We start from the raw sequence: 245,105 nt of genomic DNA, 5'->3' as shown, positions 1-245,105 counted from the left end.
GTTTTGACTGGTTAAGAAGTTGTTGGGCATTTGTCCTAGATTATTTCACTTGTTCTGAGATGTTTCTGACTCGTTTCGATACATTTCGTCCTTATTTCAGGTCATTTTCTTTGCCAATGGGGAAAGAAAATTGTTCTTATCTCATTGGCAATTTTACTTTCTTATTTCAAGCGAGATTTGCCCTAGAACTGGTCTGAAATGTCCTCAAACAAGCAAAGTAAACTTGGTCCGATCAGGAAAAGTGTCTAAATGAGTGAAAACCGCTCAAAACAAGATGCATTTCCTCAATTCAAGTCATTTAAGCCAATGCTTGATATTAACACGATTAAGCTGACGAGAAACTTCAAATATACTGATACATAAGGGCTTCACATAACACAATTTAGGCTACACACAGCCATTAATATTCAATTATTATTTCATCTCAACAATAAACATGTGCTTTTGGACTTTTCCATCTCCGCACTTAACCAGGAACTTAACCAGAACTGCAACCACCCATTTTTGTATGACATTTATTTCATCTTGAGAAAAAAAAAACAATTAAGAAAATGACATTATTGACATGAAGCGCTGAATAAGATAAGATCATCCTTTATTGATCTCACAAAGGAGAAATTCACTTGTTACAGTCGGCGTTCAAGAAGATCACTCAGAGTTAATAAAGCTGATACAGAGATTATTGCACATGTTACTTTACAGAATGGCAAAACATTTACAATTTCATTACAGAACAAGAAACCATTGAAAAGGTTTTATTTGTGACACAATACGGCCGTCTCTTCCTGAAATCCATATTTATTTTGCGCGTCTGACTCACATGACTCTGGGCTGGGGGCAGAGACAAAGGCGTTTGTCATCCACGGTGACACACTGAGACTTTCACTGTTGGGATTAGCATCGAGAACAACAGCCACTTTCTCTGCGCGACTCTCCACCTCAACAATGGGCAATATATTCCACCACGCAACAGGCTGAAGCTGTTTAACTGCAACTCATACGTTACTACAATGTTTTACTATATATAATGATGCTCTGTCTCATTCAACATTTAAAGTATTTATATATAATGAGGACAGAAGAGAGACTGGCTGTGCGTGTCAAAGGCAGTCAAAAAAGGGGTAGGAGGCACTCCGGAGTAGCAAAAATTAAAAATCCTTTATTGGTGCATGGACAAAATAGATTAAAAAACGCCAACGCGTTTCGACAGCTATGTCTTCATCAGGGCGATCTTTGTGAGTGAAATTGCTTACAGGTGTGTTAAATACCCGAGAGGGCACACGTGAGGTATCACGTGACCCGGTGTAGCAAAATAATGCAACATAAGATCATCGAAAAACATTCAACAAGCTACTTGCATATGTGGACAGGACATATTAAAAGGCATTTACATGCGGGAGAAAACAACTTATGTGAACAGTTCAATAATGACGGAGTGTAGAAAAAACGTTCATAAAGGTATTCACAATATTTATTTATATATAATGTCAAATAAAACATTCATCATCATGCATCAGTTCACACTCAGAAAATAAATTATTATTAAATTAATTAAACTTACTCAATATGACCTCAGGATTTCTACATTTCAAACATAGCCACACAATACAAAAATATATGTATGCTTTTTTTTTTTAAAATACATTAAAATAGAAATTCAAGCGATTCAATCTATTTACACAACTGGAAAATATGAACAATAGCAAAGCATCTAAAACTGCACATTTTCAAACGTCTTTACAGTTTTAGCCATATTTCACTGACTCCCTCCACTTGGTGGCGCTGTTGGCTCTGAGCATGGAATGCTCCATAGCAACGTAATGCAAACTTACAGTCAGTTTACAGTTGTTTCCTTTCCTTGTTTATTCCTACGGAGAGTTAGCCATGGGTCGCAGTAGATTTTAAGATCTACTGTTTAAGTAGATCTTAAAATCTAGGCGTATACTGGGAGAGGCCAATCGTTATGCTTGACTGAGCGCACGCACAAAAACCAGACAGGTACGTATCAACTCGTCTATTTATCTCTGTATAAATTTACCTTAAAATGCGGACCGGAAGTCAGCCATGAACATTCGACAGCAACAATAGGAAGGTTTGGCCATGCATTATTGTCCTTCGCCAAAGAATGTATCAACAACGCAAACCAAAGCAGTGGTGACTCCAGCCCAAACAAAAACCTACTGGAACACTTGTACTAGTATACGGAAATAAACAACACATGACAGGTGTAGACGGGCACATTATAATGTGGAGACAGGCGGATGTTTGCTGGCCCTGACGGCACACTACTCAGATCAAATAATAATATTGCACATTTAGTGCCACCAACAGGAAGCGGCTGCCGATCTGTGCTTACGGTCAACACAAATAACATCAATAACTCATCTTTCTTCATTTTAAATCTGTGCTGAAGCTACGGAAGACAGAACAAGGGTAAGTGACATTATTATTGATGAATTGGTGGAAAATTTGTCGAAGTACCATAAATTAGATAATGCAAGTTGAGTGAGACGTTATTTGGCAACGCTAACTTTACCAACGGCAACATTAAGGTGAACTACTGAAAACTACTGGAACAACGGTGTTTTAGTTTCATCAATACCTTTTTGGGTTGAATTTTAAATTTCTAACATAAAAAATAGCCTTAGTATGTTGTTTTATCTGTGCGTAACACAGATTGAAGCCAAGAGGAAAGTTGCGTGATATTCAATAGGATCCCTTTATATTACATGAAAAGCTGAACCATACGTTTCCAGTGCAGAACCGCATCATCTGCAAAAAAAGAAGACATAACACTGATTTATTTAATTCTGTATTTGCTACCTTAATCTGTGGTCTGGTTTGACAGGTTTATATATTTATATACTGCACACAAGATATAGGTCTATCTAAACTCCGGACACTCTCCATTTTGATCACAGAGCAAGAAGAAGATTCAACCAACCCTGTCCTGTCAAACTCTATCACAAGTAAGAAAGTAAGTTTTTGTTTGTGAGCAATGTGTTATGAAAGTCATGTAGATTGGATGCTGATTCTTGAGTCTTTGAGCTATTGAGATATCAGTTTGAAACTTTTGCTTTAGATTACTGACATAAATATCTAAAATTGCCAATATTTTCAGCAACAAAATCTAGTCAGTTTTAAATGACTGAGGGGCGTCCCCCATGTATTTCGAATGTAAACCTGACCCTTTGGAGACGTTGGCCGTGTTTGGTCTGAACATTGTCTTAAAAAAAATCTTTGACAATCAGTTAAAAAAAAAATCATCTTTGCATTAAAAGCGTTAATGTGTAAAGCACTCACTGTCTCTCAGGCGCCTCAGCATCTTCCGAGTTCAGTCTCTGCCTTTCCTGGTTGTCCTGAGAAGCTAAAGATGTTCAATATTAATATAATCCTAATGAAACATGCACAACATACAGAATTATGTGTATGACTTACATGTGGAGGAGCCTTCAGCTAAAACACAAAAATAATATTAATTTAACATCCATTCCACACACAAGGCCGTGGGAACCCAGGGTGCTGAGGGCGCTGCAGCACCCCCTGGTGGATTGTCTATGCATTACAGGCAATATTAAATAAATAGGAAATAAGAAAAGAAATGGCGTTTTGGGGGGCAATCTTGTCTCTCAGCACCCCCTGGCCAAAATATCTTCCCACAGCCCTGTCCACACATTTTCTATTTGTAAACTCTTGAAAGAATGTACTGTATGACTGGGCAGTGATGGAAAAAGACAGCATAACAACATTACACATGTCTGAAATACTCACAGTTTGTCACTTGCTTTGCAGGACTCAGGGTTTGCAGCTGAGAATCATGGGGAGAATCTTTTTTGGCTGGAAATTAAAAGTTAAACAATCAGCCAATCCTTAAATTAATTAATTTAATCTAACGATTTATAAATATCAGTTGCAAGGAACACCTTGCATTGTAATGTTTATGTGATTAAAGAGACTATACCTAATTTTGAACTTTTTTCGACAAAATGGGTATTTTTACCGTTACGACCTTCCATATACAACATCAACGAGTCATAATACAGCGCAAATGTCACGCATGAGGAAGATTTTTTCACAAATGACTACTTTTACAACATACTTTTATGGGGCAAAAATAATTTTACCTTACAACAAGAAAAGAAAAATTCAGCTCCTTTAAATTACATTTCATTTCTAATACTGTATGTGCACTACAAGTCAGTTTTAGCTTATTCTGAAAATGTATGTTGATGTTATTAACTTGAATACAAGTCTCATAATTCTCCTTATATTTAAAAGGTGCATTATGGAACAATTTATGCGGAAAAAAGGTGATTTCTTCACATTCCCGATGGCCGTGATTGACAGGCGTATTAAAGAGGGGGTATTATGCTTTTCTCAATCACACAGCACCAGTCTATATCACACTACAATGATGACCAAACCTTCTGTTGGTCTGTAAATGCAGTAAATTAGAATAACTGCCTTGTATAAAATGTCTCTCTCAAAATGGCTGTAGTGAATGTCTTGAAATAGGCCTCTGTCTCTATAAGAACCTCTGACCCTTTCCGACACGCCCCCTCCACACGCTGTCTGTGGCATCAGTGGGGAGGGGGTTCTGCTGAGGAGCAGTGGTTGGTTACTCGGCTGGTGACGAAAGCTCGGAGGCGTCTCCAGGAGGTGGGGGCGTTCCTAGGAGGACTCAGGCAAACCTATCCCTAAAATGGCCGCCATCAGAGTTTTTACAGATTACTCAAAAATACGTGAATGTGCCAAGGCAACACTTCAGGCATGTTTTAATGAGGGAATGACAGAATAACATGATGTAAAGCTTGAAAAAGTCCATTTTTTGCATAATACCCCCCCTTTAAACAATCAGAGAAAAGCCGGACATGACATGAACGACATGCGGCGTATTTTGTAAACAAGAAATGCGAACAATCTATGCTGTTTTTATCACACAAAATTAAAGACACAAGGAGTTATCAGCAACTCTGTTCTGATTTTACACCTAGGACAATTCAACAGGAGCGCAACAGTTGCTTCAATGTACATTTGGAACGGGATGGAAAAACATTCGATAGACGGCAACAAGAAGAAAGATGAAGCACATACATTCAGATTTCATTGCTGATTGAAGCATCTCCATGGTTCCGCATACATTCCATCCAGAAAATTTACCAGAAACCCTAAAACAACAATTGATCCATGGAGCATCCTAGACTAAAGGCGCCATGCTAAAGGGTCAGATTCACACTAATATATACATTTTTTTTTTACCATAAAAAGTTCCATAATGCACCTTTACGTTATAGGATAGAATTTAAATTCTATTTACAATGACATGTTTGTACATTATCCTATACTTTGTTTGCACATTTTCCTTACCACTTGCACCCCGTGAGTGTTTCTTGAGAGCTGACTAGTATGAACAAGTGAATTTGAATTTCTCCATTATGAGATCAATTAAGTCTCATCATGTTCTAATGCAGTTGTTTTCTCACCTCTACTCTTTCTGACGACCAGAGCCACAGCTGCGATGATGATGACGGCAACTCCCAGGACCAGCAGACCAGCGATGATGGCGATCTTAGGACTCTTGGCTGGAAACAAAAAAACTGTTACTTATGTTTAACTAGAACTCCAGAAAAAAAATAACTGTCTGTAAACAGGAATTTTTTCACCGAATGAAGGGTGGACATAAATGAACTGAAAACAATGTTGAACTGTGAGATGAACGATCGCAATGATGGTCTTTATGCGTGCGCTCAGTTACGCAAAAAGACCAAAGATGTTGTTAGCCAAATAGCCTCTCCTCCTCCTCTCTATGGGGCCAAACAGGGGTGAAGTTAGAAGCGACCAAGCTCTTCCACGTTTCCAGACCAGATGGTACACATCAACTCATCTAAGCTCAGGCAAGAACATATCTCAGTATTTTTAAAACGGTGGCTTGTTCCTTCAAATAAGAATCTGTAAATGTATTAATCTGAATTGAGGATGATGAGGATAATCTTGAAAATATCTGTTATGTCTATTTTGTATTACAAAAGTTAATTTACATGTGTTTCCATCTGAGACTTTTTGCAAATGAAGGTGGTTTCCTGGTGGTAGCAATTGGCTGAATGGCGCAATTGCAACATTTCCCCAGCAGAGGGCGCACTGTGCATGTGTGAACTTGAGGTGTAGCTTTTTTTGCTCTTGGTAGGCCCGAGCAGGCAGTGTCCCGCGAGGGACTAATTAATATCAATAACGGGGGACGAAAACGCAAGAATTCACGTAGCAAACGTGAACCGACATGCAAGTAACAGGAATCAGAAATTAGTGCTCTAATTTTGGGTGGGGTCTGCAAGAGAAAATATTAAAATATGGCTCAGTGGCGCCCTTTTAAACAGGCTGTTTCGATTGAGGTAAAATGTCATCGTACAAAGGTGACACTGGCCAGGGACAAAGACCACTTCAGGCCATGTAAAAAAATATATTATGGCCCCGCCCTAAACACTGCAGGAAGTCGGACATCTTGGACCGAACCTCAAACCTTCAAAATCATACCCCCTGATCCTAGTTTTCAAAGGAAAGCCTTCCTTTTTGGACAAAATGTCTAGACCCATGGGGCTGAAAAGTTTTGTCAGCACCATGCCACACCCCCTTTTAGCGACTAATCACTGCTCAGGGCATGTTTTTGGTCGACCAAGAATATGTTGGTCATTGACAGCCCTAATACATTTTCAGTTTCATTATTTCCTTCCGTGACTGAAACCTACGCTGTGAAACATTTTAAACTGTCAAGGCCCAGTCAGGGGTGTTTTTATGGCCAACTCACCGTTGGTCCTGATCTTGTCCCGCTCCAGTTTGGTGATGATTGTTTGCTCCTTCACTCCGGACAGTTGGAACACACAGCTGAACTTGTCCCAGTCCTCAGCGGGGACAGAGGACAGGTCCAGGTCCACAAAGCTCTGGAAGGTGCCGTCTCCGTTGGGCAGGATCTCCCCGATGTCCTCCAGCTCCTCTCCGTCTTTAGTCCAGAACAGCTTGGCTCTGTCGGGGTAGAAGCCTGTGGCGTGGCAGGTCACTGGGGACGAGGGCGACTTCTGCAGCAGAGACACCTCAGGGAGAACTGGACAGATACAGGACAGTTTGATATGTTTTGTTTCTCCTACTTTCTTTTTCAAAGCAGTGCAGAATTTTGAACCTTTCTCAGCTGGAATGATCAGTTTGGTGCTGTTTCTCTGTCTTTTGTTTTTTGATATTTTTCAACATATGTTTTATATAAATCTCAAAATTCAAAGATGTGCCGCACAGGCAGTGGATGGTGCTGCCATAATTTGCACTACAGAGATTTGTCTATGGCATTTCATCCATAAAAAGTCAGTCTTGTTTTAACTTAAAGTCCACATTTATTGTAGAAATGCGTAGCACAGACACCGCTGGGTGTTATTTTTTAATTTTTTATTACAACTTTCATGAATATTAAAACATAGTATCAAAGATCCGCCTCTGCTCAATTTGTTTTTAAAACAGTCCAAAGTATGACAGTCCCACAGATCAATGGCGCTTCTGTATGGAGCTGACATTGCTGTAATACCACCCCCTGGTGGCCAGGGGCAAGAGACACTTGGGAGCATTGATTCTAATGAGACTTCAAACGTTCCAAGAAAGGCGAGAAGAGTTTTTCTTTTTCTAAAATTCGCTATGACCCATGTGACCACGCTGGGGAAGGTGAAATATTTTTAACCACGCCAGTTTTTGTTTATCTTTATTTTGTTCCAATCAATGATATAAGACATCTGGCAAAATGTCAGGTAAACAAAGTGACATTTAGGGGGGTCCACCTCATAGGTGTTTGAATGGCCAGATTTGACATACAAAAGTAGCCGCCCTCCTTGAACTTTTCTACATTTTTCCATACTATGGACCATAAACATACATAAAAAATATAATTAATTGAAATTGTATGTGAAAGACACACACAAAGTGACACACAATTGTGAAGTGAAATGAAATTTAGATTTTGTTTTATAAATAAAACACTGAAAAGTGTGATGTGCTAAAGTGTAGGCCCCATTTCCTTTTAGTGCAACCAATTGCCTTCAGAAGTTGCCTGATGATTTCTGAATGATCACATGTTGATCCAATGACTAAATAGAGTCTACCTGTGTGTAATCTAATGTCAGTTCAAATACAGCTGCTCTGTGATGGCAAGTAACAGGGATCACAAATTAGTACTCTGCAAGCTCTAGTTTTGGGTGGGGTCCGCAAGAGAAAATAATAAAATTTGGTTTGAGTGGTGCCCCCTCCAGCAGGCAGTTTACATTGAGTGAAGCAAAAAAAAAAACGTCATACAAAAGGAACATTGGCCAGGGACATAGACCATGTCAGGGCATGTAAAAAATTATATTATGACCCCGCACTAAACGCTACAGGAAGTCGGCCATCTTGGCCCAAACCTCAAAGCTTCCTAATTGTACCTCTTGAACTTCTGACCCCTGATCCACAAGTTTTCAATTGATAGCCTCAGATTTTGGCCAACATGTCCCAGACCCATGTGATTTTAAAAATCATTATTTAAATTTTTTTAAATATTATTGGCCGTGGTCATGACAAGCCCGCAATTCAGAGGCCATGTTCAACAAAATTCAAAGCCTCATATCTTTCACAGATATGAGGCCGGATTGAAACGGACCCAATCCGGCGCGCGTGCACATTCCCTGGAGCTAGTGGTGTGCAAACACAGCCGCTATGGCCAAAAATGCCTTAAGTGGCTTGTAAGTGGCCCGCCTATCCTCTATGAAAATAGCCAGAGTTCTTAGCCTGGCAGCATGTTAGCCTCTGTCAGAGTTTCTCCTGAAATTCGTCATTTTTCTAATTTTCCCCCTTTATTCACAAAAGCCACCATTTTAGACTCGTACGGACTTATACTAGCCCTCTGTCACTGAAAGAAGTTTTAATTTGGACGTTTTTGGCTCCAAATTCAGCTTTTTCTGGACTGTGCAATCACTGTACAATCAGAAGTTCAGTTTGGCTCTTTCCTGTCTGTCTCTCTGTGTGTGTCCAGGTCTCACCAAAATATTGCTTCCTCTATCGAGGGTGCTGCGGGGCTGGAGCACCCTCTCAACAAATCTTTGGGCGGCCAGGGGAATTTATCCTAATTAAAAAAGTATTCAATACATTATTGCCCAAACTGTAATTCTGTTTCCTGCAAATATACAAGTGCGGTCTTTCATAAGATTAATGTAAAATTGGTTGTGTTATTCACTCAGGCTGGGTAGCTCCGTTGGTAGAGTGACGGTTTCCCATCCATAAGACTGCTGTATCGATCCCAACGTTGACTCTTTTTTTTTCTTTTCTCTTTGGGACCTATGGTCCCACCCTAATTAAAAACGGGTAAGTGACCCCTCTCCTCCAGTGGGGTGCTGGGACCTAATTTCGGCCCGGGAATTTAGAGAAGCCTCGCCCTCATCACGCCATGTTTGTTTGGAATTATAGCTCAGTGATAGCGTGGTTGTCTCAGGTCAAGGAGGTAGCTAGTCCAAACACAGCTTTTGACACTTCTCTAATGCTTTCTCCTTTTACATGGGCTGCTGCACACATTGTCCAAGCCCAAAACACATGAGCGCGGGGTGTTTTATAAGATATTTGTTAGTTCGGCTGTCACTTTTGCTGTGCCTGTATAGCGTCATAGGTAGAGTGTTGGGTTCCCAACCATGAGACTGCTGCATCAATTCTGACCTTAACTCTTTTTTTTTTTTTGACTCAGCACCTACTGGAAATAACATGTATCAGCGCCTATGGTCCCACCCCCATGAAAAACAAGGAAAGAACGCTTCCAGAAGATGCGGAACTAAAGACAAAGAAATGGCGGGAAACTAGGGAAACAATGGGGGCAACGCTGGGGACAATGTTGAAAACAATCGAAAAAATGTATGGGGGGGACATGACTTGAATTGACCACTCTCCTCCAGTGGCGTGCTGGGAACGAATTTCTGCCTGGTAATTTAGAGAAGAGTATTCCACCTCAGGCCCACATTAGTGTAAAGACCACATAGGTCCCTACATATCAGCAGGGGTAAACCAAAACCCTCTATTATGTCGTTCAATGTGAAGAACCTGGTCACAGTAGGCATAGAATATGTTGCAATCCGGTGGTATTCCTGTGTTAATTGGGGATTAGGGGTTACTGGTATATCAGGGTAATGGGTCACACGCACGGGGGCGCGCAGAGAAATGTGACGTCACGCGCCGACCTGGGACACTTTGTCACGTTTTTTGGAACTAACCATCCAGGACGAAGGTGGATTAACGCTTCGCAGAGCTGCTGGGAGTGTCTGGTCCGACTTCGGGTGCACGGAGGGCAGTCGCTCAGGTTGTGAGTAACTTGCCTACCGATGGCCACATAGCCGGCTACCTGTTTCTATAACCGCGTTTATTTTGTCCCGTAGAAACCGGGCCTGCGGTGGGATTCAAGGCTTCATGGTCTGGACCTGTGTCTAAGAACTTTATTTGGACTATAAAACCGTTTGTTTTCACGCGTCTTAGTGCGCTGTTTTGTGTTGTTCAACGGGTTTTATGCTCGAGCGTTGGGGTGAGATGTAGTCGTATACATATGGCTATAAAATAGAGCCAAAGTGACTTCATTTGTTTGTTTGTTGGTTATTCACCCCTGCTGGTATAAAGGTCCGCCCGTTACCTAATAGTGCGAAGTAGCTTTATCGCCTTGGAAGAGACAGGTGAATCGTATGGAGTATGGAGTCACAGCTCTGATAGCGAGCAGGGGCGGTTGCAAGAAGGGGAGTGCGCCAGGGGCGAGGGCCTTTATCGCTGTGTGCGGCTTTAATAATAATAATTATTATTATTATTATCTATTTCTGTCTGTCTTTTAAATATTCCTTGTGTGCTCTCAAAAGTAAAACTTCTCTCCCCTTGAGCTCTGCTGTGATTGACAGCCGTTTCCATGGAGACTCAAGGGGAAAGGGGGGAGTTATATGTTGCAGCCCCTCCACCATGTTTGTCTCTGCACCAGTGGGATATTGGCAGGGTTGAAAGGATCAGACCCCGGGAAACTTTGTTTTAGCGGAGAAAACTCACTCACGCACAACAAAAACACCACATGCGGCCTTTGTGAAGCAGCAGAGATAGTTAGAAAGTCACTGGGTTCTCAGTCGCTACGGAGCGTCTGACACGCTGCTAAACTGGCAGCACAGCCATAGACTGTATATACACTGCTCACAAAAACTTAGGGCACACTCAAAAAACACATCCTAGATGTCAATTAATTCGATTTTTCGGATGAAAATCTTTATTCATAGTGTAGGGCAATGTGTTGAGAAATAAATAACATAAGAATGATAAATGGAAATCAAATTCTCAGCCCCTGGAGGTCTGGATCCAAAATTATAGTCAAAATCAAAGTGACAAATCAGGTCACTGGTTGATCCAAATTCTGTAGAAATTCCTCCAAACGAGTCTGTATCATCCTCAGTCGTGTGTGTGGCCTCCACGTGCCTGAATGCACTCCCTACAACGCCTGGGCATGCTCCTGATGAGACCACGGATGTCCTCCTGAGGGATCTCCTCCCAGACCTGGACTAGAGCATCAGTCAGCTCCTGGACAGTCTGTGGTGCGACGTGGCGTTGATGGATGGACCGAGACATGATGTCCCAGATGTGCTCTATTGGATTTAAGTCTGGGGAACGGGCAGGCCAGTCCAGAACATCAATACCTTCATCATGCAGGAGCTGCTGACACACTCTTGCCACATGTGGCCTGGCATTATCAGGCATCAGAAGGAACCCAGGGCCCACAGCACCAGCATATGGTCTTACAATAGGTCTGAGGATCTCATTCCGGCCCCCAATGCCAGTCAGGGAACCTCTGGCTCGCACATGGAGGGCTGTGCGGCCCTCCAATGAAATGCCTCCCCAGACCATCACTGACCCACCACCAAACCGGTCATGCTGGATGATGTTGCAGCAGCAGAACGTTCTCCAGGGCGTCTCCAGACTCTGTCACGTCTGTCACATGTGCTCAGGGTGAACCTGCTCTCACCCGTGAAGAGCACAGGGCACCATTGGCCAATCTGCCAATCGCTGTGTTCTCAGGCAAATGCCAATCGGGCTGCACGGTGTTGGGCAGTAAGCACCGGCCCAACTTGTGGACGTCGGGCCCTCATACCGCCCTCATGGAGTCGGTTTCTGACCGTTTGAGGACCAACATGCACATTTGTGGCCCTCTGGAGGTCATTTTGTAGGGCTCGGGCAGTGCTTCTCCTGTTTCTCCGTGCACAAATGAGCAGATAGCGGTCCTGCTGCTGAGTTGTTGACCTCGGTCGCCCCCCCCCCCAGGTCTCCTGGTGTACTGGCCTGTCTCCTGGTATCTCCTCCATGCTCTGGACACTGCGCTGGGAGACACAACAAACCTTCTTGCCACAGCACGAATGGACGTGCCATTTTGGATGAGCATCACTCCCTGAGCAGCTTCTGTGGGTTGTAGATGCTCCTCATGATACCTCTAGTGGTGAGAACACTGGACAAATGCAAAAGTGTTCCAAAAATACAGTATAAAGGATGAAGACAGGGAAATGGTCTGTGGTCACCACCTGCAAAACCATTCCTCTTTTGGAGTGATCTTGCTGATTGCCTCTCATTTCCACCTGTTGTCTGTTTAATTTCCACAACACCAAGTGAAATTGATTCACAATAAGCGTGGCTTCCTAACTGGACAGTCTGATATCCCAGAAATGTGACTGACATTGAGTTTTTTGAGTGTGCCCCAAGTTTTTGTGAGCAGTGTATTAAGAGCACAGCGCACGTGAGGGGAACATGGAACGGCGGACATGATAGCCATTTTTCACATCGTCTGTTTTTAAAAGCATGAATCTATCTAATTAATTCAATTTATCGCCCAACACTAGACTCCAGAGCTGGTCAATCAAGCTCTGGAGCTCTGTGGAGGCTCCACCCACCCCACGAGCGCAGGGCTTCCCGCCTTTTTGCCCTTTTAAGGAACAGGCTGCATAGGAGGAGACAGAGCGACCCATTAAGGTTCACACACGACTCGGGAACCTTTTTCAATGAATGGGGCTGAATGGGAGCATTCATCTTTATTATATTATATCCATGGTCACACCCTATGTTTCACACATTTGGGCCATCAGATGACTCGTAAACTGCGGTCCCCAATCTTGAGGATCTTGCAGACCTTGGGTTAGGGTTGTGCCGATGGACGATATCATCGTCCATTGGCGATGGATGAGCAACATCACGATGGAGAGTCACCGTGATGCCACGCCCCCTCCTGTCAGAAACACGCACTGATCTTCTGTGGGCCTTGTAAACCTACAAACTGTGCAGGGATTGCACTGTAAATTAAATCACGGATGTAACTAATATGCACGCTAGTGTCAGTACCTGCCAGAAGCCACGATGTGTTAGCCGTAATTATTAACATAAAGACGCAGCTGCTCTGTTTCTGACGCGCGGCTCTCTCTCTCTCTCTCTCTCTGCAGCTTAGAGTTTAACAGCGTGTGGTTTTGCTTTGCTGCGTATTGAAACTTAAACCGTTTTAAAATGACGAGAATGGCTCTCACATCGGAGCTAGCTGAGCACGCGGATTATTCTCACGAAGAACGAGGAGAGGAAAGAGAGGAGAGAGAAAGAGGCGGTGCAGGAGTTACGAGGTTACGAACACACGGACCGGGCGGCGCGTGGAGCAGCTTCAAAAATGTAAGCTACGACGCAAACTTCTAAATATTGTCCCGTTCACCCACTGTTTCTTAAACATTACGTTAAAACTGAGTAAATGCAAATAATAAGCTCCGATTTACATTTGTATTAGTGTGAGAAGAGCCTTGGAGTTGACGCGCTGAATGAGTCGTTCTCCTCTCAGACTTTACACACAAGTTTTAACACATTTCTTTTGCAAAAGTCGTGTCCGTGACTCTGTTCAAATCATGTTTAGTTTAGATCCATTTATCCTGCAATCTCACATTTTCCTAACATACATAGTAATATGCAGCATATATACAGTATAGGCTATGGAAATGTCTTTAAAAAAATGCTTATAATGAAAAATGGACGATATCATCGTCCATCACGATGGTTCACTGTAAACATCGTCAACGGCCAATCAAGGGAACATCGCCCAACCCTACCTTGGGTGTCTTTGCGTCTTTCATGGCGAACGCTTCAACCCATCTCCTGTAGTAATCCACCCCCACCACCAGTATGGAGTTCCAATCTTTGTTGAGGGAAAATGGTCCCATGAAGTCCACCCTTATCATCTCTCCTGGAACTTTCACCTCTGATGATTGGAGGAGTCCAGCTGGCTTTTCTTTGGGACTTTTGTACTGCTGGCACATCCTGTATATTCGAACAGGATTCTAGACATCTCTTCGGACGGTCAGCCACCAAGCCACCTGAAGAACCGTCAACAGCGTCTTCATCCTGCCGAAATGTCCTCCAAAAGGACTATCGTGGTTATATGCCAGGAACTGTGGCACCAGCGCAGCAGGCACTACTAGCTGGTAGTTGTAGCCCCCCTGCATGGACGGTACCCCCCTGTACTTTTCAGGTCGGATGGAGGGGGGTAGTCGGTTATGGCTGAGATCTCAGTCCAAACAGTTGGCCTCTTCTGCAGCAGCGGCCACAGCCCCTCGGGCTGAGAATCAATGAAGAGTATGACAGGTTTCCTGACTGTGGGTCTCATCACAGCACATAGAAATGCACTGAAGGCGTCTTGTGTCTCCACTGCAGATTCACCCTTGACTTCCTCCTGGCATGATGAACTTCCTGAGGTGTGGTTTCATGGTGATCTGAGACATGGTCATAAAGTCGAGTCCGAGCAGATCAACAGTTGGTCATCTGCCAGAACATGGACAGGGAGTGTACCGCGGAATTTGTTTGGATGAGGAGCAGGGTAGCCTCTCCAGTAGGTTTGTTTTCCTGTCTGTTGGCCATGACAAACTTAGGGATTTCACTCGGGGCCAGACGTTGATTGGTATTACCAGTTGGGACTGCTCGCCCATAGCCATGGCAAGGTCCACCCCAGCATTCCTACCTGGTCCATGGTCTGATTTCTTTCCAGCCCTTTTAGGTGGGTGAGTTTGCTTATGAAGGGTTGGGTTCACCCCTGCTGGGTGCCACACATGTAGGGACCTATGTGGTCTTTACAAAGATATTCTCGCTAATGTAATAAACTCAATGAAGATGCTGCAAGAAAAGTTTCAAATGGATTTGTCGCCTTAATGGAGTTATACCTGATTTTTTTCTCGTTATGGAATGAAATTTGTTTTGTTTCCTTAAGTATTGTAAACTCAGACTCTCACCTGTCCTCTTCAAGGTGTCCTCTCCATAACGCACAACATTCTTCAACCATTTGGCGAAGATGTCATGGATGTAGAATTTCTTTCGCTCAGTTTCACCATTTTTCTCCCATCTCAGTTTAGTGGCAAAGGCCTGAGGTTTAGCAGCGACCCAGGTCTCTGTGCTCAGGTCCAGGGAGATGAAGTCCTCTCCGTCAAAAGCATACTGATAATACCCAGTGACGTCGTCTGTTTCGTCGTCCCACTCACAGCCGGACATCCTCTGCCAAAGATGAACTCCTGAAACACAAACATCAGACCTCTGCTCCTCAGGGTTTGACTCATATCATTACTACACATATGCACAGCTTTTATTGATCGAGCCTGGTTTGGGCTTTGTGTTTAGTTACACTTTACTTTTTTTATGTGATACAGAACTAGGGCTGGGTACAAACGACAGCAGTATGGCATCGTCAAAAAGTACTACTGGTATAGAAAAAAATCAAAGTACCCCAATTTTTTCATATTTTCTGTTCCTTATTTTTGTCACAATTCCCCCCCCCCCCAAAAAAAAAAAAAATATTATTGCCCATTTTTAACACATTTCTTGACGTTGGAGATGAACCTGATATTGTAATTATAGTATGAGAATTGAAAATAGTATCGTTCAGGTATCAGTATCGAAAAAAATGTAACCATACCCAGCTCTAGACATAACTGGTCTTTAATTTTTTTGTGCACACCCCAGTAATGTATTAAATGTTGATGTAAATATTTACATAACAATGCTTACAAATGATTTTCCCGAGATTGAGATCTATGGTCAGTTATTTTAATGTTAATAATAATCACACACATAAAGCTGATGATAATCACCACAAGTTTGTTCTAACGAATGAAACTACATAAAGTTTCAACAGCACAAAGTGAAAGTACAAACCTTCAGGCTGGTTCAGTTGCAGTCTCGCCCTCTCTACGTTGTCTTTGCCCGTGTGCATATTAGTCACACAGACCCAAGAGAGCCACTCCCAGAACTTTGGGTCGTCCTCTGTGACTCGGTTCATCCACGGCTGTTTAGGCTCAGCTCTCTTTGTCAAACTGTCGCAGCGAATCACCTCCATGTTGTTCACCACAACAACAGCAACAAACTCCGGGAAGTTTGGGAGTCCAGATGAAAAGGTGTCATAAATCCTAACCTTGTGAATCACTGTAGAGACAAATACATAAAACACATTTAACAGCGTCCAGGTGGTTGTGCTGTGTGCGCTCAAATCATTTGGAAAAAAAAATAATTATGGATCCAACATGACAGCAGCAGACACAACGCTATTTTTCAATCAAGCTTTAGGCCGTGTTCTAAATAGTTTAGCTCGAACGTTTACAGCGGGTACGTCATACGTCATCTGATACGATGATACGATTGGCTGTGGCTACTGTAGGCACATGATAGACATTCGTGGCGCCCAATAAACCACTATGGACGATCGTAAACCACACCTCTCCTACGAGAAAATGAATCGGTGGTCCCCAGACTAAATATAAATTGTGATTTCAGTCTGCCGTTAGCCTGGCTACCTTTAAGACACGGTTTGGATAAAAAAGAGTTTGTTCCAATCAGGAGGCAGATCAGCTTTAAGCTCATGTGCTGGACAATTTCACTAATGCTTTTAGCAGAGTAAATGGAGGTTTTGCATTTCTAAGTGGAGGCATAATACAGTAAACCGCCATGAGAGTGAGGGTTTTACTGAAGGGTCAGATTAATATTATGGAAAGACAAGCTATTACTGTACTTTAAAGGTCCTATATCAGCTTTTAACCATGTCGTTATGCTATTTCCTTATATAAAAAAAAAACACCTCCAGAGTGGTTTTTTGACTTCATTAAAGCAGTTCTCAGTAATCCTCCTGAATCCTGCCCTCTCCTGGAAAACCACTGACTTGTGACGCTCTGATGTTTTTTAGGTCATAGTGTCAAACAGCAAGAGCCCGACGTCTGTAATGTAATGCCTTACGGCCTGACTTTAATTTATGAAATAGCTTTTTCATTATTTCTGTTGTAAGAAAGAAATTTTAAAAAAGGAGGAAAAGGACACTTCAGTGCTGCCCCTACAGAAAAACAAACGCACCCCTGAGCGTCTGAACAGATGTCATTTTTGCACTGAAAGTTGTGAAGTAGGAGTTCTTTCTAAGTGTGTGTGTTAGCGTGTGTGTTAGTGTGTGTGTTACCGTGTGTGTTAGCTTGTGTGTTAGCTTGTGTGTTAGCGTGTGTGTTAGCTTGTGTGTTAGCGTGTGTGCTAGCGTGTGTGTTAGCGTGTGTGTTAGCTTGTGTGTTAGCTTGTGTGTTAGTGTGTGTGTTACCGTGTGTGTTAGCGTGTGTGTGTTAGCATGTGTGTTAGCTTGTGTGTTAGCATGTGTGTTAGCTTGTGTGTTAGCGTGTGTGCTAGCTTGTGTGTTACCTTGTGTGTTAGCATGTGTGTTAGCGTGTGTGTTAGCGTGTGTGTTAGCGTGTGTGTTACCGTGTGTGTGTTAGCTTGTGTGTTGGCCATTTATGAAGCTGTGTTGCAGATGTCAACTCCTTATACCGTAAATTCTCTAATACTGACCTGTATTCCATCAGCGGCCGGGTCTCTGACAGAGGCCGGGTTCGCGGCTGGCGGAGGCAAATTAAAGCCAGTCTCTAAAACAGGCCGGGGCTTTTATTAGAAACTATAGCAGTAGAAATATTCCCCATGTTAGGAATTTGTCTCATACTGGTGTAAATGAAAACTCACGTGCAGGAAGTAAACAAACGGGAACCTGGGCCGAGGGGGACGCTGCGGAGGAGCTGATCCGAGCGTAACTTTGACACAGATTTAGCCACTTTTCAAACCTCCTGTGACTATATTTGGAAACAGGGCAACAAATGCTGTTTGACCCTCCAGGGTTTTAATAAAGTCTCCATCGCGTCCTCAAAGCACGTCCAGCTGCTCCGTGTGCAGGTCAGTCCCACGCCTCAAAATAACTCCTCCCATCAGCGCGAGCGTCTCGTCTTCTCTCGGGTCAGTCTCATGATCGATCACAAACACAAACGCTCCGTCTAAACTCGCCTTTTACACAAGATAACAACAAATAATCCGGTCCGCGGTAAAAACGAAACAGAAACCTGCAGTGACATTGATGTCAAAGCTCCGCTAACAGCAACGAAACACTTCCTGTGGCGTCAATGTTCCAGCCGCTGGGAGAGGGTTTGAAATGTTAATTAATAAATGATATTTTAGGTGCAAATGGACACAAATCTCGTTTTTCTTCATTTTCCTGGTCGTCCGTTTTGCTCAAATAGAAATAAAGGCCTGTCTCTAATTGTGGCCTGGTTCCAATAAAGGCCTGGTCCTAGATGCCCTTGAGTAAATAATGGCCCCGGCCTGTATTAGAGCATTTACGGTAACTGTATTGTAAAATAACTTCAGTTACTGCTGTGATATTTATATTTCTTTTACTGCTAATAATGCATGGGCAGATTAGCTCGGAGAGAGGGGGCAGAGTTAACTGCATCGAAGTGACGTGTATTCCAGGTTTGCAAAATACCCCCAGAAAATACTTATATTTCTCACAAAAAAATGTACTCCATAGTGGCAGAGGTACAATCTATCACATGAATGCCTATACTTTACCTTGGGATGACTAAAATAGCATGATACAGATCCTTTAAGACACAGCTTCTGCCTTTCTATGGAGGACTTTTGGAAATCAACTTTAAGGAATCCATATATAGGCTACTTGTTTGTGCAAATGTAATAATTAAGACCGTGTTTTTTCCCTTTTAACATTAAGCTTTTAATAACATTGCTGATCAAAATGATGTCTTTCTCCTTTATAAATTAAACAGTTGCTATAATTATTTTATTGTCAATTCCAGTGACGCAGTTGATGTCAGAGCAAGAGAAAGTACATTTCAAGACAAAAAACTAGCTCTGAAACAGAACTATTATCCCGAACCACTTAACTGCCACTTTAGGGTTAAGGTTAGGATTAGGGTTTACAGTTATTTACATTATTTACATCCAAATCCCAAAGCCAAGACCTTCTAGTTTCTAGAAATATGTGAGATCTGTGTGAGTTACATTTACTTACATTACATTTGCCGTTCATTAGGGGGTTAACTAACCCTAACCCCCTAATGAGGGGGGACGGCAGGTAACAGGTTAAACAAATGTTGGTCTATGTTACTCATTTCAGGACAGAAGCAAAGTTGAGTCCCGAACACAAAAACGTGCACTTTTGGTTTATTTTCTTTCCTAAACAAGTCAAACAAATGCAGAAATACTCACTGGATGTGGAGTTATTTATGAGAATTCCCAGAAGAATCACGGCCATAAAGATCTTCATGACGAACTCTGGTCAAAACTGATCAAAGTTAAAATGTGTGGAAAAACGCGTCAGTCTCGTCCTGCTGACGGAGGTCGAAAGTTGAGGAAACCATAGAGTGTAAAAAACAAGTTTGTTCTGGATGATCAGTGTGAGAAGCAGGCACAACTAGAGCGTAAAATAAGGTCCAAAGTCCAGCCGACCGCTCCCTATCCACACTGTAAGAAAAATGTTTGTACATTTACGGTAAAGAACAAGGCAACAATATTTTCCTGCTCTTTACCGTAAATTTATGATAGTCCTTAAAACAACAGTTTGGAACTGTATAAAGATTACAGTATTCAACCATAAATATTTCTAATTTAACGGGGGGTTACCGTAAGATGTTCTGGCATAATGTGACGGTGAACTACTGTAATCATATTTAACGGTAAACTACAATATTGATTACCTACGGTATCATGCGGATAAAAGTAACTGGGTTTTTCAAAATGAGACTTCAAATGCAATTCGTAGGATCAGTGCTTTATTGAACATTTTCAAATGAACACAGATCACTGAAAATCAAATGTAGTTCATCAAAACATATTATCCGAAACATTTTAACTACAAATCTGTAATTTTAAACTTTTTTGAAGAACAATATGTTCCAACATTGCCAAATGTAGGAATTAAAGGAAAAGTGAGTAAAACATGTTGAGAAAAAGTGAAAAGGTTTTACCAGTTAGATAAATCCCCTTCTATGGTCAATAAGGTTTTTCATCAGGGTCGTCACATTAGGCTTGATGGTCACTGTTATACTTTTTACTTTTTTTTTTTTTTTTACCAGTTTCCCAGTTTTCTTCAAAATGACATTCCCTTGACCTGCCTTGGAGCCCTTTTCGGTGCTGATACTGATGAAACATCTGGAGACACAATCACAAAATAATGAGCAACACATTTTAATTTTGTTTAATTGCGTTTTATCACAATACCACTATGCATTTGCATACCTCTGAATGAATTTCAAGGTCAGAGACTTCCTCTTGGTATTCAAGGTTGAAAAGATGATGTGCAGAAAGACCACACTGGAAGCTTCGCCGGTAAATCACTTGGCCCCCAAGACTTAACATCCACTCGCCAGAGACTGAAGAAAATCTAAAAGAATGACATTTTAATTCAACCGATAGACAATGCTTCTGTCTACTAATGCAATTCAAGCCAAGCACCATCCATCCAGTGTTTATTGATGTTCAAGTGCTGTCAGAAAACCCCCACAAATTCGTATCTGATTGGGCGGCGGGTGGGTTGGTGTTGTTGCAGGAGCTCGGTGAGGTCGGGCGGGGCCAGGTTATGGAGAGATTTGTAGGTGAGGAGGAGGAGCTTGTATTGAACACGATATTGAACAGGGAGCCAGTGGAGCTGCTGGAGGACGGGGGGGATGTGTTCTCTGGACCGGGTGTGGGTGAGGAGGCGGGGCAGCAGAGTTCTGGATGTATTGCAGTTTTTGGAGGTGAGTGGTGGGAAGTCCGTAGAGGAGGCTATTGCAGTAGTCGAGTCTGGAAGTGATGAAAGCGTGGATGAGGATTTCAGCTGAAACCATCAAATTATAGCTTCTAAGCACTAACTCTAGACAGCCCCGCCCACTAATGTTACAAGAATCACAAGTTGGGCTGATTATACTTGTAGGTCTCATTGCCGCTTTTCCTTTTCATTAACACACATCTAAATGACTCTTCTAAATAAACGTGGAACAGATGGTTTGGTGCGTGGTGCTCGTGGGTGCTGTGAGTCGAGGGCTGCGTCTGAAACCATCAAATTGTAGCCTCTAAGCACTAACACTAGCAACTAATCCTTAACCTTTTATGAGGTCGACTGTTAGACCTCTATGCAGTTAGTGAACTAGAGCTTCAGAGCTGTTTGCACAACTCGACCGTCCTTACCGAAGGGGAAGTGACATCACCAACTGGAGTGCAGGCCAATAAAAAGCGCATGTCGCCCCCTACTGTACAGTGTCCAACAACAACATAGTGACCAAACAAAGACATTTAAGGAGAAATAAAATCCAAATGATCCAAACAAGTTTCTACTAAATGAAAACAAAAGCATTTAATCCGTTTCCTGAGTTTCCTCTTTAACACTGACATGTGACTGAGCTGTGGGGACGACAACATGGATTTATCACTTATATAAAGTTTGGCATGTGCACAATCTTATTTTTTAATTATTTCTAATTATTATTAAATGTGCTCCTGTCAATCAACATTGGTTGCACATAAATCACTCGGGGGTGGGGGGTTTTGCGCAGTGGCTTATGGGATGGCACATAGCTCCTAATCACCGGTTAGTTAGCACCAGAGGTCCCTATGCTAAAGTGGCTATGCTAGTTAGCATCGAGGCTCCTTTTCCTAACTCCTTCCTAACTGACAGACCAATTCGGAAGCTCCTTATCATGGCGGACGCTGACGCACATCCGGTTTGGCTAAAGACCTCTTACCAGTTTACTGCTTTCGGACGGGGCCTTTCTGTGTAGTGCTTGCTTGTTTTACCAAGAGAAGTGTATGTTCCACCTACTTCTAAGAAATGTACAATTGGGTGTTCTTTAGTGTCAGGTGTCATTGTTAGAGATCAGAAAGGTTGTCAACCCCCACCTGGTTAAACAAATGTAAAATATAATAAAATAACTGGGTCATCTATCCCACTTTATTAATGTTGTGGCTAAAGGCACTCTCAACTGCCTTGGCTGTCTGAATATAATCATCATTTCAAAAACTGTTTTTTAGTGGATAAAGAGTGGAGACATACAGTGATCTCGTCACCAAAAGTTCAAGCATGTACTATATAGAGAAAACATTTACCTTATTTCTCAAGAGGAAAGAAAAGATCCATGTGAAATCCTTCTCTGTCAGGTAAAGTAAGCTGCAGCTCCAGAAGCCTCATGATTGTCCTCAAGTTAAATGAGATCTTCAGACGACAGGAGGCCTGAGTATGTGTCTGAGTTGGACAAATGTTGTATTATACCGTAAAATTTAAACTTGGACTTCCTGAACATATATGTGTGTCCTTTCCTGTGGGAATTTACCGTAAGCAGCTTTTTCTTAAGAAAACAGTTTATTACTGTAAAAAAAAAAAAAACATAATTTCACAGTAATTTCTTACAATGCAGAGAACAGTGAGAGCAGCATCAGATCATCTCGTTCGTTATCACATTCATTTCAAGTTTATCCTAAATAAAACTCATTTACTCCCCTGATCTGTTTCCTTTACTCCAGTGACATCATTCTTCATCAGAGAAAACTTTCCCATTTGTTAGTAATAGGTGTTCCAGGCATGTCCTATTGGGAGGACGCCTCGTGGAAGACCCAGGACACACTGGTGGGACTATGTCTCCGAGCTGGCCTGGTGTCGCCTCGGGGTCCCCCCAGAACAGCTGGAGGAGGTGTGTGTGGATCGGGACGTCTGGGCATCTCTGCTGAGACTGCTGCCCCCGCGACCCGGCCCCGGATAAAGCAGAAGAAAATGGATGGATGGATGGATCGTTTGTTCAAGTTTGTGAGAAAACATAATTCCTTTTAAATCATGAGTTTGTTCTGAGAAGCATCAAACATGAGCTATATTGCCAAATTTGGCCCGCCGAAACAATTCTGTTGGCCACCAGAGAGTGACCTACTTTTGCGCTGCGTGTAATACTAACTCTCTCCCATTCATTCTCAATGGTAAATATGGATGCAGTACACTTTTTGACCACCAGCGTCAAATTGGGGGCGCTGTTTCACTGCTTTCGCAAAGTTAAGGAAACACTGTTGTGGTGTCTTGGTGTTTATCAATCACAGAGCATCAACTTTCACAGTTTTCCAACTTTTGTTGCAAAGGTTGTTACATCGACAACAGTATTTGTTAAAAAAAAATGACTTAGAAAAGAACTGATGCAGAACTGACACTTTCAAAATAATCATTTGTTCTTTGAGTTAATGAATGAGGTAAAGTTACTGTAGGTGCTGTAGATACAGGTGTTTTTTTTGCACTAAATTGCTACAATTGTTGATTTGCTTCTACTAAAATTAGGCTTTTGCCATAGTTACCATTTGTTTTAATATAGCATGTTATTTGCATGGATAGAATCAAATGCAAATGTAGGCTATCGAAAAAAAAGGAACTTTATAATTTGCAGTTATGTGTTTTTCGTGCTTGACATCGCCGTGTTTGACCCGCGACTCACAGGCACTTTTTCATTTTGGCCCTAAGAGACAAAAAGTTTGGGCCCCCTGGTTTACAGTGTTGCCCTGAGGAGAGGGCAAACAAACAAACAAACAATCACCTGGGCGAGAGCCGCTGACAGGTGCTGGCCGTTCTCCCGTCATGCACAGGGTCATGTAGCCACTGCAGTAGCTCTTGGGGAGATGCAGCGGCTTACCACTGGCTGAATCCGAAACCGGTAAACTGGTAAGAGGTCTTAGCTAAACCGGATGTGCGTCAGCGTCCGCCATTATAAGAAGCCTCCGAATTGGGCTGTCGGTTAGGAAGGAGGATTCTGCCAAAAAGAAGAAGAAACTGTTGGTGATGTCACTCCCCCTGTGTTTTGCGCCCATTCTAATCATCTCACTGAACTTCACTCTTGTGTCACAACAATAGGCTAAACTGTATTTCTTTACTTTTTAATGTTGCAACAAATAAAGCACAGAAACCTAGCTAACTGGTGATTTACAGATTATATCTATCGAGTCATTTTGTAATCAGGGATGCTTCACCTGGTGCCCAAAGATCTCGGTGGGTGCTCGGGCCCCTCAGCATCCACGACATCGGCACCTATGACCATCAGCAGTGAAAACCTACCAGAAACAACCGACCCTGGACCGTCACAGAGGCCACTGGGATGGAAAGGTTAAATACACACAAGTAGCAACTTATTTTGTTCGGATAAAAAGTTACATCATGAACCTTTAAGAGTGATAGTTAAAAGCAAAAACTATAAACTACATCAAATCATGAATAACCGTGGGGCCTGTGGTGAGGAAGTGTTTTGGACGGAACAGAAGAACAGTATATGACTTGAGTATTGAACCGGCGACTTTCTGTGAAGGGAAATACCAGAGCTCTTTCCGTTGATCGTCAGTGGAAACATCGCTAACGCTTATTCAGGCCTTTCATTTTATAGAGTTTTATTGACGCTGTAAACGCTCAATGTTTTATGTAACCTTCATATTTCCTGTTACTCATCACTCTGAGTAGGACAGAATGGGGTAAGATGAATAACCCATTATATTACGGAAATACAACGTTTTATTTTCATTTAAAGGGGCTAGATGCAAGTTAGCCATTTTATACTCACTACTGCCACCTCAGGTCATACGTGGCTCTAGAAAATCGGGAAAAAGATGGAAGAGGAATAATAATAAAGAACATGAAAACCAATAATTGACTGCGGAATTCTTCCGCAGTCAAGAGAGTTAGAGAGATGAAAAAGCAACAAAAAAGCAACAAAAAAGCCACACAAAAAAACACAACAAAAATGCCATGTAAAAGCGATGAAAACAATGGAAAAAGCAACAAATAATTACCAAAAAAAAGAGACAAAAACACAACAAAAAAGTTAGGATCCGTTTTGTAGGTCTTAGTTTTCAAATGAGGTGTTGCACTACCCCCTCCTGGATCCGCCACCTTATGTGGTGGAGGGGTTTGAGCACCTGAATGATCCTGGAGCTCTGTTGTCGGGGGCTTCGTGCCCCTGGTCGGGTCTCCCATGGCAACCAGGTCCTAGATGACGGGTCAGACAAAGAGCGGTTCAGAAGCTCCTTATGAGAGACCAACAGGCCCGGTTAGAACCATGAGGCCGTCCTTCTGTGGACCCACCACCTGCAGGAGGAGCCATAGGGGCTGGTGCAATGTGATTTGGGCTACTCCAACAGCTGCCCCCACGACGAAGTGGAAGAAAATGTATGGATGGTGTTGCCTAGAGCACCAGCGTGGTGCCCTTTGGGTCATGCCCAGTAGCCCTTGAGACTTTTTCTAAGGTGTAAAACACTTAATTTTGTTGAATAAAGTTATTTCTGTTCTTGTGACTCGGTACGAGTTTAAAATAAAGCTATTTTAACATAATATGGGGTCAATATCCTAAGTAAACAGTGCACGTTTAAGTCTTTCGGATTTGTTTTTAACTGGTAGCTCTCGAACAACTTAAGGCTCTTGAAGTAGCCCTCGGCTGAAAAACGGTTGGTGACCCCTGGCCTAGAGGTGAAACCCCATCGTGACACTGTTCGTGTACTGAGATGAAGAGATGTAGGCGGTCCCGCTGTGGCGAGGGGCGGCACTCGCTCGGCCGTAATTGTGTTAACGTGACAAAAACAAAAGCACATGTTCACCCCCCACTCCTCCACAACCCCTCATCCCTTACAGCACACCGGCCGTCCGGTTAGAGGAAGAAGCCTGTTTTTTTTAAAGCTGCAAACAAATAGAAAACATCCTCAAATCTATTTGAAACAGTAAAATGCATTTATATTACACTGTTTTTACACAATAAGCGTCTCCGTTGACTAGGGATGTCACGGTTACCGGTGTAGCGGTAAACCCCGGTGAAAATGTTGACAATAATAATAATTACCGTCTTGTTTTTGCAAAAAAAAATTACCGCGGTGGATTAACACGCCCACGGTTTAGGCAAAGTGAGCCTCATGAGCCGCCGTCTCATCTGCTGAAGTCGCCGCAGGCGCCTCTGTAGCTACAACCAAAACAAAACTTTCTGGAAGCTGGAATCATGTCCGACACGACAGCGCAGGATCTATCAGCCTCAGAGACCGAGCCTGAAGTCTGGACATATTTTGTGTATTTTAAGAAGCCGAAGGACAGTTGATAGAGACAGTTTTCCTGTTTGCGGAACGTGCAGGAAAAAGTGTCTCTAAAGCAGCAAGACTTCGAACCTCTGACTCTCCTGCGTGACCGTCTCCACAGCTCTATAGCAGTAAGCTAACGTTAGCGTTTTAGCTGAAATGCTGATGTGGGACTTTGGGTTGAGGGAGAATGTAACGAGTCGCCCCATAGTGCGGCTGCAGCGCCACCGCCAGCATAAGCCGTGTCTGATATAGACGGTTTATCTTGTTCAAAAATATTCTTCTTCGTTTCTGGTGCTATAAATAGTACATGTAAAACCCTCGAAACGATCAACAACACATCGTTATAGTTCCTTTACTTTGATGTGAAAAGGCTTTGTCTGTATTTTTTTAAATGTAATAAACACTGTTTAACTTTTTTGAAACTATTTCAGTTTGTGCAGGACTATCAATGCTTTCTGAACATATTAACACACATTAAATAAAATACCGCGATAACACCGAAAACCGTGATCATTTTGGTCACAATAACCGTGAGGTAACATTTCCATACCGTGACAGCCCTAGCGTTGACCCCACCCTCCTCTGAACTGTGGTCACCCTTCAGCGAAAAAACGACAGAGACGAGGACGGTTTGAAGATCATATAAATATTTATGTGATAGATCTGTACATCATGCATAAACAGCGTCTCCAACTGAACAAAGGAGAGTTTCAGGTCCAGAACTGAGTCCTTACAAGCGGAAGAAACAGAACGGAATCAAACAGAAACAAAAGCGCTTGTTACTGTGGTAGAAATCATTTACCGACAAGAAAACTGCAGAAAACATTGGGTTGTTCCCAGTATCACTTCCTACAGAGCTGTACTTGTGGATCTGTACTTTACTTTCTTACAGGAGTGGATCCAGCATGAAAGCAGCAACGTTCAACATTTGACACTGGGCTTTTGTTGACGTGGTCCAGTAATAATGAGAGGATCAGCCAGGGGGCGCTGTTCCTCCGTCTGACCGTTATGTTTAATAAAGGACACTTTGAATGGGGCTGAGGCGAGAGGGATATAGTGATATCAATGTGAACCCTGACCAAAACCTGGAAACTAAAAATCAGGCGTTTTTCTGCCGCGTCTCGGCTTCATTCATAAAAACATGAGACACGGAGCTGAGGTAAAGAAACACGTCACAGAAAACCAGTTTGTATTTACACTTCACTGAGGACACATCATCCAGGAGTCCTCAGTGTGATACAGCCACTTCAGGTCAGAGGTCATGCATAGAAACAGAGAGAGAGGGGGGGAGAAGAGAGGGAGAAGAGGGGAGAGAGGAAAGAGAGAGGGAGAAGAGGGGAGAGGCAAGCATAAGAGGAGAGAGAGGGGGGAGAGGAGAGGGAGAAGAGGAAAGAGGGGTGAAAGAGGAGAGTAGGGGAGAGGACAGAGGAAAGAGAAAGGGGAGAGGAGAGAGGAAAGGGAGAAGATAAGAGAGGGGGGAGAGGAGAGAGGGAGAAGAGGGGAGAGGCAAGCATAAGAGGAGAGAGAGGGGGAGAGGAGAGAGGGGTGAAAGAGGAGAGTAGGGGAGAGGACAGAGGGGAGAAGAGGAAAGGGAGAAGAGGAGAGAGAGGGGGAGAGGAGAGACGAGGTGAGAGGGGGAAAGAGGAGAGGGAGAGGGGAGGAGAGAGAGTAAGGAGAGGAAAGAGAGAGGGGAGAGGAGAGAGGAAAGGGAGAAGAGGAGAGAGAGGGGAGAGGAGAGACGAAGAGGAGAGAAGGGGGAAAGAGGAGAGAGAGGGGAGAGGGAGAAGAGGAAAGAGAGAGGGGACAGGAGAGAAGAAAGGGAGAGGAGGATGAGAGAGGAGAGGAGAGAGAGGGAAAAGAGGAGAGGGACAAGAGAGAGAGAAAGGGGAGAGAGGGGGAGAGCAGAGGAGAAATAAAGAGAGGAGGAAGAAAGAGGGAGAAGAGAGGAGAGAGTAAAGGAAAGGGAGAGGAGGGGAGAGAGAGGGAGAGGAAAGGGGGAGAAGAGAAGAGAGGAAGAAGAGAGGAGAGAGTAGGCTACAGCGGAGTTAAAATAAGGTTAAAAACACTCGCAGTAAAAAGAGAAAGACCGTGTTCGCTCAGACACTTCAGGGAGAAACGATCTCGAAGCTGCAGACGGGGACAAAGTGCACGTACTGCGTCTTTAAGCCAGTCGGGGAGTAAAGGGATACATTTAGAATACTCGTCACGAGTAACTGTATTCAGGTACAGTTACTCTTCATTTGAACATCGCAGTACTCAGTCATTACATTTCAGCTTCATGTTCATAACAAGAAGAAAAGAAACTCTGTGTAGTTTACAAAGTGCTTTTTGACTACGTGAAAGTATTGTAAGTATATTCCGAAAACAATACTCAAAGTAATGTCATACAATACAAAATACATTTTAAAGCAAGTATTGAGTATTCTGTAACTGTGGATGCAACACTAAAAAAGCCTCGCTGATCGCCGTGTAGTGACTAAAAACCTCCATAAAAAATAAATCATTGAAAGTCCAAATTGCAGTTCAGCGTTTGGCCATGAGGGGGCAGTGCACACACGGTTTCAGACTGAGTGCAAAACACACAAGTAGCACTGTATCAGAGGTCAGTGAAGGCATCGCGAAAACAGACACGTTCCCCAGCGTCCCTGAAGGCATCACTCTGTTAGGGCACTGCAGAGAGAGCGCTGGGGTTCCCGAGGGTCAGTGAAGGCATCGCTCCAACACGAGAGTCTGTGTTTGCAGAGGCTGAATCGTACGGGGCGGTTTTTCCCATAAACTTTTCCAAGAATCCGAATGAGTTTAAAGGCACCGCGTCAGAGAGAGTCACATGACTTTAGATCAGGCGTCTGAGGAGGGAACGGATCAGATTTGAACGATTTATTACATTTGTTTAACCTCTTAACTCCCACCTGAACGGATACTATTTTCTCCAGTTTGGATTCACCCTAATCAAAAAGCTTCTTGGGAAAAAAAGCACCAAAACAGCCACAAAAAATGAGAAGAAAACAAGGATGTAAACGCGACAAAAATGTGACAAAAATGTGACAAAAATGTGACAAAAACTCAACCAAAGAGTGACAAAAATTCAACAAAAATGTGACAAAAATTCAACAAAAATGTGACAAAAAATCAACAAAAAATCTACAAAAATTTAACAAAAATTCAACAAAAAAATGTCAAAAATTCAACAAAAAAATGTCAAAAAATCAACAAAAAAATGACAAAAAATCAACAAAAATGTGACAAAAATTCAACCCAAAAAATGAAAAAAATTCAACAAAAAGAAAGAAAAGAAAACATACAAAAGGTGACACAACACAGCAACAATGCGAGGAAAAAGATTCGTTTTGTGGGTCTTAGCTTTCAAATGAGGACAGAATGCATTTGGTTCAGGCGGGTGGTCAGAGGTTAATCGATCAAGTTCTTTATCGATTAACTTCTTGTTCAAATATAAAGGTACATGAAATATGTGAATAGTTCATGTACTTTTATATTTGAACAGGGTTGTTAGGAGCACGGTGGCACAGCAGTTAGCGCTTGTGCTTCACAGCTACAAGGTCCTGGGTTCGATTCCCGCTTGGAATTGTGTGTGGAGTTTGCATGTTCTCCCCATGTCTGCGCTGGAAGCCCCCCCAGTTTCCCCTACTGATAAAACATGTACAATAGGTGAATGCTCCAGGTGATACTCAGGCCCACCTTAATGTACCCATAGGGCTTAAACAGAACTGTAGCCCCCCCCTCACCCCCCCTCAGCGCTAACCTATAACCCTAACCCTAAATCCCGCAAAAACCCTAACCCTGCTACTCCTCCAGGTATCCCTCTGGGCCAGGTAGGGCGGGTGCTCCAGGTATCCCTCTGGGCCAGGTAGGGCGGGTGCTCCAGGTATCCCTCTGGGCCAGGTAGGGCGGGTACTCCAGGTATCCCTCTGGGCCAGGTAGGGCGGGTACTCCAGGTATCCCTCTGGGCCAGGTAGGGCGGGTACTCCAGGTATCCCTCTGGGCCAGGTAGGGCGGGTACTCCAGGTATCCCTCTGGGCCAGGTAGGGCAGGTACTCAAGGTATCCCTCTGGGCCAGGTAGGGCGGGTGCTCCAGGTATCCCTCTGGGCCAGGTAGGGCAGGTACTCCAGGTATCCCTCTGGGCCAGGTAGGGCGGGTACTCCAGGTATCCCTCTGGGCCAGGTAGGGCGGGTACTCCAGGTATCCCTCTGGGCCAGGTAGGGTGGGTACTCCAGGTATCCCTCTGGGCCAGGTAGGGCGGGTACTCCAGGTATCCCTCTGGGCCAGGTAGGGCGGGTGCTCCAGGTATCCCTCTGGGCCAGGTAGGGCGGGTACTCCAGGTATCCCTCTGGGCCAGGTAGGGCGGGTGCTCCAGGTATCCCTCTGGGCCAGGTAGGGCGGGTACTCCAGGTATCCCTCTGGGCCAGGTAGGGCGGGTACTCCAGGTATCCCTTTGGGCCAGGTAGGGCGGGTGCTCCAGGTATCCCTCTGGGCCAGGTAGGGCGGGTACTCCAGGTATCCCTCTGGGCCAGGTAGGGCGAGTACTCCAGGTATCCCTCTGGGCCAGGAGGGCGGGTGCTCCTTGACCTGTGGGCCCCCGGGCTCCAGCCCCTGTTGGCCACTGGATAAGGTGGCTCTGGTGATACTGACCATCAGCCTGGGCCCCCGGGTGTGGCACTGCTCCTCACAGGTCGACCCAGTACTTTCTTGTACTTGTCCTTCATTCAGGGAGAGGGGAACCTAGTGTACATGTTTTAGTCCGAGGGTAATTTGGTAAAAAGGTCTACAGACACAGGACCCTTCAGCGTGAGGCCCATCTCTGTAGAATGACTGTCGTTTTGAAGTTGTGCCACAGCTGACGATTCACTTTCATGAAAAAGTCTACGGGAAAAATGAACAAACATTTCACTCCACGGTTTTCACTTTCAAAGCAGCGGCGGCAGAGGAACACTAAAGCGGCGAAGGTCTGACCCCAGGGGGCGCTCTGCTCTGTCCCGGGGCTGAACAGCAGGGGGCGCCGCGGGGAGTTTATTTGTGGAATCTGTGGAAATAGAGCGTGGAGTCGTCGAACAGCGGGTTCTTCACCTCCATCTCCCCGGTCTGCGCAGAAACACACACAATCACTTTACTACAACAAAAAGCTTCTTTTAGCAGGCGACTAGACCGACTTCTTCAAGGCGAGACGCTGCAGGGGAAACGTCTACTGTGGACGACTGACAGGAATATGAGGGAAGTACAGTATTGTATTTGTACGTTTTCATGTCAAAATATGGCATGAAAATTGCTGATATTTGCAGTGACAAAATCTACATAATGGACAGAGCCAGGTTTAAATGTGTGGTTGGATTTTGTGACATACCGTAAATGCTCTAATAGAGGCCGGGGCCTTTATTTACTCAAGGGCATCTAGGACCAGGCCTTTATTGGAACCAGGCCACAATTAGAGACAGGCCTTTATTTCTATTTGAGCAAAACGGACGACCAGGAAAATGAAGAAAAACGAGATTTGTGTCCATTTGCACCTAAAATATTAGGTTCATTTATTAATGAACATTTCAAACCCTCTCCCAGCGGCTGGAACATTGACGCCTTTTATTTTGTCGGGACAACAGGAAGTGTTTCGTTGCTGTTAGCGGAGCTTTGACATCAGTGTCACTGCAGGTTTCTGTTTCGTTTTTACCGCGGACCGGATTATTTGTTGTTATCTTGTGTAAAAGGTGAGTTTAGACGGAGCCTTTGTGTTTGTGATCGATCATGAGACTGACCCGAGAGAAGACGGTTTGAAAAGTGGCTAAATCTGTGTCAAAGTTACGCTCGGATCAGCTCCTCCGCAGCGTCCCCCTCGGCCCGGGTTCCCGTTTGTTTACTTCCTGCACGTGAGTTTTCATTTACACGAGTATGAGACAAATTCCTAACATGGGGAATATTTCTACCGCTATAGTTTCTAATAAAAGCCCCGGCCTGTTTTAGAGACCGGCTTTAATTTGCCTCCGCCAGCCTCGAACCCGGCCTCTGTCAGAGACCCAGCCTCTGTTAGAGACCGGGCCTCTAATGGAATACAGGCCAGTATTAGAGAATTTACGGTATTAGTTCTAAAGATTTGCTCAGAGAGATTTTGGATCTTCTTTGGTTTTTGAATAAACTAGCGGAAAAAAATCTCAGAAAAATTCAACTGTCTCCTTGTTTTTTGGGCTCAAAGCTCAATAAATCAGGCAGGAATTAGATATTGATATAAGACTTTTGTGAAAAATCTTCCAAATGTTTCCACGTGTGAGCCGGTAAAGTGTGGAGGCTTCTGGAACAACTTAAAGGAGCGACACCTGATTGTACAAAGAAACAGAGTCACATTTCAAATTGCTGTTTTCTGGTCCAAACTCATCTCAAACTTTCCTAATGCATTTACAACATCAACATTCGTCACAGGGACTGAGTTTAAACCAGGTTTCACGACTTTCAGGAGGAAAACTGTCACTTCACTGTCAAAACTTCTATTAGTCTGACATTATATGACTGATTAAAAGGCTTTAAAAGTTTTTGGATGAACGCAGGGGCGGACTGGGACTGAAAAACAGCCCTGGACTCTGACCAGCCTGGCCCAAATTAGTGTAAATGTGACACTTCCCACCCGCCTTAACGGAGCGCATTTTCTCCAGCTCGGCTTTACCCAAATCTAAAAAGCTTCTCGGCTGGAGAGCAACACTGTAACGCCTCATTTGAAAGCTGAGGCCTACAGAGTGATTGTAGCTTTTTGTCAAGTCATAGTTTTGCCGTTTCTTCATTACTTTTTGTGGCTTTTTGTTGTGTTTTTGTCACTTTTTTATCACATTTTCTCTGTCATTTTTTTGTCATGGTTTTGTCACGTTTTTGTGGCCTTTCCGTTGCTTTGTCGTCGTGTTTTTGTTGACTTTTCATCACATTTTTTGTCACTTTTTTTGCTGCTTTTCCGGCACATTTTTCTCATGTCATCATCTTTTTTTGTCGCTATTTTGATGCTTTTCTTTTTAGCTTTTAGATTCAGGTAAAGCTCGGTTAAGGCGGGACCGGTGGCCCTAGAGCCAGTGGCCCTTCTGTGCTCTTCCAGAATGGACATATGGCCAGTCCGCCCCTGGATAAATGTCTGTTTTTACCATATACTAAAGGACAAAACACATTTTATTCCAATAACAGAAAATTAAAAAATCAAGGATCGCTCCTTTAAGTACAGATGTTGTTAAAGAGTGGATTGAAAACATCCCTAAAGTTTAGTCCCTCTGTCTGCACATGCCCTGTGTCTCCCACAAAGGAAATGACCATATTTGGATTACACATGTATGTTTTCACCTGCAGCGTCTCACCTGTAAATGAACCAAACGCATGGACAGAAAGTCTTTCAAACGTAGTGGAGTAAAAACACAAATACTACTGTAGTAAAGCGTGTAGTAAAGCGTGCAGTAAAGCGTGCAGTAAAGCGTGCAGTAAAGCGTGCAGTAAAGCGTGTAGTAAAGCGTGTTGGAGTCACTGACCGGAGCGAGGCCTGGACACTCGTAGACGGTGAAGTCGTCTTCGTTGTCGTCGTCGCTGGAGGCGCCGGAGTCGGGGACTTTGGGACTGTCCCTCTGTCTGTGAACGCCACACACGGGTCAGAACACTGGGCTCAATTACATGCACTGTTCAAAGTCATCCGGGAAAAAATCATCATCATAATTCTGAAATAAGTCAATGTGGTCCTAACCTTAGAAACTACATGTGAGAAATGTGTCCATGAGGAGAGTTTTGACGCTTCACACTGATCTCTTTTTACAGATTACACTAAAAACACTAAGGCACTAAACCAGATCCAAAATCCCTCTGAGCAAATCTTTGGAGCTAAACAAAAGCTCACAGTTAAACCTGGCTCAGTCCATAGTTCGATTTTGTTGCAAAGGTTGTTAAAGTTGCATTATGTAACTTTTTATGAGGAAAAACAAGTTGATATCGGTGCGTATTTGACCTTTCAGTGACCCTGTATGGGTGGCACCTTTACTTTCCATCCCAGTGGTCTCTAGGACAACTGAAATAGAATGAAGATCCTGGAGCGTCCTGGGATGCACTCATATTAACAATATATAGATCTTTTGCGCATAAAAAGTTGCATAATGCTCCTTTAAATGAAGGAAAAAAGATCTCGTACTCAAAATAAGCCTTTAAAAAAAGAATTTAATAAGTACCGTAAATTCTCTAATACTGGCCTGTAATTCCATTAGCGGCCGGGTCTCTAACAGTGGCCGGGTCGGGTCTCTAACAGTGGCCGGGTCTCTAACAGTGGCCGGGTCGGGTCTCTAACAGTGGCCGGGTCTCTGACAGAGGCCGGGTCTCTAACAGTGGCCGGGTCGGGTCTCTGACAGAGGCCGGGTTCGCGGCTGGCGGAGGCAAATTAAAGCCGGTCTCTAAACCAGGCCGGGGCTTTTATTAGAAACTATAGCAGTAGAAATATTCCCCATGTTAGGAATTTGTCTCATACTGGTGTAAATGAAAACTCACGTGCAGGAAGTAAACAAACGGGAACCCGGGCCGAGGGGGACGCTGCGGAGGAGCTGATCCGAGCGTAACTTTGACACAGATTTAGCCACTTTTCAAACCTCCTGTGACGATATTTGGAAACAGGGCAACAAATGTTGTGTGACCCTCCAGGGTTTTAATAAAGTCTCCATCGCGTCTTCAAAGCACGTCCAGCTGCTCCGTGTGCAGGTCAGTCCCACACCTCAAAATAACTCCTCCCATCAGCGCGAGCGTCTCGTCTTCTCTCGGGTCAGTCTCATGATCGATCACAAACACAAACGCTCCGTCTAAACTCGCCTTTTACACAAGATAACAACAAATAATCCAGTCCGTGGTAAAAACGAAACAGAAACCTGCAGTGACATTGATGTCAAAGCTCCGCCAACAGCAACGAAACACTTCCTGTTGTCCCGACAAAATAAAAGTCAATGTTCCAGCCGCTGGGAGAGGGTTTGAAATGTTAATTAATAAATGAACCTAATATTTTAGGTGCAAATGGACACAAATCTCGTTTTTCTTCATTTTCCTGGTCGTCCGTTTTGCTCAAATAGAAATAAAGGCCTGTCTCTAATTGTGGCCTGTCTCCAATAAAGGCCTGGTCCGAGATGCCGTTGAGTAAATAAAGGCCCCGGCCTATATTAGAGCATTTACGGTAAGTAAGTAATAAGTAATTTTAGTGTAAAAATGAACTCATGGACACATTTTCTGAAGTTTCTCACATATTTTTCTCTGAGGAAGCTGTGATGATGTTTTGACGTAGGGCATTAGTAAACCGGAGTCTTTCTGACCTGTCGAGGGAGAGCATCAGCGCCCTCTGGTGTTGGTAGTGGAACATCTGCGCGCTCTGCACCAGCTTCCTGTCTCCGGGCTGAAGAGAACAATCTTTAGTCACAAATGTACCACAATGTTCCTGCAGATTCAAAACTCCGGATCTGTGTCTGTGTCCAGAATCAAAGAGCGCAGTGAAAGGTCACTCATTTCTAACTAAAGCCATGGGCAGGGTTTAGTCTGACCTTTAACCTCATAACAATCATCCCAAAGTCCAGTGCATCAGGGCCCTGTACAGGGGCCTCCAACACATTATTCATTCATTTCATAACATATAATATAATATACACTGTTTACTGTAATTCTCACAAACCGATTTCAGAACAGTGATCATGAAGTAAATACTGCTGCTAATTGCAAATTCACTTCTTAACCTGTTAAAGCGCTGAAATATTATTTTTACTCTCAGTTCTTGGATCTTGGCGTTTGGTCACATTTGAGCCCAACCCACTCTGAGTCTCTGTGATCTGATTGGCTTCAGAGTTACACTGTAGGTCAGACACCGTGAGTCACAGTAACATGACACTAAATTGTGAGCTCTTTATTTCTGTAAAAAGGCTGAGGCCTCATTGCGCTTCAGTCACAGACTGAGAAGTGAAGAAGGAAGTCATGGAGATTCTGTTTTAGAACATTACACTTACACTACAACAATAAAAGATTGAACTTCAAGTATTCCTCCAGAATAAGTGTGAAAAATCCTGTCTATAATGAATATATTGGTTAATTATCAATGACTCTCATTCTACAAAAAAAAAACCCTTGTCATTTGTATCTGCTGTAGAGTCATGTTTGTCCCAGTTCCTCTGAGTCGTGGTGCAGCAGGACTGATGTGGACAGATGTTACAAGAGAAGCTCATGAGGTTCATTTCTTCAACAGTTACTATAGTAAGTGTTTTCTCCAAAGTAAAAGTAGATCCACCACAGTCCTGTCCACATCTGTCACGGTCCACCAGGACCCACCACGACTCAGAGGAACTGGACAAAACATGACTCTACATCAGATAATATATATGGATATTTGTTTTTAAACCTGTAAAAGCATCAATTGTGTGATTAAAAATAATCAGAATTCAGAAATAATCAGTTTAAATAGAATTCTCATTTAATTCTTTATTCATTCACTACATACTTTAGTTTTACAGCAGAAGCTCTGTGACTTCCTTCTTCACTTCTCAGTCTGTGACTGAAGAGCAATGACGCCTCAGCCTTTTTACTGGAAACAAAGAGCTCACTGTATTTAGGGTCATGTTACTGTCACTCATGGTGTCTGACCTAAAGTCTCACTCTGAAGAAAGTCAACTCACATTTACACTGAGAGGGTTGGAAGGGCGCCCCCTTGTGTCACCCTGCATCCAAATGCCTGGAACAAAACAGCGGGTCCTATACGGGATTGGGTATTTTAAGGGGTTAAAGTTCATTCTGTGTTTGATGTGTGGACAACTTTTGGAGGCCTCAGGGGTCTCCGCACCGCACTTTGGCAACCGCTGATCTAAGCCAATGGTTTTCTTACTCAAAGTACGACAAATATACAAAAATAATTGAAAATATGTCACAAAAATACCTATATATTGTTTTAAAAATCACTAAAATGTCAACAAAAATTAACACAAAATTCAGACTAAACCGGCCCTAAATGAGGGAGAAACTGGAAAAGCTGAGCCCAAACCGACAGCAGTTAAAATGTCAAAATCCTCACTATCCCCTTGTTCTTCTCACAGCAGACTTTGTCTTACTATGATTAATTAATATTCACATGGTGTCTCCTGTCCCGCTCCCTTCCTACTGGAACTGGACACTGCGGACAGGACGGTCTGTGATCATGGCCCGTCTGAGGGACTCCCATCAGCCCTGGGTCTATAGCCTGTCCGTCCATGGGAGTGGATCTCTCCTTCTGTGCTTCTCCCTGAGGTTCCTCTCTTCTCCCCCTGGGTTTTTGAGTTTTTCCTCTCCGTGCTGGAGAGTCTAAGGACGGGGGACGCCCACACCGCTCGTCACCGCCTGCTGATGATGCTTATTAGGACTTTATGTTTGCCTGGACACTTCATTCCCCTGAACTTCACATTGTCTTATTTACTGTTCTGTTTTATTGCCTTAATGTTCGGTGCAGCTGTGAGGAAACCCCTGCTGTGACACTGGCCTGTACAAAACCACTGATTGACTGATTGATAAATGAAGTGATGTCACGTGTTTGTTCCTCACCAGGTTATTGAAGTCCTGAGGCCTCCTGAGTCCGGATGAAGGGTAGTCCAGTTTGTGCGAGAGACGCGCTCCTCGCTGTAACCTGCAGACACAACATTTAGACACAACCTGCACCAAAGACCACAGGCAGGACATGAGCGGGGGCAGATCACTGACTCCCAAAGGGCCTGACACTGTGTCCCATGGAGACGAGCTGCTTTGTCAAACCGAGCCTAAAGTATCAGCGCTCATGTTTTAGATTCTCGTAGAAAAGAGCAATTAACTGCTTTTCAAATGGCAAAACATGTCATTTATTACTTTTTAAAGCCTATATTTTCAACAGACGGAATCTACATTGTTTCAGCAGCCTCTCATTAACTAATTACATGTAAAACTGGCGCTTAAAGAGGGGGTATTATGCTTTTTTCAGTCACATAGCACCAGTCTATATCACACTACAATGATGACAAACCTTCTGTTGGTCTGTAAATGCAGTAAATTAGAATAACTGCCTTGTATAAAATGTCTCTCTCAAAATGGCTGTAGTGAATGTCTTGAAATAGGCCTCTGTCTCTTTAAGAACCTCTGACTCTTTCCGACACGCCCCCTCCACACGCTGTCTGTGGCATCAGTGGGGAGGGGGTTCTGCTGAGGAGCAGTGGTTGGTTACTCGGCTGGTGACGAAAGCTCGGAGGCGTCTCCAGGAGGTGGGGGCGTTCCTAGGAGGACTCAGGCAAACCTATCCCTAAAATGGCCGCCATCAGAGTTTTTACAGATTACTCAAAAATACGTGAATGTGCCAAGGCAACACTTCAGGCATGTTTTTAATGAGGGAATGACAGAATAACATGATGTAAAGCTTGAAAAAGTCCATTTTGCATAATACCCCCCCTTAACATTAATGCACAGAAAAATCACAAATCGAGTCTGTAAATGTGACAGTTATCTGGTTGTTTTGAATTTCAGCTTTTATTAACTTATTTAACACCATCTTTTGAGCGGAAGACAATATTTTACATGATATTTAAAGTCATTTACTGAGCCTGGAGCTAAATTGCGAGTAGTACTTACAATGATTGAGTGGGCGTGACTACACTGGTGCAAACTGCACTACAGTGCCTCTCGAAAGACCTTGGACTTTCGCACATTTTGTCATGTTTACAATACAATAAACAAACATTATAAAATGTTTGTTTATTGTATTGTAAACATTACAATGATTTTTGATTTTTTTACTGAACGTTCACACACAAGTAACAGACAACTGTGAAGTGAAAGCAAAATGATACATGATTCTGTTATTTTTCAAAAAAATAGAAAAGTGAAAAGTGGGGCGTGCATAAGTATATATACAGCATTTTCTGAGTGCATTAAATTGCCTTTAAAACATTCCTAATGTTCACTCCTTGGCCTAACCATTAAATAGAGGCACCGGTGTGTAATCTACTCTCAGTATAATTTCAGCTGTTCTTTCAGGCCCTCAGAGCTGTGGTCGGAGTGTGTTGGTCACTAAACAACATCATTAAGGTCAAGGAGCACCAGAGAGGTCAGGGATAAAGCTGTGGAGAAGTTTAAAGCAGCCTTAAGTTATACAAAGATTTCCCAAGATTTAAACATCTCCCGGAGCAACTGTTCAATCCATCATTCAGAAATGGAAAGAGTAAAGCACCACTGCCAACTTAACAAGACACGGCTGTTCACGTAAACTATCAGACCGAACAAGGAGATCATGCTGGGCTGCTTTTCCTCAGCAGGGACTGGGGAGATTGTAAGAATAGTTGTGAAGATGGATGGAGCCAAATACAGGGACATTTTGGAGGAAAACCTGCTGGAGTCAGCAAGAGAACTGAGGCTGGGGCGGAGATTCACCTTCAGCAGGACAATGACCCTAAACACAAAGATAAATCTACAATGGAATGGTTCAATAAAAACATATTAATGTGTTAGAATGGCCCAGTCAAAGTCCTGACCTAAATCCTATTGAAAATCTGTGAAATAATCTGAAAACTGCTGTTCACAAACGCTCTCCTTCTAATGTGACAGAGCTGGAGTTTTGTAAAGATGAATGGGCTAAAATGTCAGTCTCTACATGTGCAAATCTTGTAGAGTCAGAACCCAAAAGACTTGCTGCTGTTATTGCAGCAAAAGGGGGTTCCACAAAGTATTCATTCATGCTGTATGAATACTTATGCACACCCCACTGTTTTCTTTTCTTTTTTTTTGAAAAATAACAGAATCATGTATCATTTTGCTTTTACTTCACAGTCGTCGGTTACTTGTGTGTGAACGTTCAGTAAAAAAATCAAAATAAAATCTTTATGTTGATGGTTGTAAACATGACAAAATGTGCAAAAGTTCAAGGTGTAACAGTACTTTCGAGAGGCACTGTACATTGTTCTGTGGGGTTTATACCGGCTTCTTTAACGTACTCATTTCTTTTCTGCATTTTTATTTCACATAGTCGAGATCACTTGTTTTGCATATTCATGAGGACCCATGTGCTAAGTTTGCCCTGTGGAGTAGACTTGCTTTAATGTTCCGCATCAGAACACTCTACCGTGTTGGTCCATGTTAAAACATATATGACCCCCTAAGTCGTATTTGGGTCGCGGTTCGTCACCCCAGGGGGATTGTGGGTCCCGACGCCCAAACCAGTTGAAAACCACTATCCAACTGTCTAGCACTTTTAAGTCGTTTATAAGAAAAGAGTAGAGGATGAGGAGGATGAAGAGTATGAGGAGCATGGCGTGGCGGTCCTCACCTGACCCAGCAGGCGCCCGCGACCATCAGAGCGACGGAGCCGGTGACGACGAAGACGCTGCTCATCACTGAGAACAGAGACAGGCAGAGGGTGAGCGAAGAGCGAAGAGCCGAGCGCGCAGAGCCGAGCGCGAAGAGCGGGGAGCGCAGCCCCGTCCACATGGCCACGCGGGGGGAGATCAGCACCAATATGGGGGGAAAATGTGAAAAAGTAATATATGTAGAAAATATCACGAAAAACTTTATGGAACCAATGTCACAAAATCTGAAAAAGTGGAGGAAAACTTCTTTAACTTGAGAAACAGAGGGTCAGAGTTCACAAATCCTCGTCTGGACAGTCCCGGTTCTAAATGACCGTCTCATAAATCCGTCCAAGGTAAGATTGAAAAAGTTAAAATGACAGAAAACAAGTAAAAAACAAAACAAAAATACACAAAGTTCCATTAAAAACTGCTTTGAGGAATAAAACATGAAACGTGGAAGAGCGAGTGGTGAAAGTCGCTGCTGAAGAGGAGGCTGAAGTCTGAGGGACCAAACACGCTGCGTTTGAGGGTCACGGGAATTCACGGTCAACGCGCGACCAATGCATCGCACCACGCGGCCGCTGCTGATGCCTTCAGGGCCGCGGGAAACGACAGGAGAAAACACTCCCCTGGAATGTTTTCATCCCCTGAAGACATGGTTCGGCTCGTCTCACTGAGGTTGTTGTTTGTTTTCTCCAGTGAGGCTTTACTCAAATCTTCTTTGAAAAAAAAAAAAGGTGCCAAAATAGCCACAAAAATAAGATTAACACGAGAATGAAAATGCAGCAAAAGACGGGATGAAAAAGTGATAAAACGGTAACAAAAGCGATGAAAATGTGTGACGAAAAACAGTGACAATCCGTGCTGAAAAAGGGACAAAATGTGGAAAAATGTGTGATGAAAAAAACAAAAAAGTGACAAAAAGTCGAAAATGTGTGACAAAAAAACAGAAAAATCTCTGAAACTGTGTGACAAAAAATGCGTGAATAAAAACATGTGACGAAAAAGTAACAAAAACGCGAAGTGATACAAATGTGTGATGAAAACGCAACAAAAAAGACAGAGAGATCAATCAGTTCTAATCTGATGTGGCCTGATTATTATGTGCAATGACTGCACTGACATTAGGTTTTAGAATGAAGAGGATTAAAGGGAAATATCACACTCAGAACACAAACATTCATAGATTTGGTCGGCGCGTGTATCAGAGTGTTCCTGGTTCAAAAATAAAAACATGTTTTTTATAAGTGAGTAAGCTGCTGCTCTGAATCAGAGCGGTGTTTGTCTGATCGGTTTTGGAGATTGAGATGTTTTTGAGGTTTTAAACTGGATTCTGTTCGCTTCGACTCGTGACAGACTCAGAGGAGTCTGAGGAGGAGGAGACGTCAGAGCCCAGCAGCTGAGACACATGTATCTGAAACTGAGATGTAAATATATGTATCTGACACTGAGATGTAAATATATGTATCTGACACTGAGATGTAAATATATGTATCTGACACTGAGATGTAAATATATGTATCTGACACTGAGATGTAAATATATGTATCTGACACTGAGATGTAAATACGTGTATCTGACACTGAGATGTAAATATATGTATCTGACACTGAGATGTAAATATATGTATCTGACACTGAGATGTAAATATGTGTATCTGACACAGATGTAAATATATGTATCTGACACAGATGTAAATATATGTATCTGACACTGAGATGTAAATATATGTATCTGACACTGAGATGTAAATATGTGTATCTGACACTGAGATGTAAATATATGTATCTGACACTGAGATGTAAATATATGTATCTGACACAGATGTAAATATATGTATCTGACACTGAGATGTAAATATATGTATCTGACACTGAGATGTAAATATGTGTATCTGACACAGATGTAAATATGTGTATCTGACACTGAGATGTAAATATGTGTATCTGACACTGAGATGTAAATATGTGTATCTGACACAGAGATGTAAATATGTGTATCTGAAACTGAGATGTAAATATGTGTATCTGACACTGAGATGTAAATATGTGTATCTGAAACTGAGATGTAAATATGTCTATCTGACACTGAGATGTAAATATATGTATCTGAAACTGAGATGTAAATATATGTATCTGACACTGAGATGTAAATATATGTATCTGACACAGATGTAAATATATGTATCTGACACTGTGATGTAAATATGTGTATTTGACACTGAGATGTAAATATGTGTATCTGACACTGAGATGTAAATATATGTATCTGACACTGAGATGTAAATATGTGTATCTGAAACTGAGATGTAAATATGTCTATCTGACACTGAGATGTAAATATATGTATCTGACACTGAGATGTAAATATATGTATCTGAAACTGAGATGTAAATATATGTATCTGACACTGAGATGTAAATATATGTATCTGACACAGATGTAAATATGTGTATCTGACACTGAGATGTAAATATGTGTATCTGACACTGAGATGTAAATATATGTATCTGACACTGAGATGTAAATATATGTATCTGACACAGATGTAAATATGTGTATCTGACACTGAGATGTAAATATATGTATCTGACACTGAGATGTAAATATTTCTATCTGACACTGAGATGTAAATATATGTATCTGACACTGAGATGTAAATATGTGTATCTGAAACTGAGATGTAAATATGTGTATCTGACACTGAGATGTAAATATGTGTATCTGAAACTGAGATGTAAATATGTGTATCTGACACAGATGTAAATATATGTATCTGACACTGAGATGTAAATATATGTATCTGACACTGAGATGTAAATATGTGTATCTGACACAGAGATGTAAATATATGTATCTGACACAGATGTAAATATGTGTATCTGACACAGAGATGTAAATATATGTATCTGACACAGATGTAAATATGTGTATCTGACACAGAGATGTAAATATATGTATCTGACACAGATGTAAATATGTGTATCTGACACAGAGGTGTAAATATATGTATCTGACACAGATGTAAATATGTGTATCTGACACAGAGATGTAAATATATGTATCTGACACTGAGATGTAAATATATGTATCTGACACTGAGATGTAAATATATGTATCTGACACAGAGATGTAAATATGTGTATCTGACACTGAGATGTAAATATGTGTATCTGACACTGAGATGTAAATATGTGTATCTGACACAGAGATGTAAATATGTGTATCTGACACTGAGATGTAAATATGTGTATCTGACACTGAGATGTAAATATATGTATCTGACACTGAGATGTAAATATATGTATCTGACACTGAGATGTAAATATATGTATCTGACACTGAGATGTAAATATGTGTATCTGACACAGAGATGTAAATATGTGTATCTGACACTGAGATGTAAATATATGTATCTGACACAGAGATGTAAATATATGTATCTGACACTGAGATGTAAATATGTGTATCTGACACTGAGATGTAAATATATGTATCTGACACAGAGATGTAAATATATGTATCTGACACTGAGATGTAAATATGTGTATCTGACACAGAGATGTAAATATATGTATCTGACACTGAGATGTAAATATGTGTATCTGACACTGAGATGTAAATATATGTATCTGACACAGAGATGTAAATATGTGTATCTGACACTGAGATGTAAATATGTGTATCTGACACAGATGTAAATATATGTATCTGACACTGAGATGTAAATATATGTATCTGACACTGAGATGTAAATATGTGTATCTGACACTGAGATGTAAATATATGTATCTGACACAGAGATGTAAATATATGTATCCGACACAGAGATGTAAATATGTGTATCTGACACAGATGTAAATATATGTATCTGACACAGAGATGTAAATATATGTATCTGACACAGATGTAAATATGTGTATCTGACACAGAAGTGTAAATATATGTATCTGACACAGATGTAAATATGTGTATTTGACACAGAGATGTAAATATATGTATCTGACACTGAGATGTAAATATATGTATCTGACACTGAGATGTAAATATATGTATCTGACACAGAGATGTAAATATGTGTATCTGACACTGAGATGTAAATATGTGTATCTGACACTGAGATGTAAATATGTGTATCTGACACAGAGATGTAAATATGTGTATCTGACACTGAGATGTAAATATGTGTATCTGACACTGAGATGTAAATATATGTATCTGACACTGAGATGTAAATATATGTATCTGACACTGAGATGTAAATATATGTATCTGACACTGAGATGTAAATATGTGTATCTGACACAGAGATGTAAATATGTGTATCTGACACTGAGATGTAAATATATGTATCTGACACAGAGATGTAAATATATGTATCTGACACTGAGATGTAAATATGTGTATCTGACACTGAGATGTAAATATATGTATCTGACACAGAGATGTAAATATATGTATCTGACACTGAGATGTAAATATGTGTATCTGACACAGAGATGTAAATATATGTATCTGACACTGAGATGTAAATATGTGTATCTGACACTGAGATGTAAATATATGTATCTGACACAGAGATGTAAATATATGTATCCGACACAGAGATGTAAATATGTGTATCTGACACTGAGATGTAAATATGTGTATCTGACACAGATGTAAATATATGTATCTGACACTGAGATGTAAATATATGTATCTGACACAGAGATGTAAATATGTGTATCTGACACTGAGATGTAAATATATGTATCTGACACTGAGATGTAAATATGTGTATCCCATATGTGTATGTAAAGCCAACACCCAGGCAGAGGGTGTTGATGTCCTCGAAAATATTTCATCATATTCTTAGACAAAGTCACGTTTCAGAGACTAAATCTGTGACCAAAATCTGCAGATATTTCAGTCGAAAAACTAAATGTAAAGTAAAAGAAGGGACTAAAATCACGTGAACTTCAGAGACAGTTGGAAAGAGACTCGAGCCGGCACCTTCTAGCTGTGAAGCACGAGCACTAACCACTGTGCCACCGTGTAAGCCTATATCCCGCCCATTGTGCTTGAATAGATGGCCTGTTGGATTTGGTTCTTCCAGGTTAGCCCCGTTAGCTTGTTACAATCGCCTACAGCTCATTGTTGATGAAAAGTCTGCGATAAACCACAAATGTGTCAAGCCCGGCTCAGTGTGTGATCATCATAAAGGCTTTATGCTTTATGTAGTTACGGCTTTATGGACGTTTTTAGTGCATAATACTGGTTTTCACTGGATCGATCCGAGCTCGCAGCAGGTTAGAAGCCATGTTAGCCAAGTCCGGATGCTAAACCGATCGGCTTTGGCCAATTGTTGACAAAACTTCAAAATCAACCAGCCCGGCCCAGATCATTGTTAAGCTGGGGGACAAAATATAGCGGGAGTGCATCGCGGGGGTCCATAAACAAAAGCTCCAGTAATGAAGGAAACTTTTAATTAATGAATAATAATGAGCCTGACAGGACTGTAGTCTCAGCTTACACTTGTGTTGCACTTTACAAGCCTGTGTCACAAGTTTCTGCTACACTGTAGTTATTATTCATTCACCCAGCACTGGTAGTAGCCACAGCTGCCCAGGGGCACACTGTCCATTTACCACGTGATTATAATTAAGTTAAGTTATACTGTATTAATCTCTGTAGAGAAATGAGTTCTCTGCATTTGACCCATCCTCAGTATCGCATGGGGCGACCTGTAGGAGCAGTGAGCTGCCAGCATGGGCCGGCGCTCGGGGACCCATCTCCATGATGTGGAGCCAGGCTGGTGGTCAGAAACACCTGGCTGGAGGACTAACCTATTGCACATGTTTTTTATAACCTACCACTAACCTAAGCAGACACGGGGAGAACATGCAAACTCCACACAGAAAGGCCCCGTCCAGGTGGGAATCGAACCCGGGACCTTCGACCTGTGAGGCACGAGCGCTAACCGCTGCGCCACCGTGCCTATGTGTTGTTTATATCCTGATCTCGTCTTATGTCAGTGCCCTCTGCTGGACACGTGTGTTATTCTCTCCTTTCTTTGTTCAATCTGCCCCCTAGTGGCTGAAGTGAGCACTCTGGTTATTTCTTTAAAAATCCACACAGGAATGGGTTAGAGACGTACGTTTTTATACATACTCAGGAATTTGTGCTCTACAAGTCAGGGGCTGGATTGAATCATCTCGTGGACCGGATTTGTCCCGCGGGCCGCCTGTTGGGGACCCATGATGTAGATGGTGGCTTTATTTCTTGCATATTTCTTGTTTTCATGTGATCGGTCAGAACTTTAGCTTGTAGCATTAGCTTAGCTTAGCATTAGCAACAGGAACTACAGGACATTTACGACAACACTAGAGCTGAGGTCAGAGAAAACCCACAGAAACATCATGAAAACGTAATGTGGAGTGTTTGTGTTTTAAGTAAAGCACATGTTTTGAACGCACCAATGAAGGCGCTGGCGTCGGTGGCGGGGGGGCGGGGCTGGACCACCGCGCTGTGCAGAGCTGAGCTGTGATTGGTCACCGCTGCTGCAGGAGGGGTGCTGCTGTGATTGGTCGGCGTCTCTGCGGGGGAGGGGCTGGAGCCGGGGCTGGAGAGGGCGGGCTCTTCCACCAGGAGCTGAGGGGGCGGGGCTTAGGGAGACACAAACATTTGCTTCACTGTTTCAGGTCAAATACACGATAGAACATAGTCTATGAAGTACAGTTACTGCAAAGAGTTCATGAACACTTTTGCCTTTGTGGTTGTAGATCATCAGTATTGCAATATCATAAACCGAGTGTGGATATAACGTGGATAAAACAGTCAGGGGCAGCCATAGGTCACACAATGTTTGAATCCAGAGAGAGACAACTCAACATTGTACTTTGTAGGCGATGAGTGAAAACAATCTTTATGTAAATCTAACTTAAACAGTTCAAGTCACTGTGACACTGAAGAAGTGGGACATTTAATATAGAAGGTGCAGTTACGCGTATGACCTGGGGTGGCAGTAGTGAGTATAAAATGGCCAACTTGCATCTAGCCCCTTTTAAATCAGCAGATTTGGATCGGCTGATTTAATAGTGAAGGAGATGCAGAGGGGGCGGGACCAGACGCAGAGAGAACCACTGAGCAGTAAAAGAGGGACAGGGGTCACTCCACACCACGGAAACGATCAGCTGAACTCTGGGCGGATTGAAGTACAGTAGTAGTATTTGCAGTAGCAGTATTGGATAGTAGTAATAGTACCTGTGAGCGTGAGAGTCCTCTGTTCCGTGATTAAAGCAGACAGAACGTCGATCTCCTGCTCCACATCTGCAAACGAGCTGGTCTTTCCTGAACAAACCAAACACAAAGCACTTACACAGAGACACAGCGCCCTCGTGTGGCGTCAGGCGGAACTGCACTGAACCAAGGTTTAACTCTGTCATGTTTCTGAGACTAAAATGAGGCTAAAACTTAAAGGGAAGGTGTTCAAGAGACAAAAACTGTGACTAAAATGCAGACTCCTAAAAACTTGGGGAGGGGGGAGGAAGTGCATTTACAGGATCAATCATACTGGACTAAACCAAAGACAACGATCTGATTCAATCTGGACTGAGACCAAATAAAGTAGGAACAAAACAGACTGAGCTGAGGAGAGAGAGGATTTCCCGGATTCATGAATGAACAGAGTAACCACGGCAACTGCCTCAGTGGCGTCTCCACGGCAACCAAATCGATCACCATCTAAACATGGGAGACTGTTGCTTTAGCCCTCTGTGTGACGTACCGCGGGGCCGGAGCGTGGACAGCGGCGTGTCGGCGAGCGTCTCGTGACGGTGGGCGTGTCTCCGGCGGACCACGCAGCGCCCCCTGCTGTTCTCCTCCAGCGGCGACAGGCAGGGCCCGCAATGCGTGTTTCCACGGCGACAAAAGCGCCTCCCCAGACGGGCGCAGTCCAGTGAGCGCGGGCACTGGGGCGACTCTGTGGACCACAGGAGAGAGGGGTTACTACAGGGACAGAGCGCCCCCTGTGGACCACAGGAGAGAGGTGTCACTACAGAGACAGAGCGCCCCCTGTGGACCACAGGAGAGAGGTGTCACTACAGAGACAGAGCGCCCCCTGTGGACCACAGGAGAGAGGTGTTACTACAGAGACAGAGCGCCCCCTGTGGACCACAGGAGAGAGGTGTTACTACAGAGACAGAGCGCCCCCTGTGGGCCACAGGAGAGGTGTTACTACAGAGACAGAGCGCCCCCTGTGGACCACAGGAGAGGTGTTACTACAGAGACAGAGCGCCCCCTGTGGACCACAGGAGAGAGGTGTTACTACAGAGACAGAGCGCCCCCTGTGGGCCACAGGAGAGGTGTTACTACAGAGACAGAGCGCCCCCTGTGGGCCACAGGAGAGGTGTTACTACAGAGACAGAGCGCCCCCTGTGGACCACAGGAGAGGTGTTACTACAGAGACAGAGCGCCCCCTGTGGGCCACAGGAGAGGTGTTACTACAGAGACAGAGCGCCCCCTGTGGGCCACAGGAGAGAGGTGTTACTACAGAGACAGAGCGCCCCCTGTGGACCACAGGAGAGGTGTTACTACAGAAACAGAGCGCCCCCTGTGGACCACAGGAGAGAGGTGTTACTACAGAGACAGAGCGCCCCCTGTGGGCCACAGGAGAGGTGTTACTACAGAGACAGAGCGCCCCCTGTGGGCCACAGGAGAGGTGTTACTACAGAGACAGAGCGCCCCCTGTGGACCACAGGAGAGGTGTTACTACAGAGACAGAGCGCCCCCTGTGGACCACAGGAGAGGGGTTACTACAGAGACAGAGCGACCTCTGTGGGCCACAGGAGAGGTGTTACTACAGAGACAGAGCGCCCCCTGTGGACCACAGGAGAGAGGTGTTACTACAGAGACAGAGCGCCCCCTGTGGACCACAGGAGAGAGGGGTTACTACAGAGACAGAGCGCCCCCTGTGGGCCACAGGAGAGGTGTTACTACAGAGACAGAGCGCCCTCTGTGGGCCACAGGAGAGGTGTTACTACAGAGACAGAGCGCCCTCTGTGGGCCACAGGAGAGGTGTTACTACAGAGACAGAGCGCCCCCTGTGGGCCACAGGAGAGAGGTGTTACTACAGAGACAGAGCGCCCTCTGTGGGCCACAGGAGAGGTGTTACTACAGAGACAGAGCGCCCTCTGTGGGCCACAGGAGAGGTGTTACTACAGAGACAGAGCGCCCTCTGTGGGCCACAGGAGAGGTGTTACTACAGAGACAGAGCGCCCCCTGTGGACCACAGGAGAGAGGTGTTACTACAGAGACAGAGCGCCCCCTGTGGGCCACAGGAGAGGTGTTACTACAGAGACAGAGCGCCCCCTGTGGACCACAGGAGAGAGGTGTTACTACAGAGACAGAGCGCCCCCTGTGGGCCACAGGATAGAGGTGTTACTACAGAGACAGAGCGCCCCCTGTGGGCCACAGGAGAGAGGTGTTACTACAGAGACAGAGCGCCCCCTGTGGGCCACAGGAGAGAGGTGTTACTACAGAGACAGAGCGCCCCCTGTGGGCCACAGGAGAGAGGTGTTACTACAGAGACAGAGCGCCCCCTGTGGGCCACAGGAGAGAGGTGTTACTACAGAGACAGAGCGCCCTCTGTGGGCCACAGGAGAGGGGTTACTACAGAGACAGAGCGCCCTCTGTGGGCCACAGGAGAGGTGTTACTACAGAGACAGAGCGCCCTCTGTGGACCACAGGAGAGAGGTGTTACTACAGAGACAGAGCGCCCCCTGTGGGCCACAGGAGAGAGGGGTTACTACAGACACAGAGCGCCCCCTGTGGGCCACAGGATAGAGGTGTTACTACAGAGACAGAGCGCCCTCTGTGGGCCACAGGAGAGAGGGGTTACTACAGAGACAGAGCGCCCTCTGTGGACCACAGGAGAGAGGTGTTACTACAGAGACAGAGCGCCCCCTGTGGGCCACAGGAGAGGTGTTAGTACAGAGACAGAGCGCCCCCTGTGGACCACAGGAGAGAGGTGTCACTACAGAGACAGAGCGCCCCCTGTGGGCCACAGGAGAGGTGTCACTACAGAGACAGAGCGCCCCCTGTGGACCACAGGAGAGGTGTTACTACAGAGACAGAGCGCCCTCTGTGGACCACAGGAGAGGTGTTACTACAGAGACAGAGCGCCCCCTGTGGGCCACAGGAGAGGTGTTACTACAGAGACAGAGCGCCCCCTGTGGGCCACAGGAGAGGTGTTACTACAGAGACATAGCGCCCCCTTTGGGCCACAGGAGAGGTGTTACTACAGAGACAGAGCGCCCCCTGTGGACCACAGGAGAGGGTTTACTACAGAGACAGAGTGCCCCCTGTGGACCACAGGAGAGAGGTGTCACTACAGAGACAGAGCGCCCTCTGTGGACCACAGGAGAGAGGTGTTACTACAGAGACATAGCGCCCCCTTTGGGCCACAGGAGAGGTGTTACTACAGAGACAGAGCGCCCCCTGTGGACCACAGGAGAGGGTTTACTACAGAGACAGAGTGCCCCCTGTGGACCACAGGAGAGAGGTGTCACTACAGAGACAGAGCGCCCCCTGTGGACCACAGGAGAGAGGTGTTACTACAGAGACAGAGCGCCCCCGTGGACCACAGGAGAGGTGTTACTACAGAGACAGAGTGCCCTCTGTGGGCCACAGGAGAGGTGTTACTACAGAGACAGAGCGCCCTCTGTGGGCCACAGGAGAGGTGTTACTACAGAGACAGAGCGCCCCCTGTGGACCACAGGAGAGGTGTTACTACAGAGACAGAGCGCCCTCTGTGGGCCACAGGAGAGGTGTTACTACAGAGACAGAGCGCCCCCTGTGGGCCACAGGAGAGAGGTGTTACTACAGAGACAGAGCGCCCTCTGTGGGCCACAGGAGAGAGGTGTCACTACAGAGACAGAGTGCCCTCTGTGGGCCACAGGAGAGGTGTTACTACAGAGACAGAGCGCCCCCTGTGGACCACAGGAGAGGTGTTACTACAGAGACAGAGCGCCCCCTGTGGGCCACAGGAGAGAGGTGTTACTACAGAGACAGAGCGCCCTCTGTGGGCCACAGGAGAGGTGTCACTACAGAGACAGAAGCGCCCTCTGTGGACCACAGGAGAGGTGTCACTACAGAGACAGAGCGCCCCCTGTGGGCCACAGGAGAGAGGTGTTACTACAGAGACAGAGCGCCCTCTGTGGACCACAGGAGAGAGGTGTTTGCCATAATAAATACGTTCGAGGGGGACATCATGGTTGATTTACTGACTCCTCCTATACCCTGCTGTGAATGAGCACGTTCCTAAACAGGGCATAAGGGGGCGGGATCTTCATTCTAGACTCTTATGCTAACAGCCTGTCAATCAAAGTCAGGCCCTCATTAGTATACGAGATTTCTAAAATGTTTCTTATGAAAACCAGCCTGGTTTCTTCATTGTAACTAAGCCAGTGTTATCACAGGAGGAATATCTAACTGTAGAAAGTTTAGGAACATTAGAAACCAGGCTTTAAAGTTGTTTTAACACAAAACATTGCTGTGATGATCAGTCACAGGTTTGTTCTCCTCGGATCCTATTTGATATATTTTTATGTTGCAGACTTTTGTTTTGGAATCTGCTGACTGTTGTCTGTCAAACAAGCTCCCTCTAAAGTACGTACTAAACATGAATATATCAGCCACATGCACCAATAAAGCGCCCCCTGCTGCCACAGTTCAACACTGACACATTTTACAGATTAGGAGCATCACAGGATAAGACGTTTGGAGAAACCGGGTGTGCATATCAAAATGAGCCTTAGAAAAAGCCATATCAGTCAACCTTTAAACAATACATCACAATTATTAAGAAACATATTCCATTTTTACCCTTTTTTAAAATATCGTTACTTTCTAAACAACTCTGTGTTCCATATTTTCTAGGATTAACATTGGTTTTCATGTATTTTGTTCCCCTTTTCTTCCATCCATCCATTTTCTTCCGCTTTATCCGGGGCCGGGTTGCGGGGGCAGCAGTCTCAGCCCAGACTTCCCGATCCACACACACCTCCTCCAGCTGTTCTGGGGGGGCCCCGAGGCGACACCAGGCCAGCTCGGAGACATAGTCCCACCAGCGTGTCCTGAGTCTTCCACGAGGCCTTGTCCCACTAGGCAGGGGCGGACGGGCCACGTGTCCATTCCGGAAGAGCACAGACGGGCCACTGGCTCTAGGGCCACCGGTCCGGCCTTAACCGAGCTTTACCCAAATCTAAAAGCTAAAAAGAAAAGCATCAAAATCGCGACAAAAAAAGAGGATGAAAACAAAACAAAAATGTGCCGGAAAAGCAACAAGAAAAGTGACAAAAAAAGTGACGAAAAGTCAACAAAAACACGACAACAAAGCAATGGAAAGGCCACAAAAACGTGACAAAACCATGACAAAAAAAAGACAGAAAAATGTGACAAAAAAGTGACAAAAACACAACAAAAAGCCACAAAAAGTAATGAAGAAACTATGACAAAAAATGCGGCGACTTGACAAAAAGTTACAATCACTCTGTAGGTCTCAGCTTTCAAATGAGGCGTTACATTGTTGCTCTCCAGCCGAGAAGCTTTTTAGATTTGGGTAAAGCCGAGCTGGAGAAAATGCTCTCGGTTAAGGCGGGTGGGAAGTGTCACGTTTACGCTAATTTGGGCCAGGCTGGTCAGAGTCCAGGGCTGTCTTTCAGTCCCAGTCCGCCCCTGCCAATAGGACATGCCTGGAGGCGAGGCCCAGAGGCATCCGGAACAGACGCCCTAGCCACCTCAGGTGGCTCCGACGTGAAGGAGCAGCGACTCTACTCCGAGAAGGGTGCGCCCAGCCACCCTGCGAAGGAAGCTCATTTCGGCCGCTTGTATCCGCGATCTTGTCCTTTCGGTCATGACCCATCACAGACATGTTCACAAAGCGCTTTAGGTTCTCTCTATTCTCAAGGGTGCTTAGGTCATTCATTTAGGAGAAAGAAAAAAGTTTTGATTTGCGAACGTCCCATTAAACAGAGAGCAGAGCAACAAACCTGCTTTTGCTCCGCTCTCCTCGTCAGCCGGAGGAGGGAATGACAGTGACGTCTTTACCAAAAGAACAAATGACGCACAGATGAGGCCGAGACGGAGCTGTGAAAAGGTCACGTCATGCGGAGATATGAAAACGACGGGACCGAGACTCAAATATCAACTTTACACACACCCACTCACAGAGGCGCGGTTTTACACGTACAACATGGACAACGTGTGCACGTCTCTGACAAAGGGAGGCTGATGCAGCTCACTCTTCAGCTGGAGAGGCTGGTTTGTCTTTGCTCGCGGTGAAAGACAGAGCGGCGAATGTTAACTATCCCTCTGTGGTGTGGCAATGCCCTGAGGTTTGTCCAGGTCTAGGAAAAGATTAAAGATACTCCCAAATATTATTGTGAGAGCCTTATTATAGCAGTGGTTCCAAACGTTTTTTGTCTTTCGTACCCCTTTGGCCTTTCAGTGGTCAACTGTGTACCCCTTACCTCAAGGGTGTTACAGTTTATTTCAAAAGTAATTACTTAAAAGTGGTATTTGTAAGAAAAAGGCCAATGTTGCAGTCAAAATAAACCTACAATTCTCCCAAAGCAACACATTTTACTGAAAAATATAGCTTTTCCTATTAAAAATTATGTTACATTTTCCCCTTTTTTCAATCTGAAATAGTTCCAAGTACCCCCTGCCAAGTCCTCGAGTACCCTCAAGGGGTCCCCGTACCCCTGGTTGGGAAACACTGCCTTATAGGACGGTCACGATAATGACTATATCCACTTATCGTTCAATAAATAAACAATACCATTTTGTCAGTACATTTACGTATCAGCCCCCCATTTTTCTGCCGAATACTTTATTTTGTAGCTAAAGAAAGTCGTGTCTCATTGTATTTCATGTTTGTTGTGGGATGTTTTAAGATGAAGTACTTTTCAAACATTGACATTTTTAAGCATTAGAGTTAGAATTAGATATTAAAAGATCCCTCCGGAAAAAGAGGATATTTTGTTGAATGAATGAAAACCGGTTTTGTAACGTGTGCACGTGTACCACATTTCTCCGCTCTTCTGTACCGAGGCTGCATCTAATAAAGTGGAAAGATAGGCTCCTTTCTCCTTTTCCGTAACCTTTGAGGCGACGTTATGAGGTTGAGCTTAAGGAACCCTTTGCAGTTAACACATTGAGTGCCGCGTCAACAATTTGTAGCACCACAGCGTATTCTATGTTGTACCTATGGACACATGCTATGGCTCGTTTGAAAGGGGAGACACTAAGCTCTCTGTTGGTGAAAACAGTTTATTTCTACGTGTCTCGGTTCCTGAGAAATCTAAGCTAAACAGAGGCTAGTTTGATCCAAATCACTGATTTTTTGTGTCTTTTATGAAACACCCTCATTTCTGATGAACTCCTCTCTCTCCTCTCTGGACAGACACTAACGTTATGTAAATATTTCCGTTTCAAGTCCATTTTCAAAGACATCATTGTTGACACGTTTTGAAAAGTTATCGATCTCTTTTTATGGCGTGTGCATTTAAACATCCTGGTTCTCGGATTGAAGACTTTAACAGGATGTTTCTCAGCCGTCCTTGGACCGATTTTGACCATTTAAAAACTCAGAGAAATGCTAAAATCTCTACTGTTTTGATCTTTCCACGAGAAGCCGCTCTGGAGAGTGAGAGAGAAGTGTTTACAGCTGTTCACTACACAACACCACGCCCCCTCGGACTAAAAAAAGAAAAGAAAAGAAACGCAATGATATATAAAATGACCAAATGTGACTTTTCACAAGTTTTTGATGGTCATTTATATCAACCAGGAAGTTACATCGTACAATATACGCTTCATATCCTCAACACTTAACTCAACTTAATGTTATTAGTATAACCAACATAATCTGAGCAAATGATCCATGTGGCTTCAGGTTTGGTCTTCTAAAATATAAACAAACTTGTGTAATGTTGCCATAAGTTCATAGATTTCCTTTCATAAAACTTTCAGATGGTGCATGACCTGCTTTATACTGTCAGCAAAACGGTCCATTTCACACTCGTGCAGAGATCAGAGAGTTCATACACTTTCAGGAGGCGGCAGTGGCTTCTGGGATTGCTCTGAGCTCCTTATGGGCTGAGGAGGAGGAGCACCCTGAGGTTCCTCTGCTACAGGGGGGAATATTGGAGCAGTGTTGGGAACGTGTTACAGTGCTCAGGTTACGTTTTAAGAGTAACGGGTAAAGTAACCAGTTAGTTTTGCATTTGCAGGTAATCTAAGAAAAGCACAATACGGACGAAGCTGGTGGTGAAGCTAAAGAGGAAAACCAAACCACGATGGAGCCCGACCCAAACAACAACAACGCTGAGCTTTGGCAGCATCGCACCTTCAAACAAACTCGTAGTTTTATGTGGCGGAGAAACGCTGTACTATTCATCTAAATCAAGTGGAGATGTTTATTATTATCAATTCAATGCACTTTGTAAAGCGTCAGAGCTCCTTTACAGACGTTCTTTTTGTTCAGCGACACCCTTTAAGCGACTTTGAAGTCAATTTGAATATTTACGGCGAGTACAGGGATTTTGAGAACTGTTGGGAGGCAGAATTGACCAATTTGCCGTCTCCAAAACATAAAAAGACAAAACCCGGAAGAACAGGAGGAGAGGACCAATAAGTTACATAAACTTCTAACAGCTAACGAGATTAATGACATTGAGGAAAACCGACACGAGAAAAGAACAAAAATAATCCAGTTTGGGCGATGAAAGTCTTCTGAGATAGGGTAAAAGAGACTCAAAACACGTCTGTTGCAGAAGATGCAGATGTTTTGAACACATCATTAAGATCATTTTACACATGTGTACGAGACAGCGCTGGAGATGTCGACTGCTCTGCATAGAGGAACAAGGCCAGGTCCACATGTCTCCGGATATCTCCACAAACACAGACTTTGCTTGCAGAGTTTGCAGAACTGAAGACGTTCCATCTCCATGGACTCATTTATTGGTCAAACTAATAATGTTAAGAAACACGAAAAAAGGTCCGCACGGCTGACTTTGCTGCCAAGCTAACAATGTATTCTTGCTGACAGTGACACCTATAGGTGACGCTTGGGGCGTCTTGATCCTTCATCAGACGTGTGCCACATGCTTTATTTATGTGGACTGGTTGGCTTGTCATGTGACAATTGCAGGCCAGTCAGGATAAAGGCAAATCTTTTTTACAAAATGCAGTGAGTTTTTCATTTACATAATGTACATAATGTACGGAGAGTGTGTGTCTCTATGCAGGTGGCAGTAAACACACATTAACATGGAGTGGATATAAATACAGACATCCGGATAACCGCCATACTGTGTTCTATTGACAATGCATCTTGGCATTATTAAACAAAATGCAAACAAAAAACAAAAAGCTGTGGCCACAGCACCGAAAAAGTGGTAAAAGTGAAAAAAGGACAGATGATGAATGATTAGACTGACATGAACACTGCAGTGACTGTACACTGCAATATCATGACTTCAAAGCCCGCTAATCCAAGTCAAGGCTTTTTTTGGAACATCAACATTTGCTTTTGCTCTGCTCTCCTCGTCAGCCGGAGCAGCATCATCCGCCCATCTCCAGCTCCGCTTTAAAGAAGACCAAGGATCCAGGGGTCGTCTCCACAAGCACAGCCATCGGCCTTGTGAGAAAGGTGTGGCTTGATGTCCAGTTACACCTTGCTCATAGAGGAAGGGAGGGTAACCGAGTCCTAACACAGGAGTCTTTCCAATTAAAACGAGAGGAAAACGGAAAAGAATACATCACATTATCCCACAATGCAGAGACTAAAAACCACAAAGACCCCAGGGATCCGATGCAACAGATGTATCTTTCCCATTGCCCACTGGTCTACCTACACCCTCTGAGAAAGCCACCGGAGGCCCTCAACCAGCAGAACATCTGGTATTCCAAAGAGCCCATAATGCACTGGGACAAATGGTGCCAAACATAAGCTGTGCAGCTACTGTCAAAAGCCGGCCTGCAAACCAGGGAGGTCATGACGGTTCCCGGACACAGATGTGAGACCAGCCTGAAGAGCTCCTGAGCTCCCACACCATCCGACCGGGAGAAGTGGAGCCAGATCCTTTCTGGTGAGTTGCTAACACTATTGCCTAATGCATTTCCCCGATCTACCTATAGCTGGCATGCTAAATGCTCTGTTTCCAGATGTGCCTGTGTGGTACTGGGATCTCTGTCCCTGTGCCTGTGAGAGAAGTTGGGGGAGTCGCTGGTGAAGCTAAAGGGAGTCCGAGTTTCAGCTCACCCAGAGACGCACCACCATTCCTCCTCTCCAGCTGCACCATCAACAGGAACGTCCAGTTTAACATCAGTAAGTAGCTAGCCTTGCTGCTACTAGCCTAGCCACACTGCCTGGAATCACACGTTACCCAACACTGAATGGGAAACATGCAGCTCCTTTAAGTCCCTCCCAACTGCACTGACCCTTTAGGATGATCCTCGTCCTGGCTGAGGAGAAGGAGGTTCCTAAACGTATTTACTCTTTTTAAATGCAGACCGAGTGTGTTGCACAAATGAAAACACCATATTTGGATTACAGCGTCATCTCGGGGAGCCTTCAGGACACGTGGATATAAAATATGTCAGTATTTGTGAATGAACACATGCGTGGGAACCCGGCATCTGCGGCGCGATGGCAGAGTGACTCCCTCACGTATGACATAAAACAAGCACGGTACCAGGGGAGGTGTGTTCATGTTTACACTCGGAAACTGAGATGATACGAAGAATGTCCACACTGACCACTGCTGTGAAAAACCAATCCTGTCAGACACGCCTTCAGCCCAAAGGAATGAAGATCAAACGAGCAAACGCTGAACATGCCCTGAGTCGGGGAGAACATGATGAAAAGGACGTTCACTCCGACGGTTTCCCTGACGACGCGCCATGGCAACGGGAGGGGGGCAGAGACGTCACGAGGAGTGAGTCACCGCAGCGGCAGAGAGAGGAGGAAGGGCATCTGGCACACGGGTCCCTCGCATCAACACCGAAGTATTTAGTGCAGAAAGTACAAAACCGGACAGGGGTGTTTCAGCTCAGATTGATGATTTTTTTTCCCCCAATTTTTGTTTTCATTTTTTCTATTCATTTCCATTTATTTGCCCAATGTTTGCCCCATTTTCCTCAAGTTTTTCTAATCTTTGGCCAAATTGTTTTCCCCATTTTTTTCCTGATTTCCCCCAATTTTTTACCCAATTTATTCCCAATGTATTTTTTTTATTTTTGCCAAATTTTTCCCTCTTTTTTTTTTTTTAAACAAATGTTTTCCTTATTTTTGGCCCTTATTTTTGCTTACTAAAATCTCCCTTATTTCCCCCCATTATTAACAAAATATATTCCCCTTTTTTCCTTTTTTTCCCCCCTTTTTTTCCCCAATTTTTGCCACAATTTCCCCCCAGTTATTCCCCATTTTTCACACATTTCTTAACACTGAAGAAGAACCTGAGCGTCCACACATTATTATTCTGTTCTCAACAACAAACAATTGAACATGGAAAAATTAGTATCGGAAAAAGTTTCGTTCAGGTATCGGTATCGAAAACCAACTATCACTAAAGTACTGATATCAATAAAAATGTAACAGTCCCCATGCTCCCCTTTATACGGCAACACCACGGGGACAAACCCTCTTCCTTGTGGTGGTTCAGTGACATATTGACACTATGTCTGCACAGCGCCTCCTACTGTTCAAAGAGTGAGCTTTTAACATGAACCAAACACAAATGGACTCAATAGAAAAGCAGTGAGCAGAAAGTGTTATGTTTATCATTGGAATGGAGCGGAGTAAAAGTAGGAAGTTCTCGACACAAATACTACTGGAGTAAAGTGAACACACGACTGAAGTACTGCCCTGTGGCTCCGAGCTGGAGGTAATCTATGCAAACCTGCTCCAGTCTCTGAAACAGGAGCTCATAGAGTCAGCTTCTTCTTCAGTCGCTACGTTCACTCATTCAGATATTAGCGTTTGCTGGAGCCTGAAGGGAAGGGAGGGTTGGGTCACATACAATGACCACGGGTAGCACAGTTTCGTGACTACGATGCATTAGCCGACATTGCTGCAGTACCTCCATCTAGTGGCAGCAGAAAAAGCTAGTTTTGCATTAGAAAGCATTGCTCTTTACACACGTTTTAAACAACTATTTTGCCTTGTTTCCATTCATGTTAAACTTATACAGCTAGATGTTCCTCCTGTGATGACGCTGGGTTAGGTGCAGTTAAAGAAACCAGGCTGGTTTTCGTAAGATACATATTAGAAATGTTGCATATTAATGAGGGCCTGACTTTGATTGACAGACTGTTAGCATTAGAGCTAATGGCACAGCTACATCCGAACTACACACCCCGCGAGAGTCTACATTGAAGACCCCGCCCTTTCTAGGAACATGCTCCACAGGGGAGGAGGAGTCTGTGAATCCAGCATCGACTCCCCCCTCGAACAATTGGCCTTAAAAAAAAGTTTGGTTCCTGCACTCGATAGTACCTAAACTATCCGATACCGGACTGGACTCATTTGCTAGAGGATACACACACACCTTACTGGACTTTATTCGGTCGCTTGAAACACTTGCAATCAGTCGCTCGCATGAAGAGCCTTGTTGTGCGATTCTGAATAAAACCTCTGCGCTTTTGTTGCTAAGCTGTGAACATGTGAATGAAAACTGTTCCCTGTTCTTTGCTTTGGTGACAGTGGAATAGGTCTACTTCCTTTCTCTGACACTTGACCTCTTTACACATTGAGTGCCAAAAAAAGGAAAAACTCTTTTTTTATTGCGAAACTAGACACTCTAACACACCTCATGTGTGATTTTGGTCGTGATGAACTGAGGTGAAATAAACGACCATCAAAAACTTGTGAAAAGCACGATCTGAACATTTCCTATATTATTGCGTTTCTTTTCTTTTTTCGTTTGTCCGAAGGGCCGTGGTGTTGCGTAGGGAACAGCTGTGAAGCCGACACGTCTTGCTCTCTGGAGCGTGTTTGACAAAGCAGAGCGGCTTCACATGGAAAGATCCAAACAGTTGAGTTTTTAAATTGTTAAAATCGGTCCAAGGACGGCTGAGAGACATCCTGTTAAAGTCTTCAATCCGAGAACCAGGCTGTTTAAATGAACATGAGATAAAAAGAGATCGAGAACACGCGATGTTTCAAAACGTGTCAAAAACAATGTTGTTGTTGAAAATTGACTTGAAACTATTTAGGCAAAATTGACTCGAACATATTTAGGCATTTGCCTCTTCACATAACGTTAGTACCAGAGGAGAGAGAGGAGTTCATCAGAAAGGAGAGTTTCATAAAACACTAATTATCTCCGAATCTAGAAAAAAATCTGTGATTTTAATAAAACTACCCTCTGTTTAGCTTAGATTTCTCAGGAACCGAGACACGTGGAATTAAACTGTTTTCACCTATGGAGAGCTGAGAGTCTCACCTTTTAAAGGGGGGGTATAATGCAAAATCAACTTTTTCAAACTTTCCATCATGTTATTATGTCATTCCCTCATTTAAAACATGCCTGAAGTGTTGCCTTGGCACATTCACGTATTTTTGAGTAATCTGTAAAAACTCTGATGGCGGCCATTTTAGTGATAGGTTTGCCTGAGTCCTCCTAGGAACGCCCCCACCTCCTGGAGACGCCTCCGAGCTTTCGTCACCAGCCGAGTAACCAACCACTGCTCCTCAGCAGAACCCCCTCCCCACTGATGCCACAGACAGCGTGTGGAGGGGGCGGGTCGGAAAGGGTCAGAGGTTCTTAAAGAGACAGAGGCCTATTTCAAGACATTCACTACAGCCATTTTGAGAGAGACATTTTATACAAGGCAGTTTTTCCAATTTACTGCATTTACAGACCAACAGAAGGTTTGTCATCATTGTAGTGTGATATAGACTGGTGCTATGTGACTGAAAAAAGCATAACACCCCCTCTTTAAACGAGCCATAGCATGTGTCCATAGATATAACATAGAATAACAGCTTTGAAGAGTTTAGGACACATGGATACTCTGGAGGGAGCAGGTCGTTAGAGATGCTCTACTTCAAAGGTGTTTACTCACAGGGAGGTTACCGGTAGTTTCTGGGAGGAGCCGTGCCTACCCCAACTCCTCCCCCTTTGGTCTTTATCTAGGCTGCGAGCTGAACAGAACTTTAGTTTTCGCTGACGAAGCCTTTTGGATGAGAGACGAAACGTTCGACACTTCGGGCGGCACGGTAGCGCAGCGGTTAGTGCTCTCGCTTCACAGCTAGAAGGTCCGGGTTCGATTCCCACCAGGGACGGGGCCTTTCTGTGTGGAGTTTGCATGTTCTCCCCGTGTCTGCGTAGGTTTCCTCCGGGCACTCCGGTTTCCCCTACCACGAAAAACATGCACAATAGGCCAGGATGAATGATGTGTGTGAGTGAATGGCGGTGGTCAGAGGGTCCGTTGGCGCAGACGTGTGTAGTCGCGAAAGCGCCTCTGACAGTCTCCCCCAGGGGAAACTGAAGCTACAAACGTAGCTTTCCACCACCGAGTATGGAGTGAATGTACAACTGTCTCATGTAAAGCGCTTTGTGACTATATGTCTGTGAAAGGCGCTATATAAATAAAGCTCTTCTTCTTCTTCTTCTTACTTCAACCGCTGAGTACAGAAGACGACTCGAATACCTTCATTGAAGATAGAGTACGCTGTGGTGCTACAAACGTCATGAAGAATGGTCTGGATTGTTGGCACTGTGAAGCTCAATCCCCAAAACAGCGCGGCCTCAGTGTGTTAACCCCCACACTGGTTGGGTGGGCGGGAACTGCTTTTAATCTGTAAAGCACTTTGTGTTACAACCTTGTATGAAAAGCGCTTTATAAATAAAGTTTTGATTGATTTGATTGACATGAATCCAACACATTTTCTACAGTTTGCTACAACCCAGATTTAAAAACTTCTTGGGAAAAAAAGTGTCTGAAAAGCGACAAAAATTGGACGAAAACAAAGAAGAAGAAGAAGAAGATCTTTATTTATATGATGAAAATAGATATAAAGATATAAAGATGAAAATATCTACAAAAAAGCTGTACAAGAGCGACAAAAAAGCGATGGAATTGTGACAAAAATTGCCACAAAAGGGCAAACAAGAAAGTGTCATGGCAACCACGTGAGGACAAAGATCCATTTAGATCTGTTTAGCAGGTCTTTAACCTCTTACCCCCCGCCTTGACCGACAGCATTTTCTCCAGTTCGGCTTTACCCAAGTCTAAAAGGTCTTTCACTTTTTTTGTCTCTTTTCTGTAACTCTTTTGTTGCTTTTTTGTCACCGTTTCATCACATTTTTGTTGCTATTTTGACACCTTTTTCAAGAAACGTTCAGATTTGGGTAAAGCCAAACTGGAGAAAATGTGCTCGGTCCAGGCGGGGGTTAAGAGGTTAAACATCAGCAACAGAAACAGAAAGAAGAGGTGAAAATCTCCACCATCAAGTGAAGCGTCTCATGAACCAGGCCAGGAAAGGTCTTTGTTTCTGTATTATTCCACTTTCACCCAAAGCGTCTCCAACACTCGTGCTCCTCATTAAACCTTCCGATGAAAACGTGTGATTCTATTTCTGTCGTCGCTCCCTCAGCTCCAGATCCAGACGCTTGAACAACTGAAGGAAATGGAGCTCATTTCCCCCTAAACGTCCTGGACTCAGAGCTTCTTCATCTTCATCACCTGTTTCTGTTTCTGTGACATCACTTGTTTTGATCCACAAAGTCTGAGGAATGTTAAATGAAGAGACTCCCACTGTAAAGCACACAGATTATGCATTACAGGTAGATCTAGTCCCTGATCAACAAACATGCCACGCAGGGTTAAGTCCTCACTCCAGGACTCACCAAAGACAGCCCTTCCCTTCAGCTCTGTTTTAGTGCCCGACCACGAACGACTTGAAGAAAAGGGAGTTGGTGTTTGGAAAAACAATGCAAATTGACGTCATCGAGGCGAGGAACCAACCAAGACAGTTGCATAAACAGGACTAAACAACAGAAATGATGTATATTTGATGTGTAGTCTCTCTTCTATAAAGTGTGTGAGGGGAACGTTTGTCACTGATTCCAGACGATCAAACTTTAGAGCGACAAAGACACTGTCTGAAGCAGTGTTAATTTTGACAACATATTTTATTTTATTTTTAGTTTTATTCTTTTGACTAAAATGTAGTTTAATTTTAGTCGAGATTTAGTCAAAAAAAAAAAACTTTTCAATTTTAGTCTAGTTTTAGTCGACTAAAATTGCATGTCAATTTAGTTGACTAAATTTAAGACTAATTTAGTCGACTTGCATTGATAATATTCATTATAATCATATTTAATCTTGTTCCTCTGCTTCATGGAGTTGCTCCACATGAACAAAGCTCAGCTGATCCTTTGGCAGAGAATTTACATGATCTGAGGCTCTTTCAGACGCTCAATAGAAGTTTGGATGATTTTAGTCTCTCCTTTTCATTTTTATTTAGTCTTATTTTAGTCGACTAAAATATCTGGACATTTTAGTCATAGTTTTAGTCTCATGAAAAACTTTTATTCCATTTTTAGTCGTCAAAAATATCACTTTGACTAAAATTAAGACTAAATATTTTAGTCAACGAAATTTACACTGGTCTGAAGCCAGAGCAGAGCCCGGAGCACTGGACTAATATGGTCCTATTCCCTGGTTCTGGATGTAGCAGCCCTAACAGGAGTCTGGATAAGTCGCTCTAAGTCTGGTTTAAACTGTGTGTGTTTTTTTTAACTTGGCAATGTTTTTAGATAGTAAAAAGTGCCTGACCCATCTGGAGTTTGGGATCTGATATCGATCTGAAGGGGGTCGGCCGTTAGCCGATATGCAGGTCGATATTTTAAGAAATTTAATTTGCTATCATTTTTTGCAACTCTCTAACCTCTTACCTCCCGCCTGAACCAAGGGCATTTTCTCTAGTTCAGCTTTACCAAAATCTAAAAACTTCTGGACTGGAGAGCAATGGTGTAATGCCTCATTTGAAAGCTAAGATCTACAAAACTGATCAGAACTTTTTTGTCACGTCGTCACTGAGATTCTGTCACATTTTTGGAGCATTATTGACGTGTTTTCGTCACGTTTTCATCGTGTTTTCATCACTTTTTCGTCACTTTTTTGTCATATTTTTGACACTTTATTGTTGCTTTTCCTGCATGTTTTTGTCGCTCTTTTGTCACTTTTTTTTTAATTGCTTTTCATCGTTTTTTTTCATTGTTTTTTTTGTCATATTTTGGTTGCTTTCCTGACACGTTCTTGTTGCTTTTTTGTTGCTTTCATTCATTTTTTCTTTCACTTTGTTGCATTTTTGTCCTCATGATTGACACTATTTTGATGCTTTTGTTTTTTTAAGCCTTTAGATTTGGGTAAAGCCGAACTGGAGAAAATGTGCTCGGTTCGGGTGGGGGCTAAGAGGTTAAACAGCCTATATCTGGGCTCTCCAAGCTTTTTGACCCAGTGAGCCACTTTTACATAACAAAACCATCAGAGAGCTACTGAGTCCCCGCCGGGAAGGTTTGTAGCCCCGACATTTCAACAATGAATCCATGTACTTCACTTTACGAACCTAAACGTTTACAGAACATGTTCAAATCTTCAGAATAAAAAGAAAATTCCTCTAAAATGTGTCGTGACAAGCGTGTGAAGAAATGTCGAGAGCCTTTGGCGAGCGACCAAGGAAGGGCTGGAGAGCTACTGTTTAGATTCCTGACCTTTACTTAAACAGTTTTTATCATAGTAAAGGTTTTAATCACAGGAATGTATAGAAACATATCTAGAAGAGGTGACTGTGGATATGCACCAACGATACTTTAGGCAAGGCACCTTGATTTCGTACACAAGGCAACTCGATGCGTCCTACAAAAGAAGATAATCCTAAATTACAATCAGGTTAAGTTTAGGAAAAGCACATACGTAAAAACATCAAGACATGGGAAACACACAGAACCCCAGGGCAGGAGGGGGGAGGGGAGGGCGCCCGCCTGTGGACTGGAGGGCGGGGGAGTCGAAAAAAGTTTGTGAACGCAGTGGGATTTGGGGCGTGGTTAGGGAGGGGAGGTGTCTGCAGTTATTTGCATAGTCCTTGAAATGAATGCTGTGAATGAATGTTCGTAAATATAGTGGGAAAAGCCTCAGTCCGGATCTGGTTTAGCTCCGTGACTTCACCTCGAGTGGGGAATGTTGACGGAGAGATAAGAGGTCCAGCTGCTTCAGTCTCCCCTCAGGAGGAAAATAATTATTCCAGTAGTAGTTCATCAGTTTATAATTAATTAGCTTTTTCTTGGTCTCAGCATGAGTTCAGTGCTCCAGAGCAGGAAGTTCCTTCACAGTTCATCCCTTTATCGGCCAAGATATAGTCCTCGAATACAACAGTCCATCACTGTGCGCTACTTTCCTGTGTAAGTCCATCACTCGGTCAGTCCTTGCTCCAAAGTGCTTGTTCATTTCAAGCGACAGCAGCGAGGTGCAAGATGTCAACTTTCCGACTTTACGATAAACCAGGGCAGAGCCAAGTCCGTACCCTGTTATCAAGAGTCCAAATAAGTGAATATCTTTGACGTCTCCGACCGACAGGACCAGAACGATCCACTGACTCCACACGTCCATAGCTGTGAAAGTCCGGTCAGGGCAGACGACCTGCTCCGTGGCCTCACTTTGTGCAAAAACCTTATCAATTACACTGAGATTAGAGAGCAGTTAGAGAGCAGTTAGAGAGCAGTTAGAGAGCAGTTAGCGAGCAGTTAGAGAGCAGTTAGAGAGCAGTTAGCGAGCAGTTAGAGAGCAGTTAGAGAGCAGTTAGAGAGCAGTTAGAGAGCAGTTAGAGAGCAGTTAGAGAGCAGTTAGCGAGCAGTTAGCGAGCAGTTAGAGAGCAGTTAGCGAGCAGTTAGAGAGCAGTTAGAGAGCAGTTAGCGAGCAGTTAGCGAGCAGTTAGCGAGCAGTTAGCGAGCAGTTAGAGAGCAGTTAGCGAGCAGTTAGAGAGCAGTTAGAGAGCAGTTAGCGAGCAGTTAGCGAGCAGTTAGAGAGCAGTTAGAGAGCAGTTAGCGAGCAGTTAGCGAGCAGTTAGAGAGCAGTTAGAGAGCAGTTAGCGAGCAGTTAGCGAGCAGTTAGCGAGCAGTTAGAGAGCAGTTAGCGAGCAGTTAGAGAGCAGTTAGAGAGCAGTTAGAGAGCAGTTAGAGAGCAGTTAGCGAGCAGTTAGCGAGCAGTTAGAGAGCAGTTAGCGAGCAGTTAGAGAGCAGTTAGAGAGCAGTTAGAGAGCAGTTAGAGAGCAGTTAGAGAGCAGTTAGCGAGCAGTTAGCGAGCAGTTAGAGAGCAGTTAGCGAGCAGTTAGCGAGCAGTTAGCGAGCAGTTAGAGAGCAGTTAGCGAGCAGTTAGAGAGCAGTTAGAGAGCAGTTAGCGAGCAGTTAGAGAGCAGTTAGAGAGCAGTTAGAGAGCAGTTAGAGAGCAGTTAGAGAGCAGTTAGCGAGCAGTTAGCGAGCAGTTAGAGAGCAGTTAGAGAGCAGTTAGCGAGCAGTTAGAGAGCAGTTAGCGAGCAGTTAGAGAGCAGTTAGCGAGCAGTTAGAGAGCAGTTAGCGAGCAGTTAGAGAGCAGTTAGAGAGCAGTTAGAGAGCAGTTAGAGAGCAGTTAGAGAGCAGTTAGCGAGCAGTTAGAGAGCAGTTAGCGAGCAGTTAGAGAGCAGTTAGAGAGCAGTTAGCGAGCAGTTAGAGAGCAGTTAGAGAGCAGTTAGAGAGCACGTCTGCACTCGACAGAGACAGGAAGTAAAGAGTACGGCAAAAATATCTGCACATTTTTGAAAATGTCTGGTCTATAATCCTGTGTATGAAGCTTCTGAATATGTCAGTGTTGAATTGTGACAGCAGGGGGCGCTGTATGAAGGGCATAGGGCTGATTTATTCAGGACATTCATGTTTAGCAGCTATGTCAGAGGGAAAGCAGTAGATTCCAAGTCTCGGTCTCTCTGTTTGATTTTTTGGCCATTTCTCAAACAATATGAATGAAAACACACACAAAAAAATGTCACCATGGCCAGTGATGTTGGGAAGCCATTTATTGTGAAAGAATGTGTGAACTCATTTCAAATCAAACAAAATAAAATACCAAAATGCCCCAAAAAAGGGTCACCATGCCGACTGAAACATGGAGGTGTTTCGCTGATGCCACTGCCGGCAGCAGAATAAAGTGAAGGTCCTGTTAGTTCCATCTCAACATCATTGAGCCACTGTGGGGAGAGCTCAAATGTGCAGTTCATGCAAGACAGCCCAGAAACTTACAGGAACTGGAGGAATGAGCCGCTTTACCATTAGATTTTACACAGAACCTTCTCCACAAGACCACAAAACACTCAGAGCTGTCAACTTTTCAACAGGGTCAATTCGGTGTTTCATTTTGTTATGGTGATTTGAAATGAGTTCACAATTTTTTTCACAATAAATCACTGACCATGAGTGAAAAAAAAAGTGTTGGTGTTTTCATTCATATTCTTTGAGAAGAACTGTATCTAGTAAAAAGCTGCTGATGTTGATGAAGCCTCGGCGTTAATTCAACCTGGGAGACTAATTTCAGCATCACCTCCAGCCAATGGTCGCTTTGGTGAGGGCCACACCTCCTATCATCGCCCTCGGTCCCGCTTTGAAGCCCCAGCAATTATGGTTCGTTCGCTTCCCAGTTGTGCTGCGACCCGCCTCCGCCCTATCTCCGCCTCTTCCGTCAGCGGCTTCTCGCTGCTGCAGCTTCACGGGTCTCTATGCCACCTCCAGTGTCCAGGCTCCGGGGGAGACATCCCTAACTCCAAGCTGCTTATCCATCCTGACTTTCATACATGGATGTTACTACCAGGGTCTGATCGCCAAAACTAATAAACATGTCAATAAATCTTCCTAATCTCTGCTTTTGTCTGAGTCTATCCAGGTTGAACTGCTCTGATGTGGCTGTTTAAGATCAGGTCTGACCCCCATGATCACTCCTCAATTCCTCACCTGATTTTTAGGTTCTCGTGACAGAGATTCAATGTGACAAGGATTCCAAGGACTTTATGTCTGAGTTTAGCTGGAGGAGGTTGTTCAACATCCGCACACTGATCAGTGACACATTAGAGCTGAGTGTCGCCTGCGTAGTTGTCACAAAAAGACGTGTGACGGAGTGCAGGGGTGGAAAGAAGCAGTGGACACTTCCCGGTGGAGTTTGAGGATGACGCAGACGTGGCTTTGTCTCTTCGGGCTCCCTGTGGCATTAACTTTACCCGCCCTGATGTCAGAAACAGGAGCATAATTTAATGTTCATTACAGAATCCTCATATTGGACCTACACTAACGTCACAAATGGAAATAATCTCCACCCGAGCCGAGACCCCAGACGCGCCTAAAGGCTGAGTGTGTGAGATAACAAAGGAATCCCACGCTCTCAAACGCACCACGACGCGGCTAAACTTAGCCCAGTGACGAGCAGCGACACGAGGCGAGTGTGAAGATCAGCGGAGAATACAACCCACAACCTCCTCAGGGCGACCCACACTGTGCTGACCAGCTTCAGCGGCCTGAGACATGGCTGCGGCGCCACCTGGTCTTATTCATTCACAAACACTGACACGTTTGGTATCCACGTGTAGCACGAAAGGCGGTGACCGAGATGACGCTGGAATCCAAATATGGTCATTTCCTTTGTGGGAGACAGCGGCGGCTAAAGACGGGAGAAATATACACAGGGCATGTGCAGACAAAGGGACTTTCCACTCTTTATCCTCTTAACTCTCGCCTGAACCGAGACGATCTTTTTCCTCACGTCATCAGATTTTTTTTCCATCATTTTTTTGTTGGGTATTCAACTCATTTTTGTAACTTTTTCGTAATTTTTTCGTCAATTTTTTATCACATTTTTGTCACATTTTAGAAATTTGTTCGTAATTTTTTGTCATTTTTTTGTCATTTTTTTGTCCATTTTTTGTCCATTTTTTGTAATTTTTCAACAATTTTTTATCAAATTTGTGTCGGTTTTTTTGCTACATTTTAGTCATTTTTTTGTAATTTTTTGGTAATTTTTGGTAATTTTTGGTAATTTTTTTGTCATTTTTTGTCACATTTTTGTAATTTTTTGTCACATTTTTATCAAATTTTTGTCTGTTTTTTGGTCATTTTTTTGTCACATTTTTGTCATTTTTTCGTAAATTTTTTGTCCATTTTCTGGTAACATTTTTGTGACATTTTTGCCACTTTTTCATCAATTTTTTGTCACTTTTTTGTCAATGTTTTCTCACTTTTTTGTCACATTTCCATCATTGTTTTGGTCTCAGTTTTGTTGCTATTTTCACAGCTTTTTTCCAGAAGCTTTTGGATTGGGGTAAAGCCAAACTGGAGAAAATGTGCTCTGTTCAGGTGGGAGTTAAGGGGTTAACAACATCTGCACTTACGTCGCTCTGTAAGACTCCACACTTTACAGCAGGGGTCCTTCAAGGGGCCCGCGGGCAAAATCCGGCCCCTGACTTGTAGTGCACAAATCCAAAGTCTCATTCCTGTGCGGGGTTATGACATTTTTTAACTAAATAACCAGTAAACTCATTCCAGCCACTAGGGGGCAACTTAAATGAATAAAAAAGAATTCCACACGTGTCCAGCAGAGGGCACTGACATAAGCGATCAGGATATAAACAACACATTATAGCCACGTGGTAAATGAAGCTTAAAGGGACTACACAGAGTTTAAAAATGTTTAAATTGTGTATTTTCCTCCCCCTACATGTTCCAACAATGTCCTAATGTGTAGAATGAGCTCTTGCCGTCATGCACGAGCTTAATATAGAAGGTGCAGCTACACGTATGACCTGAGGTGGCAGTAGTGAGTATAAAATGGCAAACTTGCATCTAGCCCCTTTAATACCAGAGAGTGGAGTGAATGAATAATGACTACAGTGAACTTTGAGAAACTTGTGACACGGGCTTGTAAAGCGCAATACAAGTGTGAGCAGTTATTAATTTGGTCACATTATGCCAGGATAAATGGAATAGATGTGGTATTTCAAATCGCTCTGTATTGAGCACTATTTCACTCTGTCTTGAGCACTATCTTTCAGTCTCGTTTTGACTCGGAGCACTATTTCACTCTGTCTTGAGCACTATTTTTAAGTCTCGTTTTGACTCGCTCTGTCTTGAGCACTATTTCGCTCTGTCTTGAGCACTATTTCACTCTGTCTTGAGCACAATTTTTAAGTCTCGTTTTGACTCGCTCTGTCTTGAGCACTGTTTTACTCTGTCTTGAGCACTATTTTTAAGTCTCGTTTTGACTCGCTCTGTCTTGAGCACTATTTCACTCTGTCTTGAGCACTATTTTTAAGTCTCGTTTTGACTCGCTCTGTCTTGAGCACTATTTCACTCTGTCTTGAGCACTATTTTTAAGTCTTGTTTTGACTCACTCTGTCTTAAGCACTATTTCACTCTGTCTTGAGCACTATTTCACTCTGTCTTGAGCACTATTTTTAAGTCTTGTTTTGACTCACTCTGTCTTAAGCACTATTTCACTCTGTCTTGAGCACTATTTCACTCTGTCTTGAGCACTATTTCACTCTGTCTTGAGCACTATTTTTAAGTCTTGTTTTGACTCTCTGTCGTGAGCACTATTTCACTCTGTCTTGAGCACTACTTTAGTCACGTGGCTGTACTCTCTGAATTTTTGGGAAACTCCTCCACAAGAGGGCACTGTCCACACAAAACCAAATATTTTTGAAAGTAGATTATTGTGTAGTGTTCTAATGTGAGGCCTTTGGAGCAACTACTATATTTTCTGGACTATAAGTAGCTCCAGAGTATAAGACGCACCAGCCAAAATATGCCAAATGAAGAAAAAAACAACAGGCTGAATAGGCGTACGGTATGCTAACGTAACACATTGATGGTTAGCTACATGAAGCTAAACAACAAACTAAATAGGAGTCTGGTATGCTAACGTCACATAAAGAGTTCAGACAACAACAGCATAAAGATCATATTCAACTCTTCATCTCACTCCAAATCACTAAATCCATTGAAAACATCCGAGGAGTCACTTCTGAACAATCGCCTTGGCAACGGCCTGGGCACGGAGGCGTAACTGCACCGTCGACAAGCCTCTCCCGGCAGCACGTTTTTCAAGCTCTCATTGGCGAACTCGTTCCTCCAGCTGTGGCCATCGAGCTTTCAGCCCGTGATTAGCTTTCTAGACTTTCTTTCTGCAGCTGGATTAGCCTGCAGTGCCCTCTAGCGGCATGTGAAATTATAGATTTGAATTTTAAAAAAATAAAAAAAGTCACATATTAGTCGCTCTGGAGTATAAGACGCCAGCAAAACTATGAAAAAAACTGCGACTATTGAAGTTACTTCAAGCAGCAACCTCCCTATCTCTCGGTACAGCTTGCTTTTTTTCACCAAATTGTGTCCCGCCTCAACCGAGCTTTACCCAAATCTAAAAGCTAAAAAGAAAAGCATCAAAATAGCGAGAAAAAGGGGATGAAAAGTCAACAAAAACATGAGAAAAACACAACAAAAAATGATAGAAAAAATAGCTCAAAAAGCAACAAAAATATGACAAAAATGTGGCGACGTGACGAAAAGTTTCCGTCACTTTTGTAGGTCTTAGCTTTCAAATGAGGCGTTACATTGTTGATCTCCAGTCGAGAAGCTTTTAGATTTGGGTAAAGCCCAGTATAAAAAAACATGAATCTAAAATGTTTGTTTGTTTATTTGAGCAACAGATGCATACAAGTATAGTATACGTGTAACATACAGAATTATTCACAACATAAGAGGTTACTGCTGCTCAAAGGGAGTAGGAAGAAGTTAGTTATAACTTATAAGGCCCTACCCCTCCTTTCAGACTTACACAACTTAAACTACTGCTCACGGCACAATATTTTTAATGTATAATTAGGCTTTAACCATGAGATCTATGCGGCAATTCCAGACTGAGGAATTGCCTTAGTAGCGAATTAAATCAACAAAAACGGCTCCACTTAGCAAATCCCAAACAGTAAAGTAATTAGTTCATAACATTCTTGTGTTGCTCTTGCATAAGGTTGAAGGTGCACATTCTGGACATCACATAATAAATCCGGATTCATCACATACTTCTCATTATCAAGGATCAAAATAACAAAGACAATTCATAGTTCAGGAACAGAAGATTAATTACAGGAGTTTTGCATACTTTTCCAGTATTTGCTTTCTGTACATTATTTTAAATTGTACTACAGTTGAACACATTTTTAAATCCTCTTCTAATGAGTTCCAGAGGTCGACTCCACTTCGTGTAACAGACATACTTTTTTGAGTTGTACGGGAATATTTTTTCTTAAGATTCATTTTCCTTCTTAGGTTATAACCCCCATCACGGTCTGAAAACATTATTTGAATGTTAGCAGGGAGTAAACTGTTTTTGGCTTTGAAGACAACTTGGGCAGTTTTTAATTGCTCCAATTCTGTAAATTTGAGAATCTGCGACTGTACAAATAGTGGGTTGGTGAGCTCCCTATATCCGACTTTGTGGATAATTCGTAAGGCCTTCTTTTGTAATTTATATAAAACATCTGTATTGCTTTTATACGTGTTCCCCCAAATTTCCACACAGTAGGTCAGGTAAGGTAGTATAAGAGAGCTGTACATGATATATAAAGATTGCTTATCAAAGAAATGTCTCGCTCTGCCCATTAAAGACACGATTTTTGCCATTTTGGCTCTGATCTTAGTGATATGGGTTTTCCAGCTCAACTTGTGATCAAGAGTTACTCCCAGGAAAGTGTGCTCATAGACTCTTTCAATGTTGTTGTCATCAATGTGTAGTTGGATCTCCGCTTCAATGCGTCGATTTGAGAACACCATAAATTTTGTTTTTAATACATTCAATGATAATTTATTTTTATCAAACCAGTGCTTTAGCTTAGACAATTCTTCTGTAACTTCAATCACAAGTTGTTGCAAGTTCACGCCTGACGCTATTAATGTTGTGTCGTCGGCCAAGAGAATGAACCTAAATATCTCTGAGGCCGAGCACACATCATTAATATACAATAAAAAAAGTTTGGGGCCCAGAATTGATCCCTGGGGTACTCCGCAATATATAGTTTCGCAGGATGATTTGTAATGGCCCATTTGAACAAATTGTTTCCTGTTGGTTAGATATGATTCTAACCAATTTAGGGCAAGTCCCCCAATTCCATTTTTTTGTGCTTTTTGTAGTAGAATACCATGATCCATGGTGTCAAAAGCTTTCTTTAGATCTATAAATATTCCAATTGAATATTTCTTGTTGTCTATATCATTAGTTATCTCCTCTGTTAGTTCAAGTAGGGCCAGCATTGTTGATCTGCTTTTCCTGAAACCATATTGATTTTCATTTAATATTTGGTATTTTTCTATATAATTTTCCAGTCTATTGTTAAATATTTTTTCCAAAATTTTTGAGAATTGAGTTAGAATAGAAATTGGTCTATAATTAGACAATTGGGATTTATCTCCATTTTTGTAAATAGGAACTACTTTTGCGGTTTTCATGTGATCGGGGAATATACCTGTAGAAAAGGATCAATTATATATATGTGATAAAGGCTCAGCTATCACATTTATCACTTTTTTAATAACGGAGATGTTTAGGTCATCACAGTCAGTTGTTTTTTTGTTTTTGCACTTACCAACTATATCTATAATTTCTTTAGGATTAGTAGCTGAAAGAAAAAAGGAGTTTACATTTTCAGACGTTTTGACATTGTGAGTCTCCATCTGTGGAGGTACTATCGATGCGGCCAACTGAGGTCCCACATTTACAAAATATTCATTAAATTTATATACTGTTTCTTCAATCTCCTGAGGACATTTCTTGTGCGTTGTGAAATGATCAAGAGGAGACCCAATGACTTTTTTCCTTTGGATGACACTGTTTATAATCCTCCAGAGACCCTTTATGTTATTTTTGGTTTTGTCCAGTAAGGATCTATAGTGCATTTTTTTAGAGATTCTTATAATTTTTGTCAATTTATTTTTATATGTTTTATACTTACATTCTGCTTCCTCTGTGCGCTCCTTTAAGAATATTCTATAGAGAAGATTTTTCTTTTTGCAAGCATTTAGTATTCCCTTTGTCATCCATGATGCAATTTTAGCCTTTTTCTGGGTATACTTTATAACGGGACAATGTTGATCGTAGCTCGTTTTAAATGTGTCTAAGAACATGAAATGAAATGAATTCCGTGGAGTATGGTGCACCACAAGGTTCAATTTTGGGACCATTATTATTTATCATTTATATTAAGGATTTTGCTTCTGTTTCTACGACCACCTTTCCAGCTCTTTTTGCTGATGATGCCAGTCAGAAAAAATAATAATAAAAAGGGAAAATGCACTCGTTAATGTTATGGCGGGGGGTCAGAGGTTAAAATATGTATTTGTGGAAGTCACAATTAAGCTAATTTGGGCCACACTGGTCAGAGTCCAGGGCCGTTTTTAAGTCCCAGTCCGCCCCTGTTTAAACGTAAAGTTCACAAAATTACTTTTAGTCAATTTTGTGTGGACTAAAACTAGGCTGAAACTAAATGTCTTTTTTTTTTCCCACAAACGACTGAAACCCAGTTCAAAAACAAGAGTCAAAATAAACACTGGACAATTGTAACAAAAATAGGCTGAATAAATGAAAGTCTAAAACAGATCATTTACCCCAAACCTCTGGGTGCAGGGGGGGGGAGCGGGTGAAATCAGGTTAGAAGCAGCAGCTGCAGCAGACTCACCTGTCAGTCCGCAGCTCAGCGCCGCCAGGGCCGACAGCAGCAGCGCCATGTGTCCGAGCACAGCGGCCCTCATCGGGGACAGGCGGAGGAGAGTCAGGACAGGGACAGCATTCCCTCCCGGGCAGAGGCGCTCAGGAGGCGGCCGGAGGAGCGGAGGCGCCGCGGGGAGGGGGGGGGGAGTCCGACACGTCCAGATAATCACGGGGGAGAGAGAAGAGAGAACACCGAAACCACCACCGCGCACCGTGACACATCCACTGCGTCTGTGAGCCTCCTCCACCAGACACACGCGAGGGCCACGCACGCTGGTGACGTCAGCGCGCACGGAGACCGGAGACCAGGGAGAGAGAGAGATGAAGTGAGAGAGAGGGGAAGTGAGAGAGAGGGATAAGGAGGGGGAGAGAGGGAGAGAGAGAGCGCGATGAAGTGAGAGAGAGGGGAAGTGAGAGAGAGAGATGAAGTGAGAGAGAGGGGAAGTGAGAGAGAAGGATAAGGAGGGGGAGAGAGGGAGGGGGAGAGACAGGGAGGGAGGGAAAGAGGAGAGAGAGACAGAGAGAGAGAGAGAGAGGGGGGGAGAGGGAGGGAGGGAGGGAAAGCGGAGAGAGAGAGAGGGGGAGAGAGGGAGAGAGAGAGAAGGGGGAGAGAGAGAGGGAGGGAGGGAGAGAGAGAGAAGGGGGAGAGAGAGAGGGAGGGAGGGAAAGAGGAGAGAGAGGAGAGAGACAGAGAGAGGGGGAGAGAGAGGGAGGGAGGGAGGAAAAGAGGGAGGGAGGGAAAGAGGAGAGAGAGAGGAGAGAGACAGAGAGAGAGAGGGAGGGAGGGAAAGAGGAGGGAGAGAGGAGAGAGACAGAGAGAGAGAGGGAGGGAGGGAAAGAGGAGGGAGAGAGAGAGACAGAGAGAGGGGGAGAGAGAGGGAGGGAGGGAGGAAAAGAGGGAGGGAGGGAAAGAGGAGAGAGAGAGGAGAGAGACAGAGAGAGAGAGGGAGGGAGGGAAAGAGGAGGGAGAGAGAGAGACAGAGAGAGAGGGGGAGAGAGAGGGAGGGAGAGAGACAGAGGGGGAGAGAGAGGGAGGGAGGGAGAAAGAGAGAGACAGAGAGAGAGAGAGAGAGACAGAGAGAGAGGAGGGAGAGAGAGAGAGACAGAGGGGGAGAGAGAGGAGAGAGGGGGGAGAGGGAGGGAGGGAGAAAGAGAGAGACAGAGAGAGAGAGAGAGAGGAGGGAGAGAGAGAGAGACAGAGGGGGAAAGAGGAGAGATAGAGGGGGGAGAGAGAGGAGAGAGCGAGAGAGAGGGGGGGAGAGAGCGGAGGGAGAGGCTAGCAACATCTTTGGTCTTTTTGCGTGACTGAGTGCACGCGTAAAGGCCAGACAGGTACACATCAACTCGTCTAAACTCAGAATATATCTCAGTATGGAAAAACGGTGGCCTGTTCCTTTAAGTATTATGTGAATGTTGTAATTGTTTGACTTGAATTGAATGAATGTGGATGTTCCTCTGGTTTCCCAAACACTAAAAACAGGCCCGAATGACTGTAGAGTGTGAGTGAGTGAGTGGTGGTCGGAGGGGCAGATGGCACAGACTGGCATCGCTTCTGTCAGTCTACCCCAGGGCAGCTGTGGCTACAACAGTATGAGTATGGAGTGAATGAATAATGACGACTAGTGCTTTGAGAAACTTGGTAACACAGGCTTGTAAAGCGCAATAGGTCACGTTCACGTTTTAGAATGTGATGATGTCATAATGATGATGATGATGTTGGAGCAGGTGCCAGTACAACTCTATGGGACAAGGGCAGTTTTTGAAAGAAATCTTGAAAAACAATTGACAAATGTTGCTCCTCATCAGTATTTGGAAGTGACTGACTTAAAAAAAAAAAAACCTGCTGTTTTATTTTTATGGCTGAAAGTCATTTCTACTGGACAAACTCACAAATATGTTTTTGAATACTGTCACCACTTTCAGAGAAAATAATGGGACCCGTTTATCTAAGCCAGGGGCGGACTGGGACTGAAAAACAGCCCTGGGCTCTGACCAGCCTGCCCCAAATTAACGTAATTGTGACTTCCACAAATACATATTTTAACCTCTTACCCCCCGCCTTAACATTAACGAGTGCATTTTCCCCAGTTCGGCTTTTTATTATTATTTTTTTGATTGGTATCATCAGCAAAAAGAACTGGAAAGGTGGTCGTAGAAACAGAAGCAAAATCATTAATATAAATAATAAATAATAGTGGTCCCAAAATTGAACCTTGTGGCACACCATACTCCACGGAATTCCTTTTAGATTCATGTTTTTTTATACTGGGCTTTACCCAAATCTAAAAGCTTCTCGACTGGAGAGCAACAATGTAACGCCTCATTTGAAAGCTAAGACGTACAAAAGTGATGGTAACTTCTCGTCACGTCGCCACATTTTTGTCATATTTTTGTTGTTTTTTTAACTATTTTTTCTAACATTTTTTTGTGTTTTTCTCACGTTTTTGTAGGTTTTTTTGTCCATGTCGCTATTTTGACGCTTTTCTTTTTAGCATTTAGATTTGGCTAAAGCTCGGTTGAGGCAGGACCGGTGGCCCTAGAGCCAGTGGCCCTTCTGTGCTCTTCCAGAATGGACATACGGCCAGTCCGCCCCTGATCTAAGCTGATAGAGGAGACATTGAAGTTTGAAAAAGTTTTCGCTTCATGTTGTTACCATGGTGACCACAATCGAATTCTCTGTTTCTCTCCAGCTCAATTTTAGACTGTTTAGAATGTTGTGATGCCACGTGGACACAACCTGAACACAAGTGCTGTCTATACTGTCTGCTTTAATCAATTTCTTAAACTTGCAAATGAGACATTGAGTCTCAAGAGACGACCTGTGTAAGAATAGTAAGAACAGTCCAAAAGGCTTTTTTCATTTTTTTAAATAAGTTATCCGTTTTTAAAGCTTTACATAAATCTTCAATTTACATTTTTACGTCCACGAATTAGCACTTAGCTGATTAAAAAAAAAGACTGATTTACTGCTCAAAAATGTGATAAAACCCAACAAAAAAGCGATGGGAAGCAAACAGCGTGAGGAAAAAGCTGCATTTAGATGAGTTTCGTAGGTCTTAGCTTTCAAATGAGGCGTTACACTGACCTATAGGCTCTGACCTTGTGGATTTGGGTAAAGCTGAGCTGGAGAAAATGTGCTCGGTTAAGGCGGGGGTCAAGAGGTTAAAAGCAGTGAAGTGCTGCCCTCCAGTGGCCATGACCGAAACGGCACCGTTCCGTAAGCGCAATGACCTCCTCCGCTCAGTAGGGGGCATCACGCACCAGTGCGGCGCGCGAGGAAGAGCGCGGAGGAGGAAGTCGGCGACAACAGCCTCACTCTGAAGCGTTTCTGGGCATAACTCAGTTCATTCACTCACTTTTTTCACTCACTCACTTCGTTCTGCAAGGATCGTGTTCGCCTTTGGAGCTCTGGCGACATTTGGAGCGCGTCATGCGTAAATGCGGTGCGTAAAGGCTTTGGCGACTTTGGTTATCTCACCGGCGGCAACGCGTGTGTGTGTGTGTGATCTGCGATAGGTAAGGCTGAGTAGAAGAAGACAAAGTTAAAACCGTGTAGCACCCAAAGGAGCACCCAGAGGAGCACCCAGAGGAGAGGGAGCTGGGGAGATGCTGAGCGCAGACTCTCTGGCGGTGGCCCAGGAGCAGGTTCTGGAGGCGGAGGTGAGGAGTACACTCTGTTAAAGTTATTGGTGAAAAAATGTCCTTGTTTTTTGGCTTCTAAGCTCAGTACATCATTAGATAGAATTAGATATTGAAAAAATCCCCTTGTGAAAAAATGTGTATTTGAGTGTCCGCCTGTAAAGTGCGGAGTCTGATGGAGCGACTCGAGTGCAGATGTTGTTAAAGAGTGAAACGAAAACGGCCCTAAAGTTTAGTCTCTTTGTCTGCGCATGCGCCCTGTGTATATTTCTCCCGTCTTTAGTCGCTGCTGTCTCCCACAAAGGAAATGACCATATTTGGATTACAACGTCATTTCGGTCATAGCCTTTCGTGCTACACGTGGATACCAAACATGTCAGTATTTGGGAATGAACACGTGTGGGAAAGACCAGGGAGCGACACAGACATGTTGGAGTCACTTCCTGGACAAATCTCCGGCTCAACGCGACAAAACGTTAAAGGAACAGGCCACCGTTTTCCCACACTGAGATATGTTCTTACCTGAGCTTAGACGAGTTGATGTGTACCTGTCTGGTCTCTGTGTGTGCCCTCAGTCACGCAAACAGACCAAAGAAGTTGTTAGCATTTGGTCTCTCCCAATGTATTCCTATTGCTCCAAACGGGGGTGAAGTTAGAAGCGACCACGCTCTTCCACGGGCACACGTAAAGACCAGACAGGTACACATCAACTCGTCTAAGCTCGGGTAAGAACATATCTCAGTGTGGAAGAACGGTGTTTAAATAAGTGTTTGGAAAAATCACTTTGATGGAAGTGTGACCTGGATTCTCGTCTGTCCGGCAACACGACAGCGACAGAACCCTTCTTCCTGGTCGTGAGTCAGTGCCAATGACAGTACGTCTGCACCGCGCCACCTACTGTTCATAGAGTGAGCTTTATTAGTCGTTTAACACAGACCAAACACATGGACAAATGGACTTTGGAGCCTTTAGAGAAATGTAGTAGAGTAATGAGTGTTATATTTGTCTTTCAAACATAGTGGAAGAAAGTATAAAGTTCTTAACACAAATACTACTCGAAGTGAAGTACAAATCCTCAATAACTATTGAAGTACAGTGCTAGGGCTGCAAGGTTTATCGCAGGGGTCACCAACGTGGTGCCCGCGGCCCCCCAGGGGCCCTTTGGGGCATGTCCAGTAGCCCTTGGGACTTTTTCTAAAGTGTAAAACACTTCATTTTCTTGAATCTAATTCTTAAAATTACAGTTATTTCGGTTCTTGTGACTCGGTATGAGTTTAAAATAAAGCTATTTTAATATAATATGGGGTCAATATCCTATAAGTGAACAGTGTACGTTTAAGTCTTTAGGATTTGTTTTTAACTGGCAGCCCTCGAACAACTTAATGCTCTTAAAGTAGCCCTCAGCTGAAATAAGGTTGGTGACCCCTGGTTTATCGACATCAAATTGCAATCGAGGTTTTGACTAATCTCAAGAGTTTTTTTTTTCTTTCTTCGGTCTCTGTCATTTGAGTGATAGAATCACCCATCAGAACTGTCAGCCTTGCGACCTTTCCTTTGTGGAAAACTCCTCCAGAAGAGAAACCAAATATTTTTTAAAGTAGTTTACTGTGTATTGTTCTAATTTGGGGCAGTTTGAGCTAGAGTATGTTGTTTGACGTTACATGACTTCCTTCACACATCATTTTAGCAGTATTGCATTTAAATGTATCAAACATAGAAATCGCAGTATTTGTCCAAATCGTGCAGCCCTATACTGTACGGGTGGGAACCTCTGGGTACCTCACGATTCGATACTATATGCGATACATGGCTTACGATAACGATTTTCTTACGATACTGCGACAAAAATAACCTACGATACATCAAGATTTAAAAAAAAAGATGCGACAGTGGCACAGATGGTAGAGCGGGTCGTCTCATGATCGGAAGGTCGGGGGTTCGAATCCCACCTCCTGAAAGTGCACATTGTCGTTGTGTCCTTGGGCAAGACACTTCACCCACATTGCCCCCAGTGTCTGCGTACATTGGTGTATGAATGGGTGAGTGGATCCTTGCTGTAAAGCGCTTTGAGTGCCTAATGTAGGTGGAAAAGCGCTATATAAGTTGAGACCATTTACCATGCTGCTTTTAACCTTTATTTTCACATAATACATATTATTCATCATTTACATTTCTTTTCATGTGCTTTGTACCACTTTTTTCTGTCTATAAATGATCCTTAACTTTCACACTGAAAATGGGTCTATAGATCTGTCAGTGACTTCATTTACATTTAAATAAAGAAGAAACCACAGTCCTGTTTGAAAAGGAATAAATCAACCCCAAATGAATCTTCTCTATAATGATATAATTATAATTAATTATAAAAAATAATCATTATAAGTAAATTATTTGTGTGACAGCGTTTGACCCTGTCCTGACTGAATTCTTGATCATTATTGGCCTCTATTGACTGTGATGCACTGCTGCCTCATTAATATGCATGACGTTGCTCATTAATATGCATGACGTCATCAAAAGTATCGTATCGTGCTGCAAAATATTGCGATATATCAGAAGGTCAAGGTCAAATTTATTTATAGAGCACATTTACATTAACAGCTGGCACTGCCCCAAATCAATATATTGTCACACTCCTACTCTACAGTACCATAGTACACAAGGCCGTGGGAACCCAGGGTGCTGAGGGCGCTGCAGCACCCCCTGGTGGATAGTTTGTGAACTGCAGGCAATATTAACCCCTTGACTCCCACCTGAACTGAGCACATTTTCTCCAGCTTTACCCCCAGTCCAAAAGCCTCTGGAAAAAAGGTGTGAAAATAGCAACAAAACTGATACGAAAACAAGGATGTAAATGTGACGAAAAAGAGACGAAAAATTGACAAAAATTGACAAAAAATTGACAAAAAAGTGAGAAAAATTTGACTAAAAATTGTGAAAAAAAGGATGAAAAAGTGATGAGAATTTGACAAAAAAAATGCAAATAATTTGATGAAAAAGTGACAAAAAATGGACAAAAAATGGACAAAAATTTGACGAAAAAGTGACAAAAAAGTCATGAAAATTTGACAAAAATGAGACGACTGCCCAACAAAAAAAGTGATGAAAAAAAATCTGATGTGAGGAAAAAGATCAATTTAGTTTTGTAGGTCTTAGCTTTCAAATGAGGCGTTCCACTGGCCTACAGGATTTGGGTAAAGCTGAACTGGAGAAAATGCTCTCGGTTCAGGCGGGAGTTAAGAGGTCAATAAATAGGATTTATGCACAGAAAAAGTATTTTGGGGGTAAATTTTGTCCCTCAGCGCCCCCTAACTAAAATATCTTCCCACGGCTCTGATTGTACATGAACTTACTGACACCTCTGGCTGTTATATTTTTGTGGTAATATCTGATAGATTGTATTGACGTCATTTTAGAACGTGATGTGATGATGTGAGTCGGAGCTTTGGAAAGAAATGTGCAAATGTTTTCCCTGATCATTATTTAGAAGTGAAGGGTTTCTGATGTTCAGGCTTGTTGGTGTAATTCCCTCGTTGCAGCATCTGAGGTAGAAACGGAGATGGCTCTTTTTGTAAGACTGAAGTTCTTTTCTTATGTTTTACTAAAAGAACCATTTGTCATAATCATCATTCACTAAGAAGACAGTATGAACCTTTTCCTGTCCTGTCATCATCTGGAATATTGCCTCCACTTTCTCACACCTTAGCCAGTTCATGTGTGCTGAGAGAGAAGACGCTGAACTTTGGGGCAGTTTTTGTTTCACGTGGATAGCTCCGGCCGTTACAGAGATACTAAGTACGAAACTCAACATTTTGACCGTTACCGTAGTTTCCACAGACAAACTCCACTTTAAACTATAGGCTGTTTACAATGTTGTGGCGTCACGTGAGCGCAACCTATTTTGCAGATTGAGGTGGCCCAGGAGCAGGTCCTGGAGGTGGCCCAGGAGCAGGTGGTGGAGTGTGGGCCGAACAAACTGGGAGACATCTTCACGTTTGTATCTCAGGGCAGTTTCTCCGATGCCGTGACTCCACTGCGCAAGAAGAACCTCAAGAGATACGCGCGAAAGTTCATCGTGGAAGGTAAATGTGGAGGCCCATCCCCGCCGCTGCTGAAGTGGCTGCTGCTGTACCTCTTCTGCACCGCGTTGTGTGTGTGCTCCTCAGATGGAAAGCTGTTCTACGTGGGCATGAAGGGCGAGGAGAAGCGCGAGGTGGTGATCGAGCCCGAGAGGAAGAGGCAGATCTTCCTGGAGTGTCACTTTAACGACGTGGGAGGGCATCTGGGCCAGAAGAAGACGGTGAACCGGATCCAGAGCAGATACTACTGGCTGGGCATCATCAGGGACGTGGTTGACTGGGTACTTTATCAAATATCACCTCTCCCTCTGACTGATCGAATGCGTCATCTCATGAGTCAGCAGATTATCCAATAACAGATCACATGATCCTGGGGGGTTTGAGTGTCTGCTGATATTAACCAATACTAAAAGACTTTCTTAGAAGTGGCTGCTGTGAGTGAAAAAGTGAATGGTCCTCTTTCTTCCCGAGTGAGATCCATCAAGTCTTTCTTGCAAACAACATGTTACAGATCAATTATATCTATTGACAAACTAATTGAAACAAGACAACACAAGGATCACTGGACTTTTCTACACTAAATATCCTCGGGTAACAAGGCCGTGGGAACCCAGGGTGCTGAGGGCGCTGCAGCACCCCCTGGTGGATAGTTTGTGAACTGCAGGCAATATTAACCCCTTAACTCCCACCTGAACCGGGCACATTTTCTCCAGCTTTACCCCAGTCCAAAAGCCTCTGGAAAAAAGGTGTGAAAATAGCAACAAAAGTGAGACGAAAACAAGGATGAAAATGTGAAAAAAGTGAGAAAACATTGACGAAAAAGTGACAAAAAATTTCCAAAAAAATGACAAAATTGACAAAAAATTGATAAAAAAGTGAGAAAAATTTGACGATAAAATGAGAAAACATTTACGAAAAAGTGATAAGAATTTGCCAAAAAAATTTGAATAATTTGACGAAAAAGTGACAAAAAAGTCTGACAAAAATGAGACGACTGCCCAACAAAAAAAGTGACTAAAAAAAATCTCATGAGCGGGAAAAGATCAATTTAGTTTTGTAGATCTTAGCTTTCAAATGAGGCGTTACACTGGCCAACAGGATTTGGGTAAAGCTGAACTGGAGAAAATGCTCTCGGTTCAGGCGGGACTTAAGAGGTTAATAACTAGGATGTTGAACAGACCATCTCCTTCTCTGATTGGTTCATCCATCTGTGTCGTCTGAAAGGACAGTCTCACACTAACCTGTCTCTGTCTCAGATCAAACTGTGTGAGACGTGTCGCGGAGCCGAGCGGAGCAAAAACATGTCCAGAACTGTCCGACCGCAGCGAGTGGGCGCTCCCTGGGACTTCATCACCGCAGACATACTAGGTACTCCCTCGTCCCGGCTACTCCCTCTCATCCAGACCACCCCCTACAGCAGCTTTCTAGTGATTTTTTTTGGCTGTTATTCAGAAAGTTTCTTATTTGTTTCACCTCATATGAATGATACAAGGAAAAGGAATAAGTTAAGGGGAGACACTACAGGCAAAACTCAATTTTTTCAGTTTTCAGGTTTTGGGCCAAATTGGTCTCTGAACATATAAGCTTTCACCCGGAAACAGAAAACATGCCTAATCTTCACAATAACATGTTTAAATATTGCGCTGATTCAATGTTCCCCCATAGACTTATATGGGAGAATGCAATTTCAAAGCCCTTTTTCTCAAAACACATTTTTCTGTCATTGTGGCGACACTATGTCCACGTCAGTCGGACCTAAAGACTTCAAATTTTCCAGTCTTGGACTGAACAATATTTGGAAGATCAGAGGGATTTTTTATTATCTAATCCCTAGCCCCATTTATTGAGTTTTGAATGTCAAAAAATAAAGCGAAAATACACTGCTCACAAAAACTTAGGGCACACTCAAAAAACACATCCTAGATGTCAATCAATTCGATTTTTCGGATTAAAATCTTTATTTATAGTGTAGGGCAATGTGCTGAGAACAAAATAACATAAGAATGATAAATGGAAATCAAATCCTCAGCCCCTGGAGGTCTGGATCCAAAATTATAGTCAAAATCAAAGTGACAAATCAGGTCACTGGTTGATCCAAATTCTGTAGAAATTCCTCCAAACGAGTCTGTATCATCCTCAGTCGTGTGTGTGGCCTCCACGTGCCTGAATGCACTCCCTACAACGCCTGGGCATGCTCCTGATGAGACCACGGATGTCCTCCTGAGGGATCTCCTCCCAGACCTGGATTAGAGCATCAGTCAGCTCCTGGACAGTCTGTGGTGCGACGTGGCGTTGATGGATGGACCGAGACATGATGTCCCAGATGTGCTCTATTGGATTTAAGTCTGGGGAACGGGCAGGCCAGTCCAAAACATCAATACCTTCATCATGCAGGACCTGCTGACACACTCTTGCCACATGTGGCCTGGCATTATCAGGCATCAGAAGGAACCCAGGGCCCACAGCACCAGCATATGGTCTTACAATAGGTCTGAGGATCTCATCCCGGTCCCCAATGCCAGTCAGGGAACCTCTGGCTCGCACATGGAGGGCTGTGCGGCCCTCCAATGAAATGCCTCCCCAGACCATCACTGACCCACCACCAAACCGGTCATGCTGATGATGTTGCAGCAGCAGAACGTTCTCCAGAGCGTCTCCAGACTCTGTCACGTCTGCCACATGTGCTCAGGGTGAACCTGCTCTCATCCGTGAAGAGCACAGGGCACCATTGGCCAATCTGCCAATCGCTGTGTTCTCGGGCAAATGCCAATCGGGCTGCACGGTGTTGGGCAGTAAACACCGGCCCAACGCCCTCATACCACCCTCATGGAGTCGGTTTCTGACCGTTTGAGGACCAACATGCACATTTGTGGCCCTCTGGAGGTCATTTTGTAGGGCTCGGGCAGTGCTTCTCCTGTTTCTCCGTGCACAAATGAGCAGATAGCGGTCCTGCTGTTGTTGACCTCGGTCGGCCCCCCCCCAGGTCTCCTGGTGTACTGGCCTGTCTCCTGGTATCTCCTCCATGCTCTGGACACTGCGCTGGGAGACACAGCAAACCTTCTTGCCACAGCACGAATGGACGTGCCATTTTGCATGAGCATCACTCCCTGAGCAGCTTCTGTGGGTTGTAGATGCTCCTCATGATCCCTCTAGTGGTGAGAACACTGGACAAATGCAAAAGTGTTCCAAAAATACGGTACAAAGGATGAAGACAGGGAAATGGTCTGTGGTCACCACCTGCAAAACCATTCCTCTTTTGGACTGATCTTGCTAATTGCCGCTCATTTCCACCTGCTGTCTGTTTAATTTCCACAACACCAAGTGAAATTGATTCACAATAAGCGTGGCTTCCTAACTGGACAGTCTGATATCCCAGAAATTTGACTGACTTGGAGTTACATTGTGTTTTTTGAGTGTGCCCTAAGTTTTTGTGAGCAGTGTATATATATATTTTTTTTAATTTCCACTAAAAAGCAGCTTATTTTAAAACTAAACAAGATATCCAAAATCCCCTCTGAAAAAGTCTTGGCAGCTCATTTATCAATAAAATGAAACAACAAATTTGAATGTAGCTCTATCCATTATTCAGATTTCGTTGCCGAAAAGATGGGAAATGTGGAGCATTTTTAGGCATAAAACACCTTGTGCTCATATGAAAAGATAAAATGACAGAAAACTTGCAATGTATTTTTTTCTCACGTTTATGCCAGTGATCTACAGCAACAGTTTCAAATTGATATCTGTAAATATACATCTTTTGCCTATTCACCTGCAGTGTCTCGCCATAATGAATGCCTTTATGAATCTGTTTTCTGGTTCTGTATGACAAATAATTTAGCACAGATTGAGAAAAGAATCGTTCAGGTATCGGTAACATCATTTTTTTTACGGAACCCTTTGACTTTAGCGACAAAAGCTGCGTCTTACCAAACGCATCCAAACCTTTCCCCAAATCCTTTTTGTTGCCGTGTCATTTGTTTTGTCTTCTACACTTTTTAAATAGATGTAAAAAGCCTTTGTGTCGGGGTAATGCTTTGCGAGCTTTGGAGGCGTGATGGTAAAAACTTTCTATGGGTGTCATTTTTAGGGGCGTCCCCGGGTCACTCTAATCCCGTGTGAATAGAGCATTAGTGTTATGTCTATTCTCTGGCCTCTGTTTCGTGTAGGTCCGTTCCCCGTGTCGGCGCGGGGTCACACTCACGTGCTCCTTCTGATGGATTACTTTAGCAAATGGCCCGAGGTGTCCCCACTGCAGAGGGCGGACCCTCAGTCTGTGGCCAGAGAAATCTCCACATGTGTTTACAGGTAAAGAATAAACCCGTTACACACAAAAGTCTTTGGGGAAAATCCTAAGTCCTGTTTTTCTGTGTGTCCCTCCAGGTTTGGAGCACCTAAAACCATTGCATGCTCCCAGAGCCCAGAGTTCTGCGCCCAGGTGAGAAAGGAAATGATCATATTTGGATTACAGCGTCATCTCGGCTGCCTTTCGTACTTCAAATCAGAAACCTCAAAAAATAACGAGAGAGTTTGGTCTGTGTGAAGAATCGCGGCAATAGTTTTCTCAGCCTGGAATGTAGATGAACTGTTCCTTTGTGGCAGGTTTCCTGTGAGCTTTGTGAGACGTGGGGCCTGGAGCAGACGGTAACCTCGGCGGACCCCCTCCCAGACTGCGGCGCCCCCACCTTGAGGCCGACGGTGCTGCGGCTGGTGGAGGACCGAGCGCAACACTGGGACGATCATCTGGACCGGGCTCTATTTCCTCTGAGGACCTCCGTGAACCAGAGCACCAAGTTCAGCCCCTTCAGCCTGGTCTTCAGCCGCACACCACGCCTTCACGAGCAGGTACAAGACACGCCCTTCAGCCGCACACCACGCCTTAATGACCAGGTACGAGACACGCCCTTCAGCCGCACACCACGCCTTCATGACCAGGTACGAGACACGCCCTTCAGCCGCACACCACGCCTTAATGACCAGGTACGAGACACGCCCTTCAGCCGCACACCACGCCTTCATGACCAGGTACGAGACACGCCCTTCAGCCGCACACCACGCCTTAATGACCAGGTACGAGACACGCCCTTCAGCCGCACACCACGCCTTAATGACCAGGTACGAGACACGCCCTTCAGCCGCACACCACGCCTTCACGACCAGGTACGAGACACGCCCTTCAGCTGAACACCACGCCTTCACGACCAGGTACGAGACACGCCCTTCAGCCGCACACCACGCCTTCACGACCATGTACGAGACACGCCCTTCAGCCGCACACCACGCCTTCACGACCAGGTACGAGACACGCCCTTCAGCCGCACACCACGCCTTCACGACCAGGTACGAGACACGCCCTTCAGCCGCACACCACGCCTTAATGACCAGGTACAAGACACGCCCTTCAGCTGCACACCACGCCTTAATGACCAGGTACGAAACATGCCCATCAGCTATATCAGCCTTAGTGACATTAGGTGTGTTCGAGATGAGCCAGACGGACGCAGTTTTGACAGGCGACTGCAGACTCTCGGTGCCGGTTAGATTTCTGTCCGACTTGCTCCAGACGGGCTCTGATGTCACGGGCACGTAGGGCACGGAAAGATCATGAGACTCCAATGAGACTGGATCAGCCGCTGCATCTCTCCAGAGGCAACTGCAGCGGCTCCTCGGCCGCGCGCATGATGGGAAAACGCCCACCTGTCCTCAGGCTCAGGTGATTGGATACGAGTCTGCTGTGATCAGAAACGTGCTCCTCGCCCCCCCCCTCTCCTCTTTAGATCTGAACAAATAAACTAGGACTGAAACTAAAACTGATAACTATAGTTCGGTATCGCCCCTAAAATAGAGCTCATGTTTGATGCTTTTACAGAACAACTCTTGATTTATTTTATCTCACAAACTTGAACAAACAAACGGGAAAGTTTTCTCTGATGAAGAATGATGTCTCTGGAGTAAAGGAAACAGAGCAGGAGGTGAATGACTTTTATTTAGGATAAACTTTAAATGAACGCGATATCTGAACGAGACGCTGCGTGATCTGAGGCTCTCGCTGTTCTCTGCATGTGGAGCGGTCGGATGGGCTTCAGGCTTTTTTCTCCGCCCCCGTTGCGCCGGCTACTCTCGCCGATCATCCAGGCGATCCACAACGGCATCTCAAACACACCTATTATTAGACACGCCCTTCAGCCTCAACGACCAGGTACAAAACACGCCCTTCAACCTTAATGACCAGGGGCCTCATTTATCAAGCTTACTGCGCACAAAATGAGGCCAAAACTTTGCGTAGCCGCTCCTCTGCGCCAAAGTTGGCATTTATAGAAAACAAACTGAACGTGAAACACTGCGCTGCTCCACACAAACTAAAGAGCTGCCGTACGAGGTACGCACTTTTCAGAAACACTGAGAGACGGGAGAGCAGCGACATGACTGGTTTGAGGAAGTCAGGTTTGGTTTGGTTTGAAATGGTTTGAATTTACTTTCTTCAGCAATGACAAAGATTAGAATGAAATAAGCAACTTATTACGATGCTTGTGAATATTGGTGCGCACATACGTGCACGCTCGTACCCGTGCACGTATGCGCACTGGCGCTAAAGCCTTTTAAACGGGAAACAGGAATGATCCTGTTGTCCAGTGCTTTGAGTCGTCTCTGGACATAAGTCTGACCACATGACCTTCAGACGAGGCCGTCTTTACGCAGTGCGCACCGGCACCGCGGCTCCACTGCCCACGCCGTCCTGAGACACCACCACTGACCTCTCCTCACTCACTCCACCCGGACACTGACCTCTCCTCACTCACTCCACCCGGACACTGACCTCTCCTCTCTCACTCCACCCGGACACTGACCTCTCCTCACTCACTCACCCCGGACACTGACCTCTCCTCACTCACTCCACCCGGCCACTGACCTCTCCTCACTCACTCCACCCAGACACTGACCTCTCCTCACTCACTCCACCCGGACACTGACCTCTCCTCACTCACTCCACCCGGACACTGACCTCTCCTCTCTCACTCCACCCGGACACTGACCTCTCCTCACTCACTCCACCCGGACACTGACCTCTCCACACTCACTCCACCCGGACACTGACCTCTCCACACTCACACCACCCGGACACTGACCTCTCCACACTCACACCACCCGGACACTGACCTCACCTCACTCACTCCACCCGGACACTGACCTCTCCTCACTCACTCCACCCGGACACTGACCTCTCCTCACTCACACCACCCGGACACTGACCTCTCCTCACTCACTCCACCCGGACACTGACCTCTCCTCACTCACTCACTCCACCCGGACACTGACCTCTCCACACTCACACCACCCGGAGACTGACCTCTCCTCACTCACTCCACCCGGACACTGACCTCTCCTCACTCACTCCACCCGGACACTGACCTCTCCTCTCTCACTCCACCCGGACACTGACCTCTCCTCACTCACTCACCCCGGACACTGACCTCTCCTCACTCACTCCACCCGGCCACTGACCTCTCCTCACTCACTCCACCCAGACACTGACCTCTCCTCACTCACTCCACCCGGACACTGACCTCTCCTCACTCACTCCACCCGGACACTGACCTCTCCTCTCTCACTCCACCCGGACACTGACCTCTCCTCACTCACTCCACCCGGACACTGACCTCTCCACACTCACTCCACCCGGACACTGACCTCTCCACACTCACACCACCCGGACACTGACCTCTCCACACTCACACCACCCGGACACTGACCTCACCTCACTCACTCCACCCGGACACTGACCTCTCCTCACTCACTCACTCCACCCGGACACTGACCTCTCCTCACTCACACCACCCGGACACTGACCTCACCTCACTCACTCCACCCGGACACTGACCTCTCCTCACTCACTCCACCCGGACACTGACCTCTCCTCACTCACTCACTCCACCCGGACACTGACCTCTCCACACTCACACCACCCGGAGACTGACCTCTCCTCACTCACTCCACCCGGACACTGACCTCTCCTCACTCACACCACCCGGACACTGACCTCTCCTCACTCGCTCCACCCGGACACTGACCTCTCCTCACTCGCTCCACCCGGACACTGACCTCTCCTCACTCACTCCACCCGGACACTGACCTCTCCTCACTCGCTCCACCCGGACACTGACCTCTCCTCACTCGCTCCACCCGGACACTGACCTCTCCTCACTCACTCCACCCGGACACTGACCTCTCCTCACTCGCTCCACCCGGACACTGACCTCTCCTCACTCGCTCCACCCGGACACTGACCTCTCCTCACTCACTCCACCTGGACACTGACCTCTCCTCAGGTCAGTGTCCAGGTGGTGTCTCAGGACGGCGTGGGCAGTGGAGCCGCGGTGCCGGTGCGCACTGCGTAAAGACGGCCTCGTCTGAAGGGCATGTGACCCGAGCTTTGGACATAAACCCAGTTGGTCAGACTTATGTCCAGACACGACTCAAAGCACAGAACAACGGGATCATTCCTGTTTCCCATTTAAAATGCTTTAGTGCCAGTGCGCATACGTGCACGGGTACGAGCGTGCACGTATGTGCGCACCAATATTCACAAACATCGTAATAAGTTGCTTATTTCATTCTAATCTTTGTATTTGCTGAAGAAAGTAAATTCAAACCATTTCAAACCATTTCAAACCAAACCAAACCAAACCTGACTTCCTCAAACCAGTCCTGTCTCTGCTCTCCCGTCTCTCAGCAGTGTTTCTGAAAAGTGCGTACCTCGTACGGGAGCTATTTAGTTTGTGTGGAGCAGCGCAGTGTTTCACGTTCAGTTTGTTTTCTATAAATGCCAACTTTGGCGCAGAGGAGCGGCTACGCAAAGTTTTGGCCTCATTTTGTGCGCAGCAAGCTTGATAAATGAGGCCCCAGGTACGAGACACGCTCATGAGCCGCACACCACACCTCAATGATCAGGTATGAGACACACCCCTCAGCCTTAATGACCAGGTACGAGACAATGACAAAATAATGAGGCACAGTGACTTGGGCGAGTTTTTATCTGAATACCGGTTTGGAAATAGTAAAGCGCTACATTACTTTTTACTGTAAAAAGTAGTCAGTCTAAGTAGCAGAAAGCCTGAGAGTGTGTCCTCTGTCCTCAGAGCTCCAGCGACTGTCCACATCTGCAGAGCATCCAGGAGCAGCAGGAGCTCATCAGGCAGAGGGTACGCACCATACTCTATTCTATTCTATTCAATCGTTTTTTTGCCAAATCAAGTCATTGGGGATTTGTTTTATTCTGTAATTGTAATTTCGCCTTGGTCGCTTATGCCCAGGGCCAACCCTGAAGCCGAGAAGTGTCACCCCGCTGCACATCATGTTGTTATTCGGGCTGAGTCTGAAAGTTTTTACAAAAAAACGTTTTGGTCCAGTTTGGCTTCACCCAAATCTAAATGCGACGACCCGGCAACAATGCTTGGAAAATGGTTTAGTTGAGTTTTGTAGGTCTTAGCTTTCAAATGAGGCGCTACACTGGCCTAGTGGCTGTGACCTGGGTAAAGCTGAACTGGAGAACAGGGGATTAAGGGGTTAAGTAGAGTTTAAAAAACAAAAAATAAAAAAATAAGAGAAAATTCAATTCAATTCAATGACAGTACCTTTGCTGTTAGAGCAAAGGGGTAAAGCTGAGTGGTTTTCTTTGTCCCAGTGGAACCAGCTCATTCTGAACATCAGACTCTGGTTTGGACTCTGTGCTCTGGCCCCGCCCCCTCTGCTTCATAAGAGCGTTTCTCTCACTGTCAGCCCTACAACTGCAGATCCCAATGCGCTGGTTTCTCTTTAAAGCAATAATAATTTATAAGCAGGACATTACAAGCTTAGCGTGTGCCGCTGCGCATCAGCCGTGACATAAATGTATGTGACGAATACAAACCACGGGTTGAGCGACACAGGAACGCTCGCTCCTCGCATCAAAGCAGAAAACTCGTGTTTTAAATCAAAGCGTCCAATTAGTCGCACTTTACCCGTCAGACAGCCAAGTAAAGACATGACAACTCGATCAAACTCTGGTGCTGTTCACTGTTGGAGGGAACGTATTACAAAAGAGCTACAAAAATATGACTTTTTTTCAGTAGCCAAGGAGGATCATATATTACTTCAACAAAATGCAGTAATATTTTAGTCTTTACAATTTAAGTAAGTCAAGTTACAAACTCAAGTCGTCAAAACAAATCACAAGAGAATGGGGAAAGTGAAGGAAAAACAAATCTTTGACTGCACTTTTGCACGATGGCATTATCACTATTATCACTATTATTACGCTTTGCCAAAAGTAACTCAAAAGTAACTCAAAGTTGTGCAGCTCAGTTACATTTTTGAACCAGTAATATGTAATACAAACATTACATTTTTAAAACTGTACTGCAAATTAATTTGACAGATAATTGACAATTTTTTCCTCTTAACTCCCGCCTGAACTGAGAGGATCTTTTTCCTCACGTCATCAGATTTTTTTGTTGGGTATTCAACTCATTTTTGCAACTTTTTTGTCATTTTTTGTCATATTTCTGTCATTTTTTTCATCATTTTTTTGGTCAAATTTTTATCACATTTTTGTCATTTTTTTGTCACATTTTTGTCATTTTTTTGTCACATTTTTGTCATTTTTTTGTCACATTTTTATCACATTTTTGTAATTTTTTTGTCATATTTTTGTAATTTTTTTGTCCAATTTGTATCACATTCTTTGGTCATTTTTTGTCAATTTTTTGTCAATTTCTTGTGACATTTTTGTCATTTTTTTGGTCATTTTTTTGCCACTTTTTCATCAATTTTTCCTCACTTTTTTGTCAATGTTTTCTCACTTTTTTGTCACATTTCCATCATTGTTTTCGTCTCAGTTTTGTTGCTATTTTCACAGCTTTTTTCCAGAAGCTTTTGGACTGGGGTAAAGCCAAACTGGAGAAAATGTGCTCGGTTCAGGCGGGAGTTAAGGGGTTAAATAAATCAGAAATACAGTCTACACATTGTTAATGTTGTTAATGCCTTTTCTAGTTGGAAACAGGTGATTTTTAACGGAATAGGCGCATTTCTAGCAACCAACGCTCCAGTGTTCTAATGGTACATTGTGTTATAGCTAATCGTGTTAGAGGCTCATTGATGATTAGAAAACCCAATTATGCTAGCACTGATGAACGCTGTTGTGCTGAATACAGAAGCTACAGAACTGGCCTGGGACTTTGGAATGGTGGCGTATGTTATGAATGATGTTGGAGCTGGTGATGGTCGAGGGAACAGTGGTCACACCATCTTAAAATGACTGGAAAATAACTGAACTAATTTCATTGAACGACACTTGAGACGACCTTTTTAAATTGTAACTGTTTTTCATCATTTGTTTGTCATTTTATTTTGAGTATTGAAATTGTAACTGTGTCTTTTGAAAAAGTGTTTTTTACTCTCAATGGGTAAAATCACTTTCTTGATAATTTAAAGGCAAAATAAAATTGATAACACGATGTCTGTTTGGGAACAGGTGCTGGAGAACATGAACGCCGCCTACAAACAGGAGAAGAAGAAAAAGAAACGCAAATCTCACAAAATCAGCTCCATTTTGGCCGACGCGGACTCGAACTCGCCCAAAGTGCCGGTGAAGCGGGTGACCGACTGCAGCTTGTTCCTGGGGTTCCCCGTGGAGTCGGTGCTGGCCGCCGTTCAGAGCGAGAAGACGGAGCTGGGCTTCGGCCTCCACTCGGCGCAATGACACGGGGTGTGAAAACGCTATTTATTACAGATGCTCTAGTTTTGTATTGTACAGAGAAGAAATAAAGGCCTTTTGGAATCTGGTTTTATTTTATTTGACTTTGTTGTGTTTTTGTTTTTATTTCCTGCTATTAAAGGTTTTCATCAAGCGTAAAGCGCCAGAGGTTGGACATATTTAAATTTAGTTTTAGACTAGCTTTGTTGTAGTCGACTAAATCAATAACTTGCCACATATACTATCATATTAAAACACGTTTACTGATATATACTGTGTTTACATGCAGTTGAGTATCCAGGTTATACATGGGCATTATGTGTTTTCTAGTTTTGACCGGTTCATGTAAACCCAGAATCCTGGTTTCAGTTTCCTGGACAAGCCCATATCCATGTTTTTAGAAACCAGGATATTCCCAGGTTACTATACCTTGTAAACACAGTATCCTAGTTGTGCTGAAGTACTGTATGTGCAAACCTTTGAAACAGATATGGTAGGCTTTTAAAACTTTGTATCTTCTAAAAACTAACCAAACATTGAAGTTAGACTCTTTTCTCCGTGGTATCTCCAGTGGAAGTCGGCGCTGCTCTCGGATCAAACCAATTTTATTTTTTCAACTCTCACATCTGTCGCAGAATCTGGGAAAGAACTCTACTGTTGTAAGTGCTTCTTTGGATAGTTAGACTCCCTGTGCTAGAGAAATTTGCAACAACAAAAAAAGCCATGCGTTAGTAACTTTGCTAAAGTATGCAGCTCCTTCATAGACTGTAAAGAGCTCCTTACTATATTTGTCATTAGCTCCGCCCCTCTGGAGCCTAAATAATACAGGATACTGTAGTTCTTCATATAAACAGGATTTGAGTGTCCTGGTGTAAACATCATATCCAGAATATTGTCATGACCAAGATATACCTAATTACCAGGTTACTGGAGCGCATGTAAACATACTCATTGCGTGCTTGTGTTTCCTCTCCCACGTGGACAGCACAGCCCTGTTCCTTTGCAAGTGAAATGATGAGACTCTTTCAATAGGTGTGTTTAAGATGAGCGAGGCGCTGCAGGCGGCTGCAGGCGAGCGGTGCATGCCGGTCAGAATCGCTCTGACGCCACCTGTGCGACGGTGCCCGTATTCTCGTGAGACCGAGGCGGCTGGAGCGCCTTGGGGAGGCGAGCGAAGTTGCTTTTCTCCGCCTCGCTCGGCTGGCTGAACTACAAAGGCCAAAGGGATTGTGGGAAATGAAGTGCTGTAAACACGTACGCTGACAGAGGACTGACAGATGATTGGATATGAGTTGTGTTTAGATCGGAGACGTGTTGCCCTGACGCTCCGCAGCTCCTGCCTCCTTTTTTCTCATCACCAAGATCTACTTAAATCTGCAGAAATGCTTCAGAGTCTTCATTTATGACAGAAAATGCCAGTGTGTTCAACATATGGCCTGCATTTTAAATAAGCATAAGTTTATTATTCTAATCCTAAACTGTAAGAGGAGAGTCTGTTATTGTTGCTGTAGTGATGGGGCGTCGGTCTGGTGTGTGGGAGACGCAGAAATGTGTTCACAAACTTGTCAAATAGTTTTATTCCCAAACTCTTTCTAACAAACGCGAGACGCTGCGTGATCTGAGGCTCCTCTCTGTTCTCGGGGCTGAGATGTGTCTGCCTTGATTAGAGGCGCCTTTCTCCGCCCTCTGACGCCACCGCCTGGTCTCGTCTGGAATCGAGGCGAGGCGCACTTCATCTTAAACACACCTAATATTTCACTGAAGTTCACATGTTTTCTTAGTCCATTCTTTGAATTCTGACTTAGTTTTAGTCACATTAACTATTTTTAATTCAGCTCCAGTCTAATTTCAGTCACAAAAATATTATTTTTGACTCAAACTAGGCCGAAATAGGTGGATTAAAAATAGAAAACCCCTGTTCTTTCAATTTTATAAAAAAAAAAAAAAAAAAATGTATATGAAATAAAACGGTGGCAAAGATTTTAGTTCTTTCCTTTTGCATAAAATTGTTCTTATATTTAGTTTTTTGTTGTTTTTAACCTTGAAAAAGTATTATTTTTGTGGGCGGTCATTGTCCACTTCCGCATCGGCTAATGTACCAAGATCCCAGAAGAAGAAGAGCGCTCACGCTGTGGTCGCTGAAATATATACTTTCCTATTCCCCTCTTGACCTTGGTGAGTGTATCTGCGTGGCCTTTTCACTGGCTAAATCAACAATCAGATGAATAAAGTGTGTTTGTTTATTTGACGTGTGTTTGTTTATTTGACGTTATAAAGCTTTACAGCACGCGTGACTCCCCGTGACCGTAGACGATCTCCGATGCCGGGCTCAGCGTCTGTCAACAAACCTGCCAACACCAGCTCCGGCTTTTTACGAGCTTTTTACTCCTTTGAAACTGCCCGTGATGGCGTTACACTGCGACCGGCCTGTTTATCGCTTTATACTTTTAGAGAGGTGTTCAAACTGCAGTTAAATCGGACGGAGGAAAGCGCGAGGAGGATGCTGCACTGCTCCTGACGCAACGCTCCGGTAAGATTCCATAGGTTTACGTTTACCGCCGCGTCCAGGAAGATGTTACGACGTTTACGTATGCGTGTAATTAAGATCTATACAGCTCTAATATCGCATTCCCTGTGGTAGCGCAGTCGCACTTTCGTCACAATAACTTACCAATAACGATATGTAGGACTTCTTCAGGTTCATAAAGTTCAGTTTACCTCGTGTTTTGACAGTTTGTAATAAACGACTCCGTGTTAGAGCTGGACAGACTGGGTTTGGATAGTTCGTATTTTGTATCTCTTTTAGGGGAGAGCAGGTTGATTGAGACCATAGACATGTTGAGCCTTTCGACAAATTAGGTAATTTAGACATTTTATTTTCATGCAATATTTTCATCATTTCAAGTCATCATTGGCACTTCTCACACGCTTATATTTAAATATTTGTGAACTGGTCCAATGTTGGATGAATCAAAGGAGTCAAACATGAAAACACTTTCAAATTAACAGGGATTTTCGATTAAGATTCGATTTTTGTGACGCATTAACATTTCTGAAGAAAAAAGGTACACCCAATATACAATGAAATTCAATAAAATCATAATAATAAACCGTAGAGACAACAATCTGTCCTTTGTATGTGTTATAGAGGTATGTTGCTTTTTTATTGGTTAGGTCCTTTATTGAGTTCACTTAGTTCTTTATTTCAATTTAAAAGTACTTTGAAAATTGGTTTTGACTGGGAAAAATGTTGCTTTGTGAATTTTATGTTTTCCATATAAAATAAAAAGGCACAAAAAAAAGGATTCATTTTTTATTATTATTTTTGTGGTTGAAACGGATAATATTTCAACCACGTTCTGACCTTTGATCAATAGGCGCAGTTACGTCATGTCGTTGGTATTTTTTATGTACATATGTGCAATACTTGATAGAGATTCCATTTCATTTATTTTGTTACAAAGTTACATTATTATAACAAAAGCTCGTGAGGCATTTGGGGATTATGAGAAAAATAAATCAATAAAATGACATTAAAAAATGGCAAAAATAAATAATTAGACTTGGCATCCAGTATGGCGCCCCCATCTGGCGTGTAGTGACAACATTGCCAGGAAAATAACACAAAAAACTAGAAGACCTATTGAGGACATTTTTTTTTCTACCAAATAAAATAAAGCTTAAGGTAAAAACTAAAAATGAACATAGCACATTGTAAGAAATATTACCCCCAAAAAAGTCCTAATCTGCAGAAGAACAGGTAATCAGGAATTAACCTCTTAACCCCCACCTGCTCTCAGCACGTTTTCTCCAGTTTGGCTTTACCCAATTAAAAAAGAATCTTGAAAAAAGCGTGAAAATGGCGACAAAAACGTGCCGGGAAAGCGACAATAACACAATGAAAAAAAGCAAGAAATGTGGTGACAACGCGACAAAAAAGTTCTGATCTTGCCTGGCCAGCTAAATGCCCCTCCTTACCGTTCAAAAGAAGAATCGTCTGAACAGCCAATCATTTCCCGATTTGACCAATATCGGACTCAGAGGCGGGAGTTCATTGCATTCTTCATGACATTAAAGATGGCGGTGTGGCGACTGATGCACTGCTTTCTTCTGCTCTTTCGTCTGTTTTAACCTCTTAGCTCCCGCCTGAACTGAGAGCATTTCCTCCAGTTCAGCTTTACCCAAATCCTGTAGGCCAGTGTAACGCCTCATTTGAAAGCTAAGATCTACAAAACTCATCTAAATGGATCTTTTTCCTCACGTCATTTTTTTTTTTGGTATTCAAGTCATTTTTGTAACTTTTTTGTTTTTTTCACTTTTTGTCACATTTTTGTCATTTTTTGTCAATTTTTTGTCTTTTTTCATCATTTTTTTGGTCATTTTTTTGGTCATTTTTTGTCAATTTTTCGTCAATTTTTTGTCTTTTTTTTGTCATTTTTTTTTCTTCATTTTTTGTCAATTTTTCGTCATTTTTTTTGTCTTTTTTCGTCATTTTTTGTTGTCATTTTTTGTTGTCATTTTTTGTTGTCATTTTTTGTTGTCATTTTTTGTTGTCATTTTTTGTTGTCATTTTTTGTCCATTTTTTTTGTCATTTTTTTGTCATTTTTTTGTCATTTTTTGTTGTCATTTTTTGTTGTCATTTTTTGTCATTTTTTTTTGTCATCTTTTGTCTTTTTTTGTCATTTTTTGTAAAATTTTTGTCACATTTTCATCATTGTTTTCGTCTCAGTTCTGTCGCTATTTTCACACCTTTTTTTCCAGAAGGTTTTGGATTGGGGTAAAGCCAAACTGGAGAAAATGTGCTCGGTTCAGGTGGGAGTTAAGGGGTTAAACAATTTAGAAAGTATAAAATCGCTGAAACTGGAGCAAGAAATGTGATGAAGGATGTTTTTGAAAAGGCTTCCAGCCACTTGCTCATTGGGTCATATCCAGCCTTGCTCTAATTGGTTGATGCAGTCTGTCAATCACGTCCACCGGGAAATCGCTGAGATCACGCTCGCTCCCAGACATGTCTTTGAAAAATCTTTGGAAAACATGTAGTTTGGCAGGACAGGCCCGTTATGATCAGTTCTTGGAACAGGTTTCACCTTTCAAATGAGGCGTTACCCTGGCCTATAGGCTGTAAACTCCAGTCGAGAAGCTTGTAGATTTGGGTAAAGCCGAAATGGAGGAAAGGCGCTCAGTTACGGCGGTAAGACGTGAAACATATTAGGTTTATTTTTCTGTATAAAACCTCTGAAGAGATTCATTCAAATGATTTGCAGTGTTATTTTTCAACCTCTGGGGAAAATGCCTTTGAGCTGCTCGAACTGGTGATTCCAACATGTAAACTGAGAGATGATCAGAGTGCTCCGAGTTCAGAAACAGATGAAGGTGACAATGGCGCCCCCCGATGGAGAAGTGAAGCTGATGAGACAACTGTAACAAAACCACTGCATCATATAACATTATTTAACATGTTCTGAATTATATCTGCTAAGGAAACTTTCACATAGCGTTAGCATACTAGCTTACCGTTGTAGCATTAGCCACTTTCTTTATAGGAGTTAATTCAGGTGGAACGCCCTGAGTCCGTTTATCGTAATCACCTGGGAAAAATCTAAGTCAATTACATATACAGTATTACATTACAGTTCCACATGTTCCAGAATGTTTTCTGAGGCTAAACAATTGGAAATCCTCCTAAAATATCTGTAAATGGTTAAATCCTGTGCTTGAGTTCTATTGTTTTTACACAAACTTTGCACATTTGTATTTGTGTCTGCAGACTGTTGGTGAATTCTCTGCGTTTGACTCGTCTGGAGCAGCACCACCACTTTTTCCACCATTTTAATACTCTTGGGTAAATATTTTGGCTACTCTCCCTTTTTGACACACCCTTTTTCTTGTTTTTACAAATTACATCCAGATTTGAGAACGTCGGCACGATTATCTTCCTCTGTGTGTATTTTCAATTTTGGATTAGGATTTGTAAAGTTATAACCATCAAACCTTGTTTGTTGGCTGCAAATATAGGAAGTGGCGGAGGTGCTTGTCGGTGTTATTTCAGATAAAAAATGAATGAATGTACAAAGTATTTCAATATGATTGGAAAAGGAAAGTTACTTTTAATCATGTTTTCCTGTAAAAGCTTTGAATTTGAGAGCGCTTACAGCTTATTCTGAACCAAACACACACTACGACAATTTAGTTTATTACTTCTAAATCATTTCTTTCACAAAACCCCACCCCTGGAACGCTCATTGTCCAATTAGGCGGCCGCCTAAACAACACTGGGCTGTCACCATAACTAACTTCTTAACAATTAACAATTAAAAAAAAAGTTTAGAGTCTGTGAAGTCGTAGCTTTCAGATTTAAGTCAGACGTGCACTCGGCTCCTGTAGGTTTAGCTAGTGAAGTGAGCTAACTTATCAACAACGTTAAACTAGCATAAGAAGAGAACCTTTTCCAATTTCACATGAGCAATTCACTTAGAAACGACAAAATACATAAATAAATCTTGGAAAAGTGTACCTTGAATTAATCTCGCCCCCCCGTTATGAGAACCATTGTTTGTCTAGAGCAGGGGTCACCAACCTTATTTCAGCTGAGGGCTACTTTAAGAGCATTAAGTTGTTCGAGGGCTACCAGTTAAAAACAAATCCTAAAGACTTAAACGTACATTGTTCACTTATAGGATATTGCCCCCATATTACATTAAAATAGCTTTATTTTAAACTCATACTGAGTCACAAGAACCAAAATAACTGTAATTTTAAGAATTAGATTCAAGAAAATGAAGTGTTTTACACTTTAGAAAAAGTCCCAAGGGCTACTGGACATGCCCCAAAGGGCCCCTGGGTGCCCGCGGGCACCACGTTGGTGACCCCTGGTCTAGAGCATAGATATATATAAAGGCTAGATGTCTTAAGGCAGAGTTACTTCCAGTATAGCCGGCAGCCATCTTGCCACAGGGAAGCTTTCTGGCGAGCTCAAGTAAGTGAGTGATTAGCATGAACACAAATCCTCGTATCTTGCTGAAATCATGTTGAAATAAATATTTTCTTTTTGTTGTTCATATGTATGCAGTGTCATACCTACATCACTGAGGTTTATAACAAACCAAACCGTTTGAAAATCGGTAAAAAATTGAGCAGGTTATGGTTATTTAAAAGTACATGCACCATAAAACACAATGTTATGAGTGAGCGAGCTCCCTGTGGAAAGATGGCCGTCGCCCTCCATTGGCCAGCAGCGCGTACGAGACATCTAGCCTTTATATATATCTATGGTCTAGAGCTCGACAGACTCTTTCTTTTACAATACTCTGTATGGCAACACAACGGGGACAAATCTTCCGGGTGGTGAGTCAGTGGCATTGACCGTACGTCTACACAGCGCCGCCTGCTGTTCTGGAGTGTGCATTGTTAGGCTTTTCACATGGACACATGGACTTTGTAGTAAAAGTCATTAGTCCTTGGCACAAATACTAGTTGAGTAAAGTACCGATCCTCAACAGCTTTACTGAAGTACAGTACTGTAGAACATTTACGTTGTTCCTTTACACAGGAGTGATAGAGTAATGAGTAGAACTTGTCAGAAGTAGTTCTGTTTTTTGAGTGATATTTTTCTCCTGAGATGGATCCGCGGCTGTCCTTCTCCGGCTGTTTCCTGTTGGTGCTCCTGGACCTGGTTCTGTCGACGCTCCTCTTCTCCAAAGGCTTCGATGTGGCCGTGGTGAGGTCCTCGTGTTTGCACTTTGATGCTCAGCGCTCCGTGTCGGACGTGTGGGCGTGGGTGCTGCTCCGCTGTGGGCTGCTGATCGGAGGATGCGTCGGTGTGATGTGGAACAGACGGGACGGGCCCCGGAGAGTGGCCTCGTCTGTCAGCGCCGTGGTGCTGGTCGCCATGGTAAACACCACGTACGTCGTGGCGAAGGCGCTGCCGCTGTCGGAGGCGGCGCCTCTGACGGAGCAGCCCTGGGAGCTGAGCCTTTTCTGCTGGAGCTGTGCTGCGTCTGTGGGTGGAGTGCTGCTGTGGAGAGAGCTCGGGAACATCCACGACCAGGTGACACGCCGCAGAAAAACCTCTGTTTGAGGTCAGACGCTGCAGGGAACGGGGAGGAAGTGGAACATGGAGACATCAGTGTGAAACCCCTACTGTAGATTATTGACCAAAAAAAAAGATTTAAAGGTACCTGTGAAATTCCTAGATCAAGTGGAGATTGTTCAGTCAGAAGTACGGCTGCCGTTAAACGATACCAATCAAGTATCGGAAAAACGTTTAAAGGAATAGGCCACTGTTTTTACATACTGAGATATGTTCTTACCTGAGCTTTGACGAGTTCTTTAGGACCTGTCTGATCTTCACCCATGCCTTCAGTCACGTAAACACAGCGCAGACGGCGTTAGCATTTAGCCTCTCCCTCTCTCCTCTATAGCTCCAAAACAGGTCAAGATAGAAGCTACCAAGCTCTTCCACGTTTTCCCTATTTAAATATGGTTACGTGAAGTGTTCCACTACAAAGTATAATTACACAAAATTAAACAATGTGGATTTTCTAAGCGGATAAAAGGGGGGACTATATTGTAAGGCGTAATAATACCAGGAGTAGTTCGAAATCCGCGCAGTAATCTTCACTTTACTGTGCGGATGCCAAACTCCTCCTGGTATTATTACGCCTTACAATATAGTCCCCCCTTTTATCCGCTTAGAAAATCCACATTGTTTAATTTTGTGTAATTATACTTTGTAGTGTAACACTTCTCGTAACCATATTTAAATAGGGAAAACGTGGAAGAGCTTGGTAGCTTCTATCTTGACCTGTTTTGGAGCTATAGTGGAGAGGGGGAGAGGCTAAATGCTAACGCCGTCTGCGCTGTGTTTACGTGACTGAAGGCACGGGGGAAGACCAGACAGGTCCTAAAGAACTTGTCAAAGCTCAGGTAAGAACATATCTCAGTATGTAAAAACGGTGGCCTATTCCTTTAAGTACTACCGGTATCTAAAAACATAAAAGTATTGAAAGCAAGTACAGATCCAAGTTTGGATGCAGTTGGTCTAGGGACAGGATTAAAGGAAGTGACTTTTCAAATAGATATATATATATTTTTTGTCCAATTTCTTTTTTCCCATTTTTTATATATATATTTTTTTACACATGAACATTTTCTTAATTTTTTTCCGTGTTTTCCCAATTTCTCCCCCCATTTTTGCGATTTTTTATTATTAACATTGCCCCTATTTTCCCCAATATATTCCCCCCTATTTTTGAAAACAGTTTTTTGTTTTGTTTTTTGCTACATTTTCTCCTAATTTTCCCCCATTTTGTCCCACATGATTCCTCATTTTTCACACATTTCGTGACATTGGTGCGTTTGCAGACCTTCCACACACCCCAGTCCTATTCAGCGGGTTTGCACATTTGAATTCGTTGCCTTGTTTTCGTCCCACAGAGTTCTCACGCTCCCCCGTCGTCCGATGACAGGGAGCAGCTCCTTGACCAGGACCCGGCACAGGACGGGAGCGGATCTAAAGCCCAGGACCGGAGCTCCCCAGGGGCCGGAGAGGAGCCTGAGCAGACGAACTCGGGGGCCACACTGGGGCGGCTGCTGGGCTACTGCAGGAAGGACGCGTCGCTGCTGACTGTGGCCACGCTCTTCCTGCTCATCTCCGCCGTCTGTAAGAGACCGACCCAACACACAGCTAAATATCCAGACAGTCCTTCATTCCTCTGTTTACTAGTATGGGCTCAAATCTTTCCAAATTTGAAATGCATGGATTTTTGTTTGTTTTTTGTAGCATTGAAAATATTGTGTTAAGGTCAAACTTAAAACGGTGTTAAGTTTGACCTGCTTCTCCTCGTATAGACCGACTAACCCTTAACCCCTCAGCTGTTTCAGACCAGGGGTTCTCAAAACGTTCAGGCCGCGACCCCAAAATCATTTAAAGGGATATTTCAGGATTTTTGACATAGAGCCTCATTTCCTAGTTATCCAGAGTGTTGTTGATTTCTGGAGATTTTTTTTGGGTAATTCAAGCAGTTCTTATATTTGAAGAGTTACGTGGCGCTAGGCAAGGCTAGCGCATTTCTACGATGTCTCCACAGAGCACCTGAGGCAAATCACTTATAACACCAGACTAACCATATAAATGTTTGTGTCGATAGAATAATTTTAACCATTTTGCATTTAAAAGACCTTATATTTGAGCAGCATCAGCTTCGTGGTCGTATAAGCTACGCAGCGGCGGAGTGATCAGCTAGAAAATAGTCCCTCAAAATGCGATCATTCATGTGATGCAAGGTCAGTTATATTCATTTTTAAAGTCTGTATAGTCCCTTTAAGGTGCAAACATTTAAAATCTGATTTAATTATGTTAGTTTGGATTCTATATTTTTTTTTTTCATATTTGATATCTTGCCAACTCAATAGAATAATAGAACAGTTGGATTATAGAATGGGCTAGAATGGGTAGAAATACACAAATATTTACATACAATGGGAGGAAAAAGTGAATACACTGTTTGGAATTTCTTACATTTCTGCCTAAATTGGCCATACAATGTGGTCTGATCTTTATTAAAATCACAAGAACGAGTAAACAGTGTCTGCTTAAACCATAGATATAAGAGATTGATGATTATCTATTCAGCCCCATTCATTGTAATGGTCCAGAGTGGTCTATGAGATTAACTTGGTTGCTCAATCTCCTCTGGCGGCCTCGCTCTGGAGCTCTGAAAAGGCTTCATTTCCTTTAGTGCTGATGTACAATAACCAGCATGGTTAAAAATATGTCACCGAGCCCAGCATTGTCTCATGGGTCATAGCCCTTTTTAGAAAAAGAAAAACTCTGTGCCAGGCTTTTAAGCAGTGCTAGGGAAGCTCAAAGTGCTCATAAGAACGCTGTTTACCAAGTGTCTTTTGGAGTCATCCCTGGCCACAAGGGGGTGGTATGACAGCAATGTCATGAGGACCAAAGATGGGGGTTGATTGGGGGGTGGCGGTGTACTTCCGCACCAAACGATCACCCCTCGCAGCCAAATTGACCTCTGCAGCGGCTCTATATGATGCGTGTTTTAAATAGCGTTACAAAAAAAAAAATAGAATTATGAAACACAGAATTTTTGTTCTGAGGAAACAAAACAGCCCCACCTCATGATTCTCCTGCTCTTACTTCACAGTGGGGATAAAGTTTTGATGTTGCTGCTGTTCAATTTTTCCTCCACACATGATGTTGTGTGTTCCGTCCAAACAATTCAACTTTGGGTTTATCAATCCACAGAATATACAGCAGTGGCTTCCTCTGTGGCGTTCTTCCATTCTTGTAATCTTGTTTTACACATTGTAAAACATATGTAAAACATATCAATGTTTTGCGTAACTATGGATCATGTGTCCGCACTTGTGTCCTTAACTCATTGACTGCCAGCCATTTTCAAATCAGAGAGCTCCCCACTGCCAGAGGTTTTTCAGGATTTTGACTGTTTTTTCAAGACCCACAGAAAATGTAGGTCTAGGTCTATTAGACTGTCTTCTTTCATCTAAAAAAAGTTTGTTTGTACCTCTTTCCATTCTCCAGTTATCGTCCGTAGAAAATAGGTGAAATCACCCAAAAAGCTGTTTTCTGACCAAAAAGCTGAGAAAACGAAAGAGCAATGCTGCCACCTAGTGACTCAATAGGTGGCGGCATTAGGCAGCACAACTAAGTTTTTAACACCAGACATGCTTTGCTGCAGCTGTTCCCATTGACAAACCTAATTGACGTCTATAGACGTCATTGGCAGTCAACGTTCGGATTTCAATTGACATCTATAGACGTCATTGGCAGTCAATGGGCTAATATATATATTATAATATATTGAATGAATGAAGGAAGGAAGGAAGGAAGGAAGGAAGGAAGGAAGGAAGGAAGGAAGGAAGGAAGGAAGGAAGGAAGGAAGGAATGTAGATGTGTCAAGAGAGATGTTGGGATATGCCAGAGATTTCTGTAAGTCTTTAGCTGACACTCTAGGGTTCTTTTTTACTTCATTAAGTATTCTGCGCTTTTACTTGAATTACAGCCTTAATTCTGTGGAAGGAAGCATGAACTACTCTAAAATCTCTTGGTAGACGTTACACTGACTCTGGACTTAAAAAAGCACAGTGGACCAACACCAGCAGAAGACATGGCTCCCCAAATCATCAAAGACTGTGGAAACTTCACACTGGACTTCAAGCCTATTGGATTGTGTGCTTCTCCTTGCTTCCTCCAGACTCTGGGATCTTGGTTTCCAAATGAGATGCGAAATTTGCTCTCATCAGAAAAGAGAACTGTGGACCACTGAGCAACAGACCAGGTCTTTCTTTCTTTAGCCCTACGTAAGGCACTTCTGACATTATTTGTAGTTCAGGGGCGGCTTAACAAGAGGAATCTGACATTTGAAGCCCATGTCCAGGATCCATCTGTGTGTGGAGGCTCTTGATGCTCTGACCTCAGCCTCAGTCACTCCTTGTGAAGGTCCCCCATACTTTTGAATGGCCTTTTCCTGACCTGTCTGCCTCTCCAGACTGTGGTCATCACTGGTCACTTTTCGCTTCCTCTTAACTGTCTATTAATGTGCTTTGATACAGCACTTTGAGAACATCCAACTTCCTTTCCTATGACCTTTGGAGGCTTTTGTCAATTATTTTTTTCTGCACTGTCAGGTCAGCAGTCGCCCCATGATGGTGAATTCTACTGAACCACTGAGAGACCATTTAAAGTCTCAGGGACCCTTTGCAGGTGTTTTGGATTTATTATCTGATGAAAGGGAGACACCTTGAGCCTACAATATAGTCCCTTTTCACAATATTATATTTTTATGAGATTTAGATTCTTATTATTTTTAAACAATGGCTTGACATATGTCACTTTGCATGCAATGAGTCTATATTATATATTATTTTCACATTTTAAGTTGAATTACAGAAATAATCTGCCCGTATCCTCGGTTTTGTGTTGAGAATCAGGTCGGGTTTGCTGCGTCATTGGGACCGTGGTTGTCCTGATCTTCCTGTTCCAGTCTGTTTAAGCCCTTGTTTAGTCCTGTTTTTGGGTGTGTCTGGTTTCACCTCTTTTTTCCCGTGTCTCCAGGTGAGGCCTTTATCCCGCACTTTTACGGTGTGGCCATCGACAGCATCGTGGTTCACCAGAGCATGGAGCACTTAGCCCAACCGGTGCTCAAACTGGCCGCCCTCGCCCTCGCCAGGTCTGTGCCACATTTGATCTTACGGAGGGCGACGAGTGACTAAACTGGAAATAATCAAAAAATGATGACAATGAAGCAGTTCCATGCGAAAGTTTAGGGCAAATAAACACAATTTGGCAACTGATTTGGGGATGAAAAAGTCTATATCGTCTTTCTTTGGACAATAATTCACGAAAACAATGTACAGTTATATTTTAAGAGCAAGAAATCGAACTCGGAGATATCAATATGAAACTTCTGCTATAAATTACCATAAATATGAGAAAAAATGTATTACAAGTCCTCCGTCATTTTATATTTTCATATAAAAATGGGGGGAAAGGAGTTTTGTGTGTAAACATTGCAGGACGTCTGCTCCTGTCACTAACAATAGTTTTTGTCACAGTTCGTTGGCGATGGGAGTGAGGGGCGGAGTCTTCACGCTCATCTTTGCCCGCCTGAATCTCCGTCTGAGGAACCACCTGTTCACCACCTTAATGAGGCAGGAGATCGGCTTCTACGATGAGAACCACACAGGTCTGTGCTCCTAAACGTGTCTCAAACAACAAACACACGGGACCTCGACATGTGCCAGTTTTAGTCCTTTCCTCATTTATTTCCAGTTTAGCCACGTCATGATCCTGACTTTGGAGTTTTTATATCTTGTTTTGGGACAAATTGTCGGAAAAACAAACAAATTCCTGACCTGATTTTTGAATTTGGATTGTTTTAGTCAAATATTGTTATAGCAATATTCAACACAGTTCTCCAATATTGCAATACTAAACTTTGTCTCTAATTTGTACTTCATTTGGGGTACAAATTCTGCATTTTATGGCTATTATTAACTATTTTAATATCATGGACTTTTCAGAGTTTGTCAGCTTGGTCACTGTATTTTTTTCCTGTAGCCGTTAGCATTAGCCTGTTCACTGTGTTTTTCCTCTAGCCGTTAGCATTAGCCTGTTCACTGTGTTTTTCCTATAGCTGTTAGCATTAGCCTGTTCACTGTGTTTTCCCTATAGCCGTTAGCATTAGCCTGTTCACTGTGTTTTTCCTATTGCTGTTAACATTAGCATGTCCAATATATATTTCCTATAGCTCTTAGCATGATCCTGTTCACTGTATTTTCCGCTGTAGCCGTTAGCAGTCTGTTGTATTTTTAATATAGCTGTTAGCATTAACCAGTTCCATGTATTATTCCCTATACAGTACATGTGTTTCCAGTGACATCACACATAGGCTCAATCCGAAACCATCAAATTGTAGCCTCTAAGCACTAACACTAGCAACTAACTCCTTAACCTTTCATGGGGTCAACTGTTAGATCTGTGCAGTTAGGGAACTAGACCTTCAGCAGCATTTGAACAATCCGTCCGTCCTTAAACAGGGGAAAGGGAAGTGACATCACCAACAGCTGCTTTTCTTCTTCTTTAAAGTTATTGGTGGAGTGCAAGCCAAACAAAAGTGCATGTCGCCCCCTAGTGTCCAACAACAACATAGTGTCCAAACAAAGACATTTAAGGAGAAAAATAAATCCAAATGATCCATACATTTCCCTTTAGTGTTATTTTATTTCAACAGCTGTTTCTTAAAGCTACATTATGCAAATGATCCATGTGGCTTAAGTTTCTACTAAATGAAAACAAAAGCATTTAATCTGTTTCCTGAGTTTCCTCTTTAACTCTGACATGTGACTGAGCTGTGGGGACGACAACATGGATTTATCACTTTTATAAAGTTTGGCTTGTGCAGAATCTTAATTTTTAATTATTATTATTTGTATTATTAAATGTGCTCCTGTCAATCAACAGTGGTTGCGCATGAATCACTCAAGGGTGGGGGCGGGGGGATTTGGCGCAGTGGCTTGTGGGATGGCACATAGCTCCTAATCACCGGTTAGTTAGCATCAGAGGTCCCTATGCTAAAGTGGCTATGATAGTTAGCATCAAGGCTCCTTTTCCTAACTACTTCCTAACTGACTTACCAATTCGGAGGCAACTTGCCATGGCGGACGCTGACGCACATCCGGTTTGGCGTAAGAGCTCTTAGCAATCTGCCCGTTTCGGAAGCAGCCATAGTCTCGGTGGCCATTTTGAATACCGAAATAGAATTATGCAGTATTACAACATGTAACAATATCTCCACTCAGGATGAAAATGAAAGACATCTGATTGACAGTGGCATTTTTATGTACTTGTAATCATAAAAACAAAACAGTAAAAACACACGTTTATGTGAAATAAGCAGCAAATGTGGCTCAGACGTAGCAGCTCTGTCTGTCGAGCTACAGCAGGATTTACTAAAGATCTGCTTCACTCTGAAGACTAAAGGAACACATCAAAGAGAAACTCTGTGATTTTTACAGTTTGTCATGTCAACAGAGTCTCAGTCTGAGTCAGTGCTCAAGATGTTAGCATGCTACCGGTTAGCAACTGTCAATCAACTGTCAATGGCTTCAACACGATAAACGCATGTGTGGCTCACATTTATGACACTGAGGAAATACTTCAGGAACAGCTCAGCTCTGACCTCTGTCACATGTTGTATTCAAGGCCAGATGTTTGTGGTTCAGGGCTTCCTCTTGGAGAGGTCAGAACTGAGCTGTTGAAGCTAAATGCTAACCGGTAGCATGCTAGCGTCTTGAGCATCTTAAACACTGACTCACTGGTTCCTTCACATAAACGTGGGTCTCTGTTTTAACAGTTATATTCTTGAGTAATGATTACAAGTACATACAAATGCCACTGTCTATCAGTTGTCTTTTATTTTCATCCTGAGTAGAGATATTGTTACACTTGAGTACTGCACAGTTCTACTGTGGTATTCAAAATGGCCGCCAGAACAACAAAGGTCACATGACTGAAAAGCACTGTCTAGCTGTTAGCATTAGCCTGTTCAATGTATTTTTTCTATAGCAGTTAGCATTAGCTTGAAACATCGCAAATTTTGAGATCCAGCTGTTGGCTACATTTAGGTTTCTGCGGATAGATGATGTGGATTGGTCCAGCCGCTAAAGATATAAACCATATACAGTGGGAGGAAAATGTATGTGAACATTTCTGCCTAAATTGGTCATAAAATATGGTCTGAGCTTCTTCAAAATCATAAGAATGAATAAACAGTGTCTTTGTGTTTTTAATGGCCATAACATTCACAGGACAGGGAGGAAAAAGTAAATGATCCCCTGGAAACTCACTGAACTGCAGCAGTTTTGTAAAGAGGAATGGTCCAAGATTCCTCCTGATCGTTGTGAGCATCTACTCTGCAACAACAGAAAAGCAGTTGTTGCTGCAAAAGAAGGATCAGCTGATGTTTAATACACGGATTCCATTTGTCCTCCACACATGACGTTTAGTGTTTCTTCCAAACAATTCAACTTTGGGTTCATCAGTCCACAGAATAATTTGCCAGTAGAGCATCCAAGACACTCTTTATTCATTCTTATGATTTTGATGAAGATCAGACCACATTTTATGACCAATTTAGGCAGAAATGTGAGAAATTCAAAAGCGTTCACACACATTTTCCTCCCACTGTATAAACCACATAAACAAGTCCAAAATTCAGCATTTTGACTGTTTGAAAATGAGGGGGAAAATGAGGGAAGAATTTGGAAAAATGCGGAAAAAAATTGTAAGAAATTATAAAAGATTGAGAAAAAATAATATGAGAATTTTTGTTGTAAAAATTAAGATTAAAAATAAAAAATGTTGACAGTTTGTTGTGTCATGTGGATAGGTCCAGCCATTACAGAGATATTAACCATAAACCAAGCCCATAAAATACTGCATTTTGACCGTTACCTTAGTTACCACAATGGAATTCTGAGCTGCACCAACTCCATTTTAAAGCAGTACTAAGTAACGTGTTTACCTTAATAAATCTGTTTCGTAGTCGCTGTGGGGGTAATACAAGTGTTTATGGGATGATTGGAGGGTCTTTCATCTCCCCCTGGTGTCTCTGGACAGAAAACCATGTTTGCAACTTGACTGCCACCAGTGCGGAGAAAGCAATACACACTAATGGAATCACGAAGAAGAAGCTAACATGCTAACGGGCAAAGCTAACTGCGGGCTAGCGTCACTTTAAACAGTATTTACAGCCAAGTTTGAGTGAAAAAAAATATTTCCATTGTATAATTGGATGCACAGTAACCCTCTCTCCCTTCACCTTTCCTGTCAGCGTAGTATTTACTCTCCAAGACAATTAATAAGTAAAAAAATCGTAACTTGCTACTACACCTGCAGTTGCGCTTATGGCCTCTAGAGGGAAGAGTTACTTAGTACTGCTTTAAATGATAGCCTGTTTACAATGCTGTGACGTTTCTGTAGGTGACCTGTATGTGGTCCTGTGCCCCCTGTAGGTGACCTGCTGTCCCGCCTGTCCGCCGACACCACACAGGTCAGCGATCTCGTGTCTCAGAACGTGAACATCCTGCTGCGGAGTGTGGTCAAAGCCGTGGGTTTCTCCATCTTCATGTTCTCCATCAGCGCCAAACTCACCGTCGTCACACTCATGGGCCTCCCCTTCATCGGGCTGGTGTCACAGCTCTACGGAGACTACTACAAGGTAAACACTACATGGAGTTGCCTTACAGCTCATTGAGAGAGGCCAGTAATCAGTCATTACAGTTGTCTAACCTGCTGGGCACAATGGCATGGATTAGTCCCACTGAAGTCAGGTGGACACTGTACGATTCTATCTGGGACTAATGATCACTTGTTGTGAGGAGAATCTTAAGTTGTGGCTCAGAGACACAGGTCAGAGGTCGTACAGTGAGACAGGGACAAAGATTACAAATAGAATGAGCTGCGACAACATTTAAACTCAATAAACAGATCGGCGCCATTGTTAAATCGAGTTTTTATCACCTTCGTCTTTTAGCCAAAGTGAAACCTTTTTTAAAGCAGTACTAAGTAACGTGTTTGCCTTAATAAATCCTTTCCGTAGTCCCTGTGGGGGAAATACAAGTGTTTATGGGATGATTGGAGGGTCTTTCATCTCCCCCTGGTGTCTCTGGACAGAAAACCATGTTTGCAACTTGACTGCCACCGGTGCGGAGAAAGCAATACACACTAATGGAATCACGAAGAAGAAGCTAACATGCTAGCGGGCAAAGCTAGCTGCGGGCTAGCGTCACTTTAAACATTGTTTACAGCCAAGTTTGAGTGAATAAAAGTATTTCCATTGTATAATTGGATGCACAGTAACCCTCTCCCCCTTCGCCTTTCCTGTCAGCGTAGTATTTACTCTCCAAGACAATTAATAAGTTAAAAAAATCTACTACACCTGCAGTTGCGCTTATGGCCTCTAGGGGGAAGAGTTACTTAGTACTGCTTTAAGTTTGAAAAACTTTGAACAAATCATGCACGCTTTTATCTCCACTCGCCTGGACGACTGCAATGCGCTGTATACAGGAATCAGCCAAAATGCTCTTTACCGCTTGCAGTTAGTCCAGAACTCCGCGGCTTTTAACAGGAACCAAAAAATATGAACATATTTCACCAATTCTTGCTTCTTTGCACTGGCTTCCTGTTCATTTTAGAATTGATTTTAAAGAGTAACTAAACACCAAATCCACTTTTTTTTGCTGATAAACGGTCTAAATGGTTGTTGAATAGAGTTAGCTACATGTCCCAGTCAATATGTTGACATTTGGGGCAAACTTGTTCAAAATCTCACTTTAGTGTCTAAAACCGCATGGTTAACGCCCCCTACTGGTTTCACGCAGCAACTACATTTGATATTTTGCGGTTGGAGGAGAGTGTGTCCACGGCGTCCACAAAACGTCATCAGTTCTGCCTCTGTGCCTCTGTGGCCCCACCCACACACGCCTCCGTCACGTAGCAACCAGGACACGCGTCGCGCAGTCAAACCAGTAGATGGCGCCCCTGCGATGCTCACACTTCAGCTGAGGTGGTGTAGAGGAATAAATCCCTACTGTGCGATGCTCTCTCTCTGTTCGCAGTCACTGACAGCGAGCGAGTAGATCTTTTTTTTTTTTTCGTAGGATAGTTGCTACTAGTGATGCGCGGGTTGCGGGTTCCACCGTCGTCTTTACAGCAGGTTTTTGGCGTAAATATACGTCGGATTTTCATAAAACAAGCAGCGTTTTGCAGCTTGTGATCCAGAGAACGCTTTTGTGCAGCTCATGTCTCCTATTTTCAACCGTATGTGCGACTGTGTGTGACTTCGGTTAGGCCGACCTGTGCTCTCTTCCTCTCTCCCTCTTGCCCAGCGCTCTTCAGAGGGAGAGAGAGAGAGAGCGCGCGCGATGACACGCCGGTGCTGTTCATACGGATCATATTTGTGACGCGTAATATTTAATGGTTGCGGGTGCGGGGCGGGGCGGGTTGTAAAAATAGAACAACGTTGCGGGGCGGGCTGGGTCGGGTTAGAACCTGCTCCAAATGCGGGACCCGCGGGTTGAAAAAAACCCCTGACCCGCATCACTAGTTGCTACATCAAGCAATCACAAGTCATGAGAGTGCACCAACTCTCCTACGACAAAATAAACCGTGCGCACAGTCATGACAGCGGTAACAGCAGTCTGTCAGTCCTGTCAGATCTAGGGGCTTGGTCTGAGACTGTCAACAGAGCAGACCCCGCCCACACACTCACCCCCCTCGTCTCCCCCAAAGCCTCCGAGACCACCCCTTTCTCAGCACTTTTTGACTTGTGTTTGTGGGTGGGGAAAGGCTCTGCCACGCCCGTTGAGTTGCACTTTAAGGTTTTATTGTTTGTTTTTAGAGCTTTGAATGGACTGGCCCCTCACTACCTCACAGACCTCATCCACATTTACTCTCCAGCGCGCACTGAGGTCTGAGGGCCAGCTCCAGCTTGTGGTTCCTAAGACGAGCCAGAGGGGGCAGAGCGTTCTAAGCTGTGGAACGCTCTGCCCCCCACGTCCGAACGGCCCCCACCCTGGAGTGTTTTAAATCTCGTCTTAAAACCCACTTTTATTCTCGGGCTTTTAACACCGCATGAGATGTGTAGTCCCCTGTGTCTTTTCTTTTCTTTTATTGTTTTAATTTTCTTTTATTGTTTTAGCAATTTTATTAAACTTCTTTTATTATTGCATCTTATTTATGTTTTAAACTATTTTATCGTTTTAGCTGAATGTATAGTTTGGTTTCACTTGATTTTATTATATTTATTATTTTTTTTATTCCTATATTGCCGATTTTTTTGTGCAGCACTTTGGAAACACTTGTTTATAAAATGTGCAGTATTAATAAAGTGGATTGGATTGGATTGGACAACATCAGGCAGTGTCTGATATTTTGGAACAGCCTCAGAGCCTCCTCTCACTGCAGCGATGATCTCTGTCAAGAGTCATCAATAAAATACAACATCTGCACCGCCAGAGTCAGAACAACAGAGGCCAGGTATGAGGGGAAAGCATTTAACTTTTTCTGCTCTTTATTGTGAAATCTATTGTGGAATCCTACTAGCAATCCCCACTGGCCTCGGCTAAACGTACACCCTGTCCCAAACCTGAACTCGCTGCAACAAACTTTGTGTCGGCTCACGATTACACAACACCCAATCTAAATCTAAAAAAAAAATGTTAAGTCTGGTTTAGACACTTTACTTTTGGTGTTTTTGTTCCTGTGCCATAAAATCGATATATTATCACAGCCCTTTTCTATTTCTTTAACACCTCTCATCCTCTCTGCCCCTGCAGAAACTGACCAAAGCGGTGCAGGAGACGCTGGCGGAGGCGAACCGTGTGGCAGAGGAGACGCTGTCCTCCATGAGGACCGTCCGCAGCTTCGCCAACGAGAGCGGGGAGGCGGAGTCTTACGGCGAGAAACTGCTGCAGATGTTCACACTCAACAAGAAGCAGGCCCTGGCCTACGCCGCGTACATGTGGTGCAGCAGTGTACGTATGACATCACCACATGCATTCACAGTTATTGTGCAAATGTTTTTTTCTCAGATTTTCTAAACTGTCAACTCAAATGAGAGTCAGCATAATTTTCAAGTCTTTAACTGCTTGAAGATCATTTGAATGTGGCACAACAGCATTTCAAAACATTTTTATAGACTGTAAAGAACTGAAAATGGTCATTTGCTGAATTTGTAGCATTAGGAGGTCATATTTACTGAAATTAAAAGCTATGTCAATGAAAAAAATCTTAACATGTCAAGTTATATTTTGACATAGGACCATAGGCTTCAAAATTATTGCATCCATTAAACTTGTGAGTTTTTGGACAGTTTCTGCTTGGATTTGTTTGCAGGATGTTAGAATAGCCTCCCAGAGCTGCTGTTTGGATGAAAACTGCCTCCTATCCTCGTAGAAGTTTTGCTTGAGGCTCCAAAGGTTCTCAATAGGGTTGAGGTCAGGGGAGGAGGGGGTCCACATCATGAGTTTCTCTCCTTTTATGCCCATAGCAGCCAGTGATGCAGAGGTTTTCTTTACAGCAGGACATGGTGCGTTGTCATGCATGAAGATGATCTTGTTCAGGAAAGCACGGCTCTTCTTTTTGTAGCATAGAAGACAGTGGTCAGTCAGAAACACATATTTTTCAGAGGTCAGAGCAGGTTATTAGCTAAGGGCTAGCCTTCTGGTCTGTAAATGAACACAAAACGCTAAAATAACACAGTGCAAATGATTGATGTGTGTCGTGGCTGGTGCTCAATGGCGCCGTCGCAGATGTTCCTTCCTTGCTGTGGTCCGGTGCTGTGGGAGGGCGTCTGACTGTCTTTGTGTGCAGTTCTCGGAGGTGGCGCTGGAGGTGTCAGTGCTGTACTACGGCGGGCACCTGGTGGTCTCCGGGCAGATCACGTCCGGCGCCCTCATCGCCTTCTTCATCTACATGCTGCAACTCGGGGAGTGTCTGGAGGTGAGCGCCGCCTGGCACAGACCGGCTTAGTCTTAGTATTAATGACCAAGTAAAAAAAACAGGGTTAGCTTCGTGAACACCGCTCAAAATCTACGATGGACGACCTGAGGAGCTGCAGTCTGAAGGTTTGACCGTGGCCTTCACCGTCTCCTGACCTGAATATCAAAGAAGATCTGTAGAGAACTAGCACTAAAGCTGTGGTACTTACCATATTTTGAGTCTACGAGGCATTTATTCTGCATTAACGTTATTTTGAAAATGTAAATGATGGAATTAAAACCTGATTTTCTTGGGAAATGTTCTCTGTCATCTGTGCTAGCCTTTTGGAGATCGTTTCATCTGCCTCTTGCTTTGTTGTTCATGTTAATAGACGTTTTGATCTGCAGAGCGCGGCGTCGGTCTACACGGGGCTGATGCAGGGAGTGGGAGCGGCTGAGAAGGTCTTCGAGTACCTGGACCGAGAGCCTCTTCATTCTTCTGCAGAGGGTCAGGAGGAGCCGGAGAGCTGCTCTGGGCTGGTGGAGTTCAGGGATGTCACGTTCGCATATCCAACCCGACCGCAGACACACGTGCTGAAGGTAACGGCGCCATTTTTAACCCACGTGAGGATTGAGAGCCACATCTGGGCTCTTTCTCCTTTTATTCTACAGCGGTTCATACCCGAACCTTGGATCTGAACTTTGGACCCGGCCGTGAATAAAATAATAAAAATAAAGTATCTCAGGGACTGAGTCGGGGCAAAGCTCTCGATTTACCGATCGATCTACGTTCCCGCCCTCACCTATGGTCATGAGATTTGGGTCATGACCGAAAGGACAAGATCGCGAATACAAGCGGCCGAAATGAGTGCACTTCGCAGGGTGGCTGCTGGGCGCATGTCAAATTGGAAGGAGGCCCAGACCCAGGACACGCTGGTGGAACTATGTCTCTGAGCTGAGCTGGCCTCCAGAAGAAAATGGATGGATGGATGGATGGATGGATAGATGGAGGGTTAGGCCAATTTTTAGGCCAAAGTAAAACATGAATTTATCATATATGGCGTAAATGGGTGTCTGCTTAGACATTTGAAAGACGCTGACAGTATTTTCACATTTCTAGAGTGCTATAACAGGCATTATTATCTCTGATTTGTGTAATAATAGTTCTGAAAATCATCTCCGGGGACAGAGGTTCTATCATGGAGGACCTGTTTGGCCCCCGGGCCTGACTTTTCTTACCCCTGCCATAGCGTGTGAATGCAGAAAGCATGTTGATGAACGAATGCACAAAATAGACACTTCTGCCAGTGTCTATTGTGGTGTGATCTGTTTTATTATTTATTACTAAAAGGTTACTACAGCCTGTCAGCCTTTATCCCAATTTCCAACACTTCTCAATAATAATAATCCTCTCTCAGACACGGGGAGAACATGTAAACTCCACACAGAAATACCCCGTCCATTTGGGAATCAAACCCGGGACCTTCTAGCTGTGAAGCACGAGCACTAACCATGGTACTACAGTGCTCTGCAGCGTCTGAATAAACCACTTCAATATAAATGTTTATGGTGAAAAGTGGCTAACATTAGCTGTTAAATGATCAATAGCGCCCCCCTCAGGCAAACAGGTAATAATGCAAGTCGTTTTCTTCATTCATGTAAAGTCCAAGTTAAATCAAAGCATATGAAAATGTCTCTGAATCTGTTGGCTGTGTATTACAGAAATGTACTTATAGTACATGTAACAGTTACTCACTGGTTTCTCCAGGCTGTCGAGGAGAAAGTGGCTTGAACAGATTGTAGTGACCCAGGCGCCTGAGGGCAGCTCTGTCTGTCCAGTTTCTAAATGCTGAAGAATGTCACGGTGATAATGTGTTGTTCCTCAGGGCGTGTCGTTCACGCTGCAGCCCGGGCAGGTCACCGCGCTGGTGGGGCCCTCTGGTGGCGGGAAGAGCTCCTGCGTCAGTCTGCTGGAGGACTTCTACCCCCCTCTGAGCGGACAGGTCTGACCAGCGCCTTTGCCGTATCTCTGATTGTATATGAACGTAATGATGTTGTTCTCCCACACGGACAAAGCACTGACCTTCCTGAAGTCTCTGACCTTCTGTCCAGGTTCTTCTGGACGGACGCCCGGTCCACAGTCTGAGACACCAGTACCTGCACTCTCAGGTCTGTCCTGCAGGCGCACGCTCCGTCAGCGGCTCAGAGCGTGGCTCAGAGGTAAAGCCTGTTGTTTCTCCTGCAGGTGGCGCTGGTGGGTCAGGAGCCGGTGCTGTTCGCTCGTTCTGTGGAGGAGAACATCACGTACGGTGTAAGCAAGCCAGCAGAGGGCGCTATGGAGCGAGCAGCAAGAGAGGCCAACGCCCACGAGTTCATCTGTGGACTGCAGCAGGGCTACAAGACCAGTATGAGTTTATATATCTACTCATACATATACAGTATATTCATATCTACTCATACACATATATATACATATATACATATATATATATATATATATATATATATATATATATATATATATATATATACGAATATACATATACTCATACAGCCAGCCAGGTTTCTTCTGAATGCTACATTTTCCACGATCTCCAAGGTCAGCTCCAGCTCAGGATGGACACCTGAACATTGTACGTTTGTACAATGACAATAAAGCACTTACTTACTTTTTACTTTACTTTTTTTGACCAAGTTCCCTGAAGCTCACACATCCCCAAAACATGAGTGATCCACCTCCATGTGTCACTGTAGGATTGGTGCACTGTTCATCAGTTTATGGTTATGGCCAAAAAGTTCCATTTTGATTTCATCATTCCAAAGGACATTGTCTCAGAATTGTTGAGGCTTGTCTCTGTGCTGTTTGGCATATTGTAAGTGGATATTTTGTGGCATTTGCAAAGTAATGGCTTTGTTCTGACGACTTGGCCATGCAGCACATTGAATCTTGAAACTGCTAAACATCTTTTTTCAGGGAACCCTATGTTTCAGATGAATTTATTTGTGGGTTTTTGTTTACATCACAAACACTTTTCATGGCAGTGGAAATTTTTGTTGATCGACCTGCCCATGGTCTGGTTTCAACAGAATCCCTAATTTTCACTTCTTAATTAGAATTTGCACGCTGCTGACTGGCATTCTAAGTGCCCGGATATCTTTTTTTAAATCCTTTTCCTGTTTTATACAGTTCAACTACCTTTTCCTGCCTTTACTTTAAAAATAACTTTGAGTCATGAGGAGAGCAATATATGGTCAAAGTCATTTTCTTTGAGAAATGGCCAAAAAAACAAAACATCCACCAGGGTGTGTAATTATTGGCACAACTGCATATAGATTTACATCCATACATATATACTGTGTTTCTGCATGGTCGTCTGCAGGTGTGGGGGAGAAGGGCGCTCAGCTCTCTGGAGGACAGAAGCAGCGAGTGGCCATCGCTCGAGCTCTGGTCAGGAACCCTCGGGTGCTCATCCTGGACGAGGCCACCAGCGCTTTGGACGCTCACAGTGAACACAGCGTACGATACTCTTCATCCCTTTGCTCCTCTGACTGAACATGAGGCCGTTCTCACGTTCTCCTCACGTTCTCCTCACGTTCTCCTCACGTTCTCCTCACCTTCTCCTCACGTTCTCCTCAGGTGCAGCAGGCTCTGAACTCGGCGATGGCGGACAGGACGGTGTTGGTGGTCGCTCATCGCCTCAGCTCTGTGGAGAACGCCGACCGCATTGTGGTCATTGACCAGGGGGCCGTGGCCGAGCAGGGGACGCACGGCGAGCTCATGGAGCGCCGCGGGCTCTACCACAGACTGGTGCAGAGGCAGGTGCAGGCTGCAGACCAGGCGTCCAACCCGCAAACGGACCGTGGAGAGGCAGAGGGCCAGGCAAGGCCGGAGGAGGCCGTTGGGGGGGCCAGGCCGGAGGAGGGCGGGGGGGCCAGGCCGGAGGAGGGCAGGACCAGGCGGCGGACAAGGAGCAGTGACAGCACAGAGTCCTCGCCGCGATTCTGAGCTTTACTTAAAGGGACCTATATTTATTCTCTTGTCGTGGAACATAATTAGTTTTCTCTTCCTTCAGTTTATTGTAAAGGCAGACATTAGTGGAAAGAACACATCTAATTGTAGCTAATTAGAAAACATCAATTTTCAGAACTTGCAGGTTGGTTTTCTAGCATTTCTGTGACAATGACCCTGAAAATTGACCCTGACTTGTGAAATGTGCCTCTCAATAAACGAACTGCTCCTGTATGGAGCTTAAAATAGACTTATTTCATTTTGAGTGGAACAGTGGGTGGAATAGTTTGTAAAGGCCGGGTGCTCTTAAATCAAAAGGAAAAAATGTAGGCACAAAAAAGAGAAAGATCCGAGGCACTCCCATACCTGGTTAAGGCGAGACACGGCAGGTGAAGGTATTGATTTTTCACGCAGTGGTCGAAGTGGAGATTTTTATCTATTTTCCTCCCTTTACATCTTAGTTTTCATGTCAGATATAAAAATGATGATGTTTATTTTATGATGTTTTGTCTGCGAGGTGGGGGTAACCCGGAAGTAGCTGCTGCGCCGCGTAGAAAGTCCGTCTTTCAAGCGGGTTTTCATTCATAAATATTGACAGATTTTACATCCACGTGTCCTGCTATGGGTCTCCGTGATGACGCTTTCACCCAAATATGGTGTTTTTCCTCCTACGAGACGCTGGAGCGGAAAAGTGGAAGAACGGGCCGAGCATCCGCACTCGCTACAAAACTTCAGGGCTGGTTTTCTCTGAATGAGAGAAGCCGCACTCGGGCAGAGCCTGAGCCCTTATAGAAGCTCCCACAGACTCCAAACTTTACAGTCTGAGACCTAACAAGATTTTGAAGGTTTTTTCAGAGGGATTTTTTAATATCTAATTCCTAGCCTGATTTATTCAGCTTAGAAACCAAAAAAAACATGCGGAATTTGAGTTTTTACAGATTTTTTCACTGATGATTAGTCTATTGAAAAACTAAACAAAATATCCAAAATCCCCTCTGAAAAAATCTTAGTTACTAATATGTCAATAAAATAAAACCATAACATTTAGTCTGGCTCAATTCATTATTTTGATTTCGTTGCCCAAAATATAGGCAATTCTGGCCATTTTAATGTTCAAAATGCCTTATTTTTATGTGAAAACATAAAATGACAGAAAAAATGCAATACATGTTTCTCTCATATTTATATCTGTAATGTTCAGCAAAAGTTTCAAATTGAAATCTGTACTTTTTTTTTTTTTTCCCTGTTCACCTGCAGTGTCTCGCCTTAAAAGTCCTTTACTGAATGGACATGCCGACGCACTTCGGTCACATTCGACATTCTTCAGGGCAGTCACGTGATGTGATTAACTGCCGCTTTGAGGCAATAGAGACATATGTAATACAGACAAAACAAAACAAGCAAGAACAATTAAAAATAGGCGAGTATTGTAAGGCATAGATAATATCCATGTAGCTAACAACAAGAGATCCCACATGATGATAGATCTACAGCACAGACCTATTTGATGTTTTATCATTTGAAAAAATGTCCCTGTAAGAGTTAAATAGTAACATAAATAGATACAAGCGCTTGAGCTGCGGCTTACTTTACTCTGATCCATCTCACACTCCCTGAACCACTCTTTCACAATGTGAGCCACAATGAATCCTGGCGTCCTTCTCTTGAAATACGCCCGTTCCACTGATGAAATCTACCGATGGAATAACCTGGCCATTCAGGAGGTTCAAGGCCGTGGGAACCCAGGGTGCTGAGGGCGCTGCAGCACCCCCGGTGGATAGTTTGTGAACTATCCACCAGGGGGTGCTTAACTCCCACCTGAACCGAGCACATTTTCTCCAGCTTCACCCCAGTCCAAAAGCTTCTGGGAAAAAGGTGTGAGAATAACTGAGACGAAAACGAGGATGAAAATGTGAAAAAAGTGAGAAAACATGAACGAAAAAAGTGACACAAATTTGACGAAAAAGTGAGAAAAATTTGACGAAAAATTGAGAAAAAATGGACGAAAAAGTGATAAGAAGAGCTAAAATATCTTCCCACGGCTCAGAGGAGGTTCAGGTCATAGTGTTGCTGAACCTAGACCTGACCAGCTGCAGCAGAGCCTTTTTTGGTCGGGCAGTGGATAAAGCGGTCGACAATCACATCAACTCTCTCTGAATAAACGGGTTATTCTGTGTTTAAATTGTTTGAAATTTCAATATCACCCCCTCCTCGCTTTAAAAAAAAAAACGTGTAAAATGCAAAGTTCACATGCTTTGTCCCCCATGTTTAACAACTGACTGAATCCTGAAACACATTTTGTTTGTGCGGGCCATATTCGACTCCATCTTTGTTTATACAGTCCTGATTAAAAGTTTGTAAAATGGTGGCCTGTTCCTTTAAAGAAGATATCATGAGGTTTGTTGCACTGTCCCCTTCGTCAGATAGTTTAATATCTGAAATATATCCCTCAGCTGCCTACTATAACCCCTTCTGCCTCAATCTGGAGGATGTGGCATCAGAAAGTTTGACAGACCTAGCAACAATGACTAAGTGGGCGGGGCTTTTGCGAAAGGTCAATGAAGTTCTCAACAGTTTTTGGCAACACGTACAAGGGGGTGTGGCCTAGCCGAGGGGCATGGATCCAGTGGCTGCAGCAGAAACATATATTTTCCCATGAGTCTATCGGACTCTATGACCTACCTCTCCTTTTGGCGGCCGCTGCTTTGGGTCTGAGGCGGGAGTTAGGCTTCAAGGACTTAGACTTGTGGAGCTTCACGACGTCGTGCGGAGGCTCTGGGCTGAAATCTGAGCTTTTTATTTTATTAAAAGACATGATCAGTCCATAAATGTACTGTTTATTGACTGTAGCACTTCACGGGTGTATGTTTTATTCACGTTAAGCTGGATCCAGAAAAGAGAAGCTTCAGGGAAAAGTCACATGTTTAAAGATGTTTACATGGAAGATGCTTGTGCTTTTTCTTCTGGATTAAAACGATGTGAACAGAAAAGTGGTTTGTGTGTGATATTTTTTCCAAACAGCGAGTGTCGGATGCCTTTCCACACTCGCACCCTCCTGCAGTGTACTGTCGACTGGACTGGGCTGTAGTCGTCCAAGGGAGATGAAGGCGGTGACGAGTCCTCCCCTTTAACAACCCAGTCCACTTTGAAAACCTCCACTACGATGGAAAACTAGTAGTTACACCTTTAAAATGTAATATGTTTGTATGAAGATGGATGGATGTATAGATGATGGATGGATGGATGATGGATGGATGGATGATGGATGGATGGATGATGGATGGATGGATGGATAGATGGATGGATGATGGATGATGGATGGATGGATGGATGGATGGATGGATGGATAGATGGATGGATGATGGATGGATGATGGATGATGGATGGATGGATGGATGGATGGATGGATAGATGGATGGATGATGGATGGATGATGGATGATGGATGGATAGATGGATGGATGATGGATGGATGATGGATGATGGATGGATGGATGGATGATGGATGGATGGATGATGGATGGATGGATGGATGGATGGATGGATGGATAGATGGATGGATGGATGGATGATGGATGGATGATGGATGGATGATGGATGGATGGATGGATGGATGGATGGATGGATGATGGATGGATGGATGATGGATGGATGGATGGATGGATGGATGGATGGATGATGGATGGATGATGGATGGATGGATGGATGGATGGATGATGGATGGATGGATGGATGATGGATGGATGGATGGATGATGGATGGATGATGGATGATGGATGGATGGATGATGGATGATGGATGGATGGATGGATGGATGGATGATGGATGGATGATGGATGATGGATGGATGGATGGATGGATGATGGATGGATGATGGATGGATGGATGGATGGATGATGGATGATGGATGGATGGATGGATGGATGGATGATGGATGGATGATGGATGATGGATGGATGGATGATGGATGGATGGATGGATGGATGGATGGATGGATGATGGATGGATGGATGATGGATGGATGGATGATGGATGGATGATGGATGGATGGATGGATGGATGATGGATGGATGGATGGATGGATGGATGGATGGATGATGGATGGATGGATGGATGGATGGATGGATGGATGGATGATGGATGGATGGATGATGGATGGATGGATGGATGGATGGATGGATGGATGGATGATGGATGATGGATGGATGGATGGATGATGGATGGATGGATGATGGATGGATGGATGGATGGATGATGGATGGATGGATGGATGATGGATGGATGGATGGATGGATGGATGGATGATGAAACTGACAATTATGACGAGGAAGACACTTTTGTAGGTCTTAGCTTTCAAATGAGATGTTATGCTCTAACGCTCAACTGGAGAAAATGCCCTCGAGTGTTCTGCCTCTTCATCCTCGTTTTCATCTCATTTTTGTTGCTATTGTGACACTTTTTTCCAGAAGCTTTAAGACTTGGGTAGGGCCAAACTAGAGAAGACGTGCTCGATCAGTTGTAACTATTGCAAATAAAAATGTTCTAAATCTATTCACGTCTTCCATGAAAAAATAAAATAAATGAAATAAAGTTTCATTTTCTTTTTCACTGAAATCACATTTATATCTATTGGAATGTTTAAATGTCTGAGTTGTGACAAGGGACCACCCACTCCTACACAAAACTTCAACATCCTTTATATAATCAAAAAACACAAACAGAATAAAAGTTACCTTTCCACTCTTCACTTGTTACTATTTAGCTTTTATTCTTCACACTCATACTGAAGTACTATCCACAGAAAATACTTCAGTAAAAAGTAAAAAGTTTGGTTCATGTTTGCGTCACATTTTGTGTATTGTATTAGCCAATAAATACAATTTTCATATTTTATAATATTTTATGATATTTTCATCATTGAAAAAGACCTCATGAATGTACAAACACACATGTGACTTTACTGTGAGCGGCTCAGCTCTCCTGTAACCAGGGACAGATGGAGCCCAGGTGGTGCTCAAGCACCTGCCCCTCTGCCCTGTGCCCTTTAAGTGCCCTTCTTAAGTATTGTTTCTTTTATTGTTGTTAGATATTTTCCCTATTAAGCCACATGTGCTGAAAATACAGTTTTAATGTTCAACAACTTCAAATCGCGCTTCATTCCTCCTCTGCCTCTGAGCCGTGGCGGCGCTGACGCTCCTGATCACAGAAGGGCAGCTGTGCTGTCCCCGTGTTTCCCCTGTTTGAGAAGATGGTACAGCCCATCTCTGTGAGACACGGGAGTAAAGTAAACTGTAAATTCAATAACTTTATGAACGAGCCAGCGCAACATGACTGGATTATAAAGGGGAAAGGAAACGAGAGGGCCGTCGAGGCGAGACTGTCAGCGCTGCGCGTGTGGAGAGCGTCCGGACAAAGTCTGCGGTAAGAAGTCAGTCACTTTAACGTTCTGTTTGTCGCGCTATAAAATAATCTGAAAATGAGCTGTATTATTCAGACTAAGTCAGGGCTGAGTGTAGACCAGGGCCAGAGCAGTGTGAGCTCCAGCTCGTCTCCATGGAGATGTGTCTAAAGGCAGTAGAATTTGAGATTTAAACAGGTTAGTTTCACATCCAAATCCATTCTTTTATTACACACTACAGTAATAGCATTTTCTGTGTTCGAGCTGGTCATTAGGAGTTTTGTTTGGCCACAACAATATAGTCCAAAATGTTACGCAGTGTGGCTTTAAGATTGAATATAAAACCGCGATGACTTGTTCATAGATATGCTTATGAAAACATTTAAACATTATGATACAAAACAAGCAGCACCTCCCTCTCTCTTGGTACAGCTGTGTTGTTTTTGCCTTTTCCTCTGAGCTGCATGTGTGGTTTCTGTGTTCCACATTGTTTTACTGGATGCTTTTGTACGTCTTTGTCGTGTTTTTGTGGAGGTTCAGTGGATTTTTTTTTTTTTTACAGCAGAGAGTCCATAACGGTCCTGAATGAAGGAGCTTTTGAAAAGTAAACAAACTTATGAGCTAAAGAGACCTACACATTTCTTCATCCCAAGCACTGAAGAGGCACCAAGAGCCCCCCCACACCTGCAGCACAGGGGAGGCGTCACAAGAGGAGCTGCCGGAAACAAGGAAGGGACAAACGAGGAGGTATCCGGGCAAGACTCACAGCTACGCCACACATGGCTTCTGTTGTTCTGGCTAATGGACGTTCGCGTTCGTTTTCCCAGACGATGGTGAAAGACCGTTGTGGAGCGGAGGGAGCTGCGCAGGTGGAAGAGGAAGGAGGAGGAGCGGATCAGTGCAGGACACCACGCTCTGAAACAGGGACAAACCCAGGAGGCGCTGCACCGTTTCAGAGGATCAGAGGAGACTGAAGGCAGTACCCCCGACCTCCAAAAACATGCTGGTCAGGTCGGCCCACAGTGGCGGCTCAGGACTAACACTTGAACAAATACAAGAAACGCTTAGCTCCTGCGTAAAAGCCATTAACCTGGATGATGCAAATTACCTCCTTCTTAACCCGGACAAAACCGAGGTTATTATATTAGGCCCTCAAAAACTGAGAGAGTCTTTATCTCAACAGATCATCTCCCTGGATAATATTAGCATATCAACGAGCACAACAGTAAAAAACCTGGGAGTTCTGTTTGACCAAGACCTCTCTTTTAAAACACATATAAACCAGGCTTGTAAAATAGCGTTCTTTCACCTGCGCAACATTGCTAAAATACGAAATATCCTAACTAAGAGCGATGCAGAAAAACGTATTCACGCATTTGTCTCTTCAAGGCTGGATTACTGCAACAGCCTGTTGGCAGCGTGCCCTAAAAGCTCCCTGAAAAGTCTTCAATTAGTTCAAAACGCAGCTGCTAGATTGTTAACCCGGACAAAGAGAAGAGAACACATCACACCTGTGCTAAAGTCTCTCCATTGGCTTCCTGTTGAGTTTAGAATAAAATTTAAAATCCTGCTCCTCACATTTAAATCCATAAAGGGTTTAGCTCCGCTCTATCTCCAAGACGCTGTCATTCCATATCAGCCAACCAGAGCTCTCCGCTCTCAAAAGTCAGGGCAACTAGTGATTCCTCGAGTCTCCAAAATCACTATAGGAGGCAGAGCCTTTAGCTCCAAGCTCCGGTTTTATGGAATAAACTCCCAGCCCACGTTAAAGAAGCAGACACAGTCCCTATATTTAAGACTAGGCTCAAAACATACCTCTGAGAATGAGCTTATAATCAGGTCAGTTTGGTAAAGCTCTGACCCACAGCCTGAAGTAAAGCTCTGACCCACAGCCTGAAGTAAAGCTCTGACCCTCAGCCTGAAGTAAAGCTCTGACCCACAGCCTGAAGTAAAGCTCTAACCCACAGCCTGAAGTAAAGCTCTGACCCACAGCCTGAAGTAAAGCTCTAACCCACAGCCTGAAGTAAAGCTCTGACCCACAGCCTGAAGTAAAGCTCTGACCCACAGCCTGAAGTAAAGCTCTGACCCTCAGCCTGAAGTAAAGCTCTGACCCTCATCCTGAAGTAAAGCTCTGACCCTCAGCCTGAAGTAAAGCTCTGACCCACAGCCTGATGACCCTCAGCCTGAAGTAAAGCTCTGACCCTGAAGTAAAGCTCTAACCCACAGCCTGAAGTAAAGCTCTGACCCACAGCCTGAAGTAAAGCTCTAACCCACAGCCTGAAGTAAAGCTCTAACCCACAGCCTGAAGTAAAGCTCTGACCCTGAAGTAAAGCTCTGACCCACAGCCTGAAGTAAAGCTCTGACCCTGAAGTAAAGCTCTAACCCACAGCCTGAAGTAAAGCTCTGACCCTGAAGTAAAGCTCTAACCCACAGCCTGAAGTAAAGCTCTAACCCACAGCCTGAAGTAAAGCTCTGACCCACAGCCTGAAGTAAAGCTCTGACCCTCAGCCTGAAGTTAAGCTGCCTCAGGAGGAACACTGCTGTGGGAAGTACGGTCCACTGAGCGCTATCCTCTTCTTCTTACTGCAGACTTTGTCTTATCATGATACAATACTTAATTTATCTGTAGTCTGTTCATCACTATTCACATGGTGTCTCCTGTCTCCTGTCCGCGCTTTTATTGTGAAGGCTCAGACCGGAAGCGGCCGTGTTGCAGCTCGTGCCCTGACTGTAGCATCACTCCGCTCCTGTCCTGTCCCCGCACACGGGCCTCCTCCTGCGGTGACAGCTCCAGGACCCTCTCCAGGACCTGCCCCCTGAGCTCTGCCCGGGCCCCGGCGCCTCGTCATGGGCTAAACTCTCTCCCCTGTCCCCCTCGGATCTCCCTGGAGCTCTGTGACCGACAGCGGCGCGTCGACATGGGCTTCCTGCACCAGCTGCACCTGCTGCTGTGGAAGAACACGGCCCTGAAGCGGAGGGGCCCGGTGAGTGCGCACTTCCACACGGGGGGGGGGGGACTGGGGGAGGATCATCTGGATTTAGCCACAGTCTCTGGCTCGTGTCGGGGAAACTGCGGCTGCCGCAGTGATGGAGCTGAAACAGGTTGTAAACAACTGAGTGGAGCCGCAGAGAAAGCACCAAATAACTCACAGTTTGGGACTTTATTTTTGATTCTGAACATAAAAGGCTCCATGTTTTTATGATGAGCATGAAGAGAGTCACGTGACCTGCAGGTGAAACGGGGACATTACATAGAGGCAGGGGCGTAGCACCAAATTCTGGGCCCTGGGTACAAACTATCTTGGTGGACCCCCACCCCCCCCATATGAAATTCACTTTTCATATTCTATGTTCTTTGACCACATAACAGTGGTTTCAGTCATTATTGTTTGTGCAAAATTCTGTGTAGCAACCATTGTATTTTAGCCCGGTTGTGTTCAGTTCTTATAGGATCAATTATGAGGAAACTTAGAAACTACAATACATAACGCTTTATGCAGCATTTTTGAGGGCCCCTACCCTGCTCTGGGCCCTGGGTACTCAGTACCCTTTACCCCCCCAGTCCGACGCCCCTGCATAGAGGTGTCCATGGGACATTTATAAATACAAGGGGAATGTGCTTTTCTGTATTTTGTGTTGTCATAAAATACACAGAGGTGAAATATTTACTCAAGTACAAGTAAAACGTAGTGGCCCAAATAAATACTCAAGTAAACAGTGATGGGTAAGTTTAAAATGTAAAAATGTAATATGTTTGTATTACATAATACTATGATACGTAGTAATGTAGCTGAGTTACACTACAGTAAATGAGTAAATCTGACTCGGTTCAGAGTGTGTTTGGTCCCGCTCTTCTCAGAGTAACTGAGTCGACTCGTCAGAGTTACTTCAGGTTAGACAATCAGAAACCATGAGTGACAGTAACATGAATGTGTTTCCAGTATAGTGCTCTTCAGTCTGTCACAAACCGACAGCTGAACAAGGAAGTCGTGCTAGTTTTGCATGAGAGAGAACGTCAGGGACTTTATCAGCAAACACAATTCAGATGTTAATGTTTAGAGGTCTGTTAATGACTCTTAATAGTGAGGGGAACAAAAACATCTCCTGTATTACTTTAAAAAGCAACATGTGTGTAGTTGTTACAGCGTCATGTGTGAGTCAGGGAGGACCAGGACTGATGTGGACACATCCACGTTACAGCAGCTGAGGATCAGTTTCTCCAAATGAAAACTGTGGATACCACAGTCCTGTCCACGTGTGCTATGGTCCACCAACACTTACACACATACAATTGTAGAGTTTAAAAAACAAGTTTCTTTCTTTTAACTCTGACAGTTATTAACAATGACTTGAATTTCAGTGTTTCATTTGTACTTCCTGCTGAAGTGCTATAAGTATGTTGGTCAAACGACACATTTTCCTGCTTTTCTTCACCTGTCGGTCTGTGACAGACTGAAGGGCATCGAGGCCTCAGCGTCTTTACTGAAAATAAACAACATATCCTGTTTAACGTCCTGTCACTCATGGTGTAACTCTGAAGAGTTAACTCAGTTACTCTGAGAAGAGTCTGAACAGAGTATAACTTACTCTACAACATTTACTTTCAGTTACTTTTGTCAAAATATAAACTGAAAATAGTAATAATGCATGCTTATGTAAGTAAGCTTTTGGTTGATGGACTTTAATTTTTCACATGTACATTTTATATTGTTTTGACCTATTCTCTTGTACAGCACAAATAAACTTTACTTACCGTAATGCAAAAGTAATGATTTCCTCCCCATTCTCTCGTGTTTCGTTGTGACGACGTAACTGCAGATCTTATTCACCAGTGGAAAACTTGATTTGGTGCATCTTATATTGGTTTGAGTTTGACATTTTTTTGTCCAAATATTTAAAGGCACACTGCATAACATTTTGGACTATACTGTTGCCATCAGTACAAAACATGCTCCTAATGACCAGCTCGCCACAGAAAATGTTATTACTGCAGTGGGTAATCAAAGAATGGATTTGGATGAGAACCTAACCTGTTAAAATCTCAAATCTACTGCCTTTAGTCACATCTCCATGGAGACAAGCCGGAGATATATATATATATATATATATATATATATATATATATATATATATATATATATATATATTATATATTTTTTTTTTGTACCTCATTGTAATATGTTACCCCCAACACTGAGAGTAAAAGTCCAGGAGAAAGTGTTACTTGAGTACTGGGAGTAAAATGCTCATTTATGTTTCAGTCATGACAACAACCATGAGAAACAAAACATTAAAAAGTGCCACGAAACACAAACTATAGATATTTTAGGTCGATTTAAAGGTTCCAAATGAATTTGAGTGTCCGCCTGTAAAGTGTGGAGTCTGATGGAGCGACTTAAGTGCAGATGTTGTTAAAGAGTGGAATAAAACGGCCCTAAACTTTAGTCCCTTTGTCTGCACATGCGCCCTGTGTATATTTCTCCTGTCTTTAGCCGCTGTTGTCTCCCACAAAGGAAATGATGACCATATTTGGATTACAGAGGGTTGTCGGGGGGATTCCGTGTGTCATGTGGATACCAAATAGTATTTGTGATTGGATACGATATGCGTGGGAAACGCAGCCATGATGGAGTGATTTCAGTCAGTCAATACGTTTTTAATAAACATCGTAAAGTATTAGGGCTGGTTTTGACGTTTTGGAGAAAAGAAAACTAGACACAAATAGGGCTGTGTACAATTAAACGAAACCAGTCTGGTATCGGAAACAAAAGTTTAGGTTCTCCTGGGATTGGAAAGTATTAAATCGAAAGTCCAGGAAAGTGTCCCTGGACAAAAAAGAAGTGACTTGTTTCTACTAAAAAAAACATTGCTTTTTATTTTCTCCCTCTTTTTTTGCCCAGTATTTTGCTTAATTGTGTTTTCACACATTTCTTGCCATTGGAGATGAACCTGAAATTGTAAATGTGCAGATCTTCCACACATTATTGTTCTGTTTTCTGGTTCTAGACGACGATGTTTTAGTATAGGTAACGGCATCGTGAACCAAGTATTGTTAAAGGTCCTATATCATGCAAAATCGACTTTTTGGAGCTTTTAGCCATGTTGTTATGCTATTTCCTTATCAAAAACACCCCCAGAGTGGTTTGCGGCTTCATTCACGCAGCTCTCAGTAATCCTCCTGAATCCTGCTCTCTGAGCAGCTGCTCCTCCCTCTCCTGGTGAACGACTGAGTGTTCAGTTGTGTCGTAACAACGGAACGGAAGTGCTCGATGTCTGTAATGTAACGTCTTAATTCTATGCTTACGGCCTGATTTTAATTTGTAAAACAGCTTTTTCATTATTTCTGTCGTAAGAGAGAAACAAAGAGTAAAAAATGAAAAAAAAAAAAAAAAGGATGTGCCCGAAGTGCTTCCAGGTCAGCTGAGGCCAAAACAAACACATCGCGTCTGAACAGATCAGTCATGTTTGCGCTGCAGCTGAAGATGGAGCTCGTTACCTACTCTGGACACACCTGTTCTTTATTCTTACCTAACGATAATGTCACGGACGGAGAAAGAGAAGCGCGTTTGGCTACGAGGACGAGGAGTTTATATTCAACCCTTTTCAGGAAGAGGCCACTCAGCTGTTTTTTTCTCCGGGATTCAGCGACTATCAGCCAAAATGGTGTTTTTCTGTGATTGTCACTGATGGATGTTTGGTGAACCTTCGCCAGAATCAAAGTGGATTAACTTTTATAACCAACGCGAGTCCCATAATGTAAACAGCGATGGACCAGAGCGGTGAGTCAATCCAAACGCGTGTTAGCTTGTGTGTTAGCATATTAGCATGTGTGTTAGCCATTTATGAAGCTGTGTTGCAGATGTCAACTCCGTATAACTGCATCGTGAAGTAACTTCACTTATTGCTGTTTATTTATATTACGGTAAAGTTATATGTGCGGAGAGAGGGGGCGGAGTTAACTGAATCGAAGCGTTGTGTCTTCCGGGTTTGAAAAATACCTCCAGAAAACACTTATATTTATCACAAAAATGAGTGCTCCATAATGGTAGAGGTACAATATATCATATAAATGCCTATACTTAACTTTGGAATGGCTAAAATAGCATGATACAGATCCTTTAAAGTACTGGTATCATAAAAAAATCTATCAGTACTCAGCCCCACTCACAAATCTCTGAGCTTTCTTCCTTTCATTACTTCAGTGCTCACGACCATGTCCATGGTTTGGAGCACAAGTTCACAAAACAAAACAGAACAAAGAACATTTTAGCAAATGGGATTTCAACAAAGGAAGAACTTTTTTTTCCAAAAGTTTGCACATTACTTTTTGACTTTCATTTTGCATCAGTAGAATAACTGATTGCATAAAATGTAGGCAAATGTTTTCTCTATAAATGATATGGTAAATGGTCTCCACTTAGATAAGGCTTTTCTACCTTCACCATGCCTGGTTTTTTCATTGTGTTTCGTACAAGGGTCTGGACCGTCACAATTCAGCTCCGTTATCACGGGGTGAACTCCTTTGAAACCATTGGATCTGATTTTCTCTAGCGTTTGGTCGTGACGTATGTAATGCGCCCGAGTGAGTGAAGCAGCTGTTATAACTCTATCATAGCTCTATCATAGCTCTATCATAGCTCTATCATAACTCTATCATAGCTCTATCATGACTCTATCATAGCTCTATCATGACTCTATCATAACTCTATCATAGCTCTATCATAATTCTATCATAACTCTATCATAACTCTATCATAGCTCTATCATGACTCTATCATAACTCTATCATGACTCTATCATAACTCTATCATAGCTCTATCATAACTCTATCATAGCTCTATCATGACTCTATCATAACTCTATCATGACTCCATCATAGCTCTATCATAGCTCTATCATAATTCTATCATAACTCTATCATAACTCTATCATAGCTCTATCATGACTCTATCATAACTCTATCATGACTCTATCATAACTCTATCATGACTCCATCATAGCTCTATCATAGCTCTATCATAATTCTATCATAACTCTATCATAACTCTATCATAACTCTATCATGACTCCATCATAGCTCTATCATAGCTCTATCATAATTCTATCATAACTCTATCATAACTCTATCATAGCTCTATCATGACTCCATCATAGCTCTATCATAACTCTATCATAACTCTATCATAACTCTATCATAACTCTATCATGACTCCATCATAGCTCCATCATAGCTCTATCATAGCTCTATCATAACTCTATCATGACTCCATCATAGCTCTATCATAGCTCTATCATAGCTCCATCATAGCTCTATCATAACTCTATCATAGCTCTATCATAGCTCTATCATAGCTCTATCATAATTCTATCATAACTCTATCATAACTCTATCATAACTCTATCATAACTCTATCATAGCTCTATCATAGCTCTATCATAATTCTATCATAACTCAATCATAGCTCTATCATAGCTCTATCATAGCTCTATCATAGCTCTATCATAACTCTATCATAACTCTATCATAGCTCTATCATAATTCTATCATAACTCAATCATAGCTCTATCATAGCTCTATCATAGCTCTATCATAGCTCTATCATAGCTCTATCATAGCTCTATCATAGCTCTATTATAGGTCTATCATAACTCTATTATAGCTCTATCATAACTCTATTATAGCTCTATCATAGCTCTATCATGACTCTATCATAGCTCTATCATAGCTCTATCATAGCTCTATCATAACTCTATTATAGGTCTATCATAACTCTATTATAGCTCTATCATAACTCTATTATAGCTCTATCATAGCTCTATCATGACTCTATCATAGCTCTATCATAGCTCTATCATAGCTCTATCATAACTCTATCATAGCTCTATCATAGCTCTATCATAGCTCTATCATAGCTCTATCATAGCTCTATCATAGCTCTATCATAACTCTATCATAGCTCTATCATAGCTCTATCATAGCTCTATCATAGCTCTATCATAGCTCTATCATAACTCTATTATAGGTCTATCATAACTCTATTATAGCTCTATCATAACTCTATTATAGCTCTATCATAGCTCTATCATGACTCTATCATAGCTCTATCATAGCTCTATCATAGCTCTATCATAACTATCATAATTCTATCATAATTCTATCATAACTCAATCATTGCTCTATCATAGCTCTATTATAGGTCTATCATAACTCTATTATAGCTCTATCATAACTCTATTATAGCTCTATCATAACTCTATTATAGCTCTATCATAGCTCTATCATGACTCTATCATAGCTCTATCATAACTCTATCATAGCTCTATCATAACTATCATAACTCTATCATAATTCTATCATAACTCAATCATTGCTCTATCATAGCTCTATCATAACTCTATCAGAATTCTATCATAACTCTATCATAGCTCTATCATAGCGCTATCATAGCTCTATCATAATTCTATCATGACTATCATGACTCCATCATAGCTCTATCATGACTCTATCATAATTCTATCATAACTCTATCATAACTCTATCATAACTCTATCATAGCTCTATCATGACTCTATCATCCCTCTATCATGACTCTATCATAGCTCTAATATCACTCTATCATGACTCTATCATGACTCTATCATGACTCTATCATGACTCTATCATAACTCTATCATAGCTCTATCATAGCTCTATCGTAACTCTGTCATAATTCTATCATAACGCTATCATAACTCTATCATAACTCTATCATAACTCTATCATAATTCTATCATAACGCTATCATAACTCTATCATAGCTCTATCATAACTCTATCATGACTCTATCATGACTCTATCATAGCTCTATCATAACTCTGTCATAGCTCTATCATCACTCTATCATGACTCTATCATAGCTCTATCGTAACTCTGTCATAATTCTATCATAACGCTATCGTAACTCTATCATAATTCTATCATGACTCTATCATAACTCTATCATAGCTCTATCATCACTCTATCATGACTCTATCATAGCTCTATCATGACTCTATCATGACTCTATCATAGCTCTATCATAACTCTGTCATAGCTCTATCATGACTCTATCATAATTCTATCATAGCTCTATCATGACTCTATCATCACTCTATCATAGCTCTATCATGACTCTATCATAATTCTATCATAGCTCTATCATGACTCTATCATCACTCTATCATAGCTCTATCATGACTCTATCATAATTCTATCATAGCTCTATCATGACTCTATCATCACTCTATCACGACTCTATCATCACTCTATCATAGCTCTATCATAACTACCATGACTCTATCTTGACTTTATCATAATTCTATCATAGCTCTATCATGACTCTATCATCACTCTATCATAGCTCTATCATGACTACCATGACTCTATCTTGACTTTATCATAACTATCATAAATCTTGGGGTCATTCCTTAAACAATCCAAGGCAACCAGCAAATCCGGCGTAAATGCTTCACGTCACCTACAAGCCCCGCCTCCCCCGCTCGCTGAATGGTAGGTTGATATTCAACCGATGTAACGCGGCCACTGAGATCAGACCCAGACGTACATGTAGGGAAATGATAATTGACCGGAGTTTACGGATGGTTCAGGCCAGGCTAGACTTCATCAGGCCCAAAGCGCTTTAGCCACTCACCCATTCACTCTCATTCAGACACCCGTACGCAAAAGCAGCTGATGGTAAATGAAACGCTCCAAAATATTGATAATCAAGAGGCCTACCCACGGGTTTTACGGCACGCAAAAAGAACATTTCTCCAACCAGGAAATGATAAAGAGTTGTTTTTAACACAACAAATATGATATTTTTCTGCATGAGGAAAATTAAAGAATCTGTCAGTAACCAACGATAACTTTATAGCCAATACAATCCAAGATCACATTTACAAAATAACAGATCAGGATCTGAGCTTTAAGTGGTGTTTTTTCCCCCCTGATTCACTGCAGTCGATGATCCTGTGGGAAAACGCTGAGGTCAGCCGTTAATCCCCTCGAACTGTTCATCAATGTGTTTATCTAAAACCCACATACGGACAGCGGCCGCTCGTAAGGAGGAAGTACTGCACGCTTAGTCATTCACAAATATTGACATACATATCCACCTGAGATAACGCTCTAATCCAAATATGATCATTTCCTTTCTGACAGACACCTTACGACAGAGTGGAGACATATACAGAGGCCCTATGTGCAGCTGTTACAGAACTTAAGGGCTGGTTTAGTATAGCTCCTACAGGCTCCAGACTTACTTCCCAGCTGGATTTGCTGAATCTTATCCATCCATCCATCTTCTTCCACTTGTCCGTTTCCGGGTCGTCACATTGCACCAGCCCCTATGGCTCCTCCTGCAGGTGGTGGGTCCACAGAAGGACGGCCTCACGATTAACCGGGCCTGTTGGTCTCTCATAAGGGGCTTCTGAACCGCTCTTTGTCTGACCCGTCACCTCGGCCCTGTTTGCCATGGGAGACCCGACCAGGGACACGAAGCCCCCGACAATAGAGCTCCCAGGATCATTCTTGTGCTCAAGCCCCTCCACCACGTTAAGGCGGCGGTTCCAGGAGGGGACAAATAAGCATCAGTTTCATCCCTGATTATTTTTTGACCTGCCACATTGACCTCATGGCTGGTTCCTCTCCGGTTCCTCAGTTCTTCGTGTCCATCTTGTTTAACCCACGCTGAACATAGTGGCTGTTTCTGGTTGTGGTTTGGTCTCAGTAATGAAAGTTTAACGTGTGGCGAGCGTCTGAGTGAAACCGAAGACTGGGCTGAGACTCTGAACTGCCCCGGCAAACGGTGGCAGAGTGGTTAGCCTCTCAACTCTCATTCAGAAGGTTCTGGGTTCAGTTTGACCTTTGTTATTATAGAATCTCTTTTCCATAATGACACGTTGAGATCAGGCACACGACTCCCAACTGGCTCAGTGGCAGAGCGTGACTAAGACCTGCTAATACTGTTAACCAGTGGTTCCCAAAGCGGGGGTCGCAAGTCCTTGGGTGGGGGGTCACCAGAGGATTTCAAGATGAAATAAAAAATGTAGTATATTTTTGAGTGTAAAGAGCAGATAATTTGTGAAATCCTTTCAAATGTCTGTTAAAGAGGGGGTATTATGCTTTTTTCAGCAACATAGCACCAGTCTATAGCACACTACAATGATGACGAAACCTTCTGTTGGTCTGTAAATGCAGTAAATTAGAATAACTGCCTTGTATAAAATTGCTCTTTCAAAATGGCGGTAGCAAATGACTTGAAATAGGCCCCTGTCTCTTTAAGAACCTCTGACCCTTTCAGACACGCCCCCTCCACACGCTGTCTGTGGCATCACAACACTCTGCTCGTCTCCACAGTATTGAAACTACGATCGGTGCATTTTATTTTTTATTGTTGGAAAGGAGCTACTGTTTATCACTTTGTGAACAATGGCCACACAGGATATTATTTGGAGACGAACCTTCCACACCGGACGCTTGGAAGGGGCTCTTGCCTTAAAAATAACTGCTGTTTGGAGGCTATCTCTTTGCATCTGCCATGCCCTATGGATCTCTAACTATACCCCCATGGACGACACCAGGATCTGCAGGAGCCCATACGGTTCAAAGACTGACATTATCTGTGCAGGTGGACAGTGGTTTTTCGAGGTTACCCCGTTAGCTTGTTATAATCGACTACAGCTCATTGTTGATGAAAAGTCTGTAATAAACCACAAATGTAAAAGCCAGGCTCATTGTGTGATCATCGTAAAGGCTGCTTCGAGTAGTTGCTGCTTTATTGACGTTATTTGTGCATAATATGCTGCCTGTTTTCAATGAATGTTGTGAAGGTGAAGGTTGTTAGCTTGTCGCGGCTAATAGTGCCTTAGCTCCGGGAGAAACCACTCAGCTACGACTCACTGTAGATGAAATGTGAGCAATAAACTACGAAATCAACAAGCCAGGCTCCGTGTGTGATCGACATAAAGGCTGCTTCAAGCAGTTGCCTGTTTTAGTGACGTTTTCAATGCATAATATGCTGCTTGTATTCAGTGAATTTTCCCGTTAGCTTGTCGCGGCTAGCTTGTTAGCTCCGGGAGAAAACCACTCGGCTATGACCCATTGTAGATGAAATGTGAGCAATAAACTTCCAAATCAACAAGCCAGGCTCCGTGTGTGATCATTGTTAAACGGTTCTTTATGTGTGTGGTGGTTTTATTGACTTTATGTGTGCATATTTCTCGTTTTCACGTGATGACTCGAGGTTTAGCTTAGCATTAGCTTTCTCCGGAGGCTCTGTGCATCATCAAGGCCCAGCGCAGAGCCAGACACTGAAATAAGTGTTCTTGTCACCGGTTTTAATCCTGGGTGTTTCGGTAACAGAAACACTGATGTGTGTCTTTGTAAAAGTTTCAGAACTGCTGTAACTCCGGTTCACAACACATGAAGCTAATCCTCCATGATGACTCTGTTTACATCTTAGGGCTAGACACTGCGGGAGGGGGTTCTGCTGAGGAGCAGTGGTTGGTTACTCGGCTGGTGACGAAAGGTCGGAGGCGTATCCTGGAGGTCGAGGGCGTTTCCTGAAGGAATCAGGCGTTTTATCCCTAAAATGGCCGCCATCAGAGTTTCTACAGATTACTCGAAAATACGTGAATGTGCTAAGGCAACACTTCAGGCATGTTTTTAATGAGGGAATTACTTAATAACATGATGTAAAGCTTGAAAAAGTCCATTTTGCATAATACCCCCCCTTTAAAGGAATAGTTCACCGTTTTTCCACACTGAGATATGTTCTTACCTGAGCTGAGACGAGTTGATGTGTACCTGTCTGGGCTTTGTGCGTGTGCTCAGTCGCGCAAAACGACCAAAGATGTTGTTAGCATTTGGCCTCTCCCAGTGTATTCCTATAGCTCCAAACGGGGTGAAGTTGGAAGCGACCAAGCTCTTCCACGGTACTTCCAAAAGATCAGAGAGGTACGTATCAACTCGTCTAAGCTCAGGTAAGAACATATCACAGTCTGGAGAAACGGTGGCCTGTTCCTTTAAAATACATATGAACTTGTTTTTGAAATCTTTTCTATTCTGCCCTAAAGTAGCACACGAGGAAATAACTTGATGTTACGGGGGTTCCCGAGTTGTTTACATGTCCTAGGGCTGTGCAATTAATCGAAATTCGATTACGATTTCGATTATTACACTGAACGATTGCATAATTAGCATAATCTATTTTTTTCCTTTTTTTTTCCATTTTTTTTTTTTTTTTCCTTTTTTTGCAAAGCAGACTTGCGTTGTTTCACGGCGCTGAGATTATTTTCCCTTCACATTTCACGTGCCATGGCTCAGGTTTTGCCTGACATAAAAACAAACAGCGCTGTGTGATGATGTCGTCAGGCCGCGCTGCTCAGTTTGCTTGCGCAGGTGTGAGGGCTGGCCAGCAGGGGGCAGGTGTGAAACAGAGACCTCTCCTTAATCGAGGCAAACTTGAAATTACTTTTATGACGGTTCAGAAAACAGAAAATATTCAGCATAGTTTTTTTTATTAATAAATATATAAATAAAATAAGACAACAAATAATTGTTTGAATAATCGTGATTTCAATTATGACATAAACAAAATAATCGTGATTGTTTTTTTTTTTCAATAATCGAGCAGCCCTAACATGTCCATCAAAGAAAGGTTGGGAACCCCTGCTGTAAACAACTTGAATATGTGGGATTTGGCTCCCTCCTCCTGGGCGGGGCTTGGGTCTGATATAGAGCGCTCTGGATTGGTTCCAGTGTCTCATTCTGACCACAAGAGCTAAGAAGAAGCTTCTGCGCATATAAGCGAAACGTCCCTGACTCTCTTAGCAGCCAATGATAAGTGGAGCTCCAGCCATGACGTCACCTCAACAAAACAACGCTAGTTTAAACGAACGCAAGCTGACCCATATCCTAACCCTAAGGATAGTGGAGTTTCCAAAACGTGATCAGGGAAAACATGACAATATGGAATGCCGTCTACGCAAACTATGCGACGGGAGAGTTCTGAAGGCTCCGTATGAAAACAGAATGAGGCAGTTTTCCGTAAACAGTGCAGTGTCGTCTGCAGCTGGGTATTGTGTCCTCATCTGAACAGCGTCCTCTTTGTCTCTCAGTGTCGAGTGTCGTCGGCGCTGGACCTGCTTCAATAAAGGCCTTTGTTCAGAGAGTCAGGCTTTGTTAGGCCTGGGTTCAGTCAGCCTGAGCCTCCAGTCAACGCCAACTGGGCCCGTCATGATAAGCATGTTCGAAGTTCGATAGATTGAGGGACGAAAATATTGCAATCAATGATATTATTGAAGACCTTTTAATGCCACAGAAACAAGGGCCTGGCACCGTTTAACCTCTTAACTCCCGCCTGAACTGAGAGCATTTTCTCCAGTTCAGCTTTACCCAAATCCTGTAGGCCAGTGTAACGCCTCATTTGAAAGCTAGGATCTACAAAACTCATCTAAATGGATCTTTTTCCTCACGTCATCAGATTTTTTTCCAGATTTTTTTTGGGGGGGGTATTCAACTCATTTTGTAGCATTTTTTTCATTTTTTTGGTCATTTTTTTGTCATTTTTTGTCATTTTTTGTCATTTTTTTGGTATTTTTTTGTCCTTTTTGGTCAATTTTTTTTGTCATATTTTTGTCTTTTTATGTCATTTTTTTGGTCATTTTTTGTCCTTTTGTTGTCACGTTTTTCGTCATTTTTTCGTAATTTTTTGTCATTTTTTGTCATTTTTTCGTCACTTTTTCGTCAAAGTTTTTTCCCTTTTTTTGTCACATCTTCATTGTTTTCATTCCAGTTCTGTCGCTATTTTCACACCTTTTTTCCAGAAGCTTTTGGATTAGGGTAAAGCCAAACTGGAGAAAATGTGCTCGGTTCAGGTGGGAGTTAAGGGGTTAATGATACCAGGATGGTATTGAAAAAATGAAAGTGGGGCACTTGGTTGCATTTCTTACCAGTGCTCTCCTTGTTCGGTCTGTTAATTTAGGTGGACGGCCGTGTCTTGGTAAGTTTGCGGTGGTGCTTTACTCTTTCCATTTCTGAATGATGGATTTCACAGTTGCTCTGTGAGATGTTTAAATCTTGGGAAATCTTTGTATAACTTAACTTCTCCACAGCTTTATCCCTGACCTCTCTGGTGCTCCTTGGCCTTCATGATGTTGTTTAGTGACCACAGCTCTGAGGCCCTCACAAAACAGCCTATTTAAAGTTAGCTACTTACTTTGATGTGTTTTATTTTTTTATGCTTTTATCATTGTAGCTCATGTAAGGTGACCTTGGGTGTTTTGAAAGGCGCCGACAAATAAAATGTATTATTATTATTATTATTATTAATTACAGGCGGCCTCTATTTAATGGTTAGGCCAAGGTGTGAACATTCTGGAGTCATTAGGAATGTTATAAAGGCAAATTAACCCCTTAACTCCCACCTGAACTGAGCACATTTTCTCCAGTTTGGCTTTAACCCAGTCCAAAAGCTTCTGGAAAAAAGCTGTGAAAAGAGCAACAAAACTGAGACGAAAAACAATGATGGAAATGTGACCAAAAAGTGAGAAAACATTGACAAAAAAGTGCGGAAAAATTTATGAAGAAGTGGCAAAAATGTCACAAGAAATTGACAAAAAATGGTCGAAAAAATGACAAAAAATTGACAAAAAACAAAACAAAAAAATGACAAAAATGTGACAAAAAAATTACAAAAAATTGTTAAAAATTTGGCAAAAAAAATGACAGAAATGTGACAAAAAATGACAAAAATGTGACAAAATGTGACAAAATGTGACAAAAAATGACAAAAATGTGATAAAAATGTGATAAAAAAAATTGAAAAATCTGATGACGTGGGGAAAAAGATCCTCTCTGTTCAGGCGGGAGTTAAGAGATTAACGCCCTCAGAAAATGCTGTATGAATACTTGTGCACGCCCCACTTTTCACTTTTCTATTTTTTGAAAAATAACAGAATCGTGTATCATTTTGCTTTCACTTCACACTTGTCTGTTGCTTGTGTGTGAACGTTCAGTAAAAAAATTCTAAATAAAAATCTTTGTTTTTGGTTGTAAACATGACAAAATGAAGGTGTTTTAGTACTTTCGAGAGGCACTGTATGTGAAACCTTTACTATAATAATAAATATGTAATTATAGACTATTTGAAAGATGTCAGACACCACAGAACACACAAAGGGAGAGTAGGATTCCTCAGACTTTTGTGAATCGCTCATAAAACCCCAACAAGGCACACAGTTAAGCACTGTCCAAGGCACTAGAGGAGACATTGTTGGAAAAAAGCACAAAGCTGTGAATCCGAGTATGTATAAGACGGATGACCTCTGGCTTTAAGTCAGTAAAATAGCTCAATGTGAGACCAATCTGTAGCTAAATAGAACAAGGCTAAAATGCGAAAAAATCTGTCTCTAAATGTCCGTGTCTGTTCCAGTGGGTGTTGGCGTTCGAGATCTTCATCCCCCTGGTGCTGTTCTTCATCCTCCTCGGCCTCCGACAGAAGAAACCAGCCATCGCCGTCAAGGAAGGTACAAAACATCACGGAAATACTGACAGTACTGATGAGACTTGGGACTCCCTCGTGGCCGTTATGTACAGCATGGTTGGCATGCCGGGCACTGCAACCGTCCTGGAGTTTACCTATTTTGTGTCACATCACAAAAAACTATACATCAAATGAATATATCAAATATTAAAGATGGGGTATTATACTTTTTTCAATCCCATAGCACCAGTTTATATCACACTACAATGATGAGCAAACCTTCTGTTGGTCTGTAAATGCAGTAAATTAGAATAACTGCCTTGTATAAAATGTCTCTCTCAAAATGGCTGTAGTGAATGTCTTGAAATAGGCCTCTGTCTCTTTAAGAACCTCTGAGCCTTTCCGACACGCCCCCTCCACACGCTGTCTGTGGCATCAGTGGGGAGGGGGTTCTGCTGAGGAGCAGTGGTTGGTTACTCGGCTGGTGACGAAAGCTCGGAGGCGTCTCCAGGAGGTGGGGGCGTTCCTAGGAGGACTCAGGCAAACCTATCCCTAAAATGGCCGCCATCAGAGTTTTTACAGATTACTCAAAAATACTGTACATGAATGTGCCAAGGCAACACTTCAGGCATGATTTTAATGAGGGAGTGACAGAATAACATGATGTAAAGCTTGAAAAAGTCGATTTTGCACAACTTTAAAGGCTTGAACTCAACAACATTTGGAGGGTTTCTCACACATTTCTTGACATTGGAGATGTATCGTGTAATAATATTGTAAATTTACTGATCGTTAAAGTACTGGTACCGGATTCTTTTTATTTTGCCATAAACAGCCGTATGTCAAAATAAAACCATACATATAAACCTGACTTATGATAGGCATTCTTTACACATTAAATCCTTTATTTTTATATGAAATAACAAAATGACCAGAAACTTGCAGTATATCTGTTTTCTCACATTAATGTCAGTAATCTACAGCTAAAGTTTGGCATTGATATCACTTTAGCAAAGCACCTGATCTAATAGCGCCAACTCCAGTCCAGTTTCCTGTAAATGAGTTTTGTGATTTTTGTTTTTTCCTGTACATTTTCTTTAATTTTCTGTTTTGTCTTTTGTCTGCGCATGTGTTTGTGTCGTGGCCGGAGCAGTGTGTAAGTCCCCCCCTGTCAGACTGCAGTACCCTAATACTTCAGCACAGTACCTTTCCAGTCCTGTGTGGCGTGCCTAACCCTCTGCCTCAGACTTACTGACTCCTCTGCGTGGCGCTAACGTTCCCAAATACATTTACGCTCAGGCCCCGGGGGGACGCCAACATGGATTCATTCATCCAACTGATTGTGTCGAATGTTGAGTCGAGCTGTGCAAACACGAGAGAGAGCTGGGACATAGACGTGAGTGTAAATGGGCCAGAACTGTCGGAATCTTTGCGGGACAGAGGAATCACAGTCACAGTCAAAACCGAGTAGAAACAGAGGAAAAGAGAAAAGCCGAGCTCAGCATTTCTCTTTTCCGGAGGATCACTCCCACAAAGCAGCTGTTTGTTTGTCAGTATCACTCAGTCACTCATTTAAATCACTTTTTTATTAGGGCATTTATCACAATAACGATGTATTTTGCGATATAATTGACACTTCAAAATCACAGCCTTTAGCCGACGGGGAAAATTCATTTAACCTCTTAACTCCCACCTGAACGGATCCCATTTTCTCCAGTTTGGCTTTACTCGAATCAAAAAGCTTCTTGGGAAAAAAGCACCAAAACAGCCACAAAAAATGAGAAGAAAACAAGGATGTAAACGCAACAAAAAAGAGACAAAAACTCAACCAAAAAGTGACAAAAATTCAACAAAAATGTGACAAAAACTCAACCAAAAAGGGACAAAAAATCAAACAAAATGTGACAAAAACTCAACCAAAATGTGACAAAAACTCAACCAAAAAGTGACAAAAATTCAACATAAATGTGACAAAAACTCAACCAAAAAGGGACAAAAACTCAACCAAAAAGTGACAAAAATTCAACATAAATGTGACAAAAACTCAACCAAAAAGGGACAAAAAATCAAACAAAATGTGACAAAAACTCAACCAAAATGTGACAAAAACTCAACCAAAAAGTGACAAAAATTCAACATAAATGTGACAAAAATTCAACAAAAATTCAACAAAAACTCAACCAAAAAGTGACAAAAATTCAACAAAAATTAAACCAAAATGTGACAAAAATTCAACAAAAATGTGACAAAAATTCAACAAAAATGTGACAAAAATTCAACAAAAATGTGACAAAAACTCAACCAAAATGTGACAAAAACTCAACCAAAAAGTGACAAAAATTCAACATAAATGTGACAAAAATTCAACAAAAATTCAACAAAAACTCAACCAAAAAGTGACAAAAATTCAACAAAAATTAAACCAAAATGTGACAAAAATTCAACAAAAATGTGACAAAAATTCAACAAAAATGTGACAAAAATTCAACAAAAATGTGACAAAAACTCAACCAAAAAGTGACAAAAACTCAACCAAAAAGTGACAAAAACTCAACCAAAAAGTGACAAAAACTCAACCAAAAAGTGACAAAAACTCAACCAAAAAGTGACAAAAATTCAACAAAAAAGTGACAAAAATTCAACAAAAAAATGACAAAAAATCAACAAAAATATGACAAAAACTCAATAGAAATGTGACAAAAAAAAAACATAAAAAAGGTGACACAACACAGCAACAACGCAAGGAAAAAGATCACTTTTGTGGGTCTTGGTAAAAGGTTAAAGCTATTATTTATTCATCTAATTTCACCTAAATCTGTGGGTCTACCTCTATCTGGGAGATAATGATAGATAAGATAAAATGTTGGTCTATCACTGCCGCACCTTCCATCGTAGTCAGAGATAGACTTTTAGGTAATAATGCATTTGTGACATATACTGTAATTGGCAGCCACATGCCTAAAACTTGTTGTGGTTTTCAAAGCATCCATTATTTCCCCTGTTTCTCCTCTGCACGTCCCACCATCTGCCGAAGAAGTGTAATGCTCACACAGAAGGAAAAGAGAGACAGGGAGGAGTAGATGAGCTCGCCCTCAGACCAGGTCCTTCCCTGCTTAGCTGGCTTAGCTGACCGGGTCGAGCAGAGCAAAGGTGGTATTGCTGGGTTGCAGGTTCTAGAATGTGATGATGTCATCGGGCCCAGCGGGGGGCAGGAGCCTGTTTTTCCTATTAACAGCATTACACTTTCACAAGTCGTAGCTCAAAAGAAAATATATGAATTAGAAAAATTATCATTAATATCAGTCACTGGCTCCATGATCTCTCTGTATAAGACCAAAAATTTCCTCAAAGACAAAATAATTTTTCCTCCATACAATAGCATTGGCCTTTAGAATGCTGTGATGTCACCTGCAACCCAGCAATAGATACAGACGGCATCTCGTCATAGAAGGGGGCGTGGCTTCGCCGAGGGGGAAAATAGAATCTTTAGAGAAACACAATTTTCCACTCTTTTTTGCCATTTTCTGGTGGAATATGAACTTATTTATCCCATACAAATAAAGTCAAGTGTAAATCGGGCCCATTTGGATATTTTCTCACAGCAGATTGTTCAGTAGACGTAAAAAAACGGCAGTTGTAGCAAGCGCTAGCTAACGTTAGCATTAGCCCGATGCTAACATGTAGCATCAAGTTAGCCTTCTCCGTTATTCATGTATTTATGGGCTGTTGAACCACTTTGCTCCTCCCCATGTCTTTGTATCATTATTTAGTAGAAACTATGTTCATATTTCAGCATTTGTTACAGTAGTTTTTGAATAATTAGAGAAAATATAATTTTTTTCAAAATTGTCCCTCTTAACTGTTTTCAAAAATGACCATATATTGGCGATTCCAGAGATGCCGTCTGTATCTATGGCCACAATTATACTGGTATATGATGTGGCCCAGCCCCACTATTTATCATATTGGCTCATGGCGTTCATAATAAATAAATAGGCTAATGCTAACGTATACACAGCAGCTTCTACACTCACCAAAAACATTATTGCAGACAAAGAATGACCTCTGCAGTGCTTCCTCTACCCATTAAAGCAGAGTCAGAACTCTGGTAGAATCAGTCCAACAGCTGTATTCGTAGCTAAAGCACGTCCTTCTGTTTATAGATATTAAGACACAACTTCCGGTCCAAACAACTCGACTCAACATTGACCTAGTACGTATTTCGAAAATGAAGAACTGCAGTCAAAAAAAAGTTGCAGTTTGAGTTGCCTGATTTCGTAACGTTAACTGTGAATATGTCAGCTTTGATTTTATTTAGGGTTACTGGTCGATGAAATGAAAGTTCTTTGTATAATCTCAAGTCTTCCAGTTTTCTTTTGTCAAAAAAAGGTGTTCGAGCAACCATCTATACTGGGTTGCTCTTCAGTTAACGTTGAAACAAAACATCCATGTTGGTTTTCCTCAGGGCCCAACAGACCTCCCGTGTTTGGGATTCAACCTTTGACTCCATTTGTAAATACATTGATAACATTCCATTTAAAAGTGAAGGAGTCTCCTGTTCATCTCCGCACACTTTAGGGGGCGCTGTTTCAGGATCTCTCTGGTGACAATGATAAAGAATATACTCCGGATGTCCAGTTCATGATTCCTATTGCTGTTAGCATAAGCCTGTTCAATGATTTTTTTTTTCTTTTTTCGATAAGCTTTAGCTTGTTCAATGTATTTTTCCTAAAGCTGTTAGCATTAGCCTGTTCAATATATTTTTCCTATAGCAGTTAGCATTAGCCTGTTCAACGCATTTCCTATAGCTGTTGGCATTAGCCTGTTCAATGTATTTTTCCCATTAGCATTAGCCTGTTCAGTATATTTTTCCTATAGCTCTTAGCATTAGCCTATTCTATGTATTTTTCCCATTAGCATTAGCCTGTTCAGTATATTTTTCCTATACCTGTTAGCATTAGCCTGTTCTATGTATTTTTTCCCATTAGCATTAGCCTGTTCTATATATTTTTCCCATTAGCATTAGCCTGTTCAATATATTTTCCTATAGCTGTTAGCATTAGCCTGTTCTATATATTTTTCCCATCAGCATTAGCCTGTTCAATATATTTTCCTATAGCTGTTAGCATTAGCCTGTTCTATGTATTTTTCCCATTAGCATTAGCCTGTTCAATATATTTTTCCTATAGCTGTTAGCATTAGCCTGTTCTATGTATTTTTTCCCATTAGCATTAGGCTGTTCAGTATATTTTTCCTATAGCTGTTAGCATTAGCCTGTTCTATGTATTTTTCCCATTAGCATTAGGCTGTTCAATATATTTTTCCTATAGCTGTTAGCACTAGCCTGTTCTATGTATTTTTCCTTAAGCTGTTAGCATTGGCCTGTTCAATGTATCCTAGCATTAGCCTCACACATTGCAAATTCTGATCGGACCAGATGTTTTCAGCTGTTGTTCAAATTTAGGTTCTGTCAGAGCCTTGGTAAAAATCACTAATGATTGTGAGCTAAATGCGAAATCACATTCAGTGGCCACTAAACCACAGAAATGATCAAAATGTCATAAATAAGTGTCATACCTCGTCATGCTGTACTATAGGGCCTGGAAACATTTATATGTATGGGGAGAAAACAGGCTGGGGTCATTTCTATCCATCCCTAGTTTAAAGCCGGGCCCATGAACAGGAGACTCCTCTGACGCCTGTCATCTTCTATTGTGGTTTGGTTAACTCTTCTCTTCTTCTTCTCTCGGCGTCAGCGTTCTACAGCGCCGCCCCTCTGACCTCCGCTGGTATCATCCCGGTCATGCAGTCACTTTGCCCTGATGGACAGAGGGATGAGTTCGGGTTCCTCCAGTACAACAACTCCACGTGGGTACTCCGATTTGTTTTTGTCCAATCTGAAAAGGCAGTGATCTGTTGCTTCATATCATTCACAGAGAGGACGTTAATGCTTTTAAACTGAGCTGAACTCACTGTGATCATCACATCAGTCACATGAATGTGAAACCAAGACTTTTGTTTATAATGCCATCACAGCTACAGCTTTTATTCTGTCCCTTTTATTTTGTTATTAAATCAAATATCTCAGATGATGGAGTTTTCTACATTGTGTGAGAGAAATATCCACGATTCATTCAGCAGCTAATCTACTGCTGTTACTGCTAACATTAATGTCCATTTGAAGCATAGTTTTGGGACGCAGAAAAAAAAACATTTAAGCCTAATTCTGAGCCCATTTAACCAGGTTGAATATTTCCTTTAATAATAAGCCACCTTCACAGAGGAGATGAACTAGCCTGGCACGCCAGACTATTCTCCTTTGTTTATTCTAAATTGTGTTTATTCTAAACTGGAAACTATATAAAGTGAGTATGGCTGGCCAGATGAGAGATTTACAGCTTAAGAACTGACTTTGTAATTGTACATTGGCAGTGAACTGACATGTTTGTGAGCAACACTGACCATATGATCATATGACACTGGTCTGAAATATTTTACACCAAGAATGAGAAAAGATCAGAGAAAATGTATCTCTGACATTGAGTTAAAAGGGTTTCTTTCACTCAGAAAGGGGCAGGGAACGTCCATGTCGGTATTCAGCAGCGTTTTCCCTGTTTTCCCGTGTCCCAGGGTGACGCAGTTGCTGGAGAAGATCCGAGCCGTGGTGGAGCAGAACCATCTGTTCTCCTCAGACCGACCGACCTTAGGCGCCGAGCTGCAGAACCTCCAGGAACATCTGCAGAACCTTAGCTCCACCCACCTGCCAGAGGACCACGGCCTCAATGCCAGCACCGGTAACCACGCCCCTAATGCCAGCTCAGGCAACCACGCCCCTAATGTCAGCACAGGTAGCCACACCCCCAACATCAGCTCAGGTAACCACACCCCCAACATCAGTTCAGGCAACTACGCCCATACTGTTGGCACAGGTAACTCCGCCCCCAACATCAGCTCAGGTAACTATACCCCTAATGTCAGCACAGGTAACCACGCCCCCAACATCAGCTCAGGTAACTCCACCCCCAACATCAGCACAGGTAACTACACCCCAACATCAGCTTAGGTAACTCCACCCCTAACGTCAGCACAGGTAGCCACACCCCAACATCAGCTCAGCTCAGGTAACTACACCCCCAACATCAGCACAGGTAACTCCACCCCCAACATCAGCTTAGGTAACTCCACCCCTAATGTCAGCACAGGTAGCCACACCCCCAACATCAGCTCAGGTAACCACACCCCCAACATCAGCTCAGGTAACTACACCCCCAACATCAGCACAGGTAACTCCACCCCCAACATCAGCTTAGGTAACTCCACCCCTAATGTCAGCTCAGGTAACCACACCCCCAACATCAGCTCAGGTAACTACACCCCCAACATCAGCACAGGTAACTCCACCCGCAACATCAGCTTAGGTAACTCCACCCGCAACATCAGCACAGGTAACTCCACCCCTAATGTCAGCACAGGTAACCACGCCCTCAACATCAGCACAGGTTGCCACGCCTCCAACATCAGCTCAGGTAACCACAGCCCCGCCCCCAGTCACAGCCCCGGTCACAGGTGTGTCTTGTGTCGCAGGCGTGTCACTGTCGGAGCTGCTGAAGAACCAGAGCTCGTTCCAGACGTTCCTGATGAAAAACCTGTCTCTGAGCGAGTCGTCGGCCGACTTCCTACTGCACTCCGCCCTCAGCCCCTCACAGATCCACCGTCTGATCTTCGGGACATCCCAGACAGAAGACGCCCCACAACAGCGCAGCCCCAGGACAATCAAACCCCCAACCTCCCAACTCCAGCACCTGCAGGTCAGAAGGGTTCACTTCACCACATAAACCACTTCCACTGGGCATTAACACTGCAGGTGGACATGGAAAAATACATTCAGAGATACTGTATTATACATGAAGAAAAATGTTTTGCAAATAATTTTATGTTTTCATCATATAAAAATAGTTTTTATGCATGGAAAATTCCAAAGTTGTCTTTGCTCTGAGGGCTTTTGTTATGTTTAGTTTTTGATTAAACTATTAGTGAAAACAATTGGATTTTGAAAAAATCCTGTGAAAAAATCTTTCCAAATGTATTTGAGTCAGAGCATGTAAAGTGTGGACTCTATAGGAACGTCTAAAGTGGAGATGTTGTTTAAGAGTGGAATGAAAACCTAATTTGGAAAAAACAGCCTTAAAGTTTAGTAACTTTGTCCGCACATGCGCCCTGTGTATATTTCTCCTGTCTTTAGCCACTGTTGTCTCCCACAAAGGAATTAACCATATTTGGATTACAGAGGGTTGTAAGGGGGGATTCCGTGCATCACGTTGATACCAAACATGTTCGTATTTGTGGATTGATATGCGTTGGAAACACGGCCAGGTTGGAGTAATTTCAGACAAAATCCCATCTGATGAAAATGAGCATCGTAAAGACAAGAGAGTTTGATCTGATATCTAGTTGAAGAATATTACATTCATATGTCATCCGGGACTGTTCCTGCTGATCCTTCTCGTGGAAACACAAGGTTACAGAGTGACTGTTTTCCGGGGATTCATAGAACTGTAGTTACGTACGTAACTCTCATTCAGTTTCATCCCTCCTGACCGCCAGAGGCGGTGTTTAAGCACTGAATGACTAGTACCAGCTATGTCATGAGGATTCCTGGAGAATCACGAGAAAACCTGCAGAATCCAATGAGACGCATCCATGTTACCGTGAGCTTGCAACGCCTGCGGAGCCTGGTGTCCAGGTAAAAACCAAGCCACCACTGCAGCAGACGCAGCGACAGCAAGCCCAAGGGCCATTGACAGACGTCAGTTTCCCTCACAACCACAGGACGGTGATGTAACTGGAGGATGTCATCCACCCTGCAAACAGATGGACGAGCCCTCATGGAAGTCGTGTCCTTTTGGACCATTCCGAGAAAGGTCATCGTCTGAGATGGAGACAGACAACTCTTCTCCAAGTTAACTTTGAAGGCGACCTGTATCCTGAATTGCAACCAACTGAGAAGCCAATCGTCGAACTATGGCAGAATCTTCACTCTGCAGCCACGCACCGAGTAAACACCCTTGGGGAAAAGGAAAGGCCATACAGTAGCACCCGGAATTGCTAATGGTGACCCTGATAGGCAAACTTGAGAAAGCGACTGTGCTCTGCCACAAAAGGCACATGTAAGTACACATCTGTCAGGTCTATCGACGTGAACCACTCTCCCCTTGTAACAGCCTGAAGAACCTCTGCCATGGTAAGCATGTGAAAGAGCGAGACCTTCAGATACCAGTTAAGTCCTCTCAGATCTAATATGGGACAAAACCCGCCTGTTTTCTTTGGTACGAGAAATTATGTTGAATTGTAGCCTCTGGTTTGAGGCAGAGGATCTAATGCCTTGATTGTCCCCTTGGACAGGAGGGTGGAAAGATCCTGGTCCAGGTCCTTGAGCTTTCACCTGATCGCTGATTACAGTCACCTTGACCCGGTGTGAAAAGTATGGGGGGGAAGGGGCCAGAGTCTGACGCCCTGCTGACACCTGAAAGCTGTGGTCTAGTCTGTCGTGCTTGAATGGTCCGCTCCTCTTGGGCAGCCGAACCAAACATCCCCCCTCAGCTCCACGAGAACACTGTGGAGGGTCCTCAGTCAACATAGACGGAGCCAGCCAAACCTGTCAACGAATCTCAACGAGGCAAAACATTACCCGCCCAAGCTGGTCATCAGCGCAAAAGCCTGCAGCGCTGCATCATTAAAACCAACGGCAGCCGCTACACCACCCTCAAACATGAGGTGCGCAAGGGAATTGCCAAGATGTCAGCATGTGCCCCTGCACTGTAAGGTTTACAGAGGAGATGATCAGTAACACGACACTTAATCTGTGGGCACTGAATATCACAGCGCAGTTTCATCTGATAAAATCAAATCAGATTCACTTTATTTATCCGTTAGGAACTTCATTTGCAGAAGAAGTGCCAGTACAGGCCCGATAATAACAGTACATCCACAGACATACATGATGACACAATGAGTGAAGCCACAGCAGGTTCAACCTCTGGCATACGATCCAAGCCTGGCTTGACAGACTCATGCATAGCTGCTAACACCTAACCATCTGTGGAGAGGTGTGAAAAGACACCTGGGTCTCACCAACATGCATGTAACTCCCTCAGGTTTTTCTCTGATGGAGGGACAGCAAAAGGAGAAGGAGCCCTTCCATGACTGAAGAAGGCACTCCCAAGGGGCACTCTCTTCCGGTTGTGTAACATCCAACCGCAGCAGCCTCAAAGCCATACACATGATCTTCTGCATAGAGCTGTCTATTCTCTGATTTGAAGAGAATGAGCCAGCCTCAGATGACTGTGCCTCCTCCTCATCCACAAAGTGAGAGGCTGAGGCAGCCAGAGACAAAACATCCTCAACATCCCCCTCCCTGTTCAAAGCAGGGATGGGTGGGGAACAAAACCCAGCTGCAGACACAGGAGGATCCAATTGATGTTAATTAAATAAAGATTTCAAGACAGCTGCTCAACTCTTGTGGAAAGGCCTTGATCAGAGTGACTGTGGAACCTCCTTCCCAGAAGGAGGAAGGTACTGCACATGCACAAAGGGAACATTCAGTGCTTAAAGCACAGCATCTGGCCGTCAGGAGGGATGAAATAGAACTGCTTGACTTGACTTATAAGTTTGATGAATAAACAACAGCGGTTATGATAACCTGTTCCTCTGGCTATGTCTGTCCTGCAGGAGGCGCTGCTGAGCGGGGTGCGCGGCATAAACGGAGGTCTGCTGCACCATGCCCTGTTGGAGCCTGTGGCCTCAGCCCCAAATCCAGCTCTGGCCCGGATCATGTCGCGAGTGCTGGGTCTGAGCGAGCCACGGGACAAAGAGGAGGGCCGCAGGGAGCTGCAGGAGGCACAGGTACAATCAGGCTAACCACTCTGCCAATCAGCCACAGGAACACATGACAACCACTACAAAATACAAAAGGAGAGAAAAATGTAGAAAGTGGAAAAAAATAATAATAAGTATTTTCCTCCCCCTACATGTTCCAACAATGTCCTAATGTAACCAATGTAGAATGAGCCCAGACCTGTTCACCACAACTGCCTTTAAAATCCTGCACTGTCACTCAAAAAGGTGTTAATTCGGGTCCGAAGTGCCTTCATGCACGAGCTTAATATAGAAGCTGCAGTTACACGTATGACCTGAGGTGGCAGTAGTGAGTATAAAATGGCTAAACACACACAAAAAATTGAAAATTGACAAACAGAGTGGAAAACAGTTAGTAAAATGAGGAAAAAACACAACAAATAAAAAAGAAACAAAATAATGTTGTAATTATGTTTGTAATCATACGGAACTAAAAATCAAGAAAAAAGTCACACAATTTGACATTTGACTCACATAAAAAACAAAAAAAAACAAAAAAACAGCAACAAACAAATGTTGAATCCTGAAGGGACACTGACTGTACTGCACTCCATTTGAAAGATGAAGATAACTCTTTCTGCTTTGCATTTATATTAAGGCTCCAAAGTCAGAAGTCCATTTGTCAATGTATGTGGTTGTCCTCAGACTGCGCTGCTGACTGGCCCCACGCTGCAGTCCCTCACCTGCACAGACAACGGTGCCGCTCTCGCTCAGCTCCTATTGGCTCCGGAGACGCGGGGGGCGGGGCTTCAGGCGTACCAAGGCTCACTGTGCGACAAGGTCTCAGGTCAAAGTTCAGAGAGGTTCGAACAGCTGAGCGACGAACTTCGCGATCAAATCGACTACGACAAGGTCAACGCAAAGGTACATCCCCACACCTTACAGTCTGTGACTCCATCTGCAGACCCCACACTTTACAGTCTGTGACTCCATCTGCAGACCCCGCACTTTACAGTCTGCGACTCCATCTGCAGAGCCCACACTTTACAGTCTGCGACTCCATCTGCAGACCCCACACTTTACAGTCTGTGACTCCATCTGCAGACCCCACACTTTACAGTCTGTGACTCCATCTGCAGACCCCACACTTTACAGTCTGCGACTCCATCTGCAGACCCCACACTTTACAGTCTGTGACTCCATCTGCAGACCCCACACTTTACAGTCTGTGACTCCATCTGCAGACCCCACACTTTACAGTCTGCGACTCCATCTGCAGACCCCACACTTTACAGTCTGTGACTCCATCTGCAGACCCCACACTTTACAGTCTGCAACGCCATCTGCAGACGCCGCACTTTACAGTCTGCGACGCCATCTGCAGACCCCGCACTTTACAGTTTGCGACGCCATCTGCAGACCCCACACTTTACAGTCTGTGACACCATCTGCAGACCCCACACTTTAAAGTCTGCGACGCCATCTGCAGACCCCACACTTTACAGTCTGCGACGCCATCTGCAGACCCCGCACTTTACAGTCTGCGACGCCATCTGCAGACCCCACACTTTAAAGTCTGCGACGCCATCTGCAGACCCCACACTTTACAGTCTGTGACACCATCTGCAGACCCCACACTTTAAAGTCTGCGACGCCATCTGCAGACCCCACACTTTACAGTCTGCGACGCCATCTGCAGACCCCGCACTTTACAGTCTGCGACGCCATCTGCAGACCCCACACTTTAAAGTCTGCGACGCCATCTGCAGACGCCACACTTTACAGTCTGCGACTCCATCTGCAGACCCCACACTTTACAGTCTGCGACGCCATCTGCAGACCCCACACTTTACAGTCTGCGACGCCATCTGCAGACCCCACACTTTAAAGTCTGCAACGCCATCTGCAGACGCCACACTTTACAGTCTGCGACGCCATCTGCAGACCCCACACTTTACAGTCTGCGACGCCATCTGCAGACCCCACACTTTACAGTCTGCGACGCCATCTGCAGACCCCACACTTACAGTCTGCGACGCCATCTGCAGACGCCACACTTTACAGTCTGCGACGCCATCTGCAGAACCCACACTTTACAGTCTGCGACGCCATCTGCAGACCCCACACTTTACAGTCTGTGACGCCATCTGCAGACCCCACACTTTACAGTCTGCGACGCCATCTGCAGACCCCACACTTTACAGTCTGCGACGCCATCTGCAGACCCCACACTTTACAGTCTGTGACGCCATCTGCAGACCCCACACTTTACAGTCTGCGACGCCATCTGCAGACCCCACACTTTACAGTCTGCGACACCATCTGCAGACCCCACACTTTACAGTCTGCAACGCCATCTGCAGACCCCACACTTTACAGTCTGTGACGCCATCTGCAGACCCCACACTTTACAGTCTGTGACGCCATCTGCAGACCCCACACTTTACAGTCTGCGACACCATCTGCAGACCCCACACTTTACAGTCTGCGACTCCATCTGCAGACCCCACACTCTACAGTCTGTGACGCCATCTGCAGACCCCACACTTTACAGTCTGCGACACCATTTGCAGACCCCACACTTTACAGTCTGCGACACCATCTGCAGACCTCACACTTTACAGTCTGTGACGCCATCTGCAGACCCCACACTTTACAGTCTGCGACGCCATCTGCAGACCCCACACTTTACAGTCTGCGACGCCATCTGCAGACCCCACACTTTACAGTCTGCGACGCCATCTGCAGACCCCACACTTTACAGTCTGCGACGCCATCTGCAGACCCCACACTTTACAGTCTGCGACGCCATCTGCAGACCCCACACTTTACAGTCTGCAACGCCATCTGCAGAGCCCACACTTTACAGTCTGCGACTCCATCTGCAGACCCCACACTCTACAGTCTGTGACGCCATCTGCAGACCCCACACTTTACAGTCTGCGACACCATTTGCAGACCCCACACTTTACAGTCTGCGACACCATCTGCAGACCTCACACTTTACAGTGTGTGACGCCATCTGCAGACCCCACACTTTACAGTCTGCGACACCATCTGCAGACCCCACACTCTACAGTCTGTGACGCCATCTGCAGACCCCACACTTTACAGTCTGCGACGCCATCTGCAGACCCCACACTTTACAGTCTGCGACGCCATCTGCAGACACCACACTTTACAGTCTGGGATTTTTTAATACCTACTAACTGCCAGTTTTATTGAGCTTTGAGCCCAGTCCGTCATACGTAGCATGGCTGCTCTAAAACTAAAAAAAATCCTTGGTCGTGCGCATCCGGGAGAAGTGCTCTCCCATCCGCATCTCTCTCCTATCACTACTATGACTACTATGACTTCCATCACTACTATGATTTCTATCACTACTATGATTTCTATCACTACTATGACTACTATCACTACTATGACTACTATGACTTCTATCACTACTATGACTTCTATCACTACTATGACTTCTATCACTACTATGATTTCTATCACTACTATGACTTCTCTCACTACTATGACTTCTATCACTACTCTGACTTCTCTCACTCCTATGACTACTATCACTACTATGACTTCTATCACTACTATGACTTCTATCACTACTATGACTTCTCTCACTACTATGACTTCTATCACTACTCTGACTTCTCTCACTCCTATGACTACTATCACTACTATGACTTCTATCACTACTATGACTTCTATCACTACTATGATTTCCATGACTACTATGACTACTATCACTACAATGACTACTATCACTACTATGACTACTATGACTTCTATCACTACTATGACTTCTCTCACTACTATGACTTCTATCACTACTATGACTTCTATCACTACTATGACTTCTCTCACTACTCTGACTTCTCTCACTACTATGACTTCTCTCACTACTATGACTTCTATCACTACTCTGACTTCTCTCACTACTATGACTTCTATCACTACTATGACTTCTATCACTACTATGACTTCTATCACTACTATGACTTCTCTCACTACTATGACTTCTATCACTACTATCACTACTATGACTACTATGACTGCTATCACTACTATGACTTCTATCACTACTATGACTACTATCACTACTATGACTTCTATCACTACTATGACTTCTCTCACTACTATGACTTCTATCACTACTATCACTACTATGACTACTATGACTGCTATCACTACTATGACTTCTATCACTACTATGACTACTATCACTACTATGACTTCTATCACTACTATGACTTCTCTCACTACTATGACTTCTATCACTACTATGACTTCTATCACTACTATGACTTCTATCACTACTATGACTTCTCTCACTACTATGACTTCTCTCACTACTATGACTTCTATCATTACTATCACTACTATGACTTCTATCACTACTATGACTTCTCTCACTACTATGACTTCTATCACTACTATGACTTCTATCACTACTGACTTCTCTCACTACTATGACTTCTATCACTACTATGACTACTATCACTACTATGACTTCTATCACTACTATGACTTCTATCACTACTATGATTTCTATCTCTACTATGACTTCTATCACTACTATGATTTTTATCACTACTGACTTCTCTCACTACTATGACTTCTATCACTACTGACTTCTCTCACTACTATGACTTCTCTCACTACTATGACTTCTCTCACTACTATGACTTCTCTCACTACTATGACTTCTCTCACTAGTATGACTACTGCCACTACTATGACTTTTATCACTACTATGACTTCTATCACTACTATGACTTCTATCACTACTATGACTACTATCACTACTATGACTACTATCACTACTATGACTTCTATCACTACTATGACTTCTGTCACTACTATTACTTCTATCACTACTGGTGTGTCTCAGACTGGTCTCAGCCCTGGACTGAGCCACTGCTCCAGTGAAAAGACTGAACTCCGTCCTCAGTTATTCAAATTCTGAATGGTTGTCATGGAAACAGTGTTTACATGAGCCAATGGATGCAAATGTCTGCCTCCGTGTTTTTCACTGTTAAACCTGTTCCAGCCTATGTGATCACAGTCTGTCAAGATAAATGAGACATTTCCTACATCACCTCAAACCTGCAGGAAACATGGAAGAATCATGTAGATGGGCACCTTCCGACCGGAAAGTTTGGTGTAGGAGAACCTACAGTGGAGATTTATTTGTGAAATTATCATTTCAAGGGCCATTTTCACATTGTGACAAATGTGAAAATGGCCCTTGAAATAATAATTTCACAAATAAATCTATGGAGAAACACTGAATCAGTGTAATAATTAAACATGTTATTGTGAAGATTTTTCTCTTTTGTTACAGGTGAAAGTTTTATGTTTGCCAGCGCCATCTCCCTTTAACCCTTCCCCGTTGCTCTCTGCAGCTGCCCCTGTGGCGCCCCTCTCCGCTGCCCCCCTCTGGGCTCAGGCTGTTACTGCGGGACCTGGCAGATGTGGAGCGCCTCCTACAGGATGTGGACCTGCTGTCAGGACTGGCCCGACTGCTGCCAAAAGGAGGCTGTGCTAAGCGGTGAGAATCTCTACCAGTCTCTGCCAATCTGTACCAGTCTGTGCCAGACGACAAAGAGCTGATTACCACGTTCCTGTTTTCACATCCGTTTGCAGATTGTAGAATGGGGTTCAATCCCAGATTTGCCACTGTTTTAATACTTAAATTTCCATGATTTTTGTTCTCATCAGTTTGAACAAACGCCGTAGAAGCAATGCATTCGTGAGGCATTAAAAAAGCCTCACAGGTAGGGCTGAGTACCGTTAAAAAATACCAGTCTGGTGTTGGGAAAAAGTTTATTGAAAGAATTAAAAGTATTGAAGCCAGCTGACAAAAAAAACCCTTCTCTCTTCAGTTTTTTTTTACCAGACTGATATCATTTAACGATACCCAGCCCTAGTTGTTGCCTGTGTAAATGTCCTAACACGGTCTGATGTGGTGCAGCTCGAGCCAGCGCGCCCCCCCCTCGCCGACCAACTCCTCCTCGCCCCTGAACTCCACCACAGGGGGCGCTAACGGCACTCAGGAGCAGAGCGGCGAGCGGAGTCGAACCGGAAACCCCCACTCCCAGTTCTCCGCCTTCGTCCAGCTGTGGGCGGGGCTTCAGCCCATCCTCTGCGGCAACAACAGGTGAACAATGTCATCAACCCGTTTATCCACACTTTCCTTTTTTCAGCAACGCGTCACAGTGAGGGGCGTGGCCTAGTTGAGCGTTTCCTGGTCAGCATTATCCGTTTTTAAATGTTTATAGGCCGTTGAACCCTTTTGCTCCTCTCCAGGTCTCTTTATTGAGTAGAAAAACATATATGCACTAGCTAGTCTCCACACTTGATATTCTGAGATGAGTTATTACAAAGAAATGTCCACTCTAGTCCCTATATCGTCACTCAGCTGTAGACCCGTACTCAGTAGACCAATGGTTCCCAACCCATTCCAAAATCTATGGCCACTACAAATGTATAAAAGAATGAATGCTAATAATAATTTCGAACAAACTGCAATTGGAGTGTTTGATGCACCCGTACTCCTGTCTTATATTTGATGATTTTTACTCATGACCCTTTGACCAGACAAAGCTCTGAGCCTCTGCAATCCCAGAACCACTGTAATGACTGTATAAAGGAGTGAGCCCGGTGTCCAGAGCACCCGCAGAATGAGCGACTACAACGACAATATGTTCGCTAAACTCAGGAAATATCATTCAAGAGACAGTGGAATATTTATGGATAAATATTAGGGGTTCAGCTCTAACGGTTTGGTTCACGGTGCAGGACTCGCGGTTTGGTGCATCATGGTGCAAGTGCAATCTAAGAAATAATAAGTTGGTTTTGAAATGAAATACCCTAATGATCGTTATTAGAGATTATTTATAATCTTAGAATAAAATTGGCAATGCTTTCAAAGCTGCTTTGTAATAAAATGTACCTCTGGGCTCACAATACGTGAAAGCAAAATAGAAAAAAAAAAAGGTACCGCAGCAAAGTAAAAAAAAAAAAAAAAAAGCAGTGCAGGTCATGTGCTCGTTCAGTGGTAGTTTCATTTTAGTAGTTTAGTTTCACACGGAGGCTAGTTTCATAGCTTCACACGGAGGCTGAAGCACTCGGAGCAGCGCGTTTGATTTGAAGCTCGTGTTTGGCCAGTTGTTGGACAACTTTCTGCGTGTACTTCTTTTCGGAGACAAAGCTTTGGAGACGGAATATGTTCAGGATTGGATCTTACGCATTTGTCTGCGTCTCTGACGTTACGCAGCACTGGATCTATAATGAACCACAGCCTCGGTCACTGCAGGAGAGACTTAAACAAAGACATGTAGATGTCATGTGTTTAGGAGGATGTAACTGTACCGGTGCGGAGCGTCTACAGCTGCAGTAGCGGTGAGTGACGATGACACATCACCCTGTTTGGATGCGCACAGTCAGACCTCGTGCACTCGCGTTGTTGTGACGCCGGGTTGTCCTCGGACAGCCGTACAGCAATGCACCGCGGTCCATATGGACCCGTGACCAATGCCCGCGGGCCGAGGGACGGTCGCATGGGGGCCGCCCGCGGATTTCTGGGAAATAAACATGGCCGCGCCCCTATGGAGCTTAAGCCCCGCCCTACTCGCGATTGTGTTTTATATTACAGATAATTCAGCGTTTGTGAAGGTAGTCCATGTTTCACCTGCAGCGTCTCGACCTCGCGCTTGTTTTGGATTGATTTGTGGTGTTTGAAGCAGATGTTTGTGGTTTCCCGCGGCAGGAGGATCGAGCCCGAGGCGCTGAAGCAGGGGAACATGAGCTCTCTGGGCTTCACCTCCAAAGAGCAGAGGAACCTCGGCCTGCTGGTCCACCTCATGACCACGAACCCAAAGATCCTGTACTCGCCCATCGGCTCGGAGGCTGATAAGGTCATCCAGAAGGTCAGTCTGTTCCCGCCTGTCCTGGAGGTGACCGCTTTGATTTGATCCCCGCTTTTACCTGGCCCCTCCTGTTTTTTTGTTCCTGTTTTTTTTAGGCCAACGAGACTTTCGCGTTCGTGGGGAACCTGACACACTTCACTCGACTCTGGCTCAACGTCTCGGCACAGCTCCGGAACCTTCTGCAGGAGGACGGTCTGCAGAGCCACATGGTCTGGCTTCAGCAGGTACTACCCCTAGGACTGCCTTCATTTAAGGCCAGACTAGGACTGGGCACCGTCACATTTTTACTAATACCAGTACTTTAAAGATGCATTATGCAACTTTTTTTGTGGAAAAAAGTACATATTTGAGCGTATTTGACCTCGTAGTGATCCACTGTGTGAGGGAAAGTAACGGTGTCATGCTGACCACTCAAACAGCTGCTGGGTCTCTACAAGGTCAAGTTGCACTGTGCACCAGAAAAATATTTGTTGTCTAAAACCAAAAAACAGAACAGTAAGGTCTGCAAGCTTACAATGTTGTGTTAGTCTCCAATGTCAAGAAATGTGGGAAAAATGGGGGAAATTGGGAGAAATTGTGGCAAAAATGAATCTGGAATCTGGAAACTTTTGGAGATAAAAATTAGCAAAAATTATACAATTGGGCTGATAATAAGAAAAACGCAGGGACAATGGGGCAAGCATATTGGGCCAAAAAAAAGAAGAAGAAAAATTGGGGGAAAAGTCATTTATTTGAGCTGAAACAACTGTCAAGGCTGGCTCAACTCCTTGAGAAAACGACAGGGAACGAATGGGTGATTTATGCCATTATTTTAATGTTAAGATATACTGGTACAAAAGATATTAAATGTACAAAGTCCGAGGAGGTGCTGCCGCAAGGATGCAGCCTGGTGGAGAGCCGAGCAGCCAGTACAGGTGGAGCTGATGGCCTGTTAAAGGGGCAAGCCCGGCGGCTGGCCAATGCGGGAACACATAGCACGCACACAGGTCCCCCCCCCACCTACCCCAACGGCCCAGGCTGTCACACAACCAACTTACTGCTGGACCAACAACAGCAAAGCTTGGATCCAAACATGTAAGATTTCTTTCGGTTGCTGCTTTTGATACCAGTGGTGCTTAAGCTTTTTATCCGATACCAGACTATGTGTCGTTAAACGGTACACAGCCCTAGGCCAGATGCTGCAGGTGAAAAGATGGATTTTCCCCGCAGTGTTCAATGTTGAGATTTTTAGCTAGTTTTCTCCTTAGCATCTTAGTTTTAATGTCAGAGTAAACAAAAAAGACAAAACCTGCGATCTTTATTTGATGACTACATCAACTACAAGTACATCCCTGGCCGTTTTCTCACGCTTATTCATTCCCAAATACTGACATGTTTGGCATCCATGTGCACTGCAGCGCGAGATGACGCTGCAATCTAAATATGGTCATTTCCTTTGTGGGAGACAGCAGCGGCTAAAGACAGGAGAAATATACACAGGGCGCATGTGCAGACAAAGGGACTAAACTTTAGGGCCGTTTTTATTCCACTCTTTAACTACATCTCCACTTTAGCAGCTCCACACCACACTTTACAGGCTCCTACTCAATGACATTTGGAAGATTTATTTTCAAAATCTAATTCCTGCCTGATTTATTGAGCTTTGAAGCCAAAATACTAAATTGGGACGTGTCTCCAGTCCTTCCATCATGGCTTCTCTTCTGCTGGTTCAGTCCTTTTCGTTCTCCTCTCCAGCTCTCCTCTGAGCTCCGGCAGCACCCGGACCTCCTGGACTCGGACCGGGACCTTCAGGAGGCTCTGACCAGAGGAAACCACTCGGCCCCGGACAGGTCCACGCTCCTGCAGCAGCTGGATGCCATCGACAACGCGGCCTGCCACTGGAACCACCTCATGGACAAGGCAGGGCTTTTGTTCTTCTCCTCAGAAACTGACCTGGGGCTGTGTTTCTTTGATTCAAAAATGCACACGTCACATGACTCAGGCTGAAGAAGGTTTCATGAAACACCATTGTTTCAAAAGTCCTCACCAGTGCTGCAACCCCGACCGAAGTCTGACGGGACCTGTTGGAACCCGGCAGGCTCGGTCGGACTCGGACAAATATTCAATCCAATCCAATCCACTTTATTTATACAGCACATTTTATAAACAAGTGTTTCCAAAGTGCTGCACATAAAATCGGCAATATTGGAATAAAAAGAATAAATAAATATAATAAAATCCAGGGAAACCAAACTATACATTCAGCTAAAACGATAAAATAGTTTAAAACATAAATAAGATGCAATAATAAAAGAAGTTTAATAAAATTGTTAAAACAATAAAAGAAAATAAAAGACACAGAGGACTACACAACTCACGCGGTGTTAAAAGCCCAAGAATAAAAGTGGGTTTTAAGACGAGATTTAAAACACTCCAGGGTGGGGGCCGTTCGGACGTGGGGGGGCAGAGCGTTCCACAGCTTAGAACGCTCTGTCCCCTCTGGCTCGTCTTAGGAACCACGAGCTGGAGCTGGCCCTCGGACCTCAGAGCGCGCGCTGGAGAGTAAATGTGGATGAGGTCTGTGAGGTAGTGAGGGGCCAGTCCATTCAAAGCTCTAAAAACAAACAATAAAACCTTAAAATCAATTCTAAAATGAACAGGAAGCCCGTGCAAAGAAGCAAGAACTGGTGAAATATGTTCATATTTTTTGGTTCCTGTTAAAAGCCGCGGAGTTCTGGACTAACTGCAAGCGGTAAAGAGCATTTTGGCTGATTCCTGTATACAGCGCATTGCAGTCGTCCAGTAAAAAAGGTTTCACTTTGGCTAAAAGACGAAGGTGATAAAAACTCGATTTAACAATGGCGCCGATCCGTTTATTGAGTTTAAAATCACAGTCAACAATGATTCAGATCTTCTGTCCGTGCTCAGGTCGGACTCGAACAGGGGGTATTTTGCGTCCTCTCTTCTCTCTGAGTGCCGCTGCCTGCTTTACGCTCAGTATGCACGTGTTTTGCCTCAAATCGCATGAAGTCTCTCTCAAAACGTAGAACAATCATCAGCAAATAAAAAATTCAAATGCCGTGACATAAAGTTAGCAGCAAGCAGTGTTCTCTGGAGCGCAGGGGGAGAGGGGAAAGACGTGTCCCGGCGAAACATCTGCTTAAAATAAGTTTCAACACCATCGATCAATGATCACCGACACGTATCCGCACCGGTCACGAACAGCGCTGTGGGGAGGATGAGGCAGGTCAGGGACATACTTGGTGTACAATGGGACATGACTAACGGAATTGGCTTGGAGCAGAGCACACGATGCAACACTCTGCAGAGACAGACAGACAGACAGATGCAGGGGCTGGACTGGGACTGAAAACCAGCCCTGGACTCTGGTCAGCCTGGCCCAAATTAGTGTAAATGCGACACTTCCACAAAGACATATGTTAACCTCTTACCCCCCGCCTTAACCGAGAGCATTTTCTCCAGTTCGGCTTTGCCCAAATCTAAAAGCTTCTTGACTGGAGAGCGACACTGTAACGCCTCATTTGAAAGCTAAAATCTAGAAAAAAATCTTTTTTGTGGCTTTTTGGCGTGTTTTTGTCACTTTTTTGTCACTTTTTTGTGTTTTCGTCTCTTGTTTTTCAGGTTTTTTTTCATGTTATTGTTGTTTTTTCATCGCTTTTTTCATTGCTTTGTCGTCACGTTTTCGTCACATTTTGTTGTGTTTTTGTCACTTTTTTGTCACTTTTTTGTTGCTTTTCCAGCACATTTTTGTTTTTGGATGGTTTTCTTTTAAGCTTTTAGATTTGGGTAAAGCTCGGTTTCGCCCGGGGGTAAGGGTAAGGTAAAGTGAGAGGCCAGACCGGTGGCCCTAGAGCCAGTGGCCCTTCTGTGCTCTTCCAGAATGGACATATGGCGGGTGCAGGCCGTGAACACGGATAAAACGGATAAAAGTGGGCAGGTTTTATTTCACCCACAGACGTATCATTAACATGGGCTGAACTGAAACACTGTGGAGGCTGTTGTAATGACACTTTGCCACCAGTGCTGTGGAGAGACTGTTTTGAAGCTCAAGCACAATCTCTTGAACTGTTCCCGTGTTTCATAAAGCCCCACTTTGCCAGTGTCAGTGTCTCCTGTCTTCAGGAGGGGCGTCACTAAACAGGCAATTCCTCATTTCTGAAATACATGTTGCTCATGCACAGCAAGCCTCAAACAAATCACAACTGGAACTTGAGACGGACAAATATTATGGTATGGTATGGTTTTTATTTAGACAGGGACAGTGCACAATTTAACATTGACCAAAGGGAAAGATGCATTGTGCCAGGTTATAGCAAAAATGCTGAATCATATTGGGTCATGCTGTAAGGCCACACCATCTCTGTAGAAGAGCCATAACCTTGATTTCATAATAAATAAATAACAGGCTAATTGCAACACATTCGCTGATACTAACGTGGCTAGTGCTAACGTCCACAGCACTGTCAAATGTGCATTATGTAACTTTTTATGCTAAATAAAAGGTTGATATTAGTGCCCTTTTGACCTTTCCGTGACCTAGCTGCTGTATGGGTGGTTAGCATGGAGCCTTTTCTTAAAAAGGGGGGTATTATGCTTTTTTCAGTCCCATAGCACCAGTCTATATCACACTACAATGATGACCAAACCTTCTGTTGGTCTGTAAATGCAGTAAATTAGAATAACTGCCTTGTATAAAATGTCTCTCTCAAAATGGCTGTAGTGAATGTCTTGAAATAGGCCTCTGTCTCTTTAAGAACCTCTGAGCCTTTCCGACACGCCCCCTCCACACGCTGTCTGTGGCATCAGTGGGGAGGGGGTTCTGCTGAGGAGCAGTGGTTGGTTACTCGGCTGGTGACGAAAGCTCGGAGGCGTCTCCAGGAGGTGGGGGCGTTCCTAGGAGGACTCAGGCAAACCTATCCCTAAAATGGCCGCCATCAGAGTTTTTACAGATTAATCAAAAATACGTGAATGTGCCAAGGCAACACTTCAGCCATGTTTTTAATGAGGGAATGACATAATAACATGATGGAAAGCTTGAAAAAGTCGATTTTGCATAATACCCCCCCTTTAACATCCCGATGGCCTCTCTGACGCCCCAGGATCAATTGTTTTTAGGGTTTCTGGTAGGGTCCTCACTGCTGATGGAACCATCTGCATGGTTACTCATTCAAAAAACCTACTGGGAACCGTAAAAACAATTGCTTCTGGAGCGCTATAGAGGCGTCCATGATGGAAAGTAAAGGCGCCATGTGAAACACCCATACAGCTGGGTCACTGAGAGGTCAAATAGGCGCAAATATTAACAGGGCTTTTAATGACATAAAAAGTGACATAATGCGCCTCGAGTTGAGCTTGATGATCAGGCTGTCGCCGCTGGAGGACTCGCTCTCGCGTACGTCACTGCTTCCAAAGTGCGCGATAATAACTGCTGGTTTCTGTTCAGAGTCAATGGAATTTTTTTAAACTTAGACCTGTCCTACTCGCTCACATTTCAGTTTCAAACAGTCTGTGATGTCCGAGGAATGTTTGTAGAGAGAACTAGAATTGAAATGATTTAGTGGCAACAATCCTTTGGAATGCTTTGTAAATCTCAGGGAGGTGCTCAAGACCCCGCACCCCCTGACCTCTCCGCTCTCTCTGACCTCTTCCTGACCTCTCTCCTGTCCTCAGGTGAGCGTGGACGTGTTTAAAGGCTTCCCGGACGAGGACAGCATCGTGAACTACACCCTGAACCAGGCCTACCACGACAACGTGTCCGTGTTCGCCAGTGAGTCCGTCTGAATACACACAGTCAAATGTTCTACACTGCTGGACTTCAGGAGAGTTTACTCGAGCAGTGTTTGCGTGGAGAACTTTTTACTTTTGCTCCCTTTCTCAAGTCAGTTTGTCCATGTGAAAAGCCTAATAATGAACACTGTTGCAGGTGTGATCTTTCAGACGGACATGAACGGCTCGCTGCCTCCTCACGTCACCTACAAAATCCGGCAGAACTCCAGCTTCACGGAGAAGACCAACGAGATCCGCCGGGCCTACTGGAGGCCGGGCCCCAACACCGGCGGCAAGTTCTACTTCCTGTACGGCTTCGTCTGGATACAAGGTCCGCACCAACTTCCTTTCAATTCGATACTTCACTTTAGATCCCCGAGGGGCGGTTTGTGTGCAGCCAGCAGGAACATACAAGACACAACCATACAGCCAACAGTTAAAGAGGGGGTATTCTGCTTTTTTCAATCACATAGCACCAGTCTATATCACACTACAATGATGACCAAACCTTCTGTTGGTCTGTAAATGCAGTAAATTAGAATAACTGCCTTGTATAAAATGTCTCTCTCAAAATGGCTGTAGTGAATGTCTTGAAATAGGCGTCTGTCTCTTTAAGAACCTCTGAGCCTTTCAGACACGCCCCCTCCACACGCTGTCTGTGGCATCAGTGGGGAGGGGGTTCTGCTGAGGAGCAGTGATTGGTTACTCGGCTGGTGACGAAAGCTCGGAGGCGTCACCAGGAGGTGGGGGCGTTCCTAGGAGGACTCAGGCAAACCTATCCCTAAAATGGCCGCCATCAGAGTTTTTACAGATTACTCAAAAATACGTGAATGTGCCAAGGCAACACTTCAGGCATGTCTTTAATGAGGGAATGACAGAATAACATGATGTAAAGCTTGAAAAAGTCAATTTTGCATAATACCCCCCCTTTAAAAAACACTACTAACAGAGAACAGAAGCAAGACCTCTCCACTGAATCGATTCAGCTGGACATTTTCACACAGAAGTGCCCGACGTTTCGAGAATCCTCCATTTCTCTTCTTCAAAGGGTCAGAGATGTTGAGTCCCATGTGGTAGATTTTAACTTTCTGGAGGGTTTCGACTCTGTGAGTGTTCTCCTGTTTCAGACATGATCGAGAGGGCCATCATCAACACCTTTGTGGGACACGATGTGGTGGAGCCCGGGAACTACGTCCAGATGTTCCCCTACCCCTGCTACACCAGAGACGAGTGAGGACCGCATTTACTCTCTGTTTCTGCCAGTTGCACCTTTGTACACCTTCGAAGTGCAGGGTGTCTTCCATGTTTGCTAAAGCGCCGCCTCCGCTCTGACCCGCTGTGATCGGAGTTGTTTTCATCAACCATGACGATGACGTTATGATTTTGTTGATCCTCGTTTTTCCTGAGAAGAAGGGACCACATACAGTCTGAACAGAGTCAAATTTGCTCTGCACAACATTTACTGTGCATGACTCTCACTGACAGCGATGTCCCTGGGACCAGAGTTAATTTAAGTCATAGTTTGGCTGACTAAAACAAGACTAAAACAAAATAAAAAGTTGCTTATGAGACTAAAACTGTGACTAAAATTCCTCGACTGAAATATGACTAAATAAAAAGGAAAAGAAGAAACGTCCACTGACTGCTGAAAGAACAGGTCTGGAAAAGCTGTGGACTAAATTCATCTTAGATTTAGTCGACTACTATTATATGCAATTTTAGTTGACTAAAACTAAACATGCGTCTAGTAATGTGCAGACAGCCATGTTAATAAACGACCTGGAAGCGATGATGTTGTTAGCGGGTGTTGTCATATTCATCATGATGAATGGTAAATCAGGTGCAACACGGCCACAAAATATCCATGGTTCATTTTAGGTACTCTTCGCAATTTAGTATCGGGCGAAAGCTACCAAAAACAACAGTGACTCTGCCCTGGTTCTGACCTGGCTCTGACCTGGCTCTGCCCTGGCTCTGACCTGGTTCTGACCTTTCTCTGACCTGGTTCTGACCTAGCTCTGACCTGGTTTTGCCCTGGCTCTGCCCTGGCTCTGACCTGGCTCTTACCTGGCTCTGAACTGGCTCTTACCTGGCTCTGCCCTGGCTCTTACCTGGTTCTGACCTGTCTCTGCCCTGGCTCTTACCTGGTTCTGACCTGTCTCTGCCCTGGCTCTTACCTGGTTCTGCCCTGGCTCTTACCTGGTTCTGACCTGGCTCTGCCCTGGCTCTGACCTCTCTCTCGTCTGTGTGCAGCTTCCTGTTCGTGATCGAGCACATGATGCCTCTGTGCATGGTGATCTCCTGGGTTTACTCTGTGGCCATGATGATCCAACACATCGTGGCAGAGAAGGAGCACCGTCTGAAGGAGGTGAGCCGCCTCATCTCGTGTCTCTAAACGCAGGCTGTGGATTAGACTTATGCACCACAGTGCTCCTAAGCTTTTTCCTCCGACGAACCGTACCAGACTAACTTTAAACACACTCATTTCACATGGATTTTACATGAAGAAGAAAACAGCTTGGATTATAGATAAATATAAATAAAATCAAGTAATGTTACGAATGTCACGCCTGACAGAAAGATGCCATTGGTGACGCGTGGTGCCGATGTGTAAACCCAGCATTACTTCCCGTGTGTGTCGTGGTTTGTCTCGCCTCTGCAGGTGATGAAGACAATGGGCCTGAACAACGCCGTGCACTGGGTGGCCTGGTTCATCACGGGCTTCTTGCAGCTGTCCGTGTCCGTGACCGCGCTCACCGTCATCCTGAAGTACGGGCGCGTCCTGCTGCACAGCGACCCCCTCATCATCTGGCTCTTCCTGTCCATCTACGCCACCGCCACCATCATGTTCTGGTACGCGCTGTTGAGGATCTGTATTTGTGACCTTACTTTTTCTCCACTATTTTAAAGATATATATATCAAATACTACATTTCTGTAAAGGCTCCAAAGTCAAAAGTCTGTCTAATATTTTTTCGGATCAACCTATTGATCATTATCTCGTGAAAGGCGCAGAGCGATACGATTCTAATCTAACTTAGAAACACTCTTTGCCTCCAAGGACCTCTGCATGAAGCTCATTTGCAGATAAAGAACGGTTTTCTGAAAATAATCTGATCATTTATTCTTGTTTTGACATTGATAACAGTGAAGTGTTTCCATATTTGACTTTGCTGTTTTTAGCTACTATTCATTATTCCTCCTTTTGGACACACTTTGCAGATGGTAAAGTCTCATATCAATGAAGCTGTGTTAAAGGAATAGGCCACCGTTTTTACATACTGAGATATGCTCTTACCTCACTTTAGTCGAGTTAATATATCCCCGTCTGGTCTTTGTCCGTGCGCTCTGTCAGGCAAACGGAGCACATACGCAGCCTCTCCCACATGTCATATAGCTCCAAAAAAGCTCACGATAGAAGCTACCAAGCTCTTCCACGTGTTCCCTATTTAAATAAAGTTACGTGAAGTGTTTTCATGCGAAGTATATTTACACAGAAATGTAACATGTCGATTTTATAAGCAGATAAAAAGGGGGACTATATTGTGAGGCGTAATGATACAGGAGCACAGCGTCCGTGCAGTAACTCCTAAAGGTTATTGACGGAAGTGAGCGGGGGAAGTCTTTAGGAGTTACGCTGTGCTCCTGTATCATTACGCCTCACAATATAGTCCCCCTTTAGTAGAGTAGCCTTGTTTGGCGCCATAGATCAACATTGTAAATGCAGACCGTGTGCCTGTAGTGTGTCAAAATATACAGACAGCATCTCTGCAATCGCCCATGTATGGTCATGTTAGAAGCAGTCAGAGGGAAAAAATTACTGAACTTTCTCCCATTTTTCCAAAACTACTTTTAAAAATGCTGAAATATGAATATATTTTCCTACTAAATAAAGATGCAGAGACATGGAGGGGAGCAAAGTGGTTCAACAGCCCATAAATAGAGAAGACTCAGCCAGTGCTCACCAGGAAGCTAGCAAAGCTGTTAGCTTCATGCTACGTTAGCTTAAGAGTGCAGTTTTTCGCTACTGAACAATTTGATGAAGAAAAACATCCACATGGACCCGATTTTGGCTTGACTTTATTAGTGTGTGTGTGTATATGTTACGTAAAGTGTGATTCTCATGAGAGGTTTTCTACCCCCTCTGCGAGGCCACACCCCCTTGTATGACGCATTGCCGTCTGTATCTGTAGCAAATTTTCCTCTAGCGTGCTAGCACAGCGCTAGCATTAGTGATCTTCCCTATTCACATCTCAACTCTGATCATTATGAACTCCGGCTGGGACGAGCTTCTAACTATTGGGTTGTGCGGAGGGGTCTGTGAGAGCTAGAAACAAGTCTAGGCAACAGCTGAGGGATTTTATGGATTCAAGTAGTTTAAAGTATTCAAGTAGTAGCTTTTGTTTTAAACCAGAGCTTGTACTATCATGAAATGTTGCACAGCAGTTTTAATAGAGGAGCCTCCACGTCTGACCGTGAATGAAAGTGCCCCCCGGTGGCAAGGCTGGCCATCTGGCGTAGTGGGCATTTCCCAGTGGGCCAATTTTTTCATACAAAAAAGAAAATGTTGTTTTTATTGAATGCGGTTCCCTGTGGTTTAGCTCCATCGGCTCATCACCACGAGTTTGTGCGATCAATCCTGACCCCCATCCACTGGGAAGAACATAAATCATTGTCTATGGTATGACTGATTTTGTAAAGGGCCAGTCTTGACCTAAAAGTCCCGGGCCATTTTTTCTGCCAGTCCAGCTCTGCTCGGTGGCATAGACTGACCGGGGTGGGCTCGATTGAAAGCTTGACACATATAAAGTTACACTGAATGAAAATAAAAACACACTGTTTTTGCTCAAATACTGTATTTCACACGCTGAACTCAAATGAAACATTGTGGCCACAAAAATCTTTAAATTAGCTGCATCGTTGTTTAGGCCAAGGGTTCAAAACTTGTGGAAAAAGTAGCGACTAATACGACGAATTTACGGTAATAGTTTCATAGTTTGTTGTTCAGCTCTGTTTTTGAGACTTGGTTGTGATTGGCTAAAAAGCAACGACTCCTCATCCTCCTCCAAACAATTTGAACTGAAGTAGTTCAGTACCAATACTGTGTGTACTGTGTGTGCTGTAGCTTCCTGGTGTCGGTGCTGTACTCCAAAGCCAAACTGGCGTCTGCGTGTGGAGGCATCATCTACTTCCTGAGCTACGTGCCGTACATGTACATCGCCATCAGGGAGGAAGTGGCCCACGACAAGATCACCGCTTTCGAGAAGTGCATCGCCGTGAGTACTATTACTGCTGTCACTACTACTAAGATATATCATCATCGTTTTAGTCACAGTGATATTTCTGGGACCAAACTCTCCCTTTACTATGTTTATTTATGACGTTTTGGCGACTTGGGATTTTGTCTGAAGTCGCTCCAGCATGGCCGCGCTCCGCCGTGTTTCCCACACTTGTTCATTCACAATACTGACATGTTTGGTATCCACGTGACGCACGGAATCCCCCCGACAAAACTCTGTAATCCTAATATGGTTGTTTCCTTTGTGGAGGACGCCAGCCGCCAAAATCCACGGGGATATACGCTAGAAGTCGACACATGTGGCTTTTTCTAATGCGAATGCCCATTTGTATTTGCCCATTCGATATTTTTGGCCGATTTTTCAAAATGTCTGATCTATAATCCTGTGTATGAGGCTTCTGAACTATAAAATGTGTCAGTGTTGAACTGTGACAGCAGGGGTGCGCTTTATCAGGGGCATAGGGATGATTTATTCAGAGGGAGCTTGACAAAAATCAGCGGATTCTAAAACCAAAAACGGTAAGTCTCTCTCTCTTATGATTCGGAAATTATAAGCAAAATTCTACAACATTAAATCTATGAGAAAACCTCAAACTCAAGAGTCTGAGAGCAGCTTATTTAGCGAGGGAGAAAGGGGCTGTTTTTCATCATTGCAGGAGCACATGGCTCTGTAAACTAGTACAAAAACATTGACAATTCCAGTCACACCACCATGTCTGCAGTTTTGGCAGTTTTTCAGATGTTTTTGAGTGGGTTTGGCTGCCAAGATCTGGCAACCCTCAACAAAACTGTCGCTATGACTTTTGGTTCGGAAGATATCAGCCTTTTATTGGCATTAAATCGGCCGATAGCCAACGCCAGTATTGGCCCGATATATCAAGGCCAATATTTGGGTAGCTAATATCGGCCATAGTAACTAGTCACTAATAACTAGTTACTTATTCAAAAACTAAACACAATACAAAATGTCATAAAAACACATCCTATTTCTATATAAAAACATTAATTGAAACAAACCTTTAAGCAAACTTTTCAAACTGATATCCGTGATGGTGCTGATGTTTGTGGGTTCTCTTCAGTCGCTGATGTCGACCACGGCGTTCGGCCTCGGCTCCAAGTACTTCGCTCTGTACGAAGTGGCGGGGGTGGGGATCCAGTGGAGGACCATCAGGCAGTCTCCAGTAGAGGGCGACGACTTCAACCTAGGGCTGTCCATGATGATGCTGATGACGGACGCCGCGCTGTACGGCGTGCTCAGTTGGTACATCGAGGCCGTGCACCCAGGTCTGAACTCTCATGTGCACAAAAATAAACAATCAAACAGGTTTCGATGAAGGTTCTTGAGTCATCTTCTGTACTCTGTAGTTGAAATGTAGGATGTTTTGCCTCTCATCCAAAAGGCTCCATCAGCGACACTTAAGTTTCCAGCTAGAAACTGTAGGCGATTTTACAGGAAATATTAGCACTCTAATATACACAAGATCTGACTCCATAAGATCAATTTAAACACAGTTAAACAGTTAAGTTTAACATATTAAAGTATCAAAAAGGTCTCGCCAAACGTGTTCGTTGATCCCAAGGTCCAAGAAGAAACCACCAGAATTCAGTAGCTTTAGTCAAAGAAGATTTATTCCCTACAACAATTACAATTCTAAACACAGATTCTCCGAGCGCTAAAGTCCCTACACTAATACACACACGGTGCTCGAGCGGGGCAGTCCCGGGAAAAGCATCGTCTAACTGCGCTCTTACAATATATATTATCAAAAATGTGACGTTCACGAAGAGATAGGAGATGAGTTGAGCTTAGGCCAAGGTCACCAAGCTTTCCTCTCAGTAGTTTTCCACTAGAAGTGTCTTCCTGATGCCTTATTTGGAGTTATTATTGTCCAGACTGGTGTGGGCACCTGGACGTCTCCATAGATATGAGCAAAAGAATGCAAGAGCGAGAAATGGGGTATTGTTGCAGCAATGTGCGTGTGAAAAGATTGGTTTTCAACTGAAACTTTAAAGCACATAGATTAAATTCATCAAAAACATTCAATAGCATTATAAAATATAACATTAGCTAAAAAACATCAATTTCCCCCAAAACACATCAGTCATTTTACATTACATTACATTTTCCATCCATCCCGACTCAAGAACCGACTCGAAGACTTTACGCTGGAGAAAGCTGCAGCATGTTACGCACCGACAAAACCTTTATAGGCTGCACTTATTCTCTGCTGTTCTAGTTTAGCCCTGTTCATGTAAATAAGCCACATTCGTTCAAGTATAGGTCCAAGCAGTGATTGCTTATTTTTCTATTTTTGGTTGAATTTTGATAGGGTTTTCTAGATTTATATATCATGTTGGCATTAGGCCTACATCAAGTGAAGTTGAAATAGGCTACGACACACGTTTTAGTTGTGAATTCAGTTGGTAGCTAGTAACTTTAGAAAGCCATTAGCCAAAAAAGTGAGTGTCTTGACCACTGCCCCTGAGATGGATAAGATAATGCTCCTGATGACTAAATCAAACCTCTGTTTTTATGAGACGCACCTGTGTGTTCTGCACAGGCATGTACGGCCTGCCGCGGCCCTGGTACTTCCCCCTGCAGAGGTCCTACTGGACGGGCAGCAGCCGCGTGGACACCTGGGACTGCTGCGGCGCCGGGAGCACCCGCCTCAGCATCATGGAGGAGGACCAGGCCTGTGCCCTGGACCAGCGACGATCAGGTAAAGCATGTTAACACGGCAACAAACGCCAAGACACACCAAGAAAAGCTGACACACAGCGACACGACGCACTCTGTCACAGCCCGATCCGCTGGGAAACTTAATGTGCGCATGCTCAGATGTCCTCATGCTTTACTACGGCATAATATACGGGGGCAAACTTTATCTTGTTTACACATTTTAACTGTTAAATATCTGCCAGACGTTCATGAAAATAATGTATTTTTTCCTGTAGCTGTAGCAGTAGCATTAGCATGTCCAATGTGTGTTCTCTATAGCTGTTAGCATTAGCCTGTTCAATGTGTTTTCTCTATAGCTGTTAGCACTAGCATGTCCAATGTGTGTTCTCTATAGCTGTTAGCATTAGCCTGTTCACTGTGTTTTCCCTATAGCTGTTAGCATTAGCCTGTCCAATGTGTTTTCTCTATATCTGTTCGCATGAGCCTGTTCCATTTGTTTTCCCTATAGCCATTAGTATTAGCCTGTTCAATGTGTTTCCCTACAGCTGTTAGCATTAGCCTGTCCAATGTGTTTTCCCTATAGCTGTTAGCATTAGCCGGTTCCATTTGTTTTCCCTATAGCTGTTAGCATTAGCCTGTCCAATGTGGTTTCCCTATAGCTGTTAGCATTAGCCTGTTCCATTTGTCTTCCCTATAGCTGTTAGCATTAGCCTGTCCAATGTGTTTTCCCTATAGCTGTTAGCATTAGCCTGTCCAATGTGTTTTCCCTATAGCTGTTAGCATTAGCCTGTTCAATTTGTTTTCTCTATAGCCATTAGCATTAGCCTGTTCAATGTGTTTTCCCTATAGCTGTTAGCATTAGCCTGTCCAATGTGTTTTCCCTATAGCTGCTAGCATTAGCCGGTTCCATTTGTTTTCCCTATAGCCATTAGCACTAGCCTGTTCAATGTGTTTTCTCTATAGCTGTTAGCATTAGCCTGTCCAATGTGTTTTCTCTATAGCTGATAGCATGAGCCTGTTCCATTTGTTTTCCCTATAGCCATTAGCATTAGCCTGTTCAATGTGTTTTGCCTATAGGAGTTAGCATTAGTCTGTTCAAACATCACATATGAAAGCTCCAGATGTTTTCTGCTGTTGAATGTACAGACCTTTGGAGATTTACTTCAGATAAGAATTAGCATGTCCTCTGATTTAAGGACTAAATCATATTCAGTAGAGTTTCTGCTTCTTGTGGTTTGGATAACCAGTGGCCACTAAACATCTTATAATATGTTAATGATGGACAAACCACAGATTATTATAGAAATGTCAATCGGACATGTCATACCTCGTCATACTGTGATATATGGCCTGGCTTCATTTCTGTGGGGAGAGAACATTCTTAGAGCTAATGACGTGTCTGGGATTTCTGTGCGCTAACAAACCTGTTCTTTCGCAGAGGAGATGCGAGGGATCGAGGAGGAGCCCAGTCACCTGCCGCTCGTCGTGTGCATCGACAAACTCACCAAAGTTTACAAAAACGACGGGAAAGTGGCCCTGAACAAACTGAGCCTGAACCTGCACGAAAACCAAGTGGTGTCGTTCCTCGGCCACAACGGCGCGGGCAAGACCACCACCATGTGAGTACCTCAAAAACACCACGTGAGACCACCGAGAGGGGAGCACTTTTCAGCCTGCCTCGTCAACAAAAACTCGCACACGTCTCATCATGTTTTAGGTTTGGGTGTAAACATTCACACTTGCCTGATAGGTTGATCTTCACCGGTCTGTTCCCGCCCTCTTGTCTGTGATAGGTCAATCCTCACCGGTCTGTTCCCGCCCACCTCCGGCTCAGCGACAATATACGGGCACGACATCCGAACGGAGATGGAACGGATACGACAGAACCTGGGCATGTGTCCGCAACACAACGTGCTGTTCGACCGTCTCAGCGTGGAGGAGCATCTGTGGTTCTACTCCAGCCTCAAGGGCATGGCGGAGCACGCCATCCGCAAGGAGATGGACAAGTAAGAGACGATGGGATACGTACACACAGACCACAATATCCACAAGGCGATTATTGTTACTGTAAATTCTCTAATACTGGCCTGTATTCCATTAGCGGCCGGGCCTCTAACAGTGGCCGGGTTCGCGGCTGGCGGAGGCAAATTAAAGCCGGTCTCTAAAACAGGCCGGGGCTTTTATTACAAACTATAGCAGTAGAAATATTCCCCATGTTAGGAATTTGTCTCATACTGGTGTAAATGAAAACTCACGTGCAGGAAGTAACAAACGGGAACCCGGGCCGAGGGGAACGCTGTGGAGGAGCTGATCCGAGCGTAACTTTGACACAGATTTAGCCACTTTTCAAACCTCCAGTGACTATTTGTGGAAACAGGGCAACAAATGTTGTGTGACCCTCCAGGGTTTTAATAAAGTCACCATCGCGTCTTCAAAGCACGTCCAGCTGCTCCGTGTGCAGGTCAGTCCCACACCTCAAAATAACTCCTCCCATCACATGATCGATCACAAACACAAACGCTCCGTCTAAACTCGCCTTTTACACAAGATAACAACAAATAATCCGGTCCGCGGTAAAAACGAAACAGAAACCTGCAGTGACATTGATGTCAAAGCTCCGCTAACAGCAACGAAACACTTCCTGTTGTCCCGACAAAATAAAAGGCGTCAATGTTCCAGCCGCTGGGAGAGGGTTTGAAATGTTAATTAATAAATGAACCTAATATTTTAGGTCCAAATGGACACAAATCTTGTTTTTCTTCCTGGTCGTCCGTTTTGCTCAAATAGAAATAAAGGCCTGTCTCTAATTGTGGCCTGGTTCCAATAAAGGCCTGGTCCTCGATGCCCTTGAGTAAATAAAGGCCCCGGCCTCTATTAGAGCATTTACGGTATCTTCAATCTGCATCTGTAAATGTCCATAAACAGGACTGATATCCTGAATATGGTGTGAACAGGCGTTGGTTCTGGTTTCGACCTTTTTTAAACCCATTTTTGTTTGGCAGGATGATCGTGGACCTGGGCCTGTCTCACAAGCGTCACAGCCTGGTGCAGACTCTCTCTGGAGGGATGAAGAGGAAGCTGTCGGTGGCCATCGCGTTTGTGGGCGGGTCTAGAGCGGTGATCCTGGATGAGCCCACGGCGGGGGTCGACCCTTACGCCCGCAGAGCCATCTGGGACCTCATCCTCAAGTACAAGCAGGGTATGAGCCGGCTTCCTCGTCCCTAGTCGTCTCAGTGACCTCATGTTGACGTCCTCTGTAAGAGTGTGTCTCTGCCCCCAGGACGCACCATCCTCCTGTCCACGCACCACATGGACGAGGCCGACCTGCTGGGAGACCGCATCGCCATCATCTCCCACGGGCGGCTGCAGTGCTGCGGCTCGCCACTGTTCCTCAAGAGCACCTACGGAGACGGATACAAGCTGACGCTGGTCAAACGCCAGAGCGAGGGAGGTCAGTGTGAGGCCGGAGCGAGGGCGGTCAGTGTGAGGCCGGAGTGAGGGCGGTCAGTGTGAGGGAAGAGCGAGGGAGGTCAGTGTGAGGCCGGAGCGAGGGCAGTCAGTGTGAGGGAAGAGCGAGGGAGGTCAGTGTGAGGCCGGAGCGAGGGCCGTCAGTGTGAGGGAGGTCAGTGTGAGGGAAGAGCGAGGGAGGTCAGTGTGAGGGAGGTCAGTGTGAGGGAAGAGCGAGGGAGGTCAGTGTGAGGGAGGTCAGTGTGAGGGAAGAGCGAGGGAGGTCAGTGTGAGGGAAGAGCGAGGGAGGTCAGTGTGAGGGAGGTCATTGTGGGGGAAGAGCGAGGGAGGTCAGTGTGAGGGAGGTCGGTGTGAGGGAAGAGCGAGGGAGGTCAGTGTGAGGGAAGAGCGAGGGAGGTCGGTGTGAGGGAAGAGCGAGGGAGGTCAGTGTGAGGGAAGAGCGAGGGAGGTCAGTGTGAGGGAGGTCATTGTGGGGGAAGAGCGAGGGAGGTCAGTGTGAGGGAAGAGTGAGGGAGTTCAGTGTGAGGGAGGTCAGTGTGAGGGAAGAGCGAGGGAGGTCAGTGTGAGGGAGGTCAGTGTGAGGGAAGAGCGAGGGAGGTCAGTGTGAGGGAGGTCAGTGTGAGGGAAGAGCGAGGGAGGTCAGTGTGAGGGAAGAGCGAGGGAGGTCGGTGTGAGGGAAGAGCGAGGGAGGTCAGTGTGAGGGAAGAGCGAGGGAGGTCAGTGTGAGGGAAGAGCGAGGGAGGTCGGTGTGAGGGAAGAGCGAGGGAGGTCTGTGTGAGGGAAGAGCGAGGGAGGTCAGTGTGAGGGAAGAGCGAGGGAGGTCGGTGTGAGGGAAGAGCGAGGGAGGTCAGTGTGAGGGAAGAGCGAGGGAGGACAGTGTGAGGGAGGACAGTGTGAGGGAAGAGCGAGGGAGGACAGTGTGAGGGAAGAGCGAGGGAGGTCAGTGTAAGGGAAGAGCGAGGGAGGACAGTGTGAGGGAAGAGCGAGGGAGGTCAGTGTGAGGGAAGAGCGAGGGAGGTCGGTGTGAGGGAAGAGCGAGGGAGGTCAGTGTGAGGGAAGAGCGAGGGAGGTCAGTGTAAGGGAAGAGCGAGGGAGGACAGTGTGAGGGAGGACAGTGTGAGGGAAGAGCGAGGGAGGACAGTGTGAGGGAAGATTGAGGGAGGACAGTGTGAGGGAAGAGCGAGGGAGTTCAGTGTGAGGGAGGTCAGTGTGGGCGAGGTCAGTGTGAGGGAAGAGCGAGGGAGGTCCGTGTGAGGGAAGAGCGAGGGAAGTTTCTTTTAAATGACTTTAACCCCGTGTCTGCCTCTGTCCTCCCCTCAGGCCAGCCCCTTCTCTCCTCCCTCTCTCCTCCGGGGCCCCTCCCGCTCTGCTCGGAGCCCAGAGTGACCGCGTTCCTCCGTCAGCTGGTCCCCTCCTGTCTCCTGGTGTCTGACTCCAGCACAGAGCTGTCCTACGTCCTGCCGTCGGACGCAGCGAGGAGCGGGGCCTTTGAACGCCTCTTCCAGGTCAGAACTCACCACAACAAGGCGCTCCTGAGGGCCTCACTGCTCTTCCTGTGAGGCTCTCCTGAGGGTCTCTCTTCTCCTCCTGTGAGTCTGACCGAGGGCCTCTCTCTCTGCAGGACCTGGAGCGCAGCCTGGACTCTCTGGGCCTCACCAGCTTCGGCCTGATGGACACCACGCTGGAGGAGGTGTTCCTGAAAGTGTCTGAGGAGGACCTGTCCGTGGAGAACAGCGACGCGGGTACTCTCTCTCTCTCACCAGGAGTTTGACCCCTGATTCATTAAAACAAAACAAGGAAGAAGCTTCAATGGGTTTGTAGGTCTTAGCTTTCAAATGAGGCGTTACCCATGGCCTGTAGGCTGTAGACTCCCAGGTCAAGAAGCTTAACATTTTGGGTGAAGTCCAACTGGAGTAAATGTTGTTGGTTCCAGTGGGGGGTCAGGGATTAAACCTGTCCATTATTTAGATTTTGTTGCTGAAAATATCATACATTTGGCGATATTTCTGCCTAAAACTCATTTTTTTATCTGAAAACAAACTCCCCTGCAGCGTATTGGCTTGCCTCACCGCGTGTCTTCTTCTCCCGTTCGCTCACGCTGCCCTGTCTTTGTGCAGATGTGAAGGGCTCCCCCTGCAGGTCGCCCCCGGCCCCCGCAGCAGAGCACCCCCCGGTGGAGGAGCAGCACAGTCAGGAGATGAGCGACCTGCAGAGGGTCCGCCGGGCGTCCCTGGGCTCCGCGGAGTCGCAGGGGTCCCAGGGGTCGGGGGGCTCCGTGGGGTCGGTGCGCGGCGACGAGGGCGGCCTGTACTCGGAGTTTTACGGAGAGTACGCACCGCTGTTCGACACGGGGAACGACTCAGACAGCGCCAGCCTCAGAGGTACAGGCGGTTTCTAAAGCGCTAATGCACGGCTCCGAGTTATTTCATCTGCTTATACCATGGTCAAACTGAAACTGTTCATTTGGGCCTGAACAGAATCTAAATAAATTCACTTTTCAGATTCAAGTCAATATTTCATTATATAATATTCGTTATATGGTCTCGCTCCTTTTTATCTGACTGAGTTGTTTACCGTACATCGCCCGAGCAGAACTCTCCGGTCTGCCAATCAGATGGTTCTGGACGTGCCCAGGTCCCGGTACAAACAGTGGGGCGATCGTTCCTTTGTTGTTGCCGCGCCTAAACTGTGGAACAGCCTGCCCCTCAGTCTGCGTGTTCTCACGGACCTGTCCCTTTTTAAATCCAGATTAAAGACTCATCTCTTCAAACTTGCTTTTAATACTTAGAGCACTGAATTGTGTCTAGGTTGTAATTATTTGGTGTTTTTAAATGTGTTTTATCTTTCTGTGAAGCACTTTGGTCCTCCTGGTGTTGCTGTAAAGTGCTATATAAATAAACTTTGATTGATTGATTGATTTCAGACAATTTAAACTTTTTATATTTTGACCAAACAAACTGAAAACTTATTTAAATTTTAAAATTCAGTCAATTCGCAAATTCAAGTTTCAGTTGTTGTTTTTTTGCACTGTTACCATGGTAACCAAACATTCGGGTCTCTGAGAGCGGCCATGTGACCTGTCAGAAGGGTAATGCACTTGGAGCACATGAAGGTAGTCCGACTCATGTTTGAGCGTGACAGTAGCTGTAGATGTTATATGTGTGCTGTGTATGGGCTGACCTTTTAGGGTTTGTTTTTATGGTTTTAGTGAGGTTTCAGAGGTCATGGCTAACCCTGTCCCTCAGACACACACATAACGCTTTCCTCTCTGTGGCTCCTATAGGGGGCGCAGCAGGAGACTCCCTAGGAGCCGCTGCTCCGCCCGCAGAGCCCGAGGAGCTGGAGGGCCGCGGCGGGCTCCCTCTGGACGGCTGGCGGCTGAAGCTGAGCCAGTTCCACGGGCTGATGGTCAAACGCTTCCACTGCGCCAAACGCAACACCAAACTGCTCTTCTCCCAGATCCTGCTGCCCGCCTGCTTCGTCTGCGTCGCCATGACGGTGGCACTGTCCGTGCCCCGCATCGGTAACACAACTAACTACTATAGTAGTAGTAGTAGTAACTACTAACTACTACTACTATTACTACTACTACAAGGCAAATGTATGTATTTGTAGAGCACAATACAACTGTTAAGTGTGACTTCACACACAATAAAAAGCTACTTCCAAACTGTTGACAGTTCCATAGATAAACACAGCAAAAAACTTTATCTGAATCTCCTGCTGAAATAACAACAGATAAAAGGCCAAAAGCTGTTTCACACCAAATTAGAAAAATATATCTCACCATTTCTCCAGGAAAAATGAAAATATTTTTATATTTGAATAAACCTTCATTGTGTATAAAAACAAAAAAAACAGCTAATTAATGTCAGAAAAGACATAAGTAAATATAATGCTTCTGTGTGATCAGATGTGTAAAAAGAGCCTGTGGTCGGCTCTACAGCAGGTTAAAATCAGATCAATCAATATAGAGAATAGGACTAAAGCTCGTTGGACATGGAGTAATGACATCATCACTTAACAAACGTATTCACACACAATCCAAGAGCTTCACAGGTACATAAGTCATAAGTAGTTGTACTACTTCTACTATTGCTGCGTGCTCCGTCTGTGTTGCCATGCCGGTGGCACACTTCAGTAACTCTACCGCTACTATCATCAAAGTAAATGTATTTATATAGGAGATTTATAAAATATTACTATCACTTGATTGCACATGTTCCTGTCTATTACTTTTAGTTATGCAGCTGATTTTGTTCTGGATTGTTGGACCTGGACTAAATGTCAGGAAAATGTTGAGTCATTTTGGGATTATTATCTCTTCATCACTTGCTCTTCATAAATGATTTGAGTGGTTTTGGTGAACTAACAGGAGCTCCATGGTAACGCTCAGGGGCGGGGCTTCAGTCAGCTGTTTTGGCTCACGTCTAAACAACAACAAACTACTGAAGGGCATAACCCGGCAGCATGGATACATTAAATGGGTCTGTCTGTCTCCTGCTCTTCCAGGACTCGACGTAATAATAATAATAATAATGCCTTACACTTGTAATGCGCTTTACAAGCCTGTATTAACAAGTTTCTCAAAGCGCTACATTGTCGTCATTATTCATTCACTCCATACTCGGTGGTGATAAGCTACTGTTGTAGCCACAGCTGCCCTGGGGTAGACTGACGGAAATGGCCACCCCTGTCCAAAAGTACAAATGTACTTTTTATTAGTATTATTACTCTTCCTGCTCCTACTGCCATTTCCTTTACATGTTTGGACACATGGATGATGGCTTCTGATTGGTTGAGTTACACCACAGCTGCCAATCACAGAAGGTCACCCTCTGTCGTCCTGCCGACAGTAACACAAAGAAACTTTAGTCCAAACTACTCACTAACTATTTGGAGTGACATCCAAGGTTTGAGTGAAAACCATTGACGTGCCATACGTTCTTGTATATTTTTTTGTATATTTTTGGATGAGTTTGGACACAAACCATTACCACCCAAAATGGAAATGTTCGCCCAAGTTCCACTCTGAAGAAACTCTTTGGTTTTATTTTGCCGTGTAGTGTTAGTGTAGTGTGGTACTTGTACTGTAGTACTGTTGTAGTACTTTGCTGTGTACTGTGTTGTAGGAGACCTGCCTCCTCTGGTGCTGTCTCCGTCTCAGTATCACAATTACACTCAGCCACGAGGAAACTTCATCCCCTTCGCCAATGAGGACCGCCCCCAGTACAGGTACTACTACTGCTACTGCTACTACTTCTATGAATACTACTACTACCACTGATGCTCATGCACCACAGCTCCCAGTACAGGATCATTGTTTTCCCATGTGACGTGCTTCAACCCCACACGTTGTAGAGGAGTATCCTCAAGCAATGAGGATGCATAAAACGCCTTATTTTTTATGAAAACATAAAATAAAAGGAACATTTTTCTCACGTCATATTTAAGTCTGTAATGTACAGCAGAAGTTCATCTCTCTGTATGTGACTGTGCTTCCTGTTCAGCTGCAGCGTCTCTTACACGAGGCCAGGCGGGCGCTGTAATGTGCTGTAGTGACACTGTCCTGTCTCCGTTGTAGTTGCGTGTGTGTCCTTAGCGATAATGGTTTCCCTGATGTCTGTGTGGCAGGAGCGCTCAGTCGCCTGACGCGGGCCCCCAGGCGCTGGTGCACACCCTGCGGCTGCCCTCGGGCGTGGGGGCGTCGTGCGTGCTGCGGGCGCCTCATAACAGCAGCCTGGACGCCCTGGCCGTGACGCTGGACCCGTCGCGTCACGGCTACAAGGCCCTGGCCGCGCTCTGCTTCGACCCACTGTGCCTGGACTCCCTCACGCAGGGGGCGCCGCTGTCCAACTTCGTCCCACCACCGCCCTCCCCCGCACCTGCCGACCCCGACCCGCGCTTTGACGACGGCCTGTGGAACTTCACTGTGCCCCCGCCCACCACCGCACAAGGTCAGTCAGTGCCCCGCCCACCACCGCACAAGGTCAGTCACGGCCCCGCCCACCACCGCACAAGGTCAGTCAGTGCCCCGCCCTCCACTGCACAAGGTCAGTCAGTGCCCCACCCAAACCTCATAAGGTCAGTCAGTAAAAACATCTATAGTATGAAACATATCATCCATCACTGTCATGTTGGTCTCAACAGCTTCCGTTTCCTCTTTAGCATTAGCTAATGCTAATGCTAATGCTGCTAATGCTAGTGCTGCTCCCAGACACAGAGCAGGAGCTCTTTTACTCCTTTATAGGAGGCAGCCCGTCAGCATTTAGCTGGTGTCTGTTACGACATTGCTTTCCAAAAGCAAAGCTTCAGTATGATTTCCGATAGAGCAGGGGTTTTGTCTCTGTCACAAACATTTCAGTTACGAGTTGATTCATGGTGGCACGTGCAAAGATTGTCATGTCCTGCGTATACATTTTCTTTGCATTAATGATAAGTTAATCTACCGCATTCGGATCTGTAGCTGCCAGCGGTTTGACAGTACGACTGAGGGAGACGCAGAGGGGGCGGGGCCAGAGCGCAGAGTCCAAACCAGTGTCTGATGTAAATTGACATTTTCATGTAAAGGATCTGTATCATGTTATTTAGCCATTCTAAAGTAAAGTATAGGCATTTATATGATATATTGTACCTTTACCACTATGGAGCACTCATTTATGTGATGAATAAAAGTATTTTCTGGAGGTATTTTTCAAACCCAGAAGACACAACGCTTCGATTGCGTTAACTTCGCCCCCTCTCTCCGCACATGCAACTTTTGCAGAAGTAGAAATATAAATACACAGCAAAAAGTGAAGTTACTTCACGATGCTGTTATATGGAGTTGACATCTGCAACACAGCTTCATAAATGGCTAACACACACGCTAACACACACGCTAACACACAAGCTAACACACAAGCTAACACACAAGCTAACACACACGCTAACACACAAGCTAACACACACGCTAACACACAAGCTAGCACACAAGCTAACACACATGCTAACACACAAGCTAACACACGCTAACACACAAGCTAACACACAAGCTAACACACATGCTAACACACACGCTAACACACAAGCTAACACACACGCTAACACACAAGCTAACACACAAGCTAACACACAAGCTAACACGTGTTTGGATTGACTCACCGCTCTGCTCCATCGCTGTTTACATTATGGGACTCGTGATGGTTATAAAAGTGAATCCACTTTGATTCTGGTGAAGGTTCACCAAACATCCATCAGAGACAGTCACAGAAAAACAATATTTTGGTGAAAGTCGCTGAATCCCGGAAAGAAATTCCATCTTCTGGCGAGTGGCCTCTTCTTTAGGAAGGCTGAATAAACTCCCGTCCTCAAAGTCAAACGCGCATTTCTCTGACATTATCATTAGGTAAGAAAAAAGAACATGTGTGTCCAGAGTAGGTTGGAAAGAGCTCCATCTTCACAGCTTCCTACGCAAACATGACATCTGTGCAGACGCTCAGGGGGTGTGTTTGTTTTGTCCGCAGGGGCAGCACTGACCTGAAAGTGCACTTCCTTTTTTATTTATTTTTTCATTTCTTTCTTTCTTACGACAGAAAGAAATGAAAAAGCTGTTTTACAAATTATAATCAGGCCGTAAACATAGAATTAAGACATTACATTACACACGTCGAGCACTTTCGTTCCGCTCTGGTGTCAGAGTGTCACAACGTCGTTCACCAGCAGAGGGCGGAGCAGCAGGATTCAGGAGGATTGCTCAGAACTGAATGAAGCCAAAAAACACTCTGGGGGTGTTTTTGATAAGGAAATAGCATAACAACATGGCTAAGCTCCAAAAAGTCGATTTTGCCATGATATAGGACCTTTAATATTTTTGTAATTAATTAGCCCATTGCCTATCGACAGGCAAAATGTATAAACCTCTTAACCCTCACCTGAACGACATTTTCATCAGTTTCTACCCAAATCTAAAAGATTCTTGAAAAAAGCGCCAAAACAGCAACAAAAATTAGAGAAAAACAAGGATGAAAGCGCAACAAAAAGAGTTTTAAAAAATGACGGCAACGACGCAAGGTTAAGGGTCTGTTTAGATCAGTTTTGTAGGTCTTAGCTTTCAAATGAGACGTTACACTGGCATATAATTCTCCAGTCAAGAAGCTTTAGATTTAGGTAAAGCCGAACTGGAGAAAATGACTTGGTTAAGGGTGGGGGGGTAAGAGGTTAATAGTATGTTTAAGTAAACAAATGGAATGAGGAAAAAATTTAAAGATACTTTTTAAGGTGGGGGTTAAGAGGTCAAATGTGGAGAACCCGCTTTAGTTCACAGAATGGATGAAATAGACATGTTATTATTATTTAATCAGGGAAGTCCTGCAGAAAGTCTCTTTTTTCAGGGGAGTCCTGGCTCCAGAGGGGAACCAGATGTGTGCTTTCAATCACGTCTTGAATCAACATTTATAACCTGATGAACAAGTCACATGCTCACACAGTTTATTGCTCTGTCATTTGATTCCTACATTTACACAAAAAGGTTGTAGTGAATGAGGAGCATTTACGTCCAGCAGGAGCCTCTGTAGTGCTGACCTGTGTCTCTCCCTCACAGTGACCTCTCCTCCAGCGCTGCCCCTCTCCATCCGGGAGCCGGTCCGATGCGTGTGCTCCATGCAGGGCACGGGGTTCTCGTGTCCCAGCGGCGTGGGAGGACGCCCCCCTCTGGCCAAAGTGGTGACGGGCGACATCCTGGTGGACATCACTGGGAGAAACGTGTCCGAGTATCTGCTGTACACGTCTGACCGGCTGCGGCTGCACAGGCGAGACTCGCTTTAGGCCTGATTTACTCCTGATTATTGCTCCCACTTAGGTCTACATTGTTTTATTTTTCACACAGTAAAACAACTATACACGCTTAAATACATGAAGCAGAGTTTAAAAGCTTTTCCAAACTGATTTGACGTGCTGATTGCCTTTGGATTTCTGTTTGGAAATGGCTAATATGGGCGGAGTGTCTAAAACCTGAGTCTCTGGTCGCTCAGGTACGGCGGGCTGACGGTGGGGAACATCCAGAAGTCTGTCCCGGCCTCGTTCGGGACGAAAGTTCCTCCGATGGTTCGCAAGATCGCGGTTCGTCGGGCGGCTCAGGTACCACTTTAGTCTCATGACTTTTCAATTTGGCATTTTCCTTTGAAATGCTTTCTTTCTCACCCTTTGCGGCTCATCATCTCATCTCTTTTTATTTTTATTTTCCATTTATTTTATGCCATTCTTCATGTTTTGGATTCTATTGTGTTTTTTTTTTATAATGTGTGTGTTCCTTTTTTTCTCGTCTTGTTTTTGTTTCATTGTTGAGGCTTATTATCGTGTTTTTTTGTTGTTGTTGCAGTTTTCTGGTAAATTTTATTCTTATTTTTCATTGTTTCAAATGATTACGTTATGATTATGTTTGTTGTTATTTTTTGAAACTCTTTTGTTTCCTGCGGCTCAGACTTTGCTCACGTCGTGTGTCTGTGTTGTAAAGGTGCTGTACAATAACAAAGGCTACCACAGCATGCCCACGTACCTCAACGTGCTCAACAACGCCATCCTCAGGGCAAACCTCCCGCCCTCCAGAGGCAACCCGGCCGCCTACGGTAGGTCCTCTGTCGCTCGGCTGACGGCCTTCACATTAAAGTCACCATTATTTATCCAATATCTACAGGGAGCCGCCAGGTCTTCTTTTTTATAACGCACACACCGGGGAGTGTGTCAAGCAGTCAAGGGAAATTATAGCTTAGTTCTTTAATGGAACATTAAAGTTCAAAATGCCAAAAACACAGACTTACATCAAAGTTGCAGTTTAGCCAATAAATATAAGTCTCAATGTTTACTTTGCTACATATCTTTTTTGATTATGCTGGTGTGTTTTTGCACACAAGAAGAGCAGGGTTCACTAAAGTATAACCGACGGCAGCTTTAACTGCACACATTTACTCTGTTTTTCCAAAGGGATCACTCTGACAAACCACCCGATGAACCGGACCAGCGCCAGCCTCTCCCTCGACTACCTGTGAGTAGTTATATTATTATCTGCATGTTTATGATCATTATATGTATGTTAAGTATTTATAATCATTACCTGTACGTTATTAATCATTTTTATTATCTGTACGTTATTAACTGTTATTATAAGGCTCTTCACAATGTAAGTAAAATGTTGCATTGATATGAATGGGATTTTCCAACGTTCTACCGATCATTATTTGTTGATGGAGGACCTCTGAAAAAAATAATGACCGCTGCCAATAGCAACGGAATTCGTGCTTGTAATACAGGTCTTTCATATCATTCCGCACGTACGTAGTAGCGGACACAATAGATACAGACGGCATCTCTGGAATTGCACATATATGGTCATGTTTGAAAACAGTTAAGGGGGAAAACAATTTTGAAAAAATGTAAACTTTCTCTAATTGTTCAAAAACTACTTTAACAAACACTGAAAGACATGGAGAGGAGCAAAGTGGCTCCACAGCCCATAAATACATAAATAACGGAGAATGCTAACATAATTCTACATGTTAGCATCGGGCTAATGCTAACGGTTAGCTAGCGCTAACTAGAACTGCCGTTTTTTCACTTCTACTGAACAATCTGCTGTGAGAAAATATCCATATGGGCCCGATTTACACTTGACTTTATTCATGTGTGATAAATAAGTTGATATTCCACCAGAAAATGTCTAAAAAGAGTGACAAATTGTGTTTCCCAAAAGATTCTATTTTCCCCCTCGGCGAGGCCACGCCCCCTTCTACGACGAGATGCCGTCTGTATCTATCTCTGTCCCCGTCACTGCGAGAGAAGTTGGGGGAATCGCTCGTGAAGTTAACGGGAGTCCGACTTTCAACTTACCCAGAGATTCACCACCATTCCTCCAACTGCGCCTTCATCTAAGTCGCTAGGCTAGCTACTAGCCTTGCTGCTACAAACCTAGCCAAGCAACGTGCAAACCTTTGGGAACTATTTGTCGCGGAAGTCATTAAATAAACCTTTCGGCCTTCATAAAAGTGTACAAAGTTTATGTTGTGTGTGTTCAGTTGGCAAAGGCCGCATAATAAGCGGGATCATGTATAGAACGCTGGTCATTATCGGGAAAATAAGCACCTTCAGGGCAAAACAAGACCGGTGTGCCCTGTCGGTGGTTATTTTCCAGATAATGACCAGCGTTCTATACATTATCCCTTACATAATTATCATTACCTGTACGTTATTGACACATTGAGTGGGTTTTTTATTTATTGCGAAACTAGACACTCGAATACCCCTTATGTGTGATTTTGGTAGCTCTGTGATGAACAGAACTGAAATGACGAGCAAAAACTTGCGAAAAGTCACGATCTATAATAATTACTTAGACGTTATTAAGCATTTCTAATCATTATCTGCACATTATTAAGTATTCATAATGATGATGCAGCTGGGACTGTTGATGGCATACACCCGTGGGAGCAGGAATTTGAACCGCCAACCTTTCCCCGACTCTCTTTACCATCTGAGACACTGCTGTAGAAAAATGCATATGAACTGCAAGTAAAAGAAAATCAACCTTTAAAAGGTGATCTAATATTTGAAGATAAAGTCAGAATGATATATTTTTACATTACTGGCTGAATTGATCACATTTGTACACGATTTTCATCTTGTCAGACCAATAATGTAATAACTTATCACATTTTCTGCAGCAAATCATTCTTACGTAATTCTTTTTTCTCTTGTTTTGAGATGTGACGGACTCCGACTGTTGTTTGTTGTCCACAGTTTGCAGGGCACTGACGTGGTGATCGCCATCTTCATCATCGTGGCCATGTCCTTCGTGCCCGCCAGTTTCGTGGTGTTCCTGGTGGCGGAGAAGGCATCCAACGCCAAACACCTGCAGTTCGTCAGCGGCTGTGACCCGGTCATCTACTGGCTCTCCAACTACGTCTGGGACATGGTGAGGAGACACACAGAAGCTGACGGGACAAAACTTTAGGGCCGCGTTCTCTAAATGAGCTTTTCATTCCACAACATCTCCACTTTAGCTCATACAGGGGATCTTTGAGTTGGTTAGTTTGGTTTATTGTCCTCAAGGGGAAATTCGTTTTCACAGTAGTACAGGCAGGAAAGTTTGTACTACTGGCTTTTTTCAATATCTAATTCCTGCCAGATTTATTGACCTTTGAACTCAAAAAACAGGAGAGATTTTCGTTTTTGCAGATTCTTCCACTAGTAACAAGTTTATTCAAAAACCAAGCAAGATCCTTTTGATCTCTGTTGCAAATTTGGCGATTTTTAGAATAGAATAAAATACAAAATCTTTATTGTCTACCATGCATCATGATGGTAGACTTGATCACATTTATTCAAGTACATTTGCCCAGCAAATATAATAAAATACATGAAGTACACAGGGCACTAAAGGAAGTCTGTATCTGCCCTGATGAAGGCGCTCAAAGTGGTGGGACAGAGGATGGTTCTATACTGAGACGATGCACTGATTTACTGTGATGCTGAGAAAAATGATTGTGTTGTCCTGGGATTTTACTGCACTGTTTAACAACAAGTTTAGCTTTATTTTCAATCAATCAATCAATCAATGGTTTTGTATAGCCCAATATCACCACAGGAGTTGCCTCACTGGGCTACACTGAACATTAAGACAATATAACAAAACAATAAACAAGACTACGGTATGTAAAGTTCAGGCAAAATTTGCTTTGTTCTCCTTTAGTGTATTGTACACTCACTCAGAGACATATGTTTGGAAAGTTAGGAGTGAGTTTGAACCACAACTAACATTTAATTTGTGACTAATATGTGAAGTACTAAAGTATTTGCTGTTGAAAGTATTTCATTATTCAAAGTACAAGGCAGTGACGCTCTGTCTCTTGTCCAGCTGAACTACCTGGTCCCGGCCACCTGCTGCGTGATCATCCTGTTCGTGTTCGATCTTCCGGCCTACACCTCTCCCACCAACTTCCCCGCCGTGCTCTCACTGTTCCTGCTCTACGGGTCAGTCACAGAATGCACAAGCACAGTACAAGTACAACATCACTATCACAATATATCACTATATGTATGAATACGATATGGACTGAGTTTTATATGGATGTCCTTCAGATGAACAAGAAAAACACATCGATTTATTCTTAGCATTGCAGGCGTTATACAGTAGTGTTGCAGTAGTGTTGCAGTAGTATTACAGTGGTGTTGCAGTGGTGTTGCAGTGGTGTTGCAGTAGTTCTGCTGTAGTGTTGCGTCAGTATGGTAGTTGTGTTGTAGTAGTATTCTAGTAGTGTTGCTGTAGCGTTGCAGTAGCATTCCAGTAGTATTGTAGTAGTATTGCAGTTGTGTTGCAGTAGGCAAGGCATATTTATATATATACAGCACATTTCATGCACAAGGCAACTCAATGTGCCTCACAGCAACACCAAAAAACACATTTCCACAATAAAAACACAATAAAACAATCAATACAACTCCTAAAAATATATATAAAAAATACGAATATGTATATATTAAAATTATATATTAAAATGTGTTAAAATACAATTGCCATAGGCTGCAGTAAAAGCGTACTTTCAGCCTGGACTTAAACATGGTCAGGGTTGAGGCCTGTTTCCTGTCCTCACTGAGGCTGTTCCAGACCTTTGCTGCACCAAACTGAGGTGACTCTGGGAACCACCAGGAGACCCTCCCTGAGGATCTCCAGGCCCGAGGTGGTTCATACGGCTGTAACATGTTAGAGATGTAAACCTGACCATAAAGAGACTTGTAACTAGCAGAGCTGTTTTAAAGTCTATTCTCTGAGAGAAAGGAAGCCAGTGCAGAGACCGGAGCACTGGTAGTATTCTAAAAATGTTGTTGTAGTATTACAGTAGTGTTACTGTAGTATTGCAGTAGTGTTACTGTAGTATTACAGTAGTGTTACTGTCGTATTACAGTAGTGTTACTGTCGTATTACAGTAGTGTTACTGTCGTATTACGGTTGTGTTACTGTAGTGTTACGGTTGTGTTACTGTCGTGTTACAGTAGTATTACAGTAGTGTTACGGTCGTATTACAGTAGTGTTACTGTCATATTACAGTAGTGTTACTGTCATATTACAGTAGTGTTACTGTAGTATTACAGTAGTGTTACTGTCATATTACAGTAGTGTTACTGTCATATTACAGTAGTGTTACTGTAGTATTACAGTAGTGTTACTGTGGTATTACAGTAGTGTTACTGTGGTATTACAGTAGTGTTACTGTGGTATTACAGTAGTGTTACTGTCGTATTACAGTAGTGTTACTGTAGTATTACAGTAGTGTTACTGTAGTATTACAGTAGTGTTACTGTCGTATTACAGTAGTGTTACTGTCGTGTTACAGTTGTGTTACTGTCGTATTACAGTAGTGTTACTGTAGTACTACGGTTGCGTTACTGTCGTATTACAGTAGCGTTACTGTCGTATTACAGTAGCGTTACTGTCGTATTACAGTAGTGTTTTTGTCGTATTGCAGTAGTGTTACTGTCGTATTACGGTTGTGTTACTGTCGTATTACGGTTGTGTTACTGTAGTATTACAGTAGTGTTACTGTCGTATTACAGTAGTGTTACTGTCGTATTACAGTAGCGTTACTGTCGTATTACAGTAGCGTTACTGTCGTATTACAGTAGCGTTACTGTCGTATTACAGTAGTGTTTTTGTCGTATTGCAGTAGTGTTACTGTAGTATTACAGTAGTGTTACTGTAGTATTACAGTAGTGTTACTGTCGTATTACAGTAGTGTTACTGTCGTATTACAGTAGCGTTACTGTCGTATTACAGTAGCGTTACATTACAGTAGTGTTACTGTCGTATTCCAGTAGTGTTACTGTCGTATTACGGTTGTGTTACTGTCGTATTACAGTAGTGTTACTGTCGTATTACAGTAGTGTTACTGTCGTATTACAGTAGTGTTACTGTCGTATTACAGTAGTGTTACTGTCGTATTACAGTAGTGTAAGGATTATAACGAAATCTGAACAGGCCTCTGACTCGTGCTTTGCTTACACGCTACAGAACAAGAACTTCTATCTCTAGTGTATGCTTTGGATATAGCCAAAGCATACACTGGAGATAGAAGTCGTCTCAAAGATAAGGCTTTTATTGCTGTTGTTCCTAGTTACAAAGCAGTATAACCAGCTGGTGACTTCAGAGAAAGAGAAGAAGTGAAGCCCAGAACTCCGTTGACAGTCTCCTTTTATCCTAGTCTTGCACTTCTTTACGCAGAGAGGGTGACTGCCTCTTAGTGAGTCAGTTGTTTGTGTCTATGTGTTTGTATATTATCTGTACTTCACGTTATGTTCAGAATAATTATGGTGTGGACCATTGTCTATCAGCTCATCTCAGTGACATGGTCTTCTTGTTCTGTAGCGTGTGAGCAAAGCATGAGTCAGAGGCTGTTCAGATTTCATTATAATCCTTACAGTAGTGTTACTGTAGTATTACAGTAGTGTTACTGTGGTATTACAGTAGTGTTACTGTGGTATTACAGTAGTGTTACTGTGGTATTACAGTAGTGTTACTGTGGTATTACAGTAGTGTTACTGTGGTATTACAGTAGTGTTACTGTGGTATTACAGTAGTGTTACTGTAGTATTACTGTAGTATTACAGTAGTGTTACTGTAGTATTACAGTAGTGTTACTGTAGTATTACAGTAGTGTTACTGTAGTATTACAGTAGTGTTACTGTGGTAGTGTTACTGTAGTATTACAGTAGTGTTACTGTGGTATTACAGTAGTGTTACTGTAGTATTACAGTAGTGTTACTGTGGTATTACAGTAGTGTTACTGTGGTATTACAGTAGTGTTACTGTGGTATTACAGTAGTGTTACTGTGGTATTACAGTAGTGTTACTGTAGTATTACAGTAGTGTTACTGTAGTATTACTGTAGTATTACAGTAGTGTTACTGTAGTATTACAGTAGTGTTACTGTAGTATTACAGTAGTGTTACTGTAGTATTACAGTAGTGTTACTGTGGTAGTGTTACTGTAGTATTACAGTAGTGTTACTGTGGTATTACAGTAGTGTTACTGTAGTATTACAGTAGTGTTACTGTGGTATTACAGTAGTGTTACTGTGGTATTACAGTAGTGTTACTGTAGTATTACAGTAGTGTTACTGTCGTATTACAGTAGTGTTACTGTCGTATTACAGCAGTGTTACTGTAGTATTACAGTAGTGTTACTGTAGTATTACAGTAGTGTTACTGTGGTATTACAGTAGTGTTACTGTGGTATTACAGTAGTGTTACTGTAGTATTACAGTAGTGTTACTGTAGTATTACAGTAGTGTTGCAGTAGTATTACAGTTGTGTTGCAGTAGTATTACAGTTGTGTTTTAGTAGTGTTGCAATAGTTCTGCAGTAGTAGTATTATAGTACTTGTGTGTGTTTATTTCACAGCTGGTCCATCACTCCGATCATGTACCCCGCCTCGTTCTGGTTCGAAGTACCCAGTACTGCGTACGTGTTCCTCATTGTCATCAACCTCTTCATCGGAATCACCGCCACCGTCGCCACGTTCCTCCTGCAGCTGTTCGAGCACGACAAGGTAGCCCCCCCCATTCTCTCTCCCCTCTCTCTCCCCCGTCTCTCTCGCCCCCCCCCCGGCTCTCTCTCTCCATTTTTCTCTCCCCTGTCTCTCTCTCCCCCTGTCTCTCTTTCCCTCTCTCTCTTTCTCTCTCTCTCTCTCCCTCCTGTGTCTCTCTCTCCCCCTGTCTCTCCCTCCCTCCTGTGTCTCTCTCTCCATTTTTCTCTCCCCTGTCTCTCTCTCCCCCTGTCTCTCTCTCCCTCTCTCTCTCCCTCTCCCTCTCTCTCTCTCTCTCTCTCTCCCTCCTGTGTCTCTCTCTCCCCCTGTCTCTCCCTCTCCTTCCTTTCATCTTCTGATTTTTACTGAACTTCATGAGTTCATGGGTATCTCCTGATGCTCCTCACCGAGTAACCGGATACTTCCTGACGAGTACTCCGATGTTCCGCTCTCTGTATTAAAATGGTAAATGCCCAAATGAGCCGAAAGTGTGACAATGGTTTGTGCAGGATCTGAAGAGAGTGAACAGTTACCTGAAGTCCTGCTTCCTCATCTTCCCCAACTACAACCTGGGCCACGGGCTGATGGAGATGGCCTACAACGAGTACCTCAACGAGTACTACGCCAAGATAGGTACTGCCTCCTGACGTACACACTCGTAACCGCATCCCCACCCTCCAAAATACTACGGCTGTCAATGACCAAGGTCGACTAAAAACATGCTCGGACCAACGATCAGGCGACTGAAAGGGGGCGTGGCATGACGCTGACAAAACTACAACTTTTCTGACCCAAACTGCACTCATTTATTATTATTTTTACACAGAAGCAACGTAAACAGTGCGTTTAAGTGTCAAAAGTCACATTAATCTCACCTTTGCCTTTACTCTCAGACTCCCTCACGATCTGCTGTACATGTGCTGTCCACGTCCATATAATCCAAATAAAGCAGTAGTTTCTTCTTCCATCATCGTCCCTGTTCTCAAATCTCCGTGTGACACTTGTCTCTGTTTCACCGTAATGTAAACATGTGGCGTCATACCGTGTCAGACTCATATCAGGCCGCTTCATTTCTCGGTGTAATGATGAATCAGTTCACGTTACTTGGAGCTCCTCGTCTTATTTATCTCAGAAAAAGCCAGAATGAAGTGGAGAAAGACACAGCAGGTCCAGGAGCTGCTGAGCCTGACGTTGTAGCTACTTTCACTTTCGTTCTCCCGTATGTGTGAGCAGAGCCGCTGACAGAGGACGGGCGTCAGACTCACGTATCGGCTGTTTCACTGTAGAACCAGAGTATCTGAGGTTTAAACAACTGTAGAAGTCTGGCCTATTGAAGGAAACATCTTACCAAGACACAGAGCCGCCTCAGTTGTTTTTTATTTTTTTTCTATTAGCAAAAGTGTTTCACACAAACAATTCAAAGGTCACTCTGTCTGAAAACTTTGATCTGTTTTTATAATGAAATATTAGCCCAAGGTAAAAGACAGATCTGTCACAGGCCTCTTGTGTAAATTCAAAGCATCTTATTTGTTGCAAAAGTGCGTGCATTTAGTCGACCAATGAAAATCTTAGTCGACCACAACAACATCGACCAATTAGTCGACTAATCGTCCAAAGCTGGCAGCCCTACAAAACACACACACACACGAGTACTACAGCAGGAGAGGCACTCCCTACAGTCACTTATTCAGAACCCCAACAATTCATCTCAACAATAAAAATAGAAATTGCTCAGTCAAATAATTCCTTAAAGTGACAGTCTGTAAGATTGCAAAGTGAGGAGAGAGTGAGAGTGAAAGTTGAAAGTAGTGGTAGAAAGTAGTATATTTATCTTTCAAATGGAGGGGAGTAATAGTTGTCAACACAAATACTACTGGAGTAAAGTACTGAACTGTCTTTGATTTACTTTGTTAATGACCACGAAACAAACCTCCTCTGTCGTCAGGTCAGTTCGATAAGGTGAAGTCTCCGTTCCAGTGGGACATCGTGACCCGGGGCCTCGTGGCCATGAGCATCGAGGGCTTTGTGGGCTTCATCATCACCCTCCTCTGTCAGTACAACTTCCTCCGCAAACCACCGTGAGTCCCCCCCCTGCCTCCCCCGACAGCACTCACACAGGGGGCAAAAAGTACAGCAACCTATTGCATATTTATGTTTTAATGACAATAGTTTCTGTTTAAACAATAAACAAATTAAAAAAAATTGTGTTTATCAGCAAAATGACTGAGCCGTCGCTCTGCTGTGGTTAGGGACTGTCAGCAAATTACTATACTAGCAACTCCATGGAAAACAATATGCCGTTTTACTTGAATAGCTCTGACATTTGAACCAGTGACCCCAAACCACTTTAGGATATTGGGACTCCTTATGGGCCACTGCTATGAGCTAGAACTAACATTGTTAAAGGGGGGGTATTATGCAAAATTGACTTTTTCAAGCTTTACATCATGTAATTATGTCATTCCCTCATTAAAAACATGCCTGAAGTGTTGCCTTGGCACATTCACGTGTTTTTGAGTAATCTGTAAAAACTCTGATGGCGGCCATTTTAGGGATAGGTTTGCCTGAGTCCTCCTAGGAACGCCCCCACCTCCTGGAGACGCCTCCGAGCTTTCATCACCAGCCGAGTAACCAACCACTGCTCCTCAGCAGAACCTTCTTAAAGAGACAGAGGCCTATTTCAAGACATTCACTACAGCCATTTTACGGCATTTACAGACCAACAGAAGGTTTTGTCATCATTGTAGTGTGCTATAGACTGGTGCTATGTGATTGAAATAAGCACAATACCCCCTCTTTGAGTGGTTCTGGGTCAAATGCCCATTTTTTTTCGAGTGTAGTAATTTGTTGACGGCAGAACGTGCCAGCACATAGCGCAAACTTTCTGCCAAGCATCTCTCCTGCTCACTAGAGCATTTCCCGATGCTGGTATTTGTTCAAAGGGTAGTTTTTGACCAACTAAAGCTGTGAGTTTGGCTTCTATCTCTCGGATTCAGTCTGGCTAATTTCAAATATTTGAATATAACACTGCACCACGCCCGTCATCATGACCCTCACTCATGTCACTTCCCAAGCTCAATATCCAGGGCACAGTCATAAAAACAGAAACTTTACTCGTAAAAATGTATTGGATTTATTGTAGTCGTGAAAACAGAAATTACACTCCTCAAAAAAACTGGATTATTTTGCTCATAAACACAGAAACTTTACGAGGAAAAAAACGGAATCTTTTCTCGTTAAAACAGAATCTATCGTCCCTAAAGCAGAAACTATTCTTGTGTAAATATAAACTTTAATTATTCAAATAAATGCAATAAGTTGCCGTAACAAAGGATGTTCTTGTTTAATTCAGCATTTGGAGAGATATTTGATTTATTGATTGATTTGTTTATTATTTGTCGGCTTTAGTTGCCCCTGACGTCACTGCAGACTCATGTTTGTTTTGTGGTGAAGCTCTGAGGAAAAGCTCTAAAGAAGGAGTAATTTAATAAACAAACTAAACTAAAAAAGGTTGGGGAGGAGCTTGGTAAGTTCTTCATAATGTTCTCACACGACCTCTGCTCCCTGTGGTGGTCAGGCGGCTGCCCGTGAGCGTCCAGCCGATCGACGACGATGACGAGGATGTGGCGTGCGAGCGGAGGAGGGTCCTACGAGGCGACGCCGACCACGACATGCTGAAGATCCAGAACCTGACCAAGGTCCGTGTCTGTCAGAACCTCCTCCCGGAACACGCAGGGTGTATAAAGCTACACACAGACCTGTTTGTTATTTCACTGGATCCGCTTTACTCCAGAGATTCACCTGGAGACGTTGCCTTCAAACGCTGTTTCTGACACTCTGCAGTCTATATCTACACACACCCCTTCATTTGAAAGCTAAGACCTACAAAACTGAGCATAACTCTTTTGCCATGTTGTCTCAGCGTTTATGTCATGGCTTTTTTTTACAGTAGTTTTTTGTTTCAGTTTTCATCAAAAACTAAATACGCCGCAAAATAAACCCTTCAATGACTTAACGAATTATTGGCCGGAAAGGAAGTCAAAAAAAGAAAGAGATTTGCGGTCAGGAACACGGCCTGGAACCTTCTGTTGCTGTGTTGGCAGGTGTACAAGTCTCGTAAAATGGGCCGTATCCTGGCGGTGGACCGGCTGTGTCTGGGCGTCCGTCGAGGCGAATGCTTCGGTTTGCTGGGGGTCAACGGCGCCGGGAAAACCTCCACCTTCAAAATGCTGACGGGCGACGAGACCACGACCGGAGGAGAGGCCTTCATCAGCGGACACAGGTCTGACACAGTGTCTGCGCTTCACCTGCGAACAAATGGATGCACCAATCTTCACAATACTCGGTCGAAAGCGCCTACATGAACTTATTTAGAAAGATTATTCTCCAAAATGAAAAGTCTTTGTTTGAAATGATCACACAGGCAGGGGCGTCGGACTGGGGGGGTAAAGGGTACTGAGTACCCAGGGCCCAGAGCAGGGGAGGGGCCCTCGTTCTGTATTGTACTCGGGCTAAAACACAATGGGTGCTACACAGAATTTTGCACAAACAATAATGATTGATAATATCTCAGGGCCCTGACACCCCTTTAAAAATGTGCCAAATGGTTCAGCCCACACACCGGCGTTCAGCACCGTGCACTTCAGCTCTGCAGTGACTTTGATGAGGTGGACTCTGTGATGTAATGACACAGAGCTATGAGGAAAGACAGATATTAGTCTGGCCTCGCTCTTATGTGCTTTTATTTAACACTAGCCTGTTCTAGCGGACCTTAGAGGAAACTTTCTGTCATAAATGACGCTTAAACATGAGGTGAGGCGAGTCCTGCCTCTGCCTGCGCTGAGTCAGAGTCAGAGACAGAGCTGCTTCTCTCCTCGTTTTAGCCTCTAAAGTTTCTCTTTCCTCATATTTATTATAATTGACTGTCATCAGGCCAATACAGGGACAAAAGCCGCTATTTTCGCCAAATTAATGATGCTAATTAGCCGCGCGCATTTGGATTCACGTATTATAAAGGCGCAGCTTTGGAGACGAGTCAACATGGTTCTACTGAAAGGTGGAGCTCGTGCCATTTAGCCTATTCCAGCGTAACTTTTTACAACAACAATTTACTGACAATACACTTAAAGGCTTCAAATATGGTGACGACTGAATCAGACTGAAGCCCTTGAGTTTTTTGTTCAGGCCTGTGGCCACAGAGACATCATAGTATCACCAAGATAGTTTGTACCCAGGGCCCAGAATTTGGTGCTACGCCCCTGCACACCGGCCTCACATAAGAATGGTACGAGTTTACACCACGAATTTTGCCAAAGGTCCAATGTGAAAAAAGCTTCAAAACGCGCCGCTAAAGGGGCACAGGACGCACTGTGGGATCTCTCGGCGCTCCTTGAACCGCGCCTTATATTTTATATACAAACTTCAAACTAAACACATTTGGTGTGAACATGCCACTTGTTGTTGTTTTCTTGAAAATGCTCATTTCTTGCTCAAAAAGGTTTTAGTCAAGTTTTATTCAGTTTCATTTAAAAGAAGTAATGAAATATTATTTTCACAAATTCATTTAGGTGGATGAGTATTGAAAATAAGTATTGGAAATTGGGATGAAGCTTGTGACAAACAGATTCCTCCACAAAAGGCAGAAGTGAACATGACTTTTTCCAAAAGCAGCTGTTGTTGTTGTTTCCAGAGCGCTGTCTGCACATTCATTTATATAGTGCCTTTCACAGACAGAGTCACAAAGCTTTACATGAGATGTTCACTACACACTCAGTGGTGTTCAGTTTCCCCTGGGGGAGACTGACAGAAACGCTATCGTGACTGCACACATCTACCCCCAGCGGTCCCTCTGACACCACCATGCATTCACGGCCTCATGGAAACATTTTCAGAGGTAAACCGGAGTACCCGGAGGAAACCTACGCAGACACGGGGAGAACCTGCAAACTTCACATGGGAATCGAACCCGGGACCTTCTAGCTGTGAAGCACGAGCACTAACAGCTGTGCTACCTTCATCAACAAGCTCTCTGCGTTCATACGCTGCTGTATTTCACTGGGTTAAACAAGTTGTCCTGAGAAAAGATCAAGGGCCCCGATCTTGTGCATCAAAACGCAGACGATAGCGTGACATTTTTCGCTCAGTCGGGGCGCACTTTGTGATCTTTGTGATCCAGACTTAGCGCATTTAAGTGGGTGGAGACACACATTTTCCTCCAACCAGATCGACTCCGCGTCCAGGAGAGTGGTTGTGTGGGAGTGGGGGGTGAACATGTGCTTTTGTTTTGCTTCGCGTTCACGCCAAGCGCGGGCCGATCCGCGCCACAGCGGACACTGTAGCTCTTTTTCTCTCGAGACGTGAACATCGTTTAGCTCACGATGGGGTAAATAAAGTTTTTAGTTTGACCTGTGAGAGCCTAGGGCTTAAGAAAGAACGCAAGGCAGCGCAATGTAAACCAGGAAGTGAATGTCAGCCGTGTTTCCATCAGTGCAGTCGCCTCCTCTTGTGACGCCCCCTCACAGGTGGCGGAGGCCAATGGCACATATAGCGCCGCCACTCGGAAAATAATTCGCCAAGAGCCTGCGCCGCCCCGTGCGCCGCCACAAGATCTGGCCCAAAATCTCAGTTTGATCGCTGTGAAAAAGCTGTGTCGTAATGGATGTAATGATATCGTTTTACTCGCTGACCAAAACAACACAGGTCCAAACACATTTTTCAATATCCTTGAACCCAAAAAATAAGCTGAAATTAGAATTTTTACTGATTTGATCAAAAGCTACACAAGATCCCTGTAACTAATAAGTCTGAGACCAAAGCACCTGTGTCGTTTTCGTGGTTTGACCCCGGTGTGTGTGTCCGCAGTATCCTGAAGGAGCTGCTGAAGGTGCAGCAGAGTGTGGGCTACTGTCCTCAGTTTGACGCTCTGTTCGACGACCTCACCGCCAGAGAGCACCTGCAGCTCTACACGCGCCTGCGGGGGGCGCCCTGGAGCGACCAGTCCAAGGTCAGACTCCCTGTTCTGTGCACCAGCGGCCCTCCCAAACCACTGTTGTAAAATTTAAAGGACTTATTTATCAGACGCCGTTTTTCAAAGAGATTTTTCTATATCTAATTCCTGCCTTATTGCTGGGTTGCAGGTTCTAGAATGTGATGATGTCATCGGGCCCAGCGGGGGGCAGGAGCCAGTTTTTCCTATTAAAAGCATTACACTTTCACAAGTCATAGCTCAAAAGAAAATGTATGAATTACAAAAAATATCATTAATATCATTCACTGGGTCCATCATCTCTCTGTACAAGACCAAAAATTTCCTCAAAAACAAAATAATTTTTCCTCCATACAATAGTATTGGCCTTTAGAATGCTGTGATGTCACCTGCAACCCAGCAATTCCTGATTTATCTATGAACTCAAAAAACAAGGCCTTAATTGTTTTGGAGTGACTGCAGTGCTGTGGCTCTCCTGCAGGTGGTGCAGTGGGCGCTGGAGAAGTTGGATCTGTGTAAATTTGCAGACGAACCAGCCGGAACCTACAGCGGCGGCAACAAGCGCAAACTGTCGGCCGCCATCGCGCTCATCGGCTTCCCTCCGCTCATATTCCTCGTGAGTAACAGACTTAAGGTTTTTCTGTTCCAACTCGGATTAAACCGTTTTCATGTTGTTTGGCGTCTCCTCAGGACGAGCCCACGACGGGGATGGACCCTAAAGCGCGGCGCTTTCTGTGGAACCTGATCCTCGACATCATCAAAACAGGACGCTCCGTAGTGCTGACGTCACACAGGTGAGGCAGTTACCGCGGCGACGTCTCTTAAGAGACACTGCAGGTGAATAGGGAATAAATGTAAATTTACAGATATCAATTTGAAACTTTTGCCGTCGATCACTGGCATAAATGTGAGAAAAAAATACATTGCAAGTTTTCTGTCATTTTATCTTTTCATATAAGAACAAGGTGTTTTATGCTTAAAAATACCCCAAATTTTCCATCTTTCGGCGCCGAAATCTGAATAATGGATAGAGCTACATTCAAATTTATGGTTTCATTTTATTGATAAATGAGTTACCAAGACTTTCTCAGAGGGGATTTTGGATTTCTTGTTTAATTTTAAAATAAGTTTTTAGTGTTTTAGTGGAAAAATGTGTAAAAAAAATTATTTTCGCCTTATTTTTTGACATTCAAAACTCAATAAATGGGGCTAGGGATTAGATAATAAAAAATCCCTCTAAAAAATCTTCCAAATATTGTTCAGTCCAAGGCTGGAAAATTTGAAGTCTTTAGGTCCGACTGACGTGGACATAGTGTCGCCACAATGACAGAAAAATGTGTTTTGAGAAAAAGGGCTTTGAAATTGCATTCTCCCATATAAGTCTATGGGGGAACATTGAATCAGCGCAATATTTAAACATGTTATTGTGAAGATTAGGCATATTTTCTGTTTCCAGGTGAAAGCTTATATGTTCAGAGACCAATTTGGCCCAAAACCTGAAAACTGAAAAAATTGAGTTTTGCCTGTAGTGTCTCCCCTTAAGCCAGAATGCACACAAGGATAAAGACTTACATTTTTTTGGAGAAAAAAGTGCAATCCCAACTGTGAAATACGGGGGGGGCAGCATCATGCTGTGGGGTTGTTTTGCTGAGGGAGGGACTGGTGCATTTCACAAAGTAGACGACTTCATGAAGAAAGAACTCTATGTGGAGATATTGGAGAAAAATCTCAAGTTAAAGTTAAAGTTTGGGCGCAGATGGGTCTTCCAAATGGACAATTCCCAAAGCCTATGGTCAATAAGTGGCTTAAGGTTAGCAAAGTCAATGTTTTGAAGCAGTAATCACAAAGTCATCCTGTTGAAAATGTATGGGCAGAGCTGAAAAGGCATAGGCACGCAAGGTGGCCTACAAATGTGTCTCAGTGACTGTTTGGCTGTTTTGACTTTGTTCTGTTTGGACGAATGGACCAAAACTCCTGCAACTATTGTGAGAAGCTTGTGGAAGGAAATTCAAAACATTTGACACAAAATATATAGCTTAAAGGCAATTTTACCAAATATTAATGAAATATATGTATAATTTTGGCTTTCTAAAAAGTAATATAAAACCATGTACAAAATTCTATCTCTCAACTTCTCCACTTTAGTCTCTCCTTCAGACTCCACACTTTCCAGGGGCCCAAAAAGTCCAACCTCCAAACACTGAGCTGTTTCTGCCACAGGAGGCGCTTGTGTACAATACTGAAGTATTTGCTCCTTGTGTGCAGTACTGAAGTATCTGCTCCTTGTGTACAGTCTCTACTTCTCCTCTGGTTCACCTCCTACCTCTCCGACCGTCACCACTTCGTCTCTGTCAACAACTGTAACTCCCGCACTTCCCCCGTCACCCACAGTGTCCCCCAAGGTTCTGTGCTTGGCCCCGTCCTCTTCACCATCTACATCTCCACCAAATCCATCCCCCCGGTTACCCTCTCCTCCATCATTGACTGCATCTCCGATATCAAAACCTGATTGGACAATAACTTTCTCAAACTCAACAGCAATAAAACAGAACTCCCCATCACCATCCCCAAATCTCTCCTCCCCTCTGTCCAGAACTTTACCCTCCTCATCGACGGTCATAATGTCACCCCTTCCCTTACACACATCAATCACATCACTAAAACATCCTCCTTCCACCTCCACAGCATCGCCCGCCTCCGCCCCTCCCTTACCCAGTCTCCAGCTGAAATCCTCATCCAGGCTTTCATCACTTCCAGACTCGACTACTGCAATAGCCTCCTCTACGTACTTCCCACCATCACCTCCAAAAACTGCAATACATCCAGAACTCTGCTGCCCCTCCTCCTCACCCACACCCGGTCCAGAGAACACATCCCCCCCGTCCTCCAACAGCTCCACTGGCTCCCTGTTCAATATCGTATTCAATACAAGCTCCTCCTCCTCACCTACAAAATCCCTCCATAACCTGGCCCCGCCCGACCTCACCGAGCTCCTGCAACAACACCAACCCACCCGCCGCCGACTCCAACCACCTCACTCCGTCACCCGCACTAACCGCCGGACCTTGGGGGGCCGAGCCTTCGCCATCGCCGCCCCCACCCTCTGGAACTCACACCCACAGCCCATTAGCCTGGCTTTTCCCTTATTTTTTTACCCTTATTTTTGTTTTTTTCCACATGTAAAGCGTCTTTGAGTGTCCAAAAAAAGCGCTATACATGTTTGATGTATTATTATTATTATTATTATTATTCTGACAGTATGGAGGAGTGTGAGGCGCTCTGCACTCGCCTCGGGATCATGGTGAACGGCCGCTTCAAGTGTCTGGGCAGCATCCAGCACCTCAAGAACAGGTCAGACCGGCTTCAGTCCGTCACACTCAGCAAACCCCAGTCACACTGATGCTGTTCTGTTTTTCTCCAGGTTTGGGGACGGCTACATGATCACGGTCAGGACCAAATCAAGCTCCAACGTGAAGGAAGTGGTTCGATTCTTCAACAGAAACTTCCCCGAGGCTCTGCTCAAGGTCGACCGCACCACACTACTGCAAAACCACATTACATGTATTGGATAGAACTACACGACAAAGTACTGCAAACTGACTGAAAAAGTGTTGGATGGAACTATACTCAAAGTACTGTAAAATACAATAAAAGGACTCTACAGTAAAACATGCCAAAAAAGTATGGTTTAAAAAATGTGATGGTATTGACAACAACACAGAAGGAAATGACAAGAAAACAAATAAAAAGTGCCCCCCAAAAATGGGCTACTCCTTTTTGAACACTTAAGTTTATGAAAATAGAATATATAGAGAATAATAATAATAATAATAATAATAAGGGATGACAATGTCTAATGACAAAAAAACAAGAGAAAAAATTACAAAAATACAAAAGGAAATGACAAACTAGAAATGTGACATACAGTAACTGAAAAAAAATGACAAGAAGCAGGAGAAAAATAACACAAATTTACAAATAGTGGAATAAAAATGACAGAAACAGAAGAAAAATGACCCCAAAATATGTATAATGACAAACATGGGGGAAAACAGGAGCAAAACATGACCAAATAACCTGAAAATGACTCAAAAAGCCCAAGAAACAGAAGGAAAAAAAACACACACAAAAACTGAAAAAAAAAAATAACAAGAAAAATTACAGGGGGGGGAATGGAAAAAAATGGAAAATGACAAAATACAGGAGAAAAGTGACCAAAAAGAAGACAAAAAAAAAATGAAATGACAAAATAACTAGTGAAATGATCCAAACCCCCCAAGAAAAAACGTAGAAATATTGGAAGAAAATGGCAACAGAGAGAAAAATTACAAGAAATGGCAGAAAAACACAAAAACAGTCGAAAAAGACCAAAGGCAAGGGACAAAAACTGGGGAAATGGATCAAAGAGACCACAGACCTGTCTGCCCCGAACCCCTTGTTTTCCTGAAACTGTCTTGTCACTGTAGGAGCGGCACCACACTAAAGTCCAGTTCCAGCTGAAGTCCGAGCGCCTGGCTCTGGGGCAGGTTTTCAGTAAAATGCAGCGTGTGGTGGACCTGCTGGGAATCCAGGACTATTCTGTGAGCCAGACCACGCTGGACAACGTGAGTGGACCTGGACCGTGAGCAGGTTTATATATGTGCTGAAAACATGTGTGTTTCCTCTTCAGGTGTTTGTGAACTTTGCAAAGCAGCAGAGCGACAACCTGGAGCTGCAGGAGGTGGCGCCCCCCTCTGGAGGACATTCGCCTCTGCAGAGGATCCTGAGCCTGTTGAAGTCTCGCTCTGCTCAGACGGAGCTGTCGGCTCTGATCAGCGAAGCCCCAGAGGAGCTCAGTGATGATGATGACGAGGGGCTGATCAGCTTCGAGGAGGAGCGGGTACGACTGCAGCTCACTCTATATACACATGTACGACTGCAGCTCACTCTATATACACATGTACGACCTCAGCTCACTCTATATACACATGTACGACTGCAGCTCACTCTATAAACACATGTACGACCTCAGCTCACTCTATAAACACATGTACGACCTCAGCTCACTCTATATACACATGTACGACTGCAGCTCACTCTATATACACATGTACGACCTCAGCTCACTCTATATACACATGTACGACTGCAGCTCACTCTATAAACACATGTACGACCTCAGCTCACTCTATAAACACATGTACGACCTCAGCTCACTCTATATACACATGTACGACTGCAGCTCACTCTATATACACATGTACGACCTCAGCTCACTCTATAAACACATGTACGACCTCAGCTCACTCTATATACACATGTACGACCTCAGCTCACTCTATATACACATGTACGACCTCAGCTCACTCTATATACACATGTATGACCTCAGCTCACTCTATAAACACTGACACATGTACGACTGCAGCTCACTCTATATACACATGTACGACCGCAGCTCACTCTATATACACATGTATGACCTCAGCTCACTCTATAAACACTGACACATGTACGACCTCAGCTCACTCTATAAACACTGACACATGTACGACCTCAGCTCACTCTATAAACACTGACACATGTACGACCTCAGCTCGGTCTATAAACACTGACACATGTACGACCTCAGCTCACTCTATAAACACTGACACATGTACGACCTCAGCTCTCTCTATAAACACTGACACATGTACGACCTCAGCTCGCTCTATAAACACTGACACATGTACGACCTCAGCTCGCTCTATAAACACTGACACATGTACGACCTCAGCTCTCTCTATAAACACTGACACATGTACGACCTCAGCTCACTCTATAAACACTGACACATGTACGACCTCAGCTCACTCTATAAACACTGACACATGTACGACCTCAGCTCACTCTATATACACTGACACATGTACGACCTCAGCTCGCTCTATAAACACTGACACATGTACGACCTCAGCTCTCTCTATAAACACTGACACATGTACGACCTCAGCTCACTCTATAAACACTGACACATGTACGACCTCAGCTCACTCTATAAACACTGACACATGTACGACCTCAGCTCACTCTATAAACACTGACACATGTACGACCTCAGCTCACTCTATAAACACTGACACATGTACGACCTCAGCTCACTCTATAAACACTGACACATGTACGACCTCAGCTCACTCTATAAACACTGACACATGTACGACCGCAGCTCTCTCTATAAACACTGACACATGTACGACCTCAGCTCACTCTATATACACATGTACGACCTCAGCTCACTCTACAAACACTGACACATGTACGACCTCAGCTCGCTCTATAAACACTGACACATGTACGACCTCAGCTCTCTCTATAAACACTGACACATGTACGACCTCAGCTCACTCTATAAACACTGGCACATGTACGACCTCAGCTCGGTCTATAAACACTGACACATGTACGACCTCAGCTCTCTCTATAAACACTGACACATGTACGACCTCAGCTCACTCTATAAACACTGGCACATGTACGACCTCAGCTCGGTCTATAAACACTGACACATGTACGACCTCAGCTCACTCTATAAACACTGACACATGTACGACCTCAGCTCTCTCTATAAACACTGACACATGTACGACCTCAGCTCGCTCTATAAACACTGACACATGTACGACCTCAGCTCACTCTATAAACACTGACACATGTACGACCGCAGCTCTCTCTATAAACACTGACACATGTACGACCTCAGCTCACTCTATATACACATGTACGACCTCAGCTCACTCTACAAACACTGACAAATGTACGACCTCAGCTCGCTCTATAAACACTGACACATGTACGACCTCAGCTCGCTCTATAAACACATGTACGACCTCAGCTCACTCTATAAACACTGACACATGTACGACCTCAGCTCACTCTATAAACACTGACACATGTACGACCTCAGCTCTCTCTATAAAACACTGACACATGTACGACCTCAGCTCACTCTATAAACACATGTACGACCTCAGCTCGCTCTATAAACACTGACACATGTACGACCTCAGCTCGCTCTATAAACACTGACACATGTACGACCTCAGCTCACTCTATAAACACTGACACATGTACGACCTCAGCTCGCTCTATAAACACTGACACATGTACGACCTCAGCTCACTCTATAAACACTGACACATGTACGACCTCAGCTCGCTCTATAAACACTGACACATGTACGACCTCAGCTCGCTCTATAAACACTGACACATGTACGACCTCAGCTCGCTCTATAAACACTGACACATGTACGACCTCAGCTCACTCTATAAACACTGACACATGTACGACCTCAGCTCACTCTATAAACACTGGCACATGTACGACCTCAGCTCGCTCTATAAACACTGACACATGTACGACCTCAGCTCACTCTATAAACACTGACACATGTACGACCTCAGCTCACTCTATAAACACTGACACATGTACGACCTCAGCTCACTCTATAAACACTGACACATGTACGACCTCAGCTCGCTCTATAAACACTGACACATGTACGACCTCAGCTCGCTCTATAAACACTGACACATGTACGACCTCAGCTCGCTCTATAAACACTGACACATGTACGACCTCAGCTCACTCTATAAACACTGACACATGTACGACCTCAGCTCGCTCTATAAACACATGTACGACCTCAGCTCACTCTATAAACACTGACACATGTACGACCTCAGCTCACTCTATAAACACTGACACATGTACGACCTCAGCTCACTCTATAAACACTGACACATGTACGACCTCAGCTCGCTCTATAAACACATGTACGACCTCAGCTCACTCTATAAACACTGACACAAAATGTACAAAAAATGTACATTTAAAAAAAAAAAACATGAAATGTATCTTAAAAAAATTATTAACAAAAGCAAGAAAATAAATGAATAAAAATAAGTTAATGGCACTCAAAACGTGATGTACGTGATGTGGGAAAAATTACATCAAAGCAGTTGGGGGTAAATGGGGGTAAAAAGTTCCTAAACTCTCAGATTCTCGTTTGTGAATGTGAACCAATCTGAAACGGTGTGTTTTTCTCCCGTGTCTCAGGTGCAGCTGTCGTTCAACACCGACACTTTGTGCTGAACCTGAAAACGACGTCGCCGAGATCCAACGCATCGTACGGACCTCGTGGCTGAGCGGGAGGAGCGCGGCGCACGGATCCACCGGCCGAACGCCGCCGCGGACGACTACAAACCAAACGCTTCACGGAGACTCACGCAGACTCACGCAGACTCGCGGAGCTGACGAAGGTTTGGGACTGAGGAGCTTCATTGGACTCACGCGGTTTCCGCGGCGACGTCTGAGGGCGGAGCTGACACCTGTGTTAAAGACAATGGTTCATGTTGAAAATAATCTTTGTGATGTCACAGACCAGACGAATGTTCTCTGTCAAACTTTCAGCACTTTGGGATTTAGGTTTGGGAAAGTTTCTCACTGTGATCCAAGAGGAATAAACCAAGAGTAAACCGGGACTAAACCAGGACAAAACCAAGACTAAACCGGAACTAAACTCGGACTAAACTCGGACTAATCCGGAACTAAACTGAGATGAAACCAGGAATAAACCAAGATAGATCTGGTCCGTTATTATTCTGGAGTGGAACTGCTGTGATTTATGTCCACAAAAGAACTACAGTAACAGTAATTACAGTAACTACAGTGACAGTAACTACAGTAATTACATACAGTAACAACAGTAACAGCAACTACAGTAACAGTAATTACAGTAGCTACATACAGTTACTACAGTAACTACAGTAACAGTAATTACAGTAACTTCAGTGACAGTAATTACAGTAACTACAGTAACAGTAACTACAGTAAGTACAGTGACAGTAATTACAGTAACTACAGTTACAGTAACTACAGTAAATACATACAGTAACAGCAACTACAGTAACAGTAATTACAGTAGCTACATACAGTCACTACAGTAACTACATACAGTAAGTACAGTAACTTCAGTGACAGTAATTACAGTAACTACAGTAACAGTAACTACAGTAAGTACAGTGACAGTAATTACAGTAACTACAGTAACAGTAACTACAGTAAGTACAGTGACAGTAACTACAGTAACAGTAACTACAGTAAGTACAGTGACAGTAATTACAGTAACAGTAACTACAGTAACTGCATGTGACGGTAATTACAGTAACTACAGTAACTACAGTAACAGTAATTACAGTAACAGTAATTACAGTAGCTACATACAGTTACTACAGTAACTACATACAGTAAGTACAGTAACTTCAGTGACAGTAATTACAGTAACTACAGTAACAGTAACTACAGTAAGTACAGTGACAGTAATTACAGTAACTACAGTAATGTAACTACAGTAACTGCAGTGACAGTAATTACAGTAACTACAGTAACTACAGTAACAGTAATTACAGTAACAGTAATTACAGTAACTACAGTGACAGTAACTACAGTAACTACAGTAACAGTATCTTCCATCCACTTCAGTTGTTTTATTGTTATAATTAGGAATGTTAATTCTTTTCATCGATATCAATGATATTGATCATTTCTCTTATTGATTCCAATTCATTTCAAAGTAAGTTATATATTATCATTTGTGCATGCTTCTTGTGGTTTTGATTTAAACAGGAGAGATAATAAACTGACCTATTTTGACATTAAAAAAAGCTATTGTGAAATGTTTATTAAATTAATGGTATTTAAAAAAGAACTAAGTATCTTATTTACCTTAATAAATCCTTTCCGTTGTCCCTCTGGGGGTAATACAGGTGTTAATGGGATGATTGGGGGGTCTTTCATCTTCCCCTGCTCTGGCCAGAAAACCACACTTGCAGCTTTCCCTGCTTCGACCCGGAGCACCAATACACACTAATGAAATCACGATCAGAAGAGACTTACCAGCAATGCTAACTGCGGGCTAGCTCGACTTACACAGTATTTAGAGCCAAGTTTGAGTGAAACAAATGATCTCCATTGTGTATTTGGATGTACAATATCCCTCTCTCTCTTTGTCTTTTCTGTCAGAGTAGTATTTACTCTCATGGACAATCAATGAGTAAAAAAACCTCATGCTCAGCAGTTGCATGATTTACTTAGTGCTTTAAAGCTGAAATACATACAGAGGAGCAGACTAATTCAACTTGTAACCGTGGCGCGCAGAAGAGGATCTGCACCTACACAGGTCATTTTCTCACCGATCTCTTTTCCTTCCTCTATTTTTGTGATCAAGGGTCAAAGGATGTCCTTGTCAGCTCCATGGTGACGTTGTTTCTGACGAAGCAGTCGCATGTTTACAAGTGTTTATTGAGACGACAGAATCAGACGGACTTGTTTAAATGTCCTGCGCGGACCCTAGAACAGCCCAGACTTTACAAGTTATTATGCAAATTGTATTTCAGTGTCAAAAAGGTTAAAAAAAAAAAAAGGTTTTCAATGAAACTCGTGGATGGATTTGTGTCTCGGGGCTCTTTGAATCACTGACATGAATCTCAGAGACCTGGGATGATTAGTTTTCAGGTTAAGCCCAGTTAAGGGAAAAACTATTGAAAAAGGATGTTCCACTTTATTTAGCAGATCATCATTTTCAAGCAATATGGGAAAGAAAAAGGATCTCTCTGCTGATGACAAACGTAAAATAGTTGAATGTCTTGGTCTAGGTATGAAAACCTTTGATATTTCATGAAAGATTAAGCGTTATCATCGTACGGAGATTTGTGGATGATTCAGACACACTTGGGTTTATGCAGATAAAGGCACAATAAGGATGGTTTCTGCCAGACAAATACATCAGATGAGTAGAACAGCTGCTACAAAGCACCAAGCAGGTATTTGAAGCTGCTGGTGCCTCTGGAGTCTCCCGAACATCAAGGTGTAGGACCCTCCAGAGGCTGCAGTTGTGCATAAACCCTCTGTCCGGCCTCCCCTAAACTGTTAATTGAAGCTGAAGAACAGAAACGGCTGCAGTGGCTCAGAAATACATGAAGACTCATTTTCAAACAGTCTTGTTCACTGATGAGGCCGTGTGACCCTGGATGGTCAGATGGATGGAGTAGTGGATGGTTGGTGAATGACCACCATGTCCCAACACAGGTGTGACGTCTGTAAGAAGGGGGCGGAGTCATGTTTGGGGCCAGAATCATGGGGAGAGAGCTGGTCGCCCCCTTTAGGCTCCCTGAAGGTGTGAAAATGACCTTTGAAAAATATGTGGAGTTTCTGACTGACCACTGTCTTCTATGCTACAAAAAGAAGAGCCGTGTTTTCCCGAACAAAATCATCTCCATGCATGACAACGCACCATGTCCTGCTGTAAAGAAAACCTCTGCATGGGGCGACGGTGGCGCAGATGGTAGAGCGGGTCGTCTCATGATCGGAAGGTCAGGGGTTCGATTCCCACCTCCTGAAAGTGTACACTGTCGTTGTGTCCTTGGGCAAGACACTTCACCCACATTGCCCCCAGTGTCTGCGTACATTGGTGTATGAATGAGAGTATGAATGGGTGAGTGGATCCTTGCTGTAAAGCGCTTTGAGTGCCTAATGTAGGTGGAAAAGCGCTATATAAGTTGAGACCATTTACCATTTACCATTTACCATATAATGAGCAATGGGCCTCTGGAACATAACACTCATGCCCCTCACACTGCGAATATAAAAGGGAAATAGTTTATTGTAACTCCCTCCAGGACCCACAGAACCTCAGACCTATTTTTTATACATTTTAGACAAATGTTAGCAAAGAAGTGCATGCTGGGAGTTGTCAGGTGACTCGTCGTCAGTGCAGTTTGGAAATCTTCTAGTTTCCATTGAAAGGATTTACAATGTTTGGCCTTTTTGGGATTTCTGTTCTCAATCCACACCTCCTGAACTCTGTGGTGAGTTTTACCGTTTCATCTTAAACCTACAGTGGGATCATGTGGTTGGTTTTGGGAAGTTTATTTGTGTTGCAGTTGCGAGTGGAACTTCATTAACGGAACGCACATTTTAAAATTGTTTAGAAGTTTTACAAAAGTTCCTTCAAGGTATAAATGAAAAGATTAAAGTGTTGAGTCTCTGAGGTGTTAGCTTGAATTCGGCAGAAACAACAGCAACTATTGTCCTCGATTCGAAGCTTATACTGTTTTAGTTCAAGCCAAGGGCTCATTGTTTTGCTCATCACCTCGACTATTCCATTGAATATGACAGTTTTTTTTTTTTTAGAGGGCCGGTCTTGATCCAAAAGTCCCGGGCCGATTTTTTCTGCCAGTCCAGCCCTGGATGAAGCGAAAGTGGTGTGTGGATCTGCAGCGGCTCCGCGCCTGCAGGTTTATAATGAGAAGAGTCTGCGGAGCATCGATAAGAAGACATCGTTAATGAAGGAGACGTGCTGTTCCGATGGATTGCTAGTTATAATAAAGTTGATGATGTTGCAGATTGATCCAGTTCTCGTGCATCACATTGAAATTGTGAAAACTTTTCCAGTATCACAGTGATGCCTTTGCAAGTGTTCAGACATTTCTGCGTTCCCTGGTGAAGGTCGCTCAGAAATGCGTCCAACGGAAAAGAGTCTGTTCCGCTAAAGTTCTCACCTCGTGAAAACGCACCACCCCCGCTTCCCCTCAGCCCCGGCACAAGGGGCCCCACGGCAGGCCCCACGGCAGGCCCCGCACTCGGCCCACACCGTCCCCACAGCACACTATGGATTCTATACTGGCCTCTGCGCTCACAAACACATTCAAGAGCTACTTCCTGCCTCACTTGGGGACTTTGCAAACCCAAAAAGATAACGAGGAGGAAAATAAACCTTGTGGCAACTGTTGCTATCTAGGCGAGAAGCTTTTTAGATTTGGGTAAAGCCACACTGGAGAAAATGTGCTTGGTTCATGTCATGATAAGAGGAAACATTTTTGCAGATTTTTCCACTCAAGACATAAACATAATTCCTTTTTTTTTAAACTAAGATGTCACAAAATAAAAGCAGACATTTAAACATGGCTCTGTCCATTCTTTCGCATTTTCTCCAGTTCGGCTTTACCCAAAACTGAAAGCTTCTTCATTTGAAAGCTAAGACCTACAAAAGTAGTCTACATTTCATCCTCGTTTTGATTGTCACGTTTGTTCTTTTTGGTTGTGTTTTCGCTACGTTTTTTTTGACATGTTTTATATTTTTTGGGACACAACATAAAAGTTTAAACCCTTCTATAAAAATCCAAATTGATGGCATTCCCATCAGGAGTGTGAGTTCAGCTCGCTTCCTCGGAGTCCTGGTGGATGAATCCCTGACCTGGAAACCACACTTTAAGTGTAAGTACAAAAACAGCCAAAGCAGTCGTATATTGGGAAAATCCAGGCATCTGATCAACACAAATGTTGCAAAGATCTTGTATTACACAATGATATATCCATATATTAATGATTGTAATATTGCTTGGGCCAGCACTCAAGTCTTCATCTGCAGAAACGAGCCTTAAGAATAATCTTTTGTGTCGATCGTAGACGCTCCTCAAGGCCCTGTTTGCTAAAGCCGGTGTTCTTAGCGTTTACCAGGTTCACCACTTCCAAGTTGGTCACTTTGTTTACGCTTCCGTTAAAGGGCCACAGCACCTCAATAACATGTTCTCCTTTAACAATGAATTTCTTAGATTTCCCACTCGCAGCAGCAATCTAACCAGAGCACCTTTAGCTCAGTGTTCTATACACGGGACCCAAAATATGGAAGATCCTGCCAACTCCTCTCACGGAGCTTTCCCCAATTCAGCTTAGAAAACCTCTTAAATCTTTGCTTCTGAGTGATTGCTATTTTCCTCTCGGGATCCATTTCTAAACCCAGTATTGATGTACGTTGTATTGTGTTTTCTGACAATGTACTTTAATTTACTTTATTTTTTTGACAATTGCATGCTTCACATTTGCTTTTCATTTGAACTTATGGAGGTTTCCACTCATGAAGCCCCCTGAGGGTTTTCGCTAACCTTCCATCACATTTGTGAAACCAGATGTAATCATGCTATTGTTTTATTATGTGAAAATGAATCAAATCAAATCAATGTTTTCGTCACATTTTGTGGCTTGAAATCTATTTTTTAAACCATTTGTTTATAACCAAAACACTACTCTCAGATAAGCCTTTCTGAAGGTGTAAGTTCTGTCCGTGATTAAGGACTCAGTAAACTAGTAAACTAAACTTGTATCGTATACACTGACACTGGCAGGAGGTAGAGTTGTCTTCAGACTTAGGGCGGTAGCGAAGACTCGTGGTGAGTGAAGAAAGAGTCTTTGAGAGTTTCATAAAGTACAGCGTTTGTCTGAGACGTGAAAACACAGCTTAAGCTCTTCCTTCTTCTCTGTCCCAAACGTCGTCTTGTCTCTCCTTGTGGACGAGAGAGCACAGCTTAAGAAGACTCAAAGGTAAATACACATCTAACAGGACCAATCGCACGGCCACTTCTTTTCGGACACTTCAGAAGTTGTCAATGAGCGGCTCGTATACGTCCACTTTCAGGAGGAGCCACTGCTGTAAAAAAAAACTCTGCACTGTTGCAGTGAAGCACTAAGATGTGAATGAAAAGAGTTTCCTGAGTCTTTGCCTGTGCTTTGGTGCCAGTGGGATTGTTTCACTACATTTCTCTGACACTTGACTCAAATCTGGCCAGTCGCCACTTTCCCCCCCTCCTGCCTCTCCCGGGTGTTGTCTCATACATGTGGGTCTGAGTGTGTAGGACCGGTCTGTCCAGCCTCATGTCAGGATAAAATAAAACATCTTTGTAATCCAGGGCCTTCTTCATCGGGCGACAGTGGCGCAGATGGTAGAGCAGGTCGTCTCGTGATTGGAAGGTTGGGGGTTTGATTCCCGGCTCCTGCAGGTGCAGACGGTCGTTGTGTCCTTGGGCAAGACACTTCACCCAATGCTTATGGGTGAGTGATCGGAGGGACCGCTTCTGTCAGTCTGCCCCAGGGGAACCTGTGGCTACAAATGTAGCTCACCACCATCAGCATGGAGTGAATGACCCCCCTCCCTTCCACGTGTGAAGAGCTGTGGGTGTGACTTCTCCTTACAGCGTCTGTGTCCTTTGTGCACTTCAGCTGCTGTCATGAAGCTCCTCCTCTTTTGAGGCGCTGTTTCCGTTTTATGATGGAGTGGAGGTGGTTCTGTTGCTCCAAATATAAAGATCTTTCTTTTTTCTTTTTCTTCTTTTTTAATGTTGTACTTGTGGCCTCCTTTACCCGCTGTAAACAGGTGAGCCGTGCTGTGATCTCACCGAGCACACGCCCTGCAGCCACATGTGCAGGGTCTGCTTTAGGCCGAATGCACCTTAAGAATGGCTGTTGACCAGTGTCAAACTTTGCTGTGAGTGAGTTGATAGATTGCTTTTTTTTTTTCTCTGTATATGCAGAATATGCAAGTCAGTAACGAATGCACACATTGATTAGATAAGATCATTGATCATTGATCAGGTAGAAGTTATTTGCCTAGAAACCAGACTCACCGCCGCTCCAGCGTCTGAGTCTGGTGACCGTAGCATCAACCCCGTCGCCACAGCCGTACATACGTGAGCAAACAGGAAGTGGAGTAAACCAATTAGAGGTCATTCACAGTTTTGCTTTAATATTTGCACAGGATTATGAATCATGAAACTCACCGACTGTCCATGTATTTTTGCTCATTTACCGTGGATCTGAAAAAAGCTCTCTCTCTCTAAGGCGAGGAAGATACACAGTAAACAAACAGGAGTTTACATCAAATACATCACACATAACATAGAACTATGAGAAAAGTGTTTTTTAAATGAGGAGTCCCTGTGGAGAAGAGTGTCCGTGAGTTATTTCACTGACAGAAGTGTGGAGACACTTCACGCTCCTGCTCTGGAAGGAAAGTTCAAAAGTTGAACATTGTTTGTTTTTTGTGCTGTGTGTGTTTGTATCTGCCCTCTGCGTCTCCTCACTTGATAAGCTCCTGTCAGAGGAGCCGCTGGGATTACTGGCCAAAGGTCAGAGTTCATGTGGGTTGAAGCCGGTGGAGATGTGTGGAGGAGTCATGACATCCGGTGATCCTGTCATACAACAAAGTAAAGAATATAAGAGAAAAGAAAAGCAAAGAAAACGTGCTGAACAACGCACTGAAAAACACTCAAATGTGACATCGTAAACAAGATGTTTAGAGGAGTTTTGGAGGTCTTAGCTTTCAAATGATGTCTATAAGCTGTGAACTCCAGTCGAGAAGCTTTGAAATTTGGGTAAAACTGAAGAATGTGCTCGGTGAACGTTGACTTTGTACGAAAACACTGCATGAAAAATCAATCAAGTCTTTTGGAGGAAAATGCTTTTCGTTTTAGTCACATTTTGTAATGTGATAGTTTTAGTCAGACGAAAACAATAAAGTATTTCGTCAAATGTTTGCCAGTTTCATTATAAAAAGTGAAATTGATTTCAGCACGTTTTGAAAAGTGGGATATTTTGGCTTTATAGCTTTTGTGGAACAGATGACCCACAATAGGCTCTGGCAGAAGTGTCTTTGTGACCAGGACTTTCTCCTCATCCTCTCATCAGGGCTCCAGCTCTGTCCGCACAGTCGTCCATCCACATGCTTCATGCTTCATGCTTCATGCTTCATGCTTCATGCTTCATGCTTCATGCTTCATGCTTCATGCTTCATGCTTCATGCTTCATGCTTCCTGCTCCTGCGTTTCTTTTAAAGCGTCCTGAGAAAAGAGGACGTCCCTGTGACAGAGGGAGGGAGAAAGTGTCATGTTTTCCAGGTGTGTTCTCCGCCCTTCGCACAAACTCTGTTCACCAGCGCGCTCAGACCAAGACCATAACCATATCATTTAGGTGATGCCTCTTTTTTTTAATGACGATAATGTGACGATGACGAGCTGAAGGTAGTAGCTCATGCACATGTCTGTGTTTGTTGAGGAGAGGATGGATGGGTCTATACACTACTTCCAGTCCATGAAAAGGACACTCATTTCTACGTGAACGTATGACCCCCCAGCGTCTGAAAGGAAGCACTGCTCTGCTTCTGGTTTCCATGACGAAGCCTGTGTCTGCAGTAAGTGAGTGAGACAGTGTGACTGATCGTGTCTAATAGCTTAAGCATAGCTTCATTCGTCCTGGTCGTGGCACACTGGACCAGCTCTACACCCTTCGTCGGGTGCTTGAGGGTTCGTGGGAGTTCGCCCAACCAGTCCACATGTGTTTTGTGGATCTGGAGAAAGCGTTCGACCGCGTCCCTCGTGGTGCCCTGTGGGGGGTGCTCCGGGAGTATGGGGTCCGGGGCCCTCTGCTAAGGGCTGTCCGTTCCCTGTATGACGCAGCAGGAGCTTGGTTCGCATTGCCGGCAGTAAGTCAGACCTGTTCCCGGTGCGTGTTGGTCTCCGCCAGGGCTTCCCTTTGTCACCGGTTCTGTTCATTACTTTTATGGACAGAGTTTCTCGGCGCAGCCAGGGGCCGGAGGGTGTCCGGTTTGGGAGCCTCAGAGTCTCATCTCTGCTGTTTGCAGTTTGTTGTTCTGTTGGCTTCAACAAACCAGGACCTTCAGCTGCTCTGGGGCGGTTTGCAACCGAGTGTGTAGCGGCCGGGATGAGAATCAGCACCTCCAAATCTGAGGCCATGGTTCTCCACCGGATAAAGGTGGCTTCCCCTCTACAGGTCGGTGGGGAGTCCTTACCTCAAGTGGAGGAGTTCAAGTATCTCGGGGTCTTGTTCACGAGTGAGGGACGGATGGAGCGTGAGATCGACAGACGGATCGGTGCGGCGTCAGCAGTGATGCGGTCGCTGTATCGGTCTGTCGTGGTGAAGAGGGAGCTGAGTCGGGGCAAAGCTCTCGATTTACCGATCGATCTACGTTCCCGCCCTCACCTATGGTCATGAGATTTGGGTCATGACCGAAAGGACAAGATCGCGAATACAAGCGGCCGAAATGAGTTTCCTTCGCAGGGTGGCTGGGCGCACCCTGCGATATCGGGCGAGGAGCTCAGTTACCCGGGAGGAGCTCGGAGTAGAGTCGCTGCTCCTTCACGTGAAAAGGAGCAGCTGAGGTGGCTCGGGCATCTGTTTCGGATGCCTCCTGGTCGCCTCCCGCGGGAGGTGTTCCAGGCATGTCCTAGTGGGACAAGGCCTCGAGGAAGGCCCAGGACACGGTGGTGGGACTATGTCTCCGAGCTGGCTTGGTGTCGCCTCGGGGTCCCCCCAGAACAGCTGGAGGAGGTGTGTGTGGACCGGGAAGTTTGGGCATCTCTGCTGAGACTGCTGCCCCCGTGACCCGGCCCCGGATAAAGCGGAAGAAAATGGATGGATGGATAGCTTCATTAAGGACAACAGCACAGATGTGAGAGCTGTGTCTGCTGTAGCCTACAGGAGACGTCCACTTCAGCGCCACCATAGAGCGAAATGTCCGTTCAGACAGCATTTGTCAGACATGAAATGGAGCACTCGGTGAGGGGATGATCAGCTCCTTCACAGAGAGTCAGCATCGATGCCGGCTCGACACCAAACTACCTGCTCCACGTTTATTAGAAGAGTCATTTAAATGTGTGTTAATGAAAAGGAAAGCGGCAATGAGACCTACAAGAGTAGTAATTATGGGGCTGCTTTTTTTGTTATGCTAATTTTTTCTTTGTTATGCTAATTATGTGTAAACAATCACACCTCCCTAACCCACGTGGTGTCTAGACACAATGGCGCCACAACAGGTGCATGGGCTTCCGACTCACACCTACAGTGAAGTGTCTGGACATGTTTTTTCCTGATTTACAGAATCTCCTCCTAGTGGGCGTGTTTTTGTTTTTGTATAAATACCAGCGTTCTTTTTCGCCTTGCATCGTCTCTTCCTCACGATCATCCTGTTTGTAAGAGTGGACCAACATGGACGGGCATAGCAACGCCAATCATACCCCTATCACCGGTACGTCAAACAGTACTATGCAAGATGTTGTGGAAGGACGGGGCCCTAAACGAGGGGCTTTTTCGAACTCAAAACCCTGTCTGAAAAACTTTAACCGGGAAAGGGGGTACGTTTGTTGGATGGCCTATTTTGATGGAAAAATCACATTACGAAATGGTGTTTGTCAGGATGCATGCAGCAGAGTTGACAGGATGTACACCATGTCTCTCATGGACTGGCGTTGGTTAATGACATGTGTGTACGAGATTGATTCGAGGGGTTTTGAGGGGGAGCCTTATGTCTGTCAATGGGGCAGTCCTACGGGGCCCGAAATGTACCATGTGGTGTCGTGTGGCGGCAGCGGAAAGACAGAGGGGTTTATTCGTGTATCAGTCTGTACGGATAGAGAGTTGTTAAAAGAACTGGAGATCAGCGTATTTTGTCCTTCTCTCCTTGATGATACGTGTAAACCCCTTTTTGAAACCATTTTGTGTATACAACAGCAAGACTGGAGATACATGTGTGGAATGTTTAGAGAAGTTGACAGTGCCGTCAAGAGAGACAGAATCAACTGTTCTCTGGAGGTTGTTAGGAAACGTCTTGTTTTTGACGATTAATCGTCTAGTGAGTAAGATGTTTTCGTGTGTCATGCGAAAAAGACAAAGCCCAACTTGAAAAAACAGACGGTGGGTATTTTATGAGGGTATACATTTTGTTTTATACGCATGATTATAATTTATCTGTCTTGTTTTTATCACGACAGTGTGGGGTCCTATTCCTGACAATATTTACTCAAATCAGAGTTTATCTGATGAACCGCAAGTCTACGAACCTCTACAAACGAAGCAGAGACCCCGCTCTCCACCAAGCCCATCTCCACCAAGTCCATCTCCACCAAGCCCATCCCATTTGGAGAACGACACAGGAGTTATAGTGAACCTGACCGGACCTGGATCGTTGTCTGAGAAGTTTGTACAGCTGCTCAAAACCGTTACCATACATTTGGTGAACCACGCGCTGTACGACTGCTGGAAGCATGACTGCTATGGATGCCAGGTCGACCACCCTAGCCAGAAACATCATAGTTGTCTCTACCCATTTGCAGAAACCTACCATCAAGACATTTTTGAGAAAATGATGGAGTGTTTGTGGAACGGACGCTTCACGACAGCCGTAACAAACTTTCTGAACTCCAACGGTGTTTATGCTACAAACAGCAGGATCCAAGGCGCTGCAGAGATGTATTTACATGGACTAAAAAATGTTGAAAACATCCACAAACATTGTAATGCAATGTTTGGGGATGTGTCTGAGGATTGGTATAAGCACACGACACTGAATGTCGCAATAAAAACATGGAGAGGTCTGATTTGACGTGTCTCATATTTCGGATTTGAAATAAAAAGATTCCGTATTCATGCATTTCTCTTACTTGTGATTTGTATTCATTACGGACAACATGGATAACATATTTGAAAAGATTTACCATGATCCATCACACCCTGGTGGGTTAGGGGGTCTGAGCAGACTACAGAAGGCAGCAAAGGAAGCCACAGGTGCTTTACCGCCAAAGCATGTTGTCGAAAACTATCTACAAGGTGAAGATGTTTATACTCTACATGCTAGAGCCTTAAAGCATTTTCCAAGAAACAGAGTAATTGTCCACGGAATTAATAAGCAGTTTCAAGCGGATCTCGTTGACATGAATGAGTATTCTGACGACAACGACGGTGTGAAATTTTTGCTAACATGCATTGATGTATTTTCTAAATATGCATGGGTGAGGTGTCTTAAAAACAAGACAGGATCTGCTGTATCGAATGCTTTCAGCGATATTTTGAAAGAAGGACGCATACCGGCTAAACTCCAAACTGATGAGGGAAAAGAATTTTATAATAATACTTTTAAGGAGCTAACGAGTCAGCATGACATAAAGCATTTTTCTACATCCAATGAAACCAAAGCAAGTGTGGTAGAACGATTTAATAGAACGCTCAAGACCCGCATGTGGCGGTATTTAACGTCTGTGAACTCACGTAGATATATAGACGTGGTTAATGATCTTGTTAGTGCATATAACAATGCATACCACCGGTCTATTAAAACCACGCCTGCTTCAGTAAATAAAGATAATGAGAAGGACGTTTTTAAAGCATTGTATAAGAAAAAGTCAAAGAAACCACTAGTTTTTAAATTTGACGTTGGTGAAAAGGTGAGGATTTCGAAACACCGAGGAATTTTCAGAAAAGGCTACGAGCAAACCTTTACGGACGAGTTCTTCACAATTACAGACCGCATAGGTCGAGACCCTCCAGTTTATAAACTGACAGATCTTGCTGGAGAAACAGTTGATGGGACCTTTTATGAACCCGAACTACAACGAGTGCTTGTCGATAAAAACAAGACTTTTAAGATTGAAAAAATCTTGGACCGAAGAGGATCGGGAAAAAAACGCCAAGTCTTCGTTAAGTGGCTAGGGTGGCCTGAGAAATTCAATACGTGGATATATGCAAAGGAGATAAGAGATCTACATTGAAAAAAAAAAAAGATGAACGGGTCGAGTGGATTTTATGTAACAGTGGCTAGTAATGCATCGATGCAGGTTTACCCAAACAATAGGATCTGGCGTTTTAGAACCAAGTTGGCAAAACCAATCAATCTGAACGGTGCATATGAAGTGGGGATAATAGAGTGTCAGTACCCACGCAACTGGAAGAGTTTCCCAGAGGCTGATGCACGTATAACAATACTAGGGCCAAATGCGAAGAAGCATTCTATCGAACTGACTTTGGGGTTTTATGACAGCATTTATAAACTGCTCAAAGAAATCAACTATCAACTATCCGATGACGATGTACTAGCACCCATAACATTCCAGTATAATAACATTGCCAATAGAGTCCACATTTTTGGGGCAAAAGGTTATAGCTTTGTCTTTAAGGGACGCCTTGCGGAAATGCTCGGATTTCAACCTGACATAGTTTTTGACGTCCAAGAGGGAAATTCAAAGCAAACCCCAGCAACATACCCTGCAGATATCTTTGGTGGCTGTTATAATATATTTATTTACAGCGATATAGTGGATTACCAGTTAGTAGGCGATTGTCATGCACCGCTCTTACGATGTATCAATATATGCAACGACACACACAGTGTACCCACATTAACCTACGACAAGCCACACTATACACCTCTCAGCAAATCAGTGCTTGATGAAATAGAGATTTTACTAAAAAACGACCAAAACGAATTCATTCAGTTCCTTTACGGGAAAGTTATACTGAAGCTACACTTTAAACCCATAAAGAATATTTCCTAAAAAGAAGATGCATACCCCATACAATGACGTCGATGCCAAATACATCAACTACTATATGAACCAGGCTGGCGGCGACATGCCCGGTTATGCGGGTTCTAGAGTACAGTATGGAAGCGGGCTTGCAGGGATCTTTAGGGCCCTCTACCGCATGGCGATACCGCTTTTTAAACGCGGTGTGAATCTAGCCAAGCCACATCTCAAAACAGCGGCCAAGCATATTGCCGGTGACGTCATGTCCAATATCACACGAGCAGCCTTTTCAAACAAGCAGGATGGTAATGGTCTTGTTGTGGTAACGAGAAGAGGAAAGAGACGCCCTCCCAGTATCGATGTAACGCGTGCACGGCCTAAAAAACCCAAAACTAAAAGAAGGAAGACGGGTGCAAAGAATTCATTTACCAGTAGACGCAGACAGAAGCAGTCGCCTTCAGGAGTTTTTACACAAGATATATTTTAAAATAAAAACATGGCTTTTTTACACGACCAATCTGCTGAATGCGTGAAGACCGAGCTGGATTTATTCACCGTACCCTATACACAGACGTCCGTCGAAAAGTCTACATTTGTTGAAATACCACCAATTTCTGCCATCACAGATACAGGACCCATCGAATTCTATATTTCAGGCAACGGAGAACAGTACATGGACTTGAACGACTCCTATTTGTTCACCAGAGTTAGAATCACAAATGGCGACGGAACAAACCTGGCCAATGATGCTGATGTGGGACTGATAAATTACCCCGCTTGCTCATTATTTTCACAGGTTGATATTACGCTGGGTGACAGACTAATCTCACAGTCCTCAAATACTTATGGTTATCGAGGAATAATTGAATGTTTACTCAATTATTCTGAAGATACGTTAAAAACACAGTTTGGAACCGCATTATTTTGCAAAGACAACGCTGGGCATATGAACGATCTCTCTATCGAAGGAGACAATGAGGGCCTGGTCACAAGAGGAGCGTATACTCAAAACAGTCGGACACTCGATTTAATTGGACCTATACATGCTGATCTCTTTTTCCAGGAGAAACTGTTGCTAAATGGGGTAGACATGTCATTCAAATTCATAAGGGCAAAAAATGAATTTGCACTGATGTCAGGCACAGCAAACGCGGATTTTCGTGTGCAGATTGTATCGGCAAGCTTGTTTGTTAAGAAAATATCAGTAGCACCGCCTGTGCGACTGGCTCATGGAAGAGCGTTACAGAATACAAACGCTAAGTATGCTATCGACCGTGTAGCGTTGAAAACGTTTTCGATACCAGCGGGGACAAGGGTCTGTAATCAGGATAACCTGTTTATAGGTCAAATACCTAAATTTATCATCATAGCGTTTGTCGAGAATGATGCCTATTCTGGTAGTTACGCGCGTAATCCTTTTAATTTTGAGCATTTTGATGCAGAGTTTATATCGCTACATGTCGATGGGCTCTCCTACCCGGCAAAGCCATTTCAACCTCTCTTTCAACGAGGGCAGTATGTAAGAGAATATTATCAGCTAGTGCAAACAACAGGTCGACACCTTAAGGATAGATCACTGGCAATAACACGGAGTGATTTCGGACAAGGTTACACGTTGTTTTGTTTTAATCTGGAGGCTGACGAAGGTCACGGAGGAAACGTATCTCTCATCAAGAACGGAAATGTGCGTCTCGAAGCACGTTTTCGAGCGCCCCTACCCCGTACTGTTAATATGATATGTTATTCTGTATTTGACTCCATTATTGAGATATCAAACAGAAGGCAGGTACTGTTAGACTACTACTAATCTTAAAACTATAATGGATACCATTGAAATAACCAACATAATGAAAAAACATGTGAAAAGAGGGACACGTTTTTTGGGTGTTTTCGCAAGCGATCAAATTCCTATCCGACGCGTTATAAAAGCACCTACAATGCTGATAATCAACACGGATCCATCAAACAAGCCCGGAGAACACTGGCTTGCCGTCTACATATCGGCCGACAGACATGGATGTTTTTTTGACAGTTTTGGACATCCTCCAGGATACATGAAGTTTCCGCCTAGAATTAAAAACTTTCTTCTACAAAATTGTGCTTCTATGTCCTATTCAACAAAGCAGGTTCAGAGTAACCACTCTATGGCTTGTGGACAGCACTGCATCTTTTTTCTATGTAATATTCAAAGAGGAATGTCTTACCACAAATTCCTACAGATGTATACCACCGACTTGATGTCTAATGATGCTATGGTATGTCACTTTGTGAAGAAAATACAGCCGTCTACAGTATGTCGAAAGCATAATTTTACATGTGTACAGTGTGTGAAATATAAATAAAACACATTTGAGAAAGACTTTTTGTTTTGTTTTTATTGCGTTTTTAAAAAGCATAAACATTGTACAAGTAAAAATCACATTTCTCAAGACATGAAAAACATTTTACATTCAAAGAATATCCACATTCGGTAGGGTAAAGTCTCACAAAAGTATAGCAAGCCAAACATGTTAGAAATCACACATCATCATAAGAAATCAAAATTTTTCCCAACTGAATTTCTCCGCTCCTTTGTATGGTGTGCTTGAATTTGGCAATCTTTTTCTTTTATGAAAAGACCCGTCATCGAAACTGATGTCACTTGGTGAATCACCGGCGCTTTTAAAATTAGATATTGTCCTACGAACCTTCATATTCGGTACAACAGATAAAGGAACATTTAACTCAGCCATGGCCTTTAAAAACAGCCCCCATCCGACAGGTCTTGTAGCCTCAGACACATTGTGAGAAGCCGTCACATTTTTGATTAAATCATAAACATGAGTCCCTCTTACGCGTTGACCATTGAAAATAACTTCACCATGCCTTGTCCATGCTATTTTCTCAGGCATACGTCTGATGGAGTCCAAAATTTGCCCTGCATTATTTCGACTTCTTTTGGGTAAATGTCTCAAAATATCGTCTACAACAGTATCCTCATCACCGTTGCTAGGAGGGATTGCCTCAATTTCGGGTGAAACATCCCCGGCTGGAGCAATAGTGGTAGCAGGCATGGACAGCGTTAATGAAGCATTTTCAAGTCCATCTTGCTTCAACAGAGACAGATAACGCTGTAAGATAATACCGTATTTCTTAGCCTTCTCATGCATGTTGACATCTCCCGACTCTAACACCTCCGACATGGCTTTATCGAGTTCTGTCTGTGCAACTCTTCTGATAGATGGGTTAGCGTCTTGTTGTTTTAGTCTATCCAACTGTTGTTGGGGAACCAGGAACATCTTTTGTGTATATTCCATCACCCGCGCGTGAAAAGACTGGTTAAAAACGGTATTGCCGCTCCGAGTAGTGGCAAAAGAAAACCACCGTGTTGGTTTAAAGCCCGTTTCTTTTTCAAAGATTTTACTTTTTTGTTGGCCACAAGACGTATTACAGATTTGTTTTTTTGTAGGCGCTTATACTGATTCGCTGTTAAAGGGATATTGCCTTTTAAAACGTTAAGAGTTATTTCACAGAGCGCCTTAATAAAGTCAGGGCTGGCTCTGCCAACAATAACCTTTCGCATGCCCGGCTTCGACTTATATAGCAGTTCCATTAAAGCCAAATTCCTCTTTATGCGAGAAGACATTTTTTCACTTTTTAGATTTTTTAGGCAGGTAGACTACTGGATGGTCTGAGAGAATATTTGATCTGAGTCTTAAATGGTCTGGCGTTTTAGATTTATAATCAATGAGGAGGTACCCGAAAGGTGAAGCCATAGCATCATTAAACGCCTCTAAAAAATATTTTGAATTACCCGGAAACATTTGTCTCCCCAATAAAGATATTTGATATTTATCGCGAGGATTATTAAACAGAACTAGATAGTTTGTGTTTAAACTAATAGTACGACTGGCTTTGCCTTGAACAAACAAATTTTGTACGAGATAAATACAGCTCAAATTGCGATGATGGCAATATTTTGTGAAAAGGTTTTGGACTTCTGTATTTTGTGAAGCCTGATTCATAAGATCATCGATTACAATTAAATTGTTTTTGCTAGTGGGAAGCAGCTCATCGTCACAGAGAGATTCAGGTATCCCGTTAATAAAATTTATTTGACAAATCTTTAAAAGCTCATCATATATCGGCTGCCAGCAAGAATAGATATAAACAATATTTTCGACTTTGTGTGAAATAATCTTTGAGGCGTTTACGATAAGACTTTTGACAAAATAGGTTTTACCACAGTTTGACGGACCACTGACAACACAGCTGAAAGGATGTTGAAGACGGTTATCTATATCAGCCTTAGAATCCATATGGCAAAGTGGAATAGTCTGGGAGCACACGACGCTTATTGTATACGACGCGGACTTTTTTTGTGACTGTTTTGTTCTGTAGGTGGAGCCGCTTTTTATCCCGAGTAATTCTATCACTCACTACGGTCAGACACGAGTCTGTGTTCCTGTCTTTCACAAACGCGTCAACAAGCCCCTTTAACGAGTCATGTGTGACCTTTTTAGATGTGTCCCGATTAAGTGTCACCCCCTTACACTTTATATGCGTTTTGTCGTGCACTGTGCGATACGCATAACATTTAGGACCCCCAGACACAAACTCCACTATATGGTCGCCGTGGTCAAGTTCATCAGTCAGATTACCCAGGTAGGGGCCAGTGGGGGGGATCCATTCGTTTTCCACTGTGGTAAAAATGACCGAGTCAGTGTCGCAATACAAAACACGTCGCTGCAGTCTGTCCAACAAATCATATAGAGTTAGTCGCGCGTATGCTGTTGTCATAGCGCCGATAAAAACATTGACGTCTCTCACGCTAGAGCCCTGACCATTCTTGTGACGCCATTGGACGAGAGCTATGTCATCAGAAATGAAGAAGAACTGCCTCACGTCATACTGGTCAGAAAACATCAGTCTATGGAATTTATCAGGGTCTGATATTATTTCTGTAGAAGAAATGTCACTCTTTGCCGAGAATCGACCCCAGAGCGCGTTTAGGCACAGCTTTGAACAATTTCTCATAGCCTTATTCAGCTTTATCTTGTCTGGATCCAAACGAATTCCTTCCTTTTCAAAGTAATCCTCTACGTACTTGTGTTTGTCCTCAGGTGTGACGACATGAGCGGGGTAGCCACTGGCTTCCTGTTTGCATTTCAGAAACGTTTTTACATAATCTTTAAAAAGACAATCTGTTTTCTCTTTGAAATGCCACACTTCATGTATTTTCACAATCGCATAACCTTTTTCGATAGCCTTCATAAGTTCGACGGAGACCCATGAACCTTGCAACTGTCTTTCAGAATCACAATGCGAACACACAGACTGACTCTGTGTTTCGGTACAAGTCCGACATAGAGGAAACATGAGCTTCCCGTGGCAGCGGTACGGTAACACAGGATGGAAGAGACCTTTCGGGGGAAGCACAATGCATTTGATGATGCCAAAATAATTTTCGATATTGTCAAAATTACCGCAAATTATTTCGGGGTGACCAACGGGGTAATCTTTTGTTGCTTGAACAAACGGGTAGAGACTTGTGAAATCATAGTACATGATCCTTTCACTTTCTGAAACCTGATGGCAAAGTTTCATCGCATTGGTCCTTCCTCCATAGAGGGCGTCTCTAGGGTTTAAGGGTTCAGGCTTTTGGTAGCTATCCAAAAAAGCCTTGACGGCTGGGTCTGCCATTGTCATTTTTTTAAATTCACACTCCCACATCTTAACAACTGTCATGCCATACCGTGTTTTTAAATTCTCAAGCTTTTCGATCGTTGCATTATGCAAATCACCAAACGTAATTTTCGTCAAAGGGTTGGTGTCGCTTTCGGGAAAACAAAGGGGGTGACCGTGCATGAAACACCCCAGCATTTCATAACAGGTGTTTGTAGCAGCGTCGAAACCATCCACTGAATAGGGTCCGATCTGTTGCTCTCCTCCCCTAAGGGCGTGGCGAATAGAACGATTTTGTGTCTGTGCTATGAATTCTAGCCACTGGATTGCCACGTCGGAAAAGCTTCTGTTTTGTCCAGAATAACACCCCCCGTATGTTAGCGCTATTGTGTCTCTAGGTAGAAAAAATGTCTTGTGTACCCTCATGCATGATGATGCTAAAGTTACAGATGCAAATGGATCGAGACCAGAGCTTTGTATTACAGAGTCACGGTGTGTGAGGCATGCTTTTCGCAAAACCTTAACATCGTCAATGCAATAACGTCTCATTTCGGTGCGCAGATTAAATTCCAAACCCTGAACCGTTTCATACCAAGCCATGAATTTCACTCTGTCGGGATCCCTCATGGAGTCAAAACCATAGAAGGATGGGGGTGGGTATGCCCCGACATAGTCCTCGTTTTGTCTCGTATTGAACTTATGGGGAAAGTAGCCTTTAGACACATCGTCAAACCCTAAAGCGTTCGGGAGATTTGCAAGACGCATAGGCAAGAAGCTGAAAGAATCAATCCATCGCTGATTGTACTCTCTGTCAAGCATATATATAAATCGACTCCCTCTAGCCGTAACGTCTATAGACAATGCTTGGTGAACAAAGTATTCCAGAACCAGATAATTGTCAAACCCTGATGCGTTATGTGCTATAAATGTATAACCCCTGTATTTTGGTTTTCTGAAATGTTTGACGAATTTGTCTACACAGTCTAAAGATTCAAAACTATGAATACATCCTGTGTCGTCGATAGCACACACAAGAACGGCCTCATGTTTATCGTCGTGGTATCTTGTTTCAAAATCATAATAGATGTATTTATTTGTAGGAGTTTGTGGTTTGACGGGCTGGATAAAACACTGATGTGTTGCTTTAGAGTGTATTATCGGTTCGTTACAATGTCGGCATTTTGTCTTTGTGCAAACGTGTCTGTTTTTTGTAACTGCATAAATTGCGCAGCATTGTTCACAATATTTCAGAGACTCACACGGTACTCTATTATGGACTGTTTCCGCTTGTTTATGCAGTTCGTAACAGTGCTGTGAACGACAAATACGCTTACAGTCGGGACACTTTATTGTAGGGCCTGCTTTACAGCATACCGAATAACACACCTTACATAAAAACATGCACCGATGCTTCAGAGGTTCGTTATATGTATTTAAACATAATTTACAGTGATAACTGCAGCCAAAAAAACCATTGAAGTTTTCAATTAGATAATAATGATTATCGTGCAAGTACAGCGCTACAGTTTTCACACTAGGTTCATTATGAGTTTCAAAACGCTGCAGACGCTTACGCCGTTCCCCATGGTGAAAGATTACAATTTTGATCCCTAAACGGGTTTCAAATTTCGACACATCGTTAAACGACACAGGCATGTTGCATGACAGATTGGCAGATGTGTGGAACTGTTTTGCTTTTTCTAATTTATTTTCGGGGCTCGTAGACGGGTCTAGAGCATGGACAAGGCATAGACCAAAGCATAAGTTGTTGTGATAATTTTTTGGATCGAATAGGTGTTTCCCTTTTTTGTGAAGAATTTCGTCGTATGACACGGCGCCGAGTTTAAGTCGTGCGCCGCCACCCCTTTGACTTTGTGCTATCGTCACTATAAATTCTAATTGTGAGTCTGACATTGATTCGTCATTGCTTTGAAGAACCTGCATGACCTCATTTAAAAAAACATCGGTACTGTAATCGTTGTTTTCGTTCAATAAGACCTGCACGTCTGATGCCAGAGAAGGGCCTCGTAACACAACATTGAAAGAACTACCAGGCTGTGACACATCGATAGCGTGTTCAATAACATTTGTTAAATGTTCATGCACTCTATCTGGAACCGATGAAGGTATAGTTAGGTCCATTTCCCTGAAGTCAATATTCTGTTGTAATACTAGAGCATTATAATCGTCTATGCGTCTGGTCCTAATTTTGCCGCTGGACTTTCCTCCGCCTACTTGCATTGTAAGGTTTTGATTAACGTTAGCATCTGCCATAGTAGGCGTTTGAACATGCTGTACAGTGCTGTGTGATGGCAGCTGATGCTGTGGTGTTGGGGTGTGGTGTGTGCTTGTTACAAAGCATTCAAGGTCAACAGTGTTCAACTGGGAGTCTGATATTTCATAGACGTTTAAATTAGCATTAGCATTTGTCAGAGTATGTGTTTGAACATGCTGTACAGTGCTGTGTGATGGCTGCTGATGCTGTGGTGTTGGGGTGTGGTGTGTGCTTGTTACAAAGCGTTCAAGGTCAACAGTGTTCAACTGGGAGTCTGATATTTCATAGACGTTTAAATTAGCATTAGCATTTGTCAGAGTTGGCGTTTGAACATGCAGTACAGTGTTGTGTGATGGCTGCTGATGCTGTGGTGTTGGGGTGTGGTGTGTGCTTGTTACAAAGCGTTCAAGGTCAACAGTGTTCAACTGGGAGTCTGATATTTCATAGACGTTTAAATTAGCATTAGCATTTGTCAGAGTTGGCGTTTGAACATGCAGTACAGTGTTGTGTGATGTTAGAACATTTTCAAGATCGACAGAGCATAATTCTGAATCAGAGATGTCATAAACATTATGATCAACTTGATCATTATTTAATAGGGAATCAATTACATAGTTGTCAGACACAAAATCATTGCCACTTATAGGGGGTGACGCATTTTGCGCGTCTCTTGACATTGTCAGAACATTTGCAAACAACTTAAATGTATCAACAAATTTACCACATACCTCTTTCAAATCAGAAAGATTGTATCTCTGTTTTTTAGCAGGGGGGGCGTCCATAATGACAGCGTTTACAAAAACAAAAAACTTTCTAGATAGTTGTATTGCGTTCGCAAGAATCTCTTACAATGTCTACGGCAATAGCTACAGTGTCTATAAGACTGGTAAAGTACTCGACATAAACTTTTATCTGCTTGTTCAGTGCAGAACCAATGTAAGCATCACAGACAGCCTTATAGTGTGTCTGTCTGAACAGGAGCTGCAAGACATGTTTTTTCAACAGCCTGCGTTCTTTTAACGACTCATGCAGGAGACACCTCAGTTGGTGTGTCTCAGAGTTGAGCAAATCGCTCTGCTGCATGAACACACGTAAATCTGTTTGCGATTGTTTGAGCTGGTCCTCTAACTGTAAACATTGCTGATTGTACATATACAATTGGCGTGTTAACTCATCTTGGTCGCGGAGCACGTCACGCATCAAAACATGTAGCTCAGGTTGTTGATCATGGTCCGCTGTGGTCTGTACACACTGGTCATAAAACGGTACAGGTGTCGAGCAGCGTTGTGGTGCCTCTTCTATTTCTACCCCCGGTAGCTGTTCCAGAAGGTTCTGCGGTAGAATAGGAGCGCTGTAAAATGAAAAAAACATTAGCATACTATATGTATCATACAAACAAACAAGTAAAAAAAAAAAAAAAAAACCTGTGATAAGCTTTTCATACATACCACTGTTCTATGATGCCTCCCTCTATACTGTCCGCGAGAAAGCTCTGGATGTTGAAAGAATCCCCTCGTGCAGACAGAGAAACATCACGTGGTGGTGATAATGTCAACGGTCTAAAACAAAACAATAAACAGACAATATGCACGTTAGCGTTTGTTGTATAAGTGGTGAAACACAGCCTGCGTTGATTGAGTTTTTAATTTTATTTTTACCTCGCAGTCGGATTGTTATTCTTCCTCTTCCTGAAAAACACCGGTCTATGGACGGCAATCAGTCTCCGCGACAGACCCCTCGGTCTTCTTGTTTGTCGTGCTGTCTTGTTTTTGTGCGTTGTTGTTGCCCTTGAGGGACCATGCGCTGAACCGTTTATACATCTATATGAGAGAAAAGAGAACTCTATGAACACTATACAATACAAAACAGAGCAAATCAGAAAAAAAAAAAAAAAAAAAAATAATAATAAAAAAATAAATAAAAAATAAATAAATAAAAATGAAATAAAAATAACAAGTCAATTATTTTTTAGCCCCAATAAATTATTTTTTGTCATTATTTAAGAGGAAAAACATCCCTTATAATGTTTAATCATTAATACAATTATTTACCCATTAAATTATTTATATGTAGATGATAGTTTGCATAGAACGTTCGAAATGCAATAAATGTTATGTTAGGGTTTTAATTCGAGTGCAGACATCATTTGTAGTCCTGAAAACGGATGTCACGTGGTTCGACCGGATATGCATCTATGACATCATTTTGTAGTCCTGAAAACGGATGCCACGTGGTTCGACCGGATATGCATCTATGACATCATTTTGTAGTCCTGAAAACGGATGCCACGTGGTTCGACCGGATATGCATCTATGACATCATTTTGTAGTCCTGAAAACGGATGCCACGTGGCGCGATAGGATATGCGTGTGACGTAATCATGCAGTTACCAAAACAAATGACTACGGTCTGCAGGGACTAAATCAGAAATGCTTTTTATTTTAGATCAGGTCTGTGTATCTACGCTGTTTGGTTGTAGCCCCTCCGCAAATAAACGAAAGAAGATCATTTAACGCCCTTGTGATTCCTACAACATAATTTTCTTACCTATCTCTTTCGGCCGCGCTCAGAAATGGGCGCTTACGGTGTTTGCCGAGACCTCTCGCGCGCAGTGCAACTGAAAAACATAAAACCAGATATTAATTTAGCATGCGTTGGATAACGAACGACTGATAATACGAGTTTTAATTACCAGGGGCTTGTTCTGTTTTAGACACGCAATCCGAATCATCCTCGTAAAATCGTTTTCCTGTATTAGATTAAAAAAAAGTAATATTTAGAACGGGGAAATAGTTTCTACATGATGGAAAAAAAAGAAAAAGAAATGAACGACAATTCAGCATGTGATTTCTTACCGTAATTCCCAGGCATATTTTATCCACGCAAATGTTGTTTCTTCTCCGTATGAGTGCGTAGCGAGCTAGACTGAAGGCGACACCGGTAGGGAAGCGGGCGTTGCGGTGGCGAGCTGGACTGAAGGCGACACCGGTAAGGAACCGAGCTGCGGTGGCGAGCTGGACTGAAGGCGACACCGGTAGGGAAGCGGGCGTTGCGGTGGCGAGCTGGACTGAAGGCGACACCGGTAGGGAAGCGGGCGTTGCGGTGGCGAGCTGGACTGAAGGCGACACCGGTAGGGAAGCGGGCGTTGCGGTGGCGAGCTGGACTGAAGGCGACACCGGTAGGGAAGCGGGCGTTGCGGTGGCGAGCTGGACTGAAGGCGACACCGGTAGGGAAGCGGGCGTTGCGGTGGCGAGCTGGACTGAAGGCGACACCGGTAGGGAAGCGGGCGTTGCGGTGGCGAGCTGGACTGAAGGCGACACCGGTAGGGAAGCGGGCGTTGCGGTGGCGAGCTGGACTGAAGGCGGCACAGGTAGGGAACCGGGCGTCTGCTGCAGCGAGTTGCTTTGGCTGTGGCGGTGTACAGAATGAAGGTCGCCCCGGCTACCGCTATATACCCATACGCGACTTGGTCATGTCTGGACACAACACGCTGAAGTCGCTTCAGCCGGGATGTGTCCGGGCGTGAATCCCTTATTCTTGACCATGACTTTTAATGGGCGCCCCATCAGTTTTGCGTGTGAAGCCGTCTGAGGAGACAGACACTTTGGCGTCTTTCATGAATCGTTACATCAAAACACACACCACAGTCTGCTTGGCTCTGTTATTTGCTGTGCTTATGCATCTCTAGCTTTTCACACGTCTTTTACTTCAAACATGCAATACTGACTGCATGTCACTGCAAAAAAAATAAAAAAAATAACGGTAAACAAAGCCGTTTTATTTCTATGTTGTTTTTGTTTACAGAATCTCGTATTTACGCACACCCATGCTCTTAAAGCATAACTGTTTAATGTTACTTTTAAACGGGGTTTTATTTACAGACAGATTTACACACACACACATGCTCTTAAAGCATAACTGTTTAATGTTACTTTTAAACGGGTTTTGTTTACAGTCAGATTTACGCACACCCATGCTCTTAAAGCATAACTGTTTAATGTTACTTTTAAACGGGTTTTGTTTACAGTCAGATTTACGCACACCCATGCTCTTAAAGCATAACTGTTTAATGTTACTTTTAAACGGGTTTTGTTTACAGAATCTCGTATTTACGTCCGCACATGCTCTTAAAGCATAACTGTTTAATGTTACTTTTAAAACAGGGACATCGTTTCTAGGATCCCCGTGGAGTGTGAGACGCTAGCATCATGGGGGGTGAGAGGAGGGGGTCTGCTGTGGTGTGTAGACACACACAGCCGTAGTGTCTAGGATCCCACGTGGGGTGTGCTTTGCGAGGACATTTCAATTACAAACACTATAGTGGGTCATGTCGCCGCATAGCCCAGCGCCCCATCAGCTGTGCTCGTTAAAGCAGTCTGAGGAGACAGACACTTGGCGTCTTTCATGAATCGTTACATCAAAACACACACCACAGTCTGCTTGGCTCTGTTATTTGCAGTGCTTATGCATCTCAAGCTTTTCACACGTCTTTTACTTCAAACATGCGTGTGCGTGTGTGTGCGCGTGCGTGTGCGTGTGTTAAAAGCATCACTACAACCATGTCAAAACAATACATTATCTCAAATGCATACAAGTCAGACACAATATACTGTTGTAAATGTAACTTTAATTCTGTGTTTGTTTTCCTATGGAAAACGGTAAACAAAACGTTTTATTTTTATGTTTGTTTTGTTTACAGAATCCCGTATTTACGCCCGCACACATTTCTCTAAAATAAAATAATGAAACCAACAAAATATATTATTATCACTATTCTTATTAGTATTGTATTATTCCACTATAGAAACATTACAGAAGTAAATACAAACTAAGAATCAAAATGACTTTGGAATAGCCAAAACTAGTATAACTAAGTTAAGACTAATAAAAATGAAACATTGCAGCTTAGCTCTTAAAGCATAGCTGTTTAATGTTACTTAAAAGTAAACTTTTAAAAACAGTTTGTCACACACAACATCGTCAACCAATTGTCGTTACAGCCAATGGGTCACATGGTTTTGCATCAGGGGAAGGGTGAGAGGAGGGGGTCTGCTGTGGTGTGAGGTCGTTACAGCCATTGGGTCACATGGTTTTGCATCAGGGGAAGGGTGAGAGGAGGGGGTCTGCTGTGGTGTGAACCGGTTTGCCCATGCACCTGCATGCAGGTGCCCCATGTACCTGTAGTGGCGCCATTGTGTCTAGACACCACGTGGGTTAGGGAGGTGTGATTGTTTACACATAATTAGCATAACAAAGAAAAAATTAGCATAACAAAAAAAGCAGCCCCATAATTACTACTTACAAGTATAATCAGCCCGACTTGTGATTCTTGTAACAGTAGTGGGCGGGGCTGTCACAGTAAAGGGGCGTGACTGCTCCGTCTAAAACCACAGCTCCAAGTCTCTACTGAAGCACCTCCTGAAGCCTTCACTGAGGAGCTAGTTGGAAGTGGGCAGGAGAAGGGAAAGTGAATTGGCTTCAGGAAGAGCCCCAGTGTTTCTGCCGGTTCTCAATCGTCCATGAAGCGTTCATCCTTGTGGACTGGACCGAGTGGAGAATGATCGGCTTCTTCTCTGGTGGTCAGAAAGTGTTGAGGATATGATGGAGTCTTCAGGTCACAGCAGATCCCTCACACAGGTCTGTGACCCACAGCACAGAGGTCCCAGGTTCATTCCCCAGGCTAGGAGGCGGGGCCTTTCTATGTGGAAGTCTGTGGGTGCATCCAAAAAGTTCAACTGGTAAGAGGTCTAAGCCAAGCCGGATGTGCATCAGTGTCCGCCATGATAAGTGTCCGGAGTGATTCATGCACAACTGCTGTTGACTGACAGGCACACATTTAATAATAATCATTTAAAAAAAAGATTCTGCCTAAGCCAAACCTTATAAAAGTGACACAGTATAATATAAAAATATAAAGCTGGAGTCCCGACAGCACAGTCACATCTCAGTGTTTTAAACACAGAGAGATAAACACAGTAAATGAGCCGCAGCCCCGTCCGCTTGACGCAGGATAGAATGGTTCGAATTCCGGGTTTCATCCACATATATATATATATAATGCTATGTTTAGCCTCTGTTTTGTTTATTCATTCATTCATTATAATCTATTGAACAGATATGTAATTACAGTGAGAATAAAGGTTCAACAGAAAAAGTCTAAACATGCAAACATGCGTCTCATTCTTCTTGTGTTTGTATTGTAGCGGCTCAGGTCTGTCAAGGTTCAGTTCACGGTGCACGTGTGAAATAAGTAAGGATTAAACAACTCGGAGCCGTGCATTAGACGGTTATAATGCACGACGCGGAGTCAAGAACACCATGACGCGCAGCGGAGTGGAGTTACTCCTGCATTATAAGCGTCTAATGCGGCTCCTCGTTGTTTAATCCGCTTATACCAGGGTCCCACAAACGCAACATTTATAATAAATGTGTTTTTCATTTACTAAACTCACTAAATTTGCCAGACTACGGGACTATTTTGTGTGGGTTATTAGCCGGTCACTGAAGGCTGGTCTCAGAGCGAGTCATTCTCCGCAGCTATTACGAGGATCTCAGTCAGGCTCAACGACACAACATCAGCACAGAATCACAACACAACAGGACTAACCCGGAAACACTTTTCCCTGGAAGTAAACACCGATATGCGGCGCTCGTGGGCAGGAGTTATTTCACTTTTACGCTGTTTAACCTGAAGCTAGCTAGCTAGCTCAACCAGCTCAACTGTTTATGGAAACAGCTGCGGTGGAGTCGCTCACACCTGGGCCCCCCCAACTGAAACTTTTACTAATCCAGACAAATATGCTTAAATGCAGGATCATTTTATGTACGCCTGAAAATGATGAATAGCCTTAACCGTTTTCAATAGAAATGTAAAGCTCATATGTTATTAACAGTAGCTAACCTAGCTGCTCACTCTCCTCTACAAACATTTAGCAAACGCTTTGTTTTGGCCAAAAACATTTAAATTAAACAAAATCCATCTCACTCGTTCCTGTCAGTCACTGATTACACCTTTATCTGATTCAGCTGTGTCATGCGTTGCTATGGCGATGCCCACAGCGGAGTGATATCCCAGTGATTTAACTACCGGACTACGTGTGCGGTTATACCAAAATAATGCACCAGCCAATCAGAATCCAGTATTCACCCAGACCATGGTATAAAGAGCGATAATGTTCGTTTTGAAATGAAATAGCCTGATATTCATCATTAGGCAGCATTCATAATCTCAGAAAAAAACTGACAAAGCCGCTTGTGGCTTTACAATAAAATGTTGCCCCCTGGCCCCACAATACAAAACACAATAAAAACCGCAGTGCTCGAAAGGAAGAAAAAAAGAAAAAGGGGGGGGGGGGGGGGGGGGGGGGGGGGGGAGAAGCACCGCAGTGAGATAAGTTTCACTTTCACTTTCCAAACACGGAGCTAAAGCACTCATGGAGCAGAGTTTATTTTATGTAATTTTTTTAATTTATACTTGAGTAGAAGTATATGTACTTTGTACATGAGTAAAAAAGATTACTATCCAGAAGGGATTTACAATATACAGTAGGCCTATATAACTGTTTTTTGTTTTTCTTTCGTTGTACTTTTTTCTTTCTTTTTTCCTCATGGAGCAGAGGTGACGTTCCTGTTCTTGGACATTAAGCTTGTACTTTGTTGGAAACAAAGCTTTTTAGGCCGGATTAGGACCATGGATCTTAGGCGCAGAGCACTGGATCATCACTTCCATCAGTCTGCTCATCAGCAGGAGAAACCTTCACAAAGTGACACACATGTGCTCTGTTTAGGTGCACGCACGCGCCTGACACAGTTTATATTCAGACGTCATCTACAGCCAATCAGAAGCCTCCGTCCTGACAGGTATAAACCTGAACTGTGCGTCAGGGCTTTTGGCGCCATAAAGCTGCAGATAAGAGCAGAGCACAAACAGGAAGCTCGACTGCACTTTTGAGTTTCTCCTGTCAAACCATCATCAGTGAAACATGTCCAGCTGAAATGTGACTTCACTGACACGTGTCACAGACTCTTCTGCCGCGCACGAGATGTTTCAGTCGATGTGCCACCGCAGAGGGAAGTGCTCAGGCTCCTCCTCACAGCAGCGCGCGCTCTCTCTCTGAGATAAAGTCCCGCCCCTCCCAGCGCTGATGTAGAACATGCTCTTGACACCTTCACTTCTCCTGTCCCTGTCTCAGCGTGAGCAGCTGCACGGACACGGAGACTTCAGCCACAGGACCCCCCCCCACCCCCCCGCCCCGCGCCTCCGCTTCAGCTGACCGGCCGCCGCCTCCCACCGCCGCCACAGTGAGTTTCACTCGCCGGACAGGCTTTTCCATATGAATCAATCACGGCTCCGTAGTTTGTGAAATTGGCGGGAAGATCGTGTTTGTTTCCGCGTCTCTGACCCCCCCTACTGGAGACTAACCTTTGTGTCATGTTCAGAAACACGGCCCTAATCTCATGTCAGGGCCTTTTGTGCCACTTTGTGACGGCTGTAAAAAAGATTGTAGATGAAAATGTTGTTTATTCACATAATTATGTTCATCCAGGTCAGTTCTGCACAAAAAGATCAACACATTTTACTATTTTATAGCCCATTAAAAAGAAAAAAAAGTACACAAAATGAACACACACAATTGTCCATTTGGATTTACATTTGAAAACACCCTTGGGTGCTGGGGATGTACCGGGGTGCAGGTGTGATGTTTGGACTGTGTGGGCTGTTACACTGGCCTGGGGGGTCGAGGTGTTGGGGAGTGTTGGAGATGTGATACTGATCTTTGACATACCCAAGGTTTTTTAAATAGGCTGTGAAATAGTAAAATGTTTTGATATTTTTTCAAACTTTGGTAGTTTTGTGCAGAACTGAAGTGCTTTAATAGTTTTGGAGCCTTAAAGGAACAGGCCCCCGTTTTTACATACTGAGATATGTTCTTACCTGAGCTTTGACGAGTTCTTTAGGACCTGTCTGATCTTCCCCCGTGCCTTCAGTCACGTAAACACAGCACAGACGGCGTTGGCATTTAGCCTCTCCCTCTCTACTCTATAGCTCCAAAACAGGTCAAGATAGAAGCTACCAAGCTCTTCCACGTTTTCCCTATTTAAATATGGTTACGTGAAGTGTTCCACTACAAAGTATAATTACACAAAATTAAACAATGTGGATTTTCTAAGCGGATAAAAGGGGGAACTATATTGTAAGGAGTAAAGTGAAGATTACTGCGCGGATTTCGAACTACTCCTGGGCGGCTCTGAGGACAGCGGCCCCAAAGACTGATCACAGGACAGAATGTTACTTCTTAATGATAGTTTGTTTCATTCTGTCAGCAGTGCTGCTGTTTTGTAATCAGTGCTTTAAGTGGACAAAAAAAAGTGCCGGTACTCGATTTTTTGCCAAGACCCCCCCACAAGAAAAAGATCAAAAATAGGCCTATATATAATGTTATATTTGTCCTTCTTTTCTTTATTATTTGTACAGCGTTATTACTGTATAAATGATATTGTAATAACGTGGGACTGTATCATTTATATATATCATTACATATCATTTATATCATGTATTCACAATAATCAGTCAGATCTTAATAAATATGCATAATAATAAAACAGTAATGGAAGCCCAGTCTTACCTTTAGCAGACAGACTGTTTCAGCTGAATTCTTACAGGTGGGTGTCTCTGAAGCTCTGTTACAGATGTGATTCTTAAAGACTATGTCTATGTCTGTGCTTTCCAAAGTGTCTAACAAACTCTTCATGTTCTGTGCTGTCATTGCAGCTCGTCAGGCTCTGTCTGCAGTCGCCTCATCTCAGTCCACAGAAGTTTGTTTCAATCCACATTTACCACTTTGTTTTGATCGCATCTACGAGGCCAAGCGGGCACATGGATCTCGCGCTCGTCGCCACTTGTGAGAACCTCCATGACCGCGACACAGGTGGGGTCAGCCTTGTTCTTTTACTGCTCTGGAGCAGGAGAGCAGAAGTGTTCATTGTGTTTTAACCAAACAGCGATGTTTGTGTTTCACACTCCCTCCCCGGGATCCGCTTGTTTGTGTGGACGAGCATCGTTGTTTACAGAGGCTACAGCGACGCACCGCGCTCTTCACTCATACAACTCAAGGGTGTCTGGGTAATGTAGTCTCTGCTCACGCTGGGACGAAGTAGGAAGTGAAAATGGTGTTTCTTTGCTTAGCGGAGCGCTGGTGTTAAAAAACCTGCCACCTTCCTCCCAACGAAGCCGGAAAACACTGTCCTCAGATAAACCGGAGCACTTCAGGACCTGTCAATGCCAAAACTTTGCTAACTGCAATACAACCTGTGTGGTTTAGGACTGACTGTGAATGTGGCTGCTTTTATGTTGGACGTACAAAAAATAAAATAAAAGAAGGTTTTGCTGAACATCAATATGCTTTGAAAATACAAAACCTGGATTACCCAACACTTCACAACCATGAGCCACACAGACATCAGACTGTGTGAGCTCTTCTGGGTCTAAGTTATCTTTGTCTCTTTGATGTTTGTGAGTTTGATGCATGCGTTTACTGTTACACACTGCTTACTCTAGGCCAGACCTGGGCAAAATACGGCCCGCGGGCCACATCAGGCCTACGAGATGATTCAGTCCGGCCCACGACTTGTAGGGCATAAATTCATAAGTATGTCAAAAATAAAGTAAGTCTCTCGCCCACTCCTGTGCGGAATGATGAATTTTTAAAGAAATTGCCAGAATGCTCATTCCAGCCTCTAGGGGGCAGGGGTCCAGCAGAGGGCACTGACATAATGAAAGATCAGGATATAAACAACACATTGTAGTCAAGTGGGAAATGGAGAGTCTGCCCCTGGGCAGCTGTGGCTACAATAGTAGCTTGACATGGCTAAATATTTACAGAGAATAATAGTCCTACTAAATAACGGTAGGTTTCAGCTTTTCAAAATACACAAAGTTGAGCAAAAAATGTTGAGTTATTGTTGGTGCGGCTCCGACTCCATTTAGGCTTCTCATGTGGCCCTTATGAAAATGAACTGCCCCCCCCCCCGATCTATCATTCATCCTGACCTCCTGAACATTGCTCTGCTTTTAAGTTTTAGTTTTTCTCTCTATATACATTTGTATATATTCTTCTTCTTATACAACTACACGAACCCTCAGAAGCACGCACGTCTCCTGCTTTGAACAAAATGTAGCACTCGGTGTCTTCATATTTGGTCATCCTAATGGTCACCGTAGTTTATCAGCGTGTAATAGTGCTCAGGTCAAGTCTTCTGGTTTCATGGGGTCATCTTTGTGGTGAGGACCCTTCCCCCTCACCGTCTCCACAGACAACTAGCTAGCTACGAACAAGCTAACTGTCTCTTCCCCTTTGAATTCCTCAGGCCAGACCTTCCACTCGGAATCCGACGCAGAGATGGCCGGCTGGTGGATCACAGACCAGGACTTGGAGATTTTGTTCCCGGACATCAATGAGAGAAACAATTTCAGGGAGCGCCTGGTGGAGTTAAAGGTAAGTGGTTTTGTTCTATTCTTCTATTCCCATCAGAAAC

At 43.7% G+C, this 245,105-nt stretch overlaps 5 protein-coding genes and 1 long non-coding RNA gene across 6 annotated transcripts; 3 read left to right on the top strand and 3 right to left on the bottom strand.

The window, feature by feature from the left end:
- Positions 1-3,299: 3,299 nt before the first annotated feature.
- On the bottom strand, positions 3,300-3,840 carry LOC306979438. The gene is made up of 3 exons (XR_013793951.1): positions 3,772-3,840; positions 3,439-3,456; positions 3,300-3,367 (listed from the first exon to the last, which is right to left on the bottom strand). It is a non-coding gene; the product is annotated as an uncharacterized lncRNA (long non-coding RNA).
- A 1,081-nt stretch (positions 3,841-4,921) lies between these two features.
- LOC306969629 (putative HLA class I histocompatibility antigen, alpha chain H) lies at positions 4,922-16,470 on the bottom strand (the record flags this gene model as incomplete). Its single annotated transcript, XM_079565310.1, has 5 exons — positions 16,216-16,470; positions 15,300-15,575; positions 6,800-7,093; positions 5,484-5,582; positions 4,922-4,926 (listed from the first exon to the last, which is right to left on the bottom strand). The coding sequence occupies exons 1-5, from the start codon at positions 16,394-16,396 to the stop codon at positions 4,922-4,924; spliced, it is 855 nt and encodes a 284-aa protein (XP_079421436.1). The 5' UTR covers positions 16,397-16,470.
- A 14,890-nt stretch (positions 16,471-31,360) lies between these two features.
- Positions 31,361-75,823, bottom strand: LOC306972137 (neural proliferation differentiation and control protein 1-like). Its single transcript, XM_079568627.1, has 9 exons — positions 75,523-75,823; positions 48,496-48,690; positions 47,973-48,059; positions 47,186-47,374; positions 40,707-40,773; positions 37,967-38,048; positions 35,728-35,807; positions 33,925-34,021; positions 31,361-31,522 (listed from the first exon to the last, which is right to left on the bottom strand). The coding sequence occupies exons 1-9, from the start codon at positions 75,593-75,595 to the stop codon at positions 31,451-31,453; spliced, it is 942 nt and encodes a 313-aa protein (XP_079424753.1). The 5' UTR covers positions 75,596-75,823; the 3' UTR covers positions 31,361-31,450.
- Positions 75,824-78,831: 3,008 nt separating this feature from the next.
- Positions 78,832-95,070, top strand: LOC306971891 (gypsy retrotransposon integrase-like protein 1). Its single transcript, XM_079568331.1, has 9 exons — positions 78,832-79,214; positions 83,101-83,275; positions 83,360-83,553; positions 84,529-84,640; positions 87,439-87,577; positions 87,653-87,707; positions 87,872-88,114; positions 92,407-92,469; positions 94,779-95,070. The coding sequence occupies exons 1-9, from the start codon at positions 79,161-79,163 to the stop codon at positions 95,004-95,006; spliced, it is 1,263 nt and encodes a 420-aa protein (XP_079424457.1). The 5' UTR covers positions 78,832-79,160; the 3' UTR covers positions 95,007-95,070.
- Positions 95,071-97,328: 2,258 nt separating this feature from the next.
- On the top strand, positions 97,329-121,202 carry abcb9 (ATP-binding cassette, sub-family B (MDR/TAP), member 9). The gene is made up of 15 exons (XM_079567530.1): positions 97,329-97,588; positions 100,769-100,843; positions 102,620-103,048; positions 104,437-104,662; positions 108,095-108,209; positions 108,595-108,725; positions 112,555-112,760; positions 115,879-116,076; positions 116,915-117,043; positions 117,430-117,621; positions 118,908-119,024; positions 119,134-119,190; positions 119,267-119,426; positions 120,402-120,538; positions 120,659-121,202. Exons 3-15 carry the CDS (start codon positions 102,620-102,622, stop codon positions 121,025-121,027), a joined length of 2,466 nt encoding a protein of 821 aa, XP_079423656.1. The 5' UTR covers positions 97,329-97,588; positions 100,769-100,843; the 3' UTR covers positions 121,028-121,202.
- A 7,949-nt stretch (positions 121,203-129,151) lies between these two features.
- Positions 129,152-212,209, top strand: abca2 (ATP-binding cassette, sub-family A (ABC1), member 2). Its single transcript, XM_079566644.1, has 49 exons — positions 129,152-129,411; positions 143,884-143,977; positions 149,691-149,802; positions 150,565-150,728; positions 151,519-151,742; positions 154,663-154,836; positions 155,494-155,712; positions 160,197-160,342; positions 160,766-160,951; positions 162,563-162,722; positions 162,818-162,946; positions 164,457-164,621; positions 168,393-168,489; positions 168,646-168,819; positions 169,616-169,718; positions 170,742-170,856; positions 171,151-171,341; positions 173,613-173,763; positions 174,866-175,070; positions 176,348-176,506; positions 177,905-178,085; positions 178,260-178,472; positions 179,469-179,665; positions 179,747-179,917; positions 181,255-181,439; positions 181,556-181,676; positions 182,052-182,315; positions 183,218-183,457; positions 185,067-185,169; positions 185,569-185,891; positions 188,516-188,723; positions 188,946-189,051; positions 189,428-189,539; positions 189,895-189,955; positions 191,704-191,878; positions 192,821-192,936; positions 196,360-196,507; positions 196,993-197,116; positions 198,429-198,561; positions 200,061-200,181; positions 200,587-200,765; positions 203,345-203,486; positions 203,950-204,084; positions 204,159-204,262; positions 206,727-206,819; positions 206,890-206,992; positions 207,935-208,072; positions 208,138-208,347; positions 211,548-212,209. The coding sequence occupies exons 1-49, from the start codon at positions 129,346-129,348 to the stop codon at positions 211,581-211,583; spliced, it is 7,476 nt and encodes a 2,491-aa protein (XP_079422770.1). The 5' UTR covers positions 129,152-129,345; the 3' UTR covers positions 211,584-212,209.
- Positions 212,210-245,105: the final 32,896 nt, after the last annotated feature.

This window comes from Gobius niger (genome assembly GCF_951799975.1).
Source record: "Gobius niger genome assembly, chromosome: 1".
In the NCBI taxonomy this organism is placed as follows: Eukaryota; Metazoa; Chordata; class Actinopteri; order Gobiiformes; family Gobiidae; genus Gobius; species Gobius niger.
This window is presented reverse-complemented; position numbering and strand designations above follow the sequence as displayed.

Excerpts from the sequence above, each read along its gene's own strand:
- LOC306972137 (XM_079568627.1), bottom strand. The coding sequence starts at position 75,595 with ATGAGGGCCGCTGTGCTCGGACACATGGCGCTGCTGCTGTCGGCCCTG. Across the intron at positions 40,774-47,185 it reads CGACGCCAGCGCCTTCATTG|TGATGAGCAGCGTCTTCGTC; the intron begins GTGCGTTCAAAA and ends CTCTGTTCTCAG. Across the intron at positions 38,049-40,706 it reads GCGGGCGCCTGCTGGGTCAG|GTTACAGCGAGGAGCGCGTC; the intron begins GTGAGGACCGCC and ends TTGTGTCTGCAG.
- LOC306971891 (XM_079568331.1), top strand. The coding sequence starts at position 79,161 with ATGCTGAGCGCAGACTCTCTGGCGGTGGCCCAGGAGCAGGTTCTGGAG. Across the intron at positions 84,641-87,438 it reads CATCACCGCAGACATACTAG|GTCCGTTCCCCGTGTCGGCG; the intron begins GTACTCCCTCGT and ends TGTTTCGTGTAG. Across the intron at positions 87,708-87,871 it reads GCCCAGAGTTCTGCGCCCAG|GTTTCCTGTGAGCTTTGTGA; the intron begins GTGAGAAAGGAA and ends CCTTTGTGGCAG.
- abcb9 (XM_079567530.1), top strand. The coding sequence starts at position 102,620 with ATGGATCCGCGGCTGTCCTTCTCCGGCTGTTTCCTGTTGGTGCTCCTG. Across the intron at positions 112,761-115,878 it reads TCTACGGAGACTACTACAAG|AAACTGACCAAAGCGGTGCA; the intron begins GTAAACACTACA and ends CTGCCCCTGCAG. Across the intron at positions 116,077-116,914 it reads CGTACATGTGGTGCAGCAGT|TTCTCGGAGGTGGCGCTGGA; the intron begins GTACGTATGACA and ends CTTTGTGTGCAG.
- abca2 (XM_079566644.1), top strand. The coding sequence starts at position 129,346 with ATGGGCTTCCTGCACCAGCTGCACCTGCTGCTGTGGAAGAACACGGCC. Across the intron at positions 191,879-192,820 it reads CCAACTACGTCTGGGACATG|CTGAACTACCTGGTCCCGGC; the intron begins GTGAGGAGACAC and ends TCTCTTGTCCAG. Across the intron at positions 200,766-203,344 it reads GCCTTCATCAGCGGACACAG|TATCCTGAAGGAGCTGCTGA; the intron begins GTCTGACACAGT and ends GTGTGTCCGCAG.